The 288,358-nt window shown below is 42.6% G+C and overlaps 5 long non-coding RNA genes and 1 other non-coding gene across 9 annotated transcripts; 4 read left to right on the forward strand and 2 right to left on the reverse strand.

The window, feature by feature from the left end:
* Window positions 1–69,362: 69,362 nt before the first annotated feature.
* LOC132664458 (uncharacterized) lies at window positions 69,363–189,084 on the reverse strand. Its single transcript, XR_009603682.2, has 7 exons — window positions 189,004–189,084; window positions 165,036–165,090; window positions 123,617–123,700; window positions 81,927–81,985; window positions 70,721–70,817; window positions 69,750–69,805; window positions 69,363–69,657 (listed from the first exon to the last, which is right to left on the reverse strand). It is a non-coding gene; the product is annotated as an uncharacterized LOC132664458 (long non-coding RNA).
* LOC132664459 (uncharacterized) lies at window positions 125,778–127,423 on the forward strand. 2 transcript variants are annotated; one of them, XR_009603684.1, is made up of 2 exons: window positions 125,778–125,824; window positions 127,268–127,423. It is a non-coding gene; the product is annotated as an uncharacterized LOC132664459 (long non-coding RNA). The 2 variants fall into 2 exon arrangements; XR_009603683.1 differs by having other exon boundaries at window positions 125,784–125,939.
* Window positions 189,085–189,177: 93 nt separating the features above from the next.
* Window positions 189,178–197,457, forward strand: LOC132664457 (uncharacterized). Of its 3 annotated transcripts, XR_009603681.3 has the most exons (6): window positions 189,179–189,466; window positions 189,570–189,662; window positions 192,828–192,906; window positions 193,685–193,838; window positions 193,907–194,037; window positions 197,345–197,457. It is a non-coding gene; the product is annotated as an uncharacterized LOC132664457 (long non-coding RNA). The 3 variants fall into 3 exon arrangements; XR_009603680.3 differs by lacking the exon at window positions 197,345–197,457 and adding an exon at window positions 196,380–196,520 and having other exon boundaries at window positions 189,178–189,662; XR_009603679.3 differs by having other exon boundaries at window positions 189,179–189,662.
* Window positions 197,458–250,948: 53,491 nt separating this feature from the next.
* On the forward strand, window positions 250,949–251,055 carry LOC132664904 (U6 spliceosomal RNA). Its single transcript, XR_009603896.1, has one exon. It is a non-coding gene; the product is annotated as a U6 spliceosomal RNA (small nuclear RNA).
* Window positions 251,056–253,308: 2,253 nt separating this feature from the next.
* LOC132664460 (uncharacterized) lies at window positions 253,309–260,836 on the forward strand. Its single transcript, XR_009603685.3, has 2 exons — window positions 253,309–253,661; window positions 260,547–260,836. It is a non-coding gene; the product is annotated as an uncharacterized LOC132664460 (long non-coding RNA).
* Window positions 260,837–276,002: 15,166 nt separating this feature from the next.
* Window positions 276,003–283,079, reverse strand: LOC132664461 (uncharacterized). The gene is made up of 3 exons (XR_009603687.3): window positions 282,771–283,079; window positions 278,049–278,201; window positions 276,003–276,155 (listed from the first exon to the last, which is right to left on the reverse strand). It is a non-coding gene; the product is annotated as an uncharacterized LOC132664461 (long non-coding RNA).
* Between the last annotated feature and the right edge of the window lie 5,279 nt (window positions 283,080–288,358).

A 288,358-nucleotide genomic window follows, 5' to 3' on the forward strand; every position in this document is an offset into this window, starting at 1 on the left:
GGGGCGGGCAGTAATAGAGATAAAGGAAACCAAACAGATTCAAGAAGAGTTACATAGGTAGAACCAGAAATTTTGATAAAATAAATAGTGGGAGTGTGAGGGAAGAATCCAGAAGGACTTCCTGATTTCAGTGTTGAGTGGAGGAGTCTGAGACCATTGATTGAATTGAAAATTGGGGAGTAAAAAGAATTCAAAGGCTTAGCTTCAGAGGTGGTAAGTTTGCTATCCACTCAAGAAGAAATGAGTAATTTCCAACTGGGAATGTACAAGTCTGAAAAAGGGGCTAGATTACAGACTGATTTTGAAGTCTGTTTCTAAGTCTTAAAATGGATAGGATCATCTCATGAGAGGGTGTACAGAGAGATCAGCTTTGAGCTTCGATGAACAGCAACATGAACAATTTCTTCCACTTTTTCCCACCACATATCCTAACTTCCATCGCCCCCATTACAAGTTGTTTAACCCTACCTGTGAATATTAAGTTTTATTTCAAAAGCAAATAAACATCTTTTTCATTTCAATCCTATGAATTCAGTTTCAGATAACTAGGGTATTTCTGGTAAAGAAGATTACTTTTGTATTACAGAATATAAACAAGAAATGTTCATCTTAAATATTTTAATAGCATTTATTGAGAAACTGCTTTTGCACCAGACACTGTGCTGTTTTTCACGATTAGTTTCTCATAATTTCATCAGTAATGTAACTATTATCCTGCGCATACAGATACAGAAGTTGAGAGAGATTAAGGAAGGTTACTTATGATTTCCCAGCTAATGTGAGAGCAACTACAATTAAGTGAATGAATTATAACTGCAGAACCATATTTCACCAGTGATCTAAATCATTTTTTAAGTTTTATAACGTTTATTCATTTTTGAGAGACAGGGAGGGGCAGAGAGTGAGCAGGGGGGAGCAAAGAGAGAGGGAGACACAGGATCAGAAGCAGACTCTAGGCTCTGAATTGTCAGCATAGAGCCTGATGTGGGGCTCAAACCCATGAACCACGAGATCATGACCTGAGCCAAAGCCGGCCACTTAACCGACTGAGCCACCCAGGAGCCCCAATTGTTAAATAACTTATTTTGAACTCTAGTTTTTCGAAGTGTTTTCATATAACCTTCTAACCACCTGGAGAAACAGGAAATAGAGGATATAGATTTTTTTTTTCTTTTAAGGTGCCCAAGTGCCAAGCATATAGTGTCAGAGCTGAAGAGAATACGTGCCTACAGTGATGCTTTGTATCCACACACAATTGGGCAAAGACAAGTATAGACTTAAGGTACATCCAAGAAGCACAATGAGTTTATGACTGAATCAGTGATGTTTCATACTACCTCTGTATTACAAGAAAATTCAAAGGCCTACCCAACTAAACCAAGGTTTTCTCATTAGCCTAAATATTTACACATCTCCCTACTTTAAAAAGGCCTGACATATTTCTGACTTACAAACAACTATACTCCCAATAATGGATGATGAAATGAAGAGATGAAGAAAGGGAAGGGTGGGAGGAAGGAAAGAGAAATGCTTGTATTTGCTTGATTAGAAGATTCTGCTCCTAAAACCAATATTGCACTGTATGTTAACTAAAATTTAAAAAAAAAAAAGAACAATTTCATACATATCCCTTACTTGTAATAATCAACTTCACTTTTATTACAACACAGTGTTTCTCAAAGAAACAAGAAAAATGGACATTTTTCAATAAAAGTCTCATCAAAGGGTTGTTTGGTCTATTGAAGGCCAAATAACCAGCTGATGAAAGAATTCTTCAGATATGCTTTATTTATTTAGGATTGTTCAGACTAGTGATCTTTATTGCTTTTGAAATTTCAGCTTCAAATAATCTTTCAGTTCCTTAAAAAATACTTTTACCTTAATTCATAAAAAATCTGTGGGTGAAATTTTACAACACGCCTGGAAACCACTAGAAGCAACAACAGATTGGGAAATCCCTGGTGTAGATGCAGCCTGAGTCACTCTGTTTTTGCTGTTGTATAGCCATTGCCTTTAGGGTCAGTGATGGATGAGTGATGGAGTCAGCCTGATTCTTTACAAAATCCATGCCTGAAGTGGCAGCCAAGGTCAAAAGACAAAGCTGGCTGGATCTTTGCACCTAGTGTACTGTTCCTGTTCTTTCAAGGGCTCTGGGGAGGCCTTTCAATGTGGAGGGGGGTGGGAGGCTGGCAGGTTTAACATGAATCCACTCTTTTCCTACTCCTCTACCCAACACACATTGTTACCTCTTTTCCACGATAAGCTCCTATGTTCTAGTTGCCATATCAAACATGCCACCCAGGTTCAGTGCCAGGATAGAAAAAGTGATTTTGTTTGGCTGAGGTAATATGAATCTATTCATAAAGCCCACATAACAAATGCAGTCTGATTCAACCACTCCATTTCTTCCTAGTCCCATTTACTGAGAAGTATACTTTGGCTCAAATGTGTATTAACACGGAAATCTATGTTTGTGGTGACCTGCTCTGAATGAGCCCCATTCTTACAGAAACTCTTCTATTATACCAAGGAAAAAAAAAAGCCTGATGGGTTGGGGAGAGTAATTCATAGAGAAAGATGTGCTGACAGCTCTGAATGAATAGCTTTCCCCCTCTAGGGCTCCAACTCCAGTAGGCCCCCAGGCGAGGGAACTTACTCACTCACCAGAATCCCAGAACGGCAGTCACATCCAACCAAATCCTGGAAGTGATTAGAGAAGAGACCTCTTTCCTGAAAAAGCAGCCTTTCAACTAGCTGCATGCAATATTTTTTTTAAGTAAGGAGTAGAAAAAGATGACGTTTTCAGGCCAGGTTTCACGAAGTCTCTGATTTCTCTATCCACAATGGCTTCCTGTGTTGTCTGTGTGATAAGCCTAATGGAGCTGCCATATTGGAATAGTTATGAGCTATTCAAGAGCCTATAATGAATAGTGATTCAAGGTTATCAAGTTGTTTATAATGGCAACAAAGCAGAGGGATAGAGGATGCAAACATAATTAAGCGTAATGCAAACATAACATTTTCCTGGATGGGGAGAAGTCCTGCATTCAAGTTCTACTTATGGTCAATAACTCTGGGTGACACATGACAATGTATTAAGATCATCTACATCTTCTAACATCTTATTTCAAGGGAGAAAACAGATGGCTCCTTGAATCTAAGCAGCTGGCTTTCATTTATTTTATTATTTTATGTTTTAAAGAGCATGTACAACAAAAATAAATTTGAATGCTATAGGATGGTAAAATCATTCCTGTTCTCCAAAGGCCCCCACCACTGCCTTTTGGATTTTACCCATCCCACCCATACATTAAGTTTTTAAGTTTTTATTGAACATCTCTTATGTGTCAGGCACTACCTAGGCACAGGGCATTCAGCCATCTCTCTCTCTCTCTCTCTCTCTCTCTCTCTCTCTCTCTCTCACACACACACACACACACACACACACACACACACACACACACGACAAAATCTCTCCTCTAATGGAGCTCCTATTCCAGTAAGAGGAGGATCAGATTATAATTAATAGATAAGCAAGTAATACATCAGATAGCTTAAGTGTTACGGCAGAAATAGAACAGGGTGAATGCTGGAGAAAAGGGTTGGGATTTCAAGATAGGGTTCTTAAGAGAAACTGACCAACACACAGTCATCCTTTCCACACGAAGCCTCAAATTCTCTATCAGTCCTAACATCAGAAAGAAAAACCCTAAAGCAAATTCTCTTCCTGCAGGTCACAGGGATTTTCATTCCTTATCAGTCTACTCATATGGCAGATAATCAGACTAAAGTTTCCCAGTTTCCAAGAACTTACCATGAAAGACATTTCCATTGGCGTAAAGATGAGAGGAAGAAAGGCAAAGGCCAGTGTCATATACTGATTTGTTCTGTTACTCATCCTTGGGCTTTAACTTACTGAAAGAAGCTTCTCTACTGAAAGAACATTTTCTTGTAAAGAACTCAGTTACAGAAAGAGCATGTCCCTGTGCAAGTGTTGAATTACTATACTGTACACCTGAAACTAAAATATCACTACATTAACTAGAATTAAAATAAAAAGTCAAAAATTTTTAAATGAAAATTTAGTAGTAAATGAAAACAGCATATTCTCACTTATGCCCAACTTCTCACCTAAAGGATACCCATTTACAGAATGCCCTTTATAGATTCACAGAATTTCCCCAAGCTCTGTTCTGGAGTTTAGGTGAACTGTCTCCACAACCAGTGTAATTAAGCTACGTTCAAGTCCTGCTTCTACCTGTGTTCTGTCAGGACTCATCAGTGCCTCACACTTTGTCCTAGGTATAATTTATATGTTCTCTATTCCCTTGACCAGTAACCCAACCATGGATTCTGCTCCTTCTGGTAACCACTCTTTAGGTCCAACTGAGAAAACGTCAACATACCCCTGCACTGTCCCAGGTCCCTGAACTCTCAGGGCATATCTGCACAGGAAAACAGGGCAAAGTGCCAAGCACAGCTCAATTCTTCCTGGTGCTCAAAATGCAGCAACATTCATCCTGGTGAGTAAGAGAATTCCACAGAAAGTAGATCTTAGAAATAAGAACTCACCTGGGAAAAAAGTCTTTCAAAAAAGGTTTCCATTTTTATCAGATGTACTAAAAGCAAAGAGATGGATTTTGGCAGGTAGATTTATCAACTGATTCCAGACAAGCAGGTAATCAGAGTGTAATGGACCAGGGCAGAGCATCCCCTAGATCTGTAAGATGAAGACAGTGAAGGGAGTGTACAGAGAGGAGATGCTATCTAGGTAGCCATCCAGATAATTTAGGGTCCACCGCAGGATAGTGCTCATGACTTCACACCTCTTTGTGTGTTTAGGCTTGTGTTCTGTAAGGCAATTCTTCAAAACACTATTGACTCCTTCCTATTTGGGCTTTGGATTCGGCTGAGATCTCCCAAGTGGAGGTGGTGTCCTGAAGGCAGAAAGGTACATGACCAGAGCATGGGCTGCAGAGTCAGCTATGAACTGGAATCCCTTCTCTGCCCCTTACCCGTATGGCCCCTGGACAAGTCACCTAACTTTTCTGAGCCTCAGTTTCACCTTTTACAAAAAAGGGATAATCGTGTCTACTTTGCAGCAGTTTTGATAGACTTACAAGAAATACCTATGAAATCCCTGGCACTCTATAGAGAGCTATTATGTAAAATTAGAACTATTTATAAGAACAGTGGCAGTCATTAAAATGTACATAAATCTTTATATCTTGTTCTTAAAATATACATTTTAGAAATATACATTTTAGAGCAAAATAAATGCCAATATGTAGCCATTATTATTCACTAGATCCAAGCAGTCATTCTCTGCTCAATGAAGCACAGCTATCTCTCCAGCTTAGACTAGAATTTTCTCAACAGAAGTTTCTTGACTTGGAGAAATCTGGGATTCTAGCACACAAAGGAAGGAATTTCATGTAAGATTCTAAGTTTTAAGAATACATTTCCATACTTTTTCCTCAGCTATGTATTCTTCACTCCTCTACAATTTTTAGACCAATCACTAATACATCATTCTATTCCTTCAGAATTTTCTTTCCCTGGACTAAAACTATCAGAATTCTGCATTTTTGCAGAAGGATACATTAAATACTTATAGTATCAAAACCTCGGGGCTCAAAACATGCTGGGTATTTGTTTACCAGCTAAGTGGGGTAGTGAGAAAGCATACTTTATAATCCATTAAGTCCTTTAACTTCAAAATTTGACTGAGATGTGGCAAATTTACTGAGAAGGGTTTCACATATAAAGTTGCATATGTAAAGTGAAAGCCTCATTAGTGCTTTTGTGAACTTACGATTTCAAATCAGCATGACTCCAATTACATAAAGTATGATCCTGTTGATTCTATTTGGGGAGTTTATTTTTTCCTACAGATATTCCTGAATTATGTCAGAAGACCTAAAGGGTAAAACTTGCTAGACTCATGACTGAAATGTGTCACCCGCTGAGCAGACACAAGGCAAGAACACTTTCGCACATCCTTATGTCACTGCTACATCTTGCCTATTATCCCTTCATTTAATTGAATTGTAATTTAACATTTGTTATGTCTTAACTATGCACCAGGTACCCACCAAGTACCTTCACATGTATTGTCATAATACAAGATATTCTTATGATGTAAATGAACAGATTAAGTTACATAACCAAGATCACACATGTAACATGTAGTAGGAAAGATACTTAAACCCAATTCCCCTAAGTTCTGTTTTTTTTTCTTCAGTGCCATTTGTTTACATATAGTTCTATCCAGAAATGGGCTTTTGGGTAGGTAATAGAATGAATAAAGAGAAAACTATAATAAAAAGCAGTTTTGAAATCAGCATAGTGTGAATTTTTAAATAACACGTTGATTAGGAAGAAAAAATTTTCAAGTTGGTTCTGGTTTAGTCCAGGAGTTGTGACAAAGTGGTTTCTTGTGCGGAAAAACATCAGTGCGGTATTTAAGTCAGGTATTCAGTGCATTTTGTTCATTGGTGGTGGGTCAATTGGCTAATCAATTGGCTCATTGGTGGGTGAGCTGTTTTAAACCATTAGATTAAAAATTGCTATCTTTAATTCCCAGGGCTTTCTCAGGATCCCAGAGATTACTCCATTAGGAGAATCAGTCCTAGGTGCCCCCTATGTCCTATGGGGGACACAGCAGAAAGCAGGAACAGGGCTCTGTTAGTGGTCACTTTCTACATAACCTTCCCTTTTCACATTAGGATATAGTCCTGGGTAGTCAAAGCCAGCATTTTATAATGGTACCACGCTGTTTCAACCCACTCATTCCAAATAACCCTCTTAGCCTAGCCCCGTGTGTTGAATCACTTAGGTGGCCATTCTAGGTCACCCAACAAAATCATTCTCCAAAGACCATGTGCAGAAGGTAGGTACGGAGAGAGCAGTGCTACCACATGCACAACTCCAGGGAGTGATGTTGGCATTGTAACCAGTGTTGCTGCAGTTGTGCACTACGGAGCTCACACAGTCACATGCGGCACTATAGCCTCGTATTGGTCCCCATCTCATGACTCCAAGAGAACACTACAGATTAGTAGAATCTTAGATCTAGAAAGGATCGTGCTGATCAGTCCAATCGCTAAACCTAACAGCTAAGAAAATGTGGCACAGATAAGTTAGATTCCTAAACACAGGCATACAACAGTAGTGAAAGGGCTGAAACCCATACTCTGGTGCCATATTCCTCCTGACTCACATAATGCCTTCGTAGAGCAACAATGAACAGTGAGTGTTTTATCTATTATTTTATTCTGAGCTTTTGGGAAGCCTTATTCTTTAAGTACTAACGCATTGTGGCAATTTAATTTGATGAGCAGCTGAGGCTGTTCTACTTAACTATAATATGGCATGATGGTTAAGAGCATGGAATATTAATCGAGTCATACAGACCTAGGTTTGAAATGTGTTTCGGCATTTACTAACTCTTACCTTTGACAAGTTCAACCTGAGTCTTTGTTTCCTCATCTGTAAAATGGGATAACAACAATACTGGCTAATATACCTCTGAAGAGGTCTGTGAGAATAAAATTGCTTAATATGGTTAAAGTGCTTAACACTCATCTGCATTATTCATCTACTCATTAACAGCAATAACTGAGAAGCTCCTATGTGAGGCCTTGGGACAGAACAGTGAACAAAGGTAAAAGTTGGTCCTCTCATGAACAGTGCCAGTCTGATGTACTTGGCACATGAGGAACTCATAACCTCATCATGATGAGGTCTTGAGCAAAGATATTCTGCCCATCCTGTATGAAATGTGTAGCTCCAATCTGCCACAACTCTCCAGCTCTATGGCCACCCGGTTCAAACTTCCTTCTCTCATCTGGACTCTTCCACTAGCCTCCATCCTGTACACAGAAGCCAGGATGTCCCTTGGAATGGGTTATTCTACTTTTTAAAACTCCCCAGAGAAACAACACACAACAACCCAACTCTCCAATGACTGCTGCATTCAGAGCAAATCAAATTCTTTACTTGCTTTACAAACCCTGGATGGCCTGAACCTTTCTTGTATCTCCATCTTCACACACTCCTACTAGTTACTTCCGCCCTCCCACACAGCTACTTGTTACCTCTGCCCTTCACTGGACCTTGTGTTTATTGATTTCCTGTCTTATTGTTCATCTTAGAGGTTTTACATGTGTTTGATTTTGCTAAGAAGTTCTCCACCTTCCCTCGATTTTATAAAAGTAACACCTTCCCATCCTTCAGCTGGGTCTTCCACCTCCCAACCCAAAGATGCTCTTCATTACATCTCCTTGGCTGCCATGTACCTCGTGCAGATTGTATTCCTACAAAAAGGCATTTAACTAAGGGAGCAGGCGTCCAGCAGGAGTTGAACTCTGTCTGCTCCCCAAGCTCTGTGCTGCTGCATGCTCAAAGAAGATGCTATTCTAATTGGCACGAAGGCACATAACAGGCCACCATCTAATTTCCTTTTTAAATTTTTCCATAGTTTTTTATTGTGGCTTTAGTAAGCTGTTTCCTTATTAATTTGTATGCCTATTTAAATCCCCTGCAAACAAATTAAAAATAGGTCCTATGTTTCATTCACCATTGTTCCAGAATGGTCACGAGGGTGATAGTGTTTGACAGAAAAATTCCAACAGACACAGTAAAATTCCTACCATGGAGGAAACATGGCACAAAGATGGCCACACACAGCAAGAGGCACAGAAGCCTACAGCTAGTGAGAGGACCAAGTTTCCCTGGCCTCGGTGTCCCCATGAGGATGCAAAGCTGCCAATGATATGGTTTGAACAAGAACACGATCTCCTTCAAACAACTGCCAAATATAACAGTACATTGTGCGCTTATTTATCAGATCCAGAAGGTTTTTTTTATCACCACCAACTCCTTACCCAACCTCCCCATAGAGCTCCAAATCCCTTGCTGTGGTCTTATCAGGGCATCCCAGCCCCCTACTCTGCAGCAAGGCCACCCAATGTTTTTGTTGTTGCTGTGCTTTGAGTCTTCCTGCTTTGATACTACTAGCCCCGTTACAGCAAAGGAAAAAAAAAAAAAAAAGCACGGTCTTTTTTTAAGTCCTTCTTTGAAATCACAGCTTACCTCCTCCCAAGCCTTAGTTCAGAACAAACTTGCAACTAGAAAATACATTCTGGAGATCTACCTTACAGTAATTGGTAATGTATTACAATTATTATAGTGAACAATACCAGATTATATATTTCAGAGTTGCTGAGAGTAGGTCTTAAATGTTCTCATCGCAAAAAATGACAATTATGTGACATGACAGATATTAACACTACAACGGTAACCATATTGCAGTATATAAATGCATCAAATGAACATCATCAAGCTACAGAGTTTCAACTTCTAGGATGTTATAGGTCAATTATATCTTAATTAAAAATATACCATGAATTTGTCAACATCTCTTGGTGAGATGGGGTGTGTTAGAGAAGTTTCCATATTCTTTGCCATTAAAGACACTTTATGTTCTTCAACCCTGTCTGTGGTCACCCTTCTGTCAACACAATTGCAAGTTCTTCGTGTACTCTATACAGGTTTGTGGAATGAGTAGAGTTCCAGGTTTCCTGGACTGGAAGCATGATGCACAGGACTTCCACCCACACTCCATTGGTTACAATTCAGTCATATGGCCACATTAACCACAAAGAATGCTGAAAATGTCATCTAGCTGTATTCCCAGGAGAAAAAAGATTTTGGATCAAGAGCTAGAGTTATGCCTGGTTTCACCTTCAAAAATCAAACAGAAGGTTTTTAACTATTTAATCACCTTGTTCCATCAAAAAGTTCATCTGAGAAACTGGAATTTCCTAAACTACATCAAAGGATACATAGGTCAACCAAATTGGGAAAACAAGCCCTCTATTTTCCTTGAACCAAAAGAATTGGTGAGAAAATTACAACTTTAAGATGCTAGAGGAAGAGTAGATAAAGGTAAATGACTCTAGACTAGATACTAATCATAGAATGTAGTTTCAGAACTTGAAAAGAAATGACATAAAAGTCATTACCAACATGCCCTTGTCCTCTGACACATATGCACAAAAATTTATGAGGAAGATCCATATGCTTTAATTGTTTACTTAATGAATCTAGAAAACAGCATGGAGATTATGTAGTTTGCCTAGGCTACCTCTAGCATATGGGTCTAAGGAAGGATTGGCACATTTTAAACATGGAAAATAAGACAAAATGGGAATTATCTCATAAAAATCATTATTGTGACTTTCAAAGTGATTATTTTTAGTTTATTTTGAGAGAGAGAGAGAGAGAGAGAGAGAGACAGAGTGTGCATGCGTGTGAACAAGCACCAGGCAGGGGAGGGGCAGAGAGAATTCCAAACAGGCACCGCAACATCAGTGCAGAGCCGGATGCAGGGCTTGAACTCAAACCATGAGATCATGACCAGAGCCAAAATTGAGTCAGATGCTTGGCCAGCTGAACCACCAAGGTGCCACTCAACAAAGTGGTTTTAAAGGGAATATACCTCAGTCTGATAAAGGTTATATATGACAAGCAGCTAACCTAATACCCAATGGGGAAAAAATAAAAGCTTTTCCTCTAAGAATCAAAAACAAGGATGTCCATTCTTGCCATTTTTATTCAAACTAATACTAGAAGTTGTAACTGCAGCAGACAAGAAACACAAGGCATAAAAATTGGTAAGAAAGAAGTAGAAGTATTTACAGGTGACTTAGTACCATATATATGTGTGTGTGTCTGTGTGTGTGTGTGTGTGTGTCTGTGTGTATGTATACACACACAGACACATACACACCCTGTAAGTATATACACATATATACATACATATATGTGTGTACATATGCGCATACATACACATATATACATTATACATACCTATGTGTATATATATGACCCTATATATACATACATATATACATATGCACATATATACATATACACACGTATATATACATATACACATGTATATGCACATATACATACATATATACATATACATATATACATATACATGCATGCATATATACATATACGCATATATGCATGCACATACATGCACGTATACATACACAAACATGCATGTATATATGCACACATATACATGCATGCACATATACATACACACATACATAGATGTATATATGCATACACATACATGCATGTATATACAGATATAAACACATACATGTATATGCATGCAGATATACACATACATGTATATACACATATACATGCATGTATACATACATGTATGCATACACATACACATACATACGTGCACGCGTACACACATATATACACGTACACACACGTGTATACACACATACACACGCACGCGTACACACACACAACATATGCGTACACACACAACATACACGTACACACACGCACGCATACACACATATACATACACGTACACATATACGCACATATACATACATGTACACACATACACAAACACATACACACGCGTACACACATACACACACATGTACACACATACACACGTACATACACACACATGTACACACATACACACGTACATACACACACATGTATACACATACACACGTACATGTACACACATACACACACATACACACACGTACCCACACACACACGTACACACGACGTGTGTGTACGTGTGTGTGTATGTGGGTACGTGTGTGTATGTGTGTGTATGTATATGTATTACACACGTACACACACGTACACACACGTACACACGTGCACCTACACACACCTACACACATGTACACACACACGTACACACACACCTACACACATGTACACACACACCCTATGTATACATACATATACATACATATGTATATATGCATGCTTATATGTATACGCTTATATACATATATACATACATACATGTATATATACATATATACCCTAAAGATTCCACTAAAAAATTACAGTAAATGAGTTCAGCAAAATCATAGGATACAAAATATACAGAAATCCATTGTATTTTTATACAATAAAGTAGAAGAAATTTAGAACACAATCTCACTTGCAATTGCATCAAAAAATACCTATGAATACATTTAACCAATCAAGGTAAAAAACCAGTACTCTCAGAGTTCTAAGACACTGATGAAAGAAACTCAAAATTACACAAATGGAAAAATACAGTGCGCTCATAGGTTGGAAGGGTATTGTTAAAATGTCCATACTACCAAAAGCAATCTACAGATTCAACAGAATCCCTATCAAAATATCAGTAGCTTTTTTTCCCACAGAATTAGAATAATCCTAAAATTTGTATGGAAACACAAAAGACCCCAAATAGCCAAAGCAATCTTGAGAAACAGAACAAAGCAGCAAGTAAAGATATACTACAAAGCTGTAGTATTCAAAACAGTACAAACACAAACACATAGATCAATGGACCCCAGAAATAAACCCACACTTATACCATCAATTAATCTATGACAAAGGAGGCAAGAATATACAATGAAGAAAAGACCATCTCTTTAATAAATGGTTTGGGGAAAACTGGACAGCTACATGCCAAAGAATGAAACTGTACCCCTTTCTTACACTACACACAAAAATAAATTCAAAATGGATTAAAGGCTTAAATTTAAAAGACCTGAAACCATAAAACTCCTAGAAGAAAATACAGGCAGTAATCTCTTGGACATCAGCCTTAGCAACAGTTTTCTGAATAGGTCTCCCTGGGCAAAGAAAACAAAGGTGAAAAAACTACTGGGACTACATCAAACTGAAAAGCTTTTACACAGTTAAGGAAACCAATAAAACAATAAGGCAACCTACTAAATGAGAAAGATATTTGCAAAGGATATATCTAATAAGGGACTGATATCCCAACTATATGAAAAATTCCCAACAATTCAACACTCAAAAATAAATAAATAAATAAAATAAAATCCAATTGGCAGTGGACCTGAATAGACATTTTTCTAAAGACCTACAGATGCCCAGATACATGAAAAGATCATCAATATCAATAATCACTAGGAAAATGCAAGTCAATACCATAATGATGTAAGTCATTACCATAATGAGATGTCACCTCATGCTTATGGCTGGTATCATTAGACAAGAAATAACAAGTGTTGGCAAGAATGTGAAGAAAAGGGAACCTTGTACTCTGTTGGGAATAGAAATTGATGCAACCACTATAGAAAACAGTATGGAGGTTCCTCAAAATGTTTTAAAAAAAAAAAAACTACAGTCAAGCAATTCCACTGCTGGTTATTTACTAAAAACAAATCACTAATTTGAAAAGATATATGCACCCCTATGCTTATTGTGGCACTACTTACAATAGCCAAGATATGGAAGCAACACAAGAGTCCATCATCAGATGAATGGATAAAGATGTGGTTATATATATAATGAAATGTTACCCAGCCATTAAAAATGAAATCTTGCCATTTGTCACAACATGGATGAACCTAAAGGGTATTATAATAAGTGAAACACGTCAGACAGGAAGAACTATCCTAGGATTTAACGTACATGTGAAATCTAAGAACACAAAACAAATGAACAGAAACTCATAAATATTGACAACAAACTGATAGTTGCCAGAGAAGAGGAGGTGGAGGGATGGGAAAACTAGAAGGGGATCAAGAGGTACAAACTTCTGGTTAAAAATAAGTCACAGGAATGCAAAGTACAGCATAGGAAATACCATCAATATTGTAACACCTTGTATGGTGACAAATGGTGACTACACTTACAGTGATGAGCACTTGTAATATATAGAATTATCAAATCACTATGTTGTATGCCTGAAACTAACATTGTATGTTATCTATGCTCCAATTAAAAAGTAAAAAAAAAAAAAAAAAGAAAAAGAAAAAAAGAAGTAATTGTGAAAAAAACCATATGGGTCAGGTAGATAAATCAAACTCAGTTCAGTGATGAGATCATAAAGCTGCCTGATTGGACTCCTATAGATCCCAGGCTTTCCTAGTAGAAACAAATGATGAAGGAAAAGCATCATGCTTTCAGTGAGGTGTTAGAATGTGAAATTATCTTGCAGTAAGAATCATGATGGAAACCCCAAGGATAACACGATCAGGAAGCAAGGAGTAACAAAATGGTGTGCAGAAAGCACTAATCCAAAAGAGACATAAACTCAGGCCCATGTTCCTACTCTTATTACATCTCTCCTTCCATGAAGATTTCAGCCTTCTTGGGGCCCTCTAAATATCGAAACTACTACCTTACATGAATAAATGAATCTAGTCATTGTTGGTTTGTGCAAGGTTACTACTGTATTCCTGAAGTAATCTTGTTCAAATGTATTATTTTTTTAGTGTTAATTTTGAGAGAGAGAGAAAGAGAACATGCATGCGTATGAGCAGAGGATAGGCACAGAGAGGGAGAAAAAATCCAACCAGTGCGGAGCCTGATGATGGTCTTGATCCCACAACTGAGATCATGACCCGAGCAGAAATCAAGAATCAGATCCCCAACTGACTGAGCCACCCAGGCACCCCTCAAATGTATTATTAGATGTTCAAAATGTTTGAACAGAAGACAAAGGACAGATCAATTATGGAATACTATAACATTAAGAAAATAATCCAGAAGAATTTTCTATACTAGGAAAAAATAGATGTTCAAATACCACACACACACACACACACACACACACACACACACACACACACTGAGTGCTGAATTAGATTCAGAAAGTGACATAACTATTGCAAGAACTAATTGTAGCCTAATAACAGTGTCTTAAAGTCCCTGATTCTCCATTTCCTCATGCTTAAATTGGTGAAGGGGAGCAATAGAGTAAATACAACCATATCCAGATTAGCCAAGCAGCATCGGAACCAAGATGGGATTGGGCACACAACCCCATACAATGCTTTTGTGTTTGAACATTGAGGAATCACTGAGCTGAAGACTGAAAAGTCTGTAAACTGTTGTAAGATTTTCTGTCTTTAAGATCATCAAATCTATAATAAAAGCTAGGGGAGTGAGGAATTATAAATTGTACCTGTTCTCCTTCAGAGTTGACCCTATTTGTTTAGTCTAACAAATCATCTAATAGATGTGTTGCATAGTGATTAAAGAATACCTCCATATTAGTGTATATACATGTATAATTGTGGGAAAGGGCTATTGGTAAGTCTAAAATCCTACCATTTAAGGCATAACTATCTGCCTTTCATTTAAATTTGTCCAGGAAATCTTTAAGGAAACAACTTGGAGATGGTAAGTAAATAGCCCAAGTCCACACCAGTAGTTACAGATCTAGGCTTGGTGTCCAGGTGCTAGTACCCATGCTTTAACCTCCACACCATGACTATTTTTCTTGCTCCTGAGATTCAGCCTGGCATTAAAAACACAAGCTCAAGTAACAGATGGAGGAAAGACATAGGTACTACTGAGGACACCCATAATTGTGATCTAGAACCACATTTGCTGCAGGTAAAGCTGCCCCTTTGGGAAGCAAACCACAACCTATCAAACTGATAATACTCCCATCTCTTTCTGCAACTGAAGCAGAAGCTTACCCAAAGATTCCAGAAACTTTTCAGAAGACCAGATCCAAAGTGTGAGTCGATCCAAAGACCCTCAAGTCACCTCATCATTCATCTGGGGAATTTCTTGATTGCAAAGATGACAAAACCTTTGGTCTACTGGTAAGGTTTATAGAAATGAAGTACCTCTTCTACTTAAAGTTTAGTTTTAGCAGAGTACAAATTTTCTTACCTAACTACCAAGAGGAAAGCCATCTTAACAATGAAGCTGTTAAAGACCACCCAAAACTACAGCACTGAAAGAATCCTTATAAATTGATAACATTCACTGGTACAACTTAAGCCTATCAAGCCAAGATTTTCTCCATCAGTTGTTCTTTCTGAAATGTGTAGGACAAAAGTAAAACAATTTTTTTTTGCAATTATGTTCATAATCTGTTCATCGTGACTTTAGCAAAACCTCCCAACTACAAATGTGCTGCAATTATAGAAAAAGAAAGAAGCAGACAGTTCATTATACTGTGGAAATGCCTGGTTACTCCTCAAAGCCAGGTAAACGAAAGAGACCAAACCTGCAATGTCCAGATCATTCTGTTTTTGCTTGGGGGACAACGCAAGTTACATACAATGCAAAAGGAGAGGCATCATGTGAACAAGAATGAAATTTCAGTAGATCTCAGACTACGTATAATGACTATTTTCTGCATCTGCATACAGGGCTCATGACCTAAGAGGCTCACTTAAGGGAAGACTTAAATACCTGGGTTCTCACCCAGCTTTATTTTTTCATGATAGATGGGTCACCTTGGGCCAGTCATTTAACTACTTTGTTTAGTTTTCAAGTTAAAATATCTTCCTATGTTATAGTTTGTCAGAACCAAATGTGGACTTAAGAGTGCTTTGAGAGTTCTGATGCAGAATGTAAACTAGCCTGTCCTCCTCAATGAGGGAGAAGAGGAAGGGGAAGGAAAAAAAAAAACTTTTCCAAGGTTTGCCATCCAGGGATCAAAGCGTTCTCTTTCCTCCCCATCCCACCCCCCCCCCCCCCGTCTTTTATCCTTTCTTTAAAAATCACATGTTTCAATGAGCCAGGGCCATTCTAGCAAATCTCACCTCACTGGCACCAATTCTTTTGGCATTCCCAGACTCCATTCTAATGTGGCAGGGGAGCACACAGAACACCAAGCAATTCCCAGACACCCTGCTGGTATTGGAGAAATCAACTCAATTCTGACACTATCCACCCACAGGTAGTATCAGATCCCACAGGTTAAGACTGCCCCCCAAACACTCCATACCTCAGGCAACAGTCACAAGCTATAGGCTGTTCACTTAGTCTCTAGCTGGTTGGTCAGAAGCACAAGTTCTAATGACCATTCATTTGCTAGAGTGGTTCACAGAGCACAGGGAAACACATTTACCAGTTTGTTAAAGAATATGACAAAAGACCAATTAATAGCCAGATGAATAGGGTAAGGTATAGCAAAGGGGCTAGAAGCTTCCAGGTGTGCCACTGTCTTCACATGCTAACCAACACAGAAGCTCTCCAAACCCAGTTTTGTTTTGTTTTGTTTTTTAATTCAAGTTAGTCAACATATAGTGTAGTCTTGGCTTCAGGAGTAGAACCCAGTAATTCATCACTTACATATGACACTTAGTGCTCCTCCCTGAAATTGCCTTCCTTAATGCCCATCACCCATTTAACTCATCCTCCCAGCTACCTCCCCTCTAGCAGCCCTCAGTTTCTCTGTATTTATGAGTCTCTATGGGTCGTTTTTTTTATAACTTTTTTTATTTTTGAGAGCAAGCAAGGGAGACAGAGCATTAGCCAGGGAGAAGAAAAGGGAAATGGGGGACACAGAATCTGAAGTAGGCTCCAGGCTCTAGCTGTCAGCACAGAGCCCAACGGGGGGCTCAAAGCCACAAGCAAGGGAGATCATGACCTGAGCCGAAGTCAGATGCTTAACCAACTGAGCCACCCAGGCACCCCCAAGAGTCTCTTATGGTTTTTAAAGGAAGCTTTGTTACACAATCATGATTGACTAAGTCACTGGCCAGTTGGCTGATTCAACCTCCAGCCTCTCCCCGCCGCACCCCAACAGAGGTTGGAATGTGGGAAAGTTCCCAGCCTTCAAGTCACGTGGTTGGTCTTCTCAGCAACCAGCCCCCACCCTTAGGTGACTTTTGGACTCTACCCTCATTAATAATAAGACCCCCATTTCACCTCTATGGCTCTGAAGCATTTTCAATAACTGAATGAAGACAATATATCTGAGAAATATAATTCAGTCATCTTAATGACCAAATATGTATTTCTTATAAGTTATTACAGTTGACCCTTGAGTACAGGTTTGAATTATGTAGGTTCACTTATACTTTTTTTTTGTAACAGTACTGTGAATGGGTTATCCTTATGGTTTTAAGGTTCTCTTTTCTCATCCTTAGGCTTGTCTTAACATTTTCTTAGGTTAGGAATACAGTATAATAGTTGTCAACTATTAGAGGAGTAAGGCTTCCTAACAGTAGACTACTAAGTTTTTGGAGAGTCTAAAGTTCCATGCAGACTTTTGACTGCATGGGGGTCAGCACCCCCTACAGACCCCCCCACAATGTTCAAAGGTCAACTATATATCTCAGTCCACCCCCTGGTCTTCAAACATGGATTCCTTGTGGCAAAATGATCATATCCATCATAGCACTTACATTTGGTGTAGGTTTTTTAGGACAGATATAGCAATAGCACCAACACAAACAGACCTAACATTTTAGAGAGGTCACTATAGGGTAGGGATGGATTTGACAAAACAGCTCATTTGTCCTATAAAGCCATAACATTTTTATACTCTATTAGTTTATTATTCTTTCCCCACCCCTCATCTACTGCTACTTGTATCTTGTGATAGATGTAGCACAGGGATTTAGTACAGAAAGCAGCTGGTGACTAGAAAGATGCAGTTCCTCCTTGGGCCAGTCATCTTCCATAAATATTATATCCTGCGGCAGCTTTACCTTAATCTCCCAATATATTTGATCAACATCCCTATAAACAAAAGACTTACTTACATGTAGTCAAATCTTACCAAAGATGCCAGTATTACAATATGTCACAGTATGGTCATGGTGCAATTCAATTTCCTTACAGAAAAAATCCAGAAAAATTACAGAGGTGTTCACTTTGCCTTCCCAACTGAAGCATATACCAGATATTAATGACAGGAGAATTGCTAATATACCAGATATTAATGACAGGAGTCATTAAAATTGGTCATGATTCAGTTAGTTCTAGATCACACGTCAGCTGGGGACAAAGCCAATCATCTCACAGGTCTGTTTGGAGACTTGTTTCCATTGTGTGTTATATAGTAGCGCCCACCCTCTCCTATAGTGAGGACACAAATGATCTATATATCCTAAAAAAAAAAAAAAAAAAAAAAAAAAAAGGAGTCAAAGATACTGGCACATCACTAGGGTTCCAACTAGTCATTGACAATTAGTCAAGTTCATCAACATATCCGATGAGGATAAGGTCTCCCAGAGCAACGTCACTCGGGTTTGCAGGCTGCCATTCAGTCTCGTCCAGCTGCAAAAGCAATGGTGGTCTCAGCAAACATAGCTTCATCCTTCCAAGCATCTGGTATGCTGCAGATAACATTCACTCTGAGCATCCCTCAAGGTATTAATAAAATATTGGATTCCCCCTGTTGCACAACCCACCTACCCATCCCTTTACCCTCAGCTATTTATCCTTTTCTCTATCTGTCCATTATCTTTAGCCAGGCTCTTCCATCCTTGAAAGGGACATTAGGTTTGGCCACTGTGTGGACCCAGAATGCAGCAATACAAGCCTAGCAAACATCAGAACCCTCCCACTCACACAAGGTAGGGTTGACACAGGTACAGAACTAGTGTGCTGTCCCAATCAGGAGGCATCACAGCAGCATTCACTGCCAGCAACAACTCTGCCAGATGGCAAACAATCCACCCCATCAGACACTTAGGAATTGTGACAAAGATTTAAGGGTATTATCATGGTTTCTTGCTCAGTAATCATCCTGCTTCAGGAGGCCACAGTTTCATGCCTGGCTCTGGGACCATTGCATCAGGTAGAAAAACAGTTGCTGTGATGTTGGACATAGTTGCACTATCATCTTCCCCCACCCCACTTCCCCAGACCCCCAAGAAAGGTAGAGGAATCTATCAATGGGGACCCTCCCTTAGCCCCCCTTAGTATAAGAGTGTGAGCATATACTCTTGAAGGCATGTAAGCCAGACCTCTTGCCTTTATCTCCCCCCTTTTTAGATAACAAATATTTAAACTGCCCATTCCAGTTTTCTATCCACTACTGTAAGGAGAATCTGACCACGGTCAGACATTAGGGACTGTAGACAGAGTTCCGTGATCTGAAGAAACAATGGCGGCCATGCATGGTTGTCTGTTCTGGCTTCTTTGTAACACCAAGTAGTTGCATCTACTACAAAACCCAGTCCAGAGGCAGTATCTATTCCTATCAGGACCCATTTGGAGCCCCCCTCTCTGGGGCCACCAGCATCAGTCTGAGTTGCCAGCCATGTTGAGGGCCTTCCACCAGGGAATCTGCCACATAGCTACCTGCAGTCTTTGTTGAGGAAACCATTCTTGTTGGCATTTTGTATCCCACAGGGTACAAGAGGAATAGATCTAGATTCAGTCCATCTCTACACTGCTGCAACCCTGTGGCCATTCATTTCATGGACACAGATGGCCACTTCAAGGTAATGCACCAGAAGGTCCACTTGGTGATTCCAATCACCTTTTGAATCTGGAAGATGGGGTAGTCTTCTGATGGGCATCATCATGTCCTACTTTAATGTGCCCCTCAGGTACCCAGAGTGATTTCCACAAGGCCATGTTTCACACAGACAACCCCACAGTAGTCTAGTTTTCCACTGCCCATCTACCTAACAAGACAGCCAGGCCACTGGCTATATCCCATGAGCCAGCAAAGACCCAAGCAGAAGGACTTTTACCATTGCTCATTTCTATCACCGTCAGGGAAACACCATGCAGTTCAGCCTACTGAGCCAATTTATTCTTTCCCTCCTCAGGGAATCTTATTCACTGGTGTTAGTATGACAGCTTTCCAAGCAAGATATTGTCCATTCGTCTTAGAACAGCCATCTGTAAGTCAAACAGGTGTCTGTTCAGTGAATAACTTCATGGGGCAGTGTCCACATGGCAGTTGGTTCCAGCAGTTCCTCAGGTGCCTCAAAAGTTGATCCTAGAGGAAAAGAGGCTACTTGCTCATCGATACAGTGTCTCCTTGCACTACCCTAGAAGTATTCTCCTGTACAAACCATATCTATTTCATTATGGAACTCTTCTGGGCACTGCCTTCCTTACTCGAGGGTTTCTCTGGCATCACTCAAGACATGAGTACCTCAGGTTTCATAATTATTTCATGTCTTTCAGCCTTGGAGGCAGTGTCAGTGCCCAATATCAGGCTAATTATTATCCATCTGATAATCTTCTGGTCCCAAATCTCATCAGTTGCTGCTTGCTCATGGGCTCTTGCCACAAGCCCAGTCTACACGAGTATGGGTGGCAGACACTTCCAAAATTTTATTGGGAGTTGTAAGGGCCCAAAAGGCATTGAGAAAGCTACCACCTTTTATAATTCAGACATGGCCTGTTTTTGCAGGTCACCACTCAGATACAGCTTTCTCTCAGGTGGCCTTATAGTTGGGAGCTAACAATATTCCCCGATGTGGAATATGTGCTCTCCAAAATCCAAATAAACCAGCCAAATTCTGGGATTCTTCTTTGGTCTTTGAGGTGGGCAATGACCTAAGTTTACTTTTCCTTAATTGTGGGATGTCCCAGGTGGCTCCTCCCAAAGTTAGTACTGAGAATTTCACTTTTTGGGCAGTCCCTTGGATCTTTGCTGGATTAGCAAGCCCCAGACAGTCAGGTTTATCCTCATCACATTCAGATCAGTCCTCACTTGCTCTTCAGTTTCTGATGTTATCGTGGCATACAGCATATTACACTTGAGACATGGATTAAGTCCAAATCCCTGACAAAATAATCTGAGTTCAAACAACCTTGGGGAAGCACAGAAGTAAGCTGGGATCCCTCCCACATGAAGGTAAATTGTGATGGCTATTTTCTGAGAAAGAGTAAGATCAGTCACAGAACACCGGCCTTCTTTAGCCTTCCAAATTTTGGTTGAGACTGTATCTGGAACTGCTGAGGCTATGAGCAGTACAACTTGATTAGTCGACTATTAGTCTCTATAAGCCATCTGGCTTTTACACAGGCCATGCAGGCCAACTATATGGCAAATTTCTGTATTGCTTTCAGTAGCCACCTGTGTGGGCCTAGACACTTCTAATGGTTCCCACTGAGCATGCCCAATTAAATCTAGCATGAGGGTAGGCTTACATGACCTCTGTTTTACAATCTTAGGCAGGGGAGCAATCCCCAGACATAGTATCCATCCCAATAATACATTCAGGTGAAAGACATGCGACCTCACACAAAATCTGTTCCAAAACCCCATTTTCCATCCAGACTTGTATCTTATCCCATCAACCATTATACCTCTGTATCTTCCCAATGTAAACTTAACCCCTGCTGATACATCACCAACAGGTTGTAGAATCACAGTGCACTGGGCTCCTCTATCAAATAGTCCCAAGAAAGTTTCTTCTCCTCCCCTGTGGGCCAGTTTACCCACATGTGTGCATATGGCTTTGGGTCCCTGAGTTCGGGGGTAGGGTCAGAAGATCATAGCCGCTATATCAATCTTTACCCTGATTAGTCTTCCTAAGCATTGTCCCAAGGCATTCCTAGTCAGGTTTATCATTGTAATCTTTTCCTTCTGGCTTTTTAAATTCCTCAAAATTGGGGTTAATAGAGCACACTTGTTTGGGGCCCTTTAATGGGAGTCCTGATGGTCCAATTTCTGGTAGTGCCACATCAATGCATTTGTCTGAACTCCATCAATGTCTGCATTTACTCATCCCATTTCTCAATAACCAACTGAAGTTTTCAACTTTGCTAGGTTGAGCCACTTAACTCTCCCCTTGGTCTCTATTTTCTTAATTACTTTAATGTCCTTGGTATCACTAAGACCCATACAGGGAAGCTGAGATAGCCAATCTGGTAAGGCTTCTGAAACTACTATTTAATTTTATAGCAGTAAAGTTACATGGGGAGCCTATACAATAGAGGCCTCCTTAATCACAGCGTTTACCATAACCTGGGTAATGGGCATGTTCAAGGGATAAATACTCCAATCATCTGGGGTATTTCATTTGGCATTTATAGGAGGAATTGGGCAGTCCCCCACTCAGGATAAATACACTTTATAGTGGCCCTGATCTACTCCACCAGGCTGACTATTCCCTCAGGAATAACCTCCCATGTATCTGAATCATGTACAATCATCTACAATTGTTCAGTAGTGAACTACAGGACCTGCCTCAACCCAAACATGCTAACATGCTCCTCTACTCTGAAGAGCCATCTGCCTTTTCACAAGCCACGCAGGCCCCAATTGGTTATTCTCTCAATCCATTTCAGGAAAGATTCTTTAGGAAGATGATACTGGATCCATGAAATGAGCCACTTCCTTTAGACTACAGGCATACCTTATTTTACCGCATTTTGGATATTTGAGTTTTTTTCATTTTTACAAATAGAATGTTTGTGGCAACCCTGCATTGAGCAAGTCTATTGGCACCATTTTTCCAACAGTCTTTGCTCATTCTGTGTCTCTGTATCATGCTCGGTTCTCAACATTTCAAACTTTCATTTGTTGTAGTGATCCATAATTATGACTTGCTGAAAGCTCAGATGATGTTTAACATTTTTTAAGCAATAAAGTATTTTTTGATTAAGGTATGTTCATTGTTTTCTAGACAAAATGCTGTTACACTTTAGAGTACAATTAGTGTAGATGAATGTTATATACACTGGGAAAGCAGAAAATTCATTTGACTCACTTTATCATAGTGGTATGGAACCAAACCCATAGTACCTCTGAGGTATGCCCGTATATGTCCTGGTTTCAGTGGTTTCTTGGTTTTGTCCTTCCCCTATTTTAAACACCTTCTTGGTGAAAAGAGGTCTTAGACATAATTAGTACTTAAGTACTTAGAGGTTCTACTGCCCCTGCATAATTTTTTCCCTTTCTAGGCAGCTTTGCAGCCTATAGCCAAAGTTCAGATCAAACTAAATGCTGGATCTTGGTTCAGCATCAAGGCCTGCCCCAACATTTTAATTTCATTTTGGCTATTAGCAGTAACAATAACTAGGACATTGTATAATCAGCTTGTTATTTTGCATTTCCTTATATATACACACAATGAACCAACTCTTCCAGAGTCTGTTCTGCTACCATTTCTAAATTTCATTGGTAACATTCACCTTTAGTAACTGATAGCACCACAGCTGCAGTTTCATATCTTGGGGGACTAGGAAGGTATCCAGGGGTCAAAGGTTCCTCATCCCCCACCTTTTATTCTTTTTCAAAAACCACATGTCTCTATGAGCCAGGGCCATTCTAGCAAATTCCACTGCACAGACACCAACTCTTTTTTGGGTTTCTGGACCCAATCCCAATGTGAGGAGGAGGTCCCCAACACATAACAGCAAGCAATTCTCAGACACTCTGTTGGTATTGGAGAATTCAATTCCATTCTGATACTATCCACTTAGGGATAGCATCAGATTCTGCAGGTCATAGGTTTAGTCCTACTAGACTGCTCCCTGCACTCCACCTCCCACTTCAGACACCAGTCTCAAGCTCCAGAATGTTACCTATGTTTCTGACCAACCACCTAGATTGGATATCCAGGTGACCTCCTCCTTAGGTTCAATTCATTTGCTAGAGTGGCTCACTGAGCACAGGGAAACAAATTCACTGATTTGTTAAGGGATATGATAAAGGAGACAGATCAAGAGCCAGATGAAGAGCTAGATAGGGTGAGGTATAGGAAAAGGGTTTACCACCCTCCCCACATCTTCACATGCTCACCAACCCAGAAGCTCTCCAAACCTAGTCCTTTTGGATTTTTAATGGAAGCTTCATTGCATAGTCATGACTAAGCCATTGGCCACTGGCAGATTCAACTCTAGCCCCAGGTCACAGGGTAGGACTGAAAGTTCCAACCCTCTAACCCCTGGTTGGTCATCCTAGTAACCAGCCCCTGCCCTTGGGTAGGATCGAAAAGTCATCTTCATTGATAAAACTCCTATTTCACCTTTGTGGCTCTGAAGCATTTTTAGGAATTATGGATGAAGGCAAAATATAGAAATACATGTTTCCTATAAATTAAATTGTAATTTAAAAAATCAGGATATTTCACATAAAATTTAGATTTTAATTCTCTTTAAGAATCAAATGTTTTAGCAACACCAGCCCATATTCCTGTATAACAAAGTTGTTTGGAAATGAGTACCAGCCACTGACACTCAGTTTTATTCCCTGCAGTTCCCTATAGTCTTACTCATGAGCCATTTCATACATCCATATATCCCACTAGGACCCTAGAGTATTAAATTTACTTGGAAAACAAGAACATAAGGGAATATTAGGGGTTAAAACCAATAGTCAGTAAGTATCAAGAGGAAATGGCTTAGCACACAGTTATGACTTCTTATTTTGGATTGAGGACTTCACTGAAGAGGTTCCCATTAGCTTGAAAAGACGAATCTGCAAACCAATCTGCAACTCCAGTCTCTGAAATTAGTGCCATCCTCCTTTCAAACTACTGCTACCATAGAATTAGTCCATTTGACCAGGTCCAAATGTTTGTAACAACTATTTATCTGGAATTACACTGACAGGGTTAGATTTTAATTCTGAGATAAAGAATCGTAAGAGGTAATCCTATATCACACCTTGGGTTATGAAAAGGGAAAGCCCAATTTAGAAAAAAGGAAAAAAAAGGACTTTTTTTAAATGTATTCAGGCTTCCAAAAAAAATATTAGGAGACTAAATATTTTGCCAATAAGCACTGCAACCACTTTTACAAATTTAACTGCAATGGTCTTTAGGGAGAAAACATAAAAGCTGAAAAACACTATGTACTTAGAAAATTACTTTAAATTCCTATGTAAGAATTCTTAAAGCAACCATTAAGTTTCAATCAGTAAGAACTTTTGGCTTTGAATTCTTAAATCACAAAATACTGTTCTAGGCAATCTAATCCCAAAGGTTTTTGTTGTTTTTCAGTTGCAAATAATGTTTTCATCTTGGATATAGTAATTAACTCTTCTTCAGTGCCCACACCAAACCCTTTTGACTACTTCAACGGCCGGTGAAGTTGTTTACACAGCAAGTGCGTACCAACGAAATGGTAAGCCTTTGGCTTATGAACCAAATTAATTAAAATATATAGGCATTAAGTAAATAAGATATATAGATGACACTAACTTATCTAGTGGGATTTCTTGGTTCTATTTTTTACTTTTTGAGAGCGCAAGCCGGGGAGGGGCAGAGGAAGAGGCAAAGAGAATCTTAAGGAGGCTCCAAGCCCAGTGCAGAGCATGAAGTGGAGCTCACCACCACCCTGGAATCATGACCAGAACCAAAAATCAAGAGTTGGAAAACAACTGACTGAACCACCCATATGCCCCTGTTCTATTTCATTATTAACACTGTTGCCAATACTCTCAGTTCTCAAGCTTCCAAATGTCAGTCTTCCTTCCATTTGTACCAACTATGCTACAACAGCCCAAGTCTACCTTCTGTGAGAGCCTCCTTTGCCACTGATGCTCCTACTGGAGAAGCTATTAATGAGAAGCAGCAATGAACAGAAGTCCTTTCCTGAAATCAAACAGCAAGCTTCACCTGATTCCAGCTTCTTTTACAATCTCAAATGAACACAAAGACTCAACCACTTTTCTCTTCTTAAAGTGTGTTTGTCCAGAAAGATAAGCACCTGTTCAGACTCCGTGAACCCAAACAAGTCAGGAGAGACCTTAACACAGACCTCATGATCTTTCCTGGATTAAATTCAGTTGATTTTCTGCTGCTTTTCTGGTGGTGGGTAGGTTGTTTCATTAATTGGCAATTTAGTACCACAAGAGCTGTTCTGGCTATACATGACCTCCAAGTTGTTTCCCCAAGAGAAAAATCCCAAAGAGAATATAAAACCTCTCCCACTACTAATGTGTACTCCACAAAGTGAGGAAATAGTGAGAAATGCACATCAGGAAGGGAAAAGAAGCATCAGCCTTAAACTTCAAGTTCATTTTGTAGAATACATACTCATTCTTGAGATCTGGGGATCACAAACACACAAGGACAATGAAGAAACTAATGAGCCCTCTTCCTAAGAAATGCAAAATATTGGGGCATATAAGAATTCCTGAACCCAGTCATGGGACTTAAAAAGGTACAGACTGCAAACTAAAACCCACAGTAAGGAATGAGAATAGAGATTCTTCTGTTTTCAATTGAAGGTCTTGGTAAGAACGTTAGTTACACAACACAGCTAATAGATAGCCTGTAAGAGATCTTTAATTACCAACTGAGGCTCTGGAAATACAACTTGAACTCAAAGCACTGGTACACTGAAGTGATTATTATTTCCAGGTCATAAGTGAGAACAGTGAGGCCTACAAGGGCAAGTACACTCCCAAGTGTACTAGCTAGTTAAGTAGTAAAGCCAGGGCTCTAATACAAGAATCGAGGCTAGTAGATGGGCCCACCTGTGTGACTTTCACCCCAAAAATATACTAGTACATACTCAAAATATATCAACATGATCCTCTACATAGAAAACCCAAAGACTCCACCAAAAAATTGCTCAAACTGATACACAAATTCACTGAAGTCGCAGGTACAAATATCAACATACAGAAATAAGGTGCATTTCTTTACACCAGCAATGAAGCAGAGGACATTATAAGTGGGATTGTTTTCTTAATTGTACCAAAAACAGTTTGACGTAGGAGTAAACCTAACCTTAAAACTATAAAACAATGATTTATAGATGATTTATAGTGGTGAAAGAAATTAAAGATGACACAAAGAAATGCAAAGACCTTCCATGTTCATGGATTAGAAGATTATTAAGATGTCTATACTACCCAAAGTAGTCTAAACACTTAATGCAATCCCTATCAAAACTTCAACAGCATTTTTTTCACTGACATAGAACAAACAATCCTAAGATTTCTATGGATCCACAAAAGATCTGGAATACCCACAGTAACCTTGAAAAAGAAAAGCAAAGCTGGAGGCATCACAATTCCAGACCTTAAGTTACTTTACAAAATTGTAGTGACCTAAGCACTAAGCAGTATGGTGGTGGCACCAAAATAGACACATAGATCAATGGAACTGAATAGAAAATCCAGAAGTGAACATAAAACTATATGGTCAATTAATCTTTGACAAAGCAGGGAGAGTATCAAAAGGGAAAAAAACATCTCATCAACACATGGTGTTGGGAAAGCTGGACAGCAACATGCAAATGAAACTGAACTACTTTCTTATACCATACACAAAAATTCAAAATGGATTCAAGACCTAAATAGGAGACCTGAAACCATAAACATCCTAGAGTATAACAGAGGCAGTAATCTCTTTGACATTGGCTGTACCAACTTCTTTCTAGATAGGTCTTCTGAGGCAAGGGAAACAAGACCAAAAATAAATTACTGGGACTACATCAGAATAAAAAGCTTCTGCATAGCAAAGGAAATAATCAACAAAACTAAAAGGCAACCTACAAAATGGGGGAAGATATTTCTAAATGAGGTATCTGATAAATGGTTAGTATCCAAAATACATAATTTATAAAACATATACACATACACATATGCACACACAATGGAATATTAGCCATCAAAAAAATGAAATTTTGCCATTTGCAATGACACAGATGGAGCTAGAGTATTATGCTAAGCAAAATAAGTCAGAAAGACAAGTAAGATTTCACTCCTATGTGGAATTTAATAAGAAAAATGGTGGGGGAAAAAACCAGAAACAACAACCAAAAAAAGAGGCAAACCAAGAAACAGACTCTTAACCATAAAGAACAATCTGATGGTTACCAGCAGGGAGGTGGGTGGGGGTATGGGTTGGTAGATCATGGGGATTAAGGAGTACACTTGTTGTGATGAGCACTAGGGGTCACATGGAAGTGTTGAATCACTATGTTGTACACCTGAAAAAATATATATACATATACACCAATACATACTCCGTGGTGTCCATAAGTAGCAACGTTTTCTTTGATTTTCAAATCACTTAACCTACACATGACATTTTGTATCTACCTTAAAGGTCATGTGACATCAAAAGGAATAAGGTAACTAGAACAAGAGAGTCCATTTTTTCTTCAATTAAGATAGGAACACCATTAACTTCTTTAAAGTGCAGCCCAAATAGATAGAATGGAAAAAGCACTTGGGGGTCTAGATTCTGGAGATCTTAAATTTCATCAGCCTGTAGCTAAATGACTTATCTGAGCCTCAATTTCCTGCTCGATACATTGAGGGAATTGAAGTAAATGTTTCTACAGGCCTGTGATTTCAATCTATTAGAATGTTGGAAGGCAACACAAACTTCAGGGTTCTACTAAAGTATCATTCCAGGGAGTAGTCTTTGATCATCCAGGACTGGGCAATGTGCCTCTCCTATGTATCCCTGGACTCCTTTAATTTTAACAGCACTTATTACACTTTTTAAAATCCTCCACTTATCTACCTCATTAAACAGGAAATTCTCTGAAGACAGGGGCCTGAGTCTTTTTACCATCTATTGGAGAAGAGCATATTAGGTAAGATCAGACTCTGAAGCCATACTACTTTGCATCTCAGATTGCTTTGCATGTCCTTGGGAGAGTTACCCAACCACTGTGTGCTTTGTATTCCTCATATGTAAAGAGACAACAGCACATGACACACAATCATTGAGATTCATGTAAGGCAAGCCAGGTAAAGAATTTAGAAGGCTAACTGACAAATAATGCAGTCAGGTATGTTCACCAGTATCTGTTTCTGGCATGGAGAAGATGCCCAGATCTCTAAGTGAAAGATGGATTGATAATGATGCCCACAACCTTTAAGATCTAAACCTAAAACAGTTCAAATTAATGGCAAACACCAGTGACTTGGCAGTTTTAATCCAAAATGAGTTGCTTTTCTTATCTAGATTCAGGGTACTTGGCATTATTTAGGATGTATTTGTGCGAGCTATTGAATATGAAGTCAACATGCTCTTGTGGCTTGTTTCCCTCCAGTGAAGCTTTCCTCAAACGTTACACATTAGAGATCATAACACAAGGAATTCTCCCCGCGCCCCCCGCCATTGCCAACCATCCACCTTAGGATATATTACATGAGCAAAGCCTATAATAGGATAGGCATATAGATGAGAGATTTGGAACTCAAAGAAAAAAAAAAAACATGCTGTAATTTTCACACTGAAGCACAGCCTCAACTCTTCTACATAACTGGATACTGAGCCTTCATTTTTGGTTCCCATCTTGGTACATACCGCTATCATTTTTCACTGAACATTCCACTTCTGTTTCTACTTTTGTTACTAGGTATGTAATACCACCAACATTATGGTGCTGGCTCATTTTTAATAAACTTGTCTAGAATGCATTTGGCATGCAGATTATGTTTTGGTACACTGCCTCCTTAGACTTATATACACACAAAATTACTCTTAGAAAAATGTCTTATAGCACCATTGGGATAGATAGTTCATTTTAGTTTATCCATGCTCAGAAAAATAATCTTAATGGCAAGTGCCTATTCTTTCATGAATAAGGATAGTCCTTTAGGAAGGAGTTTTAAAAAAGTATATCTAGATAACTGTCTAAGAAATAATTGTGCTAGGTTTATTAGCTATTATATAAAGAAAATTTTGTTCCATGAACAAACACTTTCAGTAAATGTCTGAATAGGAAGGTCACCAGATAGGCACAGTACCACTCCATGGAGGCACAGACTGTTGGTTATGTAGGCTTCTTACAATTTCAGCCTGAAATTAGAGAAGATGACGGAAAAGGATATGAAACGGAACAATTTGAGCAAGTGTCTCGCCCTCTCTGGGCTTCAGAGAGGTAGGTAACCAGAGGGCTACCAACTTACCATTCCACTATAGTCCATAATCCCATAATTTTACCACTCTCTAATGACCACATCCTGGATGTAAAAGGATTTACTTTGTCTCTCAGTGATTAGCCAACTGAACTGACAAAGTACACTGCATACATTTTAGCTTTGAAATATTGTGCTTCCTGCATAGTTTAAAATAGTGCTAAAAGCAGCTTAATTTGTCAGTAAGTTGACATTAAGTTGTTTTCTCAACTGTTAAATGACAAGAATCAGTTCCACATGTTTATCACCTAGCCTATGATTTATGATTCTCAAAGTGAACTTGATGTTTTCTTTCGCTGGGATACATTTTTAAAATTTTAATTCTGAGGCTCTTGGAAGAAGGTATTACTACTTCCTTAAAAAGCTTCCTTTTGATTCCTACCTTTTTATAGGAAGGTAGGAATCAAGTCTTCAAATATATGCTACTTCAAAACCTGTTCTTTCCAGTAAGAAAACTGGCAAAACTGCTTTAAAAGAAAAAATGCTTTAGCAATTGGTTCTGCACACTGTCACCAAGGCAACACCAAATGCTAACAGCCAAAAATACATTGTCTTTCTGTGTGAACAGATTTTAGATAACCTTAACTGTAAAGGAAATTAGATCAGAGTCTGATTCAGTGAGAAAAGGCAGAACTGCACCCAAATTTCCCCATGCGGTGGGATGTGGTCTGTCTTCATAAGCTCAACAATCCCTAGCCTTTCATTCAATACTCACCATAATGCCCTACATGACTTCTATTTATCCCAGAGGCCACCAGAAACTATGACAATGTGTGACTAGTCCATTAAGAAGTGAAGCAAGAGGCCTGGTGAAATCAGATGGCTAGACTAAAGTAGAATGTTCACAGACTCTCTCAAGTAAACCAAGTAAACCCTTTTCATTAGATTTTCAGACCTTTCTCCAGGGCTAAGGAGGACCAGATCCTATTTTTCAGAGAGAGAGAGAAACTGAGAGACAGAAACTGAGAGACAGAGGTTTAGTTCGGCTACCAACACATGTAGTGGTTGAAAATAGGGAAAAGCAACAGGAGTCGACACTGTTGAAAGTAAGACCTTTACAATAATCTATAGAACATGTCAGGGTCAAACAGTTTTTTTTGTTTGGGGAGGAAGAGGGGTGAAAAACATCAGTTTTCAAAGTAGGCTATACAGTTAGTTTTTCATAAATATGTTCTCCGTCCTAGAGCATGATGCTAGTGTTAACACACGGAACTCAACAGGTTGAGAGTTCTTTTATCATTGGTTTTGTGGCTATATTTACAGTTACAATCTATTTGAATGTGAATTAGTTATTCTGATGTTAGAACTAAAAGCAGTGGCTCTCATTTCACATGTTGTGAACATTATAGATTATGAAGTATTTGTTGAATAATGAAAAACTAAACCTATTTATCCAAGTTATACCTAGGTAATGTCTGCAATCTCAGATTATTGTCAAGGAACATGATGCTGATAAACACGTTCTTAAAAGAGCACACCCATGGGAAAATTCCCAAAACCTTACACATAAGAACAGGGGCAGGAGGATAAAACTGGACCACTGAAGTATTGCACAATTCCCATTAGTCTATGGTATTTTACAAGCGGTAACGTCAAGATAGACACATTCAGGATTATCTGGATGGAGGAGAAGTCATCACTTCCTATATGAAGGTGAAATGGCATTAACGGTAGCTGGAAAGTGAAGGGATACCACTAAAGAATTGTCCATTAGCCTGAGAACCCAGTAATTTGTTAATGGCTTACATGTGAATGCTTACATTGAAGCAGACATAGTGTTAATGCTTGTTCATATACTGTTTGATTCTCATAAATGTTTTGTCAAGTATTATTCCTAGTTTCTATGAGAAATTGAGTCTAGACGTAGTAATTTCTGGAAACTTATATAACCCATAAGTGGCTGAACTGTGATAGAAGCCAAGTCCAATAGAATCATATTTGTATACACATTAGCCTCTGCTCAAAAAAGAAAAGCATATACAAGATCTTACATATTTTAGTTTTTAATTGCAATTTGTTTTTCAATAACCAATTCTTGTCCTTGGTTTTCCCAAAGCCAAGACTGAAGCAATAACATAAGATGGAGCAAATATTCTAACAAAATAAAAAAAAAAAAAAATCAAACAGTGGGTAATACATTTGATTTGTAAACAGAGGGGGCTTCACTTGCCCAAAGAGACTTAAAAGAAAAAAAGACCCCACAAGGCATGACATAAAATGGACAAGATTTTACTCAAGACTATGAAGTGGCTCTAAACCACAATATCAACACAGAGAGAAACTGTTGAGTCATCTGCCCTTCTTAGAAGAAAAAAAAGTTAGATCAGGTTTGGTACATGGCGAAAAATTCACGAACAGAGGAATCCAGACAGGCCACTCATGGCTGAGGCAGAACTCCTTGATCAACACAGGAAATCAGGCAAACTTCAGTATCTCAAAAGATTAAGTATTTTCACATGGGGATAGAGTGTTCTGGAATTAATTCATGTTTAGAATTTCCCCATCACAACATTGAGTTCAGTGAGAGTCCTTTTCTTTGGTAAACTGATTAACCCTTTTGACCAAAAATCAAATGATTCTTTTCAAAAAAAGAAAACAAAAAAAAGGGCTAAGTCTTCCTTAATATTCTTGCCCAACATCTCAGAAACGGATATAGATTAAGGAACAGACATCTTCCAATCATCTGTGTAAACTGTAAAATTTTGTTTGGTTCCACTAAGACAGGAGCTTTCTTCTCAGCAAGCAATGGAAGAAGCCTCTGTCCATCTGGATACTTCACTCTCTTCTCCAAGTGAAGAACACTGGTGAGTGCTAGACGAAAATCTGAACGTCTTGCTCAGCAGCCTTTCCCTTCTATTTTGCAATTTACCTGTTTGTGGAACTTTCACTCCAGAAAGTAAGAACTCATGGGTTACCGCTCACCTTAGAGGCTTTTCTTTCTGTCAAGTCTTTCTTTTCTTACTCTATTGGAGCTTCTAAGCTAAAGTAAGGTAGTGATTCTGCTGGTCTTCTCTGCAGAACTGGACTCCATTTGCTGGGTTTACCCAATGTCTAGAACTGGGGAGGTAGCAAAATTAGAAGGCCCTATTTCCTTGGTGAATCTAGGGAATATTCTACAATTCAGCTATACCAATCATAGAGCATTTGTCAGTGACTCCTTTTTATTAATTTGTTCTAAACACAGAGAGGATAGAATTATCATCCCCCCCCCCCCAAAAAAATAATGTATCCAACACGCAGATTCAAAGTTAAGTGTAGCCAATTTAAAAAACAGGGTGGGGAACCTGGATGGTTCAGTCCGTTGAGTGTCCGACTTTGGCCCAGGTCATGATCTTGCAGTTCACAAGTTCAAGCCCTGCATTGGGCTCTGTGCTAACAGCTCAGAGCCTGGAGCCTGCTTCAGATTCTGTCTTCCTCTCTCTCTGCCCCTGCCCTGCTCGTGCTCTCTCAAAAATAAATGTAAAGAATAAAAACATTTTTTAAAAATTTAATAAAAAAAATAAGGAAAAGAAATATCCCTTGGGTTTTTTTTTTCCATTTATACTTGGATTCGTATTTTGTCTCTACCTCTTAGTGTTTTTTAATACACTGCCTTCCTTTTCCTGACTTTCCTTTTCTCATTTATAAGAAAAGGATAATAATTCCTGCCTCAGAAGTTGATTAAATTCAGCTAAGCACAATTAAGCATGCTTCATTAGGGGACATAATTGAGCTGAGCAGTGGCTAGCACATGTTAAATACTGGGTACCTGCTATTAATAAAGTGTTTCATCTGAACAAATATTCCAGAGTCCTCCCAGTGCCCCAACCCCCCCCCCCCCCAGGGGTGGAGGTCAACTACAAGCATTACTAGCACATTGAAGGCAAACAAATCAAGTTTTAAAACTGTCCTCAGTAATTCACCCACAGACCATTAAAAGAGGACTAGATCTGGGGCGCCTGGGTGGCTCAGTTGGTTGGGCATCTGATTTCAGCTCAGGTCATGATCTCACGGTTTGTGGGTTTCAGCCCCACGTCGGGCTCTGTGCTGACACCTCGGAGCCTAGAGCCTGCTTTGGATTCTGTGTCTCCCTCTGTCTATGCCCCTCCCCAATTCATGCTCTGTCTCTCAAAAATAAATAAACATTAAAAATTTTTAAATAAAAAATAAATGAGGACTAGATCTACACCAGAAAAAGATGTCTATTATTTCATGAACGTTTCTGGGACTCTGATAATGGTAAAGAGAAAAGAGGCCTTTACAGTAACTATAATGCACAGATTCTTAGTTTTCTTTAATAAGTATGAGGAATACTTTTAATATTTTAGACCAATTGATCTAAGGTACAGTGCTATTAAATCCAAAAGAGTTGATTAAAACAGATAGACTCAATAATTTGCTGCACAAGATACACATGAGTGTAACCATATTTGGGTTTTATTCTAGGCACTGGAGATAAAAGATTAAGTACCAAGACAGTACCAAGCAATAAGGAGTCTAATGATAAAAATAAGATCAGATGATGAAATAGACAACAGTAGAGATGCTGGTCCTTTAGACCATATTGTTAGTTTTTCTGAGGAGAGACCATTCAGACAAAGTGAAGAACAAGTTCAGGTGTCCTCAGAAGAGGACAATCTCAGGGTGTCTGTTGGAAGAAAGAAGGCCAGTGTGTACATCTTAAGGTACAAAGAAGGGAGTAGGAACAGATGGGGAGAAGTCATGGGAAGTTTAAATTTTCTTCTATATGTGAAGAGATAGGAATTTGAGAACAAAGCTTCAACAAGATACCTAAGAAATCTGAAGTGAAATAAGTTTTCAGTGGCCCATCCTTATAAACCAACCTCAAAACTCTGTAAAACACACTACCTACATTGGTTTCACTCCAGCTATTTTCAAGTCCTTTGAAGTTTAGAGATAAGCAGCTCTTTACAACCTAGGTCTTCTACTGATTCCTTACTGTTGTGAACCACCTTTGTTCAATCCTGAGCCATTCATCTGAATAGGAAAGTGATTACTTAAGGGGATACTATCCCAGCTACCTAAGGAGAACAGAGTGTCATCAATAAGCAGACAGGTAGAGAGGGGACAGCTGCCCAGAGAAACAGGAAGATCCAGGCTGGGAAGCCATGGTAGGCCACTATGGAAAGGGAGCGGGGTGGGGGCACGAAAAGTGAAGGAAAAGCACACAACAGTTCCATGTGGGACTTAGGAAGAGGTGTACTGGCTACAAAACACCAAAAATCTAGAGGAGCAAAATTGTTTTGCCAGTAACATGGGAGAGTGGAGTTTTGATCAAGTGAGTACATGACAGTCTGTACAATGGTAATTGCTTAGAAAAACATGGGATTATAATACTAATTAAATTGAAAGGCAGTACATTTTCTGTTACTATATTGCAATCCAAATAGGATTTTATTTGGATTCAACTCATAGTATAAGAAATCTGGGCAAGCTGTACTGGAAGCATCAATCCCTTATGCCTCCAGTATGTGAGAGTGATAATGGTTTAGGTTATCAAAAAGAAGTAGTGGACAGGTGATTTGGAAAGCCTAGCTTCACTACATACCCCTTGACCCACAAGGCATTGTGATAGGAGACGGTAAATGCCGCACAGGACTAGGAAGACAAGCATTCACTGCCCACTTTGACAATGGGTTACCCTGGCAACCAATACGTGACCCAAATAATTAGACTGTACTTTAATTAAAGGAACCCTGAACTCCGGAGGGCTGGAAAAACACTGAAGAATGGGACAACAGTTAACACTCAGACTTTCATTGGCAAAAATGGGACCTGCCCTGCAGGATTCATCTGACTTTCACCAGGCAGGAACTCCACGACGATGGTGGCGGCAGCTACTAGCAGGAGCAGCAGCAGCAGCAGTAAGGATGTCCACCAGTATTTACTAAGGATTAGTGCTCACTGGCACTAGAAGTGCCCACTTCTCCTAGGAAGCAAACGTTATTGCATTATTGTAAGATGGGAAAACGGAGGGTCATCAAGTAGTCCGCCAATCCTACCATGAATGGGAAGCCAAGATTCAACTAGGACTGATTCCAGACCTTCACCATTCAAATTTCTTATACTAAGTCAGGGAAAAGAGAAGGTTTTCTGAATTCCACACCTCCTCTGCCCCCAAATGAAGCAGTTAACACAGAGCCTAGACTTTGAGGAGACCTCAGGACCTATGTGCCATCTAAGACAGCCACTTTTTCAAATTCATTCAACAAGCTATACTAAACACCTATTAAATGCCAGCTACCTTGCTATCCCCAGTTCAGTACAGTATGTATTATCTGTTATCATTCCTATCCCTCAGACTCTGAAATTATGTTTGTGAGATCAAGGAGATTCTGCCAACTTCCACGTATAGCCTTTACTGTCATGCTGAGACTACAATGTTCTCAGTAGTTCCAGACCTCACGTCTTAGCAACGTTTAAGTAAAGGAAGGTCTTTTCTTCCTGTGGTTCTTCCTTTAAAAGCAAATAAACTTACGTGACCCAGCTGATTTCCTCACCAGTCTCATGGTCTTGAATGAGATCATATGTCCATCCCAAATGAATCCCTTTTATACAAGAAATGTCATGCGATGATTGGTTGAGGAATCCAAGCTTAATCAATTAGAAAGGTGAGATTATCCTAAAGTTACTCAGACTCACCTCTCAAGTTGTACAAGGGTTAGCTTCCCTTGAGTGCTAGAACCAAATGGCCTTCTAGTATGGAGAAAAAAGAACAGATTCAGGCTAAGTAGCCAAGTCCACTAAACCTTGATTCCGTTACAAACAGCTTTGCAACTCATAAGAACATCAGCTTAATAATTACTGAACATTAGTTCAAATATTTCAAGTTGGGAAAACCGTAGACCAATACCTACTTTCTCATGAAAAATAGCTGGGCTCCAGCCAAGTGGGTCTATGCTGGAAAAGGCTTTAGACTTAAATCAGAGAGATGGTTAGTTGGAACTGTAAACAGAGCATGGAGAGAGAGAGAGAGAGAGGGAAGCCCCTAGAGGCAAAACTAAAGATGAATCCAGTATCAAGTTCCAAGGAAATAGGTAAAAGTTAGAAGAGGAACAATCAGGTAAATCCAAAAGCAGAACGGCAGAGAAATGTAGCTGGGAATAAAAGCAGAACATCTAGGACTACAGCCCTTAACAGGGTTGGGATGTCTTCCTAGAGCTTGATGCTTCCTGGTTCTGGCACTTCATAGATGTGGAATTTAAGGTAATACAGACACTTTAGCTGTGAGCAACTCATTCCTCTTTACCCTGTCCATTTTGAGATCCCACAGGTGCAGAGTACTAGGTTTCCTTGAATTTACCATGCACCTAACTGACCGAGCTCTGTGAATTCAGCTCCAGAATAGAGGGGCTCTTCTAGTAATACTATCCTTATAAAAGATTCACCATTGAATATCCTTTCAGCTAAGGCAATGACGGTTATTAAAACAAATACTGTAATGTCCTCACTGATACCATGCCCTTAATAAGCAGTGGCCATGTGTAACATGTTGTACTGGGGACAAGAGATCAAGTGGCAGTCATGGGTGTTGCTTGGATATTCCTTCAAGAGAGAAACTGAGGTTAGGATTGGAGTGAGCTGACAGCGTAATTACTGTACTCTGATGCACTGGGGTGCTCACATGGAGGGCATGCTTTCCCTCAGCTACCCCCAGTCAGCTGGTGAGCACAGCAGGAATACTATAGCCAGGTCATTCCTGCCCAAAACGGGACTCCTCTAGCAGCTGACCTTTGCTCTGGGGTTCCCCATCAGCCCACCCGAGACATTCTCAGAGCTGCCCTGTAGTCAGACTCTTCCTACTCAGTCTCCCTTCCCTTTCTCCCCCTTCACAATGGTCAGACCTGTCTCATTATCCAAGCCTCTCTCCAACTATTATGTGACCCTACCCTTTATCCTTCGCAGGTGTTTCTAGTTCTTAGTGTCTGTTTCCTAGAGTATCCTAACTGACACAGATCAGAGATGTTAAGATCTGTTGTGTATTCCAAGGCCCTTAACATCTATAAGAAAAACATCTTAAGAGTTTGAAGAAGCTCGAGGTCCTCTCAACCTCCTCATTAGCTCAGCATCTTCCCTATAGTATTGACAGGGGGGTATTTGAGCATTTCTGAAGATTGGAAGTTTCACCCTCAATAGAATAGTTCACTCTGGGCACCTTAGCTTCTCCCTACAGAAAATGCTCCCGTTACTCCTCTCCACTGCTTCCAGTTTTGTCCCCTGGGGCCATTCTGAATTTATATCCTCTTCAGATAGTGACCCTTCAAACACGGGAAGACATACCTGTCTAACCATCAGATCTAACACCCAATGTGATGTACTTGCTATGGTTTGCAAAGTCATGATCACTATGCTTGCCCCTCTTCAGACACTCCAATTTCTCTTTGTGTCTTTGAAAATATATCACTCATAATTGCAAATAATCATTTTCTACTCTGCATGTCCCCTGTCACTATAAGCACACAAGGGCAGACAGCAAATCTCTACCTTTGTCACATACTTATTAATACATGACAGTAATTCAATGTACATTTATTGAATGAAGAAATGAAATGAGGATACTGGTAAAAAAAAAAATTCACTAGACCAATATTCCATCTACCAGACAGAAGTCTAGACTCCAGTCCTAGGAGGAGTTGAAAAAGATCCTAAGCAGGCATTCTTGATCAAGTGAGAGTGAACCTTCCAGATTCCTGCTAAAGGTAGACAGTCTTCAGATAGACTCCCCATCTCCTGGGTAACTGTAGGATACAGTAATTTGAGTCCTTCACATGCATATTTTATAGCTAGAACCTATGTGAGCTACATAGAACCCTGAATTGATTCTATCAGTAACAATATTCATGCTCTATTTTAGAAAGAAAATTCAGAACATTTCCTAACCTGTGACCCACAGAATACTAGTTGCATAAGCTATCAATACGTGTTGCCTTCTAAAATAAAATCCCTAGTCAAATATGTTTGGAAGAGTTAACAAAGTTAAGCTATCATGGTTTTTTTTCCTGTGGCTTTTTAAGACCCATGAAGCCCTGAGAGTTACCCCAGGGCACTTGCACTTCACTAGGTGTGTGCAACAGCAATTAGGATACAAATCAGTGGAAGAGTAGACATGTGTTGCTGAACGTAGTTGAGGAAGAAAAGTGGGAAGGACTGAACTTCATGTAGTCATACATGAAGAGAAAACCATGATTAGGGAATTATCTACTCTAAAACATAAGTGCCCAGTCTGCATAAATCTCATCCTGGACATATGGGAGACGACATCAGATACAGGGGGTCAAAGACACCGAATGACAGGCATAAAGATGAAGGGAACCCAGACTAGAGCCAAGACCAGGGATCCCAGCCAAGCACTTGCCAAATGCTAAGGGCTTTCTCTGGCCCCATGAAATAGAGGGAGCACCACAGCTAGCTTCCATTCAAGGGTTACAATAAGACACATGGACACCCTTTTGAAAGTGGATACATTTTAAAGCCTACGCACTTAAATCTGATCCAAACCAGATTCACCTGATTCCAACTGCCAGGGGCAATCATTCTATCAAAATGGTTATGTCCGTTCTGAGAGCACTTCATATTTGTCCATTTTTCCCCCTAGTATATGTTTCACGTGAAAGGTTTAGGGCCTTTTCTTCTTTCTTTACTTTTTAGGCAAATTCCATCCTTGGCAAATTAACTCAACAGGAAAAAATAAATAAATAAATTCATCTCCCTTCCTCTTACCCACTTCTCATAGTTCTGACCCACATCCCTACTTCCTTGCAGTAAGTGTATACACCACAAATTCAATATATGAGGAAGGCTATAGTACGACTGTTTTTTTCTACTGCTCGAAACTTTCCAGTGGCTTCTCTCCTTATGCTAAAAAAGGAGGGAGGGAATCCAAATGCCTTACTACAGCATCAAAGTCCTACAGGACCTGGCCCTCCCCTTGCTTCCTTCACTTCAAGGACACTGGCCTCCTTGCCACTCCTCCACTAAGCATGCCTCTGCTTTCAGCCTTTGCACTGATTGGTGTCCCTGCCTGGCATGCTCTGCCCACAGAACTTTATACTCTTTTTCCTTTGTTCAGGCTCTGCTCAAAGGTCAGTTTATCAGAGAGGCTTTCCCAGACTGCTCTAGATTAAGTGATATTCCACTCTAGTCACATACTTATCCCTTGATATAATGTCTATTTGTGCGTTTGTCTCTCTACCCACGGATTAGAACTGTTTGGATCACGGAGTCTACACATAGCAGCTGAATTTGAATTGTTGAATGAAAGGCTTCTAATTCTTTCTATGTACATCATACTTGACTCACTTCTGCTATCCCTGTAAGTCACACGCAGGGAAACTTAACCGCCCCCCGCTAACCCACCACCACCCCCATCCCAGACATACACACACACACCTGAGGACAGGCCAATGGAAGTTAGTCTGCCCTCACATTATTCAAAAATCTCAGAGGGCTCCTGCCTTACATTTGTCCCCAAGATCAGACATTCTTCCTGCCCAGATCTCAGAGCCCCATCTTGCCAGCAGGACCCTTCTCCCAAAGATTCCTCACTTTGCCCACCCCGAAGTAATAAACTTTTGAATTAGTTGCATTCACCGACCTTTGTGTGGTGTGTATGGATGTGGAATACCTGAACTTGAAACAGAGGGAAGGGCAAACCCTGAAACCAGTCAGTGGGAACCCTAACACCCTGCCTCGTTCACGGTGCCCCTCCAGGTGAAGGAACCAGATGATTCCTCCTTCGTCACCCTGAGTCAGAACACCTCTCAGGAGCCCTTCCTAAATCTGGACTTTCTTACTTTCAAACTTCTCCACTGCTAACCTGATTTTTCACCATGTTATTTTCTTCTTGCCTCTCCCTCAGAGAAGATGTCTGCTTCATTCACTCCTCTCAGGAATGGAGTTTGTTTCACTCACGCCCCTGCCATGGACCACATGTGATAGACGCTGATTGGGGTTTCAGTTTACCAGCACCCCAGGGAACACTTCCTTTCCCCAAAGGAACTCTACTATAAGAGGACAAGTGGAAATTTCTAATTCCATAAACAGTAACTATCTTCAGCCTTTAGTGTAGGTTTTGTCACTCAGTTAATGTTCTTTTCTAATGTAGCATTGAACTAGAGAACTCCTCCAGGTATTTCAGTGGTCAGAAATTCTAACCTCTAGCAAGCAGGCAGGTAGCCTAGGTTTTAAAAGCTGCTGGGTAGAACAAATTGTGGTCTGTGGGGCCAAAAGGGAGTACGAACCTTGTCTGAGGGCTTTCTCATTCAATGTACCTGACACCATCCTACGCTGGCCAAACAAAACAGATCTCTGGGCTGCATTCAGTTCATGGGCTCCTAGATTATAACCCCTGAGATATGGTTAATGAATGATACCTAGATCAGGGCGGGGGGGGGGGGGGGGGGGAACTAGTTATTCTGACTAAGATAGTGTTTCTCAACCTTGGCCACACAATCTTTAAACTTTAAGAGGAAAAAAGGGAAAAAATGCTAGGATCCTATCCCTAGAAATTCTGATATAATTGCCAGGTGTAGCTTGGGCACCAGGCACTTGAAAAGATCCTGAATGACGCTAACATATATACACCCAAGTAAGCACCAAGGGTCCTTTGAAGGAAACTTCCTATGCTGCTGGTAGCACAGATGAAGTCCACAAGTACAAGTCTCACTCCTAAAGTAGTAAAAGTATTCTTTTAAATAAAGAATATCATCCACTTGGAAGAAAAGCCAGTTGATTGTAAGAAACCGACAGCAAGTATTTAAGGGACAAGAGATTTCACAGGAATATAGAGCAGCATTAAATTCATAATGTAACAGCCAATTTCTAACCTAAAGTCTTCCAACAGTGCCTTAGAACAACATGCTTCAAGCACATAATGTACCCCTCTCATTGCATATCCAAATGAACTGGTATTATTTCAGGAACAACTCATCTCTAAGGGTCTGAGCAATGTTTCTGGAATATCTTAACATTAAAAGAAACCATGTTTTCTTTAGACGACTCATGGGCATACATACCACAAGGTTCATTTCAATCCAAGCCATGGATTTACCCACAGATGTTGTAAGCATCAACCCCCTCATTGCTTTGTGGTAAAAATGATGAAACAGAAATTCTTCAACAGCCAAAGGAGAAGGAAATTTCGCTCTTCTAATGGAGTTGTGGAATGGGAGATAAAATGAAGTCCATGAACCCATAAAAGCTTTGTTTACCTATGAATCCCACATTCTTTGCAAAAAAAAAAAAAAAAAAAAAAAAAACCCACGATTTGTAACAATGTTGTCCATAAATTCTCAGGACTTAACATTCTTAAAAATTGCTACATTCAGATTCCTGAATCCCTTAATTCTGGGTATTCTAGTGCCTTTTCAATCAAGCTAACCTCATCTAGAAGCAAAGAGCTGGGGAAGCAAGAAGTAGGCCATCACTCCTTTAATGACAGAAATCACTCCCTTGCCTAGATCTACTCCGTGCAATTATTAAAGGTTGTCTTAAACAGAATAATGTGAAAGAGGATGTTCCAAAGTTTCCTCCGTGAAGTGTTCTCACAGTAAGGGACGTGTGAGGAGAGAAGTTGAGGAAAGGTGTGCACTATTGTCCTTTCGTAGATTCACAAGGCTCATTAGAATGAAGGGAAAGAAGGAAAAAAAAAAAAAAAAAAAAAAAAAAAAAAGGTTTCCAAAACAAGAATACCAGAGTTCCTGTAAATTTGATCAGGTATCCTATTCCATGGGATTAGTGTTTTGAGGTGGGTGATATACTTTTGCAAACCTATGTTTCGTGCGGAGTATCAGGCTCAACAGCAGGAAGCCAAAGATCTGGTTCCATACCCAACACTTGCAGTTACAGAACCTTGAGCCAACCACTTAGGTGCTCCCCTTTCAGTAAGAGAAAGAATTCTGACTCAAATTCTAACCTGGACTTTGGAAGTTTCTGGACTCCAGTAATTTATTTACCATTCAATGTTACTTCGCCTCTATAATCCCTTACCCATAATTTCAAAATACAAAGAGGCTCTGAAAACCAGAATGTAATTTAGTACCTAAACTTGGCTTAAACCGTAAGCCTGGTTATGCACTCTTCCCCACTTAGCCTACGTGTTCATCTGTTTTGGGCTGCAAAACTCAATAGGATTACAGTGTGTCCAGACCCTGCTGTAGCTACTAGGTATAAAATTTTTGCCTATAACCTTCCTAAAGCTGAAAAATTCTGAATTCCAAAACATCTGTCCCTCAGGGTTTCAGATAAGAGACTGTGGATCTATATGGACACTTCTGTCATGTACCAGGCACTGTTCCAAATGATTTAAGAACATTAACTCATTCCTCATAATAACCCTGTGAGGCAGAAACGAGCATTATTTCTATCTTCAGATGTTAAAACAGACACAAGGAGAAATAAGGTTCTCAGAGTAACACAGGTAATGCATGATGGAGCTAGGATTCAGATCTAAGCATTGTATCCATGGTCTAGCTTTCAGACCACAATCCTAGTCTCTAAGAATTTGAGTCTCATTTAAACAACCTTTGATTTCTTCATCTGTAAAAGTAGTATTAACAGCTACCTTTCAGGGAAAGCTTAAGGCCAGCTCTCAATGGCTTTTGCAAAGGACAATCCATGGAGTAATCTGTAACTTCCACAGGATATTTTATTAGTCATATCCAAGACTGCAAGTGGAGACACAACTAACTGACAAAGGGTCCTACACAGGGCTGGATACTCATTTTGATCTAAAGCATTCCCACTCTCCTGTGTAATTTAGACACCTACATAAAAATGGTGCTATGCCCAGAGGCACATAACAGATTACCTAAAAGCACACTGCAATGTGCCATTTAAAATTTAAATGAAACACTATATAATCTCCAAAGTGGTTTAATATCAGGAACTGTGAAGTTTGGGAACAGACATATAATGAAAGCATTGAGGGCCCTTTTACCAGCAGCTGCTCTAGCAGGCAACCCCATGATAAACACCTAAAAATCATGCCTACAAACAGGCTACCCAAGCTGGGAGAACAGCTGGACAAGCCACCAGGGAAGTGGAAAGGCAATAAACTAAATAAGCTTGATTTATTTTTATATCTCCCCAGGGTTCTCTATATTTTAGGGTTCAAGTATATTTTGCCTTCCAGGTGCACTTGGTTTCCATCCTTGGGTCTAATCTTTGAATCCACTCTAGTCTTACCCTCTTATTTCCATACTACCTTTGCCCACAGTCTGGTTAGCATTACCCTCCTGACCTTAGGCAGATTGTCTTCAATTAAGCCCAAGGATTTCCTCTTTCTGGACCAAAGTCAGGTTACAGAACAAGAATAATAGACTGAATAGGATTCTACTGTCATAGTCAGGGCCCCAGTGTCTAACTTTTGAAAACAACCTGACTTCAGATACCCCACCCCACTGGGGGACAATTATGGCAGCATGGCTGTCTACCAGTTGGGGAGAACTGGTATCTGTGCCACAAAGTTTCTTGAGGAATCTAGTTTCTCAGTAAATAACTGAGCAAAGGGAACTAAGAAAAAAGTGGCAAAGTAGGATAGGTTATAAAAAAAAAAAAATCTATCATGATTCATCATAATACATGGTCATTTAATGTGTTTGGAAGAAATTCAGAGCAAGTAAGTGCACTAGCTCTTAACAAATATGGACTCTAAAAGATAATGCAGAGCAATTAAGATTTAAGAGGTTCAGTAATATTCAACTTAAAAGGTATAAGGAAATTGTAATTAGAGTCCCTTATTATCATTAAAAGTAGAATCTGTGTTTTTAATAAAATCAGCATGACCAACTATCTAGGCCTTCCTAAAAAGCAATGAACAACTTAGCGGGGAGTATTTTAAATGATGTACATTTGGATGTTGTGGAAAACACTCAACTATCCCATCAGTAGAAGTCCTCACAACACTCCTGGCAAATAGGCCAACAGAAGAGTTTCTCCTCTGGTTGTGACTATTAGACCAGTAAATCAGGGGTGCCTGGGTGGCTCAGTCAGTTAAGTGTCTGACTTTGGCTCAGGTCATGATCTTGCGGTCTGTGGGTTCGAGCCCCGTGTCAGGCTCTGTGCTGACAGCTCAGAACCTGGAGCCTATTTCAGATTCTGTGTCTCCCTCTTTCTCTGACCCTCCCCTGTTCATGTTCTCTGTCTCAAAAGTAAATAAATGTTAAAAAAAAAAATTTTAGACCAGTAAATTAAAAGATGGCCAGCTTTGACCATGAGCATTTTATACACAATTTTTTTTCTCCCTTCTTTTACCCATTCCAACAAATTAGGCTACCCACCACCTCTGCACCCTTACCCTTTGCTGCCTATTTCAGTATCATTCCGGGCTCAACAACACATACTTCTATATAATCAAGTTTTTCTTTGCTGCCAAAGAAGTATACATCCAGCCTCAAATAGGACTGATTCTGCCCATCCTGTGCAGTACCTGTAGTAAGTCACACCCTCCCAAGCAGTATGGCCACAGATTATGGTACCTAGCCACTAACGGTGTTAATACTTTGGTCTGTGGACTTCGTGCTGGTTACATCTGTCTTTTTCATCCCTGATCTCTCCATTTTCCTGATGCATTAGCCTCTTAGTTCAGACTCCCATAATGGTACCATAACCTGGGTAGCTTAGACAAGTATTTGTCACAGTTCTGGAGACTAGGAAATCTAAGACACTGGTAGATTCAGTTCTTGTGACAGCACCCTTCCTGACTCGCAGATGGCCTCCTCCTTGTTGTGTCCTCACATGGTGGGGACAGCACATAAACACATGCCAGCACTTTCATGTCTCTCCTCATAAGGACGCTAATCCCATCATGAGGGCTCCCCTGTCATGATCCAATTACCTTCTAAGGCACCACCTCCAAATACCATCACCGCGGTTAACTAGGGCTTCAACATATGAACTTGGGGTTACAAACATGCAGTCCATAACTGCCTCCTCTGTTTTGGCCCTACTCGGTCAAATCTCTTCGTCAACTACTGAGCAGATGGCCTGGTTTTGAATTTTTTTATATATATATATTAACCTTGGCACCCCTTCATGAACCAACTTCTAGTCTCTACCTTTGCATGATGAGACATATCCTGCCCCCATGCCAGCCCCAGCCTCTGCATTACTCTCAAGCAGACTTTATCTCATTAGGACCCTGTCTAAAGGGTATCATTGAATCTTAAAGCTGAAAGAGACTCTCTTTGAAATGGGCTGGACTTTTCTGTTCCCCGTAAGGATGTCTGCTGTCACGAAGTTCACAGATACCGAACCATTAGGTACCTAATTCACTGATACCTAACCATCAGGCAGGAAAACTTTACCAATTTATTTGCCCTCATTTCTAAGACAGTAATTCTGTCTCACCATTTCCCTTCTCTACTTTCTCCTGACTTCTAATATACTCATCTAGAGGATTGAAGTCCAACACTGATAGGGAGTTAGCTTAAATTTTACTCTAGAGTTTTAAAATGTGCACGTGTAGAATTTTATGTAAAATACAATCTATAATCTTCAAACTGATCAACAGCTTAAGAAAGCCAACCTGTCTCAGTGCACAATTTTAAAAATTTAAGATTCAGCTTAAAAGATACCTATTCCCTGATGCTTTTTTAATCTTTCCATTCTAAATATTTTCTTGTTTACTTCAACTAGTCCACAAAGTCAATTAATTTGGATGGACAGATGGATGATAAAATAAGCTATTGAGAATGGCAAGCCCTCAGGTACATGGGTACAATTTCTTCTATTACTAGGGTACACTACAGACATGTGCAAGGACACGATAACACATGGCTCTGCCTTGTCAGGATAACTGTATGACCTTCACTATATAGGTGGTAAGATTTAAGCTGCTACAGTATAAGGGTAGCTGCCTAACTCCTGAGGGTCAATCAGAATTACCTGCCTCCCTAACCCCACTCCCTTCATCAGTTTATTGGTCAAGGGTTGGGCACCAATCCTAAATTAGATCATAGTTTTTCCTCAGGATTTTTAATTGGTATTAAACAAACACTGTGGTATTAGCTCTAAGACAAAAAAAAAATTTAAAAACTCATGAAGTTACTGGTAAGAGAAAATACTGATGCATGGAAAGCAGCAGAAATGAGGGACAGAGTTCCAATAGTGAGATCTGTTTTCTATTATTCCCATTCCCAGCTGTTTCCAAAGCCCTGTCCCTCTGACTCTGGTTGTTGAACACTCCTTTGAGTCTAGGAGACTATGAATTCTTCATTTTAACCTATGTAAGTCTACATTTGGTTTAGGGCAGTTAAAATACAGTCTTTTGAATATATAAATACTGCTATGTAACAAACTATCCAAAATTCATTATTTACAAGTTAGGTTTTTCTGCTCTCAGCTGGGCCTTCTAAAACTTGAGACAACTGCTTTGCAATCCCCAAACTGACAAATGAGCAAAGCAACAATGGGCAGTTAAAGCTCAGCCTCAAAGGGGAAAAAAAAAAAAAAAAAAAAAAAAAAAAAAAATCAACTTCATGGCCATCACACTCCCTGTTAGAATATCTAAATGGATTAAGGCAATGGTGTGATGAACTGGCTCATACTAGCTCAGTAAGAGCTAATGGCTACGTTTTTTAAAAATTTTTAAGACTGTTGTTAAATATAGCCATTATTTAAAACAACATGTTAAAAACAAAGATAATGCTCAAAACTCACTGTCTAGTTATTTTGTGATATTTTGCTATATTATCTGTGCTCTTGAAGTTATTACTGAATTTCTGGAGGATATACTATATAATCAGTGATTGTATTATTCATGTTGGTAGCTTGAAATGGGTCATGGTGGGAGTACTTTTACCCTAGAAGTCAGCAAATGCTATGATAGGACCTAAATATTTGTGCCCCCCACAATTCATCTGTTGAAATTCAAATCCCAATATGATGGTATTTGAAGGTGGGGCCTTTAAGAGGTAAGTACGTCACAAGAGTGGGATCCTCATGAATGGGATTGATGTCCTTAAAAGAAGGGGCCAAATAGCTAGCTCTCTCCCCTAAGTGAGGGTACAGGAGAAGATGGCCATCCGTAACTCAGGAAGAGAGCATTCACCAAGAACTCTACCATTCTGACACTCTGATCTTGGACTTCCAGCCTCCTGAACTGTAAGGATTGTTTAAGTTCATGGTAACTTGTTAGAGCAACCTCACCAAAACATACTACAAATCAGGGCTTCTTCTCCAATCCACTCCACCATTACAGAACCACCAGATTAAGTTGTTTCAAAACGTTTATCAGGTACTACTCTTAAAATGTCTTAGGGGAAATAGACATCTCCACAATTAAGTGGAGAGAGAGAAAAAGAAAACAATCTAAGGAGTATATTTGTAAGAGAACTATAGCCTCTATCGGCTCATGGAGCTGATAGAGCTTCTTAATCTATTCAATCTCCATTTGAGAGAATTATATTGCTAAAAGAACCACCAGTGTGGATTACAAAGCAGCTGTACTGTTTTAAAACTTAAAACCAACTTTGAGTTTTTCAATTATCTAAATACCATTTTAGTAGGCTAACACAGCACTCAGCTCTAGAGTAGGCCATATTTTCCAATGCCTTCATCAGATGTGTCCAAAGAGAATGGAAAATAAACCCATAGATGTTAGAGCTCAAGTTCATTAGTAACAGCTAAGATGGAAAAGGACGATGATGACCACCACCACTAAAAGAACTTTGACCACCAATGTAGGAGATTTTCAGTGTCTGCCCAGTGGGACTTCAAAACCACTTCAGAGAAGGGACTACTGTATCTTTCTTATTCTTCCCCTATATGAACAAAAGGATAGTGTCCCTGTTATACCCTTATCCTTTTTATTAAGGGGATGGGGGAAAGGGAGGGCAGAACAAGTGGTCTCTGGATCAAAAGGAACTACATTCAAACCTGGTATAAAGAGGTCACTACACTTTCCCCCCAATGAAAAGCCACCTTACATCATCTAGCAATCATGCCTTTCAAGCTGGATGCAGGGAATGGATTGAACTTGTGAGTGGATTCCTCTGTGGAGGAGAATATGTGCATTCTCTTTATTATGTGCAGAGTATTTTGTGAGAAGCATGTGGTGGCAACTATCATTTCTGTCTAGCAAACATCCCCATATTTTCCAGAAATGTAATGTGATTGTACTTCTCCAAAACCTTGAAGATGGGTGTGGCCGTAGGACATGCTTTGGCCAGAGAAATGGGAGCACCAGTGGTATGGGTAACTAAGAGCAGTAAGCAATTTATCACTTCTTTTTTCCCTCAACCACAATGACCAGGAATGTTTCTAACAGTGACTATTCCATCAGCATGGGTCCTGGAGAGAGGAGGACGTGGAGAAAAGCACTCAGCCAACCTGGAAGAACATGTAGCATGAGCAAGAAATAAACTATGTGGTTTTAAGTCACTGAGATTTTGGCATGATCTACCCACTCTGGTACAAACACAATTCCATATTTTCTGGCCAAGCACACTCACAAGTATATGCAGTTTTGTTACATTTGATTACTGAAACACATGCCAAAGGATTTCCTATCGCATATCAGGCAATGCAACTCACAATAGGAGAAGTTGCCAAATCAAAGCAATGAAGTACCCATGTAACCAAGTTATGCATCATTCAGGACTGCGTTATCCTGCCAATTTCAATGTGTCAAAACTTCACTGACTTTAAACAAACTGCTTAACTTCTGGCTGGCAACATGGGATTCAACCAACGGTGGGGGGGGGGGGGGGGGGAGTGGGGAAACAAAACAAAAACATGGGAAAATGCCAATATCAAAATTGAAGAAATAGCATGAGCAACTTGAATACAGAGGATCCTAGTAGCAAAACAAATACGGATTTTAAAATGATTTAAAGGATATGGATGAGAAATGTGGTTTTAATACCTTAATGATACTTAATATAGTTTATTGCTTATGTATATAAAAATGATAGGACACACATCTCTAAGTCAAAAAAAAAAAAAAGCTTAAGAATTCATCAAAATTTTAAGTGCTTGGAAAGCATTAAGTTATAATTACTAGCATCTTTTCTTCTTTTGGTAGTACAGAAAAAGTCTTTAAAAAAAAAAAATCAATGGTATCTTAGAATCAATGAAAGTGTAAATAATGATCATAGGATATCGCTGGGTAAAGACAGGACATATCCAACTGAGAAAAATCAATATATTTTTCTTTATGAGAATAAGGCCACTCGTAATTAAAAAACCACTTCTCCATAGAACTGTGCTCCGAGAATATGCATACCCTATGTGTATAAACACTCACATATATCTGTAAGATGAAATTCATTTTGGATTACTTTTTCCAAGTGATTAATGGAGAGAAAGGCTCTTGTGATCAAGATATCCTCTTCAAAGTTACAAAGGAATGACATTGGATTGGCAAACCTGGCACCTCAATTTTCCCAACTATGAAACGGAAATGAGGACGACTATAATTCCTCCCAGGGAAATTTCTAAGCAAATGTGATGAAATGCCTTTGAAGGAAAAGACAGAATCATCACTGAGTCAGAGGAGGTGAATGGCCCCTAGAGACCTTCCAGGGTCCTATGTGCTGACACATAGCCTATATTTTGACTTTGGGACATTTGCTCTGAGAAGTGGCCAGAACTTGGGTGGTCTCATACATTGTATATATGATCTGCAGAGCCAAGTGTGAACTGAAAGAGCATTGTCTGGAAATAAAGCCAACTGGTTTTCTAAGATACTTGCTTCAAGTGGCTCAACCAACTGTGGAATTTTCTTTTGTCACTACAGGTGTCTTGGATTCCCTTCTCTGAACTTTGGGTCTCCAAGACTATGTTCTGTCCTTTGATATCTACTTTACTCCTGTGTTGGTTTTAAACACTAATTTCTCACCTGCTACTCTCCAATAAGATAAGTTCTTGAGGTTACAGAAGGAACCCACGACTATATGGTCAATTAATTTTCAACCAAGCAGGAAAGACTGTCCAATAGGAAAAGGACAGTTTTTCATCAACAAACTGTGTTGGGAAACCTGAACAGCAACATGTAAAGGAACGAAACTGGACCACTCTCTTACACCATACACAAAAACAAGTTCAAAATGGATTAAAGACCTGAATGTGAGACCTAAAACCACAGAAACCCTAGAAGAGAACACACACAGTAACTTCTGACATCAGCTATGGAAACTTCTTTCTAGATAGGTCTCCTGAGGCAAGGGAAACAAAAGCAAAAATAAACTAGGGACTTTATCAAAATAAAAAGCTTCTGCACAGTGAAGGAAACTATTCACAGAACTAAAAGGCAACCCACAGAATGGGAGAAGATATTTGCAAGTGACATATCTGATAAATGCTGCTGTTCAAAATATATGAAGAACTTCTAAAACACCCAAAAAGTAATTAATCCAATTAAAAATGGGCAGAAGACATGAAGAGACATTTTTCTAAAGAAGACATACAAATGTCCAACAGATGCATGAAAAGACATTAAACATCACTGATCAGGGAAGTGCAAATCAAAACTACAAACAGATCACCTCATATCTGTCAGAATGGCTAAAATTAACACAAGAAACAGGTGTTGGTGAGGAGGAGCAAGGGCAACCCTTGTGCACTATTGGTGGAAATGCAAACTGGTGCAACCACTCTGGAAGAACAGTATGGAGTGTCCTCAAAAAGTTAAAAATAGAACTAGCCTGCAATCCAGCAATCACACTATTAGGTATTTACCCAAAGAATACAAAAATAGTAATTCAAAGAGATACACGCACCCTGATGTTTAGATCAGCATTATCTACAATAGCCAAATTATGGCAACAGCCCAAGTGTTTATCGATTGATGAATGGATAAAGAACATATAGTGTGTGCGTGTGTGCGCACGCATGCACGTGCACACACGGAGTATTACCCAGCCATCAAAAAGAATGAAATTTTGCCATTTGCAACAAGGATGGAGCTAGAGAGTATTATGCTAAGTGAAATGAGTCAGAAAAACAATTACCATAGGATTTCACTCATATGGAATTTAAGAAACAAAACAAACGAGTAAAGTGGACACAAAAGGCAAGGAAGTACTCTATAGAAAACTGATGGTTACCAGAGAGGAGGTGGGTGGGACTGGGTTAAATAGGTGGAGATTAAGGAGTGCACTTGTGATGAGCACCAAAGGATATATGGAAGTGCTGCATCACTGTACTTTACACCTGAAACTAAAATTACACTAGGTTAACCCATATTTAAACAAAAACCTAAAGATGTAAAACAAAAATTAAAATTCTTGAGGGTTTAAAACTTCAGCTTATACTTCAAACCTGGTATTAACAGTAATAACAGCTAACATCTACGGAACATTTACTTTGGGAGTTTCACTGGGCGTGGTTTTTATGTTTTCTCTTGTCATTTCCATAAACTTAGTCATGCAGCTGTTTAGGGTCTCCCAACTATGTCCCACTGTACTATACTCACACCCAGGCAGCGTCATTTCATACGTAAAGTCTTGATATAGGTCAATGAACATTTCAATGCACACATGAACTTATACCAATATTAATAACTTTCCCTAACACATACCACTTAGTCTGCCGCTGTGGACACTAGGCGCCTGATCTGAATACATATCTTACAATACTCTGAGTACCTTTTAGCTCAGAACTTTATCATGCCAGCAATTAAAACAATGCACTTCAAATGGACTCAACCACTACTACAGAACTAGAACCATACAGGAACATTCAGTGTACAGCTATTTGACTTACTATGAAAAATTAAAAAGAAACATTGACATGGGGATTAAGAAAACCCTGGGGAGCTGGGAGATGAAACCACTGGAATTTACAGGCACCAAGTTAAATGCAGCATCAGGTATGTGCTTATGCTTGTACTGAACCATCACAACGTATGGTACAGGTGCCAACTTCCGACTTGCTCCACACCATACTCCCACTGTTTGTAAGCAATGTGTGCAAGTGTTAGCAAGGGAAGGTCCACGTGCCATCCACATTAGACTCACTCACGTCATTAAAATGTCAACTCCCAGGCACCACCCAAAATATCTGGTGTCTCAGCTTGCATTCCCAGCAGCAGATGCTGAGACCAGAACTGGTAAGGGATCATGAGACAGGGATGGAAAGGAGCATACACTAAGCAGGTTAATGAGTAATTCACTGCTTTGACATCCAGGGCCAAATTTCTCTAAGTCTAGGAGATGGTTTAGAGCCATGATCTCAAGTTATTTGGTCTCAGAACCCTTTATACTCTTAACACGTTATTGGAGCACAAGCCACACTTTGTGTGAGCACAAGCCAGTCTCTCTCCTCTCTCTCTCTCTCTCTCTCTCTCTCTTCTCTCTAGCCCCTGTGGGATTCTTGCTTTCTTTCTTCCTCTGCCCCTTTGTCACTTGCACCTCTCTCTCTATCCCTCCCACCCCCCAAAAGAAGATACTAAAAAAAAATTTTAAGTATGCTCTAAACCCAACATGGGGCTTGAACTTCCAACCCAAAGATCAAGAATCACATGCTCTACCAACTGAGCCAGCCACAGGAATCCCATCAAAACTAATTTTAAACAAACTCACAAGCATACATTCCATTAGCCACCATAGGAGTGACCTTACTAGCTCTAGGAGACTCCACTGTACCCTTAGGGGTAAAAAAAAAAAAAAAAATCAGCAGCAATGGAGATAATAATATCCTGGTAGTAGTTCAAAATAATTTTCATCTCTCAAACTCATAAGAATTTAGGGTTCCCCAGAGGGTCCTAGAACATACTTTGAGAACCACTAGGATAGCCGGATCTCAAAGTTGTGTACCATTTAAAGGTTAAGGAACTGGGTTATGCTCCAACTCCCATTCCTGATGGTTTTGAGAGTGCACTAATTCCCTGGAATTTTCCAGCCTGCTGTGCATGCAGGTAAAGATGTCCCTTCAGCCAGAAGGAAAATCCAGGCAGAGAGTGGTAGATGCTTCTGGTATGGGGTCTCTGGGGGAAAACAGGAAGAAGAGGTGCCTGGGGAATACATGCAATGTACTGACAGCATCTGCCATAACTAGACACCTGTACTTTAAACAGATTCCCTCCATATTTGATGCACATTAAAACACTAGTGGACTAGGAGCACAGTCTCCTAGGTCCTAGGAGAATCCTCTCCAGCTCCATCCAACCAGTATTCCTTTTTGTTTTGATCTTTCTAGTCTGCGTTGTGATGGTTACTTCTGTATCTGAGCATTCAATACTAGTTTTAGAGAACTGTCTCCCAGACTGCAGTTGTTTGAAGCTCATACTTCATTAACTACAGGGTCATTCTCAAATGTGTTTTTTATAAGTCTTTTAATGAGGTTTTGATTTCTGCAAATATGCTCTACAAAAATTCTATCACCTACCACTTACCGTTCCAGAATTGGCTGCTTTATTCATTCGCTACTAAAACAACACGTCTCTCCTGCTTCAGTATTCAGTAAGCCATGTGTATGTATCTCTGCTATGATGCAAGAGAAATTTCCAGCCTCTGGTATTTGGGTAGATATACTATCTTCTGGATCGGGCCCAAGAAGAAAAGGATTCATTAAGAAATATTGTTGTCAGCTTCTAACACATTACTGTTTGTCCCAGAGAAAAGTGAAGGTCTCTGAATTCTCCCAATCCACTTCACCAGAGTAGTCAAGGAGACACTATTCAAGTCAGGCACTCTTTGACTAGAAGTAAGAGTGAATGTCTGGGTTCAGGTGCCACTGGCAGGCTCCGTGCACCTAAGCATGGGTGATGCTGCAGGAGGGTAAGGGGAAAGTATGTGCTGAATCCTACTTGCACCAACTCACATGAGTCGAATGTGCACACTTCTTTCCAACTCTGCCATCCACAAGGTCTCACTGGTAGCTTGAAACTAGCCATAGAAGGAATATTGCAAATATTTACACTATGAAAATTCCAACTTTTTAAAAAAGAGATCCAGTTGTTAAACACTTACCAGCACACCACAGGTAAGGAATTTCAAGAGGAGGTGGCTTCACTGGCATGAACAATGGTCTTCTGCTTGTCCAGGTAGCTTCCCCACGCTTACACACTACCCCATCTACCACCCAAAACACAGCTCCCTCCAAGGTTTTGAGATACTAGAATGGTCTGGTCCTAAATCCTTTAGCAATGCCCACACTGCTGACACCCTGTTCCAACAGCTCCGTGTACTTAATACACAGATGCTTTGGGGATCTCCTCCCATGGCAACACCATCCTTCTCTTGGTGGTGGTGGCAGGGGGTAGGGGGAATCCTACCTGCTGCTAAGGACCTAATATAAAACCAAATCTCCCCACACTTCTCATCTTCCCCCCCCCCCCCAAAGAAATCCATCCTATTTATCCTAAAACAGGAAGGGCATCTCAAGAGTCCCCAGTTTACTTGATCAGCACAAGATGGGGATGGTGGAGAGTCAAGCCTCTGTGCTGGTTCTGATAAAGGAATTCATCATTCTCCTCATGCCTGGGACAAACTTCTCTCTTTGCACATCTGTGACCCATACAGTTGCTCTTTTTTTTTTTTAAGAAAGGAAGCCTAGAACTCAGAAAACTGACTGTAGATTATCAGGAAAGCTTTATGTTCTATCCTCTCTCAAATTCTCACCATCTCCAACAGATGCTGAGACCTAGAGAGATCATCAGCAGACATAATGTTGAAAAAGAAATGCTGAGAAAGTCCTTGAGCAACAAGATAGCACATCACTCAGCAGCTGCACGGTAGCACAGAGTATGATAAAACAGGACTAACTTCATCCTCAAAATGAACTACAATTTTATATCCCATAGCGGATTGGTCCTTCTGGAGGAAGGACAATGTGGTTTAGGAGTTGTTCTGCAACTTCTAGCCCTTTGGCTTGTCACAGAACAGAAAGTCAAAAAGGTCCTGAACAACACATTTTAGGTCATTCTCAACTCCTAACTTGTCGTATGCTTGCCTGGTTGTGTGATGAGGAATGGCTTACGTCTGCAGAACTTGCAGTCACCATGAAAGTCAGCCTTGATCAAAACAGTGGCCAAACCAGTTTTTGGAATTCTCCCCCTGACCTGAACCATTGACACAGCCTCTGTCTCCCTCTGTAGGCCATTCCCTCACACCCAGACACTGATCAACAAACAGAGATCTATACTGAACAAGGGCTGCTAACAAAGTCGTGGAACTAGAGCCTGCCGAGGGAAATCCTAGGTCCCTAAAAATACAGAGCACGACCAGGTCTGCACTAGCTCTTCATATGAAGCTATGATTCAGAAAAAGTAGCTTTTCCATCAATGGGCAGGATCTAAAAGATCAAACAAAGCATGAAGCTTGACTCAGGAGAAAAAGCAACAAAATAAATTAACAGGTCAGTCTCAGGCTGAATGGCTAAATACACAATTTATCCTACCTTGTAGACTCAAGAAAAAAATATCTGCAATCTCTGGGCAAAAATGAGGTCTCAGTAAGATCCCAGTTCTCTGATCACACTCCCACTGGCTTGTTACATTGATGTAACATGGAGCTGATTTTAGTCTACACTATAAGACGACTCCGTGTTGCCTGCCTCCTCTCTAGCCTCAGCGATTGATCACAGAAGCTGCAGCATATTGCGGCGCCTTCTCCTGACAGCAGTAGCCAGAAACTAAATACAGCTCTGCAGATGCATTTCACATGGTGTATTCTTGCCTTACGGAGAGAAGAGTCTGCCAAACTTTCCTGCTCCAGGTCTGAGAGCTGCATCCACCAAGTCCTGAGACCCTAAAGCTGCTCCCTCTAATCAGTCCAGACAGAACAGAAGGAACCAAGCACCTCAGAGGCTTGCCCTAAATGTACAGGCTTGGGAGTCTCTGGATTCTTGACATTAAAGCATTCAAGAAAAAAGTTCACATGCAGATGGATAGATTCAACCCTCCAACCTTTTCTCTAGACTGCCCCACTGTCTCCATCATTGCAACACATACTCTTGAAACCACAAAAGGGATTTCCCAAGGCAGTGATTCATTCCTTTTCAAATCATATTTAAACACATTTCTGCCCAAAAAGCACTAATTTGGATAATTCTCAGAGCTGACTAAAACTTAGGGAAACAGCAAACAGTTGACAAGAACTTACTGAGTCAGCCCTAACAGAGAAGAGTGGGGGCAGTGTTGTAGTCTTGGAGAGCCCAGTCAGAACTGGGTTTGCAAGCCATCTCTGTTACTAGTTGTGGACTTCGGTCAAGGAATTTAGCATTTCCATGTCCCCATATCCCCAGTAAAAAATAACACCTACTCCTTGGTTTGCTATAGGAGAAATAATTTCATGCATGTGAAAACTTACCACTTGGCCTGAGTGTATTTAATAAATGTTGTTGTAGGTCATACACTCAATACTCAGAAATGAATAGAGAAATGTCATGGCTCTTGAGAATTGAGACTATCATAACAATGGTCTGTTTCATTGCATGAGGTCAGGTTAGAACCTTAAGAAGAGACTGAGTGAAATACTTTTGTGAACAACTTTTGGAGTTCTCTCCCCAGCCTCCAGGACGCCATCCCACTCACTAGCATGTCCTCCAACAGTCCTATCTATACCACCCAGTTCTTCCTTCCCAACTGCAGCTTAATCAATGCAGTCAATCAGAGGAGAACACTTGACCCAGACAAAGACAATGAGTTTTTGTCTTCTAGGAATTAAAATCTCAACCAGTGTTGAGTAAGTCTCCATGGGTGGCCTGGAACAATAGGATGTTGACCTAGGAGAAAGCATGTGGAATAGAGAAGAGAAATCTGGTCTTCAGAAGGAGAAAACTCAGCAGATATGAAGGAAATGAGATAAAGGTGGAGAAACTTTTTTTCATTCCTGAAGCCTGATTGCATTTAGATTCCTTGAGACAAGCCCACACACAACACTTGCCTTTTTCTTGTTAATGCCAGACCAAATAGGTTTCTAGTACTCCCTCGAGGAGAAGATCAGGTGTCAGGTTTAGTCCCTTTTGGTCAAGGAAGTTGAAACAGGTGCCCAGGAGGCTTCAAAGCGCTTCAATGCTTCTAGTCTTAACCAGATAGGTTGTTCATTCAACTCCCTTCAATACATTAGACCTTAATATGCCCATGTCTCCCAAATCCAGGCCGGACTTGCCTAAACTCCATTCCTGTAAATCCAACTACGTATTAGAATTAACCTAAGAATTCTTCACTGAACCATCTACTGGGGAACAAGCAGAGCACTAGGCATTTTACACACAATTGCTTAGTACGTAGATTATTCTCTTTTTACTTATATAGAGACAAAAGGTTAAGTGACTCACCCAAAGATTTACAGAAAGGAGAAGAGCCAAAGTCTGTTTAACTCCCCCACAAAGCTGAGGTTCTTTTCTAATTACACCCTTTATAGCTCCTCATAATCAACAGATTAAAAATGGACTGGACGTGGCATGGGAAGACCAGGGTTCGAATCCAGTTTTGTTTCTTCACAGTTACAAGATCCCAGGCAGTCACTTCAAACTCTTAGGCTTAACTCCTTAATTTCTTTATCAGCAAAGCCAGTGCAAGAACAGCAGCCCTGCCTACCTACCCCAAATTGTGGGAGGATGAATACATATGTGGAAAGCACTGCATAAATACTGAAGAGTTACACCAATAATCCTGCTACTCAGATCATTTAGCCTTTGTGCTTTCAGCATTTGTAGGATAAAAACACCTGATGTACATTTTGTCCAGCCTTTCTGATGCTTAAATAAGATACACATGAAACTTATGAATTCTAAAGAGCTATGCAAGCTTAAGGGATTCGCATATTAAACTGATACAGATATGGTCCATGACCTCTTAAAGTATATAGTTTTAAAAGAAGGCAGAAAGTTTAAGAAAGTAAGGGCAAGTAGGAAGCTCTAAATACAGAATAAAGTTTCTATTATTAAGTGTCCTGATCTGTCTCTATTACTGATCTCTGACCTTACCTGAGGCCTTCCTGAACCCGTGGCTTGATGTAGCCACTACTTATGTTCTCAAGTGCCTGCATACTCAAGTTTTGTATACAACTAACTACCTGACAGGTATCTGTTTACACCCCGTACTCCTCTCTAGACTAGGCTTGGAGAGCAAGCTGTAGCGTAAAATGCCTGACAACTGGCTTGATGGTAACAAAAAGCTTTTGACTGCAGAACACCCACTTGAAAGACATCCATTTCCAATCAACACACTGCCAGTCACACAACTCTGAAGAACCAGCTGTCCCACAGGTGAAGTCCCCCTTTTTATAAAGTCCTAGGTGACCTACGTAATTGACCTTCTGAGTGACCCCACTTCTCCCGCTTTAATTCCTGCTTTTATGTTTTTAGTTTGCCAACAGCAAAGCTCCACCCAGAGGGCCCCCCCCACCCACGCACCCCTGCTACCCGCGGGCTGGGGGTGGGGGAGACACCAGCCCACAGGCCCCTGCTGCCCAAGGCCCAGCGAGGGGGGGGGGGGGGGGTACAAGCCTTCCCTGCTGCCCGCGGCAGAGCGGGGGACCCAAAAGCAGACCCCACCTGCTACCCACTCAGCTACAACGATGTAGCTACAATACTAAGAAATATAACAAAGATGTTATCTTACACTTCAGCAGGTCCGAAGTCCAACACGAGGTCTCACGGAGCAAAACTCAAAGGTGTCAGCAGAATTCCATTCTTCTCCGGAGTCAAATCCATTTCTTTACCTTCTCCAGCTTCTAGGGGCCACCCACGTTTCTTAACTCATGGTCTTCTTCCATCTTCAAAACCAGCCACGTGACAGCTCTCTGAGCTTCAGGTACCCACACCTTCTGACTGAGCCTCTCATGCCTCCCTTTTCTCTTCTCCACCGCCGCCCCCACCTTTAGGGGTTTGTGATTATGTAATACACCTGGATAACCCAGGCTACTCCTGCTAAAGTCAGCTGATTGTGAGCTTAATTCCATCTGCAACCTTAATTACCCTTTGCTGTGTAACCTAACATATTCCCAGTTTCCAGAGATAGGACTGAGCATCTTTGAGGGTTATTACTTTACCAAAGTGACACCTGAACAAAAACCTAAAGAAGATAAGGAAGCAAACCTTGTGGAAATTTGGGAAGAAGAGCTTTCCAGACAAAGAAAAGTGAAAGCCACGCCATTTATGTGTGTGTGTGTGTGTGTTCTGAACTACTCAAGACTTGCATAGACAGTGTTGAGTAAATACAAACACTATAGGGAATGGATTTTTTTAAGCATAATAAATTAGAATATTAAAGCATTGTTTTGTCCAGAGAGGTTAAACTATTTTATTTTCATCGCTGAGAAAGAATGGTAAGCCTGAAGATAACTACTTAAAATTCATAGATACCAGAATAATACTGGCTACTTGGCCATTTTCCTGTAAAATCTCACAGAATTGCAGATTATGATTGAAAGAGACTTCAGCAACCATCTTGTATCTTTTTTTTGTAATTTTTTTTAATGTTTATTTATTTTTGACAGAGAGAAAGCATGAGCGGGGGAGGGGCAGAAAGAGAGGGAGACACAGAATCCGAAGCAGGCTCCAGGCTCTGAGCTATTAGCACAGAGCCCAACACGGGGCTCGAACCCACAGACCAGGGGATCAAGACCTGAGCCCAAGTCGGACACTCAACCAACTGAGCCACCCAGGCGTCCCAGCAGCCATCTTATATCTTAATCAATTAGTATATGACACAGAGTAAGCTGCTCAGTAATTATTTTCTGAACACCCTCAGATTAAATGTGAGAACTGTAACACCATCACCCCTTTACCCTCTCCCCCTGTTCTCTTATTTCGTGGAAGCTGCCATATGTCCACATGACCTCATGCCTCAACCCATAGATTATCCCCACCGTAAGCAACCAGCCCAAGCTGGGCCCATCAGAGCTTTTCCCTGAGATCTTGAACTTGGCACCCCAAAGCCGTCTCTGCTGACTGGCAGAAGTTTTAAGGTATACAATTTGGGAGCTTTCCTGAGAGAATACAAGGCCGATACCCAGAGAGAAACAAATGCAAGTCAGTGGCATCTTTGAGCACCTGATTCTAATATTTTCTGAGGCTCTGATGAAGTTTCTGTGCTTCTAAAGTCGTGTTATTCAATGTTTTCTTGGGATCCATGAGCCAATTAATTCTCCTTAGTTGTGCCTCTTTCACTGCCTAAGGACTTGCAACCTTAGACTCACATAGGGAGAATGTGGAGAGGAGAGAAGGTGAAGTCTTTTATCCACAGGTAATATCCACAGTTAGTGAAAGATCCAGGGCTCAACAAAGGTTTCTCCCCCACTGAATCCCCTTTGTGATCTCCCCACTAATAGATCCAAATGATGGACTCTGCCTTCACGCCATTTCCTACATTTATTCATTCATCTCCACTTCCACAGCCACAGCCATCTCCACTTCCACTAGCCACCTTGCTAGTCCAAACAACCATCATTTCTCACCTGGACTACCATTTCCTATTGTACCAAGAGGGGAAAAAAGAAAAAAAAAAAAAAAACAAAACAAAAACAAAAAACATGCTCTTACATTCCATGCAATGCTCTAGAATGCTTGCTTTTCTAACCCAAACCAGTCCTCCCTCCACCTCACTCCATGTGGTCTAACCATGCAGGCCTTCTTTCAGTTCCTAAACCTCAAGTCTTTTCTCTCTTAGGAGCCCTTATGTAGCTATGTCCTCTTTCTGGAAGGTTCTTCCCTGACTCTACATACCTAACTCCTTCTCACCTCTCATCTCCCTGCCTTCTTCTGAGCACCTATTAAAATAGGCTCTTCTCTTCCTTTTGTATTTTCCATAATACTTTACTTACTGTAAACAATTTTGAATTTGGGATTAAAAGTGTTTGCTTTTTTAAACAAATTGCTCAGTAGACTGTTAGTTCTACATGGGCAGGAATTTATTTGTGTTACTCACAACTCCACACCTAGGACTCAGCCAAAGAACCTAGCATTCAACATGATTCTTCACTTTCTCTCACACACTACATCCAACCCATGAGCAAATCCTGTTGTCACCACCTTAAAACTTTTCCAAATATGGCCACTTCCAATGTCGTCCACAACAAAATAACCTCTTATTTCAACTAAAGTATGTCCTCCTGGAAGATCCTCCTGCTTCCTCTATTGGTCTCCTGAAGTCTATCACCCCAAAGCAGAGATCCTCCCAGGAATTCTCTTACAACATAAATCGTATCATGGCATTCCCCTCTTTAAAACCCTCTATGTCTTTTTATCACTCAAAAAAATATCTAGGGGCACCTGAGTGGCTCAGTTGGTTAAGCATCCCACTCCGGCTTAGGACATGATCTCACAGTTCGTGAGTTTGAGCCCCGCGTCAGGCTCTGTGCTGACAGCTCAGAGCCTGGAGCCTGCTTAGGATTCTGTGTCTTCCTCTCTCTCTCTGCCCCTCTCCTGCTCACACTCTGTCTCTGTTTCTCTCTCTCTCTCTCTCTCTCTCTCTCTCTCTTTCTCTCAAAAATAAACATTTAAAAAATTTTTTAAAATATCTAAAACTTGGAAATAAGGCAAGATGTTCTTTGGAAATACTATGTTCTTTCAACATAACATTGTTTAACAGGTTTACCAAAGAAATGTTTAATTACCAATGAGAAGACACCTTAATTTGTCTTTGCTATTTAGTTTTTAATTAGAGCTCAGTCTGTGAAGTTCCATGTTAACGTGTACATTTCTGTCTGCTAGAAAAGATGACACCAAAGGTATCGGTTGCATTGTTCTGTAGGATATGAACCAGTGTATACGAAATTTACTTCACCATTTTCATTGAATACTTGACTATATAAATCTTCATTTTTTCCAATTTTCTTTTGAACAAGGTTTATCATCTTACCAGTTCCCTCATTAATTAATAAGTTGCGTAAAATATTAGATACATATTCATTTTACATGTGCCTAAAAGTCATCTTTTTAAAGTTTTGAAAAATTGAACTTGACAGTTTTGGATGTCTCACCAAGTTGTCCAAGTGGACTCATCTGTTGGAGCCAGTTAAACTGTAATTGCCCCAAAAAGGCACCTGGTAAGTATTTTAAGCCCACACACATTTTTTTCCTCCTGAAATGATCCCTGAGAAGCACTACTCTTAGTCTAATTCTTTCTACTCTAACGAACTACGGTAGACGGGGTGACTTATAAACAACACAAGTGTATTCCTCATAGTTCTGGAGGCTGAGAAATCAGAGATCACGGTGCCAGCAAATGTGGCATCTGGTGAGTACCTGCTTTCCGGTTCACAAACAGCACCTCCTCACAGTGTCCTCACATGATGCAAAGGGTGAGGGATCTCTCTTGCACCTCTTTTGTAAGAGCACTAATCCCATTTCTGAGACTCTGTCCTCGCAACCTAATCACCTCCAAAAGCCCCACCTCCTCATACCAACACCTTGGGAGTTGGGATTTCAACAGATGGATTTTGAGGAGACACAAATCAGTATACAAAACATTACAAATGTATTTTTGTCGTTTCTTTTTTACTTTTGTGACTCTGTGGTTTTTTGTTTTTTGTTTTGTTTTGTTTTTTTTTTTTTTGTCTTGTTTTTGTTTCTAATTCTTAGCCAGGTTTGGTTCTGGTTTCATGATGCCCTATCTTTGTTCAGATGGATTAGGTTCAAGACTGAACCTCTGGAATACAAGCTTAACAATGAATTATTAGAATAATAATAATTGTATTAATAATAATACTGTCTAACATCTGTTGAATGTTTATTATGTACATGTATGAATTATTTAATCCCCATAACAAACTCCATCAATAGGTATTATTTTTTTTTCTATTTGACAGATGGAAACAATACACACATATCATTTTATTTGTTTACAACTCAATTATGTCATAAATTTTTCATTTCACCTTGAGAAGGATTCTATAAAATCAGAAGTGAAAGAATTCTTATTCTCATTTTGCAGATGGGGAAATAGACATTCAGGTGTTAGATGGCTGATTCAAAGTCTCAAGTTTTCTGCCTCCAAACCCAGTTATTTTTGCTTCCAAAGTCCACCCCCTTAATATAAGAGAGCAAAATTTTGTTTTAAAATGACATCAAAATGAAACTAAAAAATAAAGACAAAAAATTTTTAGGTAGTATACCCAGAAGGGACATTACCTTATAATAAATTACCCAGAGCCAATTCCAAATAAAATAAATAATGACAAATGATAAGATGGGGAGCCTGGGTGGGTCAGTTGGTTAAGTGCCCGATTCTTGATCTCGTTTCAGGTCATGACCTCATGGTTCGTGGGTTCAAGCCCCACATTGGGCTCCACGCTGATGGTGCAGGGCCTGCTTTGGATTCTCTCCCCCCACCCCTGCACCTGCCCCACTCGCTCTCTCTGTCTCTCTCAAAATAAATACAATTTTTTAAAAATTCAAAACTAAAAAAAAAATGCTAAGTCCTTTCCACAAAACTGCTTCCTACATTTAAAACAAAAAAACACAACATACACATTAAACCAAAATATTTTAAAAGATCTCTTTATTTTACTTTGGACAGCATAAAGATGTTTTCTAAACGATTATATGTTTAAAATATCAGTAGTAGTTTTTGGTAACCTCTGAAGTGAACCAAGAGAAATCATTCTTTTTTTTTTCAATATTTTGACAGGCTGAGACTATTCCTAAAAGTTATTGCTCTAACTTGAGACAGCGCCAAAGGGGTTTCAATTAAACTAAATTTCCCTTTGTAGGACTTAAAAATGAATGTTCACCAGACTTCTTGCCAACTCTCCAGGAAGACTTAACTAAAAGGTCCAAGAATATGCTGAACATCAGATCCAAGGAATGTGTCAGTCTGAATGGAGTGCATATCATAACCCAAGAAAATAGAATCTCAATGACATTGGGAGAATCTATAAATCCACTAAGGAATTATACCTACTGTACACTGTCATCATAACTGAGATTAAGAGATTCCCATAAGGGCAAAGCTAGACTTACAATTTCAGAGTCCTAACACTAAGAAGTGCTTGTATTTATCAAGAGTGGAGTTGAAATTCACTAAAATTGGAGTGATCTCAAATGGTTATGAACCTATGAATCTACCAAATTCTCTTAGAGAAAATACCAGTGAATGGTGAATGGCCATATACTCAAATGGTGATCATCCTTTGATTTTTTTCCTCTCTCAAATTATATACTAAAATACTTCTGCTATTTTTTCCAAAATATTTTTTGCCTATGGTGTTAAAAGTCCTTGGTGCAATATCTTCCTCAAATTACAACTCCATCACTCTGCTTACTTATGTATGCCAGGCATTTTTTTACTAGATTCAGGATATTTAGAAGGTCAATGTATTACTACTGCCAGTGAGCCCACTGGTGTATTATGAAGGAAACAGATGTGTTGGTACACATAACCTCACACCCATATAACAATTTGTGATAAATGCTAATTCCTATTCCTTATAGAGGTTTTCTCAGATCTTTTCACAAAACAACCACCACCTTCTCTTCTTAGAAAACATCTTTAGCTACACTTCTATTTAATTAGTACTTATCAGACCTGTAGTCACTTTTATGGCTAAAAGTTCTAATCAATGTCACAAGTGATGCAATGGAGGCAGTGGGGAGTGTATGAAAGAAACTAAGGCATCACCAAGACTAATATCAGGAATTATATTTTTATTGGGAGCAGAGGAAAGAATGGAGATCTGTTTATAAATTTGTTGTCTATGGCTTTACTTCCCAAACTTAAAGAACAAAGATTTATATTCAAACAAGCCTGCGTTCAAATTCTGTTCTGCCTCTTACCAGTAATAAGATCTTATAAAAGTCTTTATTCTCCTAGCCACAGTTTCCTCATTTGTCAAACAGAGAGAATAACACTTGCTGTGCAGTGTTGAAATATCAAATAATGAGACAATGCATGTAGGGGGCTTGGTGAAATGCCTAGCACATAATATGTATTAGTTTTACACACAATCTTGGGAGTCTTGTAGACTCTCCAAAGATAACCCATGGTCTCCTGACTCCCCCCAAAAAATCTATGAAACCTACATAAGAACTCCTGCTTACACTTTTACGAAAAATCCTCAATTACCCTGCAGGTCACTTTTATAATTCAATAATCCCATGAGTTTCAGCATAAGGATGTCCTGAAGATGAAGAGTACAATTCAGACCTAAGAATCACTGGCTCAGAGAGGCACTGACAACAGTTTATGCTGGGCTGGTAGCCAAAAGAATCAAATTTAAGGGAAGAAAAGAGGAGTTTTATATAAAATATAGGGAAAACGACCTATAACTCGTTACTTTTCTCATTCATTTAGTGCAAATCAACCGGCCACAGAGTCAGTGTTTAATTTACTCTCCTATCAGATGACCCATCTTTATAACCCCATGCTCATTACTCCAAATCTAGATGTGTGGTTTGGCTGTGTATCAAGGCTGTAACCATAAATGTCAATGTAAATAGACATTTTTTAGAAGGGCGATAAAATCAAAACAATCTATTTTCAGGAAACCAGTGTGCAAATGTATCATAATTTTTTTTCTACAATTTATAAAACTCTGGTCAAAGTACTTGTCAGGAAAAAAAAATGTTTCTTTTAGCCCCTCAGTCCTATTCCAAGCACAGGTAATGGCAGTGTTTAGTTACTGGATATTTTAATTACTGGAATAATTTGAAGTTCTGGAGCACTAAAGGTTAACAGTAGCAACACAAACTCAAATTTAGCTTACCCCTTGATGAGACCAGCTCAACCCCATACCTAATAACAGCCATACAGAAAAAAGGGCATACTCATTTCTGAGCATAAATGTTATTTATCTCAGTCTCTGTACTTCTCACATGGTGTGCAGCAATGAATCAAAATTAGGAAACACATTAAAAACAAAAATAAACTAACAAACAACAACAATAACAAGAAAAGAAGGAAAAAAAAAAAAAAAAAAAAACCACCACTGTCAAGAGATAAAGCAATCAACAGAACCAGACTCAGATGACTCATATGTTGGAACTATAAGGCCCAAACTTTAAAATAACTACCACTGATATGTTAAAGAATATAGTGGAAAAGTTAGAGCACATGCATGAATATAAGGGGAATTTCAGCAGAGATGTGATATAAAATAAGAATCAAATGAAAATGCTAGGATTCAGCAACTGAAGGGGTAATGAATTAGGTGATGGCTGAGCTGCTTTAACCCTGACATTCTATGATTCTAAGACAACCACACCTAGAAGGTAAGTGAAGAAAAATCAAAATAAGGAAATGCATGGTTTACATGCAGAAAATATGGGGCAGCTGATAATTTCCCAATGGGATTGTTCCTTCACATCTGCAATTTAAAATATAAAAAGAAATGAGGAATTACTGCATGCACCTCTGGTTAGGAAGTAAATTCTATCAACATAAAAAAAAATGCCTACTGGGATGCTGATATGAGCCACTAGGCTCTCTCTTCTTTAACAAAGGCAATTCATGAGGCTGTACCTAAAAGCAGGGTTGAGTCTGTACTGGTTCTGTTTAGATGAAGGCTTGGAGCATCCAAGAGGTTCCTTTAGGGGTCTATATTCCAAAGATAGAACACCCCAATTCAAAGGCCAAAGTTGGGACACAGTTACAGATTCAGGGTCTTAGAACAGGAAATGACATGGTGGCTTCAAGAACAGAGAGATGAGCTAACCCAGAAATCAAACATAGTCATCAAACATAGTCATCAAAATCCAATTATTAAATACAATCAGTAAGAATGAAAATTCCATAAAAGACAAGACATGGTTGGGGCGCCTGAGTGGTTCAGTTGGTTAAGCGTCCGGCTTCAGATCAGGTCATGATCTCACGGTTTGTGAGTTTCAGCCCCACGTCAGGCTCTGTGCTGACAGCTCAGAGCCTGGAGCCTGCTTCAGATTCTGTGTCTCCCTCTCTCTCTGCCCCTCCCCCGCTCATGCTCTGTCTCTCTCTCTCTCTCTCTCAAAAATAAATAATAAACATTTAAAAAATTTAAAAAAAAAAGACAAGACATGGAAGTTGAAGTTGGGTATACCCAAAATTTGGAGAAAAGGAAGGGATTTAGTTAGTAGTTCTAAGTATAAATAGTGAGAGTAGTAAATTGACCCTAATTGTAAACACTTTTTCAGTTTTTTCATGGAGCCCAATCCTTGAAGCTAAGGCTGACAACAGCGACTCCAGAAACTAAATCCAAAACAAAAGAATTTTTCAGATAAGACACAATGATGACCTCTACCTACACCTGCCAAAAAAGAGAACTGAAATGATTATCCTGTTGCTAACAATTTAAAATGTTTAAAAACAACTAAAGAACATGTCCAGAAAGTAAATGCACAGAAAATGCCTTATTGTTTCTCAACTAGAGGTGAAATTACCCCACTGGGAGGAGTTTTGGACAGGTAGGAAGAGGGCTGGTTATCATTAAAAACCAGAAAAATGTACTATTAGCATACAGATGGTGCATGCCATGTACTATAAATGCCCTACAGCAGGTAGGGGAGGGGAGGAAAAATGATTTTCCTACTACCCTCCTAGGTTCAATGCAGGGGTCCATGAACTGAACTGAAAAAAGACAGGTTAACAAGGAAAAAAAAGTTTTATGTTTAAAAAAAAGAAAACAACACATCCAAAATGGAGTCACTTGTGTTAACCCCATTTCAATAAAGCAAGACTTAATACCTAACCTAATTGCAATTTCAGCCTCTCCCAGGAATGTAATCTTAACCAGTCACTGTGGAATTACCTGGTCCATACTATGAGGTAATCCCCCAAAGAAAGGTGGCCTCGCCTGAAACAATCAGCACTTTGCTGCCTCCTCTTGCCCATACTCTTTAAAGCTTCATTCTATTTGCTAAATGTGATGCTGCCTGTCTCATGAATCATTGAATAAAGTCAGTAAGATCTTTAAAACTTTAAATTTTATTTTTTAACAGTACACACAGGAGTTCACAAAGAAAGATGTGGCTCAAGATGCTTTTTACCATCTTAGGCTAAACAAAGGAAAAGGGGTTTGAGGCTTCTGAGAGGGGGAGGCAAGTCATGGGAAGTTAAAGGGAGGAAAGGTTTGGTAAATAGGACTGTCTTGCTATGCAGGTGAGAGTCTCCCAGGTGATAAGAGTTGCCTCCAGGGTGTAGATCTCTTCCAAAAATGGAGCCGTTTTTACAAATGGAAAGTTCCTTTATGAATGTACATTTCCTTTAAAAGAGGGGAAAATTATACTCTATGTTAAGCAGTTAGTGGGAAATAAAGAGCTTTTCCTGCATTTGCTGGTTCTCAGTGGCCCTTACCTCAAAATGATCCCATGAAATGAAAAGTAGTCCAGCCCAAAATGCCACTATCATCTCTGTGAAGAAATCAATAGGATTGATTTGGGACTCAAGGCATAATAAAGAGGGTAAGAACAAGAGAGACTATTATCTGCCTTGGTGACTTATGAACAAATTAGGAAATGTAAATGTTATGTTGAAAGGTGGCTAATCATTAAAATTAAAATAATTCCTGATCAGGGAAGCCTTTCTTCTGGGGTGCCTGAATGGCTCAGTTGGCCACACACATGCTCTCTCTTTCAAAATAAATAAATAAAACTTTTTAACAAATTAATATAAATTGTTACCTAACCTCTGTGCCTGTTCCCTTATCTGTGAAATGGGAATAATACCAACTACCTAATAGGGCCGTTAAGATTTAATTGAGTTAATATATTTAAACCATTTTGAACAGTACGTGGTACACAGCAATTCCTAAACAATATTCTTTTTATTATATTATTTCTAAGAAAAAAATTAAACCACAAAAATTTCCATTAAAAAAATTTTGTTTGAATAGCCTTGACTCCATAATGAAAGGTCTTCCCCATCAATATAGATGCTTTTCTCCTCTCTAGCTCCCTAAACCTACCCATTCAAGGAAATATATAGTGAAAGTCCTTTCCACCAAACCCCAATGCTTCTCCAAGCAGAGACTGCACAGCCCAAGGAGATTCGGAAAGAACAAGTCTCTGCCAAAACCTATTTCCCAGAAATCATGAGACTGGCACTGGCCCCAGCTATATTCCAAGGTCACAACTAACAGGTAATTAGCAGCAGCCTTTGCCAGTCCAGTAATTATAAGTCCCATTCCTCATGCTGTGCTGTTCAAAGAGCCTTGTGAGTCAACTCTGATGGCACGAGGTACAGTCTTCAATTTTGTGGAAGGTTCTTCGTTGGGTTGGTGGGGGGCACTCACAAGCAAGGTTTAAAGGGGGCTCAGCCCCACCTACCTGCACCACAATGGCCTGGGTGTTTCCCACACTCTGTTCTCATCCTTTAACATTTCCTAGTGATGAAGTTTTGGGGTGATGGTGGGGTGGCCCAGAGCTGAAAGCCAAGAAAGAATTCTTGAAGATGTCTTTGGTGCAAAAAAGATGATTTTATTAAAGCATGGGGATAGGACCCATGGGCAGGAAGCACTGCACTGGGGTCATGATGGGTAACTCATTATATACTTTCAGGTTGGAAGGTGGTCAGTGATAGAGTAAGTCTCTAAAGTATCTTTGAAGCAAGGTTCCCAGGACCTTGAGGGGTTAGGTGTTGCTAGGGAAATGCTATTTATTACCATTTAATAAAACCTCAGTTATGAGACCCTCAGATGCACATCAGGGGGCCATAAGCTTGGAGTATGATTGCCAGCATATATCTTGGGGCAGTTGAGATAAAGGAAGTTGACTTACAGGATCCTCAAGGTTGGGATAATGTTAAGCTAAGGTTCTCTTCTGCCCCCAGGAAAGTGTCATCCTTGAGGCAGCTGGGCTCCTAGAGGGAGGTCACTATGCCAGTCTCAAGGACTTGTCAATGGGTTATAGGCAGTAAGGGAATTTAATTTTTCATTTGCCTTAGTTTCCCACATTACGATGGAAAGCACTTAAACCCCTTTCCTTTGTTCTTGGGTAGCCAGGAGTGTCCGAGGAATATCACACACATTCATCCTGGGGAGGGGTGTGCCAGCCTGTATTTTGCCCTCAGCTTGCCCCAAGCTGCCTCATCACTAGGACACTGCCTGCACCACTGGATGTTTCCGGTGCCCACTGCCCTTTCTCACAGAGATGCAGTCACTTGCATCTTACATGACTCTTCGGCTTCATTTTACCACAAATGAGATGATTTGGAAGATTGAAAGTCTAGAGACAGTTTGGGAAGTCAAATAATTTATATGCTGATTATGTCTTGATCCCTGGGCCCGGATAGGCAAAAGCATACCATAGAAAGAAGAGCCTAGTTTATAACCCCAGGAGCCTAACTGCAAGTCAAAACAGCAGTCCTAACAATCAGGAGTTTAAAGGGAACTGAATCCAAGGTGGAGAATATTTTCTGAATTCTGCTATAGGTTCTACCTCAATCTGAGGGGGAAAAAATTCCTGACTCTATAGAATAAATATTTTCTTCTAATTATACGTATTAGTGAGATAAAGTAATTAAACACCCAGATAAGGGTTTGAATCTTGACTCTACTACTTAAAGGGGACTTTTTGTAAGTTTTTCATGTCTCTGAGGCTCAATTTCTTCATTGTTAATGATAATAGTATTGACGGGGTTTCAGAGTAATGGAGATTTGGAACTGACAGCCAAGAAAGAATTCTTGAAATGTCTTGGTGCAAAAAAAGTGACTTTATTAAAGCACAGGGACAGGACCCATAGACAGGAAGAGTTGCACTGGAAGAGTGACTGGTTACAGATGAAGGAGGTCGGGGAGGTAAAGACAAGGGGAAGTTTCATATGCTAAAGAAGGATTTTCATATGCTAAAGAAGACTCACAAGATACTGGAGGCCTTAGCTATTGTCAGGCTAAGGTTGTTTTTCCCTCTAGCAAAGCTTTAACATTAAAATAGTTGAGAGTTCCCGGAAAAATGTTTTACTCTGCTGACCGCAAGTATTTGTCAATGAGCTGCAGGTTATAACGAAATTTAGTTTTATCTGCCATTTCCACATCACTTTGTTTTCCACATCAGTATTACCTACTTCATAGGTTTCCTGTGAGGATCAAATGTTATAATGTATTTAAAGCACTTAGGAAGTTCTTGGCATATAGAAAATATTCAATAAATGGTGGCTTCTATTACTACAATTATTACTTTAATTAGCATCACGACCATTAATTACTGTATTGCATTGCTCCTCAACCAAATTGATGAAGGAGCATAAGGCAAGCTGAGAGCAAAGCACAAGCTAACAACACCCCCCAGGTGGGATGTGTGTGATATTCCTCAGGCACTCCTGGCTGCCCAAGAACAAAGGAAAGGAAAGAAAACATATGGTTAATTGATAGAGATCACAGTCATGCAGGACACAAGTCTCCATCAGTTTACAAATATCTTAGTAAATTATAAGAAAAAGCAGTCTTATCAATAGCCTAATCTCCAGAAACCTACAGACTCCGTTTCCTGGAACCCCTAATATCACGCTCTGCTCCATAGTGATGCAGGGAACTAACGCAAGAAGGAAATGGGAGGTAAAATTAAATGTCCTTATAACCTGCAGCCCATTTACAAATACTTGAGGTGAATACAGAGTATACCATTTCTCCTGGAACCCCCCACTGTCCTAATGTTAATGCCTTACTGGGAGGGGGGGGGGGGACAACTTTAGCTTGACAATAGCATGGCCTCGGGTATCTTAGGAGTCCTATTTAGCATATCAAACTCTTTCCAGAGGCCTCCTTCTTGCCTTTACCTCCCCCCAACTCCACAGTATATAACCAGTCACTCTTCACAACTCCAGTGCAGCTTTTCCTGCCCAGGGGTCCTATTCCTGTGCTTTAATAAAATCATGTTTTTGCACCAAAGACATCTCAAGAATTATTTCTTGACTGTCAGCTCTGAAACCCCACCACTCCAAAACCTCATCAAAATAATGAGAAGCTTGCTATTAGGTATATTGACAAATAGTTCTTGATCTCCTACTATGTGCTAGATATTATCTTAGGGACTGTACATAATGCAGAGAAAGTTTCTCCCCTAATGAAGTTTACATTCTGCCATGTTGTGTGTATTATAATTAAAAATAATATTTGGTCTTTGTCCCTGGTTCCTGGCATGTAATTCCCAAAACCCTTGGATTTCCTCAGTGGTAGGATTGTGTTCTGTTATTCATAATGATTCCCTTTTGACTATAACTGAGTTTATGCTAAGGAGGTGACTCAGGATTGGGGCTGGTCACCAGAAAAAATCAACCACAAGATTAGAAGGTTAGAAATTTCAGCCCATACCTGAAGGATAAGGTGGAGGGGGCCGGGGGGGGGGGGGGGGGTTGTTGCTGAAGATCAAGTTCAATCACCAATAGCCAATGATTTAATCAATGGTGCCTACAATAATTAAGTTTCAGTAAAAATTCTGAAATGATGCAGCTAAGGGAGCTTCTGGGTTGGCGAACATGTCAATGCTGGCACAGCCTATGCATCTCCTCCATTTAGCTATTCCTAAGTCGTCATATCCTTTATAATAAGCCAGTAATTATTAAGCAAAGCACTTTACTGAGTTCTGTGAATTATTGAACTTGAGGGGAAGCTCATAGCAACTCCTGAATTTGTACTCAGCCAGGCAGAAGTGTGTGTAGCCTGGGAACCCAATTTTCAGCTCTCATCTGAAATAGAAACAGCCTCATAGGACTGAGCCCTTAACTTGTGGGGGTCCGCATTTACTCCAGCTAGTTAGTGTCAGAAATGAATTAAATTATTAGATACCAGTTGGTATCAAGGAATTGGAGAATTAGTTGGAGTTTCATAAAAACCACAGTGTGTATGTGTAATTGTAGCAGGATTCTAGCACAGGGAGACAGGACACTGAGGCTTTTCTGTCCAGGAAACAAGTTCATTCATTGTGCTGGTACGGGCTCAGTGGGTTCATACCCAAAAACCTGAGCCCTGACCACAGCGGGGTGTAGCCTTTTATACAATTTCTACTTTTTTGTCTCCCCTATATGGTGACATATAGTCTGACTGGACACAGTCCAAGTTATAGAATCGTGTCAGAGCTATGCATACGTTATAGGAGCTGATTGAGCCACGTTGCTTCCTTTGTTCTGAGGAGACTTCCACCACATTCCTCAGGGAGGGACTCTACCACATTCCTCAGGGTGGTGACAAGATACAATAAACAGTGAGATGGACAGACAGATGAGAGAGATAGGACTCACTCGTTTCAGATAATGGTAAGCCCTCTGATGAAAAGGATAGGGTAGTGTAGGGGAGGAAAAGAACTTTCCCTCTACCCTTGTCAGTTCTTATTTGACACCCCTGTAATAAAAGACAGACTTACAAAAGCAAATCAAAGTATACATGAGAAATACCCAGGGACTAACTCCTTGACGTGGCTTAGAATTCAGACTTAAATACCATCTTCATGGGGAAAGGAGAGCAGGATATAAACTTTTTAGAGGAGAAGAAACAATGTTTAGGAAAGATAAATGGGGCCTTAGAATAGATGGGAGGTATGATAGTTTCTGTCAAAGTTTGGGTGTGGCGTTGACTTCTAAACTCCTCTCCTATCAGTCAACCTTCCCTGGTTGATGAACCTCCTAGAGAGAGGATTTGTAACAATCAAGATCCTTTGGAGGATCTGTCTGTAGGTAGGTGAGCAGAGTTCAGAGAAAACCTGTGCCTGCACTGGCTGTTTGTTAAGTGCCTACGCTCAATCGATATACCAGAGTGGTATGTTTTGAGGTAGCATGCTCTGCTGTTGTTGAAGAATAACAGGTGGTGGCCACATTTGACAGGTTCATTGGGGGAGGTCTCTCAGAAGAGGAAACACTGCTAAATGCAGCAAGTATATGGCTATCACTGAATCCCTACACACCAAGCAATATTTTCTTCATTTTATAAAGAGAGATATGGGGGCAGAGTGAGATTAAATCATGTGCGTGGCCACCCAGCTCTTAAGTGGCAGACGTAGAATTCTTACCTCGTTCTGTCTCACCACCCCAACATTCCTTACCTATTTCAATCTGCTTCTTGCTGTCCAATAGAACGTTCCACAGGGACAGAAATGGTCTGTATCCGCGCTGCCCCCACAGTCTGTATGTGACAACTAAGTACTTAGAATGTGGCTAGGGTGAGAAACTGAATTTTTTATTCTATTTAATTTTAATCATTTAAATGTAAATAGCTATAGGTGCCTCATAATTTCTATCTCAGACCGTGAAGGACTAGGATGTCTCCATTGTGTGACGGCTTGCATCACTTAGGTCTATTTTGCTGACAAACCAGCACATTTTGATCCTACCTTCCTTCTGAGAAAGATGTTGTCATCTGGCAGCAAACACACCTGCTAAAGATTAGCTACAGTAAACCCTCCATAGGCCTGTGTCATTCTAATTAGTCACTGTGTCTCAAAAATACAGGATATTAATTCTGTCTTTATTTCTTTTTATATTTTACATACATGTTTTTTAATGTCGAAAAAAGGCCAGTGTTTCAGGCACACCCAAATGCCAGAAGCCTATTAAACCAAAGGTGCAAAGGAGAAAAGCTGATTGAGACCACATGGCATTTTCATAGAAAAAATCTTAGAGAAAAGAAAGGCAGCATGAAGGAAAATCCTCTGCCTTATCCAATGGCTGCAACTGTAGCAACTCAGGTTGTCAGGTAAACTCACAGACAGCGACCATGGATGAGTTGACCTACTCTTTCGGCACTAAAACCTAAAGCAAAAAGACCAGTGTTGCAATTAAAAACAACAACAACAGCATAGTCTAAAACCAAGCTCTGGAACCTTCTCCATTCTGACGGACTGACATGAGTCAAGCTATGGGGACACCAGAGCTAGCTCAAGAAGTGGTTAAAAATACATGCTATGGGGTCACACAGACCCGAGTTTCGGATGCAGCACTCTGCTCCTCCCTAACCCCCATCTCCTCCTGAAATCACACACTCTGGGACATTGCCACATTTTGCCATTTTAACACTAATCCTTCAACATCAGATTGCTAATCATTTACCCTGGGGGATTCCAAAAAAGGGAAGGCAGGTCCTTACTCTTGAGAAGCTTTCAATCTGGTTGACGGTATGTAGCCAAAACATAGCAAACAAGCTGAGATTAAATGTTTGCAGGCAGTGTGGATTTGTCGGTAGGAACAGGCATTTAAAGACAGGATCAGTACAAGGGATAGTTTAAAACAATAAACATTTTGTAAGTAATCTTGTTTCTCTTTTTCACCCTAGCTGCAGAAAAGCTCAGAACCAGATCCGAAGTTCAATTATTTCAAATACAATATCCCATGAAGTATGCATGCTTGTGGTATCACCATGCCCTTGGAACTGTGATTTTGGGGGCGGGGGGTTAATTTTCAATTTCCATTTTATATTTTTGCTATTATTTGTTCTCCAAGTAACAGACACCTTAATGAAATTATCTGAGATATAAATAAATGATAATATAGACAGAAACTGAGAGGCTAAGAGAAAAATTACCAGGTGTACTCACAACTGCAAAGAAAAGATCTTTCCCCTCCCCCCGCCTTCCCGAAACCAGCCAGGGCGTGCCCAGTTGTAGTCTGACATAAAGGCGGGAACCAATCAAGTTCTGCTGAATGGTTTGAAACAAAGGCGGGAACCAATCGAGTTCTGCTGAGCGTTCAAATTTAAATGTTAACCAACAACAGCTCTGTAACCTCTAAAAAAATCCCTAACTTGTTTGTGCCTGTCTATAAAAGAAGCTGTAAGATCCTTACTCGGGGCCTCTTAGCGTCACCGGCAACGAGTGCGCCGAGGACCGGGTTCGAACCTGCAATAAACGACCCTTGCCGCTTGGCTTTGACTCTGGACTCTGGTGGTTTGTTTTCGGGGGGTCTTTCGAATCGGGGCATATCAAAACCATCAGGGAATACCCATCTTTCAATTTATATACTTAAAAGGTATACTATACTTATGAAATGTTTGAAGCAACTCATAAAAGTGCACACACTCCAAAATCTGACACTTAGGCAAAAACACAGAAGAGGAATTAAGTAAAGAAAGCAATGGTAACAGAGATTTCCCGGTGCGTGAGAATAAGAAAATACTATAATTGCCCAAAATGTATTCTCTAAATTTGATAGCAGCTCATATTTGAGAAAAGAGAAAAAAGGAGGGGAAATGCATTATTTTTCAAAGACCATATATACCAATATGGCCACCCCATACCAATCTCAGTGAGAAATCTTTGAGCACATATTGAATACCCATGACAGGCTGAAGAAGAAAATTATAACTCGCTACACCAGGAATTCACAATGAAGCAGAAAATTCGGCAACTTACATAAGCAATAATACAGTTTCAGTGCAATAGCACTACTCCTCTGAGAGGCAACACACAATTACTGAAATTTCCATGACCCCAATCTCCTACTTTACCTGTTTTCTGTCATGTAACCCTAGCAACCAAACGAGGGGATTATTTCTCTTCCTCGTTTCCCAGAGTAGCTATGGTGGTTTTCACCGAAAGAAGTGCCGTGGGACTGGGGTCCGAAGGGATGAGTAGAAGTACCCAGTGTGGGATATAAGAAAGATATTCCTGAGGGGAAAATAGCCTGTGCTATTGCCAGGCACAGACATTCATAAATCATAGCATTTGTGGAAAGCATGTCGTGCCCTGCAGCTTAAAAGTACAGAGTATGAAGGAAAGTGGTAGAAAAGGAGATTAAAAACAAAGAAAATCATGATGTGTTATATTTCCTTGCACATGTATTGACTTCATAGTTCAACAACGACACAACAGTTATTGCACATGTCAAAAATCAACATTTGAAATCCAGAAACCAGAGGAAAAGACTAAAATATACTCATAAAATAATTCATTGTACTAAAATATTCGCCATATATGTATACACACACAAGAGATGAATATCCATAATAAAGTGTTTCTCATGCGTACTTATAGGCAAACTATCCGAAGAGGTAATTCGCAAGTGTACCAACTGCCAGCTAATACATTAAAAGATAATCAGCCTTATTAGTAATCATACAAATTTAAATTCAAACAATTAGAAACTCTTTTTACCTAATAGATGGACCAAAAAAATAAAAGATTAATATACCGTAGGGGAGGCAAAACTTCAGCTCCACCCATCTTAAGTTTTTAAGCTGGGGCTCTTTAACGAAGTGACAAATCAACAAGAGAAAAACATTTATTAACTCATGCAGTGCACATCTCCTGGGAGGAACTTAGAGGAACTCAAAGAGGCAGCCCAGGATTTCAGCATATATAGTATCTTCAACTAAAAACAATAATGTGTAGGGAAATGATAGGTCCAAGTTTTAGGCTTCCCCAATGACAAACTGTGGGATGGTGAATATGTGGGAGGAAACGAATGAAGTAAAGTTTGTTTGCAGATTCCTCTGGTGCGCTCTCTGGACTATAAGAACCTGTCTCCAGTAAAAGGAGAGTTTATATCTTGCCTCTACACAAAGGGGAGCTTTGCTCCCTTTTAATTGCCTTCAGCTCAAACAAATTTTTATGTCAAAGAGGCATATTTTGGGGTGACATATTCTGGTTTTCTTCAATATTATTTTCACAAATATTGTAAAGAAAAGGTCACTTCCTTTTTTTAAGTTTTATTTATTTGTTTTTGAGAGACAGACAGAGAGAGTGAGTGAGGGAGGGGCAGAGAGAGAGGGAGAGAGAGAGAGAATCCCAAGCAGGCTCTGCACTGTCAGCACAAAGCCTGATGAGGGGCTCGAACTCACACACCGTGAGATCATGACCTGAGCCGAAACCAAGAGTCGGACTCGTAACCGACTGAGCCACCCAGGCACCCGAGAAAAGGTCAGTTTCTTTCACTGTTGGTGAAAATATAAACTACTTCAATATTCTGCAAGAGTGCTTGACGTTATTCATCAGAATTTACAAGGTCGATCCTGTAAGATGAGTAATTCAACCTCAGAGAATCTGTAAAATCCATCCTACCAAAATACTTTCACTTGGGCACATAAATGTATACATAAGGATGTTTGCTGCAGCATCATTTACAACAGCAATAAGATAAAAACAATGGAAATACTTATAACTCATGTTACAGTCATGTTACAGCTACACTATGGAATGCAGTGCAGCCTTGAGAAGAAACTACCTTTTAAAATGAAGAACAACAAGAACAACAAAAAACGAAGAACATTTAGGGGCACCTGGGTGGCTCGGTCAGTTAATCATCCAACCTTGGTTTCAGCTCAGGTCATGATCTCACGGTTTCCTGGGTTTGAGCCCCACATCAGGCTCCATGCTGAGACAGTGCAGAGCCTGCTTGGGACTCTCTGTCTCCCTCTCTCTCTCTGCCCCTCCCCCACTCACACTGTCTCTGTCTCTCTCAAAATAAATGAACACTTTAAGAAAATAAATAAAATAAAACGAGGAACATTTATATGTATCATCCTATGTACATTTATATGTATCACTACAATTAGTGCTGAATGAAAAACACTAATGAGTAGTATTTATAGAATGAATATACTCATGGTTCTTGAAAAACTAAATGTGTGTATATTTACAAATGTAGGCACAGAAACTAATGAAAACAAGTATGGAAGAATAGATAATGAAAGGTAAAGTCCCCATCTCTGCGGCAGGAATTAGCTGGGGAGCCCTGTGAAATGGTGCATAAGGCAGAAAGAAGAGCAAAGGGAAAAGAAAAAAGACTTTACTTTTATTCTCTATGCTTTGAAAGCACTTTAATTTTTCTATGATTAAAATGCATTCATGGATCTTACTTTTCAAAATAAAAATAAATTAAAAGTACTTATATCACAGTGTGAACATGTCACCATCATGGTCATCCTGGATTACCAAGGCAACTGCATTGCCCAGACTGGCCAGAACTCATTCTGATTTAGCCACTCCAAAGAAGCTCATCTAAGCACTTCTATATCCCTTAAGAACCATAGATTCTCAGAATTCTAATGTATTTGAAAAGCCATCTACTCAATCTCTTATTCAAGTGCTGGAGGCCCCTCTTGAACATCTCTGATCTCCCAGCTTTTACTAGATTCCTCTTCTAGTGACAAGAACCACTGCTTCCCATGGCCTCCTATTCCATCTCCCAGCATCTCTGCCAGAAAGACCTCCCTTGTATTAATCCAAAATAAGTCTCCATCCCTAATCCTGTGTGCTCTTCTGAACAGCTTGTAAGTCTCTCTTCCCTGAGGAGGAGAGAGGAGGTCAACACTATCTTCCCCAGGTGAATTAGACGAGCTTTCTCTATACTTAATGTTTGTCACACCACTAAGCATGCTGTATTATAATTGTCTGTATACAAACAGACTGAAAGAACTGAACATCAAGCACCATATTCCAAGTACCGAGATCAAGGTCAGGCTCATGGGAGGTTTTCAGGAAATACTTGACAGATATGAGGATGGGTGGATGAATGGATGAATGGATAAATGGATGGATGGATGGATGGATGGATGGATGGGTGGATAGACAGATGGGTGGATGGATGGATGCATAGATGGATGGGTAGATCGATGGACTTTTTAAGTTATTGTTTATTGAGCACTAACTTTATGCTTGGAACTCACTCCATCTGCTAAACAAACTATGAAGTAGGTATTACTATAATTATCTCCATTTTACCACTCAGGAAACAAAGGCTCAAAGAGTTTTGTTCTTTCTAAATAAGGCCCTATATTTAGCAAAGTTGGAATCTGAAATTTGGATGGATGATTACAAAGTTTATACTTTGAACTATTTCATCACAGTACCATGAATTAATGAATGAATGAGAGAATGAGTGAGTGAACCAATCTACCAAACAATTTCTTATAGAGTCCCACTGTTTCAAAAATTCTCCATGTGCTTTGGAATTGTTGTAGTTTTCAAAAGGACGTACAGCTTTGATTGGGCTAAGAACGCTTGCATTCAATCAGTTCAAAAAAAAAATTTTTTTAAGGAAAAAGCCATCATCAACCAGCCATTACTCTCTATTTTTATAGGAGGTGTGAAAGTAGACAGGATTTATCTCTAGCTCACCACTTTGAATTTGGAACAAACCTCAAATCTCATCGGTGGGAATCTGACAGGTACAGCAGTGGAGTGTTAAAACTTACATGAACTTTATTTAAACTTCATTTGGGTTCCTCCCTTATTTTGGAAAGCTTTACATCAAATTTTATAACAAAAGGAGAACATGCAATTTAAATTAAAGAGTTGGCGGAGGTTTGGGTACTTTCCAGCCTGAATTAGCAAACCCCAAAGGCCTCTAATTAGCTTTTCCCTCTGTTTCTTCTTAGTCTGATCATCAAAACCATGGATGAGAATAAAGCAAATCAGCTAAACTGCCTACTCCTCCTTCAAGATGTAAGTCTATTATAGACGAAACATATCTTAAAGGACATTTTGCAAATACTTCCCAAATCTACTGGGATGGCCTAATGATCTTTATTCTAGTTTGTCCCATTCTTATAACCAAGCACAGTAATTCTACCCACAAAAACGTAAGATAATTTTAATATTGCACAGATCCTACCTTGAGAAGTGGCTTTCTTGTCTCCAATAGTGGCTGTTCAAAGTATACTTTTTGTATTCCTGAAATACAGAAAGATAAGAAACGATTTACTAATTTCAGCCCTGTATTCATTCTAATGGACACACTAAAAGATACATTTGGGGCAAGCAATGAAAAGCTGTAGTTTGGAAATTCACCTAAAAGACCTATAATCACTCTCTTAAAAATTCATCATTGGTTTTGTTTGTTTGTTTGGCTATACTTACATGGCACATACATATCTGACTTTCTCTAGAATGTCCAGGAGTCTCATTGTCTAGTGAAAAATACACAGATGGGCTCTTGGTGCTTCTGGTTCTAGGCAACATAATAGAGATCAGATTATGTGTTTGCCTCATTTTTCTTATCAATGAAATGGAGCTTCAGTGACACTCAGATTGGGATAAAGATGACTACCCTAAGACTCTCCTTCACTGTGGGTTTCCATAGTGGGAGCCATGGGCCCTGTATCATCGTCCCTATGGTTCCCTCACTCCTCTACCACCTGTTCACTATCAACCACACTAGCACACCAGAAACAGTTATACTGGAAAGGGGAAAGTCACCATGCTGGCTCAGGGAAGCTCATCCAAGCTCAGGGAAGAACTGAATCAGTGGATTACAGATATACCTGCCTCTATGTGCCATATGTAACAGATTAAAGCAATTCATCATGTATTTATCAATACTTCTAATTGGCTTATGTTTCATACAAATTTATAAAAATTATTTTTATGAACTATATTATCATTTAAATGCTCTATGATAGCTAACTCTTCACTGGATCCTATCTTAAAATTTTTAAAAGGCAAATAAGGTGGTAAAATAGTAATGTATCAAAGTCAAATACCTCTATATAACTCAATGGGAATGTGACCACCAGGTAAAGAAGAAAGAAACATGCTTCCCAGGTCACAAATTAGTTCTGCCTGTAAAGATTCTGTTTCTTCATGATGAAATAAATAATGATGACATAACAAATGGCATGATCTAACATATAATAATTTAAACCATGGCATTTTATCATTTAATCAATCGAGACTCTCAACAGTATTGTGTAGGTTTACAGAATAGGTGTATATGTTGCAGATAAAGAAACAGAGTGTATCAGAGTGGTTAAGGGTCTTGCACAACAACAAGTGGTTAATAAAATCCACTCCTACTATTTCAAGACCAGGACTTCTTCCCCAATGTCAATATTCTACCCGCCCCGCCCCCACCCCATCAGGAGAGAATCTGATTATGGTGCTATCGACCAAGAAAGGACTCTTAAATCATTCCCACCTTCCAGGAATGATTTTAGAAACATTACAAAAAAAGATCAAGTTTAACTAGCTTGTCTGTTCTGTGCTGTTGCCTCTTCACATAGCTCCCACATTTGAAATGAAGAAATTGAGGCTTAGAAATAATAGTTTTCTGGAGATCCCACAGGTTATATACTTGTATATGTGTGAATTGGGTATCAAATCCAATCTTACTTCAAACCTATCTTACTTAAAACCATGCTGAATAAAATGTAGCAGAGAGCTGGATTTTGAATCAAGCCAATTTAAAACTCCAGCTCTACCAACTACCAGCCATGTGACTTTGGACTCCTAAAAGCCTCAGTATCATTTGCCATAGATATTAAATGAGATGGTGTATACAATATAGTACCTGTGGGGAAAAGAGTAGCTAGTATTATAATTGTGATACATCAAACTGCTTTAAAGGAATGTATCATGAACCACAGTATTTCAGGCACCAGATTTGAGATGGAGCTGAGGGGTCCTCTCAAAACACCAATATGCACATCACATAAAAAAATATCTCTTCTGTAAGAAGCAGTGAGGGACAGAACCATAAACACATCTCCAGGTTCATTAAGCCACCACCGTGAGCCACCATCTCCTGTCCTGGAGCCCAGCTTCTTTCCTGTTTAGCAGTCCAGTGATTTGCTCTATCATGAAATCACTGCTCTGGAACATGTGTAAGGCTACCAGTTTGGGAAGGAGGTTGAGAGGTGGGGGAGAGTGGTAAGCATAATAGTGCATACCAAACCAGTCCCTACAGTCAGGCTTTATGCTTGAAGATGAAAGCTTTCCTCTGAAGAGGTCACCAGAATGGCTATTGGCACTAACAATCAAAGGATAGTCTCATAATATGGGATACACAATGATAGAAGCCTGCTGTCAGAACACAAGAGGACTCAAAGGGAAGGGTGAGCTTCCTCCCAGGCTCCAGAGTCCCCAAAGTAAGAATTAACAACAGGGAAGAAGTTCCTCATTATCACTTGTTCCTCCTACATCCTTAACAGCTAAAGGCAACTGATGCCGATTCATCATGCCAGGAAAGCCTTGCCATGGTCATCCTCCAGCCTCTGATGGAAATGGAGAAAGCTCTCACAGATTTGTGTGGGAATCCCAAGATGTGTTAACTTGGATGAGTAAGCCCTCTAAGTCTCAAGCTTCATCTAGCAAAATTTGTAGTAAAAATATACTACTATTATTACTATCCACTGTTACTATTCATATTATTTTTATTATCCATACTAAAAGAGACATATTGCTCAAAATTGATTTCTCTACTATAATGATTAGAATATCTCCTACATTGCCCATTTGTACCTCAAGATCCACTCTCAACCCTTCTACTTTGCCCCCCCCCCCAAAAATCCTCTATCAACTGTATCAACATGTTCCCTTGCTCTTAGCTTCCAGTTTTGTTCAACCAAAGTTGAAAGTCGGGAGGATCATAATATCAGACACAGAAGAGAATGAGGTTGGGCTGTTTAGTCTCCTGACATCCCCTCTGCCAAGCCGCTGTGAGTTAGCTATATTCCTCTCCCAAAAGCCACAATTCCTATCAGGCAGCTCTTTCCTTACGTCTCTCTCTCTCTCTTTCTCTCTCTCCAGGTTATGGTACTCATTCTTTTCCCTTTTGCCTTTTCATTCCTGGGAATGGTGATAGCTCCACGCCCTTGGTAGCCAAAGATCCTGCAGTATGCCTTGTTGTTTCCTTAAACCCTGTTTACACCTTTATAAACAGTTTCTGTATTAAATGGTCCTCAATTGTCCAACTGGAATGAGCCATCATTTTCCTATTTTCCTACCAGGGCCTTGACAAATACAAACATTAACTGGCTAATTTGCATAATATAGCAGTTCATCTTGCTAGGGCCAAGATATGGAAGCAGAGCATCAATAATTGACCTCTGCTTTTTTCATAATTCCCCTCTTCTAAGTCACCATCCACTAGTTCCTTTCAGTCATGGAGATCAACCTTCTGTCCCCTAACCATGGCCCAGACTCTAAACTTCTGTTCAGTTAACTTTAGCCTAAAATGTGACTTAACTTTTTGTAGTTCAATCATCTGTTGTATCTCTTTTTTCTTTCTTTTCTAAATAGTCCTTCTACTTCCTTCCATCTGTGCTTGCCTATGCTAGCCATTCTCCCCTTCTCCCTTGTTAATAGGACTCCAGTTTGGTGCTGGTATGAGGCACTGGTATACTCAGGGAAGATGGTTCCAGATGGATGGATCATGATTGGCCTACTCCAGCCATTGTAACCCCTTTCCTCTCTTCCAGTGACTGTTAAGGTAGTGGCCACGTGACAAGATCTAGACTATGGCAATTGAAAAAAAAATCTGCAGAGGGATAAGGGAAGCAGTATTTTAGGAGAGATGTTCCTTCCTAAGAGAAAGAAACACAGGAACAAATGTTCTTTTCCTTCCTTCTTTCCTTCCTTCCTTCCTTCGACTTTGATGTTGTTATTGGAAGATGGACATTTGGAGCTTAGTCAGCCATCTTTTTTACTGAGAGGGGAAGTCAACACAATGGGAGAGAAGCTGATCCAGAACCTTGACATCACTGAGCTTCTGAATCAGCCATCCTCAAAATTTCTCATCCTCTTCCAAATTTCTCATTACATGAGATAATAAACTTATCTACATTAACCACTTTTATTTGATTATTCTGTTACTGATCACCAAAAGGATATTAAATGACATTCTACACCACACTAGCTGAATTCCCACTATGCAGGCATATTCCTCTTATCTATTTCCTCTATTCAAGGCAGCTGGCAGTTCCATAAAACATCAAATGTGTCCTAAAATTCCTAAGAAAAAGAATAGCAGTGGGGGACCCATGGGGAGTCTCCTTTATGCCAGAACCCACAGTCCCACACAGGTAAGACTCTGGCTTCCTATTCCAAAGTTCAGGATCTTCAAATCCTTTATCTTTCCTTTTGAGAAAATACAGATGAGACCTTTCTGTTCTGCAAATATTAACATCATACACCAAAATCAGGGGCCAGCAGTGGCTTCATATGATTTTATCTACAGGTAGCATTTAGAAGTTTTTAAATAACTAGAAGGAACTCATCACAATGGGTAAGATTAGAAAAACAGTGGACTAAACAAAATAGAAGTGTATCTCCTTTTCATGTGAACAAAGGCATGTGTGGAGCCTTCATAATTGGTAGGCCCTCCTAAGTTCCTTCTGGCTGATTGTTCTGTTATCTGCAACATGTACTTTTATCTTGCACTCTTAAGACTTCTGTTCCAGTTCCAGCCACAATTTCTGAGTTCACAGTAGGAAACAGAGAGATAAGCAGACACATCCTCCTCCTTTAAGGACACTTCATAGAGTTGCAAATCCAGTCAAAGCTTCACTTCAGGGCTGGATATTTTCTGTTTGTTTCTCTATCACATCCACTCTCCACCCTTTTCTACTCTGTTTTGTGCCTTGAGGAGTTTACCTGAATGGATGACATCAATGGGCTCCCTTGCTCTCTGCCTTTTGCTGAATGTAGCCAATGAGAGATACACTTAGGAGATGATAAGGTGGAAGATGAGAGGTTGAGGGAGCGATTTCCCCAGTTTGCTTCCTTCCAAGTGGCTAGGGGTTGGCTCTCTCCCTCCCATATAATGCATGAGTGGGAATTGCAAACACTAAAGGGTACACTGTCTGTAGGGAATATAAAAGCCATAGTAAAACCAACTAAAGGTCAACTTTTTATTATGACTGTGCACAATTCTAAACAATGCCAATGATGACACACTCTGCCTGCCAGGACAGACCACTCCCACCATCACTCCTCCCTCATGATAGCCACCGCCTCTCCCAAAGGTCATGGCTCCTGTCAATCATCCCTCTCCATGGTGATTTTCTCTAGGTTTGGTAACCTAGGAGTGGCACTAGTTGTCTGCATATGCTCCTCTGAGTTTCCAAAACTCCTACGCGCAACTTTGTAACAAATAGTCACTTTATTAATTTGGCCAATTCCCCAATATGAAGGTGTCATATATTTATTTCTCGCTGGCACCCTGGCTGATCCCACCCAGAAATAAGGGAGTCTTTATTCTGAAGGAGTCATGAGCCAAGATAAAATTTAGAAGTTCTTCACTGAGAGAAAAGGATAAACTAGATATTGGGAAAACAGCCTCCACCATCCTCATTAATGCTTTTTTCCTTATTTGAACTTGGAGATCACAGATCTACAAGATAAAATACTCTTATGATTATTCCCAGCCAAAACGCTCATTCCTCTAACCACTTTTTCTGCTTCCCTCCAAGGAAAGTTTCAAGAAAACAAGCTAGTTGGGAGCAACAGAATCGTACCTGCAGATAGCTGTCCTAAAGCCAAGTAGAAGGAATCTGATTCAGTCCTGCTTTCCATCTACAGGTGCCCTTCAGTAGAGGCTATACTCACAGCATTGAACAACCAGCCTACCAATGAGAATGGAACCCTGGCCAAGTGGAACAGACACTGTCTTGTGTGCTATTCCCATGCATATCTGTTGGATATCTGTACTTTGCCTAGGAGAGCTAAAGGGATGGCAGTTTGGCCTCATCCCTGTACCCACAGACTCTGGGCACCTTCTAATCCCCGTGTCTGTTTTATGAAGTCAGGCCTGTCTATACTAGCCCATCCTTGGATCCTGGGCTGGATCAGCTTCACAAGAGGAAAGCCAACTTGACAGCTCCTATTTCTTAACCATGAATTCCAGCCAGCCCTCACTTTTAGCTTGTCAGCATCCACATAGCCACTTCCTTGCAGTACTGGTCTTATTGAGGGAAGACAATGTTTACAGGAATAAAATGGCCTAGGATGAACAATTAATTGGAGAACTTTTGTCTCCCTTCTTAACCCCCAAATACGGTAACTAGTAAATTTGGATTTCATTGTCTTATTATAAAACAGTCTGCCCTGAGAGAGCATTTGAAAAGAGTCTCCACAGGCAATGAGATATGCTTTTCAAAGCCTTGTGTCACTGTCATGGCAATCAGCAGACAGGCCTCTATTGTGCAGGAGCCCTGCTGCAGGGCCCAGGGAGCAGGACTTCCTGGGAGTGGGCTGCTGTTGTTGGCTTGTTGCTACAACAAAGCCTCTGAAAGAACTTCCTGGGGGGCCAATGTTCAAAGTCCTCACAAGTTTGAATACAGGTCTCCATTCTCCTCCCTGTGCTTGACTGGAAATTCCTAGCTTTTCTGAAAGAGAGACAAAGCCTTACATGGGGAAATGTGGAGGGTGAGTTTTGTTTGGGCTGGTTGTTTTCCATCTCTGTGCCAGATACTCCACACACAAGGTTCACCTTGAACCTTCAGAAAAGCCCAGCAAAGTAAGCGTGACCATCCTCATCTATAGAAAAGGAAACTGAGGCTCAGAGATGTAAATAACCATGTGGCCCCTCAGAAGCCGGGAAGCAGCCGAGCAGTGACTGGATCTCAGGCTGGCCTGACTCTAAAGCTCCAGTCTCCATCTCTGTTAGCACCTTTCCCAGAACTGCTCAGCAAGCCAGGGGTGAGACCCCATGAATACAAACCCTCAACTCTGGCCTCCACAGCAGACCAAGTTGCTGCCTTGGAGTGGAAGAAGATCATATTATCATGGTAGCGGCATGACAATGCAGGCCAGTTGCCTGGGCCGAGAGCAAGGTGATCATCAGCAGAGGATGGGGTCGTGGGATAAGATGGGTTTATCAATTATCGTTTGCTGTATGACAGCATGCTTCACAACTTAGTGGGGTAGAACCACCACAGTTGATTATTTCTTGTGATCCGTGCTTTGACTGGCAGTGCTTCTGCTCCATGCCATGTTTCTCTAGCATCACTCAGGCATCAGTATGATGTCTGGGGTGATTTGGAAGTTCCCAGAGGCCTCTCTCAAGAGTCTGGACCTTAACGCTGGCTGTTGGCTGTGGGGCGGCAGTAGTTTGTTAGGTGGTTGGTATTTGTGTGTGGAATTTCGGCCTCCAGTATCTCTGCACATGTCCTCCGTCTCCAAGAGGATATAGCCTAGACTTCCTTACAGCATGGTGGCTCGTTCTAAGTGAATGCAAGTAGCAGCAACCAGCTCTCCTAAGGGCTAGTCCCAGAGCTAGCACAATATCTCTTCTGCCACATTCCATTGGTGAAAGCAAATCACAGGCCAGCCCAGGTTCTATAAGAGAATTAGACTCCATATCTAAGTAGAAGGAGAAATATGTGCAGAGATAAAAGAGAGGACCTACTAGCAGCCATCTTGAGAGAAAATCCACCACAGCGAATGTATTTAAGATTCTCTTTCAGGAGAAATATGCCCTGCCGAGGCAATGGAGAGAAGTATTTCTTTGCAGCTGTGGTGAACGGGCGCCAGCTAGAATGCCAATGCTGATTGGTCATGGCTGCCTGGGGTTGGTATGCATGGAAGAGGATTCGGAGGTAGCATCTGGGTCCAGTAGGAAAAAGTCCCTCAACTGAATCATCTATCCATCCATTCCTCCTTTGTTTCAAAGATATTTATTGAGTTCCTGCCATGTGCCAAGGACTCTTCTAGGCGATGAGAGCAAAGCAGTAAAAACACACACAAGCACTACATCCTTTCTCAAGGGGTTGACACATCCATGGAGGAGACAGGCAATAAATAAATAAATATAAAATATGTTAGGTAGAAATTAGTCCTAAAAAAGAAAATAAATGTGTATGAAAAGTAATAGGTGTATTAATCATGTCTTTTTATTTTCTGTGTTTCTAATACTTGACAATTTGGAGCCTGGTTGACCCTGGAGAGACTGTTCTTTCCCAGTCTAGCCAATTCCTGGACACAGTAAGGGACTGGCCCAGGGGCATGCCTTTCATATGCAAACTCACTCATCCAGAGCCCACAGGCTCGCCTCCCCACCCCCACCCCACTCAGGTACCAGACAATCGGGGAGAGCCCCCACACTCCAGAGCCTGCTGAAATTATTCAAACTAGCCAATCCTAAACCTGATGACCTTGCCTCACCTGTTCCTTCCCATGGAAACCACAATAAAGGTTCTGGCTCACATTGCCCCTACTCCCCGTCTCCTACCCACCCTCATGATTCCCAAGTGGCCTTGTATGGCATGGAATGCCCCTTCCTCTTGAAAGTGATAACAAAACTTCTTTTCAATGGCAAGCGTCTCCTGATCTGTTGATTTCACCACACCTGAATAATAATAAAACCTATATTTAAAATAAAAACAATAAGGATCTTTCTAATAAGGCAATATATGAGCAGATGCATGAAGACAAGAATTCAGCAATGAGGGTAAGGTGGAGAAGAACATTCCAGAGAGAATGGTAAATGCAAAGGTCCTAGAAGTCATTCTCAGGATATTTGAGGAATACTGTGGCTGCAACAGAGACAGCAAGGGGGAGTGCTGAGAGATGAGACCTGGGAGGCAGCGGAGGCAGAGAATGAGGCTCAGCCATGGGGAGCAAGGGGTGTTTCAAGCTACTCTGTGCGGGCGCTGCCCTGTAGAAATGCAGGGTGAGCCGTGGATACGAGCCACATACGTGATTGAAATTTTCCAGTAGCCACATTTTAAAAAGTAAAAAGAAACAGGAGCAAACAATTTCACTAGTATATATTATTTATTCCAACATATCAAAAATATTATCACCTCAACCTATAATCAATATAAAAATTATTAATGAAAAATCTTACTCTTCATACTGAGGCCTCAAAATCCAAGTGTGCATTTTATCCTCACTGTACATCTCGCTTCAGACCAACCATGTTTCAGGTGCTTGATAGCCCACACGTGACTAGTGGTTACCACACTAAACCACGCTCTTCCGTATCATCTAGACCAGTATTTCCTAAACTGGTCTGTCCCAGAAAACTGTTGTTATTAATAAATACATTGAGAGAACAGACAATTTTCTCTGTGCTCGCTATAAACTGAATATCTGTGTCCCTCTGCCCTAAAACTCATATGCTAAAATTTAATCCTTAATGTGACGGTATTTGGGTGGGGCCTCTGGGAGCTTATTACATCATGGGGGTAGAGCCCTCATGAATGAGATTAGTGCCCTCATCAATAGATGAGAAGGCCAGCCTTCCTAGGTGAGGACACAGTGAAAAGACAGCTATGAACCAGGAAGAGGACTCTCACCAGACAATGTATCTGTCAGCCCCTTGATCTTGGACTTCCCAGCCTTCAGAACTGTGAGAAACACATCTCTGTTGTTTATAAGGCACCAAATCTATGATATTCTGTTTTTTAAAGATTTTATTTATTTACTTTGAGAGAGCGAGCATGAGCGGGGGAGGGGCAGAGAGAGATGGAGAGAGAACCCCAAGCAGGGATTCTCTGCCAGTGCAAAGCCCAATGTGGGGCTCGAACCCATAAACCATGAGATCATGACCTGAGTGGAATTCCAGAGTCAGAGAATTAACCACTGAGCCATCCAGGTGCCCCTACAATATTCTGTAAGTGACCAAGTGCTCAAACAAATAAAAGCAGAGAAAACACTAGTTAAACAAATTGAAAATTTTTCTTTGAAAATGATTTTCAGCTGAAAGAAACAGCAAAACTGGGGCTATGCCCCCTTGTTCACTACACATTAGACAGACCCAGGATTAGAGTCCAGCCGGACCACTACTAGCTGTGACCTGGGTGATCCACTAAACGCATCTGAACTGTGCTTTCCATGTATCTAATATATAGACCTTAACACCTATGCCACCAAACTGTTCCAAGGTTATATGAGAAAGTGTCTCCCTAATCTCAAAACATTTTACAAATGTAAGAGATTGCAATTACTGCAGCTGCTGCCTCCAGGTGAGTGCCAGAGACAGAAATATTAACCTTACACAACAGGCAAGCTGTCCATGCAAAGGGGAGTGGGGTGGAGGAACCGCTAAGCTGGGGAAAGTGCTAAGGAAAGAAGCATCTGGACGCTGATGCCCAACTCACGTCAGTGGTCTCTACACACTTACATTGCTTACTGTACCAGTCAGGGTCCCAGAAGAAAGCAGCACACTCTAAATCATTTGAAGACAGGACCGTTTTCAAAATGTAGCATGTAGAGAAACTACATGAGGAAACGCAGTACCCCAGGACTAGGGGCTGTGAGGGCTGGTACCACCCTTAATCCTGAAGGCACACAGGGCAGGGGCAGTAGATAGAATCTGGAGGCAGAGGGAGCCGCGTCGAGAGACTCGCTAGATGTGACCCTCAGTTCAGGGACACAACCAACCCATGGGAACATGTCAGGGAGGGAGCAGATGGAATGAATACCCTGACCTCGCTCTCTTTCCTCCCTTCGGTAATCTGCCAGGAATCCACACTGGCCAAATCCAGAAATCAGAGGGCAAGGAAATATCGACACGGTTCGTGCAGAGGCACCTCCCAAGGCAGAGTAGAGGAGGGTTCCTCCTTCTGGAGGGCATCTCTGGAAAAAACACAAAGGGCATCTAGCACCGTCTCTCCCATATATAGACAGAATGCAGGCACATTTGGAAAGGCAACTGCTGCTTTTCTGAGCTCAAAGGAATTTGAAAATCCTGGGGCTCTCTTGCCACCATAGGGGAAAAGCCTATCTGAGAACGAGAACAAGCAGGGGTAGGCAAAGCCGAGTGATGGAGGAAAAGAGAACTCGGATGACACACTCTAAACCCCTGAATCCATCCATACATGAAGCCACACAACCTACAGTGAGCCGTAACTGAAGCTAGATTCACCAGTATTATAGGCTGATAGAGTATATTTTTCTTAAGCTAGATCACATCGCCTTCTATCACTTGAAACTAAAAGATTCCCAACTGACACTTCTTACTGTAAATGAAGAAACCGAAATGCCAAGAAACCAATTAACTTGAAAAAATTCACATGTACACTAAATGGCAGAGCTGTGATTCTATTCCAGTTGAGCTCCAAAGTCTGTGCTCTCCCCTGCACCCCACAATGCCCTGGAGCCTCTTGTTCTCCCGACCCCTGCCACGGACGGTGATTTTCAGACATGCACGATTCTACTTGGGCCACAAATGCCTCTAGATTACAGACCCCACTGGAGCTAGAATTCCCACGGCTCCTCCACCCTCTCTGGCTTCTCGCACTTCTTTGTCATGCACCTTACATCGTCCTCCTCTCCAAAAGCTGGTCTTCACAATCTGAACAGCTCAAAGAAGAGAGCTGTGACTATGTCGTAAAGAGAGGAAAATAAATCTCGCTGATTCGGGATACAACTCAAAGGCAAATCTCCACAATAGCCCTTGGAGTAAATGACAAGATCCATTCTCACCGATGGCAGAATGCCATGTTTTGACAATGGTTTCAACATGAGCAGTCTGCTGGGAGGGCGGTCTTGGTGATGCTTCTTGAAAATCCTTTTAAAAGATGCAGTATGCTTTCCCACATGCCCATTTGTTCAGAAAAGGGAGAAAATGTCACACAGGAAAACTGAGATGACTTTTGAAAACCTGAACAATGACAGCCATTGATAAAAGCATGAATGTAGTGAAAAAAAAAAAAAAGTAACACTCCCTTCTCCCTTGGTAGAAATTTCAAAACACATTATGTTCTTGGCCGTGGAGTACACTCTGTCTTGGTAACTGGATCCTCACCTTGTAGGCAAATCAGCCAGACAAGAAAAAGACATAAAACAGAGTGGGGAAACAACCCCTAAAATTCCTCCCAACACACATGCACACACACATGCACACACATGTACACACACAATCATAAACACACACACCAGGAAACTTACCCAAATGCAGCAGAAACAGAGAGTGCACTGGCTTTGGAGACAGAGAACACTGGGTATGAATCTTGACTCTGCCACAATACAGTATGTGAACATATTTAACCTCCCCAAGCCTCATCTGTACAATGGAAATAATAACCTACCGCTTTGGCTTGAAGATTGTAGATGGCTATATAGATTCAGTAAGATGACATAGCTATTGACCCATAAATCATAGTGATTGTTAATTACTCTCCTTTGGAACTGCTCAGGTCAGGTCTCCCTCATAGGTCTTCAAGCACGTCATAATGGTGAAGCTTTGGTTTCAGACAAATCAGGGTTCCAATCCTGATTTAGTCAACTCCTAACTGTGACTTAGCACAGTTTACCGGTTAGCTTTTGCTGCTTAAGAAACAACCACAAAATCTCAGTGGTATTCAGCAATAAGCACTGATTTCTCCTGAATGGCTATGGGTCAGCCAAGAGTTGGCTACTCCAAATTAGACTAGGTGGCTCTTCTTCTTCCCATAGCACTTGCTCACACACCTTCAGGTTGGCCAGGAAAGCTTTTCTGACGTGGCTTTGCTCCACACATCTCCCTTTCCACTCCTGGGATCAGCAAACTATATTTATCAGCATCTGGGCACGTTTTCATGGCAATGGTAAAAGAACCAGAAGGCAAGCAAAAACACACAAGGGTTCCATGGTCCTAGCTAGGTACTGGCATACCATCACTTCTGCCAAATTCTGTTAGTCAAAGTTGGCTCACACCCAGACCCAAGATCAAGGGGCTTCAAAATACTCCTATCCCTTTAGTGGGAGGAAGTGCAAAAGTTACAAAAGGGTAAAGAATCAGTGAGGATAATGTAATCTGCCTCAGAATAGCTACATAACCTGTCTTGGTTCCTTAATCTGTAAAGTACAAAGCGGATTCTATATTTTTTTGAGAGAGAACAGAGGAGAAGCAGAGAGAAAGAGAATCCTCTCTGGAGGCTGGGGGTGGAGCCTGACATGGGGCTTGGTTTCAGGACTGTGAAATCATGACCTGAGCCCAAATCAAGGGTCAGATGCTTGGGGCACCTGGGTGCCTCAGTAGGTTAATCGTCCAACTCTTGATTTCAGCTTAGGTCATGATCTCACAGTTCATGAGATAGAGCCCCACTTCAGACTCAGCACTGACAGCACAGAGCCTGCTTGAGATTCTCTCTCTCTCTCTCTCTCTCTCTCTCTCTCTCTCTCTCTCTCTCCCCCTACCACACATGCTCTCTCTCTCTCTCTCAAAACAAATAAACATTTTTAAAAAATAAAATAAAATGAAACCGGCTTTAAAAAAAATAGTCGGCCACCCAGGTGCCCCAAAGTAGATTCTTTTATATATTAATGATGTATGTGTGGGCCCACACAGTGGACAGCACAGTGCCAAGCTCATAAAGAACACTGGATAAATGTTGGCTAATAATAGTAATCAGTGTAGTGGGAGTAGAGTAATACCCTGTCCCCAATTTTCTATAGTTTTCTGGCCTGCTTTACCCACTCATTCATTTATTAACTCTAAATAATATTTCTTGACTATCCATATAATTACCATGTGCCAGAAACTTTCTCAGTTTGCTGACCACACAATAGAGTGATTTCAATTAATATTTTTATGGCATTTTCACACCCACAGTCTTATCTGATTCTCATAACTACCCTTTGCTGTAAGTCTTATTATCCCTATGAAATAAAAGGTGGTCAGCACCTTAGCTCAGGCTAAGTATCTCAATGATCTTTGGCAGACAAGCAGCAGACAAGAGGTCACAGCACCATGAGGTCAAGATTCTGTGTCCAGGCACTACCAGGCTTACTTCAGGATGGGACTGCCACTTGGAATCCCCTTCTCACCCAGAATTCATGGATTCTAAAAGGTTTTAAGCAAACATCACAGTATCCTGTGCCACGTGGTGGCATTTTTTTCTCTTATTCACTTACTTATGAAACAGTTAATATCTGGCTTATGTTCTGAAGGATGATGGGCTTTATCCTGGAGAAAGAAGAAATGGGAGATCAGAGAAGGACTGGGCGTTACAGAGAGAAGTACAGCGTAAGCAGAGGCAAATGCTGGGAAACTTCAAGGTATGCATGAGAAAGTGAAGAAGTTTCATGAGAAGGCATTCATTTCAAGCCTGAGATGGAGAGAAATGACATCGGAGAAGTAGTCTGGCATTTGGTCAGAGAAGGCCATGTAGGTCATGCAAAGGAGCTTGGATGTTAGATTATAAACAGTGAAGAGTGGCTTGAAGGCTTCAAAAAGGCGCATGATGGAGACAAGTCTGAACTTTCCAACAGGCTGTGTGCCAGCTGTGCTGGTAAGAGCTCTGAAGAGTATCCCATCGTCATAAGAAAACAACCGGCAGGTATGCCACTTGGCTACACTGGAGAAATGAAGTGGATGGAAGAGCTGGTAGGGTTGGGGTCGGGCCCACCCTTAGCAACATAACAGGTGAGGGGAATAGTTCTACAAGCACGAGAGAGGGAGGGGCCTGAAAAATCAGAGTTGCATACAGCAGCCCTGAATGGCCAGACTGCAAGGAAGGAAGGAAGGAAGGAAGGAAGTCTGGAAGGCATTTCACCACCCCTCTCCCTACAGGTGAGAAAAATCATTGCCTACAGAGTACATACTCCGGTCCCACAGGAGCTTCCTCAATGCCAGCCCTGTGCCTGCCTCACCCCGTCCATACATCCCACCTCCTCTCAAGTCACATAGGGCACCTGAGTACCTATGGTGTGCAGGTACTTCAGAGGTCAGAGGACCAGAGACCTTGGGACATCCTGTTACTAAGGAACCCCTGTCTGTCTCAGTGACCCCAGAAACTACGAGTAGCAGCATCACTGCTCCTCTTTCTTGGCATGGCCCCCAGCAAGCCCTTCTCTCCTTGTACTCCCTGCACTCTGGGCCCCCATGCAGGCCAAGGAGACAAAGACACCAATGGCACACAGAACCATCATCAGCTGTCCTAAGAACAGATCCCAGGATCCAATGGAACATCTGTGAGTGAGGCTAAGGCTAATCTTCTAGGAGGAGATACTGAGATAAAGAGAATGAAAGACCTCAGGAAACCAGACAAAGAGTGGCTAAGGAAGCCCAGCCTAACCTTCCAACCTGTCCAATGGATACTACCTTAATGGTCCAACCCTTCCTGTCATAGCTTTAATCCTCACACATCTTAAAAGCCCCCTGGAAGCTGTCTTCTGCCTTCTGATCCGAGTCTTTACTGAATGAAGGAGTCTTCAGTCTGACTCTGGTTCATACTTAAACATCAATATGTATGACTTTGGCCATGCATTTCAAGGTCTCTAGGACTATTTCTCATCACTAAGGTAAAAGGCTGTTAACATCACCAGCCCACTAACTCATTCACACAATTCTCCAACACCCTTAGCAGAAACTGCGCTTAAAATATACCAAAGGGAGGCTACTTGCCTCTAGCAAAATGCAATTGTTTTCATAAATCAGAAGAAAATGGAGGAGATGATTGACAGGATAAATCTAAAGGAATACATCTGGGGTTCAGGGTCTGTTGGCAAATAATTTTGTCTCTTTCCTCTCAGAGGTCTATGGGGAATAAGGTGTATATTATTAGAGGAAAAGGCTCTCTTCAGAGAAAGATCAGCTGTGAAACAGGTAGCTCAAAAGACCAAAGGCAGGCACAGTGCCCTCTGTTCTAGCACTGAGGTGCCCCATGCAATTAATGTCACCTCTGCGGGCTGTGAGGCTCTGCTCTGGAAATAGAGGGAATCAGACAGGGTGATTCTCCAGCTCTATGATTTTAACCTGAAACCAGATTGAGGAAGATTAGAAATCAAAGCTCATGACCACAGGGGAAATCAAACAGAATCCCTAGGCTTAATTCAGTCTCTTTATTGTTTCTTTGTCTAGCTTCTGGTTTTTCTTCCTTATGGGCAATCTATCTTCCCTAAAGCTTAAAAAAAAAAAAAAAAAAAAAAAAAAAAACTTGTTTAGTAAAAAAATAAAAAAGCTCCCAGAGGGAGGTCTGTGGGTTTGTGGGAAAATGGGACAAGGACGAGCTGTCCTAAGGTAACAGAGACAGAGAATCTAAGCGGACTCCCGCTCCAGGCCCCCTTCCAAGCTGGACGTGCAGGGCAATTACAGAACATCTTGGAGGAGCCTGGGCCTCAGAACCACCCGCAAATCAGCCCCAGGACTGCTCTGGCCCGTCTCCTGCTGCTAGCTGGCTTGGCATCTGCTGTGTCAGTTGAAGCCTCGTGTGGTCTGCACGGCACACGGATGCAGAGCCAGGCTGTCACTCAGACTCTGTGACGCTCCCTTGGCACGTGAAACCCAGGGAGCCACCTCACAACAAATGCAAAATACAGGCTTCTGCTGGGAGCTTCAAGGGATGTCAAATTTTCTGCGGCTTATTTTGAAATCCATCTAAAAATCATTTTTGTTTTCCACAAAGATACCTTAACAGACCCCTCCAATTGGTTAGACATTTAGGTTTAGAGAATTTTGACACTCCAAGGTTAGCCACAAAAACTGAGTAACTGGATATTACCTAAAAGCTACAAAGATTGCTCTTACAGGAAGGGAGCTCTTATTTGCAGTGGAATTTATATGTTCTGTGCTAAGCATGTGACCCTCACAGCTGTCTCTAAGGAAGCATTTTGTTATTGTCATTAGATTTTTTTTTTTTTAGCAATTTTAAGGTTACAGAAAAACTAAGCAGAAGGTACAGTTTCCATTTCCCCCTTACCCTCCACCCTGATCTCCCCTATTGTTAACATCTTACATTAGTGTGGTACATTTGCTTAAATTGATGAACTGGTATTGATGCTTTATTCTCTTTTTTTTTTTTAAGAGAGAGGGTGCAAGTGAGCCAGAGAGAGAGAGAGAGAGAGAGAGAGAGAGAGAGAAGAAAAGAAAAGAAAAGAAAAGAAAAGAAAAGAAAAGAAAAGAAAAGAAAAGAAAAGAAGAGGCTGGGTTCACCAGGGACTCATGTTTCTACCCAAAGCAGGGCTCAGGCTCACCCGGTGTGGGACTTGAACTCACCAACTGTGAGATCATGACCTGAGCTGAAGTCAGATGCTTAATGACTCACCCACCCAGGTGCCCGACACTTCATTCTTTACTAAAGTCCATACATCACATTAGACTTCACTCATTGTGCTGTACATACTACAGGTTTTGACAATAATGTATAATGACCTGCAACCACCATTAGTCTCATACAATAAATAACCTCTGTGCTCTGCTGATTCATCCCTCCCTCCCCACTAAGCCGCTGGCAACCACTGATTATTTTACTGTCTTAAGGAAACATGTCCATCTACTTTCAAAGATGAGGAAACTGGGCCTCAACGAAGTTAAGAAATTCACTTACCAAGTTAGCAGGAAGTCAGAGATCTACTACGTGCCACATGATTCCAGAGTAAGGCCTACCACCATGCATTCATCCACCCGCCTGCCACTTTCTGAATACTCTTTTAGGTGCCAGGCACAGAGCAGGTGCTGAGAACAACATGAAGACTACAACAGCAAAGCTCTACTTGTATGCAAAGCAGACATTAAACAAATTAATGGGAAGTCCAAATAAATGTAAATAGTGACAAATGCTTAAAGGAAAACAATAAGACATAAGGTATACTAAGAATGCTCTACAGGGAGACCTAGCTTCTGTTGGAAGGTTGGGGTGGGGGTTCTCAGGGAAGATCTCTCTGAGAAAGGATGAGAAGCAATCCTTCTGGGGCAAAGTTGGAGGGTGGGGAAGACGGGAGTGAGTGTGTTCCAGAAACAGCAGTTCTCACAAAGACCACAAGGTAGAACAGAAATTGGCTCTTTCAAGAAACTTGCCCTTCCCCAGACAAAGTGATCTAAAGTCAGTTTTCCAAATTTATAACTAGTCAAGAACACCTTTAAACAGATTTCTATGATCTAGAAAGTTCAAGAAAGTTCCATGAAAACTTACCCTTACTCCCCAATACTAGGAGAGATGCTTACCATTAATATTCATGAAGAGTTTTACTACAAGTTTGACAGGTTCAAATTTTATTTTTATCCCCATTTTATAGAAGAACAGAGACCTGGAGAGAAGTAATTTTCCAAAGATCATGAAGACCATGCGTCCTCTGTAGTGAAAGAGTAGCCTTCTAAATATCCACTCCTACATCAAGAAATAAGTGAGGAATGCAGTGCCTGGCACAAAGTGGTCATCCAATCAATATTTGAAGAATTAAGGCATGAATGAATGAATGAATGAATGAATGCCACTGGTATCCAAGGGCTGTCAAGAAGGTAGGTTGATAACACAGAAGGAGCAGTGGTTCTGGACTCTGTCACCCTGGCGGGCCATCTCTCCTCCAACAAATAACCTTGTTTGTCTCTTCAGCCTCAGTATCATCATCTGCTTTTTAGGAAGTATATTATTTAAAATCAACAGATGCCTGGGTGGCTCAGTCGGTTGAGCATCCAACTCTTGATTTCAGCTCAGGACATGATACCAGGGTTGTGAGATCCAGCCCTGCGTCGGGCTCCACACTCAGTGAGGAGCCTGCTTAAGATTATCTCTCTCCCTCTCCTTCTACCTCTGCCCCTCCCTTGTTCACACTCTCTAAATTAGTTAATTAGTTAATTAATTAACAATAAACCTTTAGGGGCGCCTGGGTGGCTCAGTCAGTTAAACGGCCAACTTTGGCTCAGGTCATGATCTCGCGGTCCGTGAGTTCGAGCCCCGTGTCGGGCTCTGCACTGACAGCTCAGAGCCTGGAGCCTGTTTCGGATTCTGTGTCTCCCTCTCTCTGACCCTCCCCCATTCATGCTCTGTGTCTCTCTGTCTCAAAAATAAATAAACATTAAAAAAAATTTTTTAAATAAAATAAACCTTTAAAAATAATAATAAATTAAAACTGAAAAGATAGCCAACACATTTTTTAAAAATTGTACATAATAATGAACTACCAAACTTTGGAAAGACAAAGGAAGAGGGGAGGGAAGGCAGCCACAGGCTTATCTGGATTCCTACATCTATGGATTCACGGTTCACTCAGTCTAACACTGCAAATACTCATACACAGTCACCTCCCCTCATGGCAGACATTACTAATCAATCATGACACGCTTTCTCACTGAGCCCATATGAAACCTCTGAGCACAGTGCTCCAGGAAGCCACTAGGACACATCATCAGTGACTCACAGGATGAAATCTATTTGTGAGCACTACACCAAAAAGAGACTTCTTGATTAAGAGCAACCCCCAGTGAAAAACTGGAGACTAAGACTTGGATCTTACTGGTGGAGCTTTAGCAACTCTGAAAGTCTCCACTTGGACACAGGTCTTCATCCATGTCTCAGCAGTACCTAGGTTTTCCCTAACTTTACAGCACTTTCTGTTTTCAAGAGGGTGGCAAATTAATCAGTTAAGACATCAAACATCCCTCTAGTTTGAAGTTACTAATGATCTAAATCTTGTAGTAAAATTTCATTTCCCTAGAACTGGAAGTTCCCCTCTCTGGGACTCTTCCTCTCCTTCTTTCCCTGGTCAACTACTACCTCAGAGTTACTATGCAGTCTTTCCTTTCATGTTTTGTATTCTGGTGTGTCTGTCTCCCTGTAAAACTTGGGCAGCACTTTTTACATATATGCAAAATATCACATTTTGGAGATCAATCCATGCTGATACACAATAGATCGAGTTGATTTATTTTTATTTCTATAAAATGCTCAACAGTGTATAACACAATCTACTTTCCACTGTTTTGTTGATGAACTTTTATACCACTCCCAAATTTTCTCTATTACATTAACACTGCACTGAACAACCCTGCACATGTTTCCCTGTACATATGTGCAAGGATTTCTCCAAGATGTGTACCTACAAGCGGAGCAGCTGGGTCACAGGGTATATACAGTTTCAACTATACTAGAATTTGCCTAAGTTTTCAACTTGTGATTATTTCTTTACGAGTCTGACTCCTAGATTGTGAAGTCTTTAAGTGCCTGGAATACAGTAGTAGGCACCCAATTAATATTTGATGTATAAAATATTACATAAAATAAGAGCGTAGTCAATTCCCCTAAAAGTTTATCATTCCCTCTCCACTGAAATGATTTTAATATTATTATGTGCATGTCGGTCACTGTTCTAAGAACTGGAGACGCGTCATAGAACAAAACAGACAAAAGTCCCATTGTACATTCAAATGGTGGCATGTGGGTCAGGTGGGAAATGCTTAGGATCAAGACTAAGGCTGTATACCTGGGAATGAAGAGCGATAAATCTTACTTGACTGTATAGCTTTCAATGCAGTTGTAACAATTCATATGAAAAAATGTGTCCAGTGACCAACCCACCAAGTTCCACCCAAAGATACTGGAATACAGGAGGGTAGAGTGGCCAACAGCAGGTCACTTAGCACTCATATCAGCAATGCCATTAAAAATATAAAACAGGGACACCTGGGTGGCTCAGTTAAGCGGCAGACTTCAGCTCAGGTTATGATTTCCTGGTTCGTGAGTTTGGGCCCCATGTCAGGGTCTTGGCAGACAGCTTGGAGCCAGGAGGCTGCTTCAGGTTCTGTGTCTCCTTCTCTCTCTGCCCCTTCCCCGCTTGTGCTGTCTCAATCTCTCTCTCTCGAAAAATAAACATTAAAAAATTAAAATATATGTATATATGTATATATATTTAATAAAGTCCCCACTATGCCTCGGAATTACCTGGGTGTTTAAATTACTACAGTGCAGGCCATGCCCCATGGATTCTTATTTAATTGGTTGAGAATCAAGCACTAGTTTTGTTTTGTTTTTATTTTTCAGGTGATTCTGGGGCACCTGGTGGCTCAGTCAGCTGAGCATCTGGCCCTTGATTTCGGCTCAGGTCTTGACCCCAGGGTCGTTGGATCAAGCCCTGTGTCAGGTTCTGCACTAGGTGTGCAGCCTGCTTGGGATTCTCTCTCACTCTCTCCCTCTGCCCCTCTCCCTGACTCATGCTCGCTCTCTCTCTCTCTTTCTAAAAAAAATTAATTTTTCAGGTGATTCTAATGAGCCAGCATATTGAGAACCACTGTATCAGATCTCCCTGTATTGCAGACAGCACTAGCCAATCAGATATCAAATACAGCAGAGGCAACAGTGTCTATAAATAAAGACTTCACTCCTAAACCATGGAACAGTTGAGTTCAGAAATATCTACGTTCCCGTGTTAGAGCATCTACAGTCTGTAGACTATTCTAGCAACAAAAGGAGTCAATATTTGCTTTCATAACTACTTACTTCTGTCACTGATCAGGCAGTTGAACTTTAGAATTCAGTAACTTTTAGTTATTTGTGATATGAATTGATACAGATGATATGTTGCCATTTGGAAGTAAATATATCTAAAGCTATGTCCCTAAAAGCAAACTTTTTCAACATGAAATACCCAGAAACTTTTCAGTTAGGTCAAAATCTCATCAAATGTTATTAAAGTTATTTTATGGTCCTTGTTTTTCCCCCAGTTTGGAGAAAAGCTCTTTGGAAAGTAATCAAGATTGTTTCTGCCATGTGCCAGGAAATGAGCATTCTTATTCCAGTTCTCATTGGCAGGAATGATTTTTTTCTAGTTGTGATTTGTTGACAGTTTCGGGGATCAATGATTAGAATGGACCGATTCAGAGGAGTGGGTAATTTTTTTGGCATGGCAGTTCTTCTTTTCTGTCAAACAAGTTAGGTGGTAATGAAGTGGAACTCGCAGGGGAAAAAAAAAGTATTTTATATATTATAAAAGAAAAATCCTTCCCTCTCTGTTGTACACCCATAGTTAAACATGTCAGCCTAGTAAATAACAACTAGCCTGTAAACTGGGTAGTGACCCATCAGTAAAAAATGCTTGACCCATGTGAGCTCATTGGCTCAGACCTGAGAAAACCTCCTTCATGTTTAGATACTACTTGGGGAGCTTGTTTAATTACATCTGTCCTTTCTCACTTCCCAGGTTGGACAGGACATAGTCACAAAAATAAAAATGAGTATCACCAACACACACTTTAATTTTCTGCTGTCTTTATCTTACTTTTGACATCTGTGTATATTCCAGGAAAGTTCTGGCCATTGCTCCGTAAGAATGATACAACAGAGATGGAAAAGGTCCAGAAAAAAATTAAACTAATGATCAAAAGATTTGGCAAGCTGCCATATGAAGACAAAGAGTCAAAAAAATAAAACCAAACCAAAACAAAACAAAACAAAAAAACACCTCACAGGCTGAGGATGGATATGGTTGAAATCTATTAAACCATCACAGATGTGGACAAAACAGCTACATGTTGGTTCAGCAGATCCCAAGTACCAGTATTAGAGAACACTCACCTTGAATCCCTAAGGAACAGATTCTAATGAACTGTATAGGAATTCCTGACGTACAAAGCAAGAATTTAGTAAAAGTGGGTTTTAGTTCCTCCATTTCACAAATAACAAACCTGAAGGTAAGATTTTAAGTGACATATGAGGTGGCACCGCTAGTGTATATGAATGTAAATAATAATAATAATAATAATAATAATAATAATAGTAACTAACATTTTTTAGGTAGTTACTATGTGCTGGCTACTGTGCCAGGCATTTTCATGCATTTTCTTTTGCCCTTTTATTTCCTACAACCACTCTTTGAATTAGGTACTGCTATCACCTGCTTTATAAGTGAGGAAGCTTAGACTCTTTAAAGAACCATATAAATATCTCAAAACTCACAGCTGGGATGTAGTGGAAGGAATTTCATAAACCAGGCCATCTGATTCCAATATTCACAATGATCAGACCAACTAACTGCAAATCCCCTGAGCCATTTTACCTCAGTGTATACACACATCCTTGTATGTATCCCCAAAAAGATTTGACTGTAGAAATGCAAATTTAGTAAGTGGCCACCCTGAGATTACAATTCAAGTCATCTGAACCAAGTCTGGTTGTTTCCTCTAAGCCAGTTACTTTATTTTGAACAAATAAAAGGGAGTTTTTACATCATAGGTAGTAAAAATCATGAGCCTTGGGGCTCTTGGGTGGCTCAGTCGGTTAAGCGTCCAACTCCTGATTTCGGCTCAGGTCATGAACTCACTATCATGAGACTGAGCCCCGGGTCCTGCTTGGGATTCTCTCTCTCCCTCTTTCTCTGCCCCTTCCCCCCACTCTCTCAAAATAAATAAGCTTTAAAAAAAAAGTGAGCCTTATTAACTCCAAAGAAATGGTTCAGGCTAACATATCAAGTCACTTCAGGAAGAGTTAAAACCTATTCAGTTTGACACAGTTTATCAAGAAAAGTTAGAAAACTAAGGCACTTCTATTACCTAGGACAGTAACATCCAGGAAGACAGCTATGCCTCACCCTACCCCTTGTCAGAGACATAATACTAAACTGGGGAGCTTATGGGTCCAGCACAGAAAGCAGTTCTCATAGCTCTGAGGAATCAAAAGTCAGAACTGCACAAAGCAAAATGGAGATATGGGCCAATGTAGTTAGCTCAGCCTCTAGATGGGATCTGGTTTCCAAATCACCATGTCAGGAATTATCAAAACCCAAGATCGATGAAAATTATAAAACCTTCCACTTGATCCAGTTGTAAGACTTCCCTGAGAAGAAAACAAGAGGCCCTCGAGCTCTAAAGGGACTAAGTATTCTCAAAGCTTATGCCTATGCTTCCACTCCCGTCTTGGACAACTTCGTTCCTTTACCTCTTTGGATTGGTTAACTCAGGGCCACTGTCCATGTCTCCATCTTCTCATACTTCTTTCTGTTCTTGATTTCTTGGTAATTTTGATGGCTGGCTCTGATTTCTCTTTTCTCATATCCAAAAGGACTGCAGAATTCCAAAGGGCTTATGAACCACAGAAAGCCAATAAATACAACAGCTTGAGCAAAAACAATTTCTTTCATCTGTGGCTCTTGAATTTAAGGTTTATGTTAGGCACAGTTTCAGGAAATACATTTATCCTCTGAAAACATCCATGGTTTTTAGAGCAAAATATTGTCATTGACAAAAATATATAAGACCCCCCACTGAAGTCATTTGTTTCCTCAACAATAACCTAGAGAACACATCATGTGCCATGCGCTGGAAAAAGTACCATAGAAATATGAAGATGAACAAGGTATGATCCCTGTCCTCATGAGAAATCCTGCCTTGAGTAGGAAACACTCAAGTGTTTTCAGTGCACAAGTCACTAGAATATGGCCTAGAACATGCCAACAGGCAAGGCAGTCATGCTACCACTCTGGTGCTGTGCTGAGTAAACGTATGTAAAATTTAGTGCTACGGGAAGTCGAAGAAGAGCATGCACCATGAGAGACAAGGATGATAATCCCAGTTGTAGTGGGAGTGGGGGTGGCAGGAGGAGATTTCGAGAAGCCATTTTGGGACATAATCTTCCCAAATGCAACCAAGATGAAGAAGCTCATAGTTTCCTAAAAATTATAATTTTTCCTATCTTCACGTCTCTCCTAACTCTGCCACAATCAGTCTGAAAGGCCCTGCTATCTTCTGGAATCTTGGCCTGCCGTTAAGTGAAGAATTCAATGGGACATGCCTAAAGAATCGAGAGGTTTAACAGGAGAGAACATCAGTCATTTAAGAAGGTAAGGTAGAGGTCTTTGTAGAAGTGTTTTGCCTAGAGGCCCAGAATTTGAAACACCACCACTACTTGTAGCCTGCAACTCACAGAACAGGAAGGAAGGGTGCGTGCCAAAACCCAGGCTCCAATAGGCTCTACCCCCTTACCACAGGATGGAGCATTTTAGGATTGGTGTTCACCAAACATCATTCCTTCCAGTATGTGTTTTTCTCAGCTCAAGTCCTGATACTCAAAGATCTCAAAGGCCTGGAGACACCCTTAAATTGGACTGCTGGCTGCAGTCCAATGACATCAGCAAGCCCCGGACAGAAGCCCAAACTATAGCCCAAACTATAACCAAGAAGAAGAAATGTTTGTATGCAAAAGCCATTCCCCTCCCTGTCTCCTCCCTCTTCTAACAAAATCTGGCCTTCAGTATCCAGATATCCAGACAGGAGACCTGAACCATTTGGTTATATTTGTTCCTTTTCCATGTAATTTCAACATCTCCACCTTGGAGATAAGAAGAAATTCTGGAAGCAGCAACAAGTCTTTCAGCAGGGCTTCATCAGCTACAAACAGTCCTCATATACACTTCACTTCCCTTTGGTCCATACAACACTCCTGTTGGGTCCGTTTTATTCATCCCATTTTATAGACGAAGATCTGAAGCTCAGAGAGAATAATGGACTTAGGGTGGTGTGGCATTCAAATCCTCTAACTCCAGACCTCACATCCCTTTTCCGTACCCCAGAGCCTCTCTACCAACATGATTCCAGTCGGGTGGAAAGGCAAATTGAACAGGTCAGGAAGTCAACTCTTCAAAGAGAAATAACTCAAAAAGCTAAGAATTATATACACTCCTTAATATAGTATCAGTAAGAGGAGACAGCAAAAGAGAAGAATATAGAAACCCTTTGGGGACAATAAGCTTCAAAGAGTTTCAAAGACTATATAATGGATTCTCACTTATTTCTCCCCTCTCTCTCCTTCTATTCCAAGACCTCAGTTTCTCCTCAAAAATATTCACAAAGGAAGCACTCGGCTAAGGAGACCACTGCAAGCTGGCTGTGTGATTCCATGCTCTCTCAAGGTGGTAATCATCATTTTTTGTATGAAAAGTTAGCCTTCTGGAGGTCTCACGGTAAGAGCCACCATGAATCAAGGGTCTGCTGCAGGCCAGGCGCTGGTAGAGAGGTTCACACATTGGCTCACGTGTCCACCTGATGGCTTTGTGCCCACCTGTCAGCAGCCTTTCACGCTGCCTGTGAAGTGGCTGAGCTTCGGAGGATGGCAGTTCAGCATGCAAGACAGCGAGGCCTGCAGGCTACGGTGCTCCCTGGACCATGCCCACCAGGTCACCTCACCAGCTGTAGACACCCTCCCGTCTGCAACTTCTCCAAGAGAGGATCTTAAACCAATGGGCAACGCATCGGCCCAGAAACCCAGATATCCAGTCTCGTCATGAGAAAAACAACAGACAAACCCAAATTGAGGGTCATTCTATAAAATGCTTCACCAGGACTCTTCGAAACTGACAAGGTCATGGAAAATAAGAAAAGACTGAAGAACTGTCACAGACCAAAAGAGGGAAAAAAATCGTGACTAAATATAATGTCACATCCTTGATAAGATCTCAAAAGAAGAAAAAAGACTTTGGTGGAAAAGCTGGTACAACCTGAATAAAATCATTGAATTTTAATAACCATAATGTAATCCTCTAGCTTTGACAAATATGCCACGGTAATAGACATTAATAGGGAAAACTGGGGGAAGGGTATGAAAGCTCTCTGGACCATCTTTGCTACTTTCCTGTAAATCTGGAAGTATTCCAGAATTAAAGTTTATTTAAACAAACAGTTTTAAAAATCAATGCAAAAACCTACTCAACATCTACTCAACACCAGGCACTGTGTAAGGCACGAGAGTCACAACAGTGAACAGGAGAAGCTCTGCCCCTGCTGCCCAGGGTCAGAATCTCATGGAAAACAAGCACAACCCTAGCAACCTCAAGCACCCTGGCCTTCTAGGTCAGACTTTCCTTTAACACGGAAGTAAAATTGTTCAATTCCCACCCTTCGCTGGCTTCAAGAAATTCAGTCCCCTCACAAATATTTCTGAAAACTTTGGGAAGAGGATGAGGACACAGTGGTGGTCACCTTTCATCCATTTTGCTCCAAATTCCAGCTCAGGCTACTCTTTGATCATCTCTGGTCTCTTTGGTACCTGCTCCTTCTGGCTGCTGCCCCCTCTCTGTACTGTTCTGCATGGATACAGCAGAACCCATCCGCTTCCTTTCCCACAGTATTATTAACTCAAGTGCTAATTACCAATATATACAACTGTCTTTGCTGATAAAGAAGTGAATGACAGCACAGATCTGGAAACTCTACTATGGGCTGCAAACATCACCGTGATTAGACTACCCAACAAGGGGGGTGCCTTTCTTTCTCTCTCTGTCTCTCTCTCTCTCTCTCTCTCTCTCTCTCTCTCAGGTTGGGTTATTTCCCTCTAGGGCCTAGCATACCACTTGCTGCTAGATCCTTTCTCCCTGCACCAAGCCCCTTCCCTATCTAGCAAATCACCTCTCTGCCCAGCTGCCTCTGCCTACCAGGAGGAGAAGAAATGAAAATCCCTATGGTTGATTACACAAAAGGATTTTAACACTTTCTTTGTTACAACCATTGGTAACTAGACTCCCTCTGGGGCTTGTCATGGAAAGCATGACAGCTTAATGTTGTTTTCCTAAATAATGGAATAGTTCTCTCTCCAGAGAATTTTTCTCTGCACCAATGTTAAAATCTAGGCAAGCATATAATGGTCTTTTGGTTGGTTTTTGTCTTCCAAATGAGCACTTGTTCTCCATTGTTAACATTACTATCTCAGAGGTCATTAAAAGTTGCTACTCATTCATGGAATTTTATACAGTGCATTCATAAACACGACTTCAAATATTCCTCATAATAACCCATGTGAAGCACATTTGTTCTTATCCTCATTTTACAGAAAAAAAAAACCCACTAGCGTAAGTGATTTTTCTGAACTAATGCACCTGGTGAGGGGAAAATCCCGGACTGACTCTGGGATTTTGGATTCTAAGGCTAATGTTTGTTGTACTGCATGCTTGCCGTTAGTCACATAGAAACTTGGAAATCCCAGAGTTGGAAGCCATAGTAGAGGCAAGCTATCCCTTTCAGCTGCTCAATACGCGACATGTCCCCACAGTGTCCAGTTCATACCACTTCCTGAGCTTCTCCATAAACAACGCCATCAGAGGATGCGCTCCATGACTGAGCGCTCTCATTATTAACAATAATAAGCAGTATTTGGATGGTTCCTTACATCCAGGCTACAATGTGTACTGACCTCTCAGGAAATCCTCACAATCTCCTTCTACCTGGGTATTATTCAATAAACAACAACAAATATTTGCTAGCCCCTCTTGGGGCAGGCTTTGAAGCCACTAAGGTGGCTGAGTCTCACCGCCTCCAGCTACATGTTTGAAAAAGGCTTTGAAGGATAAACAAGAGTTCACCACACAAAGAAGAACTTTTAAGAAGAAAGATGGAGGGGCGTCTGGGTGGCTCAGTCAGTTAGGCGGCCGACTTCGGCTCAGGTCACGATCTCACGGTCCGTGAGTTCAAGCCCCGCGTCGGGCTCTGTGCTGACGGCTCAGAGCCTGGAGCCTGTTTCAGATTCTGTGTTTCCCTCTCTCTCTGACCCTCCCCCGTTCATGCTCTGTCTCTCTCTGTCTCAAAAATAAATAAATGTTAAAAAAAAAATTAAAAAAAAAAGAAGAAAGATGGAGTACAAATGCCTAGCCTAATCCAAGTAACACAACATAATCCTCGGCACTGTAATCTGTTGCTTTATACACATTATTTCGTGGAGCCCCTATAATAGCCCTCTTATTTAAGTATTATTAATGCTGTTTCATAGATGTGAAACTCGAGGAACTTGGAATTTACCCAAAATCAGAGAGCTAAGGAATGGCTGGGCCAAGATTTAAGCCCAAGTCTGTATGACTTTAGACCCCCATCTTTCAGCTTTATGCAGAAGGCTTCTCATGCTTGAATTCTGCCAGGCATGAGAAACTCAGGGCGGATAAGATCCCACCCTTAACCTCAAAGACTTACACTCCAGGCATCCTGAGAACTTTCCTCTAACGTGTACCAAGAGATGTTTTACTCCCTGCACAGAAACACAAGAAAAGACCAGAACCACTAATTCTGGCTTTTCCATTATCCATGTTCAAAAGATTTATGCCTGTGTTCGTCAGTGGCATCACCACATACGCAAATAGATTCACTGAGAAGTCAAGAGGGAAGACAGGAACAGGGATTCCTGTAATTCAGAGCTGCCAAAGAGGATGCTGTAAACATAACCCACAGGAATATTTAGCTTAAACTTGCGAGGGGGATCTCTAGGAGATCACTTGAGGCTTAAGGCTTCCTCTTTCACACAGCACTTTCTTGGCCACGAGAAATCATGTTCGGGTAACTAGAACGCTGAGGCTCAAAATGTTGAGAATTGGAACCAATGAGGAAATCCAGGAGAGGGCCTTACATCTCCAGGATGATTTTTAAAACGGTACCAGGAAGTTTAACAGACATCATTACTGTACATGATGTTTGTGCAGAGTCCTGGACATGCAAGAAGGCAGGAAGCAAATACGAGAACTACCATGGGGCTTGCTAGGGCACGTGCAAGAGAAGAAGCTCCTATTGCTGTTTCAAAGAATAACATCTTCTGTTTGGTATGCATGTGCTAATTCATGAAACTATTGTAAATATGAAGTAATGCATGGATGGAATAATCTTCAGTATTATCTCATTTGAACATGTGAATGCCAAAGCCAAAGTATCTCAGTTGTCCCCATTTTCAAGATGAAGGAACTGAGGCAGGGATCTATAGCTACTAAGTCTTGAAACTGGCTCATTTCCCTCATAATGGTTCCTTTCCTGAGACTTCCTTTCTCTGTGTCTTTCCTAACACTGGGCACTGTTGGACTCTTTGATAACGCTTTCTTTTGCTCAAATACAGGAGTTTAATGGGTTCAAACTGGCAATCAAACTCACAAGATGCAAAGACTATTAATCTAGTGCTATTTTTACTTAGCTTCATGGAACAATACTGCACAGAATCTTCGGCTCAGCGAGAAGCCAAGCAGCCATATGCACGTCCACAGCTGTTTTCCACCCTCATCCACACAGATGAAAGCTAAAGAGGGTGAGGGCCACCTTGACCAAAGAAATTACAGCCTACATTTCCCACCATTTCTTTCTTTAGTGTTCTAGTCACAGAGGCCCAAGGCCTGTATGCTACCTCACCACTCCCCCAGACCAGGGGCTGTCCACTGAACTGCAAAGAGATGTGGCATTCCACATGTACCTTAAATCAGTAGTTTCCAAGGACTCAGAGCTGTAAGAAAGTGAAGACCAGGTCATTCTCTGAGACAGGCCTCTGGATAAGCCCACACCTGATGTCAACACTTTACTAAGAATCTTATTGACATAGAATCTCTTTTTTTTAATTTAAAAAATTTTAATGTTTATTTATTTATTTTGAGAGAGAGAGAGAGAGAGTGGCAGCAGGAGAGGGGCAGAGAGAGGGAAAGAGAGAGAATCCCAAGCAGGCTCTGTGCTGTAAGTGCAGAGCCTGACACGGGGCTCCATCTCATGACTATGAGATCATGACCTGAGCTGAAATCAGATTCTTAACCAATTGAGCCACCCAGGCACCCCTAGAATCTCTTTTTTGTATTTGAGTTCTCAATCAAGTGAGAAATAGGACCAAAGAGACTGCAGATGGGGAACTAAAGTAGCATCATTACCAACAGCATAATATTGGAAAGAATGGCTCAGATCTGCAGGCAAATGAACTCAAAGCCCTGAATCTTAGAATTAGAAAGACTTAGCCAGCAATAGCTGCTGAGACAGGACATGCCATGGTAGGGCAAGTGTCCATGCTGCAGAGGCAGAACAGCCCGGGTGCTCACTAGGGCAGGCCTACACACAAGATGAGGAGGAAGAATTCGGCATCCTGCAAGACTTCCTTTGTATCTACACAGGCAGGTGGTCAGCAGCTCAGAAGAACACACAATAATGATGAATGAGTGAGCAACGCATCTCTCTACTTAAAACGATAAAAAGTAGGAAGGGCTAAAGTAATTAAACTATTTCTCGTGCATATACTCATTGACCCCACAGATCTTGATTGAGCCCCCACTGTTTTCCAGACCCTGGTCTAGGTGCTGTGACTACAACAACAAGCAGGGTGGACAATGTTCTTGACTTTGTCAAACTTGTACTCTCACTGGGGCAGCAGACAATAAACAAATACACAATTAGAAGACCAACATGCTGACATGCAGCAACCAGTTCCATGTCAGGGATGGGAAGAGACAGACGGAGCGTTCAGAGAAGACCTCACTGGGAAGGTGATGGGGTCCAGCATTCACACACACACACACACACACACACACACACACACACACACACCTAGAAGAAGAGCCTTCCAGGCAAAAGGAAGAGGGTAGGGGTTGAGACAGGAGTCTTGGGGAATGGCTAGGAGGCCAATGTGCCTGGAGCTCAGTGAACAAGGGGGAAAAAAGTCAGAGGTGGCTAGAGGCCAGGCCAAGTAAGAATAGACGATGGTCGAGGCTTTTCTCTGCTCTCTGCATGCTGCAGGAAAAGAGAGACAAGGGGACTGAACAAACAAGCATCAATAATCAGAATACAGACAACCTGGACACTCAGCATTTTAGTGGCAATTTTGAAGAAAATTGGTACATATATATTTTTTTAATGTCATTTCAATGGAATTGAAAATGTGGAATTCTTGAGGTTTGGGTATATGATGTAATTCAGAACTGAAGAGACAAACGAGGTCTCCCTGCAGTCAAGAAGGAATCTGATACTATGGGTTATTAAAAGCCATCCCTTAAGTCTAAACTAAATTCTTCCTGCTGTCACTTAGAGCCATTTCTTCATATTATGTCCTGACAGCAGGTAATAAACCAGTGGATTATTTGCAAAATACCTTCTGAAGAACTGCATTTCCAAGAGAAATTCTGCCAGGTCACATATAACAAAAGAACAGAGCAGTCCATTCCCCATATACACCCCCAGATGCTCCCAAAGATACACATATATAAATACATCCATGCACAGGCACACACACATGTGCAATTGTGCACACACATAAAACAGCGCCAACAATGACAGCAATGAATGCCAGGCTGTCTGGCTGGGTGCTCAGTTCCTCTTACCTAGCATGTTTTTAGCGCCTTGCATAACAATCCATAAAATAGAAGCTCTCTCCTCTAAGAACCTTCACCTCCTCCCACACCCCCACCCCACACTGCTTCTCTGGTAGTGCCACCTCTGTTCCAGGTCAACAACTCAATTGCTCAAGGGCTCCTGACCACAAATCCTAAGAGGGAACAAATATCCACATACACATTCTACCCATGAACTAAACACAGGACGTTATTCAGTTCACCTGATGTAGGTTTAAAGCATTCCAGAGTCGTTCCCAGGTCACCTCCAATTTTCACTGGTCCACCAATAATTAAAAATTCTCTTCTAAATCCAACACTTGGAGGCATTCTCTTTTCTTACTAATTTTATCCCTTTTAACAACTATGTGTGCTGGTTAATCTTCACTTATGACTCCAGGTTCATTCCCCACCTCTCCTACCCTACTGGCCCAAAGAGACTGACACTCTTGGGGGGCTCTATCACTCAGTTCACCCATCCTTTGGCTTTCCAGTGAGTTTGGCTAAAAGGGGCACCAGAAGGAGGAGACAGCAATCAGCGCATTTCTCCCCTATCCCCTGTCCTGCCGTAACTCTGGAGCTGCAGCCAAACATTCCCTCCTCCATGTTCCCATTAGCTTTGCCAACACTATTTCCCCCCTTTTTTCCTTCAACCCTAGAGGTGGTAACAGCTTCCCATTGGTGCTAGCCCCTGGGTACAACATCCTCTGCTGATTTCCTCAACCCTCATCACACTGCGGCAGGTTGTTGTTTTATTAAAATGTGTTCAGGCTAACTATCCAAATAGGATTCTGTTTTCTTCCAGAATCCTAGGAATATACCAGACCTAATCTATTTTCAGTTCCTTCAGTCCCTGGATACTTGTTCACTTTTCCCACTACACAGAGTGTGATTCTATTTGCCTCGCCTCTAAGTCAATGTTCTTGACCATATGATTTTTTCCCTTGGCTTGATATTCAGCTTCATCCTGAGCTTCTCAGAAATTATTCATTCACTTCCTCAAATAATATTTACTGAACATATAAGGACGTCAAATAGTATAAATGCAATCATGAATAAGACACGGTCCCTGCTTTCAATTAGTTTGCTGTCCAGAGAATAAAAAAACAGGAATAAACTAGAAAAATATTAATAATAATAAGGAAGACAAGAATAAAAGGAAGAACATAACACTCAATAAGAGGGACAGCTAATTTAATCTTGGAGAGCCAAGAGAATGGATGCCCAATGTGAGATCTCAAGAATAAGAAAAGTTGGGGCGCCTGGGTGGCTCAGTCAGTTGAGTGTCCAACTTTGGCTCAGGTCATGATCTCGTGGTCCATGAGTTCAAGCCCCAAGTCAGGCTCTGTGCTGACAGCTCAGAGCCTGGAGCCTGCTTCAGATTCTGTGTCTCCCTCTCTCTCTGCCCCTACCCCCACTAATGCTCTGTCTCTGTCTCTGTCTCTGTCTCTCTCTCTGTCAAAAATAAAAAAAACATTAAAAAAAATTTTTTAGGGGCGCCTGGGTGGCTCAGTCGGTTAAGCATCTGACTTTGGCTCAGGTCATGATCTCACATTCCATGAGTTCAAGCCCCGCGTCGGGCTCTGTGCTGACAGCTCAGAGCCTGGAGCTTGCTTTATATTCTGTGCCTCCCTCTCTCTCTGACCCTCCCCCATCCATGCTCTGTCTTTCTCTGTCTCAAAAATAAATAAACATTAAAAAAAATTAAAAATAAATAAATAAAAATTTTTAAATAAAGAATAAGAAAAGTAAAGAGTAAGACTGAGAAGAACATAAGCAAATGCTCAGGATGTGGTAAGAGAGGGTATTGAGTAGGGCTGGAATAGAGAGCAAGAAGAGATAAGACTGGGAGAAAAGATAAGGCATCTCACAGAAGGCCTTGCAAGCCTTTCATAAGAGTTTGGGCTTTATCCAAAGGTCGATGTGCAATCATTGAAGGGTGTTAAGCCAAGAAATACCATAACTAGATATGTGTTTAGGGAATTCCCAGACAGCTGTGAAGCAGAGAACGGATGGAAGGGAGTAAAACTGGGCATAAAACGGGGCTGACCTGGCATACACAGTTTCAGTGAAGACTGGAAGAGGTGGGCATAATTATAAAAATGTTTAGATGTTGGGATTAATAAAACTTGGTGATTATTGGGATGGAGAAGATGAGGGAGACGGAGAAATGGACAGACACGTGCAAATCTAAGGCTTAAGTAAGAGTATGCTGGTACCACTCACAAAGGTAGGATACATAGGAGGAGGGCAAGGGCAAATATTTTTTAATAGCTCAACTGACTTCGAGGTCCTGGCTGGCCTTCCTGTGGGGGTGTATCTGTAAGCAGCTACATGCACAGGTCCAGGGCTGAGCAGGGACATGTGGGCTAAGTCATGCATATTGGTTGGCCTGTTACTCAGAGCCCTCACTCTCTCGTTTCCTCCTCTCTTTGCTCTGAATGAATTTTCAGTAGTTACCCCTGGTTCTTCTCTCACCTTGAGCTTAATCAGGGTCCTCAATACTTTCTAGACACATGGTTTTCTTTTAAAATGCTCACATCCTTTTCCAGAATGCCTACAACTATAATTTATTTAAAATACAATTTGGGACATAACCAACTTGCTTCAGGGATTCCTTCTCTCCTCACCCACCCCCAACCTTTACTTTCAGGCTGGCAAGGGACTCCTATCTTCCAAGCCCAAAGGAGCAACCATTTCCCCCCTCACACATGTAATTCAAGGTCCATCCCTGACTTTAGCCAAGGTGATGACCCCGGGTCTCCTTTAATGTTTAAGTAGGAGGTATTTTCTTTTTTTTTTTTTTTTTTTAATTTATTTATTTTTGGGACAGAGAGAGACAGAGCATGAATGGGGGAGGGGCAGAGAGAGAGGGAGACACAGAATCAGAAACAGGCTCCAGGCTCCGAGCCATCAGCCCAGAGCCTGACGCGGGGCTCGAACTCACGGACCGCGAGATCGTGACCTGGCTGAAGTCGGACGCTTAACCGACTGTGCCACCCAGGCGCCCCAGGAGGTATTTTCAATAACCAAGGCCATGAGTAAAAGATAAACATTCCCACCCAGAGGCACTATCAATCATTCATTCAGAAAGGCAAGGGCTCCTGCTCAGAGAGTAAAACATTATGAAAAGCAGAAGCATCTTAGGCTAAGAGCAGGTGTACCTAAGCTTCCAAAAAAATACCCTCTCCCCCTTTCCCATTGAGCTCAGCCCCCAGAGGCCCAGGATAAATCTAAATCAACCTTCTTCCAGCCAAAGCCAAATCTCTGCCAAGAGGTAACAAACATATTCACCGGCCAAAGCTAAATCTTCAGCTCTGCTTTTCTCATCAACTACAAACTGCACCTGGGGCTGAGCCCTTGATCTCTCCCCAGTGAAGGAATGAGCAAAGGAACACACAGGTCCTTGGAAGCTGGACATCGGTGTTCTCCCACCCTTGTGGGCCAATACCTCTTATTTGCTTCACTTCAATTCACCACGCATTTATTGAGCACCTTGTGTGTTCCAGGTTCTGCGAATAGCCTTTCACACACACACGCTCACAAAAACATATGTATAAGTTACCATCTCTCCACTTGAAGAGATTACTATTTGAAGAGGGTTAAAGGTGTATAGTAAGTAATTGCAACATATATGATGATAAATAGTAACTGTTTAGCGGGGCGCCTGGGTTTCTTAGTCGGTTAGGTGTCAGACTTCGGCTCAGGTCATGATCTCAAGGCTTGTGAGTTCAAACCCTGCTTCGGCGTCGGGCTCTGTGCTGACAGCTCAGAGCCTGGAGCCTGCTTCTGATTCTGTGTCTCCCTCTCTCTCTGCCCCTCCCCTGCTCATGCTGTTTCTCTCTCTCTCTCTCTCTCTCTCTCTCTCTCTCAAAAATTTAAAAAAAAAAAAAAAAAAAACATTAAAAAAATTAAAAATTAATTAAAAAAAATAGTAACTGTTAAATGCCAGGAATAAATTCTCCCTGGGTTGATAGAAGGTAAGGTAGAGAGAGCTGGGGAAAAGTAAAAGGAAGGATGAAATTAATCAGATGGCAAAGGAAACAATATTAACGCACTGCGCCTGGAGCAGAGGACAGAAGGGGCTTCATCTGCCATGAGGAGGAATGTGATCTTCAGTCTATAAGCATCAAGAGCCCTTAACACAGGCATTCTCAGGCAGTCCTCAGACTTACAGAGCAGAGCCACGCAGTGCGATCCACAGACCACAGCCACAGAGATGTGGCCAGGCCAGTCCACCAAGATGAGAACTGAGAATGAGCCTTTTCAAACTCGACACTGATATGCAAGCATGTGATGAGAGGAGTCGTATCAGGGTACTGACCAGCTCAGATGTGGTCATACTTGTGGGAGAGTCTTAACCGGTGTGAGCTGGGAATAAGGATCGATTTGTGACAGATTGAAATTTTGAAAAATAAGTAAAATCTTGTCCTTTGCCACAGATAATTCAAGGATCACTGTCCCTAGAGGGGGTTGTTGGTTGGACTTTAAAGTGTCTTTGGCATTACATGTAAAACTGTGTGCAGTTTGAGAGGTTCTTCCTCTCTTTCTTTTTGCTTTTTTTTTGTTTGCTTGTTTTTGAGGAGAAGTCTCATAGCTTTTACCAGATTCTCACATGGATTTTCAACATTGAGAAGGGGACTCGGGTTTGTTCTGTGTGTTCGGAAGACCCCTCCTGGCCACCGAGAGTCCTGACTGGCCTGCCCCCACAGGTGGGAGTCCCTGGGCCCCTGCTCGGTAGACGGCACCACTACTGCCATCGCCAGTCACCCAACCTCTCGATTTATAAATTAAGAATCAAATATAATGATAATAACACATCTCCAGTGTTTTATACATTTTTCATGCCTTTTTATCCCTTTGCTTTTCTGTCTGCCAAGATCTTCCTTCCCTCCTACCCTCCTGGCTGCCTAGCAAATCCTTACTCTTCCTGAAAGACCCATTTCTGGTATGGCCACCTCTGAGGAATTTCATAACACATCTCTTTGCTGTGCTCACTAAAGTCCAAGTACATACCTTTATCGTAACCATCACCGTATCTTCTTGTAATTATTTTCCTTTATGCCTACAGCCCCCACTAGAAGACTTTTGAGGGCAAGATTTGGGACGCACTCATCTTGTATCTCCAAAGGCTGGTATAAATATTTTCTTGATCCCAAGAAGGTGGATCCGATTGACTAGCCCGGGTCATAGTACTTTGTGTCCTATGATGGACAAGAGTCCTAGGAGGGTCAGAGCACCAGGGGGCACGACCTACATCAGCTGCCCTAGCTGTGGGGCATGATCAATCCTGTGGCTGTGGGGGATGGGAGGAGACACAACGACTAAGAATGGCCTGGAGGGGCGCCTGGGTGGCTCAGTCGGTTGAGCGTCCGACTTCAGCTCAGGTCACGATCTCACGGTCCGTGAGTTCGAGCCCCGCGTCGGGCTCTGGGCTGATGGCTCAGAGCCTGGAGCCTGCTTCCAATTCTGTGTCTCCCTCTCTCTCTGCCCCTCCCCGTTCATGCTCTGTCTCTCTCTGTCTCAAAAATAAAATAAACATAAAAAAAAAAAAAAAAAAAAGAACGGCCTGGACACGAGGCAAGCTCCCTACAGCAAAAGCAAACTGCTGTCATCAGAGGACAGAGAGAATCCTGAGCATGAAAAACAGCATCTCCCTACTGAACCTGTTCTACTCATTTATAAAATGAGATAATTAATTTTAAAGAATTAATCACCCTATAAATTTTTGTAGGAATCTAAGTACTGTGCCACCTTTCATACTTCCTTTGAAAAGAAACCAAATATGTTTGAGTGTGGAGAGAACAAAGGGGGTGTGGGGCGAAGACTGAAGACACTGCTGAGACACATTTCATCCATGGGTAGAAGGCTGCAGTGTTTTATTGCACATCAAGAAAATCGGTAAAAATCTGGATTGGGCTTCTATCTAACCAACCGTAAAACTGTATACAGCCTTGCATCACTTATAGTTATTTCTGAGGCATTGTTTACAATTGTCTGTATCGGCTGGCCAGTTTCTTTGGTACTATTGATTCCAAGGTTGTATCATTTACCACTCATAATCAGGGTTTCTCTGTGATGCATAACAAGGGCTGTAGCAGATAAAAGGAAAATCCAGTGAATGCTGAAAGCTTGAGAAGAAGGCAAGAGTCTACATTTGATGTTTTGGCTCCCTTTCCATGGACCACGTGCTTGTCACACTCTTAGATGTGTCCTGTGAGGGCTGGGACTCACTGTAGAAGCAGTAGGAAGAATATCATAAAATAAACGTATCTCTCCTCTCCTTCTGGGCACCAGGGTCTGAAAACAATGAACAAATGTCACCTGTTTCTAACCTATTTCTAACTTCCTGAGAATAAGGACCTTTTCTCTCTTACTTCCTCTTACATCCTCGGTTTCTTATCTGGTCCTTGAAACATAGAAGGCATATCTTTTTTTTTTTTTTTTAATTTTTTTTTTTAAGTTTATTTTTATTTTTGAGACAGAGAGAGACAGAGCATGAATGGGGGAGGGTCAGAGAGAGCGGGAGACACAGAATCGGAAGCAGGCTCCAGGCTCTGAGCCATCAGCCCAGAGCCCGATGCGGGGCTCGAACTCACGGACCGTGAGATCGTGACCTGAGCCGAATTCGGACGCTTAACCGACTGAGCCACCCAGGCGCCCCAGAAGGCACATCTTAAATATGTGAATGAATGAATGAATGAACAATTTCTAAGAGTTCTATCCTCTTTTGTAAAATAATCAGGCAAGAATTAAAATCATACTATGAAATTAATCAAATGTGGTTCACCGGGAATAGCTATAATATATAAATACACATAGCTTACCACATGTACCGGTGATTCGGCTACAGCTATAGAATGACTGGAGCACTACCTAAGGTGCTAGCGAAGACTTACCTAGGAATAATGAAGGTGACATCTAGTTTGGCTATGCATGTCTCATGTCCTGTAATCCACTGCCTTATTGGCTAACAGTTTGGATGCCATGGGCCAAGTAGAACTTACCACCCACCAGCTGGGATCAGAGCTGATTGCCATGTGCATTGACAAGATTTCTCAGATTGTAATCTTGTGGCTATTCAAAGTTTAGTCTTTTTTTCTTTTTATTTTGTTACCATTTTTTTTAAAGAAATAACATGCTCTTGAGAGAAATTTTATAGCCAATGGGAAGTACAGAAAAGCAGGGAAAGTATCACTTGTTATTTCTATTATCCATTCAACAAATAATTCTGAGCGTTGTTCTAAGTGTCAGGGATATAAGTGTCAGGGATATATAAGATAAATAAAATCTCTGTCCATGGGGAGCTTATATTCTAGGGGGTGAAGAGGGGCAATAAACTGGTAAACAAATACAGATGTAATTATGAGGGTGGGGCTAAGGACTAGGAAGACAAATACTGAGAACTAAGGGCTTGGACAAAATTCATAAAGGGCCCTTGGAGAAGGCCCTTCTCCTCAAGGACATGTAAGTGGAAAACTGAAGGAAGGCCCAGGGAAAGCATTCCAGCTGGCAGGAACAGTAAGCACAAAGGTCCAGAGGCAGGAGCATTCCTGGCATGCTTTTGAACCATGGAGGAGGCCTGAGTGGTTGGATGTTAGGGGCAGGGTACTGGAGATGACTGAGGAGAAGTTGAGGGCCCATGGCCACTGGAAAGATTTGGGGTTTTACTGTGAGAGTGACAGAAAGCTACAGGAGGATTTTGAGCCATTTTATCTTCAAAATAATCACTTTGGAAGCTGTAAAAATAAGATCTTACAGGAGACAAGGTCTTCCAATTTGAAAGCTATTAAAATAGTCCAAGTGGGAAGAAATGGTGGCTTGAGCAAGGGGGCAGCAGTGAAAGATTGAACTAGCTAATGTACGTAAAGCATTTGGCACAGTGTCTAGGACAAAGAAAACCCACAATATCCAGCAGCTGCTATTATTACTATTGTTTCTAGAGCTCCTCTTGCCAAGACCTGCAGATGAAAATCCCACAGATGAACTATTGGTTCCGTGGGGCCTGAATGAGCCTGCCATTTGCTCTATCTTATGTGTTCTGTTTTGTTTTGTTAATTTTTTAAATGTTTATTTGTTTTTGAAGGAGAGAGAGACAGAGCATGAATGGGGGAGGGGCAGAGAGAGAGGGAGACACAGCATCTGAAGCAGGCTCCAGGCTCTGAGCTGTCAGCACAGAGCCCAACGTGGGCCTCGAACCCACGAGCTGTGAGGTCATGACCTGACCCGAAGTCGGACACTTAACCAACTGAACCAGGCGCCCCTGTTTTGTTTTTTTTTATGTATGATTTTGGTTGATTAGAAACCTTTGCCTGATAACAACCTGTTATTTATCACATTGTTGGAACGAATGCCATTGTAGTGTTTCTAACCAGAATTAAGAGTGTGATCCCTAGGAAGCTGCAGTTTTTTTCTTCTGGGCTGAGTGTCTGTGTGTGTGAGTGCAGGGGTGTGCACATCCAGCCCAGGACTGTGCCACAAACACCCAATAATCAGCAGAAGCTGCAGCCAGCTTCTATTTGCCGGAGCGGCCAGCATCACTGATTTCTCAGTTCCCGTTCTCATCTGTGAAATTCCATGGACTCTGTTTCGTCCACTCACCTCAGTTATCCCTTTGCCAGACACATTAACTCAGACTCACATAGCAGGAGAAACTGTCCAATCCCCTTTCCCACTTCTTGCTTTTTAGCTGTCCCACTAAGCCAGGAATGTTGCTCTATCCATCTGGTGCATAATTCCCACTCACTTTGATGTCTTCCAAATGTTATCTCATAAATGTTGAGAACCCATCTGGGCTCAGGGAAACCTCTCTGGGAAGATGCTGCTTAAGCCAATGCGGAGTAGAGAAGACTAATGACTTGCAGAGGCACTTGCTCAAAGCTATGGGCTCTGGCTTTGGGGTCTGCTAGAGAACCATGCTCATTTAGACGTTTATTTATTCTTGAGAGATTGAGAGAGAGAGAGAAAGAGAGAGAGAGAGAGAGAGAGAGAGAGAGAGAGAGAGAGAGAGCATGAGCAGGGGAGAGGCAGAGAGAGAGAGAGGGAGACACAGAATCCAAAGCAGGCTCCAGGCTCTGAGCTGTCAGCACAGAGCCCAACACAGGCTCGAACTAATGAACTGCGAGATCATGACCTGAGCCGAAGCCAGACGCCTAACTCACTGAGCCACCCAGGCACCCGAATCATGCTCCTTTTGATCCCCCAATCTTTTACGAGTGAATTCTTTTCCCTTCTGAAGCTGTCTAAAGGTAGTCACACCCCTGTGACCTTGTTTGTGGCCTTGTTTTGCAGCGATGTTTGCATGGACCCTCAGAGACACACAATAAAATGGGAATGATCTGGGAATGAATCTACTTACAGCTAACTCTGAGCCCGGCTCCCAGTGCCCCCCAGGAGAGCAGAGAGGAGAATGACATTATCAGAGGATGAAACGGAATCGATGGATAGAATCGTGGCATTCCAGCTGGGGAATGTGAAACCCAACGGGATGTGAGTCAAAATAAGTGAAATGGAGTCCTGGTTTCATTCTGCTGTCTATTAGCTGTGTGATCTGTATTAATTGACCTAACCCCCTTGAATCTGTTTTTCTCAGAGCTCCTCATATGTATGCAGTGCACCGGTGTGGGATCTCACAGACAGTAGGTGAGGCGCTATTTGGTGGGCCAGTGCAATGGTCTGTCAGCACTGGCTACGTGCTTGCACCTGCCTCTCCCCGAAGGGAGCTCTTGCTTAATCATCCACTTGGTTCTCAACAGTGACAACATTAAATTTGTCATCAAAAACCTTCCCATAAAGAAAACTTCAGATTCTACTTCTGAATTCTGTCAAATATTTAAGACAGAAAAATGCCAATCTTACCCACAAACTCTTCCAGGAAATACAAGAAGGGGGAATGCTTCTCCAACTCATTTAATGAGGTCAGTATAACCCTGCTACTAAAACCTGAAAAAAAAAAATTATAAGAAACCACATTACCACCAAGAAATCTCATGAACTGGCCATAAATACATGGGTACGGTTATTCATCTCCACTGTGCAGGTGAGCAAAGCAAGGCTTAAAGAAGTTAGGAGTTTGCCCAAAGGCACAGAGCTAAAAAGTGGGAGATGTGGAATATAAACCAAGATCTCTCAGACTCCAGAATTTCTACTCTCAACCAGCATGTTACAGGTTAATACGATGTAAATATGTTAATATAATGCGTACTGAACAGGCCTGAAAGAAAAAAAGAAAAAAAGAAAAAAAGAAAGAAAGAGACAGAGAGGAAGGAAGGAAGGAAGGAAGAAGGAAGGAAGAAGGAAGAAGGAAAGAAGAAAAACAGGAAAGAATTGAATGGCTACAGATAAATTTGGCCTCTGGGAGGTGAATGAGGGAGGCGTCTTGGGCCCTGGACGTGGCAGCCTCCTCCACTTGAGCATCGCATCTAACGGCTCCTCCCTTGTCCCCAGTCTTGCCCTTCCTTGTTCCTTTAAGCTCCTCTGCCTGGCCAGGACATGCCCGCCACCAAGAGACAGACTCTGGGCTTTCAGAACTGCAGAAACAGCTCAGTTAAAACCGCCAAAGTCACCACTGTTTAAGAGTTTCAAAGCCCTGGAGACACATGTGTTCTAGAAAGGCCCAGCTTGAAGCCAAATAAAAACTGAGGTGGTTTGACACACAGCCAGAGCATGTCTCGCTCATTAATGACACAGAGTCCTGCGTGCAGAAAAATGAGTGCAAGCAATGAAGTCTCATGTGCTCTGCTAGATGTGCCTGGAGTTTCATCGCCACGGCCCCATTCCCGGCCTGGTCCTTCAGGTGCCCTCTGGAGCAATCTCTCTCGAACTCCAGCAGGGAAGACAGAGAGCGGCAGAGGATTTTGGAGATGCATTTCCACAGAAGTGCCCTTCGGTTGAAGAGTCCATCACTGACCCATGCCCAGAAGCAGAATGACACCCACCCTCTTCTGCCCAAGCCTGGAAAGCCCCTCACCAGAGCAACTTTTTACCTTTAAACCCACAGAACCTTATCAGAAGGTGTCAGGAATGACACAAAATTAATAACACCCAGTTCCCAAAGCCACCCTCAATTATCCACTCACAAGCAGAAGTGAGAGGGCACTTCTTTTGCATCAAGGCAAGAAATTATCCCTAGAAGATGAGCCACTCTGAACTCTAAAACCGGTAGGGAATATGAGTCTCCACAGAATTCAACAAGATGCCAGGACAAACTTTCATTCACTTATGTATTCCTTTTATAAACATTTGCTAAGGACCCATGCTAGAGCTTTCTCCTAGCCCATTACCCACCTTTGTATGAATTCCTAGAGTGCACCGTCCCTCCAGGCTTGCCCAGTGGAGTAGGTACCCACTCCAGTGCCTAAAGGTCTCAGGGCCCCTCCCCAATCCTCCTTATCCCAAGCAATCATAAGACTTGACCTCCAGACACTTGATAATCGAAAGCAACTGAGTCTAAAATGCCTAGGGGCGCCTGGGGGCTCAGTCGGCTGAGCATCCGACTTCGGCTCAGATCATGATCTCGCGGTTTGTGAGTTCGAGCCCCGCGTCGGGCTCTGTGCTCACAGCTCAGAGCCTACAGCCTGCTTCATATTCTGTGTCTCCCTCTCTCTCTGCCCCATCCCCACTCATGCTCTGTCTCTCTCTGTCTTAAAAGTAAATAAAACATTAATAAATAAATAAATAAATAAATAAAATGCCTAATCAAGGAACAATTCAAAGCAGAATCTGATAGGCCCGTATTAGCAGTTCAGAGAGAAAATAACAAAGGAAATCCATATTAGGTGTGAACTTAATAGCAGGTTAAATGGCAAAAACAGGGCCTGTGTTGAACGTGGTAACCAGTCCCCAAGAGGGTCACCAACCATCCCTACCTCCTGGTTTTCATGCACTTGGTAGCCCCTCCCACATTTCAATGGTGCTGACTTGTGAGGTCAACAGGACACTGAGGAAAAGGTGGTGTGAAAGCCTTCCAAGGCTAGGTCATAAAAGGGCACTGAGGTTTCTGTATTTCTCTCTTAGATCACTCACTCTGGGGAAAGCCAGGATGGAAAGAAAGTTGCCACCACCCAGGTACCCAGAGTTCTGGGGCTAAAGCTTGCCTGAATTTGGAATCCAAGAAGAATTTGGTCTGACTCCACCTATACAAGATCTAAAAGAGAAGAAACCTTCACTTCATCTTGAGATGGTTAACTCGGAAAATAAGGCCAGGGGTGGTGGTGTGGGGGGGGGGGGGTGGGGAACAGTCAATTAATCCAAGGTTTTGAATTTCTTTAAAATATGCCTTGGGGCGCCTGGGTGGCGCAGTCGGTTAAGCGTCCGACTTCAGCCAGGTCACGATCTCACGGTCCGTGAGTTCGAGCCCCGCGTCAGGCTCTGGGCTGATGGCTCAGAGCCTGGAGCCTGTTTCCGATTCTGTGTCTCCCTCTCTCTGTCCCTCCCCCGTTCATGCTCTGTCTCTCTCTGTCCCAAAAATAAATAAACGTTGAAAAAAAAAAAAATAATAAAATAAAATAAAATAAAATATGCCTTAATCATCTGATACCTTTTAAATATATAAAGTAATATTTTATGAATGTCAGCATTTTTAGTTTAAACTGGACTATGATATGTTTACTAGTCGATTGTTACAGGAAGCCAGATTTACTTACATCACACATCATGGCCTGGCTACCCCATGTAATTGGTAGGCAGCTAAGGTGGGGCCGGGCGGGGGGGAAGAAGTGGGGACAAAAACAGGCTACAAAGTCCAGCAGTGCAAACCTACAACTGTGCTGAGTCAGCACAGGTCACACAAACTGACCCATATGGTGTAGGAGTTTGAGCTAGTCAGGCCATCCACGTTCTTCCCCATCCCAATGCCGTAAAGACTGAAAAATCACATTAGGACAACTCAGTCATCCTCCATTTCTGGAAAAGTATTCAGTAATCTCTGAAGCCAGCAGAGAAGTGCCCAACTGCCCTGTAGGGGGTGGTATGACTCGGGGAAGGAGACTCACGTGTGGAGGGAATCGTAAAACATCAGATATTTCACTACAATCTGAAGGATCCCGATATATAAGACAATTATAAGTAACTCTCAGTCACTAACATGTGTTACTCACTGAATGGTTTCTTAATATTAATTAATTAGTGGCAGATTATATGATAATCTCAGATTATATGAAAATACTCACTCCCTCCCCACTAGGTCTATCCCTATCAGAGGATTATACCTCCCACCCCAATGGCATCATCCATGAAGATGTGACTCAGTTTGGCCAATGAAATATGAGTGAAAATCACGTGACACGTGCCACTTTTTTTTTTTTTTTTTAGAGAGAGCACAAGCTGGGGAGAGAGGCAGAGGGAGAATGAGAGAGAGAGAGAGAGAGACAGAGAGAGAATGAATCTCAAGCAGACTCCACGCTCAACACAGAACCCGACTTGGGGCTTGATCCCACGACCCTGGGATCATGACCTAAGCTGAAATCAAGAGTTGTTTTGTTTTTTGGTTGTTGTGCCACTTCTGAACAGAATCTTCTGGCTCTGCATCCTGTCTTCCTCTGTCAAGATACCAGCAATATGCCTGATAGGAGCTGTCCGCCAGTCTGGGTCTCTGGGTGAAAAGCCAAAGCCAGATCAATAACAGAAATACAAGATAAGCCCCAATAAAAAGGCAACCGTCACTGAGTTTTTGAGTCATTTGTCATAGCAGAATAATGCAGCCTAAAGTGCCAGACTAATTCCTGCCTTAGGACACTAACAAAGGAATAAAGGGAAGTGAACACGTCCCTGAGCCAAATACAACTGTAATGTTAAATGTGTGGCTCCCTCCTCAACTGTGAAACACAGAATAGTCAAACTCCCAGGGCTTGTGGATTGCTTAGCAAATTTTACAGCATTTCCTAAACTTCAGACATTCTTTTACCACCTTCATAATTGTTGCATATCTGTGTACCAACCACGCTGCTATTTAATTAATATTTTAATTTACTCATGGTCATATTCTAAACATGTCAATTTAAAGAAAACTGTAGCGTTACAATACATGAAACACTACTGACATTTATCTTTTTAAATATTTATTTTTGAGAGAGAGAGCACGTGCCCACGTGCGTGAGTTGGGGAGGGGCAGAGAGGGGACAGAGGATCCGAAGCCGGCTCTGTGCCGACAGCAGAGAGCCCAATGCAGGGCTCGAACTTATGAACTATGAGTTAATGACCTGAGCTGAAGTCAGAGGGTTAACCAACTGAGCCACCCAGGCACCCCAACACTACTGACACTGATCTTAAATAGAGGTGGAAAAATAAATATGTAACTAGTTAAAAGAATGCACCTGTGTACCATTTTGGCTATTTGCATAGCCTCACGGCCAATCTTGTGTGCTTCGGGAATCATTGCTGCAGTGGGCCAGGCATCAGGGGTCAGAGTCCCGGGTTCCAGATGATTACACAGAGGGTAATCTTGGCCAACTTCCTCCGGAACACATTTTCTCAACCATAAGAAGGATTTATACCACAAGGTCCTGCCTAACTCTAGCATTACATCATCTGCTGTCCTGAACTGTCGGACCTCCTCTTGCTACTGTGCCTGAGAACAATCCATATGTGTCAGATCACTAATAACCCTCATGGGGGGAGGGGGGAGAATTTCGCTACTCTACAGAAGGCTCCTAGTTATGCTAAGAATATAATTCTTCACCAAAGAGATCATCTCAAAACGATAAAGCCCAAACAAGGGCAAATCTTAATCTTATTTCATCTCCTTTTGTGTTATGCCAACAACTTCTACTGGTTAGAATTTTCTCATGCTTCCAAAATGGTATCTCTCCCATCCTTCCCCCAGGGTGACTTTGTCTCCCCCTGTGGCTTAGAGGAAGGAAGGAAGGAAACCACAATTTCATGCAACAGGCAGTTGCTGGCTAGCAGTCAGCAGTACATACCAACCTGCTAATGCAAAGCAAAGGAACAGTTGTCCATTTGAAGAGTAATATCCCTTCTACTAATTCCAGACCTTGAAATCCTTTTATTGCCCAAGTTCAGCAGATTCCTATTCTTCAAAAATGAACATATGTAAAACAGGCTCCCATGAAATTTACAGATTTTGGAGCCCAGAAGGAACCCTGTATCATCTGGCTCAACCGACTTGTTATACAGATGAAAAAATTAAAGTCTCAGTCATGCAGCTAAGAAGAAACGGAGCAGGAATAAGATCCAGGCTCCAAGCTCACAGGGAAGGTGATGGTGCATGCTGGAGTTACAGCCTCTGCCACCTTCAGTTTGTCGGATGTTATTCAAGTCATTCGCTTCTCCTGGCCTCAGTTTTTTCATCTGTAAAATGGGGGCCACATTATCTATCTTTTAGGGTTATTCTAAGACTCAAATGAGACACACCAGTGGGTCTCAAATCTTAAAGTTCAAAGGAATCACCAGATTCTTGGACCCCTAGAATCACTAGAATCATTAGATTCTACCTAATTCAGTAGCCAAGTTTTGGCATTTCTAACAAGCTCCCAGTTAATGCCAGTCTTCTGTATGAGCAAGAATGGCCTCAAAGTGACTCCACAGGAAGGTTCATGAATTGCTGCTATCATTACTACAGCTGCTACTGCAACTGGGGTTAGGGCAGGGTGGGGAAGGGCCACCAGCGTTAAGGGTGCCACAGAAGAGATGTCACAGGGCTCTAGAATGGGGCCACTTTTCAGCCCAGACCCCAAGCAGAAGATTCTTCCTTCTGAGGAAGGAATAATGCATTTCTGACAACCCCATAACAAGCAGATACACTGATCTTAACAGTGAGTAAAGAGCCAGGATCCCACCCCACCCTCCTCCAAAAAAAACGGAGAAAAGATGAGAAGGGAGGGAGGGGGGATGAGAGAAAGATAGAGAGAGAACAAAACTGACTGTAGCACTCTACAGTCAGCTATCATTACCTAACAAAGCAAGCACACACCATTCTCCACAGGACCAGTATTGGAGAGTGATAAGGACTAAATGTGTCCCCAAAATTCATACATAAAACGCTGATGTGATGTGTTGAAATCCTAACCCCCAATATGATTGTATTTGGAGGTGGGGTTTCTGGAAAATAATCATCTAAAAGATGAGGTTATGAAGGTAGAGCACTTATGATAGAATTAGTGCCCTTAGGAAAAGAAACACAGAGAACTTGCTCCCTTGCCTGCTCACTGTCTCTCACTCTCGCTCTCTCTGCCATGTGAGGACACAGCAAACAGGCAATCATCTGCATACCAGGCAGAGTCCTCACCATATACGGAATCTGCCAGCACCCTGATCTTGGACTTTGCAGCCCCCAGAACTATGAGAAATAAATATCTGTTGTTTAAGCCACCAAATCTGTGGCATTTTGTCATAGCAGCCCAAGCTAGGGCAGAGGGGAAAACATTTCTCTAGTTATAAATTGGTAAACATTTGGGGTTTAAATGCTCCGCTGTGGACAAGTGCAGGCTCAAAACCAATCATCATCAGGTGAGGGCACCCAGCCGGGGGGACGTGTTTGACAGTGAAAGCGGTTGCTACTGAGTAAGTCAGGACAACAGGAGCCAACTAATTAACACCGCCCTGGGCAAAAAGGGCCATCTGTTCACCCTATAGAAAGAATACAACTGGGAAGACTTCTCCTGGAACTTCAGGAAGAGCAGAAGAATTTCATAAGTGTTAGAAATGGAACAATATCTACACCTATTAGGTCTGAACCCAGAGTCTGAAATGGGTATTATATTAACCAAGAGGCAGCGAGCACACTTGTGAACACCCGCAAGGGTCAGCAAACTTTTCCTGAAGATAATCCGATAGTAAATACTTGAAGCTTTTCAGGCCACATACAGTATCTGCTGCATATTCTTTTTATTGTTTTTAACCCTTCAAAGATGCAAAAAACATTCTTAGCTCCAACATCATACAAAAGCAGGCTGCGGGCTAGATACGATGCCTGGTTAACAACAGGGGCTCTGTACTGAAGTGGCCTGGGTGTGAATCCTGACTCCACCCATTACACATCAGCTGTGTAAGGAGCAAGTCGCTTAACTCCTCCATGCCTCAGTTTCCTCATCTATGATGGGCAGATAATAACAGTACCTACCTCACTGGGTTGTGAGAAACAAATGAATATAAGCAAAGCATTAGAATAAGGCCTATGTATATTACTTGTTATTGTTATTACTTTTGAGAACATGTATATGCTACATGTGTGTATACACACACACACACACACACACAATAAAGACTATTCAGAGGAATTCAGACAACTTCCAGCTCCTCTTCTCCAGTGCTAGTGTTTTACGAAGGAAAAGGAAGCTGCAACTTTTATTTCACCCAGCTCTTCTGGAAAATTCTGGAGATCTTTGCCTGGTGTGCTCTAAAGTGCCCTAGCCCTGTCAATATAAACAATCACAAATCGTAACCACAAATTAGGTGATAGGTCATCACTGCAGTGTGTATGATATGAGATCACATGGAAACAAAATGGATTTTCATGGATGGCTTTCATAAATAAGTTGTGTCACAAATACATTATCCCCTATCTTATGCACATAATTAAGTTAAAACGTTGCTGATCAGAGGAATGAGTAAATAAACCAATTAATTTAACGAAATGACTGCACCATGGAGGGAGGGAAGCATTCCATTGCTTTGTTGTGTTTATTTTAATTTCGTGAACAGGATGTTTCATACTGCACGGCTGGCCCAACAAGCCATTTGGGGCATGGCTTCAGGTCAAACACATGTCCTTCATCTATCAGAAGACAAGAGAGGGAGCACGTAGAGATTTACTGGCACCTGAAAAGATGCCTGCTCAGATAAGAGTCCCTGTGCACAGAAAACCCCAACTATGGAAAGTGCCATTTTCTAAGTGATGAGATCACCAGGGAAGGTGAGATTAAGGACACCATGGTTTTTGCCAGTGATGAGTGCTTTCAATTTGGGGCCTTCATTCAGCTCAGGAAAAGTAGTTTTCAATTTTCTTTGATTGCTTCTCTAGAACTATGACTCTCACCTGGGTTCCTTTTAACACCTATAGAATTAGGGAGGTTCTTCCCAGATCTCCTTAGTCAGATTTGCCAAAAAGGAGGCCCCGGCTAGGCATGTTTTTAAAAGCTCCCATGATTCTGATGTTTTAGGGTTGAAAACTGATGTAAAAAGTTAATGAAAGAAGAATGACTGTCTAAACCATCCTGGATTTTTTTTTTTCAATCATGAGACTGAAGAAAAGCTTACAAGCATCAAGGCATAGCACTGAAACTGATTGGGATGGGGCAAAGCTCAAGATATACTACTTTAGGGGGTGCCTGGGTGGCTCAGTCTGTTAAGCATCCAACTCTTGATTTCAGTTCAGATCATGATTTCACAGTTTGTGGGTTTAAGCCCTACATTGGGCTCCGCATCGATAGTGTGGAGCCTGCTTGGGATTCTCTCTCTCCCTGTCTCTCTGCCCCTCCCCCACTCTCTCTCTTTCTCTCAATAAATAAATAAACTTTTTAAAAAAGATATAATACGTTAGGATTGGTGAACCCAGCACAAAACAGGTAAATTCTTGCTTGATAAGCAAACTGTCTGGCCTAGTGAGTAGGCTACGGTCTCATAAATTGATCTGTAGGAATTTCCCGAAACCAACAGTTAAGTTATTCGTAGTCTTGTATTTCCCAGGCAAAGCTTTCCTGGAACAACCAACTATGTCATGTTGGCATAAGTAGCTATCTCTCTCTATCAGAGTGCCCAGCATATGGTAAATGCTTATACCAGTTTAGCTACTGCTGCAAAACTGCTATATAACAGAGCATCGTAAGATTCATTTGCTTAATAAATTTTCATTTACTGTTAAGCTTGCACAGGTGTGGGTTGAACTGGATTCAGCTGATTTCAGCTGGGCTCACTCATATATATTTACCTATGAGCCAGGCTAGGGGTCCCACATAGGCTGGGCTTGTTGGAGCAGTTCCACTGGACATTCTCTACTCCTCTTCTAGGACCAGTGGCATGACCAAGGCATGGCCTTCTTATGACAATAATAGAATAGAAGAGGGAAATCAGAAATTGCAAGTCCTCCTGAGGGCAAGGCTCAAAACAGGAACATATGTACTTCTATCTCTTACTTTTGGTCAAAACAAGTCACATCACTGAGGCCAGATTCAACAGGCAAGGAAATAATCCCTGCCTTTTAAGTGAGAGGAAATGCAAAGACACATGGCAAAGAAGGAGTTACAGACAGTGGTGAAACATGGGTGCCATTAATGCTCTAAAACACAGTGCTTAGTAAAATAGTCATTGAATAAATAATCAATTGTATGGTTTGGTTTGGAAATTTGGATTTTTTTTTCTTTTATCTTTATCTTTTTTCTTTCTTTTCCTTTAGATATTTATTGTATGCCATTATTAGCCTCATGCATTAAAGGTGATGATGCACACATATAAGACTGGTGATTCATAAATCATTCAACTCAACAACAGCCCCTCTGCCATGCCCTGTGCTAAGAGCTAAGCATACAGTTAAGAACAAGATAGGCATGGTCCCCATTCTCATGGACCTTTCAAATCAGTCAGAAAGACTGACTTACTTGTGTGATGAGTGGTAAGAACACCAAAGTTGAAATGGTCGTGGAAATAGCGGTCATCTTCTTGTGCACAGAATCTGTTTCTAACCAGGATCTTCAAGACAAAGTGTTCTGTGAGTGGGAAGTCTACCATTAAGTCATCAGACCGGGAGAGGACATGCTGTCTCCTCAAGTCTCAAGGCTCCCACCCTCCATGACCTGTGGACATCCTGGAGACTACGGGTGTCCCTCCTAATTCACTCCAGGTCCAGAGAAGAGACAGAGTTACTCTCCCCACATGTTTCTCAAGTGCTTGACATTGTTCATCATCCAGCTTGCTAACTGTCCAAGGCCTCCCTGCCTGCTGTGAGGTTTAAGACAAGCAAGAGGCAACAGGGAGAGAACGGTCAGACCGGCAGAGACTCATCCTCATACCCCTGAAGTTGACTCACAGTTCCAGCCCCGCAATCTGGAGGCCATTGAGGTGGTTGTTGGATGAGCGTGTGATTGTTTCAGGAAAGCAGAACCCTGAGAGGTGAAAACTTAAACAAGCAAAAGACATAGTACCCAATTTATATTCCAACATAAAAGCTTTGGGCTAAGAGCCAGATGACTTTCTTGAATTTGACTTTTTTCTCAGACTCCTTAACTTAGCCAACTAGAATTCTCATTTTAAGTATCATCCTCTGATTTTCATTTGGAAATGAAGGATTTGCCGCCAGTAAAAATGGAATGTGATGTCCTTGGCTTTGTCAACTCCAGCACAAACAGGACTATGTAGGTTTATGTGATAGGTCTGGCATGTAGCAAATGTATAGATTACAGAAAATCTGTCAGAAGTGGATGACTGGACTCCTGCTGAGAAACAGATTGAAGAGCAAGAAACACCAAGCTATGTTCCCGCAGGTTATATGCTAGATACTAAACTTGCTGTTAATAAGAAGAAGATGGTAAGCAGGAAATTATCAGTCCTCCAGTGCCCCCATTCAGTCACTGCACTAATATTTATCATGTGCCTCTTGTTACCAGGAAAAACCAAAAAGGAGGGAATAGACGAAAAACAGCAAAGTAGGAGTGAATAATGGACAAATGCATGCATGACTAAGCCATCTTACACATTTGACTTACATTACTACATTTGGTCCTCACAACAAGGTCCTGAACTGTTGAGAATTGCCCAAGGTCACACAGTTGGTCACTGTCAGAGGTGGGACCCCAACTCCTGCCTTTGGATTCCTTTGCCCTCATCCTTTTTTCTTCCCACGTCTCAGATGGAAAAGGGTTCAATGCTGTGACTCCAATGCCACTGAAGAGCCAGAGAACAAGCTATGAAACCTGGGTGGGAGACCCCGAGTCCTGAAAATCATAAAGGCTCTAGAATTGGTGACCATTGACCTTAGGTGTGACTTCTGGTTATACAAACCAAGAAACATGCAAAGAAGTAAAAAGATACACTGCAGGGTGACTGCAGAAACCAAGCCAGGAGGAAATGAAAAGTTGCTTACTGTCTCTCCAACTGACCTCCCTACTGCAAAACTTCGCACCCTGGGCATTAAATATTCATTCATTCATTTACTCACCCAAATTTCTGAGGGCGTACAAGGAGCTTTGGGATGAAGATCTGCTCCATGCCCTTGTGGAGTTTACCATCGCTTAAACCAATAATCACACAATTAAAGGCATTAAATACAAGCTGCAGTAAGTGCTTTGAAGGAAAAGTAAAAGGTACCATGAGAGCTTATTTGGGGGGACCTGATTTAGATCATCATCAGGCAAGGTCTCTCCAGGAAAGGACATTATAGGCTGCCTCCTGAGAGCTGAGTAGTACTTTATAGGAAACATGAGAAGAATGGTCCAGGCAGAAAGAACATGGTCCCAGATGGTCGCTCACTTGTCTGATGGTTAAGTGACTGCCAGTTTGAGTGACAGAGGTGGCTGGGTTGTGTCTCTCTCATTGTGCAAAAAGCTGGTAAATGTTATCACACAGTGGTGGTGTAGACAGCAGGAGAGGACAAACTCCAAAGTGCAAGCATTTTTTCAAGTCTCTACTGGTGTCACACTTGCTGATGTCTCACATGGCCAAGTACACAGCCAATGTGAGAGGACACTGCCTGAAAACAGGACACCCAGGGCCTGGAGACAGAGAGATGTGAAGAGATTGGGGGAGTTCGCTGCAGCAATATACCCTACAAGACCAGAAGGGAGGCTTCGGTCCTGCCTGTGACTACAGGTGAGGCTTCCCAGAGGAAAGGACACTCAAGTGTGTGAAAGCACAATCACCCAAGTGTAACGTGAAAGAATGGATAGGAATTAGGGGAGTGGGAGGCAGAATACTCCTGGGACCGCCATGTTCAAAGGTTTGCAAGTGAAGTCAAAAGGCTGGGTAAGGAAATTAGAGATGTTTAGTACTGCTCAGTAGTACAGCGGAAAGTGGAAGTGGTTGAGAAAGATAAAAAGAGACCATAACAGGCTTTAGTAACATTATCAGATTTACGTTCTAGAAAGACCTCCACTGTCTCCATGTGAAGAGGTAGGGAAGCCCAGTAGAGGCATCCAAATGCAGGAGAAAGATAACAATGGCCTCACCTGGAATAGGAGCAGTAAAGATCAGGAGAAGTGTTCAGAATTTAGACATAATAAAACGTAAAATTAATAGGACTTGATGAGCAAGTGTGTGTGGAAGGGAGAGTCAAAAGACAGATTCAGATTTCTGCTCCAGGAAACAAAAAATAGGAATGGCACTCACTGTTAGACATGGTGGGAAGAGCAGACTAACTGGCTGGGAAGATGAGCATCACTCTGGATATTCTGAACTGGAATTTTCTATGGGACAACAAAGTGTTTTGGAAAAAAAGTTAGACCATGCAGGTCTGAGTCTTAGCAAAGAAATATGAGTGAGGGACTGTGTCAGTTTCAATTAGCACCAAGGAGGTGGGCTTACCAAGGCAAGTGCCCGAGAAAAAGCCTGAAAAAATGCCAGTCTTTGAGGCATAAGTTAGCAAGATGAGCCATCAAAGGACTCTGTGCCTTTGTCACAAAGGTGGTGAAAAAGCAGAGGGGATTGGTCACAGGGTGACAGAGGAAGAGAATGCTCCCAAAGGAGTGTGTGGGAAGCAGCACGTGCTGGTGGGCCTGAGGGGCCAGTAGGCTTAGGACTCAGTGGGAGACCCTTGGGCTAATGACTTTGGACGCGGCAACCCTAGTTGGTGTTTAGGATGAGAGGTAGGCTGGAGTAAATGTACAAGGAGGAAGAACTGGGGAAATGTCAAAAGCCAGTTAGAGAATTATTTCAACAAGTTGATGGGGAAGAGAAAAGCAGATGACAGAAGAGACTGGGGGATGGGAGGAGGATTACTTTTTTTAAGAGAGGAGAAATCTGAGTGTGTTCAAATGCTGACCAGAAAGATAAGTAGCAAAGGAAAGTATAACACACAGAAGAGAGAATGATTATCACTTTAAAGAAAAAGGATAATCATCCAAGACTTACTCCCTCCTGGACCCTTCCCTGTGGGCTTTGTCTCCACCAGTCTCAGGCAGACTGCCAGGTCTCACCGTGAGGATCCCTGGGCAGGGTGACTGCACACTAACTATGCCTGCCATGACCTCCCGGCATGGACAGCCCCACCCCAGCCACTGGACACTCACTTCACTGAGCTCACTGATCACGTCGTTCTCATTCTGTGTGATGGGAAGGGCTATTTATCACTCTTAAACCTTGCAATGCGGACTTGAAGAGAATGGCTCTCTGACAAACTGCCCCAAGAGAGGCACCACCCAAAGAAACAAACAACCTCCACTCCCATCCATCCCACCCCCCATGATTCCTCCTGTTTTCATCACTTGAAGGCAGCCCAGCAGAAACCACACAGCAGCATTAAAGGGCTGGACAAGAACGTTTGGTTGTAAACAGGGTACAGATGCCAAAATACGTTAACCCTATTTGTGTATAATGAATGAAGACCAGGAACAGCCATCATTGTCAAGCAAAGAAAAGGAAGGAAGAAGGAAAGTGCATTTCCCAATATGCATGTGTGTCTTGATTGTAATTGTTGCTTCTCATTCTGGCTGTTTATGAATAATAGTGATCTTTGTTTCCTTAAAGACAAACTGAACAAAATGACGCATCTTGAAATGATCGCCCATTCTGCAGAAAGGGAACATGATAGAAACCTAAAAGCCTGCTGGATTGCCTTTATTCCAACCTCTCTTTGTATTTAAGAGTATCTGCCAAAACATATTTAATCCTATAAAACCCCGAAATGTACGTGCATTTTTTGGCTCACATATAGACAGTCTTACTCTATTGGAAAAAGATGCTATACATCTTCCAATTCCAAACCAAGCTTCTCAGAATGGCCTGGCTGGGCAGGGCTAGAGGAAAATCAGAGAAGGGTTGGGGGATCTTTACTGTAGTGCAAGGCTGAGGATGAGGTCAAGTTGAAACAAATCCTGAGAAATGGCAAAGGCTATTGTTAGCATGATAGCCATGGGCTCTGCCCAAGGAGATCGGGGCTCCAGGAGGGATTCGACACCCTAGAGGGTGATCCAAATCACAGGGCCAGTGGCCCCTGACTTGGAAAAGCTTCCACATACCTCCCATGGACCTGCCACCAAGGCACAGGGGAAAATCCCTTAGGCTGATTAGTTAACCCTGCTCAGATTTCCCTCGATCATCACCAGAAGTTGTACATGGCTGTAACTTCCAAATCACTTTAAGTTCCCTCCATACAGCTGGTGGAGAGGAAGGCTTTCCTCGAGCCCTGCTGAATCTTTATAGAACTTTAGTTTTCTTCTTCTCTTCTTTTTTTATCCTGAGGTTGCAGCTTCTTGGACATTGGAGAGACCACCTGCCAATGGTGGACCCCGAGAGGTGACAATGCAGGTTCTCTACCCTTCCTTCTCTCCTTCTCATGTACATGTCTTTTTGCCAAAACATCCTTTTTGTGTGTCCTTGATCTTGGGAAAGCCCCTTAACCTTCTCATCTGTGACATGGGGAAATAACTGTCCCTGCTTCACAGGGCTGTGGTCAAGTTTAAATAAACGTGTGCATCTAAAACCCTTAGCACAGTGACTGACACCACAAAGTGCTCTATGTTAGCAGTTACCTTTTTTGTTATTTTTATGTTGTTGCTGCTGTTTTGCCCTGGGAACTTCAAGCTTCTTGAGGGCAGGGATTCTATTTTGTTCTTTCCTGTCCATCCCCAGGAAATGTGACAAGCACATTGTGACAAGCACAATGTCTTATGGATTCATGTCAAATATAAATGCTGTTCAAAGGAGAAGGAGGGGAAGCAGGAAGAGGAAAAGGGAAGAAGCGGGTCAGGAAGTAGGGAAGGGAAGGAAAGGGGAGAAGGGAGAGGGTGGGTAGTGAGACCAGCTCATATATACAACAGGGGCAGCAACAGGAAGTGTGAACTCTAGACTCATCAAAGCAAAAACCAAATAACCAAACTAATGGACAGGACATTTACACACGGAATAGGAGCAAGACAGAGATGGAGGTGCTAGCTGGCACTGCCACTATCTGATTGTACAAACTTGGCCAAGCCCCTTCTCTTGGGTAGACTCATTTTCCATATCTCTAAACAAAGAAGGGTGAGCATGATTTCTAAGATTCCTTCCACCTGCAAACGTCTTGGCTTTAATGCTGCCGCAGCTTTCTTGAAGTGGACACTGACCTAGCAGAGAATCCAACGGACAGCACATGGTCAATATGAATGCTTGTGGGAGATGGGCAGGATGGGGCAAGTATGGCAATCACAGGAGGAGGGGGAAAGGCCCATAGGTGAGGCACAGGGAATGAGAATTGACTCAATCCAACTTCAGGAAGAGCAAGCTGATATTCACTGAGCACTTACGATGTTCCAGCCACTGTGCAAGATGTTTTCATGTGCATTTTTTAGAAGCCAGACTGAAAAAGTCCCCGTCTGAGAAAGAGGAGGAGAAAAGAACACAACCAATGTTTCAAAGCCAGTAGTACAGATGGGAAACGAAGAGAAAATAGGAACTAGAAATCCACACATCTTTGATGACTTGGAAATAGAATAAGGGAGAAGGGAAGGGCTGCTACAGGTAAAACCATCATGGGATCAAATGACAGCTGTTGGTGGGGACTGATAAGCTGAATTATAGAGCTAGAGCTCTTAGTGTAACTAGATTATTGATGAGTTTTGGTGGAGAGAGCCAAGGGAAATTGAAAAGAGATTGACTGAGAAAGCTTTGTTTTCCTCCAAAAAAAAAAAAAATCTGATAACTAAAATCTAACCTTTATACTTGACTCTAATATCTCCCCACCTCCTCCAACCCCTGCCAAGGACCAATACCACTCTCTAAAACATAGATGGGGCCACCTTCTCTGGCTTGTAAATTCTAGCAGTCCTGGCCTCCCACCCTTTGCCTTAAAACTGTGTTCTTTTCAGTATTCCTCACTTTCTTCCCAGCCCTTCCAAATTCAAGATTGACTTGAACAGTCCGTCAGAGGCCACCTTGAATTTTCCTGTGGGCACCACATCCTGTAGCCCAACCCCACAACCAGCCCAAGCTCTCAGCAGACCTTTCATCAGCCAAGACTCTAGGCTCCAAGCTCCTACCAGGTACAAGAGTGTTTCACAAACTTCTCATGAATATTGTCATCTCATCTGGGGGTATGAGCAATGTAATGAATAGATGAACTAGGCCAACAAATCCTCATGTGGTTTGATTGGATCCTTGCCCAGCATCCAACAGTAGGAGCAAGGAGGCAAGCTTTCCAGTGGTCATTCACTCTGGGAGCAGGGAGACACGTTTTGAGCCCACCCCCTTCCACTCAACTTTTTGAATGGAGTCTTTACTCATGTACTTCCTTTTTTCTGGAATGTTCTAGTATCCACCTTCATCTATCGTTTACCTCTAAATTACCCATTAAATCCATCCTCAGCATCACCAGCCCAGGGAAACTTCCCTGACTACCAAGTCTGAGACAGACTGGTTTTCAGTACTGCATTCTTTTATTTCAAAGGACTCATCTCAGTTTGCAAATATTTATTCATTGATATGACTATTTGATATCAATCACCTCCCCACTAGACTGTAAGCTCCATCAGGAGAAGGACCTGTTTTCTTGCTAAATAACCCTGCACACTGCCAGACACACATGGTTTCAACAAAGATTTGTTGAATGAATGAAGGACCTAGAGAGACAGAGAAGAAGTATCTAAGTCACTCTCAAACTGCATCACCATGCTGTCCTCAGGATGCAGGACTGAAGGGACAATAGTGGTTACCTTGTCCATCCCCCAGTTGAAGCGGGAAACCCTACCACAGCACTGACAACCCCTATCCAAAGGTTCCCCATTCACTCAACCCCAGAGATGCATGCTGAAACACTTATAACATAATATCCAAAGAGCTGGGTGTCTCTAAATAGAACTGTCTAAACATAAATTAAAATCAATTTTAGAATGCTATAAAGCAAACAACCTTGACCATATGAGATAAAATGCCTACAACTCCTCAGAGAATGTCATCAAAGTAGACTATTAACGTGGAACAAAGGACTCCATCAATGCCAGCCCTACACATTTTGATCTTTCCCAGACATCCACCAAAGGAACAAGATGCCTATAAATACCAAGACTTCCGAGAGTGTTTTCACAATAGCACTAACATCAGATAAAGAGCTGTGCCAAAAGAAACACTTGATTCTCAGAATGCTAGGGATAATGGCTAAATTGTATGATTTATTGACAGGACAGCAAACCACAACAGAGCTAAAATTAGTCACTACCAATGAATGAAAATTATGTATATCAAGATAAATATACATTGAATAATCTGTAGAGAATCTGAAGAGTGCTTAACACCAACCATGCGGCCATCCCCATCAAGCCACAGTGGTCAGCACGGTAGTACAGTGTACTAGGCATTTTTACGATCAGCAGTTACACAGCTCTGTTGCTCTGATGGAACCTCTGAAAAGATTTTAGAAAGGATTTTAGAAATATTTTAGAAGCATATTATGTTTCAAGGAACATAGGTTTGGGAGTCATAATGAACTGGATTTGAATTTCAAGTGTGCTGCTTCCTAGTTTTGTGCTATTATCTCTTCAATAAAACATAGGGTCATATCAGGGATTGGTTAACTGTGGCCCTTGGGCCAAATCTGGCCCGCCACCTATTTTGTAAATAAAGTTTTATTGGGACATAAAAAAGTTTCTATGGCTATTTTCGTGTTTCAATGGCAGAGGAGCTACAAAAGAGGTCAGATGGCCCACAAAGACTAAAATACTTACTGTCTGGTTTTTTGCAGAATAGGTTTGCCAGCCTTTGGTGTAGACCGCACATATACTGTTCCCTGCTTGAAATGCATTCCCCTGTCTCCCTTCATCTGGCAAATATCTTCTCACCTTTCAGGATCATTTCTTGAGAGCAGCTTTCCCTTAACACCCAGGTAAAGCTAAATCTCTTGCTCTATGCTCCCATAGCACCTCTTTGGATAAGACTCATGACATTTGTAAATATCTGTTCACTGTGTGCCTTCCTAACTAAACTGTTAGCTATAGAAAACTCGAGATGATGCCTGCATCCTATAGCCTTACTCAGAAGATTTAAATAAGCATCTTAGGTGAATTCTACACAATCCTACCCTTCCATATCACTTCCAAATCTTCAGCACTACCCTTCCTGTAGTGATCAAAGTTTTACCTACTACAGAAAAATCCTGCTTCAAATGAAAGTCTTCAGAATGGAAGAAAGTTCAAATTCCCTACTACAATTAACAACACTGGGGATACAGGCAGTGAGCCAACACTGTCACTAGGAATATACAGCTTAATGGGCTCTTCCTAGAATCCAAAAGTCATTTCATCAAAAATACTTGCCAAACATCTGCTCTGTGAAGACACCATGTTGGTACTGTGGTACAAAGGACTATAACCCAATCGAGTCACGTCTAAGCCAAAGCGTGCTTTGAACTCAGATCATGAGGCTAAAATTTCATATTAGAATTTCCTTTGGGGGACATCATGTCCTCCCAATTAGCATACCATTTCCCAAGCAAACTAATACCACTGTATTTCCTTTAAGAATATATTACATTGTGGGGTGCCTGGGTGGCTCAGTCGATTAAGCGGCAGACTTCGGCTTAGGTCATGTTCTCACAGTTTGTGGGTTCAGGCCCCGCGTCCAACTCTGTGATGACAGCTCGGAGCCTGGATCCTGCTTCAGATTCTGTGTCTCTCTCTATCTCTGCCCCTCCCCTGCTCTCTCTCTCTCTCTCTCCCTCCCTCCCTCAAAAATAAACTTTGAAAAATCATTTTTTAAGTAAAAGAATATATTTTATTGTTTCCTTGTTTGAGCACCAGATGAAAGAACCAGCTTGCCTACAGAGACCATAACATGTGAAAACATACAACTCTAAATGACAGAATCATACCCAGTATGGCAGGATGGGAAATCAACTCACCAATAAGAAGATTGATATCACTCATGGTCCTCTTATTCCATGGTATGTGCTCATTGACAGAATGAGAGTGGAATTGTCCACATTGTTTAAATCTCTCTCAATCTCTCTCCCCTTCAAACACGCATGCTCACATACTGCCAAAGATATATCCCTTAACTTACATAAATTAAATGTCCCTGTGATGTTACTCTACATCCATTCTTCCCCATCCAGTTATCCACCATTGCATGGCAAACTGTCCCAACATTCGGTAGCTCAAAGCAACCTTTTTGCCATTTCATGATTTTGTGAATCTAGAATTCTGAAATAATTCCCTCTGGGTGTTCTGGCTGAGAATCTCACCAACTTCACAGTTTAGAAATTGTCTGGGTCTGAAGGCTGATGCCCAAAATATCTCACTCACATGGCTGGCAGCTGATGCTGGCAGTAAGCTGAGAACTCACTTAAGACTGTCAACCAGAGCATCGCCACATGGCCTCTCCATGTGGCTTGAGGCTCTCTCAGCATAAAAACTGGGTTCTGAACGTCCCCATAAGTAGTGTCCAAGAGGTCCAACAGCAGGTGTTCCAGTGGGCCCGTTTGGAAGCGGCATGCCTCCTAAGCTAATCTCTGAAGTCACACGGCACCACTTCTGCACATTCTGTTGGTTGTAAGTTAGAAAGCCCAGTGCAAACCCAAGAGGAGGAGAATTAGACCCCACCTCTCCCTGGGAGAAGAATTTTCGGACATCCATAATCAGCGTAGGGACATTCCACACGTATAACCTTTCTTCCCTTTGGAAGCTGTCAGTGTGGAGCCCACCTCCAGGGTAGGATGGGGGAGTAGGTGGGACCCCCACCGTGTCTACTCTGCTGTGCCGAGAGTTCTCTGAGCTTTATCTCAATGAATCCCTGCAACAATTCTGTTGCTGTTCCTGTTGTTGCTATCTCCATTTTACAAAGAGGCTACTGAAGCTCAGAGAGATTAAGTAACCTCCCCAGGGTCGCACAGCAGATACAGGTCGGCCTCATTCCAACTTCTATACTGAACTGCCTCTGAGAGGCCCAGAAAGGGTAAGTGACTTGCCTGGAGCCCCCTAATAAACATCCATGCCACTATCAGATATAAAAGCATCGTCACCTTTGGCTTGTCAGCACGTTGTGCCTGTCCTCTGTCACTGAGCTCTATGCCTGGCAAGTGCAGAGCCTAATGAACAGCTTAACCAAAAACACTTGCATGGTTTTTGACTCAGCAACACAGACAGTGCATGCTGTAAGTCAAAACACGTGTCATCTGTGCTATATGTTAAGAATCCCCCCAATTAGGGGTGCTCTTTTCTACCCCCAACTGTGTGGAAACAACCCAGAAGGAATCTCCTCAGAATCAGGATGTACTCTGGATACATGGAAGAGAAGGGGGCAGGGAGCACACAGACTCAGCCAAACACAGCTCTGTCATGGGCTTCACTTTTCCTGGAATTCTACTTAAGAGCCGTAGCACTGGCTCAGCACCACAGATGGACAACCTAAACAGAGAGACTGAGCAGCAGCCTGAGTCACAGGGAGAATGTTTACTGGAGAACAAAGCTAGACCCCAGAGAGTAGCTCTCGTGAAGGGGGCGGGGGGAAGTGTGGGAATGCCCTTGGACAAGTGGGTAGATGAGCAGTTGGAAAGCAAACCAGGCAATCAAGGTAGAAAAGAACTAACACTTTTAAGCCATAACTAAGTATTCAACCCATCCCCCCCCAACTCTGAAATACCTCTTATCATGCTCATTATAAATGACTGTCATCTGATCAGTCACTTGAACAGGATCACACTGCTAATGAGATCAGAGTCCAGATTTAACCCCTCCAGAGCAGGACTGATTCCCAAAATTCATTGCATGGCCCCCATCAGGTGCTTAATGAGCATCTAAGCAGTACACCAGATCGAGCAAGCCATAGGGTGTGCCTCTCCCGGATAGGCCTGTCGCTTATTAGACATCATGTATTCAGGGCCTTGACACTGAGTTCCTGGCCCAGAGTAACTCCTTCTGGAGTGGCCAGGGATTTCACAGGGAGACTAAAACCTGCCTGCAGAACCAAATGTATATAACCATATTGGAGAGGTAGGGCCCCAGGCACAGGAAATCACTGTTAGGCTTTCACAGAGAAGACAGATCTGGAAGCAAGTATAGGAGTTATCATGGGTGAGGAGACCCAGATAGAGGGACCAAGATCCAGGCTTAGGCATGGGCATGACATAGTCAAAGCTCAGTGAATAGGCCCAGCTGGCTAGACTCCGTGCTTTGTATAAAGGAGAAACAGGAAAGAAATGTAGACAGGTTGGCTGTAATCACTCTTCTCCTTGAGTATCAGGTTACAGATTTTGGAAGGCTTAGGAAATAATAACTAAAATCTAGTAAGAACTTCCCATGTGCCAGACACTGCTTCCCAGCCTACAGCAGGATTTCTCAACATTGGCCTTACTGACATTTTGGACCAGAGAACTCTTTGCCGTGGGGGACAGTCCTGTGCATTGTAGAAAGTGTAGAGTGTTCCCAGCCTCTACCCATCAGCTGCCTGTAACACTTCTGCCCTCTGGTTGTGACAACCAAAAATGTCTCCTGACATTGCCGGAAGTCCCCCACCCCCCCCGGAGGCAAAATCATCCCCAGTCAAGAGCCAACATTCTACATGTATTAAGTTATTTAATTTTCACAACTCTAAAAGTTGCTATGATTCGCTCTATTTTAGGGGTAAGGAAACTGAGGCATGGAGTAGTTATATAATGCAGCCAAGTTCCCTGGGTTTATAAGGGGCAAGAATCAAGACACTCAGCCAGGGAAGACTGATTGAGATCCCATGACTTTATTCACTATGCTTCATTTAACATGTTGAAATATTACATTTAAAAAATGTAAAATGCAGTAAGCCTTGTGTTTGCAATTATGGGGAAATCTGTAACAAGCTGCATGACAACCAATAATAGTACACAAAAATAGCATAGTAATATAGGTTTAAATCACAGGGGTGAAATCATGGGAGCTTTATTTCTTTCTATAATAGTGTTAAGTCATATTTTTTAAATGTAGGTGGAGGGTTTCATAGACTCCAGGCAAGACTTCTAACCTTATTTCTATCTCATTTTCAAGAAGAATTGGCTGAAATTAGTTCACCCCCATTCATTCTTTGAGACTCTCGGCTCAGGCACTACCTCCTCCTGCAGGAAGACCTTAAAACAGTGTGAGGCATATAATAAGCACTCCACAAATGGTCGCTGCTATTGTTCCCTCCTGCTTACAGATCAGGAACGGAGGAAACCAGGATTCAAGACATTGCTCTAAAACTTATGTTCCTTTTGTCATTCTGCCCCCTAAATGATTCACCCACCAGAGTAAGTATCAGAAAGAAGGGAATGAGTGGCTACCGCACAGGGTTAGACCCAAGTCAGCTGGCTTCAGGCCTCAGCTGGATCCCGCAGACAGAACTAAGGAGGAACCCGCTGGGTCTGGGAGAGAAACCGATGCCTTGTGCTTTGGTGCCCTCTGCTGGTCAAGGACTCAGCTGCTGGGAAGGCGCACGTGAATTTGAGGAGCAGGAGAGGAAGTGAACCCGTGCAGCAATTTGCAATAAAATCTCCCTAATACCTACGTCGATTTTCTCATTTTTTACAAAGAGGAGCAGAAATGTCAGGGATTCCAAAGCTGAGTAGAACACAAGCTTTAAGGGAAGAATATTTTAAAATGTTACATTTAAAAGAAAACTATTCAGACATTCCTCTGAGCAAGGTGCTGTGTAGGGTATCGTCACATCCATTTCCCTCATTTAACCCGATTTGGGCTGGCAGGGAAGGGATGTAGGCAAAAGGGCAGTGGACTTTGAAGCAGAGAAGGAGCTGGAAGAACAGTGGTCGTCGCACACTCACTGCACACACACACATACACACCTAGTCTGATACACTAATAAATGGACTCATTAATGTTTAGGAATAGCAGCGTTCTAACACCCTAATGTTTGAGCTTTCACATCAGAGAAGTGTTGGATGGTTGTTATTAAGGCACCAAAACGGAAGAGGAGTTAACGTCCACTGAGGGTGCACACTGGGGCAGGCCCTTCACATGAGATATTTTAAAACCCTGTAAGGCAGGAATTATCATCCCCATTTTGTAAAATTCTAAACAGTTAAGTAACTTGCCCACAGCCACCCAGCCGGTGCGTGCGTAAGCCAGGTGCTGGCCCCCCTGAGTGCACATGGTTACCCCAGACTGGCCCGATCACAACGGAGGTGGGGGTGGGGGGCGGATTTTGACCAGAACCTGCAGCAGCTCCGATTCAGACAATCGTCTTGGAGCCCTTAAGGAGCAGTCTTAGCTGCGGCCTGTCAAGGAAAAGAGCAGAACACATCTTGGAAGGGGAAAAGCTGGATGCTGAAGATGAAATCAGATGAGCTTTCCTGGGGTGACTGGTTGTTCTGAATCATCCAGTGAAAACAAGCGTTTTGCCATCTGGTAATTACCTTGGGGCTGCGGTGTCAATCCCCTCGCCTTCATCCTGCCCTCCCTAGGAAAACACTGGCCCCTGGGTGGTCCAGATGGCCAGAGGCCTGAGCACAATGAACAGAGGCTCCTGCTCCACGTGAGCCTGTTTGCCACGGGAAGTCCTCCCATGCAAAAATACGTTCAGGCAGATTTCCCTCCTCCTGAATGGCTCGTTAGAGAGCCAACGACTTCGGGAAGGAAAGCATTCAAAGACCTTGGGAACTCTCTGTGCACCCCTTCCCCGTCTCCTTTTTATTAACGAGCCGAGATGCTACCATCCTCTGGCCTTACCAGCAATATGTGTACTCACGTGGGACAGCCTCAAAGGGGCCAGCTCCTTCACCAGAGAAAAAGGAAGGAGACACTCCTTCCTGTCAGTAGAAACACCCTCTAACTGGACTTTGCTACAGCCACCCGGGGATCTCTGACTCGCCTCCCAAACCGGAGAGTCCCTACCAGCCCTTGGGAGGGGGGAAATCCAGTAGAAGAGGACAGAATTCACCACAGAGTGAGGGACAGGTTTGATTACCCCTGATTCTCCACATCACACAGCAGTGAACTTGAACAGGATCCTCGGAAGTCCTAGACTGCCTCCTGCTGGTCATTTTGCTCATAACTTCTACTGCCACCTAGAACTAAGGTGATCTATTAGGTCTGGACACATATTCTAGCAGACATGACTTAGGACTCAACCTCCCCGAGCCTTGTTTTCATCACACCTAAAAAAGGTAACTATATTTAAAAGGGATAAAAGTAACTATGTTTAAAAGGGATATTGTAATGATGAAACCCATTAATACATCTGCTTGGTATTTGGCAAGCTGCTCATTCAGGTTTTTGTATGACATCATATTGATATTAACATTGATTTTATCATGGATAGCCATTGCTATCGGCATATTATCAACATCAATATTACAAAGGTCAAAGAAGTACTCATATATATCTTTGAGCGCAAAGTATACAGTTTATCCTCTGTGGTGATAATTCTCAACCTCAGCACTACTGACATTCTAGGCTAGAAGATTCTTCACTGTGAGGGGCTGACCTGTGCATCACAGTATATTTAGAAGCATCCCTGGTTTTACCCACTGGATGCGAGTAGCACCTTCCTGCCAGTTGTGACAAACAAAAATGTCCCCAGACACTGCCAATTCAGTGTCTCCAGGTGGGGGCAAAATCATTCCCTGGCTGAGAACCACTGATCTATTCACTGTGCCACTCCTTCAACTTTCTTTCATGGCAAAAGGGAAAGAAATTCTATTTATCATTCAAATGATGACTAAGTGACAGATACTTGAATTGTTGGCTCACTTTTTTCCCTCCATGCTGTATGCTAGGCCCACTTACAGATGAAGAAATTTAAAAGTCCAAGCCCATTTCCCTGCACAGGTGACGAGACGTAAGGGAAGGCCAGGTGTGATACCACCGGAGAAAGGAGAGCACAGAGGTTCATTAACAGGTCTTAAAGAATCCAGAACAAAAGCAGAAGTCACAGAAAGCAAACAAGAGAGTAGACTAAATGTCACAAAACTAAAAGAGACAAGGGCCCTCGGCCCAACTGGCATGTGTTAATCCAGAGGACAGGATCTGCAGGTTCTGGCCAGAGGCTCAGTTAGAAGCAAGTAACCAGCTTTGGGGGTCCACAGGGTTCTTTTAACCTAAAACTGAAGAGAACACCCTCACACTACAGAAGGAATCTTTCAGAGTCTATGAAGGTGAGTGCCACCGGCTGGAGAAAAACAGGTAGGAACCAAGCAGAGACTTCAGATAAAATCCACTGTCATTCCAAGAGAAGTTTAGGTCTAAGCCAGGTACCTGTGTTCACCTGCTTGCATGGGATTTTCGCCCTGAAATCCGTTCTGCTGGAATAAAACAGATTATACACACTGACCTATTCACTGAGACTGGTATTATTAGGTGACTCACCATGTAAAAAAAAAGAGATGTAAGAGAAAGAAACAGACCAGAGTGACTGTCTCAGGGGAGAGCAGATGAAAACAGGGATGCTTCCTGTTGCTTTAGTCATAAACATCTTAAGTGCTAAATGGGGCCACCTGTGTGACTATTTGCCCAGTGCAGAGCAAAAACTGTGGGAATGGGGGTTCAGATGAAATAGTCTGGGGGCCTACCTCTGAAACTGACTAGCTAGGCAACCCTGGGTGGCTCATTTTTCTCCTCTGAGTTGCACTTTCTTTCTTTTGGAGTCAAGTAACAGCAGTTGCCTTGATTAGCTTCCTGCGAGGCGTGGAGGAGAGAGAATTGCGTGAAAGCCTTAATAGTGACCTCAGTGGAAGCAGAGAGAGTTGTGGGGCTCTCCTCCATCACTAAAGCAATGAGACAGTGTGAAGGGCCTGCCACCTAGATTCCCAGTCTTTCGCAGAATCAACTGGTCAACCACTTCACCTAATGTGAACTTTTGCTTATAGAGACTCCATTATTGTCTTCTGATTCTGAGAAGTTCCCTCTGTCCAGCAGGTTTATTGGAAATCTACCTTCCCAGAACAGTTTCTTGAGCACAATTCTATATCAAAGGAAGAAATAAAGCCCAACTCTAACTCAACAGTCTCCACTATCATGCCTCGAGAACCCCACATCTGTCAGATTCTAACCCCTAGTCAATCCACCCCACCCCCAGCCCCCAGCCAAAGACTGACATGGCGAGGCTTCCACCAGCCTTGCCAGTATGTAGGGGACAGAAGAGAAAGACCAGTCTCCCACTGGCTCCAGAGAATAGGTCCAAATATGTTATGGTGTTCAGAAAAATATGGTGCATTTGGTTAAGCATATTCCCCCTTCCATCTCTGAATCCAGGAGTAGCCACAAGGGACATTGCATCCATATGTTTCTCATTCATTCAAATGTAATTCACTAAAACACTGCTAAGCAGTGCAAGGCCAAGATGGGTTTGTGTGCTGTATCATTTATTAATTTTGTTTTTACTCCAGAAGCAGTAAATTATATTTTCCTGAGATCAAACACTCTCAACCCTCAAAATATTTACATTTGAGCCAAGCACAGAACCTCCACACCATACATGGTTGAATCATACAGAAACATATATCTCAGCCCTGAGTGGGAAAGGATTCTCTATTAAGTAGTTTGAAAAAAAAACATCTAATAATTATAGTGGAATTTTACAGCTGAAAAAAAGTGTGTTTCCATGATACAAACTACAAGACTGTAAGCCACAGAAGTTGACAATATCCTTTTGATTGTTGGAAACGTACAGAAGATGTCATGACTCACAAGCAGACAGGGGGACTATGTCAGAGTTGTTGTGGAGTGGACATGTTTATGTTCATCAAAAGAGGAACTGAAATTTGAAAAACACTGGTATAGAAGAGAAATATTACCTTTTGTCTTCCTCGAGAAATTTCAAATATATTTAATATTGATGAGTTTGTTTCCTGCTTCTTAATTTTGCAGTTAAATGTTTGATTTATAAGTAGAAAATTATTTTTCAAAAGTTTCTACTGTTATTACTGATATCAAATTAGATCTTTAGTCTCTGCTTAAGTAGTAATTCTTATTTTCTTCCTTAAAAGTGTACTCCCAGGTTAGGAAAAGAAAAATCAAAGAAACTATTGAGCCAATAAGGATTCAAGCTCAGTTCAACCACTCCCTAGTTTAGATAAGTTGTTCAATCTTTGGAAACCTCAGTGGCTATATCGGTCAAATCCTTGTCATCCTCTTCCAGTGCCAGAAAATTTGTTAATCTTCTTAATGCCTTTAACAATGCATATTCTCCGAAGGAGAAAAAGATTAACCTGAAAAGAGGTAAAATCAAATATGTGAGGCAAAGGCTAAGAGCACAGACCTAATAGACCAGGACACAAATCCACATTTCCCCCACATTTCATGGTCTCTCTCAGAGTTGATGGCTCAGGTTATTATTGCTGTGGCTTATTAAGTAAACCAGAAAGGGACATAAATTCCTAGGTTGGAGTGGTAGAAAGAATAATGCAACATCACCTCCCCATGTCCTAATCCCTGAACCTCTAAATCTGTTACCCTGTGAGCAAAAGGAAATTTGTAGATGTGATTAAATTAAGAATCGTGTGTGTGTGTGTGTGTGTGTGTGTGTGTGTGTGTGTGTGTGTGAGAGAGAGAGAGAGAGAGAGAGAGAGAGAGAGAGAGAGAGAGATTGTGCTGGATTATCCAGCTGGGCCCAGCATAAGGGCCTGCATAAGTGAATGAAGGAATGAAGGAAGCAGGACAGTCCGAGAAAAATTTGAGGAGACCCTTGGGGCGCCTGGGTGGCGCAGTCGGTTAAGCGTCCGACTTCAGCCAGGTCACGATCTCGCGGTCCGTGAGTTCGAGCCCCGCGTCAGGCTCTGGGCTGATGGCTCGGAGCCTGGAGCCTGTTTCCGATTCTGTGTCTCCCTCTCTCTCTCTGCCCCTCCCCCGTTCATGCTCTGTCTCTCTCTGTCCCAAAAATAAATAAAAAACGTTGAAAAAAAAAAAAAATTTAAAAATTTGAGGAGACCCTGCTGCTTGCTGTGAAGATGGAGGAAGGGGTCACAAGCCACAGAATGGAGGTGGCCTCTAGAAGTTAGAGAAGATTAATGATCAGGGTAAGGAGAGAACCTCAGTGGATGGGGTTTATTCCAGGAAAATTCCACCAGGAATATGTCACATCTTGACTGATTTACTCCAGTCCATCAATAGCTTCATTCATGTTAGCAACAATTTTGAACAGCGTAATATTCATCATTAAAATCATAAAACCGGGGCACCTGGGTGGTTCAGTAGGTTAAGCGTCCAACTTCGGCTCAGGTCATGATCTCACAGTTCATGAGTTTGAGCCCCACGTCGGGGTCTGTGCTGACAGCTCAGAGCCTGGAACCTGCTTCAGATTCTATGACTCCCTCTCTCTCTCTTCCCCTCCCCCCGCTCATGCTCCGTCTCTGTCTCTCAAAAATTAAATAAACGTAAAAAAAAAATATATATATATGTAATCATAAAACCATTCACCATCTTACAATTTCTGACCAGTAAAAATATTCAAGGCACACAGCAATTCTTGGTTTCACTTTGCCATCTCATGACATCTAGCTGATCCCCAAATTGAAACGAACCATGAAAGACCTCTGACACCCCAGAAATCATCAGATCCAACCAACAAACTGTTTGAAGGTGACTTCAAAAGATGAGTTTCTGATGTGTTTCAGCAAGCAGTGGTGTGGTAGGGCCACTGTACGGGGTCTAAAGATAAAGCCTTGGAAGGGGATTAATCAAGTAATGTTCATTGTTCAATCATATGTATTTATTCCATTAGTCATCAAACTTTTGTTAATCACACCTATCATAGGAAGGAGATGATGAAAGGCAGAAAAGTTTCTTATTTGAGTGGAAAACAACAGTTTCAAAGCAGAGTTCATCTCCTGACATCAAAAGGGTGACTCCCAATGGCCTAGCTAGAAACCATATGCTGGTTTGGGCACAAATGTTGCCTGATCCTTCTGTGTTATGCTCTATTTTATCTGGAGACTAAAAATACAGATGAATGGATGGATGGATGGATGGATGGATGGATGGATCAGCCCATGATATGGAAGATGAATATTTGTGGTCAGGAATGCAATTAGGGCAAAGACAGAATGAGACTTCATCACTGCTGTCAAACCGTCTTACAAAATATTCAGCTAAAATCATTAAATTTAAAATCACATTCACATTAGCATCACTAAGTTTACTAATTTGGCCTGTGCCTCTTTTACTAACCCCCCTGCCTTACAAGCTTTTCCTGCTTCCTCAGCCACGGCAGAACATTCTTCTGTCCTACTCACCTTCTTCCCACCCCTTTCCGCTCTACCCTCACCATATAAAAACTCAACTGAAGATAGCTAAGGCATTCCATTTATCTCTACAAATTGCCTGATGGAATGTTGAAATTCAATCACATCTATTTCACTTTGTAACTTACATCCTTCCTCTTTTCTTTTGTCTTAATGTCAGATTTCAGTTTTATCAAACACATTGTACACATATCCTCCATTTTATGCCTCAAATCCATTTGGAGAAAAACGACTGTTAGAATGACTGGTTAAGTTCCTCCAAAATACCATGGTCCTTGGAGTATCTTCAGCCATCACAATCAATTGTGGATTTTTTTGGTGTGTTTCTTCAACTTGGTCTTATAAGTGACAGGCATTTATTTTTTCTAAGCACCAGACATCTGTACCATGCCCCTGTCCCTAGCACAAAATCTCTTCCCCTGCCAAAGGCCTTAGTACAGTAATAATTATATCCAGCATATATGGAATATTCACTGTGTGCCAGGTTTTGGACTAAGCACTTTCACACAAATTACCTCATCTAGTCCTCATCATGACCCTTTGAAGAAAACACTATTATTAAACCCTACTCTAAAGATCAGGCACATTGAGATTAAGTAAATTTTCCAAGACCCTAAGACTAATGAGTGATAAACCAGGACTTGAAGCCTGCTGGCCCAGGCCAGAACCCATGCTCTTGGCCAGGACACCACATGTCCTTAAAAGAGGAGTTGGAGGAGGAATGTTCTTCCTTTCTCAGACCAGTTCCTCTTAGCATTCATCATTTCAGTGAGTGTGAATGGAACGCTTCTTTTTTTTTCAAGATTTTTTTAATGTTTATTTTTGAGAGAGAGAGAGAGAGCACAAGCTGGGGTGCAAAAGCAGGGCAGGGGTAGAGGACAGAGGACCTGAAGTGGGCTCTGTGCTGACAGCAGCGAACCTGATGTGGGGCTTGAATTGAGGAACTGTGAGATCATGACCTGAGCCAAAGTCAGATGCTCAACCGACTGAGCCACCCAGGTGCCCCTGAATGTAACATTTCATATGCCCAACGACCTTGAATTTCCTCCACTTCCTCCCATCCCATCCAAACCTAGTAATGCTGGTATCTGAAATTCACCCGTTGGCCCTAAAAGATTTTTAATAGTCCAGTATGTTTCTATTTTGTTGAAATTCTCGATCACTGACTATTTAAAACTATACATTTTGGGAAAGCTAAAGATGGAAGCTTTATGATTATATGAATATTATACGAGGTAATTTGAAAAGTTCATCTGTAACATCTAACTGGACAATAATGGTCTCTCCCTCCTCCCTTCATGTCCCACTTGAGAACATCAGTGTTTGCAGTGGAAAGCCATAGTAGGAATATTGTACTCAAAAGTGAGGGAGGCCCAAGAGCAAGAAATAAAAGTAGAGAGTTTTAGTTATATAACTGCGATGTAGCAAGAAATTAAGAACCTGAAATATTAGGTTCAGGTAAACATTAGATAACATGGGCTGGCCTGTCCCCAGTCCTGCCTGTCTTTAAAGGATTAAGTTAAGTGGTTCTAGGATCCTCTGACCTGACTGAAGCCCATGCTCTGTTTGAGGAACTAAAGAGTTCCCTAGAAGCCACATCCCCCTACACCATCATGCATCCTGGATCTCAATCATGTGCTTTGGACCACTAGGCCACTATTTGGGCAGAATGAAGTAAAAGGAACCCAGCCAAGTCTGGTCTTTGTTTTTGTCAATGCTCAAACCCAGAGCAGCCTTCATGATCTAACCTAAGATGTTTAGACAAGTATACTTTTGTCAATGTTTATGCAAACACATATACAGTCATTTTCTCTCTAATCAAAATGGGGTCACACTGAATAATAACTACTGTTTTATAAACACGGAGTTGGGGCTAGCTTAAAGGTAATTATGCTAAATTCCGCATCCTCAGTTGGATTTTCCATGTCACATTAGGACAAATATTACAGACTGAACACTCAGTCCTCCAGCCACCATGTATGGCACCCTCCCATGTACCCAGCTAGAGAGCTAAAGGCTTAATTTCCCAACCCCCTTGCAACTAGCGTTTCCCATGTGACCCAGCTTCTCCCAAGCGATGCCCTGTGAGAAATGGAGGCAGAAAAGGCAACCAAGCAGCAGAGTTGATCGGCATCTCTGACACACACAATAATGGAGCAGTTGGGTTTCCCTGTGGCCACTGTCACAGGGGTGCTAGTGTCCATGCCCAACTGTGTGGCAACAGATGCAACAGAAAGAGCCCTGTTTGCATTCTGCACATCCTTCAAAACGTCTTTACCGTCCACACTCTCCACCCTAAAATTTGCATTAATTTTCTTGATTTGGTCAGTCATATCAAACTTGACCTCTTTCAAGCAAAACGCATTGTAGTGCCCATGGGTTCTGGACAGCTCCTTCGCTGGAATCTCATTTCTGAAGCCACCACCCACCTCCCTAAAGAGTCAAATGCAAACTAGGGAAATGTGGATTTCTTTTATTGATCTCAAAGTCACTTTAGAGTTAAGCCTGTTGAAGTACAGATTTCTGAAAGAAACAAGAATAGTGATCACTTGTGTATCATTCATTATTCCTTTATTCAAAAACATTTAATGGATGACTCTGCGAGGTGGAGGGTTATACTCCCTCCTCTTGAGGAGCTCCCAGTTTACTGAGGGAGACTAACAAGAAAACAGGAAACATTAAGTAGGAAGGGCAGAGAGCAATGAGCTCCCAGCCTAGCCTTGGGGGGGTCAGAACAAGTTTTCCCTGAGGAAGGGAAGACTAAATAGTGGCAGTGAGGCAAAAGTTAAGGAGGGCTAAGAAAAATCATTTTAGGCACAAGGAACAACATGTGCAAAGGCCCTGAGGTGACAGGGTCAAGAAAATGACTCACTCAGTGTTCAAGCTGTCCAGAGTATGACATGGCTGTTTTATCAAGGCCAAAGCTGTTAGGCAGAGTCCAAATTATTGAATTTTTTGGACAAACTTGGTTTAAACTTGATCTATTTCAATTTGAAAGAAGAATTTTCTGGCAGAGTACATTTTAGTAAGGGAAGAGCAAGTGTAAGCATAACGTAAGAGCAGATAGGAGAGTAAACAGAAGACTGCCAGGTACTTGAAGGCAGGGAGGGAAGAAAATATTCCAGGAGAGATGAAAACTCCAACAAGGAGCCTACTGGGGTGTCATACCAGTTTGCACAGAGATGGCCCCAACCTTCTGGGGTGAAACATGGGGTCCAGACTGGTGCATAATTTCAGAGGAACCAGAATGCTCCTCCCCTCTTCATAAATCTGTCACATGATGCTGACCCAGGAGAGTGGGGGACTCAGTAAATGTTCCCCTTGCATAAATAACTTGCCCAAGCAGGGCAGAAAGACAGGTATCTGAGAGAGCAGGAAATATGCAACATGTGCCCAGTGGGAAGAGCTGGTGCTGCCCCCTGGGCCTGGTTCCTGGTCTCCCCAGGGCCTCTCCAGGCCCCTGCTGGCTGCAGCCTGAGTGACTAGTTAAGGAAGAGAAGCTCCCATCTGAGTGGTGAGAAACGAAAACCCAACACAGGGTGCTGAGTGGGAGAATTTATGGTTCATCAACTCTCTGTTCTCTATTGAGATAAATGTCCCCACCATGGCTCACGCAAAGGCAGAGTCCACACCACCGAATTGAAAGTGATGTAAAATTTAAAAGCCCTTTTTCAAAGATCTCGTTCCAGAAAGCCAAAGCCAAGTAAAATACACGATTACTTCCAAGATGAATGCCTCTCCTGGCAAGCTTTCCCGCTCTCCAGCTGTACGGTGGGGTTCCCTGTCTCAGTGCATTAATTGACGCTTAAATCCAAATTTTATTGTTCCTTGTATGAGGAAACATCTCCCAAATTTAAAAGAAAAAATTAAAAACTCCCTTGCATACAAAATGCAGCAACAACTTTGGGCCCGAGGAATTCCAAAATCGAAAGAATATCTTCTTTTAACCCCTGGCAGTTCTGGGGGCAGGCTGCATTCCTTAGCTAGGATATAAATCAAGAACATCACACTTGCAAGGAGGCTGCTTTGGGCTTGAATCCCAGCTCTGTTGCTTACTAATTGTGAGCTCTTAGAGACTCCTTCACTTCCCTGAGTCTTGATTTCATTGTCTTTAATGGAGATGATAATAATCCCTCTTTTTGGAGTATTTGTGTGGCTTCAAGAAACAGCTCTGCTGGTGCCAAGCCCAGGATTCAGCTCACAGAGAGGGCTCAACACACAGGGGTTGGCTGTTCAGTGGATCGGCTATTTCCCTGCCCGGGGAAGAATGAACTGACAAAGGCAGATGCAAGAAGAACCTGGCAGGTCATAGTCCACATCAGATTCTGATTCCCGCTTGCCCACCAGCTTCAGAGATGTTGGGCCACCAACCTCCCAAATGGTACTCACAGAAGGGCAAACAGATAGAAAATCCAAGAGCAAATGAGAGTAGTATCAATCTACTATGTGTTGCTGGTTGACAAAAGACTGGATGACTTAAACAACAGACATATTTCTCACAGTTCTGGAGGCTGGAAAGTCCTAGATCGAGGTGCCAGCACATTCACTTCTTGGTGAAGACCCTCTTTCTGGCTTGCATATAGTTGCCTTCTTGCTGTGTCCTCACATGACCTCTTCTTATAAGGATACTGGTTCCTTTATAAAGGGGACTCCACCTTCATGACCTCATCTAAACTTAGTTACTTACCTTCCAAAGGCCCCACCTTCCAATGATGCTACACTGGGAATAGGGCTTCAACATATGAATTTGAGGGGCGGGGACACAAACATTCAGTCCATGATACCATATATTAATGTATTTATGCACTGCTTTAACAAATCCCAAGGTCACTTGCAAAGGCCATAAAAGTTAACACAAGGAGAGGACAACAGCACGGTGCCTGGCTATGTGGCTGCCAATGTGAGCCTCTTCACCTCTCCAACAGGGAGCTATCCTGGCAATGAGTCAGAGGAAATTCCAAGGGCTGTCATGAAATTTATAGGTTATTGCCTTCTTTTCCTATGTCAATTCAACCCTGGGCAGTTATCCTGATATAAATTGTACATCCTCCCCTAGCTACCTTCTCTCCCCTCCCCCCAAATACTGGTAAAAGGATGACAAAATTTCCTGGGGGAAAAAATTCTATAGAGGGCTAGAGTAGGTTGTAAGTCTGAGCTCATGATGTTAGGGTTCACGAGGTTTGGCACAGGCTCCTGGATATAAGGGAGAACCCTCAGGTTCATTTTTTTTCATCCAGAAACTGTGGTTATAAAGAAAGTAGAGCAGTCCCTAGCTCAGTACCTGGCACATGATAGGCTCTGCATAAATGTTTTCAACTCAGCTAAATTAGAAAATGGTTTCCAAATGAGCTCTATCGAAATATACATTCATGCACGTGCACACATACGTACATGCACGCACACACAATATGCACACACACACATACATACTCCAGCACATCATTTAAAAGGAATGAAGTACTGATAATGCTACAATGTGGATGAAGCTTGAAAACATTATGCTAAGTGAAAGAAGCCAAATTAAAAAAAGATCACATATTGAATGATTCCATTTAGATGAAATATCCAGAATAGGTAAATCCATAGAGACAGACTACAGACTGATAGTTGCCAGGGGCTGAGGGGTGCATGGGAACAGGAAGTGCCTGCTTAATGGATACCGCTCTCCTGTGGAGTGTTGAAAATGTTTCAGAACTAGATTGGGGTGGCCGTTGCATAATACAGTGAATGTACTAAATGCCACTAAATTGGACACTTTAAAAGGACTAATTTTCTGTTATGTGAATTTCACCTCAATTGAAAAACAAAAGTCTCCAGCCTAGGTTTTTAAGACCTACAATAAGTGTTCCTGGTCCCCCAAGCCTTCTTCTTCACCATTCACACTAATCAGACCCTTCAAAGAACATTTTCCTAATCCCTACAACATTTGACATAGGGGAAACTCCTTTAGAGGCAGATCAGGTTTTGGGGACCTGAGGCTTATAAAAATCAGGGAAACCATTTAAGAAAAAGAATGCAAGATTATGATACAGAATCAGGTACAAAAATATTTAATTAGCATTAGAAAAGAAATTACAGAAAAGTGCAAGTTTTCAAAAGCTAATACTACAAACTTCACAAACCCCACTGAAAAGAAAGCATGCTTTCATTAATTAATTGCCTGGCATATAGCTATAATAGTTTTTCTCCTAGATATTTTATCTGCATACCTTTAATCACCTCTATTTTATAATATTATCTGTACAGGGAATAGAAAGATAATTCAGGGGGCTCCTGGGTGGCTCAGTCGGTTAAGTGTCCAACTTTAGCTCAGGTCATGATCTCGCAGTCATGAGTTCGAGCCCCAGGTCGGTCTCTGTGCTGACAGCTCAGTCAGAGCTTATAGCCTGCTTCATATTCTGTCTCCCTCGCTCTCTGCCCCTCCCCCACTCATGCTCTGTCTCTCTCTCTCTCTCTCTCTCAAAAATAAACATTTTTTTTTAATTTTTAAAAGAAAGATAATTCAGTCTTCATCTGGCATGCTGACTGAAAATTGTATTTTTATTGATAGTTTAGAAAAGTTCCTTTCAGCTTCTCAACCCAGCATTGGTAATATTATACATTTGGGGATTGTGCTGAAATCTGAGAAAACCTCTATTAAGTTTACTTCATGTATGAGTTGTAAGACTTCAAGATTTTAAGTCTTCTTGCATAGTGACTAAATGTAGATACCCTCACACAGCTCCTGTGCAAGAAACCCTAGGACAAGTTCAATTGTGAGACCACCTATGCCCCTGAATTTTGTGTCAGGACACCTCGTGAATCAGCCCAGATGGTAGGGTATTCCTGGAGGCCATCTCAATGGTGGGACAGCCAGTGAAAACAAAATCACACACAGAAGTGGCTGAGAACTACCTAAATGGATCGTAGTAAGCACAGAGCAGAGGGAGCCCCAACTCAGTTCCCTTAACTGGACCCTCAAAATGCGTGAAACCCCTCAAGCAATGTCCTATAGGGGGAAATGTGACAGAGGGGGTAATCAGAGTGGGAAAAGACAATGGTCTTAATCCACCTGAGTCCAAATACCTTAATTTTGCAAATTTTGTAAAAATCAATGGCAAGCGAACATTGCAGGGGCCCTCTAGGCTTTGGCAGATGAGATTTTAGAAAATTAAGCTCCACTGACTTCACTGTAAACCCACCCCTCTTCTGGATAGAGACAGGGAACATGAGGCAGCTCACCTTTTCTTTTGTTCTTTTTTCTTTTTTAAGAAACATTAAATTTATAAGAAAATAAAACATGTACATAGAAGCTTAAAAGCCAAGCAGTACTTAAGTAAATTACAAAAAGCACGTGATCTGTCCTCCTCCTAACCTACCCCCAGTCCTAGTATTCATGGTCCCCCAACTTAGACACTATATATTTTCTTTCTATTGTTGGAAATAAAAATTTAATTCTCTTTCACCAGTAAATCACCCTTTCTTCCTCCTCCCTCCATGTCCTCCATAAACCAATGACTTTTCACCAGACTTAGAATCCAAGCTACGTTTTCCTACGTGGTCTAGCCCCTGCCTTCCTCACTGGCCTCATCTCCCACCACCCACCTCCTTGCCCACTCCGCCAGCCACATTAGCCACCTTTCAATTGTTCCTGTTCAATTGTTTCTCCCCATTTCTTTTCTTCCTTCCATCAAAATATACCTGTCCTTATTTTCATTTCCTTGGGACCCTGCTTGTAAAAGCAATGTAAAAAAGTATAGTGGGATTAGGAATCAGGAAACTGGAGTGGATGATGTGCATTCCCCCTGCTAAAACACTCAATTTCTACATCTGCAAAATAAATTCTTGCGCAGATTTAGACGGGACAATAGATATAAAAGCTCTAGAGAAATCAGAGTGAGGGAGCTGATGTGATAAGCTCATTCAAATAAGGTTTTAATGGCTGCTAATGTTTTAATTATGTTTGCATTTGAACGAAGAGCCTTCAATGCCTTAAGGGGAAAATTCAAACTAGCATTTCAGACTCCTTGGCAAGCCAGTCTGGGACATCTTGGGATATATGAGGGAATTAAAGGTGTTCTATAAAGAATCCCTCAAATAATCTATAGGGAAATCAGTCCATTAACAGGAACAACCCCGGTCTACAGAGCTGATCTACACCCACACAGAAACTTCCACCCAGGGAAGATCTTCTAAAGCATGTGATTCCCCATGAGGGCCATCAAAGCACAAAGGGTTAAGGAGTCAGCAAAGGGATGAGGAGGTAGAGATTCAGGCAGGATTCAGCTATCTCATTTAAAAAAAATTTTTTTTTATTTTTTTTACTTATACTTGAGAGAGAGACAGAGTGCAAGTGGGGGAGGGGCAGAGAGAAAGAGAAACACTGAATATGAAGCAGGCTCCAGGCTCTGAGCTGTCAGCACAGAGTCCGACCCAGAGCTTGAATCCACAAGCAGTGAGATCATGGCCTGACCCAAAGTCGGACATTTAACCAACTGAGCCACCCAGGTGCCCCTCAGCTATCCCATTTAGATAATACAAGTGAAATAGTCCAGGTTAGTGCTGGGTTTACAGAATGTCAGAGCTGGAAGATACATGACATGTCATCTGACCCAGTGCCCCTTTTCATAAGAAATTAAGACGCAAAGAGATAAAGCAAATTGGCCAGATCCTTCAGTGACAGAACTGAGGCCAGGCCGAGCAACAATCTCTCCTCTCTCATCAAAGCTCTTTTTATTAATCTTGTTGCCTCGTTAAACCTCAGAAAATGTCAATTCACCACCCACAACCCATCAGACTTATATTTCATGAGTGCCTCCCTCTTCCAGGTAGTTGGACAATTATTTTCCAACACACTGACAAGCCAATCTAGTTCGTCAAGCTGCCAAACACTCAGGGTTTCACAAAAGACCAAAAGAGCCCATAGTCTATTTCATGTGTAACTCTAACTGGAAGAACCCAGGAAAGCATGATTAAACCTTCAAAAAATACAGAGACCAAAATGCTTTTCATGGTTTTATTTGCTTCTTGGGTCCTCCCATCGTTCTACAAACATTTATTGTGTACCCTCTATGTACCAGGCACTGTATTTGGCCCTGGATATGCGAAACTGAAGAAGACACAACTCCTACCCTCCAGGAATTACCAGACTTTCAAAGAAGCCCAACACTTAAGAGCAGTTCCCTGTTGCTTTTTTTTTAACATTTTATTTTATTCTTTTGAGAGACTGAGAGACACAGAGCATGAGCAGGGGAGGGGCAGAGACACAGAATCCAAAGCACGTTCCAGGCTCTGAGCTGTCAGCACAGAGCCCAATGTGGGGCTCAAACTCACCAACTGTGAGATCATGACCTGAGCTGAAGTCCGACGGTTAACCGTACTTTTCAAGAACCTGTGGCAATGTAGTGTGGAATAGAAAGGATTTCTTTCATTCATTTGTTCAATAATGACTTCAGAAAGGAGCTAATATGTGAGCTGTATCTGAAGAACGAGCAGGATTTTTCCAAGTAAGGAAGGTGAAGAAGGCCACTCCTGGCATGAGAGTTTTAATGTGTTTAGGAAACTGATGGTAGTTCCATGTAACTGGGGAGTGGGTCGCTTGGGAAGATTGATAGGAGACTGTTGTCTGTTGCTGAGCAAGAAATTACCCCCAAAACTTAGAGGCTTAAAACAATTATTTTTACTATACCTGACAATTTTGTGGTTCAGGAATTTGGGCAGAACTCAGCTGGGAGATTCTTATGCTCCAAATGACATCAGTTAGGGTCACTCATTGATATCGGTCTTTTATACTAGCCCAAATGGCTTCACTCAGATATTAGTATGCAAGGTAGATAGAAAAGGTAGGCACCACTGAAATCAACAACAGAACATCTATGCCCTTTCAGGGTAGTTGGACTTCTTACACAGCATCTCAGAGCGCTCTGAAAAAGGAATAATAAAATATCCTAAGTGGCAGAAAATGGAAACTGACATCTTCTTAATGCATGGACCAGAAATAGGCAAAGGGTCACCTCCAACATGTGACCATGGTAAAAATAGTCACAAAGCCCACTCAGAAACAAAAGGAGGGCACACAGACCCCACCTTTCCATGGGATGAGTGTCAAGGAATTTTCCACCACCTTTAATTTGCTACAGAGATGACTTTGGAGAAGAACTCCAGGACCAATTTGAGAACCATACTAAGGGGTTTATATTTTATCCTGTTTGCAATAAACAGAGAGATTTTTTTTCCTAGACAGAAAAATAAGTTTCCTAGAATTTTTAGAGGACAATCATTCCCAAGTCATGGTAGATGAGTGAAAGAAGAGAGTCTGTTGACCAAAAGACCACTGAAGAAGCTACTGCAAGAATCCAGCTGGACTCTTTCTTCCTAATTCTCAAGTTAACCCTGAGGCCTATTAACACAGGAGGAAGAAGGACTGGCTTTGAGCAAAGCAACCAGCCGTGAGCAACACAATCCATGAACAAGATTTAGTGATCACTTGGAATGGAAGGAGAAAAGAGGAGCAAAGGAGGAATCACAGATACCTCTAAGGTTTATAGCCTGGGAGACTAAATAAATGATGATTCCATTAACAGAGATGGGCATCTACTGGTAGTTTATTATTTTGAAGGCTGACTACTCTTGGTGGGTTTGTTGCTCCTATAATGACACTCCACTCTTATGAATGCCTATCTCTTATTCCTCCCGACCATCATTCATTCACTTCCCCATCCCTTTCCTTCCTTGTGTGTAAGGAAAAACTCATATATGTATATGCATATATATACACATATATATATGTATATGCATATATATACACATATATATATGCATATACATATATATACATATATATATGCATATGCATATATATACATATATATGTGTGTGTGTGTATATATATATATATATGTATATATATATATATATATATATATATATATATATATAAATTTATGTGACATTCTCTGTGCTACCAGCAGGTCAGCACAGTCCCTTATGCATTCTCTCCAAACCTGTCCATCCCTCATTTCACAGAGAGTTTAAAACCATCCTGCATAAAAATCAGCCAGAGGACTAATGAAAAATTCCAGTTTCTGTTGGCTACTCCTGTGGATTTTGACTCAGTGGACCACAGAGGCTACCAGGCTTAGGAACCGCCATGGCAAATGACTGATTACACTGGAGAGCAACAGTGGGTAACAGAAACACACCCAAGGTGCTGATAGAAATGGAGCCCAGCCCTGTTGGAATGCTTCTTAAACACCCTCTAGTAACACAGAGCATTTGGAAACGCAGAGCTTGGTGTTTGATGAGAAACAGGACCTTGCTGTGCTGGTTTCTTTCTAGTCTTTAAATGTGATCTTTTATCAGAGGCACATATGTTTTCTATACCTTCACATGTGGCTGCAGTTAGGCAGGAAACAAATTCCCTACTAGTTGAAAGGTTTGGCCTCTCTTTCACGCCCACCAAGCATCATTTCTATCCTCTGCTAGGGAGACCCCAGGGAAATAATTAATCAGCTTGCCTGCCTGCAACACTTCCAGGATTTGGGTCATAAGAAGTACACTGGTCCCAACAGATGGCAGAGAAACAGCCTGGACATCACCGTTCTCCTCCAGCTGCCACCACCCCTGTGGTCAACAGTGCCCGGCTGCTTCCATAAACCTCCTCCCCATATGGCTCTGTGGCTCCAAGGAGGAACTCCCTCCCCCACATATCCCCAGGTCTTCTCTCTGGTCCTGCTGGATAATTCGTGTTTCAGCTCAAGACCCAGTGAAGCAAGTATGATGGGCAATTTCATTTAAACATCCATAGCCTTCGGGAGTAGGCACAGATTTGCCTCCCGAGTGGCCAGGCCCCATTAGCTGCATAGGTTTGAGCTAAACGAATGGCACCTGGAAGCTTCACAGGCATGCACGTCGAAGCCCAGACCCTACTGGAAATCAAAGGAGGCCCCAGACAGTGCCATAATTTTAAGATCCCAGTATATTAAAAAGTGACGAATTGCCAAAGCAAGGTGGCACATCGACAGTTACCTGAGGATGCATTCTTCTTTCATCCTTGTCAGTGTGACTGCTCACATCAGCTCACCTGCAAGGATGATCATAAGTCCAAAGTGAGGCTCTTCATCACATAAATGCAACCAGTTCTCTGGTCTGGCCCCCTCTTGTCTCCCACTAAACTAGACTCTGCCTAGAAGCTCCAACCAAACTAGGTTTCCAAAGGAAACCTAGAATTTCCAACCCTGTACCCAGGAAATTGGTGGTTCAGGAACAAGAGATAGCACTTGGGTGGAAGACCTTATGTTTGATTTGACATTCAGTCGGAAACTCAAAGACTACCCTAAAGAGGGCTGCGTCCCGTTCTTTTTTTTTTTTTAAGAGGAGTCTAAGACATATTTTTAATTACAAGCAATTGTGAAATGTCCTGTGGTAAGTATCTCTTGTGCTTGGTGTTCTGTGGGCAGTTCGAAAGCCCGGGGGACTGCCTTGCTGGGCAGGAGTTACCACTGATGTCCATGCCCTTGACTCTGCACACTCAACACCTTTTCCCTTACTACTGGAAGCCCTGTGTGCCCAATTGGTTAGCATGATGACTGTTATTCCCATTGTAGAGATCCTCAAGCTCAGACAGTTTGCAGAACTCAGCAATGCCACAGTGCTTGCAAAACCTGAACCAGGATTCGAACCCAGGCCTGCCTGACCACCAGCCTGAACACCACCCTTAACTGCCTGACCTATGATAAGGACTCCTAACTGGCCTGCTTGTCTTTGGTCTTGCCTCATAAATCCACCCCGATATGGAGAAATAAATGTCCAACGTGATGTATTTATTGTTCAAAGTCACACGGCTAATTAAGAACACGTGTATGACTTGAATTTCCTTCAAGTGTTCCTGCCATTGTCCTCTGTATTTGATCAGTGTGGTAAGTGATACTGAATAAATTAAGATCCTCAAAAAGACTTGCCTTGGCTTTGTGTGCAATGAGAAGTTAACTGCTTAGGGACTGATTATGAAGGTTCACCATCTTATTAGCAGCAACGTTATGGATCCACAGAATGTACTTGGGCAGAGGAGAAACTGCTGTTTGACATGAGAAGGCAACAACATCCCTCTTTAAGATTTTTTTTTTCAAGTTTATTGATTTATTTCGAGGGAGAGAGAGAGTGCACACACAGCAGGGAAGGGGCAAAGAGAGAATCACAAGCAGGCCCTGCACTGACCGTGCAGAGCCCAACGCAGCATACTGTGAGATTGTGACCTGAGCTGAAATCAAGATTCGGATGCTTAGCTGACTAAGCCACCCAGGCATCCAACAACGACCCTCTTTAAATCCTTGTGGTTGTCGACATAGATGTCAAAGGTGGTGAGGGTGGGCCCAGAGGGGAGGACTGGGGCGCAAGCAACCCAGGTCTCTTGAATACGTGGCATCCGTGTCCACAATATGGTGCTCATGATTTTTCTTTTTGTTTTTTCTGTAGAAGACAATTTACAGCTTTATGTTGTCACAGAACAGTAGAAGCAACGGCTCAATTTCCCCCAATCTGCATGGCTAGGTCTGCCATGTGCTTTGGACAGTTCTGTCACATTTCCAACAGTCACAAAAAGCTTTTCTGGTAGGAAAGTGAGTCCCTTCTCCTCCCCGCTCCACCCCCACAGCCCCACTGTCACTAGGCTCGTGGCCACGGACTACCTTGACAAGATCTGGAAGGAAATCAAAGGAAAGGAACCCCCCGCTGCTCCTGGCCCCCAGTGCTTGCCAGCACATGTCCTTCCAGCTTGCAGGCTGGCACTGGTAATCACAGGAATGCTTCTGCTTTGACGACCCCTGACTTCTGCAGGAATCTCCTCTGAAATTTGTCCAGGAAAGGGAGCCGGAACCATGGGCTTAACTTCTATCCCTCCCGTACAGATTTCATTTAAAAACCCACTTGAAAAGTCTCCTTCTGATGAATCCACATACAAAGGCAGCAATTGAACCTCATGCATGGAAATCAAAGCCTGGATTACTGAATATCAAAGCTCACTGCAAGGCATTCACTGGCCCTCCAGCCTGCCCCTCACCTCATCCCCAGCACTGCCTCTCATCTGGCAGCTTCCACCTGGACTCCCGGACTGGTTTCCCACTCATAATGAAATTCAGAATGAATCTGGCTCATGAGGGACCCTCAGTAACACTTTATTCAACACCTGTTTACTGAACACCTACTAGGTACTGGGCATTCTGCTTATCTCTGAGGATTTAAACATTAGTAAGACCCTGTCCACCCCTGCTGATAGTCTAGACAATAAGAGACAGATACATGAAAAATTACAATGTTGTGCACCGTCACCATGCAACTTAATAAGAGATATATCAAATCTGACATGGTATTTGCTTTTCCTAAGTCATTAACTGTATGTGTGACCTAAGGGCTTGGGCTTTCAAATTTTAAAAAGAAGCATTGGAGTCTCTGCTCTGCTACCCATTAGTGATACAATATGAGGAAAATTGCTTAGTGTCTCCAGGCCTCCACTTCCTCATCTCTAAAATGGACATCAGAATGACACTAAGTGAAGAGTCCATGTAAAACTCAAATGAGGTCACATCTGTGAATGCCGTTTGTAAATCCTGAAGGATAATATAATTGCATACATCAGACTGGACGTGCCTCAAGGTCAAGGACTGAACCCTTATTCGCCACTGCAGTCCCAACACCCAGCACTATCTGGATGGTGTCTCTGGTCTACCGTCTGGCCCATGCTGCAGATTTGGGACTCACTGGCCTCCATAATCACATGAGCAAATTCCTTATAATAAATCTCCTTATATAGGTATGCTATTGATTTTGTTTCTCGAGAGAACCCTAACAACTGGCCTTGGAGACAGAGTGGTTCTCACTGAAACGTGCTTTGTGCGGCACCACAGGAGAAAAACGAGCTGAGCTTGCTGAGTGTCCACACCAGCAGAACACCAGAAACGTGCGGAAGAGGGTGTGGCAGTCCATTTCCCACAGCAAGCAAAAAGACAGAGGTGTGTGTGTGTAGCAGGGGTTCTAGACTGAGCCTATGCTCTTCTCTTCTTATAGGTCTGCATACACCTGGAGGATGGGGCTGGGGGAAGGCAGCTCTCAGTCAATTTTGTGAGGGACAGAGAAACTCCCCGGAAAGAGATTCACCATCTCTAGCAAGACAGGCACACAACTTGGGTCCAACATGCAGCTGCCCTACACTGAGACAGAATTGAAGGGGAGTGACCCAAGAGTGGAGAAGGGGGAGTCTCCCCACTAGGCTGGGGACTCAGCAAGGCTTCTGCACCCCAGCTATAGCCCTGCAGGCTCAGCAGGCTGAGCAGCGTTGGCCCAGCAGTGGCTTTGATGGTAAAGCCATCAAACAGCCTCAGAGGTCTAGGCTGAGGGTATCACATCAGGAATGCAAAGCCTAAACCAAGATTCCCAGAGACATGCAATTCTCAGGGGGCCTGGAGGCTCCACTTAACCAAGCAAGTCCGAGCCAGAAAAAAGGACTGTCCCTGCCATTATTGTGCCTTGGTTTTATACCCTCATTTCGGGGGTAGCCCAAGACACCCAAATTGAAGCTATTTACTCCTAGATGTATTAAGAGGGCATTCCTGGAAACAAATTTGTTGTCTTGTGAATTCCATACCTGGGAAGTAAAGGGAAGCAAAAGAACCCCCAACATCCCCATGTTGCCTTTCCAGGCAAAGTAACAGGTGAGACCAAATACCAGGAGCCCAGTGCAGTGGCAGAGGAGGGACCCAGAGGAACTCTGAGGCAGAAAAGACAAGGCAGGACTGGGAGGTAGTCACGCAGAAGGCAGCCCAGAGACAAGAGTGGGGTCCCACAGGAAGAGGACCTGGAACCGACAAAGAAGAGAAAGGCAAGGGCCTGGATGCACTTGCTTTTCCAAAAGTGCTCTGAAAAAATTCAACTTTGTATCTCTACAAGGGAGAAGACGGCCCATGGGGTTCACAGATACCAGCAGCACAGAGCACGGGGTCTCTTCACCTGCCCGCCTGCAGGAGGAAGCCAGGCATCGCTCTGCTGGCTCACGATTGGGCTCTTGTCACCTGGCTCTGGCTGGAAGCAGAGATCTGAAGGAGCTCATGCTCTGGGCATATTCCCTTTGAGCTCTCATCCCACTGTCCAGCGTCAGACATGTGAGCCTTCAGAAGAAGACAGACTGCCAGGAGGAGTTGGCCAGAATGCTTTAATAGCACAGGAAGCCACAAAGCCCAGCTATCAGCCAAGCACCCAGTTAGTGCTGATTCTTGCCTGAAGTCTGTTCAAACAGCTCCCTTTCATTCTTGATATAGAAAGGAGAACTTCTTTCCCCCATTAATTTCTCTGCCTTGTAAAAAATAGGAAGTCTTTCTTTTCTCAACAAAATGGAAACTTTCTTCAGACATTTGCGCAATAATGGAACCCAGCTCAGACAAGGCTCACGGTGGGCCTGTGATTAGAAGCCAGGTACTCACAAAGGAGTCTGCTCTGCTCACTGCAGAATAGTTGCCCCTGAAATATTTTCCTTTCCTTCCAGAACAAAACCCTCTTCCTCTGAAAGAGGAAAAGCCATGGAGTCCAAGGCCCCAGTGAGTGATCTGCCTTATCTACTTCCATTTCCCTATAGCTTGTGCACAAAGCTCTGCTCAAGAATGTCTGTGATATTGAACTAAAAGAAGAAGAATATAAAATAATGATCAACTAATCTTTGACAAAGCAGGAAAGAACACCCAATAGAAAAAAAGGCAAGTCTCTTCAATGAATGATGTTGGGAAAACTGGACAGTAACATGCAAAAGAATGAAACTGGCCCACTTTCTTACACCAGACACAAAAATAAATTCAAAATGAATGAAAGACCTAAATGTGAGATAGGAAACCATCAAAATCCTAGAGGAGAAAACGGGCAGCAACCTCTCTGACCTCGGCTAGAGCAACTTCTTGCTAGACACATCACCAAAGGCAAGGGAAACAAACACAAACATATTGGGGCCTCATCAAGATAAAAAGCTTCTGCACAGCAAAGGAAATAATCAACAAAACTAAAAGGCAGCCCACTGAATGGGAGAAGGTATTTGCAAATGACATGTCTGATAAAGGGTTAGTATCCAAAATCTATAAAGAACTTATCAAACTCAATACCCCAAAAACAAAAAATCCAGTGAAGAAATGGACAGAAGACATAATACTTTTCCAAAGAAGACATCCAGATGGCTAACAGACACATGAAAAGATGCTCAACATCACTCATCATCAGGGAGATACAAATCAAAACCAAAATGATATACCACCTCTTACCAGTCAGAATGGCTAAAATGAACCACTCGGGGAAACAACGTATGTTGGTGAGGATGCAGAGAAAGAGGAACCCTCTTACACTGCTGATGGGATTGCAAACTGATGGAGCCACTCCAGAGCATACAGAGTATGGAAGTTCCTCAAAATGTTAAAAATAGAACTACCCTACAACCCAGCAATTGAACTACTAGGTATCTACCCAAAGGATACAAAAATACAGATTCAAAGGGGTGTGTGCACCCCAATGTTTATAGTAGCATTATCAACAATAGCCAAACTATGGAGGAGGCCAGATGTCTATCAACTGATGAATGGATAAAGAAGATGTGGTATATATACATACAATGGAATATTAATCAGTCATCAAAAAGAATGAAATCTTCCCATTTGCAATGATGTGGATGGAGCTAGAGCGTATTATGCTAAGTGAAATAAGTCAGTCAGAGAAAGACAAATAACTATATGATTTCACTCATATTTGGAATTTAAGAAACAAAACAATTGAACATATGAGACGGGGAAAAAGAGAGAGAGGGGGAAAACAAACCATAAGAGACTCTTTATATAGAGAACAAACTGAGGGTTGATGTAGGGAGGTGGGTGGGAGACAGGCTAAATGGGTGATGGGTATTAAGGAAGGCACTTGTTGTGATGAGTACTGGGTGTTGTATGTAAGTGATGAATCACTGAATTCTCCTGAAACCAATATTGCACTGTATGTTAACTAACTAGAGTTTAAATAAAAATTTGAAAAACAAAGCAAAACAAAACAAAGAATATAAAATATTCCGGAATAAAGGAGACATTACATCCTTCCTATTTCACCTCAAAGAGGTAAAGTCCTATGTCAAGAGTCAGCGATATTTCTGCAAGAGACAGATAGTGAATATTTTAGGTTTTATGGGGCCAGAGGCAAAAACACAACATTATGGGATATGTACATAACAAAAGAGAAAAAATTTCCACAATTTTTTCCAACGATTTGAAAATGCGAAAACCATTTTAGCTGCTGAGGACTGTAGAAGAAAAGGCAGAAAGCCAGCTCTGGCCTGTGGGCCACAGTTTGCCAACCCCTGGCCTATGTTCTAGGCTACTGGTCCATCTGCCTTTTTCATGTTTAAACGTCTACTTGACTGAGCTTTGTCTGATCAAAGCAGGGGAGGATAAGACACAATGATGTGTCACCAATTTAATTTCCAATCATTAAATGCTTTTGTTCAACCCCTGTTCAAATTATAAGTGCAAACAGCCAACACATAGGGAATTAAATTTAGCTCCCAAGCCATGCCAGCTATAAATGTGCTTTAAAATGTATATAAAACAATTGTAAACTACAGAGTTTTCACCTAAGGAAAGGACACTGATCTTTTTGGAAAGATCCTAAGTCATAATAATGCATCAGGGGGGAAGAATCACCCAGAACCACATCCACAAACCATTAAAATAAAGAATAATGAAGAGGTAGGGTGGTCTTGCTCTTTAGAATCAGATACACTTGGATTCAAGAGCTGACTTGTCCCTTATCACCCGTGTTGCCTTGGGCAAGTTTCTGAACCTCACTGTCTTCTCTGGTAAAAAGAAAATAACAAAACGATCTTACGGCAAGATTTAAAATAACATGGGAGTCACATTTTAAAAGTTGTAAATAGGGGTGCCTGGGTGGCTTGGTCAGTTAAGCGTCCGACTTTGGCTCAGGTCATGATCTCACGGTCCGTGAGTTCGAGCCCCGCGTTGGGCTCTGTGCTGACAGCTCAGAGCCTGGAGCCTCTTTCAGATTCTGTGTCTCCCTCTCTCTCTGCCCCTCCCCTGTTCATGCTCTGTCTCTCTCTGTCTCAAAAATAAATAAACGTTACAAAAAAAAAATTAAAAAAAAATAAAAATAAAATAAATAAAAGTTGTAAATAAAAAATGTAAATGCATTTTTATCAAGTACTTATTAATTAACTTATATAATTAATTTTTTAAAATAATATGGGGAAAGCAGCAGGCCTGTGGGCATTTACTACATGGTTGCCATCATTTACACTGGAGTTTTAGTAGTGAGGACACTGGGGAGCAAATGGCCTGCATCTTGACAGGTTAGACGCCTTCCTCCAGGATGGAATGTGAGAGGTGCTTGGACAGCCCCACACCCCCCCCACCAAATAGACTTCCCCACCAGCATCCTAGGATGCCAGAAACCTCCATGTTTCTCAAGACTCCAGGGGAAGCATTAAAAGCAAACTCCAGCTAAGCATCACTGATTTAATGATAAATCCTAATAAGAACTCTTGTTCACACGATCTCCTATAATCCTCCCTGAAACCCTAGAAATTGGTCAGGGCAGACATTATTATTTCTATTTTATAGACCAGAAAACAAACCGAAAAATTGAACATGGAGTCAGAGAACCTGAGGTAAAATCCCAAATGTGCTATATGAGTTGCGTCACCTTGAGTTTATTTGACCTCTCTTAGCCTCAGTTTTCTTATCTGTAAAATGGGTGTTTGGCATTATGAGAGATTTGTATTTGACATGCCTGACACAGCATCTGGAACATGGCAGAGGCCAGTAAATATTAGTTTAAACTATATGGCAAGATGACAAAAATAATACTTAAATGGTGTATATTGACGTAAGCCTCTTCAGGTCATTTGTGGCCAAATGCATCAGACAAGATGACCTAAAAGTCTCACAGTCTGCAAAAATGGCTCTCAGGGGGTTGGTAAATTCTTTGAGTCTCCAATGCACAAAATTGCTGCCAAATCCCAGAGCCTGCTGACCTATTGGAATGCCTTGGTCAAATTAACAGTCTTGGATTCTCACCATCTCCCCCTTGCTTCATTCAGATCTGGAGGACTAATGCTTCTATATCACGCTACCCAACGTGGTCTAACTCCATTAGTGACCTGCAACTCAGGGGGAATACATAAAAACAAATGCCCGATCTTCTCCCATTAATGCCTTGTAGGAATGTATCCAAAAAATCACTTCCCTATTCAGCAAAATATTCCTGAGCACCTATGACATACCAGGTATACATGTTAATGACTCGAGGCTTTTATTCTGCAGGACCCAGGCTGCAGGCAGCATAGTGACATGACACAATCTGATTTTAGGAGATACCACTCTCTCCTCATTTTCCTCCAACTCTCAGATAACCTCCCGATGTCCAGTCTTCCTCCTCATTTAGATATCACTATTTCCCCAAGGTTCTATCTTCAGGCCTCTGCTCCTCTTTCTCAGGCTTCAACTGATACCTTATGCTAACAATTCCAAGTTAATATCAGCGACACCGATTTCCCTCGTAAACTCCGGATGTCTATTTGTAACTGGTGAGTGGTCCTCCCTATCTCCTCGTTGTCATTGTTATTGGCACCCTATCCACACAATTGCAGGATCCTAGGAGATTCCCTAAACTGTCTTCTCTTGGTCCCCACAATAGATCAGTTACCGTGTGCAATAACTTTTCTGCCTCTTAACTATCTCTCTGTGTCCTCTGCTTGCCCAGAATGATCAGCTCTTACCTGGATTACTGGAGTATGTCCTCAGTGGTCTCTGGGTGTTAGAGATACAGCACAAACAAAAACCCCTGCTATCAGAAAGCCTACGTTCCAGGGAGCAGAGAAAGTTACATTCCAGGAGGGTTTTACACTACTACATGGAGGCTGAGACAGAGAATCTGAAGTGTAAACTGTCCAGTCCATTCATTTGTTCCCTCATTCATTCATTCTTTGGCACCCATTTAATGAGCAACTACTCCCTGTCAGCCACTTTATTTAGACACCACACACACACACACACACACACACACACACACACAAATACTGGCTTAGTGTCTGTGTCTCCTCCCCACTCCCATGCCCTCCAAAAATTGTAAGCAATGTGAATTGCTTAGTAAATATTTGTTGAATTCAAAATATTTGAACAGATGGTTAACTATGAAAGGCTGGGCAGCAAGGCACAGTCTGCCCCTTCAATATGTTCTGATGTATATCAATTTGTAAGGAAAAAGTTAGAAACAAAAGTAACTGCTTGAACAGTAGCTGCCATTCTTCAAGTTCTCTCGCTTAGAGAACAAAGGAGCTGCCTACTGGGCCAGATTTGTTTCAGCAAGCAGGGCACGTCAAGTTTGCAAATGCTTTGCCCACTCTCTTCCCGAGTCCTAAAACGAGTCATATTCTCAAACCTCCCTTCTCAGAGACAAGATAAGAGCTTAAAAGGACAAGATGAGCCAACATGGCTCCTTCGCACAGAAGGCAGGGACCCTGCAAGGCCTGGATGGTGCATGGGGTCAGCACCAAAGGAACTCCAGTTCTCCATAGGGCCCTGTTCTCTAGTGAACTCTTTCCAAGGGGAAAATTCCTCAAGTTCCATCTCCTTTCTGGAAACTCTGGCACTGAATTCTGCCTGTCCCTAAGGGAGACATATGTCATTATGATCCCATGGATCCTCATCTGGGGTTTCGAATGCCCTTCCTGTGGGAGAAGAGTGACTGGAATCCTCCCAGCCCGGGGGCTCTTTGAAATTGATGGGAAATCCATATCTAATTCCAAATTCCTCCCGAGGGCTGCTCCATTTCCCCACAATTGTTCTGCCATTCTCTAATCAAGGACAGGTAGCTAAGGCTTACACAGAGGACAGACAGCCCAGAGGAGGAGCTCATGTATTTCTTAGAATCAAAGGCTCTTAGAACTGGAAAAATCTTAAAGATCCACAAGCATCCTTTTTGCAAAAGATAAGAAAACCAAATTCCAGGTGTATTAGTCTGTGAGGGCCGCCATAATAAAAGCCATAGACTGAGGGGCTCACATAACAGAACTTGGTTTTCTCACAGTTCTGAGGCTCAAAGTCTGAGATCAAGGTGTTATCAGGGTTAGTTTCTTCTGAGGGCTCTCTCCTTGGCTTGCAGATGCCCTTCTTCTTGCTGTGTCTGCACATGGAATTCCCTCTGTGAGCACACACCCCTGGTATCTCTTTGGGCATCGCTTTTTATGAGGACACCAGTCACACTGGATCAGGGCTCACTCTACTAGCCTCATTGTAACTTAATCACCTGTTTGAAGACCCTACCTCCAAGTAGAGTCACATTCTGAGGAAACAGAGGATAGGACTTCAATATATGAATGGCGGGGGAGGGGAGGAGAGAATACAATTTGGCCCATAACCCCAAGCCTCAGGTGCCTTGAGCCTTCCCACAGGTATCTCCTTGTCAGCATCCAAGTCTCAGAGTAGCCTTCTCTGGCCACCGAATTCAATACTGACCCCCTCCATCATTTTGTCCCCAAGACTATTTTCTTTTCTTCATAACCCTTATCATTTTTCCCCATGAGAACAGCCACATGGAAGCCACACAGAAGGGAATGCAAATTCTTTCTCTTGGCTAACAAAGCCCTGACAGGATACAGCCCCTGCCATCCTCTCTGGTGTCACTTCCCTCCCCCTCCACACTCCAAACACCCTGACCTTCCTTCTGTTCCTCAAAAGAACATCCCAATTTCATTTCCATCTCAGGGCCTTTGCACCTGCTATTCTCTTGGCCTGACATGCGCTTTCCTCAGATGGCTTCCTGTCATTCAAATTCAGTCATTAATATGAGTGCTTTATTTATTTTAAGTTTTATTTATTTATTTATTTATTTAGAGAGAGAGAGAGAGAGAGAGAGCACGCACACACACAAGCAAGTGTGGGGGAGGGGCAGAGAGACAGAAAATCCCAAGCAGGCTCTACACTGTCAGCACAGCTCAAACTCATGAACTGTGAGATCATGACCTGAGCCAAGATCAAGAGTCAGATGCTCAACCAATTGAGCCACCCAGGCACCCCTAATATGACTGCTTTATAAAGGCTTCCTATGATGAGCCATTTTAATGCAACCTCCAAGTTACCTATAATTGTACCAACGCATCTGAACCTTCCACAGAGCGCTCAATACCACCTGACAGTTTCCTTGTTACTAATTCATTTTCTTGTTAATGTCCAACTCTCCTTCCTCTCCACCCTCCACTCTACACCCAAATATAAATGACATGAGAACAAGGGCTTTTTCTGTCTTCTTTCTCACCATACCCTCCATGCTTAGAACAGTCCATCATAGGTACCCCAAAAGCTTGTCGAATATGTGATAAAATGAATGCATAAATGAATAAGGTACTGGAACAGGGTTTGTTAACCTCAGTACTATTGACAGTTTAGGCCAGATAGCGCTTTGCCCCATGCACTGTAGGTTGTATAGCAGCATTCCTGGCCTCTACCCACCAAATGCCAGCCATGACCAGCAAAAATATCTCTAAACCTCACCAAATGTCACCCCAAATCACCCACTTCAGAGCCATTCCCTAGGCTGTGGGCTCCCAGATGAAAGAAACTGTATCAGAAACTATCAAATACATAATATCTGCATAGTAGTTCCTCAATAAATGTTTCCTGATGAAAGATTAGTTTCACCCGTTGCTAAAACTAGATCAAGAACTGTTCCTGAGCTCATTCTTCAGTAGGATTTGGCCATTTACTATTATTGTGATCTTAAGAAAGTCATTTAACTTTGTCATGCCTCTGCTCCCTCGTCTGCTAAACAGAGATATCAAAACTTCCTAAATTGTCATCCTGCTTTCTAAACCATAAAGTAGGATACAAATGTGCTATTAATTATTTATTGATTCCAAGGCTGTGCATTTTTAACTTTACCTCTCACTAACTCTCGCCTGAGATAACTTCAAAAGACACTACTTCCTTCTGATTGCCAAAGCCTGGCTTTAGTATTTACCCGATCGCTCCTCTCTCAGCATGTGGGGGCACTTCCTATGTTTTATAAAGTCCCGTCCCTCCCTCTCACCTTGTTCCATTTCAGTTCAGACTCACAAAACAAGGTCTTCTCATCTGCCTTGAGCACTGTTATCACTGGACAACCCGGGTTGTTTGCACTACTCCTATTTCACAGACTTCAGAAAACGTACGTTCCACCGTAAGTATTATCCTTTCTTTGGGCCCCACTGATGTCTCCATAGTCCCTCAAGGAGCTTCCAAGCAGAATCAACCTCTTCCTCCCTCAAACAATGATACACTCTTGTTTTTCCCTCACCGTCTACCTTGTGTCACAGAGTGGGTGGATCTTCACTTCCAGCTGGACTGTGAGCTTCTTGGGGATGGGGTGAGACCCAGGGGTGTTTGAGCAGAGAGATCATAACATGCACCCTACCTCTCCTTGTCACTGCATCCCAGGAGAAGAAAAGAAGTGAATTATTACAAACGTAGACATTTCTCTGGGAATCTTAAAAGTACATGAAATCTGCTTTTCAGATTAGGAAAGACAAATCGTATTTCCATGAATTCTAAAACAGGATATAGTTTACAGTATGCGTTTTTAATCAAAGGGAAAAAAAAGGCACACGGGCGCACATGAAGACAAGCTGTGAGCACCACCTCATGGACAACTCACCCTTCGCCCCATCAGTATATGCCCTTCTGTTCATTCTCTGGCCTCATCCAAGGACAGTGGGGGTGCAGGGCACGACTGCCCTGACACACTTTTCTTCATACACACACAGACTTGTTGGCCCTGTGGCCTGATGCCACAGTCAACAATGACAGCTATGCCTGTCACAGTCAACTTCAAACCCTCATGCTCTTGTCTAGATCAGGCCAGCAGTCCCGCAGCAACACCAGGCAAGGTCTGAGGTGAATCTTGTTGCCTATAGTTGACTAGATGATGCTGGGATGAACCTGGGCTCATCACATGACCCCTAAACCACAGAAGCTTAACTCCAGCCCCCGTAGTTTATTGTGGCCATTCCTTAGGCCCAGGTCCCCTCTCCAACCTTTCCCTGACCCTGAGCTTTGAGAATAAAAACCCATACCAGTGTAGCTCACGCTGACTCCGCCCTGCTCAGAGCCTGCTGCCCGGAACCCCTAAGGGCTCCTGAACCTTCCCACGGCAGCAGGGAGACCTCACTTTCAGATGGAACCTCCCTGTCCAAACATACACCTGCACAAACACACGAGAACTCACCACATTCACTGGACATCTTGGGGCCATTGCTCCTGCAGGTTAATTTTCCCCTGCACCCATCTGCTAAGTCAGGCTTTCTCTCGGGCTCATGCTGTCACAGCCCCAACTGGCCTCACACGTGAGCCCATATGAGCTCCTGCACATCCATCCAAGTCTAAGACCCCAATGTGCCTTATGTTTGTTCTCTAGCCAGTTCATGCTAACAGAGGAGACACTTGAGACTAGGAAAGGCACAGTAGGCATATTTGCCTAGAAATTCATTTGTTCCCAGCAAATCAAATGATCATGCAACGTCCAATGATGAGGAAGTCTTACACGTGATCAAGAAGAGCAATGCTGGACTAAGGATCACAGACTCAAACACCTCCAAGTCAGGAAGATGAGTGAATGAATGGTTTGGCTCAGGTGTCAGACATGAACTTCTATGTCAACTTGGCTGAGCTATGGTGTTGAGATATATGGTTAGACATTATTCTAGATGTCTTTGTGAAGGTGTTTTTTGGAGAAGATTTGCATTTAAATGGGTAGACTTTCAATAAAACAGATTGGTCTCCATAATGTGAGTACACTTCATCTAATTGGTTGAACAAAGACAGACCCCCCTCTAGCAAGAAGGGACTCTGCCAGCAGACAGCCTTTGGACTCAGACCCCAACTCTTACCTGGGTCTCCAGCCTGCTGGCCCACCCTGTAGGTTTTACACTTGCCAAGCCACCAATTCCTCAAAACACACACACACACGCACACACACATGCATGCACGCACACATATACACCTTGTTGGTTTGGTTCCTCTGTAGAACACTGACTAATACACCCACCAGCTATTACTCAGATTCAGCTAATCCTGGGGATCAAACAAATTACCAACTACCAACCAGCCTGGGAGCCATCAGTTAGGATGTCTGAGCTAGAAATGACACAGAACCAGTGCTATTCTTAGGCAAAATCGCAGCATCTCTGCCCATCCAACTCAGAGACATCATACCCTCCTGCACCCATACCTCCTACATGCCCACCCTTCCTATTCCCCCCTTCGAACCATGGTTCTCCCACCTTTCCTCAGCACTGGTTCAGGAAAGAAAATAGGTAGCATAATATTTATACAGGCCAGGAACATAATGATCATGATAATCCTGTGCAGTAGACACAATTATCCTCCTCTGCTGACAAATAAGCAACAAGCTTAGAGAAGTTCGGCAGTTTGGCCAAGGTCACACAGCAAACAGAAGAGCAGGCAATCAGACCCTGGACTGTCTGGGTCCAGAGCTCAAGGCCTACCAAGCTGGCTTAGTGGAGACCTTCTTAAAAACATCCATTTTCCAGCAACTCAGGCTGGTTTGCTCATCTTCAGTAAAGGTGATAACAGCCTTCTGCCGCAAGCCAGAGGTACTGTCAGTGTTCACCGCATAAAACAGGCAACACACATGTGAAACTCATTGGGTCTCTCCAGCAGAATGACAACTTTATCACCACAGTGTAACCGGAACATCCTCCACACAGCTGTGGCCAGAGCAGTAAATCTGAAACTGAAATTTGATCCTGACACCGCCTGTTTAAAATTTTTTTTTTTTTTCAACGTTTTTTATTTATTTTTGGGACAGAGAGAGACAGAGCATGAACGGGGGAGGGGCAGAGAGAGAGGGAGACACAGAATCGGAAACAGGCTCCAGGCTCCGAGCCATCAGCCCAGAGCCTGACGCGGGGCTCGAACTCACGGACCGCGAGATCGTGACCTGGCTGAAGTCGGACGCTTAACCGACTGCGCCACCCAGGCGCCCCGACACCGCCTGTTTAAACCCTTCCTGTGGCTGAAACACCTCCTGCTTCTCATCGGCATTTGCCCTGAGAGCCAGAATGGGGCTGAATCTTCAGATGGAGATCAAAGTGGCCATAGTAGAAGGGATAAGAGGTGATGCAGAGGCTGGGCCAGGTAAGCCACGGGATCAGGAGATTTGAAGGAGAAGGATAGGTGACCATCTTCCTTCGTTGTTCTTCTTGCTAGTTCTGAGGATGGGCTGTGGCCTGGCTCCTCTATTCTCTGTCCCTTTCCCAAGCTTCCAGATGTAATATTCCATCACTCCCCTTCCAGGAGGATAAAGCCACGGGGATTTACCTTACATTCCCCAAAAACACAGGTGGGGAGAGGTCCTCTATCTCTACATGGATCTTGTTTCCCATTTTAGGTGGAAGAGTTAGTCCGACCCAAGCCCGTTCTCAAGTCTGGCCTCATGAGACATCACAGGCCCTACAGGTTGGCTCCAGAGTGATTTTTGGCAAGACAGGACTAAAGGAGGCCAGGCTTTCTGCCAAATTCTGTTCTTGTGAAAAATCAGTTAGCCCATTCTGACCAGACATATAAAATAGTCTGTAATAAATGTTTCCTGAAAATGTCAGGGGAATTTTTCCATCTTTACATGCTAAGGTTATAAGAGAGTCATTGAAGCACAGAATTAGTCATGCAGGCTGTGGAAACCAGCTATCTAATCAAGCCAAAAAAACAACAAGAAAAGAGAAATGCCCAAAAGCTCTGTTCCCCTTCATCTATGTTCCTTTCTAGTTGTTGCAAAGGTCAAAGAGTAACTTCATAAATCTGTTTGATATGCTGAGATGAGAGTGCCACAGAATCTAATTGCCTGGAAAAGATGGTTTGATTGATATCTTCAGAAACACATACAGCTTCAGTTAGACAATCATTTCCACCCCCAGAAGGATGCCTGGAAATCAGACTATGGGTGCCAGAAGGGCCTCAGCATTGTCTGAAGCAGGAGGAGACTGAGTCCCTTGTGGTTAAGTAATTTATTTACGGGAATATAGCCAGTTGTGAGCAAAATGAGGTATTCTGATATTAGGGTCATTTTTCTTTTCCAGTTACCAGTGGTCTTCAGACTGTCATTCACACGACAACCTCACGAGGCATATATGGGCACAAATGAGCTCATTTTAGGAGAGGCAAGTTTCAGATCCCCAATTTCCAAATGTGTATTCTATAAAATTGAGCTGTGTGAGAAAGCACTTTGAAGCAGCATGTCTATTCTTTCTTACTCTCCCTCTCCATTCTTCGCCCCTTCAGCAAAATCAAACAAACAAACGACAAAAAAAAAAAAAAACACAATTTTCAGCCATACGACGGATGCAGCAAACACAAGGTGCTAAAAAAGGGACAATTCAACATTCTGACATCTTCAGAGCTTCCCTGAATAGGGAAATATAACTTCTGCCCCATATTTATCATTAAGAGAAGCATTTCCAGGGGTGCCTGGGTGCCTGAGTTGGTTAGGCATCCAACTCTTGGTTTCAGCTCAGGTCATAATCTCACGGTTCGTGAGTTCAAGCCCCGCATTGGGTTCTGCACTGTCAGTGCAGAACCTGCTTGGGATTCTCTCCCTCTCTCTCTCACCCTCTGTCTCTCCCTCTCTCTGCCCCTCCCCACTCATAACGTGCGTGCACTCTCTCTCAAAATAAATAAATAAACTTTAAAAAAAGGAGAGAAGCACTTCCAATAATATTTTACTCGTATGACCAGTATTTATTAAAATGTACAGTACACACACATATGTTACTTTGATCAATTGTGAACCCATAATAATTATAATGATAACTCAATCCAAGAGAAATTTGTTTTGAAACTTAGAGCATTTGGAGTCACAGGCGATAATTTTTGTTTCAATGTTTCAACATATTTTTGTTGCAGAAAAATTTTATAGGTTGATCAATAAAAGACCTCCAACATGAAAATATGTTACAATGAAAAAAAATTCTTATTGTGATGGAAGAAGAACAGAAATGTGATTTTTAAGGTAGAAATATGTGAAAGAGAATTTTCTGCTGTTAAGTAAAAGCCTGTTCATATGTGCATTTCTTTGTTTCATTAGAGGATAGTGGGTATCAGGTGACTGTGGGATCTATGCCATTGGATTAATTTAAAAGAGTAATGCATTATTTTATATTATTTACAATATGTTCAATATTTATAATGTATATGTGTACATGTATACAAACATACACACAGCATTATACACAACATACATATGTATACATATAATAGTTGTGTCCTCTGCAATTATTTAAATTTATGAGAAAATACTTGTAAGTTAACTTAAGAAATATGTAAGGGGGTACATAATTCTTCAAAATACTTTTAGGGCATAAAGGAGCAAAAATCAGAGCACCTGGGTGGCTCAGTGGGTGAAGCGTCTGACTTCAGCTCAGGTCATGATCTCACAGTTCATGGGTTCGAGCCCCACATCAGGCTCTGTGCTGACAGCTCAGAGCCTGGAGCCTGCTTCGGATTCTCTGTCTCCCTCACTCTGCCCCTCCCCTAATTGTGCGCTCGCTCGCGCCTGCTCTCTCACTCTCTCTCTCTCTCTCTCTCTCTCTCTCTCTCAATCAAAAATAAAGAAGTAAACATTTAAAAAAAGGAGCAAAAATTGTTTATGACCATTGCTTTTTACTTTCTTTTTGGATGAGCAGTAGAATAGGTAGGAAAGAAAGAACACTGGCTTTGGAAGCATACCCTGCTATTGGGCCAGTATGTCAAGCTGAGTAGGCTGTTTGTCAACAGAGACCAGCTAGATTCCCAGCAAACCATTTCTTCTTCCTGGAGACACTGCTAAACCACATTTCCAACACTCTACATCTGGGTAAAAAAAAAAAAAGGTCTTTTCTATATGGATAAATTCATTTACTTGCCTAACAAAGTTAGACAGAAATTTGCCTTTTAAAAAAGGACCTTTTCAGAGCCTTCAATAGGCTAATATTTAATTAAAATCCTAGCATCCCACTAAGCTTATGTACATATGGCACCCTTTTCCCCAGAGTATATATTTACATGTGCAGACAGCTGGATTCCTCAGAAGCATCTGAAGATGCCCCAGGCTGTCTTCTCTCTAGATGTTTCCTGCTGCTGCTCCCTTTGTAGTGAATGCACCTCCATTCTCCCGACCTGTCTCCCTGGGTCCAACACTTCCCTGTCCTTCAAGGTCCCTCTCTATCTCGTTCATGCAGCTGACCTTGGAGCCTCCCTGCCAGCCCCAATCTAAACCCGCCACGGAGCTGCTCTGCCTCCCACAGCATCTCCGTTGGAGCCTTCCTCACATTCTACCTCATCTAATTGTGCCATCACATCTTATCTCCTACACTAAGTGGCAAGGTTTCTGAAAGCAAAACCAAGTATCATTTATCTTTGTAGCTACTCCCCCCAAACATTTATAATACAACATATGCTCAATAATTGTTTTACTGTAACGACTGACACTTGAAAACATAAATCAACCCAGCTAACTTCTAATGATCTACCTAACACATATGGTCTGACTTTTCCATTTATTGGGTGACCCTAAAATTTTGCAACATTCCGTACATGCTGGCATGCCATGATAAGGCCAAGTTTCCTTGAGCAATCACTGGCAAGTAATGCCTTGGAATATAGGTGAAAAAAAATGTCATTGCCTCATTAATTCAGCTAAATATGTTTCTGGCCAAGAAGTCATTTCTTGAGTCACAAACCTCTTTCTTATGGCACCAGTAGCCACCTTACCCAATGTACTAATGAAGAACTGTCATGTGAAGCAGCAACAAAAGAAAGATCAAGTTCTGACCCATGCTGAGTTTTTGGAACAGTTAGACTTCCTGGAAGCCAGGCCCACATTACTGGGAATGTTTGTTCTGGCCCCAACTACCCAAGTCTTCAAAAAGAGGAGCTCAAATTTTCCCCTGCCCTTCAATCAGTGTAATGGTTTAACAAATGTTCTAATTCAATAACCCAGTTGGCATTTTCTGAGCATCTGAACAGTAAACTATATGCCCAGCACAATCACCTGTGCCTGCTAGCTGCTTTTTAAGAAGGGTGATTCTAACACAAATAGTCTTATAAAGAGATATGCAAAGGGCCCCTGGGCAGAGGCCATCACTTGTCCATAATAACCACTTTCCCCTTCCTCATTAGAACAACGTCCCAATTTTATTGAGGGCAGAAATGTACCCAGCTAAAATTCTAGATTTCCTGACCTCTCTTTCAGCTATATGTGTCCATGAGACTAATTTTGGCCAAAGACAGTCAGCAGAAATATGGGGTCTTCCAGCAGGATTGCTTAATAGGAGCTGACTCATCCAGGAAGCTCACCCCCTTTGCCATTTCTTCCCTCCTCTGTCCTGGCAGGACTTGGGATGCTGCTGTAATAGCTAGCACTCCAATACCCATCTTGCACCATGGATGACCCTGAGATGGAACCATCTTGAACCATGAGATGACCCTGAGATGGAACCATCTTGAACCATGAGATGACCCTGAGATGGAACCATCTTGAACCATGAGATGACCTTGAGATGGGACCATCTTGAACCATGAGATGACCCTGAGATGGGACCATCTTGAACCATGAGATGACCTTGAGATGGGACCATCTTGAACCATGAGATGACCCTGAGATGGAACCATCTTGAACCATGAGATGACCTTGAGATGGAACCATCTTGAACCATGAGATGACCCTGAGATGGAACCATCTTGAACCATGAGATGACCTTGAGATGGGACCATCTTGAACCATGAGATGACCTTGAGGTGGGAGCCTTGGAGCAGAAAGATAGAAGGATGTTTTCTCACTCCCAGATGATCCTATAAGGACACCATACCAGGCCCATCACACCTATCTCTCATCTTCTTTAACATGAGAAGACAAAACCTTTAAGACAAACTATTGATTGATGGTTTCTGTCTCAAAGAGCCAAACGGAATTCTTGGCCTTGGTCTGGGGGTCCCCCAATGATTCAGGTGAGGAAAACTTTCCAATATAGCCTCCAGCATGATAAAAACCCCATCAAATAAGTCAGACCTTTTTGCCTAGATAGCATTTCAGAGGCAGAAAATCTAGACGTCTCTGGATTGACAGGTAGATGCCAGAGCCATCACATACAGTTGTACAAGTTACACACTGCACCATTCACATCATATTCTATCACATGTGTATGAATGGTCTGTGCTGTATAAGTGGCCCTGTACTCACTGTTTAGGGGACAGTGATCAAGAATGGGAGGAGTAAGTGCCATTAGCATGCAGGCTTGATGGCCCAGGTACATATGGATAGTGTGGTTCCTAATGCAGAGACACCTGAAATAAAGTGTAAGTGTAAGCCTCAGGACCATCTCCAGAAAGGTTCTGGACCAGGGCCAACTAGATTTTAACCTCAGAATACTCACACCTGCCCTCCTTCTTCTCCCTTCTTCCTACACCCTCCAAACACTCACAAACTCGTGTACACACACACACACACACACACACACACACACACACACACACACAATTTACTCCTAAGAAGTCAGCCTAAATGAGCAAACAAAGGTCAGGAAAATCTTAAGAGCAAGCAACTTACACAAAGATTATGTGTAGAAGGAGACGTGTGCGAACACTGGACCAGGGTGGCTCTCCCAGCTTAGCCTTTGTTCAGAGCTTATTAAAGAAAAGAGGATTTTTTAAGGAAACATTTTTATTGGACTTGACAGACAGGGATCCCCAGGTAGGCCAGCAGAGCAAGAGCAGACTCTGAGATCTGAGAGGCCCCTGAGGATTGAACAGCAGAGTCAGAGCTATCACACAAACAGCACTAACATTTGCTCCAGCCCAAATCGCACAGCTCAGCCTGAAGCTAGGACCCAGAGAGCACATCGGGACAAGAGCAAGGAACAAGGCACATGAGGTCTCAGAAAAAATGTATATCAGCCCAGGTCTCTGTCTTTAGCAGTTCTTGTCTTGGAGACATGGCCTTTGTCACCACAGACCTTTTAAAGGTCATGGTCCAATCTCATCCACCAACCAACCCACCATTCCCGGGGGGGAAATGAGCTCCGAAAAGGTGATGTGGCTTGTTCAAAGACAATGCATGGTAGACTCGTAACCAGAAGTCAGAGTCTTAAATAATTGCGAGAAACCTACTTCCTCCCCCTTGATAACTGCCACCTAGAGATGCCACCCAGCTTTTTATGACTGCTCAGCATGTGGAGACTGCCATAGACCAGTGTCTGAGACAAGACTGGGTGTGGCTGCACATAACAGAGAGAAGCTACAAACAGGAGTGCATATTGCTCAGTGCTATAAAAGAAATCAAGAGTAGACAGTCTAGGGGTGGTATGGAAGCCATGCAAAGTTGTCTGGAACTCAGGCTCCTACCAGCTCACCACACCACCATCTCTGGAATGTAGCTCTTGTTCCCATGATCCAAGATGCTTGCTAGAGCTCCAGCTTATACCTTTGACAACAGAATGGAGGAAAAGTGAGAAAAAAGATCCGTATGCTTTCTGTAAGGACATTTCTTGAATTCGCTCACGAAATTGATTTTGTTGGCCAAAACTTCAGTCAATCAAAAGGCACCTTCCCAGCTATAAGGAGACTGAGGAAGGCAGCCATTTAATCATTGGCAATATGCCCATCTCCTTAATGATGAAGGGAAGACAGATATTGGGGACAACATGGGTCTATGCCATACCCAGGGCCAGTCATTTAAGTCCCCAATGGAAGGGAATGGGTAAGAGAAGCCACAGGAGTAAATCAAAGAAGACTCTGCCCTAATGGCATCTAAAGTGAGAAGAACATGAATTAGCAGCAGGGAGAATGGAGAGAGCTTTTCATGGAGGAAATCTCACAGGCAAAGGCCCAGAGGAGGGGATATTAAAAGCTAATGCAGGAACGCCTGGGTGGCTCAGTGGGTGGAGTGTACAATTCTTAGTATCAGCTCAGGTCATGATCTCACAGTTGTAGCCCTGCATTGGGCTCTGCACTGAGCATGGAGCCTGCTTGGGATTCTCTCCCCCTCTCTCTCTGCCTCTTCTTTGCTCATGCACTCTCTCTCTCTGTCTCAAAATAAATAAATGGACTTTAAAAAAAAAAAAGCTGATTCAGTAGAAGAGATAATTCTTAGATCAATAGCAACGGACAATAAGCTGAGGAACAAGCTGGGAGGTAGGATGGAGGGGGCATTTGTAACTTTTCGAGACCTAATACCAATACCTAATTTTAATCATCCATTCGACCAACATTTATTAAGAACCCACTGTGTGAGAAGACCTCTGCCTACTTGAGGAAAAGAATGAAAAAGACACTAGCCTCATGGGTCTTAACACTCCAGAAGAAAAGAAAAACAAATAAACAGGTCATTATAGTACAGGCTGATGAGGACTTTACCAGAGAAAGTTCTGTGCTACGTACACAAGCACTGAGAAGAGGCGCCTAATGCAGGTGCACCTTAGAAGAGGCACCTTAGAAGATCGGGGAGGCAGAGGCCACCTGGAGGAAATCTTTAAAAAGCCCTGTAGCACAGGGATAGGGGTACAGGCTCTGCATCTGCTTTTCCATGTTCAAATCTTGGCTCTACCTTTTATATTAGCTGTATACCCTGGCAAGGCATTTATCTTCTCCGAACCCCAACCATCTGACAGACAGATGCTAATGATGAGAGTAGCACCTACTTGCTAGGGTGGCTGAAACGATCAAATGAGATATTCCCTGTGAAGCCCATAGCATGGCATCTGGCATATAAATAAATGCTCTGTATAGATGAGCTATTAATAACATGACTATGACCAGTGTTAAGCTAAGAGTTAAGGGTAACTAGGAGTTGGTGGAGAAAAAAGAAGTAGATGTCCAGACAGAAGAGATAAAAATCTTCGAAAGACCTGAGTCCCAGAGGGTCAGGAGGAAAGGGCGTCTGTGGGGAGCACTAAGCGAGGAGAAAAGCCAGGCCAGCTTAGGCAGGCCAGGTGAAGGCATTTGGACTTTAATCAAGAGCCGTAGGGAGCCATCAGAGCAAGAGAGCTGATGTAATCAGGCTGTCACCTTAGAAAGATCACTCTGACTGCTATGTAGTGAATGGATTGACCAGACGCAACACTGAAGGTCCTGTGCCAATCAGGAGGTGGTAATCCTTATGACAGATAGTGGCGGCTTGAACCAAGATGTTAGCGATGAAGGTAAAACGCACGGATTCAAAGGATGCCAAGGAAGTGGAATCTATAAGATCTGCTCATGATTATATCCCACTTGACGCATGCCCTTGGTACAGCCCCTTGAACAACTGAACTCCTGCACAAAGCCTGGAAGTTGTTCCAGTACCTGTCACCCTGGTCCTTCTCATCAGAAAGAAGAGTGTCACCTAGAAACAGCACAAGTCTTCAACAGCAAAGGGCACGTGTAATTTCTAGCCAGTAGAACTAGATAATAACCAATCGGATAAAAATGATTCAAGAATTTAGAAATACACTACTGGGAGATGAACCAAAACAAATCCAGAGAAAAATAACCCTGTAACAGCCCTCCATGCCTAGGGAAATGCTCCACTTCAGCCCCTTATGGCTTCAGATGAATAATAGCGTATATGTGTATATGGGATGCTACTTGGTGACACCATCATTTATCCTCCAGACTAGGACATTTTTAAGAATGGAAGTGGTCTCTTTGATATTACATCAGGGCAACAGACAGAAAATGGGGCTCTCTGCCAGCCAAATCTAGTTTTCCCCGCTACCCAAGTGTGGAGCATTCCTAAGAACTCTTTGATAAACCCAAATGGCATAAAACCAAGAAGCAGTTTCCATTAATTTATATGGAAGCATTTTTGAGCATTCTCAGACCCCAAAAACACCCTCTCTCAGACTTTCCTGACACCTTAGGACGCATTTTGCTAATAAATACACAAAAATACATTGAGATACGGCACAGACGCTCACCAGACCAGGTCAGAGCTCGGGCGGCTGGAGGCCGAGACAAGACCCTGCCTCTCAGCGCAGCTGCGGCTGCGTCTATCTCTACGTGTACGACGACTGCTGCAAAACCGACGCTGAACACGATTTTCGCTTTTCGTCTTTTGTCGTAAAAATGAAACTCTCCTTTGGGTTTCTTTTCATTACGGAAAACGGGTACTAACACAGGTCCTTCCTAAAAGCGAAGTGGCATAGCGGGAACTTTCGAAAAGCGGAGGATACCTGTAATTGCTCTCCTTTTTGGCTGCCTAATATTCACCACACCCCAGCACACACACACACACACACACACACACACACACACACACACACATTTGTGTGTGTGACAACAGTTCCTAATGTCCTTATGAGGAATTACCTATCTCCCATAGCAAGTGGTTTTATTGGAACTGTCAATGCAGTTGCCAGGGAGGGAGCCCATAACGCCAAGGTAGGCCAGCTGAACTCAGGGCTTTGAACTTGATCAGAAATGGAACAAAATATAAAACACCAGAAAAAGGCATACCCACATTCCTTCTATCATCATCTCCTAGTGAGGCCATTGAAACATTCCTGCTTCCAGACCCCTGGTGCCCTGAATATCTGTCCTTTGATGAGCCTGTTCTCCAGTCCTTCCCATCGATTCTGTGAGTACCCGATGCCATTGCAATAAATTCCTTTTCTGTTGTTAAAAATCCTAATTGATACAATTATCCTTGAGTTTTAGAACACATAATTCTGACTCTGAATTTCACATCTGGCATTCACTAACTCTGTGTCTTTGGCTTTAGTTTTCTCATCTCTCAAATAATATTATACATACCTTATAAGCTAGTTTTAGAAATATATATTATATGCCAAGCACTTGGCTCAGTACCTGGTTCAGTAGTAAGCCATTGGCTAATATGAATTTCCTTCCAACCTTTCTTTCTCTCAGCTAATGTTACGTAGATTTGGTTTTGATATTTCATTTCAATATTTAGAGAAGGGGTAATCTCACAGTTTGTGAGATCAAGCCCTGATGCAAGGAGACAGCGTGGAGCCTGATTGGGATGTCTCTCCCTCTCTCTCTGCCCCTTCTCCCCTCTAAATAAATAAATAAGTTTTTAAAAAGTATAAGAAAAAATGTAGATGAATGGGACAGATATCTAATTTTCCTATCAGTAGGAATAGAGTAGGTTCTGCTGTTGTAACAAACAATGGCTTTTAACAACAAAGGTTTATCTCTTACTCACTCTACATTTCCAGTATGAGTTGGCTGAGTTCCTGCTCCAGTTCATCCTCACTCAGTGTATTAGAGAAAAACAAAGAAATGGAACCAATGGGATATATACATAGAGATTTATTTTATTCTAAGGAATTGGTTCACATGATGGTGGGGCTGGCAAGTCCAACATCTGTAAAGCAGGCCAATAGTCTATTCAGATAAGAGTTGATGCTTGTAATCTTGGGTAGGAATTCCACAGGGCAGCAGGCTGGAAAACTCAAGCAGGGTCTCTATGTTACAATCTAGAAGAGAATCCCTTCCTTTATGAAAAACCTCAGTCTGCTGTTAAGAACCTCAAGTGATTGGTTGAGTTCCACCCACATTATGGAGGATAATCTGCTTTACTCAGAGTCTCTTGATTTAAGTGTTGATCATATCTTTTAAAAAATACCTTCACAGCAATATCTAGACTGGTATTTGACCAAACAACTGGGCACCATTGCCTAGCCAGGTTGACATATAAAATCAACCATCATACCCAGTCTAAAAAAAATTATCCACTCTCTCAAATGTTGCCTGACGCTGTGACAAAGGGAAAGAGAACATGGCAAATCCTACTAGCTCTTAACATTTTCTACCAGAACTGATATATATCACTTTTCACTCCCCTTTTATTGCACACAGCACATCACAGGGCCATGCCTAGCTTTCATGGGAAGTACAATCCCACCGTGACCCAGAACAGAACCAAAATATTTATGAACAGCCTTAATGAACACCACAGGCTTATAATCTCATCCTCTTGATTTTTACAAAGAATACCATTGTCCTTAGTCCTTCCCTTCCTGACTATACTGGATGAAGCTTTCTGCTATCATGGTACACCGAGATCCCCTAAAGGAAGACAGGACAGGGACAGCCATTATTAATATGAGCATGTCTTGTCGGGTACCTGGGGGGCCCACTCAGTGAATGGGCCCAGAGCCCCTCCAACTTCGGCTCAGGTCATGATCTCACAATATGTGGGTTTGAGCCCTGCATCAGGCTGTGTGCTGAAAGCTCGGAGCTTGCTTCGGATTCTGTGTCTTCCTCTCTCTCTGCCCCTCCCCCACGCTCTCTCTCTCTCTCTCTCCCCCTCTCTCTCAAAAATAAACATTAAAATTTTTTTTATTTAAATTTAAAGAAAATATATGAGCATGTCTCATTAGACTTCTTACCACAGGGTTATCAGCAATCAGAAAAGGGTCCAGGAGGTTTTGGATTGTCCACCGTGAAGCAGTAATACCTCTTACTCTATATACCATTCTGGAGTCTTCTAGTGCTTTGAAAATCCTATAAGAAAGAGGGTCATATTTCTTGGCAGAAATGGGACAGATGGGAGAAGCATCTAAGTTATGATTTCTGAAAGGATTTTCAAACATCTTTATCCTGCTCTAGGACTTGTGCCAGATTTCCCTCCTGCGTTCATCTAGAGGAATTTTCATAGACAATTTATATGAAACAAGGATCTGTCTCTTGGTGCACAGTCAGCTCAGAAGTAGCCTCTTTCCCACCTTCTGCTTCCAAAAAGCGGATTGGTTGATTTATTTTATCCTGCTGAGGCAGCCAACCCTAATTAGCATCATTGGTTTCAAATAATCTGTGTTTCTCTTTAAAAAGAAAAAGGTCATCTTGCTACAAAATGTATGCAAATGTTGGGCTAATCGTTTTTTGCTTGACCCCCTTGTTGGCAATAGGTGACATTGATAACCCACTGCGAAGGGTAGATAGAGGTGATTCCTCTGCCAGTGATAACATGGCAGTGACACCTCCACGCCATAGGGGTGCAGTAAGGATTGAATGAGCTAATGTTTGTGAACGGCTTAGCACAGTGCCCAGCTGCAACCACACTCAGTGGACAGCTTAGGTTCTTATGGGCACTTCCGCTGTTTTCCTGCAGGCGGCTGCCTGCTCAGGGTTCAGCTCCTAGAGACAGATAATCCAGAGTTTGATTCCTGACTCAGCTGCTCGGTCGTCATGAGACCTGGGCATGTTACTTAACTCTATGCTTCAGTTTTCTCCTCTCTAAAATAGAAGTGAGCATAGAAAATACCACATAAGATTATTATGTGGATGAAAAATTGATATAAGCAAAGCCCTTAGCATAGGACTGGCCCAGCCTATGTGCATAATACGTGCTATTAGCCACAACTAATAAGGAAATCAGGCCCCCGGGTGGATTGTGGTCCCTCTGCTCAGTTCTTTTCAAAACAGCGTCATCCTTTTAGGGGCAATGGCTTTCAAACTCTGCCCAAGGAGCCTACACCCCACCCCCAAAGGAGGAAGAGGAAAGAGACCATAGGGTTTCACTCCTCCTACAGGCAGAAAAGTTCTTCTTTTATCTGTTCCAAAAATTGAGATGCGGCACACAATTTCTTCACTGAAAGCGTGCTACTATGGAACAGTATATGAAGATATGTTCTCCTCTGTCACACCTCACCTTCTCATGCTTGGGTCAGATCAACAGAAATAATAATTTGTGCTTGATTCTTGTACTCGTCCACTTATTTATTCATTGTTTTCATTCATTCATTTGTGCCCTTTTTTTTTTTTTTTTTTTGGCCAGGTCCCCAGAGTTGTAGCCATGAACAAATAACACAGTTCTGGGGCGGGGCACGCAGCCCACTTTACAGCAGGAGAGACAGGTAAGGAAACAGGCTGTGATGCCCAGAGTTACAGGAATCATGATGTAGACAGGTATGTGATATCGAAGGAAAAGAATATCCAAAAGCCTTTGGGGTCAAGAGACACTTCTGAGGGGAAGAAGCCTAGGGGTGTATGGCAGCAGAAGAGGTGGCACATTTTCTAGCAGAGACAGAAAGGCAAGAAAGAACATGGAAATTCAGGAAATGCAGGCTGAGCAGCAGTTGTGAAGGCCAATAGGTAGGACAAAGGAGAAACAAAGTACTTCCAAAACCCAAGGCCAAAGCCCTGCCATCAGGATGGACGCTTCCTGGGGCGCCTGGGTGGCTCAGTCAGTTAAGCGCCCAACTTCAGCTCAGGTCACGATCTTACAGTTCATGGGTTCAAGCCCTGCATCAGGCGCTCTGCTGTCAGTGTGGAGCCTGCTTTGGATCCTCTGTCTCCCTCTTTCTCTGCCACTCCCCGCCTTGCTCATGCACACATGCTCTCTCTCTCAAAAATAAATAAACATTAAAAAAAAAAAAAAGGATGGATACTTCCATTGCAGCCGATCAAGTATAAATTCACTTAATGACTTTAGCCAAGGATCTGGCATCCCAACATGTCCCTTCCAGGGAGCAGATTCCTGAAAGATTCTTAGTCTCTTTAGCAAAAGGACACTCTTTTGCAGCTTGGGTTTAAAGGCACACTCTGGGAACAGACAAGGACAGGCACCCTGGGAGAACGTCTCCTGAGGAGACACGGCTGCAGCTGACACAGCTTTCTCCTGTCTTTCACTAGAGTCCCCGCTCCCAGCAGGGCCAGGTCCTGAATGAAGTCACCGGGCCACTTCGAAGAGGCCTTTGCAAGACTTTCAAAATTGAGCTGTTCCCAGCACACAGACCAGGGCTGAAAATGCAAAATTTGCTGGATGAATCCAAGCCTCTCCAAGCAGGTGTGACAAGTGTGAATGTTCTCAGATTGTGAATGAGGCCATGACTAATTCTCACTTCATCCACCCAGACTCCCAGCCAAGAGTCGAGAGGTTCACTTCTTCCTGCGCCTCGGTGACAGGCAAATGCAGGCCACCCCTTGGGAAGGAACCTGGGCATGATATCAAGGTGGAGAAGTGTTGTTATCCTAATGATGTTGAGGTAATAATAATTACAATAATAGTAATAACTAACATTCACCAAGCACATACTCTGTGCCAGGTGCTGTAATAAGCACTTAGCATAAATTAAATTAACTCATCACAGGAACTCCATGGAGCCAGTAACACCACTACCCCAATTTTACAAAAGAAAAACAAAAACAAAAACAAAAAGATGTCCAGAAAGAATCAGCGTAGATGATGGATGTAGGAGGTAGAATATTACAAAGAGTTTGCAAAGGCTCTAAAACAAAATAAACAATATCCATGCATTACAATGCTAGCATTTTTTTTCCAAAATTGACTGCAGAGACCTCAGATTACCCGTCACACAGGGAACTACCCAGAGGCACCTATAACATATCAGGGGAACCTGTATTCAAATGAGCAACTATAAAATCCATGAGAGACGTTCAAGAACAATGCTTTGGCTTTCAGAGAGAATCTATCCAGCTAGAAGCATTAGGGAAGGTTTTAGGGCAGAGGTGACCTCTGAGATCTTAAAGAACTGGCAAGATGTCATTCCAGGTTAAGGAACAGAGAGAGAGAAAGCAGAGAGGGGCAAGGATAGAGTATGTCCCAGGAAGAGCAGAAAGTGGATTGTGGGTAGAGGCATGGTTCCCGGGGATTCCAAGCACACCCTCAGAGCCACAGTAGTCTCTGAACCCACTCCCCCTTCATCTCAGCCTTTTGTTTATTTTATACATTGAGCTTCTACATCATTTGAAGAAACAGGTCAGCTGATTTCCATTTTCAGACTACAGCACCAAAGGGTAGGGAAAGTATTGAGGAGGAAGGGAATGGTAGGTTGAGGAAAGAACACTAAGGGCTTCAGTATGAACATCAAGCCGACTTTATACACGCCACCCCTCTCCATTCTCCACGCTCAGCAGACTAGTGGAACATGTAATTCTTTCCCACCGTTCCCAGAGACTCAGAGTCCTTCCGTAACCAGCACCCCAGACACCAGGAGTGGCACATCATACAGCTAAGCAAGGGAACGTGGGCTTTTTTCTGTAGACAACAGAGAACCATATGGTTTTGAACCATTGTCCCTAAAGGTTCACTTAAGGTATTGCGATGGGGCCATGAATCTGTGGCCAGGCCCCACCTGTAGGCAGACCTTATCTCAGTGAAACCTGCATAGGTGACTTCCTCAGTTCCTTGAGCTCCCCCGCAACAACAATAAGCTCCGGATACACAGCAGTGGAATAAGAAGTGAGAGAGGGCTTTCACAGTGTCAGAAGACCCACCTGGGTGTGATTTCTTCAATTATTAGCACACAGTGTGAAGTGTTCCTCCATTTATCACATGGGTACCAGGAAATTTGGGCATCCAGGAGTGGAGGGGAGTAAAAGCATCGGCCTCATGGCCCATGGATGGCAGCTGAGTGATAAGACCCCTTTGGAGGAGGGGTAGGAACCAGGGTGACATGAGCAGTAAGAAAGGAGAAAGGACTGCATTAAATACAAACTTCACCCACTCCCTTTTGTAGAAAGAACAGGTTCTGGAGATGTAACTTTGCTCTGCTATATATAGCTCTGTGGCCTTGGGTGAGTCACTTCACCTCTCTGGGCCTCAGCCTTTTCATTTATGCCATGAAGGTAATCATTTCATTTACAGGGAACATTTGTTAGTTATTCTCCTTTCTTCTGTCAAGAGCATTCAGATTTTGCTTTGGATACAGCCTTGAAGGACCTGTACATCAAGATGCCTCAATATTCCCCCAGTCAAGGAATGTCCATGTGCTCCAGGCTCAGCCAATCAGACACCCTCAGTCTGGAACAGGGAGCCTAAGCAAAATAACATACTGGAAAGAGTGCAAGACAAGGCAGAACAAAGGCAGAGACCTTTCATCCCTATTGTCTTATCCCAGAGCCGCTCTGGGTCCTGTCATGGTGGGACCCCACCTGCCCCTTTCTAAAAAAGTCCTCTCAATGCCCAGGTGAACCGGAATCACCTGGAACCCTGGCTGATACAGGAAGTGTCAGATGAGGAGAGGGTATGTGGGAAAGTGCTTAGAGAATCTAAAGGAGATAGACAATGCTAGGTGGTGTTTTCCAGAACATTCCATAGTGTCTGCTACCAAACAGTTTCATTACATGATTATTGAACCAATTTGTTGAGTGTGCCTCCTGTCCTTGGACACAACCTTCCAGAGGGCGGTTTGTTCTGTTTTGTTTTGTTTTGGGGGGCCTTGTGTTCTCCTGGACAGACCTACTCATCATTTTCCCCTTTGCATCATTTGCAGGCCACAGGGCACTGAGTCACCAGAACGTCTTTATCACACAATGGTCAAAACCCTCTGTCTCTTCTCTCTCTGCTTTACCTCCTTTATTCCAGACACTTCCTTGGCAGACTAATATAAAATGAACGGCCATGGGAAAAAAAACACTTTCACCTTCAGTTCACACCAGAAGTCTGTGGGATATTGAAAAGTGATGACCAGATGCCTTTGGGGCTTTGTTATTAATCAGCTATGTGACAAGGCAAGTCATTTGCCCCTCTGGACCTCAGTTCTCTCGTCTGTCAAATAAGAGTTCTAAATGAGAAAAATCTCTAAAGATTCCTCTCGAGCTGAAGGTCTGTGAAATGATTTGGCCCCACCTGGCTTTCATGCCCCTTCATTTCATGTGCCCCATCTTCGGTGCAGAGTCCAGGAACCCCGTCTATGCCTGTGCCATTATGGATCTATGCCAGTATTTCTAAAACTTCTTTAAGTTCTGGAATACTATAGATGTTTCACCGTAGATCTTTCCTCAAGGAAAAGATCATATCTTAAAAGAAATAAAACCTCTACAATAAAAAGTAAATCAAACGATTTAGAGATCATAGAAAAGAAATATAGAAAAAAATCAGATTTTATTACAGAAAACATATAACTGAGAATTTTCCCAAATGCTGGTAGCATATTTGCAAGCTGTTCAAAAAAAGAAAAAATGTCCCACAGCACAGAGTTGAGAAATAATAATAAATGAAACTGTCCAACGTTTCACAAATACATCCATCCCTCTAAGATGCCTTGTCAAAATAGATCATTCTATCTGTCTCAACAAGTCAGGCTGCCCTAGTGAGAACCACCTCTCCAGTTCCTGTTGCTGTAGAAAAGGAAGCACTGAGCTTTGAATGGCCTCACACTGAACCATCAAAGTGGTTGGGGGCCCCTGATTTTAGAGAGGGAGAGAAGGGAGCAGAAGATGAAGTATCCTTTATTTACTAGATCTGCATTTCGGGGCTTCCCGTGTGACACCAGGGCAGCCTCATCACCAGGTGGCCAGCCCTTTAAAACCCCTCTCCTCTACTCCTAGGACAAACCCATATGTCAGCACCGCAGGAACAGCCGGGGTCCCAGGAACTGAGCAGTCCTGGCCCCACAGGAGTGGAATTTGCTACCAAAGCCCTGACTGTAAAAGCTGCATCAAGCAAGGCAAGAGCAGAACCAGAGCTATACAGGGATGTGAGCCCTGAGGTTGGCGGAGCCAGTGCTGACCCCTCGTGAGGGCTGTGGGCTGGGTTGCATTATCTTTGGAGGGCAGGAGAGGTTTTTCCTTTGCTTTTGGGTCCCCCTAGTGGAACACTGGCTGGGTCTCCTTAAAGGAGGTGTGTGGGGAGATGGAACCGCCTGGGAAAGTTAAAACCAGCCGCCATGAACTTACGGCTGCCTTTCCCACCACCCTCTGGGCTGTGAAGCCAGCCAAGCAACCAATCAACACATAATTTACTCCTGCTGTTTACCCAGCAGTGCAGGGTGAGTTAAGTGCAGGAAGAATGGGGCATCATCCCTTTCTCTCAAGGTACTCATAATGTGGGGGAAAGAGACAACAAAACGATAACCAGCAAGACAATGACCAGCAAACTATTACACCATAACCCATAATGGCAGACATGTACAGAAGGTCACGTTATAATAGGCGACTCAAAATCAGACTGCCTGAGCTCCTATGCTGGCTCCTTCACTCACTTAGCACAGTGATCTTGAGCTTGTTTATTCAACAAATACATACTGGGCACCTAATCTATACCTACTACTGATCTGGGCACTAGGGATACAGACAAAAAAAAATTATCCCCCCCAAAAAAATCCCTGCCCTATGGACCTTACATTCTTCATCCATGAAAGAAAGGACATACAAAGCTCCTATCCCATAATATTGTGAGGTTAAATAAAATAACCTTAGCACTTATGCCTGGCACATGATAAAATCTCAGTAGTGCTTGCTCTTGTTATCATCCTGTTGATAGACCCTGGAGTCTTTATTTTGCTTCAGGGTCCTTCCAAAGTTGTAAGTCAAGGGGGAAGCCATCCTGGGCTGGAGTTGAAGCAGCTCAACTTCTTAGGAGTCATGAACCCTAAATGTCTAGAGGTCTCAATTTCCTTATAAGTAAAATACAAGTGGTCAGAGGAGATGCTCAGCAGCCTGAGCAACACTTCTCTAGGAGTGGTAACCTGGTGAGTCAAGCTCTCAGACTTTTCTGGGCCACACTTAGTAGATGAGGAGTTCCCTGTGTGAGAATACATTGTGCATATATCTGTCTGTCCAGCTCACTTAATCCCAAAGTCCCCCCCCAACCCCCGTCTGTCCTGGTTATGAGTCACAGTTATATTGTTCCTCTCCTCACATAAGCATGCTGACCATGGTTCCTGACCCCATTAGAGTGGACATAGTGAAGTAAGATCCCAACATATAGATTTGAACTTGTTCTGAGGTGGGAAACCCCACAGCCTAAGCCTAATGTGTGAGCTCTAACAGAGCTTTGCAGGAGTCACTGTCCCAAGTCATAACAAGGTCGTATCATTTAGATATTTCTCACCTTCAGAACATCACTGGGAAGAGGATTAATTGAATTGGCAAGATCTAGCATTTCTGGGTCCAGTACTCAAATATCATTACACATATTTAAACCCCATATCTAACCTTAAGAAAGGAATTGGTCTCTCTCTGATATCTTGAGTCCCTTTGAGGCTTTATACTCTAAGACCCAATGTTAAGAGGTCAGGCCTATAGGCAAGAGAAAACAGAAGAAAAGGATAGAGAGCATAATTGTTTTTCAGGGTGGGTTGAACATTAGAAACTGGAATAAATGTGGATAGCTTTCTGTATATACTTAGTAAAAATTAAAATATGGGTCACAGAGAGGCATCTGGCTGGCTCAGTGAAGTGGATGACTCTTGACCTTGGGATCATGAGTTCCAGCCCCACATTGGGTGTGGAACTCTCTTTTAAAAAAATGTGAAACAAAGAGTAAAATGTGACCATTTTAATCAGAAATTGCCATTGAAATCAGAAATCTAAACTCAAGGGGCACCTGGGTGGTTCAGTCTGTTAAGCATCTGACTCTTGATCTTGGCTCAGGTCATGATCTCACAGTTCATGAGACTGAGCCCCGTGTCAAGCTTTGCACTGACAGTAAGAAGCCTACTTTGGAATGCTCTCTCCTTCTCTCTCTGACCCTTCCCCACTCGCTCATGCTCTTTCTCTCTCAAAAATAAATACACAAGGAAGGAAGGAAGGAAGGAAGGAAGGAAGGAAGGAAGGAAGGAAGGAAGGAAGGAATGGAGGGAGGGAGGGAGGGATCTAAACTCAAGACCTAATTCTGCTTTTGTGGTAGAAAATAGAGCTACTCACCTATGTTTCCATTTCTCCTTCCCAGAACATTGGGGAGATCACCCTTGCCTTCTCCCTTGAAGTTAGACGAGGCCATGTGACTTCTTTGACCAATTAAATGTGGGTGGAACAAAATGATTCATTACCTGATGAAAGCCTTGAAGAACCAGTGCACGATTCTGTATGTTTTCTTTTCTCTTCTGCAGCAACTGGAAAAGCAATATAGATATATTTTTATAAAGGCTGAAATTCCGAGCCATCACATGGAGAAGAGCTTCTCCAGCAGGTTTCCCAGACCTACAATGGATTTTACAGAAGTAAGAAATAAATTTTTATGTTGTTAAGCTACTGAGATTTTTAGGATTATTTGTTACTAAGCATAACTTAACCTATTCTGACTGATACAGGCTCTTACCATAACCATATGATTTCAAGTAAATTACTTACCTTCTCTAAGGTGTCCTAATTCATAAATGGGGTAATAATAGTTCTTAGCATTCTTATGAGAATTAAGTGTTAAATGTATCTTCCATGACTTACTAAACTATCAAACATTATGCAAATTAAATAATTAATTTAACTGAACACCTTCTGTTGTCCAGATACCATTCTAGACAGAGATAAGTGAGATCTCAACCCTATAGGAATTCACAATCTTTGTGTAAATCACTCTGCTTGTTCTCCAAGTATCAAAGGCAGAAATACAGTCTTGGAAAGCTCACGGTCTCAGAATAAAAAAAGACAAGAGGAATCCCTCTCTCCCACCAAAGAATCAAAGGAATAGAAGTGAATGGTATCATTCTGTCTGGTGTATTCAGACCTGCAAAAGGATGCACAAATAGCGTAGCAGCTGCCTGCAAAATGTGCAACAGGTCCATTTAAATTTATCCTTGAACTCCATTCTCTATTTTTACCTTAATCTCATTGATTCTTTTTCTCAATATATGTCTCTAACCTGTAACTCTTTGGCAAGATTCGGGCAGATGATCCTAACTACCAGTTTGACATTGCCAACTGGATGTTTAAGAGCATCTCTAGCTCAGCAAATCTAACACCAAGTTCAGCATTTAGCCCTGAGATTCTAGCTCCTCTTCCTCCTCTGTTCCCATACATCCAGTCTCTGATATTGGAAAACTCATTGTCATCTTTAATTTCTTGTTTTCCATAACCCGAGTCCAAATAATTTTCCAAGTCCCAAAAACATCACCTCCAAAATCTTTTGCTGAGGGTGACTGCCTTTCTCTGCCTATCAACAGACACATCTCCATACAAAAAAGAAAGAGTCTCACTTTAGTGCACTCTACATTCTTCTCTAAGTACAGCCCTGATCTTCTGTTATAAAATATTTAATAATTTTGAGTTTCTTACTAAATTAATTCAAACAGCCTGTCAAACTCAAATCCCTCTACAATCCATTCCTGACAATGTTTCAACAAATATTTATCAATTGCCTTGTGTGCCAGACCCACCTACTGTCTAAGCTCCAAGGATACAGAGCAAGACCAGTCCCTGTCTTTAAAGAGCCTGTAGTGTCCATGGCAATACAGCTCTCCAATCTCCTTTGGGAGAACGAGAACCTACTGCAAGGAACATAGTTTCCCTCCATGGATACTGTGAAACCCAAGGGTACTCCCAGCCAGTGGCCAAGCATGACTGGGGTACCAGAGCCAGCCCATTCCTACGCAGTGTGGGGTTCTTCTAGTGAGCAACTGTGGCTCAGCATTCCTCCATTGGCCTGGCCAAAATTCTCTCAGAACCATCCTATGGTCTTTGGCTTTTTCTACCCATCCTTCCCTCCCTCTCTCCTTTCAATTTGCAATGGTGGGTACTGTGTGAGAAAGGCAGGCACAAAGTGATATAAAGGAGAAGAACCTCAAACTGAGTCCAGGGAATGGGGACTACAGGGACACTAGGACATGACACCAGACTGAACCATGAAGGATGCAAAGTTGATTTCATTTGCCTCTACTTTGTTACTAGCACCCTACACTCAAATATAGCTTATAAATGAAGAGGCTGAACTTTTGTTCCATATACCCACAAATTTCCTCTACCATTGTTGACATTTTGAGGGAGCAATAAATAGCTCCGTGTTTCCACATTTGAATTCTAAATTGGAAAATAAGAGTTCTAGCTGAGAGTTCAAAACACTCCCTCTACAACTAAAAAGATGGGAAAATGAAGCTTCCTGTGAGAGCCAAATGGATCTGCTGGCTGTACTCTCTTCCTTTGGGATCTCCTGAGACCAGTGGTGGACACCACCGGTGGTAGACAGTTTAGGTTTTACTTCCAGAAGTTTCTGAAATGGGTTAGAAAAAAACGTGAGTGAACCAAGTGAACCAAGTGGACGTATCCATCCTAATGCAGCAGCTGGGGTGGTTAGGACAAACCTTCCCCCAGAAAAATTAAGAGGAATACCTGCTGCCTGAGGGAAGCTCATTCCCAAGGGGAAGAAAGGTAAATATGACCCAGACATGCCCAGTTCATTCTTCCCACAGCTCCCAGTCAGACAAATCACCCTGCCTCCCCCGCAGCAGAGAGAGAGCAGAAATCCAATTGAAGTTCTTTTAACACAGAAGGAAACATCAGAAGTGGGGAAGAAACGTTCTCCCCTTTCTTTAGCTTTTTGCTCTCAACTCAGCCTGCTTCATTGTTTAGAAAAAAAAATTATGTTTTATTTATTTTTGAGAGCAAGAGAGACAGAGCACGAGCGGGGGAGGGGCAGAGAGAGAGAGAGGGAGACACAGAATCCGAAACAGGCTCCAGGCTCTGACCTGTCAGCACAGAGCCCCATGTCGGGCTCCAACTCACAGACCGTGAGATCATGACCTGAGCTGAAGTCGGATGCTTAACCAACTGGGCCACCCAAGTGCCCCCAGCCTGCTTCATTGTTAAGTCAATAGTCAACTACAGTGTAGCAGTGGCCCTCGGGAGGAGATCACCATAACAGGAGACTGCACCTTCAGTACCAAATGGCACTCCTGGGGACCACAGATGAGTGGTTTACACATTGCTTCCAGAAGGCTCTGAAATGTATCAGAACAGAACCAAATTCAATCAACGCCAGACCCAAGGCTAAAAATTCCCTCTCTGTTCCATTTTCCAAATCACAATATGTGCAGTCATGCTGTCCAACACAGCATATCCAAGATTCAACAATGAGATTAAATGACACCCTTATAATGCACCAATAATGAACTACATTAAGACACTCACATAATGAATGATTATAACCCAGAGATATCCCATTATCAAATTCTAAGAAGAAATACACATTCAAAAATCAAATCCTCCTAAAAAAGATCAAGTCCTCCTGAAAGTTAACTCTAAAAATGTTCAAATCCAAAGGAATTAATATCCAAAACCAAATTATTTTGTTCTTGGGTGTTAAAAGCCTTGTCTCCTTGATTTCTATTATACTGGGCATGTATATTTCTAGCACCTGACATGCGTCTGTCACCAAGACATCAATAACATTTTGTTTCATAAATTTATGAAATGAATAGGTACTCACTGCTATAGAACCAACCTAGCTAACTTCCACAGCAAGGTAAGAGCAACCAACAGAATGGTAACTGAATGGCATTTCTGTTTATCCTTCTCTCATTAAATTTAATTATTTTAGGAACTGCTTCTTTGATTATAATCACTAGCAAATGAAGCCAGGCTGCTTAGCATAGCTCCTGGCATATATTAGATATGCAGTGTTATTTGGATTGGATTCTAATTTCACAAATCTTATATTAGGTAGAAGCAATAAGCATGATCAAAACCTTTCACCATTTAGAAAAGCTAAAGCTACTTGCTTTTCATTTTTGCAGCTCCAGGGGGTGGGGGGGGGAATGATTTTTTACATCAATAACCAAGAAAATAAAGTCAGAGGCTTTTGCTTCTGCCTGATCCTTTCCTCGGGCCACCTCTTCAGCTTTCACTCTTCCCTGTCTCCCTTGCCCTCTGAGCAGCTTGCTCCTCGCTGGCCTCATCCCTCTGCCCTGGCACCTGCCAGAGAAGGAGCAGATGCTCATCTTGGCCAGTCATGCTTGACCACAGCAGGCATCCTGCTCCTCTCCCCACCCCCTGCAGCCTGTGCATACCCAGCCATGACATCAGGGAACTCTGGGAGCTAGAACAAACCCTTCCCGAGTCAGTCAGATGTAGGCAGATCTCCAGAGAGTCAGTCCCAACACTCTGGCACCTTCTGGTCTTCTGTACCCAGGAATCCCCACTCAAATGCTACACTGGCCTCTTCAGTGTCCTCAGACCTCTGACTGCACATTTTCTCTTCCCTCCTTGTTGTGGGTAACCCCCACTACCTCTGCAATATCTCATGAAGGCCTCTGTCCCTCCATCTCTCTGGCTGGGCTGTTTCCTTGGAGAGGACAGTATAAACTGAGAGCAGTAAGCATGGGAAGCATCTCTTCTGAGGAAGAGGCATGAGCTCCCTCTGTCTCAGGAGCTCCACACTCCCACCTGTCCTCCAGCCACCTCTTCTCCCAAAGCACAGCCTTCCCTCCTTTTCCGAGCAAGCTTCCTTCATCCTTTGCCCAGGCTTTCCATCCTCTCCTCTAATCCCAGTACCATTTCTACCTCTCCAAATGCCTATCATCGACCAAATAACCCCTCCCCTGTAATCCCACAACAGTTTGCATTTGTGTATTGATCAGGTTCCTGGAAACAGATTTTGAGATGGAAATTGACATGCAGGAAGTTTTTTGGGGTATGCTCCCAGCATCGACACCTAAAGGAGTCAGGACTGGGCAGAGGAAGAAGCTGACCTGGCCATTCAGATCTGTCCCAGTTTGAAACGTGGGGACCAAGCCTTTGTAGCTTGTATTGCCCAGTCATGGGCTGCCCTTGGAGACAGAATATTATCTTGAGTGAAGCTGCTTTCTTCCACAGAAGGCAATTTTTGGAGAGAGTCTCAGCTGAGAGCCACCAGCAGCCAGCACTCCCAGGAGGGAGGAATGAGTAGCCCGGTCCTGGAGGCAGATCTCCGTAACACACACTGCTTCCGCTGTGCACTTACCACGTTAACATGCAGCATCTTCCCCCTTTCTTTCATTCCACAAATATTTATCAAGCATGCAGGGCCTTGGAGATGCACCAGCAGGAGCTCTCTCTAGACGGACAGTCCACCAAGAGCGAGAACCATCTTTTTTCTGTCTCTATGGGGCCTGTGCCTGATACATAATGATCACACAATAAATGGTTCCTGCTAAGCGAATAACAATGGGATTGAAGAGGGCTGGGTAAATGAGACTTCTTTCCCCACCAAGGTTCCAAATGATTTGAGAGCTGGATGAGATCAGACCTAGGGAGGCTGAAATATCACCTTTATTACTAACAACAGGAACTACTGGAGAATGTGGGAATATATAAGAAATAGAAAATAGGTAATAGGAAAACTCAGAGGTAGGCAGACTTTTCCACCCAGTCCTGGACAGTATTAGAAGACCACAGGCCTGCCCCCAGGGACATGGAGGGACAGAGAAGGGCGATCTTCAGTGAGAACCAAAGAAATAGAAAGGCCGAACTGAGAACAACACCGAGTTGGTTCTCCCGGAATTTATGATCAGAAATAAGTGCCCTCCTTGCAAACTGAAGGACAGGGAAAATCCAGAGTATGAGCCTAGTGATACCACCTCCATAGTTAAGCAGGCACCAAGATTAGGGAAGCTTTTACTCCTAATGTATAGGTATTGAGTGGACTAAATTCTGAAAACTTTCTAGTCCCTGATTCCAGTTATTATGAAAGCCAGGTTCATCCATGACCCTCCCATTTTCCTGAGCCGATAAACTCTTTTGCTGGTAAGCAAACACTAACAGGGTTCACCTGCACACTTGAGTTCTCATGAAGATAAGAACTTTTTAAAAATGTAAACATGGAAATAGAAAATCACATGGTTAATTAGTTTAGGCTTAAATGCATGGGTAGTGAATTTGCAGTCAATGACTGACCCAGCCTAAGTGGTTACTTTAGCAAGAAACACTCCTCCAAGTTCCTGTACTGGGTACTGGGTACTGGGAACAGTTTCTCTGCGACCCATATGAATCTCTGGTGTGAGGCATATGGCCAAATGCCAGGGAGGGCCACCTTCATGGCAGTGATCGTATAATACTCTTGACAGTATTACAGGATTGAGAATTGGCAATACTCAAATCAGAATTAAACAGAGTGAATTCAGTTTGTGTGTCAGGAAAAACAAAATCAGATTTCTCCCCAGCACTGTACCGGCGACCAAAGGAGCGTCACTCGGTCCCAGAAGAATGAGAAAATGAAGTTTGTACAAGGCCTGGGGCAGAGCAGGAAAGCAACATGGTTTCTAAGCACAGTTCCAAGCCTGAGGAGAATCTCAATTTATGGACTCATGACAATGGCTTCTCTGCTTACAGTTAAGGTTGGCAAAAGTTAACGTTGGCTTGGTTCAATGTTTGGGGAAAGCAGGTAGTTTCACAGATTGTTCGCTTAAATGGCAAGCTAGAGCTTTCATTTCCCAGAGATTTGGTAGCATTCACATTCCGGTACTTTCAATTCTAGCTGGAAGGGGAACTTCTGGGATGTACATTGCTCCTTGGCTCAAATTAAATCAATCCAGGCCTATGACACCTACTAGTTAGAAAGCTCCCTGTGGCACACAGCTTTCTAGAGAATTACACACAGAGGGGAAGGCTACACCCTTGTACCTTCAGGCAGTGTGCTGGGAGAATTAATATGACTACATATTAATAAAGTGCAAATTGAAGTGAGTCACATATTTCTGTCCTCATGGTGAAAGACCATACCACACGCAATCTTCTCTCGGCATACTTGTCCCCTTCTGGAACCTGGTTCTAACCATGACCGTGTCTTGAATTAGTTCCAAAACCTTTGGGCAAATTGCTCAGCCTCTCTGGATTTCTCATTTCTACCATTTATAGCATCTCTCTGACAACGATAGCTCAAGTCTTTCTATTCTAATATATTTTTTAAAAGACATGAGATGGGGTTGTCTCTCACTGAGTATAACTACTAGTTAAATGAAATAATGAATAGGTGAAAGGAAGAATGATTGGAGGAACAAATACCTTACTAAATGGAAGCTCAGTAACTTGAGAAGAATATCTCTGCCCACATAGCCATTCTCCATCAGGTTTCTGTAAGAGAATTAAGGCTTAATGTCCTAAGGCATCCACTGTAGCAGTGAATTAATTTCTCTATATTAACTTCTCCATCTATAATGGTGCTAACTACATACCAACTTTGGGAGAATTGAGAAATAGTCATTCACATCATTGTCCACATTCTGTAGTCCAGTTGAGAAAGGTTTTATGATTGTTGAATAGCCAACAAATTTCTCAAGGAACCAGAATTTGCTGATAAGCCCAGGAACATGCTGAAATCCCCCATCACCAACTCCTACACGTGCTATAAGACCTGCAGGTGGTCCTCCCACCAGCTCCATGGTACGTAGCATGGTACATAGAGAAGAATGTGGGCTCAGGGCACCGAAAGTCTGGGATTTCCCATCTTTGTCCTCCCCTGCCCAAGATGTGCAACCCCCTCAAATCACTTTGTCTCTTAGAGCTCTAATATCCTCCATTGCCCTAGTTTTAATATCCCCCCATTGTCCTCCAAACAGAAACCCCAAACAAGGATTTTGGTGCAAGTAATTTATTTGAGAGCGAATCCAGGAAAGCATGGCATAGCATGAGTTTCTCAATTTTGGCACTATCGACATTTGGGGCCACATCATTCTTTATGGTGGGGGACAGTCTTAATTGAGCCGTATCGAATGTTTAGCAGCATCCCTGGTCTCTACCCACAAGATGCTGGTAGCAAACACCCCTCTAGTTGTAATAACCAAAAAGTCTCCAGACAATGCTAAACGTCTCCTAGGAGACAAAATCACCCTCAGTGGGAACCACGGGTATGGTGGTTAATATGGCATATGGCCCAGATCACCCCTTCAGGACCCATTACCCCAGCAGCTGGGAATGTTGGATGCTGACTGCTGACAAAGGCACCCCCCTCTAGAGATTGTCCTTGGTCAAAAGACCTGCCTCACCCTTCCCCCTTATACCCACTCCCCAGGGCCAGCCTATATCCTGTGACTGGTCAATGCAAGGGCGCAAAGGCCTGACTCCCTTTCTCCAAGGCAGGACAATCATAAAATGCTACCCCAGCTCTGGAGCTTGCTGTATGATTAGGAGGTACTCTAGTACAACTACATCATAGCTGATGCTCTCCCTGTGCCCAGTTCTGCTCCCTAGCTTTTCTACAGGTGCTGTTCCCAAATGCATTTTCCAATAAAACTTCTACATGCATATCTCCACATCAGAGTCTATTTCTGGGGAACATGAACTAAAACTTATTGTCAGGAGGTGTCCTAGGAAGTTGATTCCAAAATGAAATTTGGGGAGCTGGACCCCCTTCTAGCTAGCTGACAAAAAGTACCCCATCAGCAGTCATCAGTGGAGAGTACTGGGAGCCCCAGCATGTTGGAATTGCAGTTGTTAAACATGTAATTGCTCCAAATTGGATGGGATCCCTCCAGAAGGGAATGTGCTAGCTGTGAATATATAAAGCATTCAGCCTGCACAGGGCCAGAAAAGTAGTCATTCTAAGTACAGTGGACTCAGATGGCTGCTGCTCCTTGCTAAAAATGCATTAGGGAGAGACAAGGAAAGGCTGAGGTGATTCATCATCATGAAAAGGTAAGGAGTGAGGGTCATAGTGCCACCCTGGCATCAAGTAAAAGGAATCTCATCTCCTGCCCTCTTTCTGCAGAGGGCAGAAAAAAACTGAGCATCAGGCCCAGGACTTAATTATAAGGTTGGAATCCCAACCGCAGCAAGGCTGCTGCGTCCAGGTTTGTGCTCTGACTGGGAAGGAATGGGACCTTACACTTGGGTGGTGACAGCTGGACCAGTGCACCCAGAAACCCTGAACCATCATATCCTCCTGAAGCCTCTGGGCCTGAAGAAGTAGCCCATCCCTCATTACACACCCGCAGCCCTTGCTACAAGGCAGCTTGAATACAGAGGTCTTCACTTGCAAGACAACACATGCCTTCCCCGATCTCACCCCACCTCCTCTGCTGGCCACCAGAACAATAAGTGGCATCCAGCCACCATACTGTCAGCCCAGGGAAGGGCTGAGCCTGCTACAAGAGGCGCACACACCAAAGAAGATGCCGGAAGTAGCCAAAACGCACCAACACAAGCCAGGAAGGTAGGCAGAGGATTGGAACACTGAATATGTCCGAAGGGGACGGGGTACAGAGCTGGATAAGGAAGAGTTTATTGACATGGCGAGATGGTTTAACACCCTGACAAGAGCGGTAGGGGATGGCACAGAGGTGCATCTTGGATGGCTCTCATAAACTTGGGGAAAGTGAGGTAGTGCGGCAGAAATGCCAGAACTCCCGCAGCCTCGAGCAGAGGCAGGCATAAAAGGCTCAGAGAATCAGGCATGTGGGTGGGGGGGGCAGTTCTACTGCTTACGGTGGCACACCCTAAGGTGACCCCAGTGAGGCACACCCTTGTATAATCCCCTCCCCTAAGCACAAGCAGAAACTGCAACTTGCTTCTAGCCAACAGTGTATGGCTGGCAGAGGTGATGGGACAGTCACTCCAGTGATTCTGTTAACATATAACAGATTCTGATCATATAACATCGTCTCAGTGTCTCGAAGGGAGAGGTGCCACTGCTGGCTTGACAAAGGGAGCTGCCCAGGCAGCGAGGAAGTGCAGACCTCCAGGAATTGGAAGCAGGCCCAGATGACCGCCAGCGAGAAAATAGGGACCTCGGTCCCACAGCTGCCAAGACTTGGATTCTGCCCACTACCAAATGTCCTAGAAGAGGCCGACAGCTTGCCTGCAGCCTTGTGGAACCTGGAACCAAGGACCCAGTGAAGCCATATTCGGACTCCTGCCCCTCAGAAACTCTGAGATAATAAATGTAGGTTGTCCTAAGCTATTCAGTTTGTGGTGTTGTTATGCAGCAATAGATTACTAATACACTCAGGGCTGGGAAACTCACAGCCAGTGATGTCCCATAGGAGGACCCAGAAGACACCTCATTTACCAAAGCAATAAGAAGTATGTGGGGCAGGGCACCAGCATTGCTGGGAAGCTCGATAGTGATTATCCTCTATGGGTCATGACTGACCCTGCGACAGACCCCTTAACTGCCAAAAAATAAATAAAATAAAATAAATTTGACTGAGTCTTGAAAAACGGAGGCCATGTGGCAATGTTGAAGCATTAAAAGCAAAGCAGTCACAATTATCATAATGAGTGGCAAAGTTGAAATGTCACCCTCTAAATATTCCCCTCTGCTGGCTTTTTTTTTTCCTTCATATAGGTAGAGAGGAAGGAAGGGAAAGATTTCTAAATCAAATAGCAAAAGGATATCACAGCCCATAAAAGGTAAAATTTACCAGTTAATATGCGCACGCAGAAAATGTTATGGAGGCATCCTCCTCACAACTATTAAAGAGGCAGTTAACAAATGATATCTGCAAGGCAACAATTCTTCTAACTCACCCAACATAAATAGCACTTGCCCTTGCGACTGAGCAATCAGCTCTTTGCAAGACTGTATCATAGCAACATTCAGCCAGAGAACTTCCAAGAGTATTGAAGCGTCCTTCTGGTGGCTACAGTCGTCCTAGGAGCGAGATGGAACAGAAAGAAAATTCTCAGCCAAGTGGTCAGAGTACTAGATCTCAGAGGCTTGAAGCTACCACTAGCTTGATGCATGACCTTGACCAATCTCTTGATTCCTCAGAGCCTTGATTCCCTCACCTATAAACTGAGCACTTGAACTAAATTCATTCATTTATTTATTCTTTCATTCAACAAATATTTGCTAAGCATCTCCTAGACCAGTTTCAGAGCCACTGTGCAGGAGAGGAAGGGGGAATTAGACAATCTCCAAGGTCTTTTTCAAATCTAACCGGGAATTTGAAATGGCACATCTATAGACATAAGGGCACATTTCCCCAAATCAGTATCTCGCACATGCCATCCACATGCCATCTCATAGCCAAACACTTGATCCTATCGTTAATGACCCTTTTGCAACACTGTCTTTCTTGGTAAAAGAGAACACAGTTCAGAGTCCTCCCCTTGCCCACTGAGAAGAGGTCACAGGGGAAAGGAGCAAGGAGGGAGGCATGTTTGACAGAGTTCACTGAGTCAGCTAGACTCCTCCTGTCCCTCCCCAGTCTGGGCTCCTCACCTTCCTCTCTTCTCCAGAGAGGCACACCCCCTCTGCCACTCTGCTGGCCATGAAGCTGATTAGCATTTTGCACTCCAGCAAAATGAGCTTTGGAATCTCACTTGTCCTCTCAGCAAAATATCAGATGGAAGTGGAGCAGATTTTAATGCAAAGGACGATTACATAATTTGCCTAAGTCCCAGCACAGAAATGCCACATGACTATTTGCTTCTTCCCTTTTGTCCTTTTCCCTAGCAAGCCCCAGAAAGTAATTCCACAGCCTAGAACCAAGCCCATGCATAACCTTTGGGCAGCTGAGGATGCTTTCTTCACATGCTGGGAGATTGCAACATAGCTCCAAAACAAAATTCCTTTTGCTTCTCGTCACTACATTAAGGGGTTGAGATCGTGAGATATAGATAGATAGATGATAGATAGATAGATAGATAGATAGATAGATAGATAGATAAATAGATAAATTATATCACTATATATATGTTTAATTGTGGCCCCCAAATGGCCATCATTTTATTTTCTATACCTGACTTAATTTATTCATAAGCCTCATTCTACACGGGTGGAGGAACTCACCAGCTGAAGGCTTCTCAAACTCCTCCAGTTGAAAATAGCATCTTCCGGGGCGCCTGGGTGGCGCAGTCGGTTAAGCGTCCGACTTCAGCCGGGTCACGATCTCGCGGTCCGTGAGTTCGAGCCCCGCGTCGGGCTCTGGGCTGATGGCTCGGAGCCTGGAGCCTGTTTCCGATTCTGTGTCTCCCTCTCTCTCTGCCCCTCCCCCGTTCATGCTCTGTCTCTCTCTGTCCCAAAAATAAATAAAAAATAAAAAAAAAAAAAAAAAGAAAATAGCATCTTCCGACCTGAGCCCCTGGAAGGCAATGCTGGGTCTCACAGGCTTCCTCCTTGGTGGATGCCATCTCACCCTGACTGGAAAGGAACATGCACATCTTCCCTAGGGGAACTTCTGGGCTAGGCTGGAACCCTGGAGCCCAGCATAGATATGTCCTCGGGCACAGGAGTCCCTGACCATCCTTTGAGGCATTAAGCTGCCACAATGTCTTGAAGTCTGTGATCATGGCCCTTTGCCTCCAGTTGAGAAGTCTCCAGGTCATTGGTCCTGAATCCAGGCCTCTGCTGGGCCCACAGTTTTTTCAGGCTGCACTTCTCCCCTGCCCTGTTAGTTTCCTAGGGCAAACCAGGTGGCTTCAAACAATGAGGTTTATGCTCTCATAGTTCTAGACGCCAGAAGTCTGAAATCAAGGACCACACTCCTTCCGAAGCTCTAGGCTCAGAGGGAGGAATCCTTCCTTGCCTCTTTTAGCTTCAGGTACCAATGGCCTCCTGGGCCTGTGACTGCATCCCTCCATCTCTCCCTCCCTTCTCAAGTGGACTTCTCTATTTGTCTCAAACCTCCCTCTGCTTTCTCTTACAAGAACACCAATCACTGGCCCACCCTAAATCCAATATGATCTAATCTCTACATCTTTAACTTGATTATATCTGCAAAGACGCTGTTTCCAAATGAGGTCCCATTCACAGACACAAAGGCTAGGGCTTGGACATATCTTCCGGGGGCCACAATTCCACCCATTGTGCTTTCCAGAGGCTACCTGAGAGCTAGCAAATCTCTCAGTTACTCCCTTTGCCCTATTCACAGGCCACAGAGAACCAGGGCTGCAGACCCCAGTCATCTGTGGAGACACTGCCCCCTGTTGTTTTCCATGCACACCAGGTACCATGACGAGGGTGGGCTTCTCTGAAAGGCTGTGCTCTCCAAGAGCACACTCTGGACAAGAGTTGCTTCTGCTATGAGAAGACGAAAAAGCCATCTGGAGTTTCTAGCAAACCCTCCCATGCCTGTTTCTCTGTCCTTCATCTGCCACCTTTCTTCCCTACACTGAGGCTGAGATAGGGAGGTGGAAGGGCATCCCAGATGAGGCATCACTGAACAGAGTTTTGAAGTACAGTCAGGAGTTAGACCGGAGTTGGGCGGGGAGGGTTTTCACTCAGAGAGCAGCCTATACAGATATGAAAGTGGAAGAAATTATGGCAAGAGGTTTGTGCAGCCAGCGCAGGGGCTGTAAGGAATGGAGTTCTGAGAAATGAGGCTAGCCAGATAGGCAGGGGCAGGCCAGCAAAGGCCTTGAATGCCATGCTAGGGAGTAGCCTGAAACCGTGGGGACCCATGAGGGATTTCAAGCAGGGGGCTTTAACCTCTGCAGTAGGTCCCTTCACGTAATTCATCTTGAGGCTGAGAGCTTCCAATGATGATCACCAGTAATTCCTTGCCTCTGTGTGCACACATGATGTACTCCCCACAAAGAGGTGGGGTCGACCTCCCTCCCCCTTGAATCTTCCCCAGTTTCATGATTTGCCTTGTCCTGTAGAGTATGGCAGAAGCGAGGCCTTCCAGTTCTGGGGTTAAATTAAAAGATACCAAGACAGCTTCCTCTCTGGCCCTGAGAAGCCAACTATCACCTTTAGAGAAGCTCAGCTCCCTAGATGAGAGGGAGCTTCCTTTGTGGGAAGAAAGAGGCCAGGTAGAGGAGCCATCATGTATGTGTGTGTGAGGCCTTCCTAGACCTTCCAACCCCACCCAGGTGCCAGGTGGATGCAGCTGAGTGAGCAACCCCCAGCCCACACCACGTGGAGCAGAAGGACCTCCGAGCCAAGCCCTGCCTGGATTCTTGACCCACCCAGTCATGAGAAATAATAAATCATTGTTGGTTTAAGCCCCTCGGTTTTTGGATGATGGGATAGATAGCAAAAGACCATTGAAACGCATTTCATTTCATTTTGAAAATAACCACACAAGGAAATCGTCTTCTCTTTTTTTCACATACAAGGAAAATCAGCCTTAGCAAAGCTTGAACTTGCTCAAAGACAGGGAGCTACAAGGGATTCTAAGAAACAACCAAGATCTAACTCAGCTTTGACCAGATACAGGGCCCCTGTTCTTTTCACTAAACACGGAGAACTAGCCAAGTATTCAGCTAAAATGTTGGGTACAGACAGCCTCTATTCTGATTTGTCTGGTGTTTGTTCCAATTAGTCAAGGTTTATTCTTTACCAGATATTAAATATTTGGAAGACTGCCCTTGACTGGGAGCACACAATCATAAGAGGTAAGCATCACAACCAACTTCAGAAAATGTTGGAAGTGTTTCAAGTTTATAGAAAATACCCCCCAGCCTTGCTTTCCTGGCCTTACCAACCTGGCTTGCTTTGGATGTATCAGTACCTGAGGCCAAGGCACAGAAGTGACATCTGGTCCTCCCATGTGTCCGTGGTGAATTTCATGCACAACCAGAAACAGTTTTCAGCAGGCATGCCCCACAGACTGAACAAAAATGCATGTGGTAACATGTGCACACTTCCTTTTCCTGTGCATATCCCCCTTTTTCTCCCTTGGTTTCATAGTTTTTGCTTTCGGGTTTATTACTTTGGAATGCCCCTTGGAGTATTGTTCAGAAGCAAAATTACCTCATTTAATTCAATGTATTGCTCTTGGAAGCAGGTTTTATTTCCTGTACTTGATGCAGGACAGTAAACAAGATGCTTCTGTTTTTCCCAATCCTACTTCTCTGCCCACCCCCCACGCCTTGTGTCTCCATGGTGAAGGGGACTATCATTTATAACGTGCCCCATCATTTATGAAGACTTGGCCTGGAGCCTGGATGGAGAGAAACAGAGAGATTTCTACAAACATTTCTTCCACATACTCACAGAAGAAAAGGCAGTGAACCAGTTATGTTCAGGTGATTGTATTAAAGTTTTTAGGGAGTTGTTTCTCCATGCTAAGTGACTCAAAGAATAAGGTACAAATTCTTTAATTCCCTGACATTTTAGACAACTCCATTCTGTACATGAGAACCTTCCATTCTATGTAGTAAACCAATGGAGGAGCTAGACTTTGAATCAGAAGGACAAGTGTACTCTTCCCCACCCATTCCAATACAGCTTTCACCCCCAGGTCTCCAATGACATGTCAAAGTCACCAGTGTGTGCATCTGGCCAAATCCAACAATGGATTTTAATTCTCATCTTAGTATCTCAGTAGCAGTGACACCATCGATTCTTCTCTTTGTGAAACACTCTTTCCCCTTGGCTTTTGGGCCATCCCACATGTTTTCTTTCCCTCCTCCCAATTTGGATCTTCCCTGTCTTTTGCTGGGCTCTCCCCTTCTTCCTGACCTTTACATGTTGGCACTCCCTCCAGCTCAATCCCAGCCTTCTGGTTTCCTCTGTGTGATATTCTCCAGTCCTGTGGCATCAAAGGCAGCCTATATGTTGGTGACTCCCAAATTTTAACTTCAACCTTGACATTTTTCTTATTGGGAACCTCAAATCCAATGTCTCCAAAATGGAATTCCTAATTTTTCCTCTTAAAGCTACCCCTCTTTTAGTCTTCTCCAACTCAGCAAATGACACCAAGGTGTTCAGACCAAAACCCTGGAATATTTCTTAACTCTTCTTTCTTTCATGCTTCATATTTACTGAACCAGCCAGTCCTCCCAACTCTGTCCCAAATATGAGTTCTTTTTACATCCTGGACTGCTACTATTTTTGCTAGCTTCATTTTTGCATTGATTATTGCAATAGCCTCCTGTGGTAGACAGTTCCACGGTTTCCAAGCATTCACCACTCCTCATGGTGGAGGATTATACTTCCCCACTCCACTGATGTCAGGCTTAGCCACATGACCTGATTTGGTCAATGAAATGTAAGGGAAGTGATGTGTGTCATTGTCAGGCAAAAGAGCTCATAGTTAGCATGTGATTCACCGTGACCTCTTTTGTCTCAGATATAAGACCAGCAATGTTCCAGATAGCGGAGATGATGTGTGGAAGAGCAGCAAAACATGAAACATTTTTGCCATAGCATAACTCAGCCCATTCTGACTCATACAGTTATCAGCTTGACTCCATAGTTCTATGTCCTGGCCCTCCCCTGCTACCTGCCCAGTAAATTATCCACATAGTAGACAGAAGCCATTGTGAAAGAGTAAATCAGCTCATGTCATTTCCCTTCTCAAAGTCCTCCAAAGGCTTCTCATTCAACTTAGAATAAAGTTGTTTATTATTCTCATCTTGTTCCCTAAGCCCCTTTGTGGCCGAGTCCCAGCCCATCTGACAGCATCTCTTGCCAACCTGCTTCTTGCTCACTTCTCTCAGTTCACACTGGCTGAGATGATCATGTGTCAACTTGACTAGATCACAGGATGCTCAGATATTTGGCTAACATTTCTGAGCGTGTCTTTGAAGATGTTCCTGGATTAGCATTTTTTAAAGTTTATTTATTTATTTTGAGAGAGACAGACAACACAAGTAGGGGAGGGGCAGAGAAAGATGGGGAGGGAGAGAATCCCAAGCAGGCTCCACATTGCCAGCACAGAGTCTGATGCAGGGCTCAAACCCACGAATCCATGAGATCATGACCTAAGCCAAAACCAAGAGATGCTTAACCGACTGAGCCACTCAGGCATTCCCCTGGATTCGCATTTGAATCAATAGACTAAGTAAAACAGATAGATTGTTTTCCCCAGTATAGGTGGGTCTCATCCAATTGATTGAGAGGCTGACTAGAACAAAAAAGGTAGAAGAAAGGAGAATTTGCCCTCCTCTGCTTGACTATTGAGCTGGAACATTGGTCTTCTACCCTTCAACTGGGATTTACACAATTGGTTCGGTTGAGTCTCAGTCCTTCAGACTGAGACTGAGTTACACCACAGGCTCTCCTCAGTCTCCAACTTGTGGAGAGAAAATTGTGGGATTTCCCAGCCTCTAAAATCACATGAGCTGATTCTTATAATAAATACATAAACATACATATATATGATACACATATAGAGAAAGAGATCCTGTTGGTTCTGTTTCTCTGGAGAACCTTGACTAGTACATTTCCTTTCCTGATGTTGCTTAAATAAAATATATCTACTCCAAGAAGAAAAAAAAAACAAAAACAAAAGCAAAAACAGATGGGCTGACAGGAAAATTCTCCTGAAGAATCAAACCAACCAAACCACCTTACCCTTTACAATTCATTCTAATGAAGTCCATGATTAACAAGTTCCACCCACACACACAGAGCTTCCGGTTAGCTTTTAAGCGTCCTATTTTAAAATGTGAGCATAAGCCAGTGATCACCAGACCCCCAAGGAAATTCTCTAACCTGAAAACTAGAGGTCAAATTATTGGCGGTGTGTGGGAGGGGGGTGGGATAAAGAAACTTATATAAACCTATGGAGGAAGATAACAAATTGAGAGGAAATTATCATTAACATCCTCAGAGAAGTAGAAGTTATAGTATTATAAAAACAATTCTATCAAAAATAAAACAATTATAGACCAAAAGAGACTTCTTAGAAATTCAGTTAAATAGAATGAAAATTTCAGCAGAGGGATCAGAAGATATAGTTACGAAAATTTATTGGAAAGTAGAGTGAAAAGTCAAAGGGATGGAAAATATGGTGGAGAAGAAACTTTAAAAATCAGTCTAAGAGTCCATCCTCTGAATAAGTAAGTAAAGTTTCAGAAAAAGAGAATATGGAAAATAGAAGAAAGGACAATGCAACAAAAATAATTCAAGAAATTTCCCAAAACTAGAGGGCATGAGTTTCCAGTTAGAAAGGCCATGTTAGATACCCAGAATAATAGATAAAAACAAGTCCATACTAAAACTTATCATCATAAGTTTCCAGAACAATAGGGACAAAGTAACAATTTTAAAGGTTTCCAAAAAAGTAAAAAGTGTCACTCAAAAAATCAGAATAACTATGGATTTCTCAGTAACCACGCTAGAAGCAAAAAACTAATGTAGCAATGACTTCAGAGTTCTATAGAAAAAATCATTTCTAGCTTAGAATTCCACATCCAAAAAAGTTATCAATTCAGTGTTTGGGTGAAATACAAACACTTCAGACATGATAGGTCTCAAAACATTTACCTCCCATGTACCCAATCTCAAGAAAATATTGGGAAGTTCATCCAAAATGAGAAAGTAAACCAAGAGAGAGGAAGATATGGCATCTGGGAAATATAAGCATCCAAGAAAGAGCCAAAGGAATCTCAGGGATAAAGATGAAGGGAGATCCAAGAAGAACAGCTGCACACTGAACCTAGAAAGAAAACAGTCCAGATCGGAACAGCTTAGAAGAGCACAGGAGAGAAGACCAAACAGATGGCCTTGTAGGAATAGAATACCTGATGTGAGTGAAAGTACCAAGAGGAGATTTAAACAATTAAGGAGAGAGTTTGGGATGACTTGGTGTTAGAAAACAAAGCAAAGGTGGAAAAAAAAAAAAAAAAAAAAAAACAACAATGTAACTGTTAACTCCAGAAAAACCTAACGGTCATACAAGAAAACAAAAATTATGTCCAGCTGTGAAGCGTGTTTATGTAGATGGATGATATACACACTAATATTAACCTAAGAAAAATTGTGAAGTAATAATAGTGAGATAATGGGAAGGTGGGAAGTCAAGAATTATACACGGTAGAGCAGGGCAGGGGTGGTAAAAGAGAGCTGTCATAGTGGGAAGCTAATAGATACTGCCTGAAGCTGAAAAAGAAAAAAGAGTGTAGTATTGTAATCATAGTATAGAGATAAGGAGATAATATCAAAGTAAGCAATTAAAATCATTAAACATGTTGATTCTAGAAAGCAGGGAAATGGTAGAGCAAGGAGGAGCTACTTCATTTTAGAGTGCCTTGTGAAATTATTTGGCCCCTGCTATGGACTGGATGTGTCCCCCCAAATTGATGTGTCGAAGCCCTAATCTCAAATGTGATAGTATTTGGAGGTGGGGCCTTTGGAAAGCAATGGTTTGGATGAGGCCATGAGTGTGAGGGTCTCCATGATGGGATCAGTGTCCTCATTTAAAGAAGAAAAACTAGATCTTTCTCTCTCTCTCTCTCTTTCTCTCTTCTCTCTCTCTCTCTCTCTCTCTCTCTCTCTCTCTCTCTCTCTCTCTCTCACCATGTGAGGACACAGAGAGAAGTGAAGCCAGAAAGGAGCCATCATCAGGAACCAAATCTTCTGGCACCATGATCTTGAACTTCTCAGCCTCCACAACTGTGAGAAATAAATGTCTGTTGTTTAAACCACCCAGACTATGGTATTTTGTTATGGTAGCCCAAGCAAACTAAGACAACTCCTAAAATTATGTAAGTGCATAACTTTGATGAAAATGAAAACTACATTTTAAAATGATCATGCATCAACAGTGAATTAAAAGGATGGTTTTAATTTGGCTTCCCTTTGTTATGTGCACACACAGACACATAGCACCATTTGGGCAATACATTTTGCAAAGCATCTAAATGCATGAAAATATTTCAGGGAAGTGTTAATGATGGCCTGGGCCAATCTGTCTGTTGTAAATAGTTCTCAGGAAAGTATACTAATTAGAGCTAGGATAGGCAAATGATAAAACAACCCATCAATCAACAGCACTTGCTGCTCAACTATTGAATATGTAGCAATGGATAGTCAACATTCTGTGGGGTAAACAACCTAGTGTATGATAGAGTTTCTGGCACTGAAGATTTTATTATTCAGGGAATGACACAGGACATAAACTTCTGTAAAGTTAAATGACAATACAAATTTATAAATAATGTTTCATTAAAAAGTAAAAAGATGTCACAAGATAATGCATGACCTTTGTTAAATATATACCAGAAACTATAGATGTGTTATTGTTTACAAGATGTGTTATTGTTTATGATGCAGGGAAGGAATCTCAGAGGAAAGATTAAAAGTAGATCTTGAGGGATGGGCTGGACTTGAATGGACAGGGGGAAGGAGTAATTCAAAATGTGGGTCCAGGAGAGCAAGATGTGGTCTGGGAACTGTGCAGAAATTGCAGGGTCTAGAGCCAAGGCATTTGAATGAATCCACTAACTAAACTGTGAAGGCAAATTTTAGCCTTTAGCCTAAGCAAAGCCACATATTCAGAAAAAAATAATTCCATCACCACAGTGAGGACAAAAATCCAATCCAGTATTCTGCTAGGAAGTGTATCCGTCATTTCATGAGATCAGAAAACCCCATAGATGGTTTCTGATCCATGTTATAGGCCCGAATTCCCCGCAAACAGAAATTACCTCTTATAAAAATCATTAATTAGGACATTGCCTCAATTCTATTGTGAACAATGAAAATATGTTCATGGACCTGTGTACTTGGATTAAAGCAGCAGGGTATGATTTATTGGGAAGACTATTCTCCAAGGGAACATAAAAATGTAAGGCTTGCATTTTTATAAAGTTCAAATGCATTACCTCTTCAATGGTGAAATAAACTAAAGTGACCTCCATTCAGAAAAATTAATAAAATAGCATGCAAATTAGCAAAAATTAATGTTCTGCCATTTATGCAGCACTTGGAGCCTACAATGAAAAATACATAGAACAGTGGGAAGTCAGAAGCATTTTCTATATGTAGCTGTTACCAGACAAACCTACACATATGGTTGTCACTCAAAAAAAAAAATAACAACTTCTGCTTTGATTTGTTCAGTAATTAAGGGAGACCTAGGGGCAGATATTAGAAGACAACCCACAGCACATCATGAGGCTGAGACTAGTTTATATCCAGTTCCAAAGATCAGGTAGCTGTACCCATTAGTGCCCAGAAGAGGGCAGACAAGAGCTGCTCAGGTGGAATCTTCTTTAGAGGGACACCCAGTTGGTACCAGTCAGGGAAAACCATCCTCTCCACCTGCACAGGGAAGACCAGAATCAGCCCAGAACTGACTGGTGAAAGAGGTGAGGCAGGAGAGAAGCAACGGTGGGTAACATGGACCAAAGTAGCTGAGACAGATGAAGAGCCAGGCCAAGAAGAATCATGGAGAAGCCAAAGAATGGAAAATAAAGACAGACAGTGGCCAGGGGTCAAAGGATCTAGACTCAGGACACAGCAACTCGAATCATGCCACTCCCTGGCTCAACGGCTTTCAATGGCTCTCTATTACCATAAAACAAGCCTGAACTCCTTAGCCTAACTTTCAAGGTGACCCTACAATCTAGCTCTAACCCACCTTAGGATTTACTGTTTTTTATAATCACAGACCCAAGATTCCAAGCAAACAAGAGGTGACTTCCCTCCTCTACATTTTTGTTCCTGCAGTCCCTTCATTCATTCATCCACACACTGAGTGGACACGACACAGTAGTGATGGGAGGGATACAGGATCAGTAAAATGAAGTGTCCACTTTTGAGGAGCCAGAGGCTCAGTGAGAATAAGCAAGGGAGTCAATGGGGTGGAGAGAGGAGTGACTAAATCAGACCATCAGGCAAGGCTTCCTGGCAGAGGGGACTATCTCCCTGAAAATGCCTCTCTCTCCTTTCCCCTTGCCTAAACCTTCAGTGCCTGCTAGAGAGCCATCTGTTGTTTTCACCTGCTGCCCCACCTTTCCACCCTCTTCTCCTTTGGAAACTGCTTCTCATTCTCTTTTCCAGGTGAGCTTAGGTGGCACAGACCTGGCCAATCATATGACTTCATCCTGTTGTCCATTGCCATTGAGTTATCAAGTCTCCTCCAAACCAATCACATTTCTCCCCTGGATTTTTCCCTTCCCTTTTGGCATCAAAGGGGTAGCTCCCTCTTCCTCCTGGATTAGAAACTGTCAGATTGGATTCCAGAGCTGCTGGTGCCATGTCCCTTGTCCCATTAAGGATTCTGAAAGAATGAACTGGAGAGAAGACAGAGAAACCCAACACTATGAAATCCCAGAATCAAGGTACGCTAAATCAGACCCGACCTGTGTTTAACTGCTTGTAATAAGAGCCCAGCTCCAAGACTTAACCAAAGAGGAATTTATTTTTCTCAGGTGACACCTGACTGAAAGGCTGGCAAGAAAGATCCAGTTTGCAGGCTCCGTGGTGACAGCAGAGACCCTGGCCTCTCCTGCCATTTTACTCCACTGTCCTCATCACCTGGCCATCCTTCTCATCTGCCAAGATGATTCCTGCATCTCTGGGTGTCATATCCACATTCCAGGCAAAAAGGACGAGCCTCATATGCCAGCTAAGTGTCAGGATTCCCAGAAGTGCCACCTGTACATATCTGCTTAAAATACAGAGAACAAACTGAGGGTTGACGGGAGATGGGTAGGGTGGAGGGGAAAATGGGCGACGGGCCTTGAGGAGGGCACTTGTTGAGATGAGCACCGCGTGTTGTATGCAAGCGACGAATCACAGGAATCTACCCCCAAAACCATGAGCACACTGTATACACTGTATGTTAGCTAACCTGACAATAAATTATATCTTAAAAATAAAAAGTTAAATTAAAAAATGAAAAGAAAAGGGTCACATGAACACCCCTAGCTGCAAGGGAGCCTGAAGAGCTGAGTGCTTTCAGTTGGGTGCACTGAGACGATAGAGAGAATGTACATTGGGTAGGCAGCTGGCGGTGTCTGTCACGACTCCCCAGTCACCACGTTTGCCTAAACGTTTGCCACAAATCCTCCTTTTTCCTTAAGCGAGTTTGAGTTAGGTATTCATAACTTTCTAAAAAAGCCGCGGTTAATATGCCTGCCAAATGCCACCACCGCCACCACCTGATCCAACTATATCTGAATAATCTTGCCTTCAATATCCAGTTATAATACATGCTCTTCCCACAGTAGCCTGATGAAGGGCAATCACGGGGACAAGGTTAACCCCACAGTCAAAGCAGGCAGAAGGACCCTACAAGCATGATGGCTGGAATGCAAAGTCCCTCCCCCTTTGCTTGGCCTGTAGAAGATTCAGGAGGCGGCCATCTTTAAAGCCAACAGTGTGATGAATGTCTACCTAGGCACTGCTATTGACCCTGTTCCCTGAGGGCTGCAATGCTACCCAGGGCATTGCTAGTAACAAAGAGGTGACAGCAACAGCCCTATTTGCCACTATAATGCTTAAATACAATATGGGACATCTAATTTCTATGTGATGGGACACTATACCACAAAGAAGAGAATGGGGGGAGTTCTGTATGTGTACTGATATAAAACACTTTCCAAAAGGCATTACCGAGGGGTGGGGGGAATTGCAAAATGACATATATAGGAGGTAATCATTTGTGTTAAAGGAAGAAAAAATAATATATGAATAAATATTTGTTCCTGCCTAAAGTATCTCGAGAAGGACATATAGTGCAAGAGATTGGTGCCATTAGCTGCCTCCAAAGTGAAGGACAGGGAGCCTCAAAAACAGGAGGGAGGCATTTCTTTTCCCAGCCTTTACACCTTTTGAATTCTGGACCTTGTGGAATCTATCTAAACCTACTTGTACCTGTTTGGATCCTGTGAGCCTATTTGAAAAAAGAATGAAAATATGTTTCTTAAAATAAACACGTTTGTGGTCTGTGGTGGTAATGCCTAGTCTTTGATTTGGTTTGGTCTGGTTTTTCAAGGCAGAACAACAGGAAGAAGGAAACTGGCAGTCAGGGCTCGCAAAGAAAAAAAGAAAATGAGCAACCATTTAACAATAAAATAGAAATAACGTATTTTGATTAATGGATGTTTTTCTCACATTATTCTCAAAGCATTTACAGACTTTGGCTCACTCATCCTCTCTCTGTTCCTCTTCTACAGGGTGTGGAAAAATTGATTCAGTTCCTTTCCGTTCAGAAGTGAGGAGAGGCGTGAGGAGCCCAGGCTGGGAGCCTGGCCTGCTACTCTGTCCTGGAATCAGGACACCAGGCCTTTGCCCCCCACTGCTGCCTGTGTCCCGAACTGCCTTTCTTCAACTCTTTATTCCCAGAAGCCACTCCCGTGTGCTTCTCTATTGAAAATAGCTGTTCCTTCCTTTAGAACAGGGGCCAGAGAACTTTTTCTCTAAAGGGCCAGATAGGATTTTAGACTTTGATGGCCACTCGCTCTCTGCAACTACTCAACTCTGCCATTAGGGGGCGAAAGCAGCCTCAGACATCACACAAACAAACAGGCCTGCTGTGGGGCCAATACAATTTCATTTACAAAAATAGTCTGTGGGCTGGATTTGGCCCACAGGCTGTTCTTTGCGGACCCCTCCTTTGGACCCCAAGGAAATCTGCCATCAACTAGCATCATGCTGTGCATTACATTTTGGTTAGCGGTTTACCCTTCTGTCTTCCCCCAGATGCAGACTCCTTGAGAATGAAGACTTTTGTCATCCCGGTGTAATGCCCATCCACTAGCCTGAATATCCACTGAACTGGCCCAGAGTCACTCAACCCATCTGCCGAAGAGAGAACCCAGCTCATAGCTTACTTTTCCCGGGGCACGTCTGTCACAGCAGACGCCAGCACTCGCACCCCACTCGCTGTCCCCAGGCCCTCAACAGCAATGTCACTGTCTGCCCCACTGCGCTGGGTTCTCTGGACCCAGAATAACTCAGAGACCCTTCTCTAAATGTTTGGTTGCATGTCTGGATTAAATAACGTTTAGGGGCACCTGGGTGGCTCAGTCGGTTGGGCGTCCGGCTTCGGCTCAGGTCGTGATCTCACAGTCCGTGAGTTCGAGGCCCACGTCAGGCTCTGCGCCGACAGCTCGGAGCCTGAAGCCTGCTTCGGATTCTGTGTTTCCTTCTCTCTCTGCCCCTTCCCTACTCACACTCTGTCTCTCTTTCAAAAAAATAAAATAAGAACATAAAAAATAAATAAACAAATAACGTTTAAAGCTATCAGATTCAAAAAGCAATGTTGCTGAATGTGCCAGGTTTATGATTTTGAACATCATGAAAAGACATTCAAGGTTGGGGGACGGGGGATGGATGCCTGGGTGGCTCAGATTTCCGCTCAGGTGATGATCTCCCGGGGTGTGAATTTGAGCCCCAGCTGGGCCCTCCCCCCCCCCCACCCACCCCCGGCCCCCCCCCCCCCCCCCCCCCGCACTGACAGTGTGGAGCCTGCTTTGAATTCTCTGTCTCCCTTTTCTCTCTGCCTCTCTCTCTCTCTCTCTTTCTCTAAAAAAGATAATACTAATAAATGTTTTTTAAAAAGTGTTTTTAAAAGACATTCGAGGAAAGAAGAAAAAACTTTTACTTTCCATTGTAGAACCTTGAATTTTTGGCCATTACATTATTGCTTCCAGTTTATATTTTCGAAGACTCACTGAAGGGACTTAGTATGTCATTTTTTAAAATGTGTATTTCAGGATTCCTAACAAATAATTGTTGGCTAACTAACTCTAGAGAAATACAAAGTTGTTTTGAGTTTGGAAATCACAGAACTTTATTAAATCATCTTACCCTCACGTTCTCCTTTTCTTTTTGTTTTCTTTTTATTTCTTTTTAAGTAAGCTCTACATGCAACATGGGGCTCAAACTCGCGACGCTGAGATCAAGAGTTGCATGCTCTAGGGACTGAGCCAGCCGGGTGCCCCTCTTACCCTTGTTTTCTAAGATTCATTTCTGCACTCGCAATCCTATGCTTCCAAAGTCAGGGACCTCTGTGTTCTGAGTCTTGAGAACCCATAAAGGATCCAGCCTTTCTTTGGCCCCTGCCTGCCACGCTCCACCGGACCCAGATCACTGCCTCCTGGACTTGAAGGGCAAGTCTACGAAAGGCAGCCTCCACCCAAAAACACTGTGGCCTCTGCAGCCAGGCAGGACTGCTATTCCTTTGGCTCCAGGTAGGAGGAGGAACTGTTCCCTCCTTCAGCGCCGGGGGCCTCCTCAGCCCCCAGCTCTTCTCTGTGGTCCCTAGACCTAGGAATCCCTCCCCAGAGTTTCAGTCATCCGTGTCCCCCAGCAAGACATGGCCGACTGAGTTTCCTGCTACCAATGAAAATGCAAAGAAATGAAATTCCGCTGCAGACTGTCCTGGAAGTCCGCTGAGCCTCCCACTAGGACTGCCATCCGCCTTCAGCCCCTAACGTCTTAAGGAAACTTCATTGAGTGCAGTGTGTATTTGGATAAGCAGAGGCGATGAGTTGAGGCTTCCCCCAACCTTGAGAGCCACTGGGCTTTCTTCCCTGATCCAATCACTTCTTCCCTCACCTCCCAGCCCACCTTCTAGAGCCTGCATCGGAGTTGAAAAGTACACTTGAAAAGCGACTGGTGTGACTAGGAACCGAGTTTTTACTTTCTTTAAACTAATGTAAATTTACAAACTGATACTTAATTCAGTTACTGAAAAACTTTAAGTATGTTTGCAACTACATAGGTGGGTAAATCTGTTTTTTCAACCGCAAATTTCATGAAATTGAAATACACATCAAGTATTTTCAATGAAAATTGAGTGTCCACATTGAGATGTACTGTAAGTATAAGATACATGTCAAACTTTGAGTGCTTCGTACAAAAAAGAAAAAAAAAAGAATGCCAACTATCTCATTCACGATGGTTTATATTGATTGCATGTGAAAATGGTATTTTGGCTATCTTGGGTTAAAAAAATATATTATCAACATTCATTTCAACATTGCCCTTTTTTCACATTATTTTTCTATCCGTCAGCACTGTTCTAGACCCTCTTTCAGTTTTCCTTTGCACTAGGAAACTGTCCAGAAAGTCTGGCCACCCCCTGGCAGGGCTGCCCTCCTGGTGTTCGCAGGATGGTGTTTTCAGAAGAAAGTGCTCACCTTTCTGAGGCTCATTGTGATGAAAGAGGAGAGAAGGGTGGTCAGCAGGTAGAGCTGGCTGGGTCTGACTTCCTGTAGAAAAGCCAGCTCGGAGGCCAGTGTGGCATCCCACAATGGGATGATAAAAGCTTGGCTCTGGCTCTCCAAAGACACAGCTTGGTGGCGGGCTCCCGCAGCCGAAGGCTGAGTGCAGTGGCACTGGTACACGCGGGAGCATCTAACTCAGCCTGAGGAGCAGGGAACTCTCCCCGGGAGAGGTAGCGTTGCAAAGCTGGAGCAGATTCAGATATCTCTCTGGCTAGCCCGTGCGGTGGCTCTGCGTGGCCTCGCGGTGGCCACACCTATTGCTGAGCCAGATGCACGGACCCGGGCATCATTACCCTCTCTGAGGCGTGGTTTCCATCCCGTCCAAGAAGAGGGTTTGAGCAGACTCTACTGCGAAATGCAGTCATTCAACACAACTGCCTGTTTTGTACATGGTGTTGGCAGAGAAGCAGGGAACAGTCGGGCCGAGGCCAGGCCTTTCTTTACCTTTCTCCCATAGAGTAGGGCTTCCTTGGAGTCCATCTCCATGGCCAGCACCAAGCCCAGGTCGCTTCAATGAAGAGACACAGAAGGGAGAGCGGCTGGGACCGGTAGTGCCAGCCCTCCTCAGCAAGACCAACGTGGGGACGGCAGCTCTCTGTAGCTACAGCCCTTGTCTCTGGGGAGCACCTCCCCTCCAGGAGACTTTGACTTGGAAACACACAGGATGGATTTGGGCACACAATCCCGACTGCGAATGCCAGCACTTTCGGAATACCCAGCAAAGTGCTTTCCGAGCTTCTGGAAACACCTGGGAGGAGGGGGTGAGAGATCCCTGGAGTCAAAACCCAGAAACCCAGCCCTAATGCTGACTCAACCAACAACTAACTCAGTGCCTAGGGTCATAACAACAGCAGCAGCAGCAACAACAACAACAACAACAACAACGTGGTGTGTGTGTGTGTGTGTGTGTGTGTGTGTTACTCACCATGTGCCAGGGGAAACAGGAGTGTAGATAATATGCAATAGTGATGAGAGATGACCTGTTGACCTCCAGTTTCAGGGATCGGGAGGGACTTCCTGACATTTGGGAGACGAAGCAAGTGCAAAGCCTGAAAAGAGAGGCCACGGAGACTTCAATGAGGCATGTCTCCCCTTGCTGACTGCCAAGTTCACTGTCCATCTACCTCCTCTCAGACACCCCCTGCAGCAGTGAGCTGAATCATCTCCACTCTCTGAGACAAAAAGCTTGTCCAATACAACTCAACACTTGATTATTCACACTTACTGTTATTATATTTATTACTATCAAGAACATCTCTTTTTTTTAATCTTTACTTATTTTTGAGAGAGAGAGACAGAGAGACAGAGTGCGAGCGGGAGAGGAACAGAGAGAGAGGGAGACACAGAATCCGAAACAGGCTCCAGGCTCTGAGCTGTCAGCACAGAACCCAACGTGGGGCTCAAAGTCACAAACTGCAAGATCATGACCTGAGCCGAAGTGGGATGTTCAACCAACAGAGCCACCCAGGCGCCCCACTATTAACATTTTTGATGGTCTACTGCTATCGTGCTTTGTAAGTGCCTTGTCTCTCCAACATCACAGTCAGTGAATATGATCGATACTTTCTTGTATTGCCTGCCAGCCTGCCACACAATCTCTGGATTGGAAGGGAACCCAAAGATCATTCTATCCAGAGCCCCACTCTCCTCTCTCCCCAACATGCCTCTGCAAGACCGATGTGCATACTGTCTACCTCTTTATTATGTTTGTGCAAAACAGAATGTTGAAAACAGGTTCTTTCTGCTTCAGTATCAGCTGATACTCCAAAACAAGAGCTGACTGCTTCCCACCTCAATGACAGGTCAGACCACCAGGACTTAGGGTAAGACAACCTGACTTAGTCAGGTTTTAAAAAGCCAATCCAGGGGCACCTGGCTGGCTGGGATGGTAAAGCATGAGATTCTTGATCTTGAGGTCGTGAGTTTGAGCCCCACATTTGGGGTAGAGTTTACTTTAAAAAAAAAAAAAAGCCCAATCTACCCACCTGTGGAAGCTTAAAGTTGGAGAGGCAAGATAAGGGTTGGGGTTAGGTAAGGATTTGGGGAGAGAGCTGTCAGTGTCTAGGCTCACACACTCCCTGTGGGGGCTCTGTCTTCCCACCAAAAACCAAGGTACAGGGGCTTCAGTGATACCTCTTAGAGGCTTCGGTGCACGTTCCCTGGAACGTGCAGAACTCAGTAGACTGGTGTCCAATCATGCTGGGGAATCCGAAGGGCTAGTGACTATGGCTGACTAGCTGCACTGAGGGTAGAGTAAGGAGTTGTGTTGAGGGTGGCTTTATTTCCCCAAGTCGTCAGGGCAAAGAACGCGTGAAGGTTTCCATAAGCCAGAACTGACCCAGGAGGTGTGCGGCCAGGTGCTGGGGCAGCAGGGGAGGGAGAAGCGCAGGAACAATCAAAAGAGACACAAGCTCTTGGTCAAGCAAACTGCAGGTGCCCACCAGGAACAGGAGGGGGCTGGCTGCAAAGGACCCATGAAGGAAGGCTCGAGAAAACCCAGGTGGCTAGGACAACACCAGTCGAGTGAGTCTTTTCCTGCCCCTTTCTTTCTCTCTCCCTCTTCCCAATTCTGGGGGAACCAGAAGAAGCCCCGAGAGTATGGGGGAAAGGAGCAGAGCACCCAGTGAAGAGAAAGAGACACAACAGCCCTCTACCCCTTCTCCCCTCCACCCAGCCTGATGCAGCTGAGGAAGAAAAGGGAAGAAAATTTCATCTGCGGTGAAAATTGGAGAGTTTGAGCTCTTACACTAGAGTGGGCACGTTAATTACTAAGTGGAGATCAGGTTTTCTGAGAGCAGTGACTAGATGACTTTTTCTTAGATAAGAGTGACCAAAAAAAGCCCTGGGCCTTGCCCCAGTTTTCTCAGGGTGCAAGATAAAAACTCCAGGATGAGCTTGATAGGACAGCAGGAGACCAAGAATACAATTCATTTCCACTGCATCCTGCAAGTACCTTCTTGTCCAGTATGATGATGAGATATACCATTTCAAAAATTCGGATCATACTCTATATGGTATCCAAATGTTTTTTCTTCAAAGAATAATATATCATGAAGGTTTTTCCCTTGGAAGAAAATATTCATCTATGAGTTGAACATTCCACCATATGGACATGCCGTAATTTATTTATCCAAGATCTATCCAATGTTTGCTCTTGCAAATCACGCTAAAATCAAATACCCTACGCATAAATCTTTGTTCACATATTTGCTTCCTTCCTAAAGATAAATTCCAAGGAATGGAATTGCTAGACTAACAGAAATTTGTAAGGCATTTTAGCTCAATCACCAAAGAGCACAGGGTCCAGAAATACATTTTCGCTGACTGGATTGAGTGTCCAGACCAGCCCTGCAGAGGCTGAGGACTTCCTACAATCTGTGTATCTTCCCTCACGTGACCAGGGAAATACTAAATGTGACTATTAGAGGAAGTTCTTCTCATGCACAGGGACGTAAGGGGAGCAAGCATCACATCTGAACAAGCCTATTCTTTTTTTCTACCCTAACACACACACACACACACACACACACACACACACACACACAGAACTCATTGCATATACTTGTGTAGTGTCTCCCTTCCTGGCTCTCTCATGGGATTAATTTCTTGGGGAAGCAATATGGAGTATGGCCAAAAGCATGGATTCTAGAGTTGGACTTGGCTCTTCTGCACAGTAAATGTGTTACCAAAGCAAGTGTTACTTCGCCTCTGTGTCCTGAGTTTCCTCATTCATAGACCTCGTATTATGACTGAATTGTGCCCCCCTCCATTCATGTTTGAACTCCTGACTGCCAGGACCTCAAAATGTGACTGTGTTTAGAGAATTGGTTCTTAAAGGGGTAATTAAGTTAAAATCGGGTTGTTAGGGTAACCCAAAATGATGACCGTCCTTAAAGAGGGGTTTAGGGTACAGACAGCACACAAAGAGGAAAAGCCTTTTTTTTTTTTAAGTAGACTTCATGCCCAGCGTGGAGCCCAACATGGGGCTTGAACTCACAACCCTGAGATCAACACCTGAGATGAGATAAACAGCAGGAAATTTAATCAACTGAGCCACCCACGTGCCCCAGAAAAGACCATCTGAGGAGATAACCATCTTCAAGCCAAGGAGAGAGGTCTCAGAGAGGTCTCAAGCCTGCTGACATGGTGACCTCAGACTTCCAGCCTCCAGAAGTACGAGAAAATAAATTTCTGTTATTTAAGTCACCCAGGTTGTGGTACTTTGTGATGGCAATACTAATACTAACACTAATATTAGTTTTAATACACCTTCCAAATTAGATTAATTCCTAAAAGTACTTAACAAAGAGCCTCAAATTCAGTAAAATGCTTCATAAATAATATCATTAGTTAACATTTTCTGTTCTCACCTTCCCGAAAAATTGAACCGGGTTCTCAACAGGGAGTGATCGTTGGCAATGTCTGGAGACATTTTGGTTGTCACAAACCGGGGAGAGGAGTGTCACCAGCATCTAGTGGGTAAACACCAGGGATGCTTCTAAACTTTTATGGCCAGGACAGGTCCCACAACAAAATGTCAGTATCACTGAGGTTGAGAAGCCCTGAGCTAAACCAATCCTGACATTCACCTGAGTGCCAGCTCTTCCATCCAGATAAGCCCCACATCCCTGTTTTGGGGGATCCTGCTTTCGTGTGGCATTTCCCTCACATGATCTCGGAGGCCATCTGGTACCCCAAACAGGTAGGCTTGGCCATACCCCCAACCCCCACCATAAAACATGCACAGTGTGACATTACAGAGAGGAACCCAAAGACCAGGCATATTAGCAAGCTTCTACCACGATGCAGCTGCCTGACAAACAATTCCCAATCTGTGAGGCAAAGAAAATACACATTTATTTATTGCTCACAGCTTTGACAGGTGGCTAGGGTAGTTCTGCATCCACCTGTGGATCAAGTTCAGGTCTGCCTCGTGCATCATACCTCATGCCTCATGCCTCATTCTGGAGCCCAAATTGAATGAACCCCCAGGAACTGGGGCATGTCCTTCCCATGGTGGAAGGTCCCAGAGGGGCAAGCGGAAAGAAAGGTGTCTCCTTCGGCTCAGAACTGGTCCACTTACCTCAGCCCACATTCCATTGGCCAAAACTTGCTGCTGGTTCCCTGTTACCTACAGGATAAAGTCCAAAGTCTTAGGCTGTCTTCAATTTTGTATCGAAATCAGATAGACTATAATAGAAAAGCATTTTTCAGATGTTCGGCAGCACAGGAAAGGGCTTCGTTGTCCAGCTCTTTAGCTTTCTCTGGTTATGCTTGCAGTTTTCGAATGGGTCCATCATACTATTTCACACCAACAGGACTTTGCGGATGCAGTCTTCCCAGCCTCCCACCCAGAATGCCTTTTCCCAATCTGCACTTGGAGAATTCCTCATCTCCATGTCCCAGTTCACGTGTCTCCTTTTCTGCAAAGCTCCCCAGCCCAACCAGAACTAATTTTTTTTCCTTTGGCTATCACCGGACGTAGACTCATCTATCAGGTCACTTCCCACATGTCATTGCCCTTATCTCTGCACACTTAGGGAGCATTCTACAGGCAAAAACAGTGCCTTGTTCATTCTCAGGTCTCTGGGACCTAAGTACTCAATATTTGTTGAATTAATGAGTGAGAAAGCAAACAAATGACTCAGTGAGTGAATGAATGCATGCATGCATGCATGAATGAATGAATGCTGTGTCCCATTTCAAAGTATGTGCACTTATTAATTTACTCAGACAGGGAATCACCTCCCAAAAGCCATTCTCCCCTTCTTCCTTATGATCCAAAACCTAAATTTTAAACTGAGAACATTATCATTCACTTCTCAACCTCCCTTGCAGTGAGGGTGTGCCTATGAAACTAAGTTATAGTCCATGATATATAAGCTGAAATATTGTCTGTGACATCTTGAATGGCTTCTTAACAGGAAAAGGACAGCCTTTTTCCATTCCTCCTTCCTGCTGCCTAGAATTTAGATGTAATGGCAGAGCTTTGGCAGCCATCTTGGACCATAAGAATGGAAGGTACACATGACAGAGCAGAAAAATAGAGGGCATGTGGGTGCCTGACAATTCACGGAGCTGTCTTAGCAGCCCCCCACTACTTACCTCCAAAATTCTTTTACATGAGACAATAAATTCTTATATGTTCTAGCCACTGTAGTTGAGCCTCTTATTAATAAGTAAAATGAATTCAAAAGCACATTCAGAGGTTCCTGAGTTTTCACTGGTTAAACACATTTTTATCTCAGTACAATAGACATTCACTTTCCTATCAGTGGTTCTGGCATTCTCTACACAGTCGTAAAGAACTGTCGCAAAATGAAATCCTCTCATATCCAGCTCAGTCTTTGCATTGCTGCTACCATTCCCTCTTTCTACTGAAAACTCGGGGCGGGAGAGTGGAGTCAAGTTTTACCACGAACATATTACCAGGAGATTCTTAGGAGTGCAGTTACTAAACTTTCTGGCAACAGGTAGATTCGGTCACCTTTTTTCTGAGCAATGTTAACATTTTACATATGAAACCAAAGTCCTTGAGCATGGCTGTCATCCTCCACTGTTTCTCTAAACACCTCCCTATCTCACATAGAGGACAATCCTTTACAGCCCACACTCTCTGCAGACTTAGCACGCATAGAGGTCCTTTGTCTGCTGGCCTCTGCCTACTTACTCTATGCCGGTCTCCTCTGGCTGCTCTCCCACTGCAAGGCCTCCCTACTTTCTGCACCAGCCTCGATGCATCCAGCCCTTTAATCACTGACTCTCACTCCCCTTATCAGCACCTGCCCTGTACTAATCCAGTATCGCCGTGGGAAAATTAGGCTTCCAAATAGAGATAATTTCTTCTGCTGCCTCTTCTCTCCATGGACAATGGACTGATAGATAAAGGTATAAAATAGGGCAGAGGTCACAGAGTTCATCCAGAGCAGTGATTTTCAGAGTATTTCTATTTTAAGCCTGGAAGTCTTTGTTCGTCTGAAATCTTAGGGGGAGCCAAATATGCAAAGCAGATAAAGTTAGAGCCACTTGAAATGGGAGGGTGATTTCAGAGAACCCAGAGACCTATTTGCTTTCCCTCCCCACCCAGCAGTTTTGGGGACCTCTCAGAACCCCTGGTCTCTGCATCTCCTTCCTTTTGCCCAAGTGTGCCACCACCAGGTGTTTGCATGGATCATCCTCACTCTCCAGTTGAGTCCCTGAGCAAATGTCACCTCTCCCGAGGAGCTTTTCCTGCCACTTATCCAAAGTAGCTCCAACCCCAAGTCACAGCCTCCTCTTTCAGGCTGCATCAGTCTTCTGTTAGCCCTGGTCCTCTAAGAAACAGCTGTCAAGATGGAAGAAGGAGTGCAAACTTATCAGAGGGAACATACGAGAAAGTAAAGAAGGGGTGTGGGATGGGCTGGCAGGCTGCAGTGAAGGGCTGCGCCTGAGAGAGAGTGGGGAGCCGGGGTAGGCAAGAGAAAGAGATGGTAAGAAGTCTTAGACCACGGTACATTTCTAAGAAAACTTGGGCAAGACCATCAGAGAGTATCCAAGTACAAGTGGAGTCCTACATCTATGTCAGTATTTCTACCATGCTCAGTTATTGGCGGGAAGCGGTCCCAGAGAAGCATGGTCCCCGTCAAACACAGTGATGGATTTCAGAATATAGTGACTGAGGCTGTCTCAGCCACTTACACACCCTGCAGCATGAGATCAGAGAGGCCCATTCGTGTGGCTGCCACAATCTTTCTTCATAGCACTTTTGCCATCTGACATTACATTTAGTGTTTGTTTATTGTTGTCCCCCAGCTAAAATGTAAACTCTATGACAATAGGGACATGCCTGGCTTGTTCACCACTGTATCCTCAGCTCCTAGAAAATTTGTGGCAGATAGAATGTGCTCAACAAATATTCATTGGTTGGTTGGATGGATGAATGGATAGATCGGTTGGTTGGGTGGATGGGTGAGTGAATGGATGGATGGAAGTTGGGTGCATGGGTGCACGGGTGGGTGAGTGGATGGATAGATAGATAGATAGATAGATAGATATAATGGGCCACAAAGGAGGTGTTACATGAAGGGAACAGTATAAATATCTCAAAGCTGTGTTGTTGATGAAAGAAAAAACAAACAAACAAAAAATATCTTTCCATTATGGGTTACCAGGGGAATTGGAAGAACAGAATGATATTGAGGGGGCTTCAAGAATGTTGTTTTCTCGGATAAGAAACAAAATTCAGGGAAGCCATACAGGTGAGGGGAATTCAGCTAAGAGTTTAAGAATACAGGCTAGTTTGTTGGCCATGGGTTGGAATTCATCCGGGCTGAGAGACTTGTATTTATTTCTCTGAAGATAAAGGGAAGCAAACTGATGGACAGGAAAAAAATGAAAATGTAATCTAACCACCTCTCCTTAGAAGACACACACCCCACAAACACTCAGACACTGGGCTTCTCTTGTGTGTGATCATTAATGGCACACGTCCCCCACCACCATAACATTGCTGTTGTATAAGTCACTTTCCTGACTACAGAGGCTCCAAACTCCAAGACTCTGTATCACCTGGGGAGCTAACTCCACTATCTAGATTTCAGTCAAGAAGATCTGAGGAGATCAGGCTTAAGGTGTCAGCATGGATGTGAACATGTGAAAAGTGGAATGGCTTCTCAGTGAGTCAATACTGAAATCTAAAGTGATTTTCCTCCCTTATTGGTAAAAACAAAATAGCACACACTCCATAAAAGAATACCTGATCTTAGTTTACGGGGCTTTCCAAAATACATGGGCTTTCTCTGATATGACAAGTTCAACTGATTTGTGTAACAAACCATAAAATTAAATGTATGTACTTAGGGGACTGGGGCTGCCAAATGGATTCTCCAAAGTAACTCTGCCTTTTTGATTCACTGCACCATTTTTAGCTAAAGCTTGTATAATGCTCTGAACACTTCAATAAAAATGGAATCTCACAAACCTCCAAGAAGCTAAGGGCAACCTCCAACTTCTAATAACAGAGTTTAGGCAGCCACTAAGGACCAAGAGAAGTCCACAGGGTTTGATGGATTTGAGTTTATGAAAGCAGCTATCATTTTTGTCCCATTGACTCAGGGATGGGGTCAGACAGGGGCCTAAACGACCACAGCAGGAAATGAGAAGCGGTAGCATGAAGGAGGGGGCTGTAAGCACACACCATCCCTTTCCTTCTGCAAGCAATGCACCACACTTTCCTCTGACATGCACACTAGGCTTTGTAGTAACTTTTCATATGGCCCAAATCAACAGTGTGAATAGCACTAGTCACTGAGATGATATAACATTTGTATCAGAGCCTTCGTTCCCGTAAATCCCCAGGGGTTACTCATATACGATTCACTGACATATTTCTCACTCCTCAACACTAAAGAGCTATATCCTAAATAGAACAGACAATGCTTGGCACACACTGTTTACTGTAGCTCTTAGTGGAAAAAGTTATGAAAAATAACTACTATTTCGATGAACATTTATTGAGTTCTGACCCTGTGCTAGACATCAGGGACACACAGATGAGTACAGGATCATCCCTCCCCACAAATAACTTACAAAATAGAGGAGACACAAAGGCAAAATGATGAACATATATTGAATCATTTAGAATGTATTCACCTGAAAGTAACAGAATATCCCCCAAAATGTGACTTAGGCAACAGGGGGTTCTTTCTGGATCTCACATATCAAAAAGGGTAAGGGAGAAAGTTCCTAATGTGGTTCTGCAGCATTCCTTCAGGATGGGAGGGATTTGTTTCCCTCGTTCTGTGATTCTCTTGACTTTTCCCTCATAGTTGCAAGATGGCTGCTCCAGCTCCAAACATCACTTCTCACAGAACTGCGTTCAGTGGCAGAAATGAAAAGGGAGAGTGTTCTCTGCATCACTCTTTTGTTGTCATGGAGGAAAATCATTCCCAAGAATCCCTTAGTAGATTTCCTATCCAATCCTTTTAAGTAAGATTGGATCACATCCCAGACCCTACCTACGAGGCAGGCTGGAAAAGAAAATGTCAGGATTTTTTTAGCCTTTGTAGGGAGAGGCAAATTCTGCCAGCAAGTCAACAGGAGAAGGACCCATTGTGGGTGAGCAACCACCAGGGTCTGTCAGGCACAATGACAAAGAAGTCTAAGTCCAACTAGGGGAGCATGGAGGAAGCACACCCGTCCCACCAAGAGGAGAATCCCTGACATGAATATGAAAGAATAAATGGAATTTAGCAAGGTGAAGATAAAGATGACGATAAAAAGGATGGGTGGACCAGGGCTCCAGGCAAAGGAATGACATGAGCAAAAGCACTGAATCCTGAAGGAGCGAGATGTCAGCACCAACTTAGCAATACTAGAGCATCTAGCAATAGGACATGAGTCTTAACGAGTGTCAGAGGCTTGGTCACTAAAGCTGCCTGGGTTGCGGGCAGGAGCTTGAACCTGCAATCTAGGCCAGAAATTGCAGATTCCACAGCCAGGGAGGCCAAACCCCACCTCCAGATGTGTTCTCTTTGGCAAGCACACAGCGTCTGCGTTCTGAATACAATGGCTACAGGCAAGGCTCTCACTTTCCCACCGAACCCCTTTCTATTGTCTTCCACCTGGCCTCCTTCCTTCATTTACGTTGCTTCCCTGTTCCCTTAAGAATTTTGAGCTTGTCTCCCCTGAGCAGGCTCTGGGGAGCCATCAAAGATCTTGACTAGGGAAATAGTAGTGCCATTTCTGCATCTTATATTAATCCCTCTGAACGCAACAGGGAAGTTGTAGTTACGAGAACCATAGTGGAGATAGGAAGAGAGTAGAAGGTATATTGTTCAGGGTTCTTGGTTGCAAGTGTCAGAAACACAACTCAAACCAGTGTAAATTATTTAAAAGGATATATTAGTTCACACAACTTTTTTTTTTTTAATTTTTTTTTAATGTTTATTCATTTTTGAGACAGAGAGAGACAGAGCATGAATGGGGGAAGGTCAGAGAGAGATGGAGACACAGAATCTGAAACAGTCTCCAGGCTCTGAGCTGTCAGCACAGAGCCCGACACGGGGCTCGAACTCACGGACCGTGAGATCATGACCTGACTGAAGTCGGCTACTTAACCAACTGAGCCACCCAGGTGCCCCAAATTATATGCATAAGCACAGCAAGAATAGTGATTGGCCATACGAGTTCCTTTAAATCTGCTTTGCTAGAATTTTTCACAAGGAATTTTTGGATTGAACTTTTAAAAGCCTCTCAAAGCTAGAAGCCAAACCAATACTTGCATCAAATGCTTGCCAGAGTTTGCCTACTATATCTATAGATTTGGATGAATTCCTCTCTCTTCCAGGTCCCCAACATATCCTGAGGCTCCTGCACCTGCCAGGAAATGACCTTCTTTACATACCTGGTAAGGCTGCTGGAAACTGTAAGTAAGGTATCAAGCCAACATCTCCAAGGGGTTCTACTGGCCCTGTAAAGTCAACATTAGTCCCTTACATCTGTCTGGTCATATCTGAGTCTATACATGTCTCAAATAGCACATTCCAGTAAAAGCCTTGATAATATAACCAATGTTTCCAATGGTTACAAGGAGAACAGATTCTTATTGAACTAATATAATTAAGTATATTGCCATAAAAATATAAGGACACTAAGTATATATATATATATATATATATATACACACACATATATATATGAATGCTCACTGAGGGACACCTGGGTGGCTCAGTGGGTTAAGCAACTGACCTCAGCTTAGGTGATGAGTTCAAGCCTGTGGGTTCAAGCCCTGCATCATCAGGCTCTGTGCTGACAGCTCAGAGCCAGGAGCCTGCTTCCAGTTCTGTGTTTCCCTCTCTTTCTGCCCCTCCCCCACTAGTACACTGTCTCTCTTTCAAAATAATAAATAAACCTTTAAAAAATTTACAAAAATACTCACTGAGCTTTTGAATTCTAGAGAATTCAGGTAAAAAGAAGAAAAATGTTTCAATTCTGCTTATAATGGTATAATTTATCAAATTGCTATAGGTCAGTTAAAGAGAAAAGATTTCCTTACATCCACACAAAAAAAGGAAACATTTTAAAAAATCACCAATGTTTTAAAGTCATAACAATTACTATTCTCCTCTTTAGTTTATTCAGTCCCATGTTATTGATTGTTGTTTTGCTTGAATCCAGATTTTTCATTAGTTTCGGAAATTCTTTAAGTCAGTTTTATGATCTTAAGGTTATTAGAAACTGGTACTCAAGAGTTTTTTTTTTTCCTCTAAGTCTCACTGAAGATAAAACACATTTGTAATAGTATCCATGTAAACAGGAAAGTAAAGGACAAGACTTAAAATGGCCATGGTTGGGGCATCTGGGTGGCTCAGTTGGTTCAGTGTCTGACTCTTGATTTTGGCTCAGGTCATGGTCTCATGGTTTTATGGGTTCCAGCCCCGCATCAGGCTCTGCACAGCTCTGCACACTGACCGCTTGGAGCCTGCTTGGGATTCTCCCTCTCTTCCTCTCTCTCTCTCTGCCCCTCCCCAACTCTCACTCTCTATGTCTCTCTCAAAATAAATAAACTTTTAAAAAATGGCCAGGGTTAAAGATTTTTTTAACTTTTATTTATTTAAGTAATCTTTACACCCAACATGGGGCTCAAACTCATGACCCCAAGATCAAGAGTTACATGCTCTTCCAACAGAGCCAGCTGGTGCCCCAAAGGCTAAAGATTTGATATGAGTTCATTATGATGCAATTGGCAAGGAAATTTAGTTATTTCTATGGCATACAACACTCAAAATAATAATATATCAGGATATTCAATTTATAGTTTTATACAGTTTTTAGAACACTTATTTTAATTACGTATCTACACAAATATAATCTTCACAGAGATTAGTATCACTTATTTGACAATGCTTCCTATTTAATTTAATGTACCAGATATGTCTAATTTTTCATAAAACCTTTGAAATCTTCCAGGAACTCTGGAACAGCTCAGAATGTGCTCAAAAGATTTTATTCTATAGAAAAGGAAAGAAAATTTCCAAATTTATTCTATGAGGCCAGCATTATCCTGATACCAAAACCAGATAAAGACATCACAAAAAAGAGAGAGAGAGAGAGAGAGAGAGAGAGAGAGAGAGGGAGAGAGAGAGAGAGAGAGAGAACTACAGGCCAGTATTTCTTTTTTTTTTTTTTTAAATGTCTTTTTTTTTTTTCAACATTTATTTATTTTTGGGACAGAGAGAGACAGAGCATGAACGGGGGAGGGGCAGAGAGAGAGGGAGACACAGAATCGGAAACAGGCTCCAGGCTCTGAGCCATCAGCCCAGAGCCTGATGCGGGGCTCGAACCCACGGACCGCGAGATCGTGACCTCAGGCCAGTATTTCTAATGAACATAGATGTAAAAATTCTCCATAAAATACTAGCAAATCATATCCAATAGTGCATTAAAAAATCATTCACCACAATCAAGTGGGATTTATTCCTGGGTTGCAAGAGTGGTTCCATATTCACAAATTAATCAACATGATACATCACCTTAATAAAAGAAAGGGTAAGAACCATATGATCATTTCAATAGATGCAGAAAAATAATTTGACAAAGCACAACATCCGTTCATGATAAAAACATTCAACAAAGTAGGCTTAGAGAGAATATACCTCAACATCATAAAGGCCATATGTGAAAAACTCACAGTTAACATCATCCTAAATGGGGAAAAACTGAGAGCTTTACTTCTATGGTCAGTAATAAGACAGGGATGTCCACTCTCACCACTTATATTCAACATAGTAGTGAGAGTCCCAGCCTCAGCAATCAGACAACAAAAAGAAGTACAAGCATCCAAATCAGAAAGAAAGAAGTAAAAACTTTTACTATTTGCAAATGACATGATACTATATATAGAAAACCCAAAAGACTCCACCAAAAAACTGCTAGAAATGATCAACTAATTCAGTAAAGTTTCGGGATACAAAATCAATGTACAGAAATCTGTTGCATTTCTATACAGCAATAATGAAACACCAGAAAGAGAAATTAAGAAATCAATCCCATTTACAATTGCACAAAAAACAAGAAGATACATAGGAATAAACCTAACCAAAGAGATGAAAGACCTGTACTCTGAAAACTATAAAACACTGATGAAAGGAATTAAAGAAGACACAAAGAAATGGAAAGACATTCCATGCTCATGGATTGGAAGAAAAATGTTGTCAAAATGTCTGCACTACCCAGAATAATCTACACATTTAATGCAATCCCTATCAAAATACCAGCAGCATTTCTCACAGACCCAGAGCAAGCAATCGTAAAATTTGTATGGAAGCACAAAAGACCCTAAGTAGTCAAAGTAATTCTGAAAGACAAAAAACAAAGCTGGAGGCATCACAATTCAAGTTCAATTACAAAGCTATAGTGTTCAAAACAGTATGGCACCAGCACATAAATAGACACATAGGTCAATAGAACAGAATAGAAACCAGAAATGAACCCACAATTATATGCTCAATTAATCTCCAACAAAGCAGAAAAGGATATCCAATGGGCAAAAGAATGTCTCTTCAACAAATGGTGCTTGGAAAACTGGACAGCAAGATGCAAAAGAATGAAAGAAAAATTCAAAACGGATTAAAGACCTAAATGTGAGACATGAAACCATAAAAATCCTAGGAGAGAACATAGGCAGTAAGTTTTTAAAAAAAATTTTAAATGTTTACTTTTTTTATTTTGAGAGAGAGAGATTATAGCTGAATAATATTCTATTGTATATATATATATATATGACATCTTCTTTATCCATTCATCAATATGTAGACCCTTGGGCTGTTTCCATAATTTGGCTGTTGTAGATAATACTGCTATAAACATCAGGGTGCATGTATCCTTTGAATTAGGATTTTGTATTCTTTTTTAAAATTTTATTTAAGTAAAGTCTATCCCCAATATGGGGCTTGAACTCATGACCCTGAGATCAAAAGTCACAGGCTCTTCTGACTGAGCCAGGCACCCCAGGGTAGTTCTATTTTTAACTTTTTGAGGACAGTACATATTGTTTTCCAGAGTGGCTACATCAGTTTGCATTCCCACCAACAGCATAAGAGGGTTCCCCTTTCTCTACATTCTTGCCAATACCTGTTGTTTCTTGGGTTGTTGACTTTAGCCATTCTGACAAGTGTGAGGTGATATCTCATTGTAGTTTTGATTTGCATTTCCCTGAAGATGAATGATGGTGAACATCTTTTCACGTATCTATTGGCCATCTGCATGTCTTCTGCCCATTTTGTAATTGGATTTTTTTTGCGTATCAAGTTTTTTAAGTTTGTTTGCTTTTTTATTATTTATTTGTTTGTTTGTTTGTTTAATTATTTTTAGTAAGCTCCACACCCAATGTGGGGCTTGAACTCATGATTCCAAGATCAAGAGTCACATACTCTACTCACTGAGGCAACCAGGCACCACCGAGTTTTATAAGTTCTTTTTATATTTTGGATATGAACCCTTTATCGGATACGTCATTTGCAAATATCTTCTCCCATTCCACAGGTTGCCTTTAAGTTTTGTGGATTGTTTCCTTCACTGTGCAGAAGCTTTTTATTTTGATGTAGTCCCGATAGTTATTTTTGATTTTGTGTCCCTTGCTGCAGGAGACATATCCAGAAAGAAGTTGCTATGGTTGATGTCAAAGAAATTACAGCCTGTAGAGTTGCTTGGGTGACTCAGTCAGTTAAGTGGCCTACTCTTGATCTTGTCTCAGGATATGATCTCAAGGTTTGTAGGATTGAGCCCCATGATAGGCTCTGTGCTGACAATGTGGAGCCTGCTTTGGATTCTCTCTCTCCTTCTCTCTCTGCCCCTCCTCTACTCATGTACTCTCTCTCTCTCTCTCTCAAAAATAAGTAAACATTAAAAAAAATTATTTTTAATTTTTTTAATTAAAAAATATTTTTTTAACATTTTATTTTAGAATTTGATTTTGAGAAGTATGTCCAAAAAATCAAAACTTTTGATTAAATAGGATCACAGATTATTATAAAAGAACATGTAATTATGCATTTCACCAAAGTGACAACAAAAGATATCAAAAACAAACACATAAAGTTACACACTTAGGAACAAGATATAGTTGGGATTTTTTTGTTGTTATTGTTCTGTGTTGTTTTTTAAGTAAATCAAAGTCCTGATTAAACATAGGAAATTATTTTGGCAAATCAGATTCCTTGCTTTTTAGGCAGATAACATTAAAGAAAACAATATTTACAATTTATTATTAAGAACAGATCAATAGTTTTTTTTAAAAAAAAACTTTATTCTTTTAACAAAGAGAAAACAAAAATTTTAATTTTTGCACCAGTGTATTTTTTATATTAAAATTAATTTACTTACTTAAATGTATTCTAATTTTCACCAGTGTAGACCACACACAGAATTCCCTTTTAAAGATTCCTTTCCCAGAAAACTTCTGCAACTTTCCTGTTTATACTCAGTTTGTCCTAAGCTTTTCTTCTTTAAATAACTAGTCTCATTTCACTTTCTTTTCCCTCAACAAAAACGTATTCCCATTCCACATATTTTTCCCCAAAACACATATCTTACTTGGCCTGTATGCAGAGTTCTCTTATTTCTAGTGGTCTCAACTTCATTTATTAGAATTCGTCACGCTTAGGAACCTTCATTTCTAGTGTAAACTAAATAGTGAATAATTGTGAATCGTTTCTCATACCAGTATTTTTGGTTAGCAAATTTATGAGTATATTTTATAATTTCTAAAAATATATATTTTCCATAATATAATTTTTTAATAAAGCACAAAGTTTACTAATAGAACTATATTCATCTTTTTTTTTATAGAAATCTTTTTTTTTAATTTTTTTTCTTTAACATTTATTTATTTTTGAGACAGAGAGAGACAGAGCATGAACGGGAGAGGGTCTGAGAGAGAGGGAGACACAGAATTGGAAACAGGCTCCAGGCTCTGAGCTGTCAGCACAGAGCCTGACGCGGGGCACGAACCCACGGACCGCGAGATCATGACCTGAGCCGAAGTCGGCCGCCCAACCGACTGAGCCACCCAGGCACCCCTAGAACTATATTCATCTTTAGTTTGTTTGCAATAAGCCAAAAAACAGACAAACCTATGTTTAGTACTTAATATTTCATTATTTTATCTTATTTAGAAATGATCTAGCTATTCACACTCAGCTCATCATTTCACTCAGCAAAATGCCAAAATTTCAGGTTACCACCCAAAAGTTTACCTATAAACATTTTAATCTTATTTACATCTATTTAATCTACTTGTTCTTAACAATTACGTTAAGATTGCCCACAAAATTTCATGAGGCATTAGACAAAGTCAACCATTATCCTAATTTTTTGTGACAAATTTGCAACAGAGAAAATAAGAACCCATTTGACCTTTGTTAAACATGGGTAAAATAAAAGCCTTACATGTTAATGCATAACTCTAAAGACAATTTTATTTTAATTAAACCAACAGCCTTAAATTGGCTTTGGTACCAAATACTATCCCAGATTCATGTGAAGTTGAAAAGACATTTGGGTTAGTTTGACTTTTGGAATGCCAGATTCTTACAAGGTGTTGCCTTCAAACCAACTAAATAGAGCTCTTATACACATGAATTTTAGCAATAGCATCCAGAGGTAGAAAAAATATAACACAGATAGATACACATACAGACGAGATGGATGGAAACACAGATGAGATGCAAATAATCTTCTAGATTTTGTTTTTGCTAATATTTGTGGGAAAGACATTAAAAGCTCAATTTCCAAGTATCTCCCTTTCTCTCTCTCTCTCTCTCTCTCTCTCTCTCTCTCTCTCTCTCTTTTTAATGAAAAATGTTTCACCAAAGTTCCTAATCCTTTTTATTTCAAAGAATTGCTCTTAGGCCCTCTAAAAGATGGGGGCAGAAAATTTACATCACCAAGGCAGAGAGAAAGCATCTACATTTTATCCAAGGTAAAGATTTGGAGCATATCTGTCTAAGAGATGCTATTGTCTGGCACAAAAGCCATTCTAGAAGTTAGTATTTTTTGTAATGTTTATTTATTCTTTGAGAGAGAAAGAGAAAAAGCACGAGCAGGGGAGGGACAGAGAAGGAGACACAGAATCTGAAGCAGGCTCTGGGCTCTGAGCTGTCAGCACAGAGCCCAACGTGGGGCTCAAACTCACGGACTGTGAGATCATGACCTGAGCCAAAGTCGGACGCTTAACCGACTGAGCCACCCAGGAGCCCCGAGTTAGTATTTTTTTTTAATTCTTTTCCCCTTTTATTTCTTCAGTTTCAGGTAGTTTTCTTTTTAAAGATGTAAGATTTATAGTTTCATGGCACAGAAAGAGTGCAAAACAGTTTTTGGGTTTGTTTGTTTTTTTCTCAGAGTTTCAGGGTAATTGCGATTTAAAGTTCACCTTCCTTTCTCCTAAGTACAGGACAATTTTGTTCCAATCTTGATCTTTTTTACAATATCCACAAACATTTAAGAGGAATAGGCAAGTTTGGGGATTGGTAAATAGGTGGGACTTGACTCGTTTCTGTAGTTCCATTTGGGTCTCATATAGATTTGCAAGACAATGAGTTGTTTTTAATTGCCCGAAGAACTAGATTACAGCCTGAGTATTAAGCGATTGGCCTGTCTTTTTAACAAAACCTGCTTCCCTATATTAGAGAGATTTTTAACTAAAATTGGAATCAAAAGGTTTTTGTCTGTATAAAGCATTTCAGTAAGAGCTTTCTAATTCAACCTTGGCTTCTATTAGTCCGTAACACTGGTCTTTTCACAGATCATTTGTAGGAGGGACAAGGAGAAATGTTGGTCCCCTTTTCCTCTGAAGGGAAAGTAGTGAATAAGTCATTAACCTTTCAAATTTCTCTCTGCATTTTGTAGGACATTTTAAAAGTGGAAGTAAAAGGGCTTATAATTTAAAAAGATATCGCCACTCTCCAGGAGACACAAATTCCTTGGCACCGGGGGGTGGAAGGGTGTCTAGGATGCACCTGCAAAGGGCATCGCATATGAACGCCCAAAGCTGGCAGAGCCCGATTCTCAATCCCTGGAAGGTAGGAGCCAGTCTCAGATACTTTTGTTAAATTTATTTCCTGGCTTTCAGCATTTACATGAGCAACCTGTACACTTTGAACCTAGAGATTAGGGCTGATTGCTCCCTGTAAATCTCATAGGGCAGATGAGGCCCTGTAGGCAAATGAGGCCAGATTTTAAGGGAAATTTACATTGGATATGGACATTTATTTCTGAGTCTTAAGCCTAATTTCTGTCATTTTATCTCGTCAAGGGAGTCCCCAACGCTAGCCATTATACTACTAAGAAAACTGAAAGCTTTCTAGAAAGAATATTTTCTTTTAAATATAGCCAATTTAAAGGATCCATCATCTGGCCATTGGCAAGTAGGATCTAACAGCAACTCAAACTAATAAGGCTTAAAGCGTTTACCAAAGATGCAAGATGCATCCGAAGAGGGCATAGGTGATACAGTTCCACAATCCAAAAGTTCATTCCCAAAATTAGCCTAAGAGAGCAAATATCTTCATTGCACAGATGGTAAGAACGATGTGGTGAAAATGGTGTCTCAGGTCTCACAAAATTGTGAGATGCCTCCGGTCACAGACTTGCTAACCTGTAACACCAGGTAGGCAATACTGGAATGGGACTTTCCAGCACTAACAAGCAACAAAAGTTTAGACAACAAAGGTTCCTATGGGCTGGAACCTCTCATGACAAACACCCCTGAGAGCTGGCACAGTTGGACAGAAAGAGAGAGAGAGAGAGAGAGAGTCAGAGTTGGTTCCCTAGTCTGTTTGGCCACCAAAGTGCACCCCAGTAAGTACACCCTACAATGGTGGAAAACGAAGAGAATATTCTCATTGGTCACAAAGCCAAGCTCTGAGGATATAGAATGAGACAAAAGGAAAATATATGCATATCAACAGTCTTGGTCAAGCCTGAGTCTCTTGGAACCATGCTACTACCTAAAAGGGATGTGCCAGGGGGTTGGAGACTGTGTGATGTTTTACAGCGTACCTTGATGCATGGAAGTTTTCTTATTTTTCTTTTTTTTTTTAATGATATTTTGGGATTTTTAAAATAAGTTTTAAATATTTTTTTTAATTTTAAACACAATCTAACCCCCAACATGGGGCTCAAATTCATGACCCTAAGATCAAGAGTTGCATGCTCTAGTGAATGAGGCAGTCATGTGCCCCCACAGAAGTTTTCTTGAGGTTGGTAGGTGACCTAGTGTCAACCTAATCCATTCCACGACCAATTTATCCTATGACGGGAGTCTTCTTGAAGTGGTGAGCACTCTAACAGCTTTTAAGTGCTTGACCTGTGCCCACCAATTTTGCAGCTTTGGCTTCCAGGATGGCCCTTTGCAGTAACCTTTACCTCATGTGCACATCACATGACACAGACAAAAAAATACAAAGACCATATCTGGGAGGAAATGGATCAGTAACCAAAAAGTACTCTACCAAATTTAGCCAAAGAGTCACTAGGCCCAAGGAACTAGTTCCACAAATATTTTCTATTGCTAACCTAAATTTTGAAAGAGAGAAAAGGACTCTCACCATTCTTGCTCCTTTGGATTCTGCAGATGGAGATTCTTGAAAGCTAACATGGTGATATGGTACGAAATCTCACCTTCTGCCAGCTACTTGTCAGATGTCCCAAGGATCTCTCAGCTCCAGCAGAGTCCAGGGTAAGTGGTGTCCAGCAAGTTAACATCATCCTGCCAACTCCACCGACTGTCTGGGAGGCAGAACTTCCTCTGTCCTATGGTCCTTCTAGCTAGACTTAGAATCAGGTTGACATGATACAGATTAACAGGCAGAAATCAGGGTTTGACTGGTTCAGTCAGTAAAGCATGCAACTCTTGATCTTAGAGTTATGAGTTCAAACCCCACACTGGGTGTGGAGCTTACTTAGATTTAAAAAAAAAAAAGAAGAAAGAAAAGGAAAAAATCAAATTTAATAGGCATTCGTACAGGGAATCCACACAGACATGAAATTACCAGCTCATACAACTTTAGAGTCAGGATTAATTTAAGCCTCAGATATGGCTAGATCCAGGGGTACCATGATAACAACATGTCTCTCCACTCTGCTTTTCCATGTTCTGACTTTATTCTCAAGCAGGCTCTCCTCCTAGAGAAGGTAGTCTCTCACAACTCCAGACTAATGTGATACTTAAAGCCAACTGTCTCCAAAAAGAACTTGCTTTCTCCATAATTCTAAAATTCCCAGGAAAGTCTTTAAATGTATCACATGCTGGCAGGACTCCCTATCTCCTTCATTTTCATGGAGGCTGAAGAAATAGGAAGTTTTTCCAGCATCTGATACATTTATTCTTTCCTGCATTCATTTATTCATTCAACAAATGTTATGAAGCCACTACCTGGCCAGGCACCAGTCTAGGTTCCAGTGATCCAGCAGTGAACAAAACTGACAAACAAAATCATGGGTATTAGATGCCCCTGATACATGAGTTTGGGCTCTCCTAGGGAATCTGAGCTATGCACTTGACTCCCAGCTCCTTCTGGGCCCTCAGGCAGGTGTTCCTGGACACTGGGCCCCATCTCTGGAAGTTGAGAGGTTAGTCCCCTAAACCTCATAGCTGGCAAATCACTTACCCGTTAGCTGAGCAAAGAGAGAGATAATTTCTGTATTATCCCTTCACAAGCTTTTTTCTCTTCCTTGTAGAACCCAGAGGAGGTCAGGGAAAAATAAAATTTCCCCCATCCTCAGCTGCCAGTAGTATTCCCAAAATAAGATAAACTTCTCCAGGGGACTCACCTAAAAAACAGTCCAGACTTCTGTGCCCCTGAGAAAAACAATAATGAGTAGCTATTATTCTGGGCTACAGGTGGAGATTAAAGATGGACATTCAGCTTAACAGGGGCCAAGAGTGAGCGGAGAATATGAACTTCAGAGTTCCAATCCTGCTATTCCCACTTAGCAGCTTTGACACCTTGAGCAAGTTACCCTGCCTGAGGAGAAGCCCACCCATTTGCAAGTGGCAGGAACAATAATGATGGCACCTATATCCAAGAGCTGTGCGCAGGAGATGCAGTCATTCACTCAAGTGACCACAGGGGCTGAGGGCCGGGTGTGGTGCACTGTCACATCAAAGTTGGGGGCTGCAGCCAAAACGGAAAGACAACGAATGTCACAAAAGCAAACATCCAACGCTGTGAAACAGTATTTACCTAATAGCTCACCCTCCTTCCAAACAGCTCAGCCTGGACAGGAGAAGCAGGAAGAATAAGATTTCTTTGTCTGCTTCAGACAGCGAGGCTGGTACAATGTGTACTTAATTCTTCATTCTGGGGCCAATTGGCTTATGTCATATATTTAAAGAAAATCTATCTTTCTCTTAAAAACATAACTTGGTGCAAACGTTAGGTCAAAATTTCAGCTAAAGATTGGTTTCCTGCAAAATGTCAAGTAAAGTGTCCTACCATTTATGACAGGACAGCTGTTGCCTCTTTTTCCAAGAAGGAATTAAAGGATCTTATTACCCTAAATGAAAATGACTAAAGCATGATTATTTTCCTTTTAATCTTTTTTTCCCCAGTGGAAATTTACATAAGATGGAGTTGTAATCCGTTCCTTTCATGCCAGCAGTGTGTCAGAAAATCTCTACACTTGTAGTCCCCGTGGCAGCAACCCTTCACCTGAGCTGAGGCTGCGTTTGCCTCATGGAGTAGAGCTGGCTTTTATCTGGTGAATGCAATCAATGTAGACAAGTGCATTGGATGACTCAAACTGGAGATTATTTCGGGTTTTGAATTCCGTGTGTATTTTGGCCCTCTTCTTTGGCTAAATCCACTGAATGAATTCAAGTCTGTTTGTTACTTGATGTTGTGGTGAAATGGCCTGAGAACCCTCCTGACATTAGGAATGCTGGCTTTCATCACTCCATACTGGTGATGGTGCATTTTCCAGTTTTCTAAGAAGGGATGATTCTCCAGACTCACTTCCTGGATCAGTGAGGACATGCCCTTTGAACCGTTCTCTCAGTGGTGGACCACTCTTTCACAGCTCATCTTTTTGCGATGTTCTGAAAAACACTGATTTGTGGCCACTGAATAGAGTTAACCCCTGGGGGGCGGGGGCATGGGGGGTGGAGGGTCAGCCATTTTAAAGCTGAATGAGCACACCTAAATGGGAATGAGACCCATGATCTGCCCTCAGGAGCAGCAACCAATGGAGTGACCGTGTCCAGCACTCTCGAGTAGAGGCCAGGCTTTTCTAAATGGGAATTTAAAACCTCCACTCGTTTTGTGCTGCGAAGGACCCTGTTTAGAGGATGAACAAATAAACTACAGCGTAGGAGAAAATATTTGCAAGTCACATATCTGATGAATGCCTTGTATGAAAACTATATAAAGGCCTCTCAAAACTCAACACTATAAAAGCAAAGAATCAAATAAGAAAATGGCCCAAACACATGAACAAATATTTCAAAAGAGAGGAGTTACAGATGGCAAGTAAGCACAAGAAAAGCTATTGAACATCAGTAGCCATTAAGAAAACACAAATTAAAACCACAATTATATATCCCTACACACCTATTCAAATAGCTAAAATAAAAAAAATAGTGATAGTATCAAAAGCTGGTGAGAACCCAGAAAAACTGGATCTCTGGGGTATCGCTAATGGCAACGTAAAATGGTACAAGCACTATGGGAAACAGTTTGGCAGTTTCTTATAAAACCAAACATGCGCTTACCATATAACCCAGTAATCACACTCCTTGGGCATGTATCCCAGAGAAACGAAAACTTATATTCATGCAGAAACATGTACACAAATGTTCATAGCAGCTTTATTTAAACTAGCAAAATACTGAAAACAATTGCAATGTTCTTTTCTGGGTGAGTGGTAGAGCAAACTCTGAGATATGCATAAGGAGGGAATACGGCTCAACAAGAAAAATGAAGTATTGGAATGTGCAACAACCTGAATGATCCTCGAGGGCATTATGCTTAATGAAATAAGTCAGTCTGTAAAAGTTGCATACCTTTTGAAGTATGACTCTACTTCTGTAACATTATAAAAAAAATGACCCCAAAACCCCACATGGAAATGGAGAGTAGATTGATGGTTGCCAGGGGAGGGAAAGGATAGGAAAGTGGGAATACAAGAGGTAGCATGAAGGAGTTCTCCCATGGTGACAAAGCGGCTCTGTGTCTTGATTGTGATGGTAGTTATATGAATCTATTCACGAAATACAATTACATAGACACGGACACACACAAATGAATGCAGTCTTCAAAAATGATAAAAACAAGGGCACCTGGGTGGCTAGGTCGGTTAAGTGTCTGACTCTTGATCTCAGCCTAGGTCTTGATCTCAGGGTTGTGAGTTCAAGCCCCATGGTGGGCTCCACCCTGGGCATGAAGCCTAGTTTAAAAAAAAATATAAAATGTGCTCGCTTCGGCCGCACATATACTAAAATTGGAACGATACAGAGAAGATTAGCATGGCCCCTATGCAAGGATGACACGCAAACTCGTGAAGCGTTCCATATGTTTCAGTACGCGAGGGGTGTAAAGCGTATCGAGGAGGGTTAATAAAATTTGGAGGAATAAGAATCCAGAATGGATTATAACAGTGATTACTTTCTTAGCCACAGCTCATAGGGTTTTTGTTCTTTGGTGGTGAGGAATAAAAAATTTATAGCAGACTTTGACATACTCATTATAATTTATAAAATACATTTGTGGCAATGTCATCTTCATAATAAACTACATATAAAATCAAAAAAATTATAAAAGCAAAATGAGGTCTGTAGTCTAGTTAACGGTAATATACTAATGTCAATGTCCTGGCTTTGATATCATACTACAGCTTGTTTTCACCATTAGGGGAAGCTGGATGAAGGACATATGTGACTGCGCTATTTTTCGCAACTTCCTATGAGTCTATAGTTATTTCAAAATTAAAAGTTACAAAAAGCCCTCTATTCGTCATTTTCATTTATCATTTGCTTAATCATTTATTCATGGTGTTAACTCTAATGATAACCCTCCGTGTCAAAACAAAAACAAAACGGGGCGCCTGGGTGGCTCAGTCGGTTGAGCGTCCGACTTCGGCTCAGGTCACGATCTTGCGGTCCCTGAGTTCGAGCCCCACGTCAGGCTCTGGGCTGATGGCCCAAAGCCTGGAGCCTGCTTCCGATTCTGTGTCTCCCTCTCTCTCTGCCCCTCCCCCGTTCATGCTCTGTCTCTCTCTGTCTCAAAAATGAATAAATGTTAAAAACAAAAACAAAACAAAACAAAAAACCCAAACCCTCAAATAATCAGCAGATCTCCTTGTTTATTCTCAAAGCATTGCTGGGAGCTGTCCCGAGCCTGCCCGTGATCCTTCTGAGCACTTGTCTTACGCTCCATCTCTGACAGAAGCATTGAGGGTGGACGCGATTGTCCTTTGTTGGCAGGGCTTCATCTAGACCGTCCTCCAGGGTCAGGAGATTCACTCTTGGTCTGTCGTCCATGAATTTACGCAAATTCTTAAGGACTTTATCTTTTCAAACACTGTTCCTTCTAAAGTCACTGAATTTCATGTGTTTATCTCCATTGTTTAAAACACTCACACTCAATATTTGTAATTCTTTTAGCCCTTTGAAACTTCATGGGTGCCCCTCTTATTTGGGTCCACTGAAATTTGGTCAACAAGTTTACTTACAGACATACTTTCTATGTCTTTCGTGAATTCATAACATTTGCTTATTTCTTCAAAGCTTTGGTCTTTCCATACTTGAATCCATACCTTTTGAGCTCTTGCTCAGATGTAGATTCCTCTTAATAATTTAGTTTGCCTCTTCTGATGTGTCCTCTACATGTCCTTCCTTGAGTGGCGGAATGACTAAAATCACACACATTCCTTCAAGTGCTGACCCATCTAGGTGTTGTACAAGATAGATGGAACCAAACTTTTAGAATCCAGGACCGGTGAAAGGCTCTTTTACATGCTAAGTTTTACAGGTGTAAATTTTTCTAGACTTTTTTCTTCACTTGTACTTTTTTTTTTTTTTTTTTTACCAATTGAAATATGCATAAAAGGAACACAGAGGGCAGCCTCTATCAAAGGGATTGAAAGCTTTGCCCGAGAACACCAGGCACTGGGGAGAAACGTTTCCCAGGCGCCCATAGCAGGCAGAGACAGTGAAAGAGGAAAAGTGAAGGTAGCAGACATTTACATAATGACATCAACATATTTTAGCTGCCAGCTGTGAGCTGTCTCCAATTCTTCTTTCACGAGCTCCTCAAAGTGCTAGACCCAGAGTGACCCCTGGGTTTTATTGGCCCCAAGGGCAACTCTGAAAGTAACTACAAGTAAGTTTCCTTTTGTTTCTAATGCTGCCCAGAATACTGAGCAGGATTTTCTTATCCTGATAAGAAAAACACAGCGCAAGTATTTTTGGCAAATAATCTACAGTGAATACTATATCTGTTCTCTGGCAACTGATGGCCATCATTGTATGGTTTGACTTGTTCAGATCTGTCCGCTTTTAATGTGTTTTTATACATTTGCCTATCACGCTTTCTCTCTTTTGCTTACTCAGTTGTTCACTGGTTTCATGTCATTTCTCATTTGCTTATTATTATGCAAGTCCCTGGGTTATGCCCTGGGAGCACACCACAAATATCACTATGACTGAGTGCCCGACACTCAAAAAGTAACTGGCATTTGGTAAGTGGGGCACGTGACCCAGCCCAAGCCAATTAGCGTATCACATACTCCTGGCTACAGTGATTGGTCCACAGACAGCACGTGTCCAAAGACAGTCCAATCAGAGCCCCCAAGGGCTCTCGTGTGAAAGCCCCAGGATGACCCAAAGCTCTCCTACCTCTTTCTCTCTACATCCCCAGCACGTAGAGGAGCCCTTGACATGTAGTGGCCCTCAATAAGTATTTTTTGAATTATTGAATGCTATGCCTTTCTTTCTTATTGTACCAGAAATCTGAGAGGACACGAGAGGCTAGACCTGCCATCTTACCCCCTCAGGGAGCCTGAGACTGAGCCAACAGAGCACAAAGCATGCGGCAGGCAGAGACACGTGATTACATCTGGGAGCCCTGAATCTTGCCATGCCTGAAGCCAGAGCTGCCCTTGGTCTTCTCACTTCCATGAGCCAGTAAGTTTCTGTTTTGCTTAATCCGTGTTTAGTTAGGTTTATGTTATGTCACTGTTTACTGCCGAGTCCTAAATGAAAAAATTAAAAGAAGGGTCATGCCCCGGCCTTAAACTGGAGCATTTCAGTCCCTTGGAAGGTGAAATATGGAGCACAGGCACGTGGGATGGGAGTTTGACGGAGGTGCTTTCCATGACGATGTGCTGATGCCTGTGGCAGAGGGGTGATGGCAGCAGGCATAGAGACAGCACTGGCGATGGTGATGATGCTTGTAATAATGGTGGTGAAGGGGCACGTGGGTGGCTCAGCCGGTGAAGACTACAACTCTTGGTTTCGGCTCAGGTCATGATCTCACGGTTTGTGGGGTTGAGCCTTGCAGCAGGCTTTGTGCAAACAGCATGGAGCCTGCTTGGGATTCTCTCTGTCCTTCTTTGTCTGCCCCTTCCCCACTCGTGTGCAGGCTCTTCCTCTCTCTCAAAATAAATAAACATTTAACATGGTGGCAGACCCAGTGGTGTTGGTGATGCTGCTAATGGTGATAATGGGGGGGGTGGGGGCTGGGATGGCTGCAGTGGTGGCCATTAGCACCAAGTGACTCTCCTCCTGTCTCCTCCAACACTCAGCACCACTGTAAACTAACCTTACAACTTCCTCCAGAATAAGAAATCTTAGAACTGAAAGAAACCTCAAGAAAGTATCTAGTATGAGCCCCACATTGTGCTGAGCATGGAACCTGCTTGGGATTCTCTCTCTCCCCCTCTCTCTCTTTCCCTCCCCTGCTCGTGCATGCTCTCTCTCTCTCTCTCTCTCTCAAAATAAGTAAACTTTAAAAATTAAAAAAAAACAACTGATCTTGAACTTCTAGCCTTCAAAACTATGAGAAAGTAAGTTTTTGCTTACCTACTTTGTGCTACTTTGTCATGGCAACCCTAGAAAACTCATGTAGGGTCAGTGAACTAGTATTTCTTAATTCCCCCCAGTTTGTTCTAAGACTCAATCAGTGTCTAGAATAATTGCCTTAAAAGGTAAACTTACATTTTCCAGCCCTCTTTCAAGACACTGGCCACACTTCACCTGTCCTACCACAGGTCCAACTTCCCTATGAAATTTCCTAACCTCAGTTAGGACCTTCACTGCACCATCTCTTAGAAGTACCATGCCAGTGCCAAGAACTCATTTGCTCCTGCTAGCTCTTCCCCAACCCCAAAGTTTTCACCTCTCCCTTCCCCCAAACCACATGCAAGTCAAGATTTTATCAAGCATTTACTAGGCAAGGTGCCATGATGCCTAACCACATAATATATTTTTAAAGAAGGGACTTTCAGGGACCTTTACTCCTGAGCAAGGTGGGGGGGTGGGGGTTGCGGATTCAAGCTTTACACTGCATCTCTCAAGTTATGCCAACCGGGAACCAGCTAAACCATTGATGCTAAGTTCTCAGGGAGCTAGAGCAGGAATTTATTTAAGATTTTGTTTTTAATCAAATCTCTACGTGCAATATGGAGCTTAAACTCACAACCCTGAGATCAAGAATTGCATGCTCTACAGACTGAGCCAGCTAGACAGCCCTAGAGCAGGAATTCCCACCACCGGCACAAGGAAGGGAATGAATCCTTGGTTCAGGCAGCACCATGAATGAGTTGGTAAATTCACCTTGGCAATCTTTGAGCTGTGTTCTCAGTTTCTGTGCACAATTTTCTTTGTCTCAGACTGCCTTGCTACTCTACCAACTAATGCTAGTGAGAAGGTATGTCCATTAATAGTTAAGAGCATAAGCTCTGCACTTGGAAGAACCTGGTTCAAATCCTAGCTGCTCCACTTTGTAGCTCTCTAGAACAACATCCTAAACTTGGGAATATGCAGAAGAGGTTCCTGGGTGTTCTTTTGGTGCAGTTTTTGGACTTGACTTTCTACTGAGTAGGCAATTTTCGTCTCTGTAGGGGCAGAGGTTAACTTGTAAATTTTGGTCCAGTTAAGATGCAAATAATTTAACTCTGGTGGTAGAATTGGTTCCAAGGGTTATGGTTTATGACCCTGTTGGACATTAACCAGCTTTCCATCTAATCCAGTAATATTTCTGTATTGATTTCCTGCTGCTGCTATGATAATTTACCACATCTTAGGGCTTAAAACAACATAAACTTATCTTAGTTCTAGAAGTCAGAAGTCCAAAATCAGGTTCATGGGCTAAAATCAAGTGCCAGCAGGGTTGGTTTCTTCTGGTGGCTCTACAAGAGGATGTGTTTCCTTGCTTTTCCAGCCTCCAGGGTCACCTACATTCTGCAGTTTGTGGCCCCTTCCTCCATCCTCAAAGCGCATCACTCCAGCCTCTGCTTTCACTCTTCTGTCTCTCACTCAGACACTCCTGCCTCCCTTGTATAAGGATGCTTGTGATGACACTGCACTACCAGATAATCCAGAATAATCTCCCCATCTCAAAATCTACAACTTAATTACATCTGCGAAGTCCTTTTTACCTTTAAGGGGACGTATTCACAAGTTCTAGCATCGGGATGTGGACATCTTTGGAGGGTGGGGAGGCATTATCTAGGCTACCAGGCTTTCCTTGTATTTCTTTGTTAAATCATCTGCATATACCTAAATTCTCTAATGCTCTTTGGGTAAGCTTTAATATCCTACTGGTTCTCACACAAATTAAAGACTAAAAATCTTTGACATGTGATCATTTAATACTCACCTGAGAATCATGATGCACATTTTGTAAAAATACACTTAACATAGCTTCGTGACCCTAGGCAAGTCACTTAACCTCTCCAAGTTTTACATCTCTATAAGCAAGGATGACATAAATAATAATAATACTTAATTTGGGGGGGTTGTCATTGTAGGGGACAAATGAGACAATGTATGTACAACAATTGGTTCAGCGCCTTGTGCATCATAAGACGTCAATAAATGTTACATGCTGATGCCGATAAGAACCCGGACAAGTACTGTGGCCCCCTGTACCTCCACTTGCCTAAAACCAGAGTGCTGTGCTTAGCGCCCTCTATTTGCCTTTGTAGCTCCCTCTAGCTTTAGGACCAGTTAGCAAACATCAGGTAGTTTCATTCAAGTTGCAAAAAGGCGCCCCCTCTCGGTGAAGAAGGCATTGCAACTCCAGCCAGAGCACCTGACCTGGCAAAGGGGTGCTGACTGGTTTTCAGTCTCCACTTGCCCTTCCCCAGCCGGGTCCCTTTGTGGCACACACAAACTGTACACTCCGCGTGGGGAGTCCCTGACCATGATTTTAAAACTAATTGATGCTGGTGATTATCATAGGAAGCACTCCACATTGTTCTCTGGACAGAAGGAGAGTGATGTAATAATAACCTGAGCAGAAAGACAGGACTTGTCTTTGTACTGATTTCATGCCAAAACATGTCAAATTGCAACAGACAATTGCCAGGAAACTTATTAGCATCAATAATAATATTCTTGCGCGCGCACACACACACACACACACACCCCAAAACCAAACAAAACTAAATCTGCCCAGAACAACGGACAGTCATCATTCAACAGACTACAAACAGTTCCTCCCGTGGCATGTATAATGATGGATGAAACTTGGCACAAATGTAGTGTCCTGCAGCTATGGCTGCACTGACCCCAGAACTGCTTGAACTCAGGGTCATGTTTACACTGTAAATATGTAAATATGCTATGCAAATATGTATACTCGCTCCATTTCTTAAAAAAAAGAAAACAGAACCATGCTTAAGGTGAGCAGAGCAGCCTTGCCACTCAATGTGTGGTCTGGATCGCCAGCATCTACATGACCTACCTGGCTGCTGGTTAGAAATTCAGAGTCTCAGGTCCCCCAGACCTGCTGGATCCGAAGCTGAATTTTAACAAGATTCCCAGGCAATTCAAATGCACATCAAAGTTTAAGAAGCTCTGCTCTAAGAACTTCTGAGTGAAAGCGGTGGGTGGTAATATCCTTCTGAATAGCTGTCCCTCTTTGTAAGGAAAAATCACACCATTGCTACCAACCAGCAGGGATGTCAGAGAAGGGAAGTCACTGAAGCCATCTTTCTACACAAACATTCATTAGGGTCTGTTGTATGCCAGACATTGTTCTAGATGCTGAGATACAGCAATGGAAAAGAAAGAGAAAAAGAAAAAGAAAAACCCTGCCCTGGAAGATCAAATGAATAGTCTATAGCATGTCAGGTGGTGGTAAATACTATGAAGAAAAATTAAAACAGGATAGGGAGGGTGACATTTTTGCACTTTTTTAAAAAAAATTTAAATCTTTCCTTTGTTTTCACATTTTTGCTTCTTTTTACTTCCAAAAGTAAAGGAGATCGTAGCTCTGCAGTTTTTGCACTCTTCAACATCATGGTCAGGAGAGGATGCTTGTGCAAAGATCCAAAGGAAACAGAGACAAGCTTTGCAAATATTTCCTGGAACAGCATGGCAAGGAAAGGGAACGGCACATGCAAAGCCCCAGGGAGTAGAAATTACAGCATGTGTGTATGTGGACGAGAGTGACCCATTGATGATTGATCGAGGGAGAGGGAAGAATTGCTGATGATGTATGTTCTCATCAGTGGAAGAGGATGAGACAGAGGACACAACAGAGGCCAGTCCAGTAGGGGAGTATAGAGTCTGACCACTAATATGAGGGAAGGTAGAACACATGTGCCCAATGTGGGTAAGCTGGTAAATAAAGTGGCAAAGCTCCCAGAGGTTTCCTGTAGGGTTTAAGATTTCTCCTTGTAATAGGAGTCAAGTTCATGAGTTGAGAGAGAGAGAGAATACTAGAGGTATAGCAGAGAGGGTAGGGTTTGAAACGGCTGGAAGAGTGAACAGACCAGGGAAGTGTGTGCTTGTTAAGTAGCACTGATTCCTCCTGGTGACACAGCAGCTGTCTTTCTCCAGCCACGTTCAGCATCAAGTGGAGACGAGGAGAGAGTGGGGGTTGGCAGTGAAGATAGGAGCGGCCTTCCCCAGGGAACAGGGGGCTCCCTCTTGACTGCTTGAACCTACAACCAGAAATGCTTAGTGTTGGAATTTCCCTGGAGATGGGGGCTGCTGGAAGCAGAAGCCAAGCTTCAGGGACCCCATACTGGAAACCTACATGAGTTCAAATCCTGACTCGGTCACTTACTACTCTGCATCCTGGGGTACGTGTTCTCACTTCTCTGAGTCTGCACCCCTTCTCTTCAGGCTCTGCTTGTGTTAACGCCTCTGCCCAGAGGCTTCCTCTCCCTTTACCAAGCCAAGGAAATGGTCCTGGTCTGCTGCTTGAAGATACACATTTTAAATATTCAAATAACCGTTCATGTATTCATTCAGGGAATACTAATAGCTCATATTAGGAGAAAAAAATGGATAGGGGCATCTGGGTGGCTCAGTTGGTTAAGCATTTGACTCTTGATTTTGACTGGCGTCATGATCTCACAGTTGGTGGGATCAAGCCCCGCCCTGGGCTCTGCACTGACAGTGCAGAGCCTTCTTGGGATTCTCTCCCTCTCTGTCTCTGTCTCCCCTTCTCTCTCTCTCCCTCTCTCTCCCTCTCTCTCTTTCTCTCTGTCTCTCAAAATAAATAAATAAACAGTTTTTAAACAAAAAAGGACAACAAGTGGATAAATCCAGGTTCCAGTAGAAGTTCTACCAGTTACCAGTTTTATGAAACACACAGAAATAGCTGCACCAGAAAGTTTCTAACTACGCCAAGGCTCATTTTTCTCTGCTGCAAAACAGAAACATTAACACAATGTTCCTCACAGGGCTGTGTGAGAAATAAGTGAAATAATCAAGCTCACCCACAAAGATACTTAGTGCAGTGCCCAGGCACATAGTAAAAGCTCATTAAGCGTTAGCCGTTATTAGTCACAGATATGTTTTGCTAGGCACTGTGCTAAGAGCTGGGGATGCAAGGATAAAGGGGGTCATTTGTGTTTCACACGATTCATATTATAGTGAGGGAGACAGTATCTAAACCAATACATTATAATTGTGATGCAATTAGACACGAGCTCTGCCAAAGACGTGTATACAGTTACCACTGACGGGTAATGAAGCAGAAGTTTTCACTGCACCTTGGGAAGATGAGAAGTCTTCCTGGGGTGATATTTGGAATGGTCTTCCAATGACGAGACATTTGCCAGATGGAGGAGGGGAAGGGCATCCCACGTTGAAGGAACAACGTGGCATCTTGAAAGGGCATAGTGTATCCATGAAGCTGTGCGGAGCCACAGTCACTGGAATGGAGGGGACATGGAAAAGCAGAACAGCAGATGAAGCCTAAGAGGCAAAGGTCCCACATGGGGAGGGCCATGTTTGCCACGCTAGCCCTTCCCACGTGATCTGATAAACCATGGGCAACTGTGTTCAGGTTTTTAGGCAGAAGAACAAGATCAGGATCCTGGCATTACAATGGAACATAGATGAGAGGAGAAACAAGGCTGAGGATGGGAAATGGGAAATGGCCGGGAGGCCATTGTAATAATGCAGGTGCGACATGATAAGAACTTGGACAAGGGCAGTGGCAGAGGGCATAGAAAGGAAGCTAAGGATGGGAGAGACCGTTCAGAAGTCAAATCCACAGTACTCAGGAATGTGTTGGGGCTGGATGTGGGGTAAGAAGATGAGGGAGTCATTCACCATAGCCTATTAAACTCACATAGCGATGGGTTAGTGAAGCGGAGTTTAAAAATGTTTTAGCAAGTGAAGGCTCCAAATCTAGGGCAGCTTGAGAGTTACCTTGGAGCATATCTTCTTTGACTCCCTGATGAACACTTGAGCATTTCCTGGTAATCATGTAATAGTAAAGCAAATAGCACCCATTGCCCTCAAAAAAGACTGTATGACCATGTATCTATAATGCAAATATAATATTACTATAATATTAACCATTATGCCATGTGCGTGCTACAGGAGATATGGAACAAAGAATACAAGACTTAGCAGAGAGAAACATCTACTCCTTGGAGGCACTCAACCATGAGAACATTTTTGAAAGATAGAGATGGGCACTGAACGAGGGAGGAAATGCCTGAGCTGAGCAGGTGAGCAGGAAAGCATTTTTCAGGTGTGTTGTGACAGCCCTTCATCCTGTGAGCTGTTCCAGAACGAAAGGATCCATGATCAGAAAAGTCTGGAGATTCAACCCCCTGTCACAGCATGTCTCACAATTCTCTTGACATATTAAAGATCCTGAGAAGCCCTGCAGTTAAAAATAATTTGTCTAGGGGTGCCTGGGTGGTTCAGTCGGTTAAGCGTCTGACTCTTGATTTTGGCTCAGGTCATGATGTCACAGTCCGTGGGATCGAGCCCCATATCAGGCTCCACACTGACAGCAGGGAGCCTGCTTGGGATTCTCTCTCTCCCTCTCTCTCTCTCTCTGCCCTTCTCTGCTCATGCACACATGCTCTCTCTCTCTCTCTCTCTGTCAAAATAAATAAACTTAAGAAAAAATAATTTGTCTAGTGAAAAAAGCAAGTTAGTGGTTACTTGAGACAGGTGGTAGGGATAGGGAGGGGCACAAGAAAACATTTTGGGGTAACGTACATGTTCTATATCTTGATTGGGGTGGTAGGTTACATGGATGTACGTATGCGTCAAATTCATTGACCTGTACACAGAATGTAAACATTTTGCTGTACATTTTATGTGTAAATTATACCTCATTTAACTTGATTAAAAACAATAACAATTTGTTGGGGGGCCTGGGTGTCTCTGTTGGTTGGGCATCTGGCTCTTGATTTTGGCTCAGATCATGATCCCAGGGAGGTGGGATGGAACCCTATGTTGGGCTGAGCATGGAGCCTGCTTAAGATTCTCTCTCTCTCTCTCTCTCTCTCTCTCTCTCTCTGTCTCTCCCTCTATGTCCTGCCCCCATTTGCATGCTCTCTCTAAAACGAAAATTGTCTAAAAATTATTATAACTCGTCTTTTTTTTTTTTTGCCTTGGAGAACCTTTTTATTATTTTCATTAATATTCCCTCAAAAGGCCTATTTCTCTGAACACCATCTGGAGAAACACCAGTGTGTCCATTTCCTATGGCTGCTGTTACAAATTACCACAAACTTAGTGGTTTAAAACATCATAAATTTATTATCTTACAGTTCTAGAGGTCACACATCTGAAATGGGTCTCACTAGGCTAAACTCAAGGTGCTGTGTTTGTTCTGGAGGCCCTAGGGGAGGAAAGATCTGTCTTCTTGCCTTTTCCATCTCCCAGAGGCCACCCACATCCCCTGCCTCAGAGGGTCCCCGTTCCTTCATCTTCAAAGTCAGCAATCATATCCCTGTGACCTCTACTTCCTTCCCCAGATCTCCTTCTCTGACTTCTACTTCCCTCTCTCACTCACTAGAACCCTTGCGATTACCCTGCACCCCACTCACATCATCCAGGATTACGTCCTCATCTCAAGCTACTTAATTGGATCACATCTGCAAAGTCTTTTTTGTTGTATAACACTGCCAGTTTCCAGGAATTAGGACAACTTGGGAGACTGGGGGCATTATTCTGCTTAACATAACCAGTTTTTAGTGTAAAATAAGAGGGGTGAATAATAAGCCCAGAAATGAAGGTTGAGGAGGTTGAGGTCAGATCAGGCTAAAGAATTTGGTAAGCGACAGGCAGAATTTCTTTAACCTTAAATTGGTACATTTACATGTTTTAAAATATGAAAGCTATCATCGGGTATAAAGAGTTTTTCCTCGGATCACCAGCCATCCAGTTCCCCTTTATGGGACCAACAAATGTTACTTACCACTTTCTTATATGTTATTTCAGACATAACCCATGCCTACATAATTCCTTTACACACATGGTAACATAGTATAAAAATTGTCTTGGTGACTTTCTAACTACTACTCAGCAATATAAGTTGGATATCACACCAGAACAAGACAATGAGAGCTTTTTAAAGAGTTTATTTATATTTTTAGTAATCTCTACACCCAATGTGGGACTCGAACTCGCAACCCCAAGACCAAGAGTCCTATGCTTTACCAACTGAGCCAGCCAGGCATCTCCAAAGAGAGCTTCTTTATTCATTTCAAATGGATACATAGCATTTAATTTTATGGACTGGTGATTCTTCTCATGGTTGTTCATTGGAATGGCCTAGGGAGATTTTGAAAGATCCCCAGGAGTTCCAGTTATCTTTTCTCTGCAACAAATCACCTCAAAGGTTAGAAGCATAAAACAATGACCATTTTGTTATGCTCACAATTTGGGGGGGGGGGGCAAGAATTCTTGTAGGGCACAGTGGGGACAGCTTGTCTCTGCTCCACAGTGATGGGAGGCTTTGGTGGGGTGACTTGGATGGCTGGGAGATGGCAGGAATGGTTTGATTGGAGCCGTGTATCTGGGGCTTTGATTTTGACATCAGTTGGAATGCCTGGTTACTATCCACATCATATCTGCAGAGGCTGAAATATCTAAAAATGATTCCTGACTCACATGCCTAGTGCCTGGGCTAGGATGGCTGTAACAGCTGGGGCTGAATGGACCTCTCTCTCTCTCTGTCTCTCTCTCTTCTTTCTTTCTTTCTTTCTCTCTCTCTCTCTCCCTCCCTCCCTCCCTCTCCACCCACCACCTGTCTTCATGCAGCTGGTTTGGGCTTCCTCAAAGTATGGCGGTCTCAGGCTAGTCAGATGTCTTACAATGGCAGCTGGCTCACCCCAGAGCTTAAGTTCCAAGAGTCAATGCAAAAGCTACAAAGCTTCTTAAAACTTAGCCTTTGAGATCTCAGACGACCTATTTGATCCCCTTCTATTGGTTCAGCAAGTCCCTAAACAAGAGACTATCCCTGTTTAAGAGAGGGGGAATTAGACTCTACCTCTCAATGGGAGAAGTGGCAGAGACTTTCAGATCATCCTAATATACCACACCTAGGTGACCTGAAAGTGCAACCAGGCTTAAAAACCACAGTTAAAATGTTCCAGCCCTTATTAGCCAAGCCCTTATTGATGAATATGCTGGTTGCTTCAGATTTGCTGCTGCTGCCAGTGATACAGCACTCAGTATGAACAGCATTTGTGATTTCACACATGGGCAGATGTGTCTGGGGTAAATTCCAAGAAGTGAAACTGGTGTGGACTAAGGACACCGGGCTGGCTTGGTTGGTAGAACACGTGACTCTTGATCGTGGGATCGTGAGTTCAAGCTCCACAGTTGGGGGAAAACCAAGGGAAATTGGTGTGGATTACAGATTAGATACTAGAAGTTTTTGAGTGATAATAAGGTGACACAACCAAGGTGGAACTTTAGAAAATCCAGTCTGTCTGCACTGCCCGGGATGGAGCAGAGGGATGCAGGAATTGTAGACAGAGACCAGGTTGATTGTGGCCAGACTGTCTGGCGGGGACAGATCATAAGGTAGAAGTACATCTAGAAAGCGACAGGTGAGACAGAGCTCCCGAATGCTATGATTCTCGTTACAGGTGATGGAAGACAGAGGGTGAGGGGGTGATAAACTTATCAGTAGGGATAATATGCACTGGAGTGCTCATGGCCAGTTTCTGAGAAGGGGTGGGACTTCAGATGCAGCATGTAGGATGAGGGGAATTTTAATAGGCAGCAAGGAAAAGGGAAGACAATCTGGTCAGCAGCATTTCATGAGTTAGAAGCCACGGAGAAAGCTCCTTCTTGAGATAGATAATCCAGCTCAAGCACTTAGGGCTTAGCTGTTACCTGTCACACAGCAAGTATTCAAAACGATGATGCATTATTCTCAATAATAGCCAGTAAGATCTACTAAAAGCTTAACAAATTGGAACAAGACTTTGGATGACAACTGTCAATGCTCTCATTATTTCTAAAGAGATCTACACGGAATGGGAAAAGCTTTGGTTCGGCCATCGATTCTTGAACCATAGGCCCAATCCGAAACCGAGAGGGGTTTCCTCATTCTGTCCTAGAACCCCTCATCAGCTTCCCTTCCTTCCGAGGGATGATCAGTGAGAACTGACACTAGCTGCACAGAGAATCCCTAGAACCCCATTCCTGACCCACCATCACCCACTCAGCCTGGTGCTCCTGGTACTCCTCTCCTTGCCATCTGGTGACACTTGGGCCCAGGAGTTGATGCTCTTTGGGGTGCATTAACAAAAGATCCCAGAGCAACTCTGAAAAGGGTCTCGCTCTAAGTGCTGGAAAGACCTTCTCTGAAGACTTGATACAATTCTGGGTGGTGCATGGTAATGAAAAGAAGTAACATCTGGATAGTATATTAGGATATGGCTAACTTCAGTCATCCTCTGGGTCTCAGCTTAAAAAGTCACTTCCCATGGGGTGCCTGGGTGGCTCAGTCAGTAAAGTGTCAGACTTTGTCTCAGGTCATGATCTCACAGTGAGTGAGTTTGAGTCCCACATCAAGCTCTGTGCTGACAGTACAGAGCCTGCTTGGGATTCTCTCTCTCTGCCCCTTCTGTGCTCTCTCAAAATAAACAAATTTTTTAAAAAATCAATTCCTTGGGGCGCCTGGGTGGCTCAGTCAGTTAAGCCCCAGACTTCAGCTCAGGTCATGATCTCATGGTTCGTGAGTTCGAGCCCCACACCAGGCTCTGTGCTGACAGCTCAGAGCCTGGAGCCTGCTTCGGATTCGGTGTCACCCTCTCTCTTCCTCCCCACTGCTCGTTCTCTCTCCCTCTCTCTCTCTCTGAAATAAATAAACATAATAAAAAAAAATTTTTAATCACTTCCTCCACAAAGTCCTAACAACCCTGACACTGTTTGAGTGCCCCCAATATGTACTTTCCTATACTCTAAGCAGTTATGACACTATTGTTATTCTTGTGTATATGTCTCCCTTATATACACACTCTCTCTTATAAATGAACTCTTGTTTGCACATCTCTGTGGTAGAGAGACCCCAGTGACTCCCACTTCCGGTTTTCTATGCCTTGGTATAATCCCTTGCCCCTTGACTATATAGCCAGGACCTGTGACTTGCTTCTAATCAGTAGAATAGACAAGGTCAAGGGATATCACCCCCAAGGCTGTATTAGCTTATATAACACTCCATCTCGGCAGACTGGAGCAGGAGACTTTGCTGGCTGGCTTGATGAAGTCAAGCCGTGTTGAAGAAGCCGCCATGGCAAGGAGCTACAAGTAGGCCCCCGTTATCACGGGCGGCCTCTACGGCCTGCAGATGGAATGCAGCTGACGGCCAGCCAAAACCAAGGCCCACGGTCTTACCGTGATAAGAAAGTCAACTCCTCCAGCAAGCTGAAGAAGCTTGGAAGCAGACTTCCCTCCAATCACGCTTCCAGATCAGAACAAACCCAGTGGACACCTTGAGTGCAACCTTACAAGACCCTGAGCAGAGGAGCCAGCTAAGCTGTGTCCAGACCCTTAACCCACAGGAAATGTGATATAAAAATGTATACTTTCAAAGCCTCTAAATTTCTGATAATTTGTTACAGCAATAGAAAACAAATATATCCCCCACTAGACTATAAGCTCTGTGCGGGCAGGAACCACCTCCATGGCGTACCCCTCATTGTACCTCCAGCAACCTACAGCGTGCTTCACAAATATCTGTGGACTGGATGTACATCATCCATAAGGAGGATCATTTTTACTCGAGTTTTCCTCGAGTGAATCCAAGATTCACACAGAAAGAGAAGAGACAGGACTTGAACGAGCATTTCCTCAGACCGGACCACAAGCTCACTCTCTCACATCTGTAGGAACAGTGCGGGCTTTCCATCCCGCCAGGCCCAGTAGAAGCCTACACGCATTACTGTCCCTCACCCACACTCACGGCAGACATCACGGATAAATCCCTGTATGCTCTCAGGCTGAGTCCATTGCAAACCTTCTCAACTCAGCATTTCGGTAGCCACGAGCAATTGATCAGAGCTGGCCCAGGAGAGGAAACCTATTTATCATCTGAGCTCTCAGCTCCTAGTTCTCTCCATATCTCCGTGCAGCTGAATTTGGGATCTATCCCTAGGAATGTGCAGGAAATAATAGGAAAGCAACGAAAGGCTGGGCATAGATAGAGTGGTACCCAGGAAAGAAAAGTTGAGAAAAGAAAAGGGAGCTAGGGGTGGGGGGGCAACGTTCCTAGAACTTTCCCTGCAGAGGAAAGCCCTACAACATTTCCAGGCAGGAAATTCCACTAATGACACATGCTACAGCTGGGTTCTCTCATGGATGAATTCCCTAAGTTAGCTGATGGATTCTTCCTTGCACAGAAATTGGATTCAACAATTTGAATCCTTTTTTAAATTATTATCACTGCCATGCCACCCCAGCTGATGACTACACCAGGGGAGCAATGGACTGAACATTTGCCATGGCTGATATTTTTGTTGTTTTGACAATTAAGGTGTTATGTTTGCCTGAAGGGTTATAGTTTTGCTATTTTAAACATTAATCTCCAGAAAAGAAAGCTAACTGTTCAAACAAGGAATACCTATGCCACCATAAATATGATAGAGGCTTGAAGTAAGAAAAAAGATTGAAAAGTGAGGAAAACAGTCAATGAAACAGTTGTCTGGCTTTGACTTTATTTGTTAGTAAATTGAGTCAATCCACTTTGCTCTAGGCATTAAATAGACGAGGGTTACCAAAGATATTATGCTGACAATACCACCTCTCCTGCCATGGCAGGCATTACTAATTAATCACATCATTCCTTCCTCCCTGAGTCCCAGCTTGGTCTTGGGAACCTTCCCAACATGGAGCTCCAAGCAGCCAATAACAATCTATCATGTTGGATCTCCAGGCAAAACTACTTGCTGTCCAAGATTATCGGCATAGCCCCAACTCACAAGTTAGCAAACAAACAAACAAACAAACAAACAAAACCAGTAGAGTGAAGCTTTAAGATTAAGAACACAGAAACTGGACTAAGAGTGTCTGGATTTGAAGCCCATCCCTGCTATCCATTAGCCATTCCATGCCTCAGTTATGTCAGCCATAAAATGGGGATAATAACAGCATCTACCTCACTAAGCTACAATGTCGATGACATGAGTTCAAATACATACAGATCCTGGAAGAGTACCTGGCAATGGCACTGGCTGTTCTTATATTTTGATTCCCTTTGTTCCATGTACAAAATCTAGCCCTTCTATCGGACCATAGTTGTTCAAAGGTAAGCAACATGCTTTTTCTTCTTTGCATCCCCAGCGTTTAATACACAATAGGAGCTGAATCAGACTCTTCCAGCCAGACCGGCAGACTCACCATTTCCACCCTTGCACCTTGTGCATTTCTGCTTCCGTCTCTTCCACAGCTTCTCGCCTCCCCCACTGCTTCCCATCCCCCCACCAGCCTCCATGTCTTTACGGCTCCCCTTCATCTTCTTCATCCCTCGACTCTCCCCACCAAACCCACCCCGCCAATATTCACCTGATCTCTAGCCATCCTTCAGAGCCTACCCACCTGGAGTCCTTATTCATCTGTTCACCAAATATTTCCAGCTCCCTGCTTTCTGGGCTCGTAGTGGAATTTTACTTCCTGCCCTGCCCCCTGTGGTGGGGTGCAACCATATTAAAAGGTTGGCCCATGAGTGGAGAATTTGATTGCTGGTGTGAGACCCTCCCAATCTCAGATCCGTTTCCTCTGCCACAACAAGAAGCAAAGATCCAACCTGAGGCTGCTCTATCTGTCCGGTCTGGAGTGAAATTAGGGGAGCAGAGCCACCAGCTGACCCATGATGGACCAATAGCATGAATGAGAAATAAATCTTCATTTTTTTAAGCCACGGAAATTCATCATTACTATTTCTGCCACCATCACCTGATCTATCCTGACAGATACATTACCTTAAGGTCAGCGCCCTCCTACAAGCCTGCTCTAGGCTCCCCTGACCCACAATTTCCTCAAAAGGGCAGGAAAAAAACTCTTACCCATTTTTATCCCCAAATCTAACATACTGTCACACAGTATGTTACCCATTAACATAAGTTGTGTTTAATCTCTGGGCCTCTAGTTTTTCAATCTATAAAACAGGATAATGAATTTCTTGCTCTTCTTACTTTGCAGGGCTGTTGTGCTCCTAGAATGGAATTATGTGTAAGACAATGCTTTGTGAACTATAAAATGATGAACTCATCTCAAGCATTACTATTAGATAATAAACTACTGAGAAACATTCTCGGAATTCATCCATTCATCTTATACTTGGTACCGTTCCATTTTGATCATTAACTACCTACACACACGTCACTTTTTAAGTTCTGTAACTGTTCTTAAACTCAGGAATGATAACAGTGGTCAACACCTATTGAATGGTCAATATATGCCACGCACTGTGCTGCGTGCTTTTCATGCCCTTGTCTCTATAATCCTCAAAGAGTCCTAGGAGATGGACACCATATTCCTATTTACAGATGGCAAAACTGAGGTTCAAAAGAGTTAAGTATTTGGCCTGAGGTCAAGTGGCAAGAAAGTTGCAGAGTCATGAGCTTGGTCAATAACCCCAAGTATTTGGAGCCCTTGGAATGGAAGCTATTAGCCACAGCACTATTCTCTCTCCCAAGGAAGGTATGAACCAAACATTCTTCAAACCGGGCAGGAAGGACCACTGCGTGCTCAGGAGTCCCTGGTGTGGCCACCGAACAGACAGCAGAGACTCTGTGTATGCAGACTGCCAGACACTCCACTCGCTTCCCCCGAGTCACACGGGCTGAGCCGCTGCTGTGTTTTAAAATACATGCATCCAGGGGTGCCTGGGTGGCTCAGTCGGTTAAGCGGCCGACTTCAGCTCAGGTCACTATCTCGCGGTCCGTGAATTCGAGCCCCATGTCGGGCCCTGTGCTGACAGCTCAGAGCCTGGATCCTGTTCAGATTCTGTGTCTCCCTCTCTCTGACCCTCCCCCGTTCATGCTCTGTCTCTCTCTGTCTCAAAAATAAATAAAAGTTAAAAAAATAAAATAAAATAAAATACACACATCCAGGAGGGAGGGGAGGGTGGGTGATGGGTACCAATTTGACAATAAACTTCATATATTGAAAAAAAATTAATTAAATAAATAAATAAATAAATAAATAAACATAAATTAAAAAAAATAAAATACATCCATGTAGATGAGTCCACCCCCAGTTTAGGAAACTCAATACATACAAGACACACACACACACACACACACACACACACACACACACACACACACAAGCGTGCTTCTCACTTTAGAAATATTTATGCCATAAAAAGCATTTAAAATAGTGCCAGCTTTGTGAACGTCTGCCTGGTGCGGTCACACAGGCCCAGCCCGCAGAGGCCCCGTGCCTGGTGTTTAATGCTCTGCAGTCACCATCTTGAAGTTCTCAGATTCCACCCCTGAGTATGTGTTTTGCAAGTGAAGTTGGATGGGACGATGGAGCATGCTTCAGAGGCCTGGAGCCTTAGCTCACACCCAGTCCCAGCTCCTGCCACCTCGTAGCTTCCCAGGGGAGGACTCTCAGCTGCCCACGCCCCCACCCCACATGCTCCAGAAGCCCCTTCCCTATCCTCACCTGAGTGAGTACCCACGTGGAGACGCCTGGGCCAGGCAGCGTGTGGGGCAAAGTACTAGAATCCACATCCGGGCATATTATCTAACCTCTCTAAGCCTCAATTTCTTCATCTGTAAAATGAACAAAAAACCAATACCTGCTCCATGGGGTTGCTAGAAGAACTAAATCTGAAAACCCCTGGAACGTAGCACGGTACTTGGGACATAGCAGCGGCTCAATAAATGGCAGGTGTTACATTCTCACCACAAGCTCTGAGACTGGTACTGTGACCCAGGTGTCAGATGACACTGACTGTCAGTCACAGATGTGACTCAGGCCTCAGAAGATCAGGCTCCGCAGCCAGGGGCCCCCTAAGTGGGAGAGTCCAGATGCACACCTACGGCTGCCTGCCAGATGCCAAAACCCATGTGCTGGACCACCATCCCCCACTGCCTCTATCACAGAGCGGGGCCTGTCTTGATGGCCAATGTCACACTCCAGGCCTAATTCTGAGGTCCTCAAACCACACAGCCCTCCCAACAGAACCTTTGTAGCAATCAAAGTCCTGGTGGGGATCAAGATAGCCCTGCTAGGTAGCGACCTCGACCACCAAGTGCGCCTGCCCCAAGAGATCTCCCGTCTGTCTGACTTCCCTTCCAGAGAGGCTCATACAGTGCCACGCCCAAACGGGTACTTGATGAGCTCCTTTGATACAAATCTAGTAGCTGATAAGGCTATACAGCACCTGCCTAATATTTGATGCTGATGCTGAACAGTAGGAGGCATCCAACAAGAAAAACCTAGGAGAATCTCAATAGAAACTAAAGGCAAAGGAAAAAAAGTGAAAAAGACAGACCAGGCACCAACTGAATGTTTGAAACCAAGGCTTTTATGACTTTGAAACGGAATCCGGGGAAAAGGCAGCAACGCCTGCAGACAGTTGGAGGGCTTTTCTCCCCTGGATTGTTGCACCGCTGGGGAGTCTCCGATGTCGAATCTCACAGGTTGGAAGCACAGCCCCGGAGTCCCTGTGCAGCAGGGTGCGCATGAGTCAGCCCTGGAGCTGGTGCGGCCCCAGGGCCTCGCGTGGAGTCCAGACCCATCTCTGACACATGCGGGAGAGCAGAGGCAGGAGTGGGTGTTTGCTGACAAGCAGCTTCATGGGAACGCTTGCCTTGGCATTTCTCAGTGCTGAATCAGGGAGAAAAGTTGGGCAGGGTGCCTGCGAGGTTCAACGGACTGGGGAGCAGGGAAGGGGAGGGGGGGAGAGACCAGGGCCCGAGGCGGGAGGGTGGTAGTCGCAACAGCAAAATGACCACCCCTGGCGGCCCAGGTGGGTGCATTCCACCCTCTGTCCTGTTTGTCCTACCACAGCCCTAGGCGGCGAGGAATCCCCTGGGGGAACTCTCTTATTCTCTCCTGCTCAGGAGGAAACCAGGGCTAAGAAAGACCAAGGGCTGCACAGCTAACTAGTGGCTAAAATGGAAAACACACTCCAGTCTAACCAAAGCCTGCCATTCTCCCACATCTGACCCATCACTTGGCCCTACCTCTGATACGCCCCGTCTCACCCTGCGCTCCCCTGCTTCTCCTCCAAAGCTTAGCGAGAGCCAGACAGACGCAACAAATGTGGAGAATGGCATTCACCTCTCGCACAGACTGGGAGGGAGGGAGCGGCCCCCAAAAGCAGGGGCCTAGGTGTGTTTTGCTCAGCCCTGAGTAGGGCCATCCTACACCTGTTGATCCAGATGAAGAGAGAAAAAGCCAGACCTCCCCATTCCTCCCTGATTGTGTCATCCTGAGCAGCACCGTCCAATCAAAATATCATCCAAGCTATGTATTATGACTTTCTAGTTACCAGATCTTTAAAAGGAAAAAGAGGTGAAGTTAATTAACAGTATGTTTTATTTAATCAAATCTATCCAAAACAGTACTATTTCAAGACGTAATCAACATAAAATATTATTGAGATACTGCATGTCCTTTTTTTTTGTATTAAGTCTTCAGAAACCGATGTGCTCGTTATACTTGCTCAACTGGGACTAGCACACATGAGTCGTGGCTGCCATATTGGATGGTGTAGACCTACAGGGCAGGAAAATACTTAAACGAATACGCACGCTCCATGATGAGAAGGGTTTTTTAACTGTCATACAGGGAGGTTGACTTTTTTTATGTACAGTTCTATGAATTTTAACACACGTATGGATTCATGTAACCATCACCATAATCAGGATACAGAGCAGTTCCATCCCCACCAAAGAATTCCATCCTCCACCCATGCCAATGGTTTTTCCATGCCAAACTTTCCATCCTCCCCCAGTCCTGGTACACATGGAATCATACGGTAGGTAACCTTTTGAGACTGGCTTCGTTCACTCAGCGTGATCTTTCCGAGATTCATCCAAGTTTGTTGTGTGCCTCGATGCTTCGTTCCTTTTTACTACTGAGTTTTAGCACAATGTATATATATATACACCACAATCTTGCATATCCATTCAGCTGCCGACGGATGTTGGAATTGTTTCCAGTTTGGGATAATTATGATCAGAGCTGCTGTAAATATGTGCACAGGATTTGTGTAAACATAAGTTTTCATTTCATATCTCAGGAATGGAGTTGCTGGGCCACGTGGTAAGTATATGTTTAACTTCATAAGAAACCACCAAATTGTCTTCCAGAGTAGTTGAACTATGTCTTATTCCCATCAGCAATGTGGGAGAGTTCCAGCTGCTCGGCATCCTTTTCTGCACTTGATGTTGTCCGTATTTTTATTTTAGCCGTTATGATAGGTATGTAGTTGTGTCTCGTTATGGCTTTAATTTGCTTTTGCTTAATGCCTGATGGTGTCGACATCTTTTAATGTGCCTCTGTGCCCCTCCATACGTCCTCTATGGTAATATGTCTGTTCACATCTTTTACCCATTTTTAAATTAGGTTGTGTGTTTTTAAGGTTTTGTATATTCTAAATACAAGACCTTTGTCGGATATGTGATTTGTATAATATTTTCTCCCAGTCCCTAGGTTGCCATTTTATTCTCTTAACACTGTCTTTCACCGAGCAGAAGTTTTCAATTTTGATAATGTTCAACTTAACAATTTTTTCTTTTATGGACTTTGCTTTTGTTATCAAGCACTCTTTTGCCCAACCCCAGGTCATGGAGATGTTCTCATATTCAGTCTCTGAACAACAAATCACATGTTTCATATGCAAGGGGTTGAAACTCCTTAAAGAAGTTCAGCTGTGGGTTTTAGTTGTGAAAATCTACCTTGTCATGTGGATTCATTCATCCACTCCGCAGATATTTAGTAAGTGCAAAGTCATCACTAGTAAAGCAGAGATGATTAAAATTTGGCTCAGGATAGTGGCTGCCATGAATTGAAGATCTAGGGCCAATGGCCATGTCAATATCCTCTGCACCCTCAAATCTGGTGTTACTATCCTCATTTTATAAGAGAAGAACCTAGAGCTTAGAAAAGATAAGTAATTTTCCAGTAACACAGGCAAGTGGCAATAGAGTTAGGATCAGCTGATTCCAAAGCCCTCAGGTATGGGAGGGTTCTTTGGTTTCTAGCAACCGAAGGGGTAAATAATAACAATAATTAATAATAATAATAATAATAAAGAAGTAATCCACAGGTATTTTATAGAACCAATCCAATGGTTCAAGAACCAAATCTTGAAAGGGGGAAAAAATAAGGAAGTTCAAAGATCTAGGTAGCAGAAAACATATATATGTTAATGTTCAGACATCCTCTTTGAATGAAGCATCTTCAACTAGTTTCAGCCTTTTCATGTGTCCTCTCTAGATTGAAGTTCCCTGGAACAATCATCTGACTGACCTGTCATGGGTCACGAGACCATCTTTTGACCAAGAAATGACGCAACACCTGGTTTGATGGTCGCATCACAACTGTGTCCAATTAGGAGCCCAGTCCCCTTTCCTTGTTGAGATGAAAACTCAGGTACTATTACTGCACAAAAAGGGAAGAATGGATCCTGAGAAGACAAAAACCACAGAGGCCCACAATGGCAGCCTTCAAAATTTTTGAGCGTGATCCATGTTGAGAAATATATTTCACCAGCACGTGAGCATATTCACACATGACTGAAATGAAGTTTTCGTATAACAGTAGGTACCCTTACAACGAGTAGCATACTTTACTATGGCACATTCGTTTCCTTTCATTTTTTAAAAATGGATGTTGCAGGGCACCGAGGTGGTTCAGTTGGCTGAAAGTCCGACTCGTGATTTCAGATCAGATCATAATCTCACGGTTCATGGGACCGGGCCCCATATCAGGCTCTGTGCTGACAGCATGGAGTGTGCTTGGGGGTTCTCTCTCTCCCTCTCTGCCCCTCCCCCACTCACACACACTCTCTCTCTCTCTCCCTCTCTTTCTCAAAATCAGTGAATAAAAATGGACGTTGTAACTCCCTCATGGGTCACAACCTACAGATTGTGAAGCATTGCACTTACCGTGCTTTCCTTCCCCTCTCCATCCATGAAGACCCCAGAAGGGAAGTGAGACAAGGAAGGAAGGAAAGCCAGCAAAGGGTTCATGATGAGGGGCTTGTCACTGTGGTATGTGGGGCTCAGTCACACAGGAGACTTTCTAAGAAACTGTGCAGAACATGCCTGAGGACTGTTCCACCGAAGGGCAGGGAAGCTGGGGTGTTCATCTGCTAACTGACATTCCTCCATATGAAGGTGGCACCCAAGCCATTAATTTCCCAATACTTCCAGCCCTCCATCAAGTGAGGGCCAAGCTCCCAAGGCCGGAGAACACCCCCAAGCAGAGAGGGGCAGGAAGCTTCAGACTGTACGGGAATTATCTTTAGAAGACCTCTGGGTGGATCAAGAGTATAGTTTGACAGTGTCCTCCAAGACGTAACTGGGAGGAAGAAGGACTAACTCGGAAAGCCATTTTCAGCCATAAACACCTGCTTCCCTTCCCGAGCCACACGTCACAGTCAGGCACATCCTGCCCCGATCCCCTGATTTCTAAATTCACCATGTTCATCCTGGCCTGGCTGCCCGGTTCCCTGCTTCAGCACTGCTGAATGCAGACAGGAAATCTGCCCATCTGGTTCGCCAGCCCTACCTGGACCCACTGATTCTCAGTCACTGTCCCAGAGAATGTCTCGATTTCAGCCAATCATCTCTGCCACAACATTTCAGTAAATCTTTACCCACCCTTCCCCTCCCCTTAGTGCCAGGAGAGAATATGTCCCTGCTCCTGTCAAGATGCCAGTGAAAACAAATATCCTGGGCTCAGGGAGGGATCCGGCACACAAACCTTGATTAATCATCTGCCATTTGTCAGATTAAAACACAGAAGACAAACTGACTTTTGGAGTCGGGTCCAATGGGATGGGAATTGAAGCAGCACTGGGTTCGGAGAGCAAAGTCTTAATCAGCAACGTCTGAGGGCAGTGGGTTTTCACCCAGGCTGCACCAGTCACCTGAGGAGCTTTTAGAGCATACTGATTCCCACTGGGAGATGGGGTGGATCCCAGGGATCCGTAAGTGTTTTCAATCCCCCAGATTGTAATACACAGGAAGTACAAATGGGACAAGAAGGAGGAAATAATTTTCCTTGGGGTGGTTTTCTTTTTGAGCTAACCTTTGTATCTCATCGAATTATCTCAATAATGCTACAGTAGCCTCCCTTATCTGCGAGGGATATGTTCCAAGATGCTTGGCAGATGCCTGAAACCACAGTTAGTACCAAATTCTATATATACTATGTTTTTTCTGTGCCTACATAGCCATGATAAAGTTCAATTCATAAATTAGGCACAGTAAGAGATTAAGAACAATAATCTAATAGAACAACTATAGCAATGTACTGTAATAAAAGTTATATGAATGTGACCGATCTCTCTCTCTTTCAAAATATCTTATTGTCCTATACTCACTTTCTTGTGACGATGTGAGATGATAAAATGCCTGTGTGAGGAGACGAAGTGAGGGAGCAACGTGTGCATTTCAACGTATTATTAGGCTACTTGTGACTTTCTGATTATCCGTCAGAAGGGGGACCCCTCGTTTCCAAACCGCTGTTGACTGCAGGTAACTGAAACGACAGAAAGCAAAACCAAGGATAAGGGGGAAGGACTGTTTACATTATGGATTACTGTACCCATCTCAAAGGTGAGAAGACTGAGGCTGAGGGAAACCAAGTAACTCACCCAGGTCCCCATTGTTATGAGCGAAAAGACCACCATCACCATGCAGGATGGAGTCCGAAGGCCACGACTCCTTCTACCCCGCCGTGCTATCCCCCGAGTAAGATTTTAAGAAGATTAATGATGAAAGGAAGGGAGCAGGAAAACATTTGAGGACAAGAGTGTCACTGGATAAATCAAGACTGGGCCAGGGGAGGCATGTGGGAAGGGCTCTGGAGGCAGGGCAAGCCCTAGATACATGCTTCAGGAGAAATGAGGCAAAGCCACCAAAGGGGAGGCTGAGTACCAGCTACCCTGCCCTGTCCCAGTGTCCCCTGAGGCTGGCCCTGGTCTCAAGGAAGTCTTGCATTCACAGTTAGCTCAATGGGCCAATTTCTCATCAGACCTGAACTATGACACGGAGCGCCCCAGCCCACCAGCCCATGTGAACCTTCCCCCTCTTGTCCCCGCCTCCAGGCTGACTACATTCAGCTGCGAGAATAAGCCGACATCCAGCGGCCAGCCTTTCCCCATTTCCGCCCTTGATTTCTCTATTCTCTGTGACTGCCTGGCTCTCCAGGCTCAGAGGCCCATCTGGTTGAAGGGACGTCCTGCTGTTTCCAGCCTCCTCTGGGACTGCTCAAAGACAAGGGAAACCCTATCCGTCTCTACTCCTCTGTGTCTGCTCCATGAAACGGAATTTTATTTAAGCATCACATTTGGGGAAGGAAAAGGAACTTCAGTCTGTTCTTTCTTGATTGTATGTTTCAGCAACAAGATGCCCAATAAATTAAGGCAATCTTCGAAGGGAAAACTTCAAAACCAAGGTCTCCCCAGCACGCTGTGCTTCCCAAGTCCACGAGCGTCTTTCAGAAAATCCTGGAAAACTATAGGGCTGGAAGGGGATCGTGTCATGGAAGGGGAGGCTGAAGGCCCACATGGGAGAGCAACCTGCCCGATATCATGGCCTGAGGTGACAGCAGACGAGGGCGAGGGTCTGGAACCTGGGGCTTTGACCTCCTGTCTCCAGACGGCGTGTTACTGGCAGCGACTGAGGAAACACAGAAAAGCAGCAGACTGAAGGTGGTCGGTCTCCCTTGGGCCCACCACGATCCACGTTGAGGAATATATTTCGCCAACATGTGGGCACATACACTCATGGCTGAAACGTGTGTGTAGAAAGTACAGCCGGTGCCAAGAAAAACAGCGAATGGAAAACATGCAGGCTCAGCCCCAAGTGTGAAGCAAACAAAGTGATCCTCACTATTTACCAACCCGTCCCTCCCAAGTTGACTGATCGGAGGGGGCCACCATACGACACGACTCCAGGGGGCATACCGCACTCTGTACCGTGAATCTGTGTTTTAGTAAGGCAGAAGAGAAGAGCTGAAATATTAGCTGTTATTTTTCTCGCTCTGCATTAACAGCAGGAACCGAGGCATTAATTGATAACTACAGGATTCATTAAAAACAAATAGTAACTTAAGAACAACCCCGGGAGACTTGGCTTTCGAGATACAAAAGAACGAATCTATAAAAGCAAGTTAATCACCAAGATGCCTGAAAGGACGTCCAGAAGGAGCGGACTTAAGCACACACAGGTGTTGGCTGTGGTAGGCATTGTTCTCAGTGCTTTGTGTACATCGAGTCTCCCAACAACCGTATGACATGGTTACTATTATTATCACCCATTTTACAGATGGGGGGACTGAGGGGTACAGCTATCAACTTGCAAATCACATAGCCAGGAAGTGGCCAGGCGTGATTCAAAGGCTGCCAACGCTGTGTGCTTGACTATTTACCACATCGCCCTTTGCAGGAGCCGGCTAATCAATGTTACTTGCTATCAGGAGCTGGGGGCAATTGACTCCTCTGTTGCTCTCGTGTCAGTGCAGGTAAGGAGCGTGAAGTTTGCAGAGGGGCCACAGTGAGGAAGCCATCCTGCTCCAGGAGATCTGGGAAGGAAAGAGGATGTCGTAGCAGGGAAGCACAGGTCTGGACAAGAGTCTCAGCATCCCCGAATATCGACATGGGAGCCTCTGGGAATCCTCCCTTATCCCCAGGCCCAACCTTCTTCAGGGTGAGGCGTGAAAAGAAGGAAGAAAGTGCTTTAGCTCCTCCCTTGGAGGCCCAACAGAGTAACAATTCTGAGTAACTTGGGACCTCCTCCACTTCTGAAGCCAGTAAGGAGAGAGGAGATACTTCTTTTTCTTTTTAAGGAAGAAATTCTTTTTTTTTTTTTTTATTTATTTATTTTGAGAAAGAGAGCACCCACGTGCATGCCAGCAATCAGGGGAGGAGCAGAGAGAGGGAGAGAGAAATCCACGCTGTCAGCACCAGGCCTTGATCCCATGAACTGTGAGATCGTGACCTGAGCTGAAATCAAGAGTCAGTTGTTCAACCAACTGAGCCACCCAGGCGAGATACATTTTAATTCATTGCTCTCTGCTACCTGGAGTAATTTACTTAATGCCTTCCAGCCTCAGTTTCCTCACCTCTACCCTAGAGTTCCCGCCTGCCACACCTACCTTAATTAACTTGAGTTGGCTGGTGAAAGGGCTTAACACAACGCTTACCGCCGCTAAAAGACCAGCTGAACCGATGAGTGACCGTTCTCTTCTGCCCCTTTGGGATAAAAGGGCACAGTTAAATTCCTGCCCAATACTCCTAATTTTTCTTTCCCAACAGACCCCTGATTTGATGCAGGGCTTCGATATGGCCAAATAAGAGGATGGCCTTCCCAGGTTCCTTTGTGAGTAGGAGTGGCCATATTTCAGTTCTGGCAAATGAGATGTAAGGAGAAGACTATTTGTGGGTAGAGGACTTCCAGGACATTAGTTACCTCCCAAAAAACAGGGGGAACAAACTCAGCTAGGATTTCCCTCTACCCTTCCCTCTCCTTCCTTCTGAAGGTATAGCAGCCAACTTTCTGCCATCAGGACAAAAACCACAGGCTGATGGCCTGGGTGGTTCAGTCAGTTAAGCCTCCAACTCTTGATTTCAACTCAGGTCATAATCTCACGGTCTGTGAGATTGAGCCCCATGTGGGGCTCTGCACTGACCTGCTTGGGATTCTCTCTCACACCCTCCCTCTCTCTCTCTCACTCTCTGCCCCTCCCAGCTCATGCTCTCACTCACTCTCTCTCAAAATAAATAAACTTTAAAAAGAAAAAAAAAAAAACAAACCACAGGCTTATGGCAAAAACAGAGGAGCCTGGCTCCTAAATAACATCCCAATTCTTGACTCCCTGCCTCTTGGTTTGTCATGTTAGAAAAATAAACTCTTATCAGGTTTTCCATTATTTGTAGCTAAACACATTCCTAACTGATATTTACCAATTTCAGTTTGATATATTGAAACAAACAAAATACAGTGTTTGCCTAAGGTCATATCATGAATTGATTGATGGCAAATCCAGGCCTGATGAGTATCTTGAGTATCTTAAATTCCCACTCCAAATATTCTCCTAATAGACTACATGCCCATGAAAGTCATATTTATGGCGAGAATCAGAATGAGCAATTATAAAATATTTATATGGAAGCCAGTTGTGCCCATGTATAAGAAACTCCCATCAGAGCACCTGGATGGCTCAGTTGGTTAAGCATCGGACTGTTGATCTCAGCTCAGGTATGATCTCACGGCTCCTGGGTTCGAGCCCCATGTCAGCTTCTTGGGGTTCTGTGTCTCCCTCTCTCTGCCCCTCCCCCGCTCTCTCTCGTTCTCTCAAAATAAATAAAGTTTAAAAAGAGAAAAAAAATGAACTCCTACCTAGAAATTTAGCCAAATTTATTTTTGAAAACCATGGATTTCATTTAATCTGTGCAAGTGGCCTTTCAGTCTTGGGGCAAATCACGCAAGGAGCTGAACACCTACAGAGCCTGACTTCACCCCTCAGTAAACACAAGGAAGTACCTTTGCACATCACACCGTGAACTCAAACCCAAAAGAGCCGTCTGCCCTGAAATCTATCCTAAAGAAGATACTGAATTTGCAAAAGCAATGCTTTTGAACCACTAATAAATATTTTATAAGCCGATCACTTAGGAAGTCAGGACTGAAAAGCACTCTTATATAAATATAATCTTTGCATGGCAAAATTGTTTGAGCTTAAGGATATCATCTGCCTTGGATTGTTGTAATTTAATGAAAACTGCTGGACTCGAAAAAACGCAATTAATAAAATCATATTCAAATGTTCTTGCTGTGAATCTGTATCTGCAATAAAGCTGCAGGGTGTGAGTTTGGTCAGAATCTCTGGAACTTCAGGATCCCTGGGAGACTGAAGCCTATTCCTTTCCTTGGGACAAGCTATGTCCTTGGAACTATCCAGGTGGATGTAGGTAGCGGTGCTTAGAACTTAATTCTGCCACCAAGCAGTTAGACACCAAGCAAGATGGCTTCATAGAGATTCCCCCAGTGGCCGTGGCTGTGCTCATGTCCCTGTTCCCCTGGACAAATCCAGGTTGTCCAGTGTAAAAACAATGTTGGGCCAGATTCTCTCTCGTGGGAAGTCAAGACATAAACAAGAAGTCATAGTGATGGGAGGTTTTTACACCCAAGTCACATGGCTGTCAGCAAATGAGAAAGTGAGCCCACGGAATGCTGCCGGCAGCTCAGGTCCCGGGGGCTTGTCTAGTTCTTGCCCTTCCTAGGACAGGCTGATTCTGTGAGCTCTCCCAGCACTTTTCCAAGAAATACTTCATTTTAAACTTGAGCTAGATGGAATCAGTTCCTGCTGCTTAAAGAAAAAGTATCTTCGCGAATACATTTGACATTATTATGCACTTATTTGTAGGGTCACAGAATCAGAAAGACTAGCTCCTTCCCACATCCAAACAGAAATAAGCAGTCCTACTCTTGAGCAGACAGGAGGTGACAAGGGGGGGGTGCCTGGGTGGCTCAGTCAGTTAAGTGTCCGACTCTTGATCTCGGCTCAGGTCATGATCTCACAGTTGGTGGGTTCGAGCCCCACGTTGGGCTCTGTGCTGACAGCTCAGAGCCTGTTGGGGATTCTGGCTCCCTCTCTCTGCCCCTCCCCCCACCTCTCTCTCAAAATAAATAAATAGACTCTTTAAAGAAAAGGAAGTGACAGGGAATCTCTACCCTAGTGTCTCTAGGCCTCTCAGGACAGTAGTTTCAACATCTGCCCTCATACTATGCGCCAAACTCTTCTTTGCCTTGTCCCTTCTCCTCCCTGCTGTGGTGCCAGCAGTGTGGCAAGTGGTTCAGGGTGTGGGCTTTGGAGCCGGACCCCCTGCGTTGGAGACCTGACACTGACGCTTCTAGCTGTGGGACTTAGACTATTGTCTGACCTCTCCAGGCCTCGGTTTCCCCATCTGGAAAGAGGGGAAGACACCACAGCACTTACCTCGTGGGGTTGTCATGAGGACTGAGTTAACCCAGATGAGTGCTCAGAATAGCACCCCATCCCTAACTCCTCCACATTTCTCCTCCCGTATCCCAGGCACACCAGCCTGCCTTTCAGAGACGTGTACTCTTCTTCCCACCTGGGAATCTCACCCCACCCAGACCGGTTCCCTCACATGCTCCCCATTCCCACCTAGTGATATATTGCAAAAAAAAAAAAAAAAAAAAGGGCCTGGTTCTCCACCCCTCCCTGTATCCACACTCACCGTATGCTCTGATTTCACAGCCCTTCCCATCCGGAGTCTGTGTTCCCTGTCCCTTGGTCCCGGGCTTGCTTTAGCTAATAGAATGCAGCAGACGTGACCTTCGCCAGTTTGGAGACTGGGCCTCAAGAGACCTGGCGTGTTTCCAAGCTCCCTCTCAGACCCCTGCCCGGCCACAAACACAGGCTGGCCGACTAGATGATGAGACACAAGTGTGCCAGTCTCCACCCTCACCCCAGCCTACAACCAACCAGTCCCCTTGAGTGGGGGCACCTCCTCGCTGACCAGCATCCGACCATAGATGCGTGATGCTCTCCATGGCCCCGCTGAGACTAGAAGGACTGTCCAGGGGAACCCAGCCCAAAGTGTCAACTCACTGCACTGAAAACTACATGAGGGTTTGCTGTCTCAAGGCACTACGTTTGGGGGTGGGTTGCTATGTTGTAAACGCTTAATGATAACACACCCTCTTTAGGCCCGGCTTCTTCGATGTATAACTGACATAAGGAGTAATGAGACCTACCTCCTAAAATAAGCGTGAAGATTATGTGACATAATGCTTGTAAAGTGCCTATGTGACATCACCCAACTGTTAACTACCACTGACACAGTAATGATTCTTTGCCTCTTGTCTATAAATGGGGAAATAATATCTAATGAATAGGGTTGCTGTGAGGAATTGAGAAAATACGTGTCATGCACTCAGCACCGTCTTAGACACAGATCAGCAGTAAATGGTTATTATTGACTTGTTAACATACTATTGCACAGGCTTGACTCGTTCATTCTCTTCCCTGGCCCTTAGACACAGTCCACCACCACCATCTCTTCGCCTACCCCTAGCTTCAGTTTTCTCGCCTTGATGATTAGACCTGGCCTCCCAGCTTCACCTTGGGGCACCCCCAGCCGGCACGGCCCCCCCGTCGTGGGAGGAGGCATCAGAACCCAGGGCAGGAAGGTCACCTTTAGTCTCTGGGACTCTTTGAACTTCGGCCCTGTGCGGACCTTTGCCACTAGGGGGCCGCCTCCGCCTCCAGCCACACAGAAAGCCGGGGTCAGCCTGTGGCTCCTTTCTGGTTCTGCGACGCACCGCCCACCTTGTCTCTGGGCCGCTGGGGGGCCCATTGCATTGGGGCCACACCCGCACTGTGATCACGCACCTGTCCACAGACCATCTCTGCCGACCGGGAGCCACCCCACCCCCAGCCAGCCTGCAGAGACACTGGTGGCGATACTTGCCCAGCTCCGGGCAACCTCTCAACCTACGTGAGTGGTTTCATAATTCATGTCTGCCCATCAGCGGACAGATTTAGCCTGCTGCCTGCTGAGTCTGGAAATACTGAATATTAAAATATCCCAGCTCGCCCTTCTGACGCCCTCCGCCTCTCTCAGATTCGCATGCAGTTGGTTGCACAAACAATCCCAGAGACACACATCAATTTGTCAATTAAGGATTTTGAGTACTCACATGTGTAACTTTCATTGAAACAGGGAAAGGAATATTCAAGGCCCCGGGTTTAGGTGCCTGACCTTGGAGAAGGCCTAGTGCTCTTGCTTCAGAGCCAGCAGCGTATTTTCCACCGCCCCACATTGCTGCCCAAACTCCCTGGCCCGTTTTGTAGCACCATGCAATAAAGGGATGCAGGAATCCTAAAGGATTTTACTGAGCAAAGTAAAGCAAAAGACCTCTCCATCCACCCAGAACAGCAATAGAGAGGCTCCCAGGAATTAAAACCGACCATTATCCGAGGATTGAGGAAGCAGAGAGAATCTTTCATATTTGGTAAAGAGGTGTGTGTGTGTGTGTGTGTGTGTGTGTGTAATGTCACACCCCCTACCAAAACTCTAGCCAACTTCCCTCATGCACATCAAAGACTACCAAGTATTTCCCACCTTCGATGTTGAGTTTTTAAAACTTTTACTAAAAAAATTTCTAGGCTAATACACCCACCTTTGCTGTGATATCCAGTAGTGGCTAACTGCAAAAGTCGGTTTAGGATTTCAGGGAAAGGAGGTGGGAATTTCCCACAGATTGAAAATAGAGGAAGGAGTTTCCTCTTTCTCTCCTGGCAGATTTCATTGTTTCCTCTAGGAGGAATTTGGTGAGCCTCTAAAGCAGGCTCCAGGTACTGAACAAAACTCAGAAGGAGCCATTGCTACCTCTTAGAGAGCATGATCTAATTAAAGGGGCAAGAACTCCGTGGGGGAAATGACGGATAAAATCCAGGCAACACAGGGAGCATGTGCGGTAACTTAACGTAAGCACTGTAGTGGGCAGAGTACGGGTCTCCACAGAGGGAATCTGAAATTCCTCTATAATGTATTCAGCAGGAGAGTACTTGAGGTCAGGCAAACCTGGGTTCGAGCCCTGACTCTGCCATTCACTATGGGACTTTGGACAGTGTACTGATTCCCTCTGGAGCCTCAGTTTCCTCACCCATAAAGTGGGTATAACAATACCCACTTCAGAAGCTTGTCATAAGGGTTCACTTAGGCCTTCTTTAGGGCATTTTTCCTCCAATGCTTCATTGGGAACTTCACCTGATCTTAACCTAAAAATGATTTAATCACAGCTGATGGATAAATTGCTAATTGGATTAGTAAACAGTTAAACTAAGCATGAAGGCTAACTGTAAACAGGTGGGCTTTGCCCAACGCCTCTCCCCTCGCTGAGAGAGGTCACAATATTCTCTTTTCAAAGGTGCCCTGCCAGGAATCCAGGAATATGCATTGTATTAGTTTGCCGTTGCTGCTCTAACATAGTACCATGAACTTGGTTGCTCAAAACAAGTTTATTATCTTATAGTTCTAGCAGTCAAAAGTCCAAATTGAGTCTCAGTGAACTCAAAATCAGAGTATTGGCAGTGCTGCATTCTTTCTAGAGGCCCTGAGGGAGAATCTATTGCCTTGCCTTCTTGAGCTTCTAGAGCATTCCTTGGCTTGTGGTCCTTCTTCTGTCTTCAAAACCAGCAGCATCGGGCTTCATCTCTAGTTCTCCCCTGCCTCCCTTTTCCAGTTAAGGACTTGGGACAGCACTGGGCCTACTGGATAATCCAGGATAATAATCCTATCTCAAGGTAAACAGATTAGCAACCTTAATTCCATGGGCCTTAAGTGCCCTTTATCACGTGATCTTACATATTAACGAATTCTGGGGGCCCGGGAGGTAGACATCCAGAGGGGTCATTGTTCTGCCTATGATACCTAAAGGTGTTCCAGAGACAGGCAGAGAGGAGCTGGTCCACTTCCCATCAGTGGTGGTGACTGAGCAACCTTGTGGGGATGAGAAGGGTACTTACTGGTCAGGGGGTCAGGAGGTATGAGGTCTGGCCTGACTTGGCTACTCATTGCTAAAAACTTTGGGCAATTCACCCTTTTCTAGGTATCAGCTCCTCATCTGTAAAACAAACTACCCCTGCCTACTGCCCCTCTATCTTCAAGAAGGCTCGAATGTAATCCTCCTGAAAGCGTCCTATGGACCAGGCAGTGTGGAGGATGCTGAGGCGTGGAGGATGCTGAGGCGTGGAGAATGCCACACCTGCCTCCGGGGAGCTCACACTCCAAGGTGTCATCACCTGACCAATATTCATTATTCTCCTCTCCACACGCCTCAGATGTGCCTACAGATTGTAGTTTCCTTGTCATCAGGAGCTCTGAGATACACATCCAATGCCAAAAGATTAAAAAGAATTTTATCCAAATATTTTATTTGAATTTTCCTCTAATTTACCTTCATTGTCAAATATTTTACTACTAATAAAGATTCTTTAAATATTTCCAAATCCATTTTATGAAGCCAGCATTGCCCTGATACCAAGACCAGATAGGGACACAACAATCAACCAATCAATCAGTAAATAAATAAGCAAGCAAACAAACAAACAAACAAATAAATAAGTATACAGGCCAATATCCTTGATAAACAGATGTAAAAATCTTCAACAAAATATTAGCAAGCCATATTTAATACTTTAAGAGAATCATAACTATGATCAAGTGGGATTTATGTCAAAGATGCAAGAATGTCTCAACATCCACAAATCAATCAATGTGATACATCACATTAACAAAATGAAGGATAAAAATCATGAGCATCTCAATCGATACAAAAAAAGCATTTGACAAAAGTCAACATCCATCTATGATTTAAAAAGCTCCCAGCAAAGTGGGTATAAACGGAACGTACCTCACCATATAAAAGCCATACGTGACAAGCCCACAGCTATCATCATGCTCAACGGTGAATAACTAAAAGGTTTCCCGCTAAGATCAGGAACAAGACAAGGAGGACTAATCTCGCCACTTTTATTCAACATAGTATTGGAAATCCTAGTCAGACCATTTTGGCAAGAAAAAGAAAGAAAAGATATCCAAATTGGAAAGGAGAAATAAAACTGCCATATTTGCAAATGACATGATTTTTTTTGGACATGATTTTATATATAGGAAACCCTAAAGACTACACAGGGACACACACACACACACACACACACACATTATAGAACTGCTACATGAATTCGGTAAATTCACAGAGTACAAAATCAATATACAAAAATCAGTTGCATTTCTATACACTAATAACAAATTATCAGAAAGAGAAGAAAACAATCCCATTTACAATTACACCAAAAAAAAATACCTACGAATAAATTTAACCATGGAGGTAAAAGATCTGTATACTGAAAATTATACATTAATGAAAGAAATTGAAAATGACACAAAGAAATGGAAAGATATTCCATGCTCATGGATTGGAAGAATTAATCCTGCTTAAAAGTACATATTACCCAAAGCAATCTACAGATTCAATGCAATCCCTATCAAAATTCTGATAATACTTTTCACAGAAGTTTTTTAAAAATCCTAAAATTTGTATGGAACTACAAAAGACCTTAAATAGCCAAAACAATCCTAAGAAAGAATAACAAAGCTGGAGGCATCAGGTTCCCTGATTTCAAACTATATTGCAAAGCTATGGTAATCAAAATTGTATGGTATTGGTATAGAAACAGACACATTAATCAATGGAATGGAATAGAAAGTCCAGAAATAAATCCACACATACATAAGTCAATTAATGTATCATAAAGGAGGCAAGAATATACAATGGGGGAAAGACAATCTCTTCAATAAATGGTGTTGGGAAAACAGGACAGCAACATGCAAAAGAATGAAACTAGCCTACTCTCTGACACCACACACAAAAATTAACTCAAAATGGATTAAAGACTTGAATGTAAGACCTGAAACCATAAGACTCCTAGAAGGAAACACAGGCAGTAAGCTCCTTGACATTAGTCTTGGTGATGATTTTTTTTTTTGGAGCTGACTCTAAAAACCAAGACCATAAAAGATAAATAAATTAGTGGCACTACATCAAAACAAAAAGCTTTTACACAGCAAAGGAAACCATCAACAAAATGAAAAGATAACCTACTAAATGGGAAAAAATATTTTCAAATCATGTATCTGATAGGGGGTTAATATCCAAAGTATATAAAGAACCCATATAACTCAGCATGCCTGGGTGACACGGTCAGTTGGGCCTCCAACTTTGGCTTAGGTCATGATCTCTTGGTTCATGAGTTCGAGCCCCATGTCGGGCTCTATGCTGACAGCTCAGAGCCTGGAGCTTGCTTCAGATTCTGTGTCTCCCTCTTTCTCTGCCCCTCCTCTGCCCATTCTCTCTCTCTCAAAAAAAAAAAAAAAAAAAAAAAAAAAAAAAATATATATATATATATATATATATAAACACATTAAAAAAAATTTTTTAGGGGCCCCTGGGTGGCTCAGTTGGTTAAGCATCCGACTTCAGCTCAGGTCATGATCTCATGGTCCGTGAGTTTGAGCCCCGCTCGAACTGAGGTCACACTCTGTGCTGTCAGTTCAGAGCCTGGAGCTTGCTTCAGATTCTGTGTCTCCCTCTCTCTCTGCCCCTCCCCCACTCACACTCTGTCTCTCTATCAAAAAATGAATAAACGTTAAAAAAATTTTATAAAAAAATTTTAATAGCAAAAAAAAAAAGGTTTGCTTAACAAATGGGTACAGGACCTAAAAATACATTTTTCCTAAGAAGACATACGATGGCCAGCAGGCACATGAAAAGATGCTCAACATCACTAGATATTAGGGAAATGCAAAGCAAAACCACAATGAGGTATCACCACATGTTAGAATGGCTAAAATCAAAAAGACAAGAAATAACAAATGTTCATGAGAATGTAGAGAAAAGGGAACCCTTGTGCATTGTTGGTGGGATGGTAAATTGGTGCAGCCACCGTGGGAAACAGTACGAAGGTCCTCAAAAAATTAAAAATAGAACTATCATACGATCCAGCAATTCCACTTCTGGGTATCTATCCAAAGAAGACAAAACACTAAATTGAAGATTTAGGCACCAAAATGTTTGTTTCAGCATTATTAATGATGGTCAAGATATGGAAACAAACTAAATGTCTATCGATGGATGAATAAAGAA

Source organism: Panthera onca, chromosome F2 (assembly GCF_046562875.1).
Source record: "Panthera onca isolate mPanOnc1 chromosome F2, mPanOnc1 haplotype 2, whole genome shotgun sequence".
Taxonomy (NCBI): domain Eukaryota; kingdom Metazoa; phylum Chordata; class Mammalia; order Carnivora; family Felidae; genus Panthera; species Panthera onca.